A 243,793-nucleotide genomic window follows, 5' to 3' on the forward strand; every position below is an offset into this window, starting at 1 on the left:
TCTCTCAGCCCCAAAGCACTTAAGATGTGTAATACTTACTTCCCAACTAATTGCTTCCTGCCTTATGGATATTCTTATACTACAATTCTATCTGCATCTTCCCCCTCCCCCCAAACTATATTTACAAGTCATTTTAAGGCAAGGACTGTCTTCTACCCTACTGTATTAAACAGTCTTCTGTTTATCGTATACAGCCAAATATTTTCTGATAAGGGGGTAGTAATAAGTTTGCTCAAAAATTAGCTTTCCTTTTTTTCATACACTTATTTTATTAAAAATTTTTAAATATAATTTATTGTCAAATTGGTTTCCACACAACAGCCAGTGCTCATCCCAACAAGTGCCCTCCTTAATGCCCATCACCCACTTTCCCCTCTCCTCCACCCCCCCCCCATCAACCCTCAGTTTGTTCTCAGTATTTAAGAGTCTCTTATTGTTTGCTTCCTTCCCTCTCTGTAACTTTTTCTTCTCCTTCCCCTCCCCCCAATGGTCTTCTGTTAAGTTTCTCAAGATCCACATATAAGTGCAAACATATGGTATCTGTCTTTCTCTGACTGTCTTAGTTTACTTAGCATAATACCCTCCAGTTCCATCCATGTTGTTGCAAATGGCCAGATTTCATTCTTTCTCACTGCCAAGTAGTATTCCATTGTATATATAAACTACATCTTCTTCATCCATTCATCAGTTGATGGACATTTAGGCTCTTTCCATAATTTGGCTATTGTTGAAAGTGCTGCTTTAAACATTAGGGTACAAGTGCCCCTTGTGCATCAGCACTCCTGTATCCCTTCGGTAAATTCCTAGCAGTGCTATTGCTGGGTCACAGGGTAGGTCTATTTTTAATTTTTTGAGGAACCTTCACACTGTTTTCAGAGCAGCTGCACCAGTCTGCATTCCCACCAACAGTGCAAGAAGTTTCCCGTTCCTCCACATCCTTGCCAGCATCTACAGTCTCCTGATTTGTTCACTTTAGCCACTCTGACTGGCATGAGGTGGTATCTCAGTGTGGTTTTGATTTGTATTTTCCTGATGAGGAGTGATGCTGAGCATCTTTTCATGTGCCTGTTGGCCATCTGGATGTCTTCTTTAGAAAGTATCTATTCATGTCTTCTGCCCATTTCTTCACTGGATTATTTGTTTTTAGGGTATGGAGTTTGGTGACTTCTTTATAGATTTTGGATACTAACCCTTTGTCCGATATGTCATTTGCAAGTATCTTTTCCCATTCCGTTGGTTGCCTTTTAGTTTTGTTGATTGTTTCCTTTGCAGTGCAGAAGCTTTTTATCTTGATGAGGTCCCAATAGTTCATTTTTGCTTTTAATTCCCTTGCCTTTGGAGATGTGTCAAGTAAGAAACTGCTGTGGCTGAGGTCAAAGAAGTTTTTTCCTGCTTTCTCCTCTAGGGTTTTGATGGTTTCCTGTCTCACATTCAGGTCCTTCATTCATTTTGAGTTTATTTTTGTGTATGGTGTAAAATGTGGTCTAGTTTCATTCTTCTGCATGTTGCTGTCCAGTTCTCCCAGCACCATTTGTTAAAGAGACTTTTCCATTGGATACTCTTTCCTACTTTGCCAAAGATTAGTTGGCCATGCATTTACGGGTCCAATTCTGGGTTCTCTATTCTATTCCATTGGTCTATGTGTCTGTTTTTGTGCCAATACCATACTGTCTTGATGATTACAGCTTTGTAGCAGAGGCTAAAGTCTGGGATTGTGATGCCTCCCGCTTTGATTTTCTTCTCCAGTATTACTTTGGCTATTTGGGGTGTTTTGTAGTTCCATACAAATTTCAAGATTGTTTGTTCTAGCTTTGAGAAGAATGCCGGTGCAATTTTGATTGGGATCACATTGAATGTGTATATTACTTTGGGTAGTATTGACATTTTAACAATATTTATTCTTCCAATCCATGAGCAGGGAATGTTTTTCCATTTCTTTGTGTCTTCTTCAATTTCCTTCAGAAGCATTCTACAGTTTTAAGCATACAGATCTTTTACATCTTTGGTCAGGTTTACCCTAGGTATTTTATGGTTCTTGGTGCAATTGTGAATGGGATCAGTTTATTTCTCTTTCTGTTGCTTCATTATTGGTGTATAAAAATGCAGCCGATTTCTGTACATTGATTTTGTACCCTGCGACTTTGCTGAATTCATGTATCAGTTCTAGCAGACCACTGTTGTTTAACATAGTGTTGGAAGTCCTAGCATCAGCAATCAGACAACAAAATGAAATAAAAGCATCAAAATTGGCAAAGATGAAGTCAAACTTTCACTTTTTGCAGACAACATGATACTCTACATGGAAAACCTGACAGACCTCACCAAAAATTAACTTTCCTATGACTCCCACAATATTCATCATTATATAGAACATGATGACCCTTTCACATGCATGTATTTAATGTATGTATTTTTTTACCCTTTGTTCACATAACCCTTATGAAATTTAAAGCAAAGCCTTCTCTCCCAGTAGGACTTGGCCTATTTAACTTACTTTGGGTTTTTTAAATGTTTATTTATTTTGAGACAGAGAGAGAGAGAGAGAGAGAGAGAGAGTGCCTGCGGGCACGTGAGTGGGTGCGAGTGGGAGAGAACAGAGAGAGATGGCAAGAGAATCCCAAGCAGGCTCTGCACTGTCACCAACCATGGAATCTCATCAATCATGAGATCATGACCAGAGCCAAAATCAAGAGTCTGATGATTGACTGAGCCATCCAGGCACCCTTATTTAACTAACTTTGTCATGGCAATAAACAGTCACCCCAAAGTGGAGTTTCTAGGGAGAATGACAGTTTAAAATGGGGTTGGAAGTTCCACAGATAGGATTCTGAGAATCTAATACAAAAATATGAAGTCACCTGCAAAATGGGTGTGCATGCTGCTTTTCTCAAGGGAGCAGATCCATATTTTCATTAGATTTTTTTTTCCTTCCTTAGGACTTCAAGATTAAAAATCACAAGTTTCCTTACCACAATGAGATATCAGCTCACACCTGTCAGAATACCTAAAATCAACAACTCACAAAACAACTGATGTTGGAGAGGATGTGGAGAAAGGGGAACATTTTTGCACTGATGGTGAGAATGCAAACTGGTGTAGCTACTCTGGAAAACAGTATGGAGGTTCCTCAAAAAGTTAATACAATGCTCTATGACCCAGCAATAACTAGTTATTATTATTTTTTTGGTAATTTAAAATTTTTAATAACTACATTAAAAAATAAGAAACAGGTGAAACTAAATTTAATACTTTTTGTTCATCCCAACATATCCAAATTATTAACATTTCAACATGTAATCAATATTAAAACACTATCAATATTTTAATATTATTAACAGTGTATAACCCATTTTTAAACTAAGTCTTCAAATACGTGTATTTGACACAAGACATCTTAATTGAGACTAGCCATACTTCAAGTGTTCAGGAGCCACATGTTAATTAGTTGCTACTGTTTTAGTCAGCACAGTTTTATACCATTGTTGGAAATTATTCTAAAGAAGCTCTATTTCAGTGAGTAGCTCACTTCTGCATCTCTTTGATTGCTTCTGTTATCAACAAAACATTATTATTGATTATCATTCATGGCATTATTTAATTATCAGCAACAAACTGTTAAATCTACCTAGATTAGATTACTCATGAGGTTCATTATCAGAGCTTTGATTAATACGGCACTGTTAGTTATTTATCCAAAGGATACAAAAATGCTGATTCGAAGGGGCACATGCACCCTGATGTTTATAGCAGTGCTATCAACAATAGCCACGTTATGGGAAGAGCCCAAATGTCCATCAATTGACAATCAGATAAAGAAGATGTGGTATATATAATGGAATAGTACTTAGCAATCAAAATGAATGACATTTTGCCATTTGCAACAATGTGGATGAAACTAGAGTGTATTATGCCATGCTAAGTGAAATAAGGAAATCAGAGAAGATAAATCTATGATTTCATCCATATGTGGAATTTAAGAAACAAAACAGGTGAACACAGAGGAAGGGAAGGAAAAATAAGATAAAAACAGAGAGGGAGGCAAACCATAAGAGACTCTTAAATACAGAGAACAAACTGAGGGCTGATGGAGGGGAGGTGTGTGGTAGGGGGATGGGCTAAATGGGGGATGGGCATTAAGGAGGGCATTTGTTGGGACGAGCACTGGGTGTTACATGTAAGTGATGAATCACTAAATTTTACTCCTGAAACCAATACTACACTGTATGTTAACTAACTTGAATTCAATTAAAAGGAAAAAAAACTATACTGTAATTAAAACTAAAAAGTAAGAAAACAATAAGATAAAATAAAATAAAATAATATCAATGTTGATAAACAAACAAAAAAGAATCACAAGCTTCCTTAAAACATTAAATACGAAGGGGTGCCTGGGTGGCTCAGTCAGTTAAGCGTCTGACTTTGGCTCAGGTCATGATCTTGCAGTTTGTGAGTTCAAGCCCCGCGTCAGACTCTGTGCTGACAGCTCAGAGCCTGAAGCCTGCTTCGGATTCCATGTGTCTCTCTTTCTGCCTCTTCCCCGCTCGCACTGTCTCTCTCTCTCTCTCAAAAATAAATAAACGTCTGGGGCGCCTGGGTGGCGCAGTCGGTTAAGCGTCCGACTTCAGCCAGGTCACGATCTCGCGGTCCGTGAGTTCGAGCCCCGCGTCAGGCTCTGGGCTGACGGCTCGGAGCCTGGAGCCTGTTTCCGATTCTGTGTCTCCCTCTCTCTCTGCCCCTCCCCCGTTCATGCTCTGTCTCTCTCTGTCCCAAAAATAAATAAAAAACGTTGAAAAAAAAATTAAAAATAAATAAACGTTAAAAAAAAACAGTAAATATGGAGTTATCTTAGGACCTAGCAATTCCTATTTTAGATATACACCCAAGAAAACTGAAGAGATGTTAATACAAAAACATGTATATTAATGTTCATAGCAGCATTATTCATAGTAGCCAAAAAGGGCAAACAACCCAAATGCCATCAACTGATAAATGGATAAACAAAATGTGGTATTACCATACCATGGAATAGCACTCAGCCATAAAAAAATGAAGTATTGATCTGTGCTACAGTACAGATGAAGCTTGAAAATATTATGCAATGTGAAAGAACCCAGACACTAAAAGCCCCACACTGCATGATTCCATTTACATGGAACATCCAGAGTAGGCACACATCCACAGAGACAGAGAGTAGACTAATGACTGCCAGGGGCTGGGGAGAGGGTCTGACTGAGGGTGACTACTAATGGATACCAGGGTTCTTGGTGTGATGGAAATGTTCTGGAATTATGGTAGTAATGGCTGCACAACTTTGTGAACATACTAAAAATCACTGAATTGTATACTTTAAAAGGGTGAATTTATGGTAAGTGAATACTATATCTAAAAAAAGCCTCCTCTTACCTAGCTGCATGCTTGATATCTTTTTCATCATCTCTCCTTACCTAAACTCTATGCATGTACACATTGCTCCCAATCACCTCCTTTTCTTCAGGTTCCTAATTTGCATAGTTTCTCAGGCTGAAAAATTCCAGAGATCTAATTTCTTGCCTCTTGGTTTCAACACCCATCAGTCACCAATGCTAGGCCTTTTTATTAACAATAAAACATACCACTCTTGAACATGTAATTCCTGCCAGACCCTATGCTAGATGATCCACAATTATCTTTAATTTTTACAATAATCATGCATTTTACAGAGGACAAAACTGAGGCTTAAAAGTAAGTATCTGTCCTTTAGTCTCTCTCCCTCCCATCTGTCCTCCACCCTTCAGGCAGAGTGATCCTCCTAAAACCAAATCTGATCAAGTTATTCCTTTAACTAAAGCTCTTTAAAAGCCTCCTACTTGGGGCGCCTGGGTGGCTTGGTCGGTTAAGCATCCGACTTCGGCTCGGGTCATGATCTCGCGGTCCGTGAGTTCGAGCCCCGTGTCGGGCTCTGTGCTGACAGCTCAGAGCCTGGAGCCTGTTTCAGATTCTGTGTCTCCCTCTCTCTCTGCCCCTCCCCTGTTCATGCTCTGTCTCTCTCTGTCTCAAAAATAAATAAACGTTTAAAAAAATAAAAAATAAAAAAATAAAAGCCTCCTACTCTCATAAAGTCCAGTAACTTGGTACGAGGTGCCCTCCACAATCCCTCTTCTCTCACCACTTCTAATACCAGCTTCTTTCAGTTCCTGGACCATGCCATGCTCTTTCTCCTCCTGCCTCTGGACTTGGCAGGGTTCCCTTACTCATTCACACAACAAACATGTATGAATGGCCCACTATGTGTCTGGCATTGTACTTGCTGCTTGGGCATATGTGATGAATAAAACAGATGTAGGTCCTGCCTTCAAGGTACTTAAGGTCAAGTGGAGGAAACAATACTAAACAAGTAATTACAGGTTGTAATAAGTGAATGATGGAAGCAGGATGCTGTATCACAGAACATCTAGGGTTAGAAATCAGGGGAAAACTACAGTGATTGTTTTAGATAGGTTGGTCTGGTAAGAACTCAGGTGGTGACACACTCTGAAACCTGAAGATTAAGAAGCCAATTATGTGAAAAGTAGACAACAGGAGGGGGCAGTGAGTGCCAACAGATACTCCTGGAGACATCAGCAGAGCCCAAACCAAGGATTTTTGTAGGCCGTGGTTAAGAGTTTGGATTTTATTGTAAGTGCACTGGAATTCATTTAAGAATTTTATGTAAGGGAGTATCACCTTTTTTTTTTTTTTTTTTTTTTTGCTGAGTGGAGAAGGGATTGGAAGGGCAGAAGATAAAAAACAGGGTCACATGGCCTGAAGAAATAGGAGGGGTGTAGGTGAGAAATGTGGGTGATTTGGACAAGGGTCTGAGAGTAAAGGAGGAAAAAAGTAGACAAAATAGACGCAGAACTGACCTGACTGGCAAAGTCATCCACTGAAAGTTATGAAGAAAGGATACACAGAGTTTGGGGAATTGTCACTAGAGGAAGTAAGCTTACCACAGAAACAGAATCAGAGGATCTCAGGCCCATGCTGACTGAAGTTGATCATTTTCATTTTATAGTGTCACCAATTTGCCCAGGACTTTTTCCAGCAAAATTGAGCCACATAAGTGCAGGCGCAAAGAAAACAAAAGGTTGGGTTCATCCGGAGTATGGGTTTTGCCAGAGGAATAAAAGTCAGGGAGAGACAACAGAACAGTACATCTTCAAGGAAGAGATCATGATAAAATAGAACATGCATTCTAAACTGGACAAGGGGGTACAGATGGAAAGAAAATGGAAGGATCAATGGGTGGGGAGGTATAGATGAAGTTCAAGAATTGTATCTTTGGGGTACATAAGGGAGTTTATAAAGATAAGAGACTGCTCACACTAGGAGGAAGTTATAATTGTTTCTTCTGCAAAATTAGTCATTTTCCTCCCTAGGCAAAACATGACTATTTAATCTCCAACCACACCCATCCTGTGTTTTCCGGCTCCCTGTCTTCCCACAATTCCCCAGCACTACCACCTGAGTTTGTCATGATCTCATCCAATCTTAAAGGCCCACCCGCAACTACTCCTTCCTTGAAGCATTTCCATACTGAAACCTCTCCTCCCGGGGAAGAGCTCTCACCCAATGTGTACTGCTGGTAGTATGCGTGTTACCAGATATTAGTCAATCTTTTCCTTCCTAAGCCCCTTTACTCAATTGGAAAAAAGGCATTATTATAAACAGTCAAAAGTCTCTAGATCCAGTGAGCACCAGGCACAGAGCAAATCACTCAGTACAGCTAACACAGACTTCAGGCACATGGGCCACCCAGCTTCACTGGTTATCTAAGGCAGGATTCCACTTAAGTTGAGCAAAAGCTCATAGTCTCTGTTCATAAAAGTCCCAGATACTTCCATTTACCTCAAGAGTAAATTTTTATCCAAATTTAATTTCATATAAATTTATACAAATTTAATTTTAATCCATTCAAACCCCCCTTGTGGGTAAATCAGCACTGGCAGGATGTGGGGATTCAGGACTTGTAAGATGACTGGAAGTCTGCACGTCCCAACTTGAGAAAAGCCACGTTCACTAAAGATAATAATTTTCCTCACAGTTTAATGCAGGGCCAGCGAGACCTGAAATAAGAGCTAAATCAAACGGCCACATGAGAGGCAGCAAGAATCAGTTGGCACGGGGTTGTACTCTTGGTCTGACTTCAGCGTGGCGCCTACCTTCCACCTCTCCAGCTCCAGCTGCAGGGGCCGTGTCAGCGGTCGCCCGCGGGCCTGCTGCCATGGCTAGCTTCGCCCCAACCCCAAACCGGAGCGGAGTGGAGTGGGTTCTAAGGAGGGCCAAGAACCAGGTTCTGGGGTCGCACGACGGGAAGGAGTCGCCGTAGCAGCTGCAGGACTCTTCCCGGAAGCACCCCTCACGCAGCAGTCACGTGACGTGAGCTGGGCGGGGCCACGCAGGTTTGTTTTGATTCCCTTGTTGTTGAAATGTCAGCACGTGGTCTGTCTGTAGCGCTTTTTACCTTCCCCAGATCTTAGCCTTCTTTCATTGTAGTCTTTTTTGGCTTAGTTTCTGCTCCTCTGTTTTTAGTCTGGTCCTTCCTATCTGCCTTGGCGCTTTCCTCCACCCAAAGTATTGGAGTTTTAGGGGATGGTTTGCAGTTTTGTGGGGCTCCGGGCGGTGGAATGTGGCTCTGCCTCCGCATACTCTGTAGCCGCGCTCACTAGCTTTGGGCACCAGGAGAGGTCACGCTTCTCTTCCACCTCTCTTGCCCTTGTGGCAGTAACTTGACTCCATCTGGTTTTTGTGGCTGCTGGGGAATACGAACCTCAGGCAAATATCCTTTAATTGTGTTCTCCGTGACTCATTCCCGACCCACACAAGACAAATCGCTTGACCTAGGGTTTCAAAGCTACTAACCGACAGCTGTCAGGCTTCTGGATTTGTATAATGAAATAAATAAACAATCTGTTGCTTGATCAAGACATCAACAATCCCCACCCTTCTCACTTTTCCACTGGTCAAAATTGTAATAACTGGAGATGGATCTAAGTGATTAGGAGCAGAAACCTAGTCTTAATCAACCTATCTTTATTGCTAGCCTGTTATTGACAAACAGAGGGTTGAACGATATGTGTCTTTTTTTATACATATGAATGGAACTCCCTAATTTATAATCTCAGTGAGTAAAACAAAAAGCTAATAAAACTAGGCAGTACTTTATGTAAAAAAATAAACGAAAAGTTAGGTTCATGCGTTAAATCTTATCCTATATCCCCTTTCATTTCTGAAGTTAGAAATCCAACAAAAATAGCAATAAACCCAACATAGAAGCAAGCATTAGCGTAAGTGATCAGAAGTCTCAGAGTTGTTTATTGAGCACGTGATGTAAACTTCGGCACTTCCTCCAGCAATCCCAGGTTCCTTGCCCAACGTCCTTTTAAGCTTCTCCGGGAGTTTCCTCTTTCCCGGGCTCAGCCACGCCCCTCCCGCCTTTTCAGTTCTGCTTGTCCTCCCCCGGGGAAGCAGTCTCCACTCTCTCTCCCGCCTCTCCAGCACCCGGTGGGGGCGGGGGGCTGCCCCAGTCCGGGACCCCAGCCTCCTCTTAGCCCGCCGCACCTGCCCCGCCTTCCAGCCCCGGCCGGCTGGCGCGGCGCAGGCGCACCAGGCGTGGACCGGAGGCCGAGGGCTACCACAGCAGCTTCGGCCTCCACCTCCTCCTGCCGCATCCGCGCCGGGCTGGTCGGCAGCCACCGGGGCCGCGCTGGGCAGGGGCTCCGCGGACCGCGCGTTGTCATGGGCGCGGGCTGGAGCACCGAGGAGGAGCGGCAGCCACTGCTAGGGCCCGGACTCGGGCCTGCGCCGGGGACTGTCTGGAGAAGCCGGGAGGCGGCGGCGGCGGCGGCGGCGGCGTCCGGGGTACCCGCGGCGGTCCCGGGTCCCGGACGGGTCTACGGGCGCCGCTGGCTGGTGCTGCTGCTCTTCTCGCTGCTGGGGTTCGCGCAGGGCCTGGTCTGGAACACCTGGGGCCCCATCCAGAACTCGGCGCGCCAGGCCTACGGCTTCTCCAGCTGGGACATCGCGCTGCTCGTGCTGTGGGGGCCCATCGGCTTCCTGCCCTGCTTCGCGTTCATGTGGCTCCTGGACAAGAGAGGTGAGGGGGTCCGGGCTGCGTCAGACCGGTGTTGTCGCTTCTGGGGGAGCCGGAGCCCGCCAGCCGCCGCCCTCGGCTTCGTCTTAGGGGTTATGTGAGGTGACTGAGTGTTGCTGGTATCCCATTCCCGTCTAGGAACCCTCCGTCCCCAAAGCGACAAATGTGGCAAGGCTCCTTTGCCTTCTGTATTTATGTTTACATGAAGGCCCATTATGCAACAGCAGAGACTAAGAGATCTCTAAATGTTCAGGCTTTTGCACAGTGTGGACGTCAGAGCATCCTCGTGCACGTGCTATGTATGTTTTTTACACCTAACAAAAATGACTGATGCTTTGACTTCAAAGGGATTGGGAGGTGTTGTGGGTGATAGGTCAGAAAATAGACCGACGATGCCCAGATATAAGGAAGTATTGAGTTGGCTTTGCCTACTAAATGACTCCTGCCCAAGGCTGTTGGAAAACTCCTGTCCGATGCTTTGATTTCTCTAAAATGGTGAAAGGCAGTTATAAAGTGTGTGTTTGTGACTAGGTTGTTGTTTCAGTTGAGATTTGTGACTCTCAGATAAAGCGTGGCAGGTGAAGGAAGACTCTCTGAGGAATACTCCGAACAGACATCTCACTTTACCACTTGCCATGTGATTCTGTGAGGAGAAAAAAGAGGTCATAGGACTGAATTATATACTACACAGGTGTGGGTAAATGATTCTTGATCAATGTGATGTAACTGATGGAAAAGGAGGACAGTTTTAGGCATATAAGTATAGTTGCCAAAGCAAGAGAAATAGCTTGGTATGTACGCTCTGTGTTTAGTTTGAGCATTAATTTTAAGAAGACCATCGACAAACTGGGGCACTTTAAAAGTTGCATGACAAGAATAATAAAGGATGTAAATATCATAATGTGTAAGATTGAGGGAACTGGGTGTGTCATGTTTCAGAAAGAAACTTGAGGCAGAATATAAAATACGTGAAGATCAATTAAAAGAGGAATTAGACTTTGTGTAGTTCTAGAAGGAAGAATGAAACCGAGTGAAGTTACAAAAGGATGTAACTCAAAGCAATAAAGGAAGAACCTTCTAAGAACAAAAGGTGTCCAGCCCTGGAAGGTGTTTCTTGACTGGCCTAAAACTTCCAGATTAGGTACTTTTGCAGAGGATGAGTGTGCTAGATGTCCAGGAAAGGTTTCTTGTAATGAATGGAGGTTTTGTTTGGATTTGTTTGCTTTTAAACTGATTGTATTTGGATTTCACCACTTTTTCCATCAATGTCTTTTTTTTTCTTCCTGTTCCAGGATTCAATCTAGTGTTCCAAATTACATTTAGTTATGATTTCTCACTGATCTCCTCCAATCTTTGACAATTCCTCTGTCATTCCTTACTAGGTTGGCTAAATTTAGGGGAAAATGTTGTTTTGTTGTTTCTTTTTATTTATCTTTATATCGGGAGCATTTTCCAATATTCTAAATTAAACCAACTTTGTTTTTATGGTAGAAGAATGTTAATTTTTACTTTTTTATTATAATTTTATGAACTAGCTGTGGCTGGATAAATTAGGGACTACCTGTTCACCTTATAAAATAAGTTACTTTAGGATTTCTTTCAGTAGTTCCTGTAACCACATGGGGAATTCAGATGTGTATTTGCCGTTGCTTGAAGCTATAAAACATAAATTTAAAAATTCTCTTTTAGGAAGTGGTTTTCCTTTTCAGTAAGAGAAAGCTGCTATACTTTCATATGTTGGCTGTCCTGCCGCAGATGTCCTATCTACGTACATAGAAAGTAAGTTCCTGCCATCCTTGGGTACTAAAATACGTTGCTCCATAGAGGGTAGATAGTTGTCTGGCCTTCCTGCTACTGTGGGTCCCAGTCAGCTTAGTAGAGAAGACTGGTTATCTTCCTAAGATGGGTTTTATACCCTCTCACCACTTTTCATCATTCAGAGAAGAGACAAAAAAGGACAGCTAGTAAGATAATAGGAGAGCCAAGAGCAAGTGTGCCCTAGAAGCCAAGTGAAGAAAATTTTAAGAATGAGATAGTACCCAAATGTGTGTTGGGAGACAGCCTTCCCAGAGCCTACATTCTAATGAGGAGGTCTATGTAACAAACAAACAATAAAATTAAATATTTAGTATGCCAGATGGCATTGCTATCCAGATAATTGCCATGGAGAAAAATAAAGCAGGGCAAAAGAGAAAGAGAGGAGGTCATGGTTGAAGAATGGAATGCTTGAAATTGAGATGATGTCATGGATGCAATCATAGTAAAGGTCAGAGTATAAGCAAGAAAACAGACTGCTAAGGTGTAGGGTAGAAGACACCATCATGGAATATGAAGTCAGGGGACTGAGAGGCCAGCATATTGAAATGATCATCTAGTGGATATCAAAATCACCAGATTTATGAAAAAGTAGTGTCACAAGGAATAAGAGTGAGCCGAGACATTTGTAAATGGTGAGGGTGAATGCCTTGGAGGTGTGTGGTGGTCTATAGAGGACTGCAGCAAGGAGTTTTGAGTATTAGAATAAAATGTAGTTAGAGCAGGGGCTCCTGGGTGGCTGTCAGTTAAGCATCCTACTTCAACTCAGGTCATGATCTTGCAGTTTGTGAGTTCAAGCCCCACATCGGGCTCTGTGTTCACAGTGCAGAGCCTGCTTCAGATCCTCTGTCTCCCTGTCTGTCTGTCCCTCGCTTGCTCGCTCTCTCAAAAATAAGTAAATATTTAAAAAATTTTTTAAGTTAATAAAAAAATATTATTAAAGCAAAGACTATTCTGGCCATGATAGAGTAATAGGAATGGGACTTATCCTTCTATTTTAAACAACTAAAAACAAAAAATGTATATGAAACAGAGTTCTCAGACATTGGACAAAAGGCAGGGCAGGACAGCGATCGCCATGAATGCTTCAGCTTATTGCCTGGAGAGCATTTCCAGGTAGCAGTGCAGAGATGGGGAGTCCAGACATTCCTGCCGTTTTTCTTTTTTTTTTTTTTTAATTTTTTTTTCAACGTTTTTTTATTTATTTTTGGGACAGAGAGAGACATAGCATGAACAGGGGAGGGGCAGAGAGAGAGGGAGACACAGAATCGGAAACAGGCTCCAGGCTCCGAGCCGTCAGCCCAGAGCCTGACGCGGGGCTCGAACTCACGGAGCGCGAGATCGTGACCTGGCTGAAGTCGGACGCTTAACCGACTGTGCCACCCAGGCGCCCCTCCTGCCGTTTTTCTAAGTTGAGACCATTTAGAATTGCAAGAGGCCAACTTAGCTAGAAATTTTAGGGTGAGAGTACCAGAAAGGAAAAAGCTTAATGGAAAGTTCTAGATCTACAAGGAGTTCCTCTTGAGTCTGCAGCTGATAACTGATCTGCAGATAAATGTGAGGAAACTACCAAACACTGGAAAAAGGACTAGGAAAAAGAACAGGCAGAACAATTCCCCGAAGGCTGGGAATAGCTCACATTCCCAACAGCCAGAAAGTAAAAACCTCAAAATACATAGGAGGTTGGGTTGAATACTCAGAGGGGCATTGTTTCAGTAGTAAAGACAAAAGAACTCTAAGGTAAAGAATGCTTTTGTTTCACCTAATAAAGCTTGAAAGTATGTCTTGGAGGGGCACCTGGGTGGCTCAGTTGGTTAAATGACTGACTCTTGGTTTCGGTTCATGTCATGATCTCCTAGTTAGTGAGTTTGAGACCCTCATCGGGCTCCACAGCTGGCAGCAAAGAGCCTGCTTGGAATTCTCTCTCTTTCTCTCTCTTTGCCCCTCCCCGGCTCGTACTCTGTCTATCTCAAAATAAATAAACTTTACCAAAAAAAGTATTCCTTGGAAAGGTCAAAAGTAACTTGGCTATATCTCACCATTGTTCACAAATATTTAAAGGAGTGCAAAAGAAAACCCGTCATCCAACAAGGTAAAATTTAGAATTCCTGACATCAAAATAAAAATTTACCAAGCATGCAAAGAAGCAGGAAAATATCACCCATAAAGAGGAGAAAAAACAATGAATAGAAACAGATCCCAAAATGGTGCAGATGACAGAACTGGTAGACAGGAACATCAAATCAGCTACTTTAAATAATCTACATATGTTCAAGAAGACAGAAGAAAGCATGAACATGTTAAGGAGAGACACAGGAAACAGAAAGACCAACATTAAATTTCTATGGTGAAAATGCAATCTGTGTCTGAGACAAGAAAAAAAAAAAAGATGTACTGGATAAGATTGAATAACAGATTAGACGTTGCAAAAGAAAAGATTAGTGAACTTGACAGCAATAGATACTATCCAAAATGGAAAAGTGGGGGGCAAAAAAAGACTAAAAAGAAATGAACAAGAACCCCACCAGCATCAGTAAGCTGTAAAACAGTTTTAAGTGACCTAATATGTGTGTAATTAGGGTTCCAGAAGGAGAAGAGTAAGGGGAGAGGGCATAGAGTGAGATGAGGGAGGGCCAAAATAATTGAGGAAATAATGGCAGAAAAATTCCCTGTCTATAAACCCACAGCTCTGAGAAATACAAGAATCCTAGCAGAAGAAACATGAAGAAAACTACACTGAGGCACATCACAATCATGGTGCTTAAAATCAGAGAAAATCTTAAAAACATCAAGGAAAGAGACTGCAGAGCTTTAGGGAGGAGAGAGTAATAGTGATCTGGAAGTGCTAGAGAAGCAGTGTCATCAGGAGAGGGGTTTTGGTGGGAGTAAGAAGGTGAAGAGAACATTTGGAGAAGGGCTTGAGAATGTAGGGATTCCACTGATTCATGGATTCAGAGTGCTCCGGAAGGCACAGTGGAAAGGTTTCAGGAGTTGGGGACACTGCAGAGATGAGGCCAGATTAGGGGATATATGAAGCCATATTTGTATAGCAGTGACCTGTGAATCTTAGATTTCTCATGACTGATGTAAGCAGAAAATAACAGGCACAATGTGATTATTCCTGATGGTCTCTAAAGCAGATTGGGATGGCAAGGCTGTGGTTGTTGGGGATAGGGAACCTGGGGGGTCTTACCAAGAACAAGTAGAGCTGGTCTTCACTCCAGCTGTTGAAAGTGTGGAGCCTGGGAAGAACAGGCTTGCCAGACGAACTTTATGCCTATAATTAATTTCCCATGCATCCACCATGGATATGTGTTTGTGTCTGTTTTCCAATCAACTTTGCATCCTGATTTTTTAGGCACTTGTAGAGATGCCATTCCTATACCAAATATGATCCCAGTGAAAGGAGTTATTTCATCTATGGGAAGGAGGCTTCCTGCAGTGTCTGTGTGCCATATTTGGATAGAATTTGTTTTTTCAATCATGTTTGGTTTTCTGAAATTGTTCTAAAACCTTTCATCAGATGGTTTTTGGCATTCATATCCCAATACTATAATCACTTGGTATCTACTTATTTATGTAAAAGTACTAGATGTCTCATAAGCTATTTTCCTAGGGTCCTCATACCTCTCCTTCCTAAAATCAGTTGATGTCTTTTTTGATTACATGAAATTATAGAGTTCCGGCTTGTCAAGATTCGAATGCGATAAAGAAAGCATCCTGTTCGGAATTGAGCATCATCTGGGGTGGATTAAGTAATACTTGGCAACAATTAAAAATAAGCAAGAAAAGGGGTACCCTGGGTGGCTCAGTCAGTTAAGCGTCCATCATCGGCTCAGGTCATGATCTCTCAGTTTGTGAGTTTGAGCCCCGCGTCGGACTCTGTGCTGACAGCTCAGAGCCTGGAGCCTGCTTTGGACTCTCTGTCTCCCTCTCTTTCTGCCCCTCTCCAGTTGCATTCCTCTCTCTCTGTCTCTGTCTCTCTCAAAAATAAATAAACACTAAAACAAAAATTAATTTAAAAAAAGGTCAGCAAGAAAGCCACAAGTGGTACCTGTGAGATTGCTTTAATAATCAGCTTTTCACAACTTGTTTGTTCTAAAATGTATATATTTAACTGTTATATTGTCATTTATTTGATAAAAAACTATAATTGAGTAGAAAAGTGTGCTGACCTTCAGCAGTAATAATAGGAAGCCTGGTTATTTGGACTATATGGCCATAAACAATGCCTCACTGCTTACTTGGTGGCTGCTTACCTTAATTACAAACCAAATACTTAGAAAAAAAAATACCATTTAGCAGGTAAGCCTTCTAGTCCCAAATCTATAAAATTTTCTTCAGTATCTCATAGGACACCCCATATAACCTTATAAGAGCAACATTTTGCAAGTTTAGCATGTTTATGACCATGAATGTACTTATTATTAATTACACTCTATTTCCTGTGGCTATAATGTGTGTTTAAAATCTGCATTCTCTTAATAGAAACAGTAAATGAACAGTATGTATATATTACTTCTTACTGAGAAACACAATTTTCTATGGTATTCCTTCTGCCAAGTTGTATTAATCATATTCAAATCATATAAGAATATCATAAAACTAACTCAGTTCATATCACACATTATCCTCAATGTGGCATGTGTGTGCCTGATGCATATCTCGTTTATTTTCCTTGCTATGTTTAATCTGCATAATTATAGTTTTGTTGACTTTCAATTTCCTTGGTTAAGAAACAAAATTCAACTGAGTAAATTTAAAGATACTTATTGGCTTTATTCAATGATTCATGAATCAGACAGGATCTCATATAGCATATGAGCATATATGCTCATATAGAAAGGAGTTCCAAGGAGCTGTACAAAATGAAAGACTTTTATACACAGAATGGAGCAAAGGAAGTTGGATTGGTTGTGGCAAGGTCATCTTCCTTAAGGGGACAGAAGGGGTCTCTCTGTCAGGCAGGTTAACTCACTAGCACTGGTTGACTAGATTAGGGATCCATTTCTGGGAGAACCAAAAATAATGAAGTCCATTTAGTTTGGTGACATGAGGCTTTGCATGAACAACTCTATTTTTGGCCTGTTGTCTTGTTTTTAACACCTTAAAGCAGAAAAGCCCTTTGAAAACCAAAATACTTAACCATCTCCCATCTTTCAAAAAAAAAGATCTGGAAAAAAGAAACATTTGCACTAAAAAATTTGCATTAAGTCTATTCACTATGAAATGGCTTCAAGGAAGTGTTGAGTTTAGGAGAAATTGGAAGAAATGTCGTCCCTTTTCCCACATGCTTGGTAAGAGCCCCCTGTGTGATGTGGTTGCCGCAAACAGCAAGGTGGTATTAGTTTAGTTGTAACAGAAATACAGCATTCAAGGGGCCCCTTGGGTGGCTCAGTCTGCTAAGCGTCCGACTTCAGCTCAGGTCATGATCTCACATTTCATTAGTTCAAGCCCCGCATCGGGCTCTGTGCTGACAGCTCAGAGCCTGGAGCCTGCTTCGGATTCTGTGTCTGCCCCTCCCCTGTTTGTGCTCTCTCTCTGTCTCTCAAAAAATGAATAAATGTTAAAAAAAAAATGCAGCATTTGAACAGTAGGAATTTATAGTCCCATTATATTATTCTGCCATAGCTAGAATATTGTGTGTGTTTTTGGTTATCTTATTTTAATGTTTTTATATTCTCTTTTACCTTGTTATCCATGTGACTGACCATTGGCACACATTTTAAAAATAATTTATTTTATTTGAAATAGAAAGGGAAAAGCTATCTGATCAATATTATAAAGTTCTAAACCTTTTTTTAAACTGTATCATTCTATGAATCGAAAGCCATCTGATAAGTCAAGAAAAATAAAAAGACCATTATTGTATTATCAAAGTGTTCTAAAAGGACCACCTCATATAACAAGCATTAGCTTGTCCTGATTATAAGATCAAATACATAATTAGCTAGTTGTCATTTTTCAAGAAAATTTAAAGCAGTGGTCTATCACCTTAAAAATCTTTATAGGAGCAGGTTAGAATTTTTTCAACTTGCATTTGAAAATTGGAAATTTCATATTGGACGTATAAAGCTAAAATACCTACTCCTTTAAAATTATGTTCTATATTTTTAGTGTTCTATGTGAACAAAACATTGTAGCCATTCATTTTGAAAAACTAGAGCTATTGGAACTTCTTCCTTGGTGTGATCATTCAAGTTTTCTATTAAAGTTAGAATCCTTTCATTTTCAGCATGTAGAATTTTTCCCCCATTTGTAGTTTTAGCAAAAAGCTATAATATTAGAATATAACATCATTATGATTGAGTAAAAAAATCTTTGCTTTTGACATCGGACATATGTGAAAAGGATTTAAAAAATAACCCAGATGTTTTTGTTTCCTCTTAGGTCTTCGGGTAACTGTGCTTCTGACATCCTTCCTTATGGTTTTGGGAACTGGTCTAAGATGCATACCTGTATCAGACTTAATGCTTAAAAGAAGGTAAATCATAAATAACTTAAAATTTATCCCACATTTTTCTCTTTTTTATGAGTATATTATATATGTTTGGTTATAAGCTTTTAGTAAATAGTTCCAGTTTTAAGAGTCTCAGTAGAAGGTCATATATTAGCATTTATTTTTCCCCCTACATGATGATTAATTCAATAAACATTTATTAGTTGTCATATGGAAGAGGACTCTACTAGTTTTTCTGTAAATAAAAAGAACAATTAATCTTCATGCTATCTAGGAGCTATAGTGACCACAGGAAAATAATAGTATAATGTAAGGAATAAAGTAGTTAATGCAGTAGAAGAAGTATGAAACTGTCCTGAGAGACTGAGAGAAGTTTTGGCTGGGGGTGTCAAAAAGAGTTCAAGCGGCACCTGGGTGGTTCAGTCTGTTAAGCATCTCTTTTAAAAAAAATTTTTTTCAATGTGTATTTATTTTGAGAGAGAGAGACAGAGCTCAAGAGAGAGAGGGGGACACAGAATCTGAAGCAGGCTCGAGGCTCTGAGCTGTCAGCACAGAGCCCAACGTGGGGCTTAAATTTGTGAACTGTGAGATCGTGACCTGAGCCAAAGTCAGATGCTTAACTGATTGAGCCACCCAGGTGCCCAAGTGGCTGACTTTTGATTTTGGCTCAGGTCCTGATCTCAACAGTCATGAGATTGAACCCCACACTGGGCTCTGCACTAAGCATGGAGCCTGCTTGGGATTCTCTCTCCCTTCACTGCCCCTCCCCAACTGGTGTTTTTTCTCTCTCTCTTTCAAATTAAATGAATAAACAATAAAAAAAAAAAAGTTCATGAAGGGGGTGATAATTAAACAAGGCATTGGAGGGTGAGTAGAATTTGATAACTGTAGTTTGGGGAAAGAATATTACAGAGTAGAAGAACAGCAGGAATGAAGGCATAGAGGTAGGTAAGCATAGGCCTCTTCTGGGATGGATAGGTAGCTTCGTTTGTGTACAGCATCATTTCTGCAACTGGGGTCTCTGGATGTATTCTCAGAGGGCACAAGGTACAAGAAAATTTTAAAGCTTTATTTTCCTGTTGGTTAGAATATTAAAAATTATTTTACCAGTAATAATCTGTAACTAAAAGACATTTTTACTGATCAGAATATCAATTTCTTAAATTAGTGTTTCTTAAACTGGGGCCTTAGGATGTGATCTTGAAACTCATTGAGAAATTTTTCCCCTTTAAAGAGGACCCATAGGGGCATCTGGGTGGCTCAACCCATTAAACATTTGACTTCGGCTCAGGTCATGAGTTCATGGTTTGTGGGTTCAGGCCCTGCATCAGGCTCTGTGCTGATCGCTCAGAGCCTGGAGCTGCTTCAGATTCTGTGTCTCCCTCTCTCTCTGCCCCTCCCCAGTTCACGCTCTGTCTTTTTCTCTTTCTCAAAAATAAATAAAAATTAAACAAAATTTTTAAAAAAAGGATTCATAGATTACTCAAGTTTGGGAAACACTGGTCTATGGGATAAGGTATAAGAATGGAATATAAAGAGATGAGTTTAGAAAAGGTTATCCAGAATATGAGGGATCTTAGATGCCATCCTGTAGAATTGTGTTTTCCTCACTGAGCAGTTGGAAGCCACTTAGTTCTTAAGTGGCTCAGAGCAACAATAGGACCTGACCTGTATTGGGTAAACTCCTGATTTGAGGTATGTAGGATTGATTACAGAAGGGAGAGATAGTTGGTAGGAGACCAGGAAAGAAGGCATGAGAGCCCAAATTGGAGTCATTCTTTTATTTGTTTATTCATTTATCAGTTTAGTTACTCGACAGAATTCACTGTGTGCCAAGCTCTTTTCTGGACATGGGGAATACAACAGAGAACACTATAGACAAATGCTTGTCTCTTAGAGTTTACATTCTGGTTGAGGAAAGAGGCGGTAAGTTAGATAAGTAAATAAAATATATAGTATGTGTTATGGAGAAAAATTAAAGTAGGAAGGAAAGATTTGAAATGTCAAGGGAAGGATGGTGAAATCTCAGAAAGAATGGCCAAAAAAAACCAAAAACAAAACAAAAAAAAATGCTTACTAGGAAGATAACTTTATGGGGTAAAAACCCAAAGAATGGACCATACATTATCTGGGGGCCAAGCATTCCAGGAAGAACAGCAAGTGTAAAGGGTGGGAAGGGAAGAATGTGCCTGCCTGGCAGGGAGGCTGGTGTGGCTGGAGCCATGTGAGATATGAGAGATTTCATGGGAAGAGTGACAGGAAATGATGAGACCAGCCTGGTTATAGAGTGGTGGGAGCATGAGACAGGGTCCTTTAAGACCTTAGCTTTTTCTGAGCTAGAAAACCATTGGTGGTTTTGAGTTGAGGAGAACCTTGGTCATAAACTGCTCTGTTGAGAATAGACTGAAGCTGAAGGTCAAGGGCAGGAATAAGAAAACCAGTTGGGGAACTGGTGCAATAAACCAGGTGAGAGATGATGGGTTTCTGTGGAAAGCTAGTCTTCATTTCCTATCCTTTTGAGTGAGGTTTTAACAGATGAGTTTCATTATTGTGTTTGAGATGTTCATAATTTTTCAAACATACGGGTTTTTTTTTTTTAAGCATCCACAGTTTTTAAGTACAAACTTCAGTAAACTTAACTTTAATGATGCATTCTTTCAAAAAGCCCATTAATATTTTTGTTAGCTTTTCTTCTGTCATGGGCCATCCATATTATTCTCTGTAGTCTTATTTCCCTTTATATCCTTTCCAGTTGTAAAATTCTAGGAATAATGAAGAGTTGACTCTCCATCTTGGTGAAGAAGATGATATGAAAAAGAAATAGAGCTCATAAAGAAATGTAAACAAAGAGAGTTGAAAGAGAACTGCTAAAATAAAGAGTTCAGAGAGATTGAATCTTTCATAAAAAGAGGGTATAAATTGAATTTTCAGTCCTTATATGTTCATCTATAAAGAATGTAGGAATATTATCTCCCTAAAATGACACTTCATTTTATGTCCATACAGTATTTCTTTTAAGCAGTAGTATTAACAATGCATATGCATCTGTTAAAATGAAAATGCTACAATTAGAATATGTATTTTTGACTAGTAGGTTCAATAGATCACCACTTTTAAGCTTCAGTCTCCATCCTGATACACAGCGGGAAGGGGTAAAGACCTTTAACATGGATTTGACTAGCACTGAAAAGAGTATTTGGCCATCTATATTTTGTGCCCCTGTTTTACTTGGAGCTTTTTGAGTCTCAGACCCAGTCTTCAGGAATAGTGACCCTCCACCCTTGGCTTCCTATATCTTAGCTTCTGTAAGTCTCAAGACATGAAAATAGCAGCTTCTGACAAGCTCTTTTCTCAATCAGGATTTTTCTTACCACCTTCCTATTGGTGCTGTACCTCTGCATGGTATCAATATTTCTTTTATCTGCATAGTACCAATAAAAATTCAAGGAAATTATTTTGCCACTTCTATTAACGTCATGGATAAATAAGGAACTTAGAATAATGAACTATAAAGCATGTCTTCTATGATTGGGAAGCAGATCATACAAAAAAATTATAGATGACATTGCTCTATAGCACTATATGATATTGCATGCCCAGTAAATAAAGATTTCTGGAAGGTGAACTTAAAGTAAGTTATATCTGCTGTTAATCATATGTGTTTATCCAGCAATTCCCTAACACATGCCATATTATCTTCTAGTTCAGTATAGTTTTCATTAATATAAATAATAGATAACATTTACTAATGTGTGTTAGAAAGTTAAATAGTATGGTTCTAGTAAACATAGATTTTTTTTTTTAAAGAAATATATTCGATTGTAAAATGCTTGTGGCTGGCAAAATTACATTTAAAATTACCAAAATGGCTGGCTCAGTTGGTGGAGCATGCAACTCTTAACCTCAGGGTTGTGGGATCAAGCCCCACATTTGGTGTAGAGATTACTTAAGAATAGAATAGAGGGGCGCCTGGGTGGCTCAGTCGGTTAAGTGGCCGACTTCGGCTCAGGTCATGATCTCGCGGTCTGTGAGTTCGAGCCCCGCGTCGGGCTCTGTGCTCACAGCTCAGAGCCTGGAGCCTGTTTCGGATTCTGTGTCTCCCTCTCTCTGACCCTCCCCCATTCATGCTCTGTCTCTCTGTCTCAAAAATAAATAAACGTTAAAAAAAAAAATTAAAAAAAAAAAGAATAGAATAGAATAGAAAGAAAAGAAATAACCATATCAGAAATATTGTTTATTAAGTGGTTTTGTGATAATTACTTAGCTATCTGGGGACCAAAAAAAATGAAGAAAAACCTTAAATCTCTGTCTTACCACTTAAGTAAATTCAAATTGGATCAAAAACTTAAACGTAAAAAAAAATGAACCATAAAAGTGTTAGAACATGAGACTATTTTTCAATACTTTTTGCATGGGGAAGGCCTTCCTACACAAGTCCCAGAAGCCATAAAAGAAAGGCTTCATCTGGGACCTGATCAAAATAAAAAGCTTCTGCACAGCGAAGGAAACGATCAGCAAAACTAAAAGGCAACCGACAGAATGGGAGAAGATATTTGCAAATGACATATCAGGTAAAGGATTAGTATCCAAAATCTATGAAGAACTTGTCAAACTCAACATCCAAAAAACAAATAATCCAGTGAAGAAATGGGCAAAAGACATGAATAGATATTTCTCCGAAGAAGACATCCAGATCACCAACCGACACATGAAAAAATGCTTAACATCACTCATCATCAGGGAAATACAAATCAAAACCACAATGAGATACTACCTCACACCTGTCAGAATGGCTAACATTAACAACTCAGGGAACAACAGATGCAGAGAAAGAGGATCTCTTTTGCATTGTTGGTGGGAATGCAAGCTGGTGCAGCCACTCTGGAAAACAGTATGGAGGTTCCTCAAACTAAAAACTAAAACTAAAACTAGAACTACCCTACAACCTAGCAATTGCACTACTAGGCATTTATCCACGAGATATAGGTGTGCTGTTTGGAAAGGACACATGCACCCCCATGTTTACAGCAACACTATTAACAATAGCCACAGTATGGAAAGAGCCCAAATGTCCATCGATGGATGAATGGATAAAGAAGATGTGGTATATATATACAATGGAGTATTACTCAGCAATCAAAAAGAATGAAATCTTGCCATTTGCAACTATGTGGATGGAACCAGAGGGTATTATGCTAAGTGAAATTAGTCAGAGAAAGACAAAAATCATATGACTTCACTCATATGAGGACTTTAAGAGACAAAACAGATGAACATAAGGGAAGGGAAACAAAAATAATATAAAAACAGGGAGGGGGACAGAACATAAGAGACTCTTAAATATGGAGAATAAACTGAGGGTTACCGGAGGGGTAGTGGGAGGGGAGATGGGCTAAATGGGTAAGGGGCACTAAGGAATCTACTCCTGAAATCATTGTTTCACTATATGCTAACTAATTTGGATGTAAATTTAAAAAAATAAAAAATAAAACAAGTTAAAAAAAGATTCCGATGTGAGAAAAAAAAAAAGGCTTCATGCATCTGACCACATAAAAATTTATATTATCTTCATGATTAAATATACTACAAGACAAAGTCACAAGTTAAAAACTGGGAAATAGTTGCAACAATAAAGTTGTTGAATTTTAGTTGAAAAGAATTCCTTCAAATAAAATAACTTAGGAAAATGAGTGACAGGTATGAGTGAGCAATTACAGATATTGAAATACAGATGACGTAAACTTAGGGAAAGATGTTAAGTTCTCTGTCATAATTAAAGAAATGAAAATTAAAACAGCAAGTAGATGTCTTTTTATTGGCAAAGATGAAAAAGTGTGATGACATGGTATGTTGCTCAGGGTAGGAAAAAACGGGCACCACTGATGTGCGAGTAGTTTGGGGCATTCCTATTTGGAGGGTATTTTGACAGTATTTAGTAGATTCAAAATGCAATGTCCTTTAACCCAATATTTACACTTCTAAAAAATTAGCCCACATATAAAGCTCTACCAGTTTGCAAGGATAAGCATATTTATGCAGCTTGGCTTGTAATAGTAGATGACTGGTCAGAAGGGCAGTGTCTTCAAAAGAGGATTGGTTATGGTGAAGTGTATGATGGAATAGTATGCAGCTGTGAAAAGGAAGTGAAAGTTCTGTTAAGTGCTGAACAGAAATGTTTCCAAGATATGGTGTCAAGTTTTTTTTTAAATGCAAAGTTTACATATTATGTAACATGTTATGTTTAAAATGTTCCTACTTAGAAAAAAGTGGGAAGGATGTATGTGCCAGTGTTTGGCAAGGAACTGTTTTTGAAAGAAACCATTATATTGTTTCTGAGGAAGATGTCTGGGGAACTAGAAGTCTGGGGTTGAGGGGAGATTTACTTTTTTTTTTTTTTTTTTTTTTTTTGGTACTCTTTCCTATTCTTGGAAATATTTTTACCATGTGCATATATTACCTTTTTGACTGAAGACACTAGTTAAGTGAAACTAAAATGACCATGTTAGAGTTTTAGTAACAAGAATAAGAGAAGGAAAGGCAAAGAAGGGTTATATGCAGATTTCCCCAGTATAGAAATAGAAACCTTTCCGTGTAAAAATGAACAGTTGATAGATTTCAGGATTAAGACTCTTCTCTGTAAAATACATTAAGATTCAGATTTCCCTAGGTCAGTGTTTTTTAAAAGTATGGTTTACAGACTACCTACTTATTAAAAATGCAGATCCCTGTGCCCCACTGTAGTCCCACTGATGTGGTCTCTGGAATGAATCTCCAGAATCAACAGTTTGAACACGCTCCTTTAGTTAATTTTTTTTTTTAAACGTTTATTTATTTTTGAGACAGAGAGAGACAGAGCATGAATGGGGGAGGGTCAGAGAGAGGGAGACACAGAATCTGAAACAGGCTCCAGGCTCTGAGCTGTCAGCACAGAGCCCGATGCGGGGCTTGAACTCACTGACCGCGAGATCATGACCTGAGCTGAAGTCGGCCGCTCAACCCACTGAGCCACCCAGGCCCCCCTAGTTAATTTTATGTTCATTTAAGTTTCAGAACTACTCCCTAAGTTCTAGCATCCTCACTTTAAATGATTAAGCACATTGCATTGTGCTTGCCCATCCTGCAGTATAATCACATAATATATTTAATATCTTGAAGCAAATTAAGATTTAGCCTTTATTCAATAATTTTATTTGCCCCAGTTTGACTCTTAAGCCTCCAGGGGTCAAGTTTCACTACTGTTTCTGCATGGTGGTAATATGGGCTCTGGATGAGGGAGATTGGTAGGCAAAGATAACTCATCTTCATTCACTTTTAACAGGATAAAAAAATAGAAAGCTGTGGATAATACTTTTTCCTCTTTTGGTTATCTTTAGGATATGGTGATTTTTGAGACATTTCTTCCAAGGGCCCATTCAGTATCTTATATGAATATTTTTATTTACTTTGTTTAGGTTAAACATAATATACGTATAGAAAAGTACATAAACACATATGTACACTTTATGGAAATAATCATAAAACAGGCAGCCATGTACCCATTACCTAAGTTAGAATTCTAGAATTCCCCATGGGCCCCTCCCTCATCATACCCCTCTCCTTCCCTACTTTACATAATCATAATCACACATGTTGATACGATTTCCAGAGTAGGCTGAGTTGAAAGTTATGAGGAGTATATTCAGAGTCTGTTGTAAATCCCAATTTTTTTCTTTTGAATAAAGATTTGCCCTAGATTTTTTTTCTCTTAATGTCAAAAGGAACAACCAATTAAAATATTATTTTATCTGCAACAAAATCACTATAGGAACAAAATAGGCCAGTAGTAGATGTTGATAATAATTTAACATAATCAAAAACCTGTAAGTCAGTAGGTTATTAAACAAATCATATTTTATTAAGTAGGTTTATCTAATATGTGTTTGGGAAAATCAGTTACTTATTTGGTTACCTTACATACATCAAAATACATTCCAGATGGAGTGATGAGCTGCGTATTTAACAGTGAGACAGTATCAGGGAAAATTAATCTTATCTCTAAAGAGATTTCTTTTTTCCAAGCATAAAAACCATGAAAAAGATCACAAAGGGAAAGATTTATAGGTTTGACTACATAAACATTTGAACCTTTATGCTTCAAAACAAATCAAAGTTAAAACGCAAACTGGGAAAAATATGTGTTGCAAGTATGATAGATAACCGATAGAATAATATAAAAATATATAAGCAATTTAGGAGGGTGAATGGAAAAACAGATACAGTAGACATAAATAACAAATGTTGGTTTCCAGATTTCATCCTTTAAATTCATAATTCAACAGTCAGCATTTATTGACAGCCTATGCATTAGTAAGGTATAAAAAGCTAAGCTATATAATAAAGATACCAAAAATACACAGACTCAATGAGATAGAAGTTTATTTTTCTCTGGAAAAAAAAAAAAAAAGCAGTCTAAAAGATAGTGGATTGCTTGAGATTTGCTCAAAGCAGGTAGGCAGCTCTGTTCCACAAGGCCCTCCAAGGACCCAAGTTTCTTTTCTGTTGTTGCTGTAACATCCCCTAGAGGTATGTCCTCGTCCAAGTGGTTGAAGCCGGCTCATAGTCATACTCTCATTCTAGCCCACAGGAAGGGGAAGTAGGACATCCAGGGCAATGACTACATCTTTAGGTGATGACGAAGAGGTTGTATATGTCATTTGTACTCACGTCCCATTGTAGACTTAGTCACATGGCCACCCCTGTCTTAAAACAGATTAAAGCCCTTCTGTAAGAGAGTCTAGAAATACAGCTCAGCAGCCATGTACCCAGTTAAAATGCAGGTAAATAATGTAGATAAATATATAAAGCATTCACTCAAAATGAGAAAGATTGCAATACACCAGTAGGGAAAAAAGACCAGTAATCAAAAAAGAAATGCAGATTAAAATGAGGAGATGCCTTTTGGCCTTACCAAGTGTGGTAGGCAGAATAATGCCCCCAGCCCCAAAGGATATCCATGCTCTCATCTCTGAAACCTATGAATATGTTATGTTACATGGTGAGGGAATGCTTTGGTTGCAGATGGAATTAAGTTTGCTAATCAGCTAACCTTAAAATAAGGAGCTTATCCTGAGTTATTCATGTGGGCTCAGTGTAATCACAAAAGTCCTTAAAAGAGACTGAAGAGGAAGTCAGAGATATGCAGCCTGAGAGGACTCAAATCTCTGTTGCTAGCTTTGAAAACAGGAAGGGGGCCTCTAGAAACCGGAAAAGGCAAGGAAACTGATTATTCTCTAGAGCCTCTATAAAGGAACATAGCCATGCTGACACCTTGATTTTGGCCCAGTGAGACCCATGTTGGATTCTGATTTACAGAGCTGTAAGATAGTAAATTTGTGTTGTTTTAAAGCCACAAGTTTTATGGTAATTTGTTACAAGAGCATTAGAAAACTAAACACCAAGTTATTTGTGTGTATGTGTGTGTGTGTGTGTGTGTTCTTAATAGTGACACTCAATGCTGGTGACACTTAATGCTGGTGAGACAAACATCAATCATAACTAATGGGGATATAAATTACTACATATCCTTCTGAAAACAATTTGGGAGTATGTTTCATAAAACCTAAAATGTTCACATCCTTTGACTTACTGACCCAAAAGAAGTAATTTGGGAAGTAGCAAATATTTACATACAAAGATTGTCACAACAGCATTATTAATATTAGCAAGTAAGTAGCAAACATTAGGAAAATGGTTAAATAAGTTTTGTATATCTGCATAGTAAACTGTCATGCTGTTATGATTACCAAGAATCTTTAATGAGAAGATGCTTATGACAGACTATGAAGTTAAAATGACTTAGTGGATAAAACTGTATATTCAGTATGGTTTTCGTGGTTACCTATGCTTAAGTATTGAGAAATGCATTGGGGCGGAGCGAGGGGTAGGGGGGAGAACTGAAAGAAAAAAAGAAGCTCCTGGGTGGCTTAGTCGGTTAAGTGTCCATCTTTGACTCAGGACATGATCTCACAGTTTGTGGATTCAAGCCCTGCATTGGTCTCCATCCTGACAGCTCAGAGGCTAGAGCCTGCTTTGGATTCTGTGTCTCCCTCTCTCTCTGCCCCTCCCCCACTTGCGCTCTCTTTCTCTCAAAAATAAATAAACATTAACATAAAATTTGTTTTAAATACATTAGTATGGTTGTCTGGGCTATGTAATTGAGTTAGTGAACTTAATTTTTTTCTTTTTTCTTTTTTTGGGGGGGTGTTTTTTATTTTATTTTTAAGAGAGAGAGAGAGAGAGAGTGTGTGAGCAGGGGAGGAGCAGAGAGAGAGAGGGGGACACAGGATCCGAAGCAGGCTCCAGGCTCTGAGCTGTCAGCACAGAGCCTGATGTGGGGCTCGAACCCATGAACCGCTAGATCATGACCTGAGCCAAAGTCGGCACTCAACTGACTGAGCCACCCAGGCGCCCCTGGATTTTTTTTTTCTTTATACATTTTTCTTCTATGAGTATATATACTTTTAAACTAAGAGGACAAAATAAAAGAAGATAAGAAAAAAGTTATGAGACAAAATGGGGGGGGGGGAGGAGGTAGACATCTCTTAGACAAAGACAACACCCATTTTCCCCCTCTACCTTGCTGAGAGATTATTACTTTTGGCCTTAATAAAACCCCTGTGAGATAAAGTACCTTTGGAGAAGTTGAAACACCAAGAGAATAGGTGATTCACCAAAGATTATACAGGTAATAAATTTAGCTAAGACTAGAATTTTTGTTTTCTGATGTCTAATACTCTTCCCTGTGTTTTTTTAATGTACTGTCTGTAACTGGTACTTGATAAGTTATCATAAGCTATTTAGGGTCAAGACCATAATATGTATTCACCTTTATATTTTCTTTAGTGTCTAGCTATAGGTGCCTTGCCCGTGGTAGATATTGAATCATAGTTGGCCAAAATTATCAAAGGATATAAAAGTGAAATAGAGTTTCTTAAAAAAAATTTTTTTTACACTTATTTATTTTTGATAGAGACAGAGCACAAGTGAGGGAGGGGCAGAGAGAGGAGGAGACACAGAATCAGAAGCAGGCTCCAAGCTCCAGGCTCCAGGCTCCAGGCTCCAGGCTCCAGGCTCCAGGCTCCAGGCTCCAGGCTCCAAGCTGTCAGCACAGAGCCCGATGCGGGGCTCAAACTCACAAACTGCTAGATCATGACCTGAGCCGAAGTCGAATGCTTAACCAACTGAGCCACCTAGGGGCCCCTGAAATAGATTTTCTTAAAACTGAAGACTGCAACAGCAGTCTTTTTTTTTTAAATTTTTTTTTTTCTCATCGTTTTTTATTTTTATTTTTGGGACAGAGAGAGACAGAGCATGAACGGGGGAGGGGCAGAGAGAGAGGGAGACACAGAATCGGAAACAGGCTCCAGGCTCCGAGCCATCAGCCCAGAGCCTGATGCGGGGCTCGAACTCACGGACCGCGAGATCGTGACCTGGCTGAAGTCGGACGCTTAACCGACTGCGCCATCCAGGCGCCCCAGATTTTCTTAAAACTGAAGACTGCAACAGCAGTCTTTAGAAGGCTTATTCCTTTCCACCATCAACTCTTTCTTCCTTTCTTCCTTTTTTCAGTAATTAATTCATGACATCTCTGACCCTTTTTTGCCCTATATTTTCTTGGACTAAATAAAGGAAAACTATTTCTAGCACTCTGCCATTTTCAAAATCCATGAAATTCTATAACACACCACTTTACTCTGATGCAGGATGATTAGGAATTGGGAGAAAGTTTTTGAAACATTGGCATATTGAGTCTTAGAAGTAAACATTGTTGTCAATTCTAAATTATTTTGTATTAAAAATACATAGAGTTAAAATTAAGAATGCTGGACTTAAACTGAGGAAGTATCTACTGTGTTTCTAAACCAATTTTCTATCTTCTAAACCAATTATCACTACTGCTAGTTGTAATAGATTTCTAAAGTAGATATATGCACAGAAGAAAAAATATGCTAGCTACTTGCATGCCTTTGGATCTGAGAACCTTGAGTTATCTTAGCAATCAATGATTTTTATTAATAATGTTAAGAGAACTTTGAGAATGAGACCATGTTGGAAGAGTAGAGAGATTTGTAGACTGATTAAGTCAGATTTTATATTATTTTCCAGTCCTGGCTTAGCCATTAGCTAGTTATATGACTTTGGAGCTTCCCCCAATACTTTTTTGGAGAAAAGAAAGTTATAAAATTATAAGTATGATTTTAAATGTATTAGCCTCTCTGGAACTCAATTTTTATATCTGTAAAATGCAGAGGTGGGTTATCTAGATGAGGTTTGAAGTCTCTTCCAGCTATAAAAATTCGAATTCTGAAACATATTCTAAATAGAAAATAGTTGAGGAATCCCAAGTATTTGTACCAGGATGTCAGAAAGCAAAAGGTTAGGATACCAGAATATCATTAAATACAAACTAAAATGTCAAGTACATTAGAAAACCATGAGCTGTGGATCTTCAGTTTGAACTTTAGCTCTTGGCATTTGTTTGAAAAGCTGTAGTGTAGTGAATGATATGAAATGGAATGTGGCTGTGCGCAAATGCCATCCCACGTGCCACTGAGGCCTGGGCGGCAGGGGGTGGGGGGGTTTGGGGGAGATGGGGTTTGCTAATTGAGGGCTGAAGATGAAGGTGCACAGGGCAAGAGCAGGATTTTGTGAGGCTGTCTGTAGTTCCCTTCCCCATACCCCTTCCCTCCTGTCCCCCACCCCCCAGGCCTACCAAAGGCTAGCAACCCTCAGGAGCTCTGACACTAGTGGGCAGCACCTGGTTTTCCTACTCTTTACCATCTAGTTCTGCTGCTGGTGGAGAAAACTCCAGGTCTTTAATTATCCTCTCAGCCTGTTAGGGAAATCACTCTCTCACCCATTTTGCCACCTGACTTGTGAGGATGAGACAAACTTGGCCTCAGAAGTAGGCAGAAGCTAGGTAGGAGGAAAAAAGGTAAAAAGGGGAAAAAGAGCATTGGGGAAAGGTGAGAGGGAATAAATCAAGGAATCAGAGGAGACTGGGATGAAGAAAGAGGGCAGCACACCTGCCTTTGGCAGATCTGTCACATCTTGGCCTGCAGAGTTCGAGACTTGCATTCCCCTAGCAGTGAATGTGTACTGGCCACTATCAGGTGTGAAGTTTCAGGTGAGGAGGCAAGAGTTAAAGCCCGTGAGTTACTGAGTCAACTGTCTGGAGAGCTCCCTTTCTGCTGCACAGCTTGTTGCCCAGGAGCTGCCTCCATCCTAACTTCTCTCCACCCTTCCCAGGTCTACCTCACTTGCATTGACCATGCGTTTACCACCCTCAGTGTAGTATTGGTTTTGTTTGTTTGTTTGTTTTGTTTTTTTAAGTTTTATTGCCAGAATATTTGTTAATCATCTTGGTTTTTGTATCACTGGATTTAAACTTTTTAAAATGGATCTGATGTATGTGTCTAGGTAACTGAGAGTTTTGCAATGCAAGTAGTGTATTTCAGCAACGCCACTTCCCTGTACCTGAGTCAGTCTGTGTTCTACTAGAGAGCATCCACACTTCGTGAGACACTGTGGCAAATTTAGAAGCCATGGTCCTTATCTGCAAGGAACTTTAACTTGCAAAACAAAACTGAAGCATATAATGATGACACAGAAAAATTGACATTAAATTATGGGATCTGCTTCCTTTTACTGAAGATTGTGAATCACTCCTCTTGACAGTCAGCCCAGATCAATAGGTATTAATTTCTGAAAGCCAGCTGCTTTCACGAGTGCTAAAAAGCATTAGGACAATCACAGTGAGTTGCATTTGCCTTTCAGTATGTGAAGGCAACGGAGACTTTTTGGTCCAGACAATTCGTTTAGGCTTGGGTGTTTTTTTCTTGTCACTTTGCCAAGCTTATATACCTAATTTTTGTTCTGGCATCTAACTACTAGTACCGTCTAAATCCAAATTTCCATTTCCTCACAAGTGTTAACTTCATCCTCAACATTCTGCTGAAATAGCTCTATTCAGATCATGAATGACCTCCATGTTGCGGAATCTAATGGTTACATTTCAGATACCAAATGATCTTTCTGTTTAACTTGACCTGATCTGTTTAACCTGATCTGTTGAACTTGATGAGTCAACCACTCATCCTCATCTCAAACCCTCCTCTCCCTAGTTGCTGCTGTACCGTTCTTTCACCTTTTTTTTTTTCTACCTCTGTAATTGCTCCTTCTTAGTTGTCTTTCTAGACTCTTTTTCCTGTATTTAAAAAATATTGGTGGGGTGCCCAGGTGGCCCAGTTGGTTGAGCATCCGACTTTGGCTCAGGTCATGATCTCACGGTTGGTGGGTTCGAGCCCTGCATTGGGCTCTGTGCTGACAGCTTGGAGCCTGGAGCCTGCTTCGGCTTCTGTGTCTCCCTCTCTGTCTTCCCTCCTTCCCCGCTTGTGCTTTTGCCCCCCAAAAACATAAAAAATATATATATGTTGCTATTCACCAGTGTTTGTTCCCCAACCCCAATATATAGCTCTTAGCTCAGATCTCTTTTTTTAGCTTCTGATGTATATTGAATCACTTATTGTACATTTTTATGGACTTAAATATGCCTTCCCAATATGCAGTCATCTCCCTATAGCCACATCTATTATATGGCTAAGAACAGTCCCCCAAACCATCCCCTGTTCTATATCCCCACTGTTGTTGGGGACTTGTATTCTAGAGTCCCTCAGGGCATGACACTTACTAAAATAACTCTTGTCCTGCAATATTAAGATTTTCATATTTGCCTGACACTGTTTTCCAGGGTGGCCAGTACTGCCAAAGGGTCCTTGCCCTGGGCTCCTTGCCTGAAAGTTACCACTCTGGCTTTCCTTCAGCTTTACTATTCCCTATGTGCTGAGGAGTCTGTAGGGCCAGGGGGATGTGCCCACCCTTCTCATCACAGTCTAGCTACACAAGACCCCAAATGTGCCAGCAACAGGCCCTTTTCTCAGGTCTGTTCTTCCCAGAGTGGACCCCATACTTGGTATGTACTCCCCAGGCTCAAGGGGTTGCCAAGGAGCAGCTGTTTGGAAGACAAAGCTTGGGGTCTGACTTTCAGGTCCACGTGCATACATGCGATGATATTGTCAGACCAGAGCCAGAGGTCAGAAGAGAAGGAAGATATTGAGGGACCTCCATTACTACTCTTCTCACAGGCCCCACAGCACTAAAGGCGGGACTAATTATTGCCTTCTTTTTCTTTATATTCCTGGTACAGTGCTGATAGGTGACACTTAAACTACTCCTAAGGATTTGAAGGGCAAGGGCATTAGCTTTGTAATTTCATATTCCCATCACAATGCCTACCCAGTACATACACTCAGTACATGTTTGTTGAACAAATTAAATAACATAGCTTGTATTGAACCGTTTATAAATTATTTCATCTTCTTTATTGTCATTGAATAGAGTTTATTGTAATATTTGTATGATTTTAGTCTTATGGCCACCTGTTTTCAGAAAAAACATACCTCTAATTTTGCATTACCATTAAAATGGGAAAACTAGATTTTAGATATACAGTGAATTTTATTTTTAAATATATTTTTATGTCCATCAACTGATGAATGGATAAAGAAATTGTGGTTTATATACACAATGGAATACTACGTGGCAGTGAGAAAGAATGAAATATGGCCTTTTGTAGCAACGTGGATGGAACTGGAGAGTGTGATGCTAAGTGAAATAAGCCATACAGAGAAAGACAGATACCATATGGTTTCACTCTTATGTGGATCCTGAGAAACTTAACAGAAACCCATGGGGGAGGGGAAGGAAAAAAAAAAAAAAGAGGTTAGAGTGGGAGAGAGCCAAAGCATAAGAGACTGTTAAAAACTGAGAACAAACTAAGGGTTGATGGGGGGTGGGAGGGAGGGGAGGGTGGGGGATGGGTATTGAGGAGGGCACCTTTTGGGATGAGCACTGGGTGTTGTATGGAAACCAATTTGACAATAAATTTCATATATTGGAAAAAAAATTAAAAAAAATAAATATATTTTTAGGGGTGCCAGGGTCGTGAGACTGAGCCCCGTGTCCATGCTCAGCATGGAGCCTGCTTAAGATTCTCTCTCCCTCTTCCCCTGTCCCCTACTTGCATATGTGTTCTCTCTCTGTCTCTAAAATAAAAAAATATTATATATATATATATACACATATATATATACACATATATATATATATTTTATGGACTAATTTCATAAAATAGGGTAAGTTAATGAGAGGTACAGAAAACAGTGTCAGGCAAATATGAAAATCTTAATATTGCAGGACAACAGTTATTTTAGTAATTGCCATGCCCTGAGGGACTCTAGAATACAAATGTGAAAAAGAATAAGACTGTGCTCTGGAAAACACAAAGAATTTGGCAAGAGCAGGGTCTAGATTTCCCTGTCAAGTTTCCCATGAATTCAGGAGTTAACCCAAAATCCTGTGGGTCCAATTCTTATTGAGTTCATTTGTAAGGAATGTGTTTGTGCATTATGACTTTTAATGCAAAATGCACATTACTACAGTAATTTTTTTAAGTTTATTTATTTTGAGAGAGAGAATGTGTCCAGAGAAGGAGCAGAGAGAGAGAGAGAGAGAGAGAGAGAGAGAGAATCCCAAGCACAGAGCCCAGCGTGTGGCTCAAATCCATGAACCGTGAAATCATGTATGAGCCAAAATCAAGAGTCAGATGCTCAACCGACTGAGCCACTCAGGTGCCCCTAGAATAAATTTTAAACACCAAGTTAGCATGTTTTGATTCCCAAGGTGATTTTTTCACTCTGGCAATTCATGTTTGAGGTTGGCCCCCCAAGTTCAGTGACCTTGTAGACTTAGAACCCATCTGAAATGTCCCTAGTGCTGATATACCTGTTTTGGATACTATTTTTATCACAAGCTTGCACCTTGTATGACTTATGTTTGCTGCTTAAAAAATAGTCTATTTGTGATTCCAATGAGAGGTAACACATAGTTAAACCATGGCAATAAGCTGAGTTTTATGCCTTAATTCTCTCAGGATTCATAGTGTTTTATCATGTTTTGTTTTTTGTTTTGTTAACAGATTGTTTTTTCCATGTTCGCATTCTACTCTTAACATTTTTAGGCACAATAAAATTTACTTATTCCAGCCCTTCTCCTTCTAGATGAGATGAGCCTTTCAGGAACATGTCTTTAGGTATTAAATATCAAAGCGGTTACTCTATGAGTCATCATGCACTGTCTGTTGTGCCACCACGAATCACAAATGAAACCACTCAGTGATAATTGTTTCAAAGTATTTCTAGATGAAATTGCTCTGTTATAGCTTGGGACCCACTCGTGTTTGGAGTAGGTATTCAGTTTCATAAACAGTGTAAATTGTTTTTGTCATCTAGAAAATAGTTCCCCTTTCACAAGAAGATTTTAAAATGTCTTTGGTCTTCTTAATTTAGTAATAGTAATGATGCCTAGGGCTATTTTTGTCTTCAAATAATTTTTCCAGCATTTTCAAAAATTTGAGCAGACCTAATTCACGTATTTCACTTCCCACTCACTTATGCCTCTACATTAGGGCCCTACCTCTCTCCCATATGCCTGTTTATTATTTCCTTCTATATTCAAAAAACTTTTTCTAAGTCTCTTAAGGTGGCAGTTATTTTTAAAAAAAGGATTTGGTGTCCTCTTGGTGATTGAATAGCAAAACAGGGGGAAAAAGTGTCACATGTGTATCACATATACTGTTTCTTCCCCTTCCTCTACCTCCAAGGCAGAAGAGGTTGACTTGCCTCCCTTTCTTGCATATGCTTTTTGGACTTCTGGCTTCTCTTCTCCTTCAAGGCTACTCTTGAATGTGAATGTGTATGTTGGGAATTGGAGGAGCAATGGGAGTAGAGGCTTTGACAAGGAATAGGAACAGCACTAAATAGAATATTGAGAAAAGATGAGCAAGAGAACAAATGGAATAGAAACAAGAAACTACTTTTTTACTAACCCTTACAGTTAAAGCCACAGAGTATTAGAACTGGGGGGGATGTCGTACTCCTGTGATTACAGTAGCTTAACCTTAACAGATGCTCAATAAATGGATATTGAATTTAGACTGATCTCATTTTATGCGAGAAGAAATGGAATTGCGCAAAGATGTATTGCCCAGAACCATTCAACTAGTTAGTTGCAGAGCTGGGCCAGAACCTAAGTCCTCCAGTTTCTCAACCAGTTCCTTTTCTATTAGAAGCTACTATAATGACTGTTTTTGTTTATTTTTGTTTTTTGTTTTTGCTTTTGTTTTTACTCCTATCACCTGACACAGGGTAGGCATGAAATGTTTTATAGCATTTTATTATTTTTTTTCCATCACCCCGCCCCCCCCCCCTTCCTTCCCCTCTGGTAACCACCAATTTGTTCTCTGTGGTTAAAAGTCTTTTTCTTGGTTTGTCTCTCTCTCTCTCTTTTTTTTTCCTTTGCTCGTTTGTTTTGTTTCTTAAATTCCACATATGAGTGAGATCATATGGTATTTGTCTTTCTCTGACTTATTTCATTTAACATTATACTTTCTAGCTCTATCCATGTCATTGCAAATGGCAAGATTTCGTTCTTTTCTATGGCTGAGTAATATTCCATTGTATTTTTTTTTTTTAATGTTCATTTATTTTTGAGACACACAGAGAGATACAGAGCACAAACCAGGGAGGGGCAGAGAGAGAAGGAGACACAGAATCCAAAGCAGACTCCAGGCTCTGAGCTGTCAGCACAGAGCCCAATGTGGGGCTTGAACTCACAAGCCGTGAGATCATGACCTAAGCCAAAGACAGATGCTTAACAGACTGAGCCACCCAGGTGCCCCTCCATTGTACTTTTTTTTTGAATTTTTTTTTTAATGTTTATTTATTTTTGAGACAGAGAGAGAGCATGAATGGGGGAGGGTCAGAGAGAGAGGGAGACACAGAATCTGAAGCAGGCTCCAGGCTCTGAACTATCAGCACAGAAGCCTGACGTGGGGCTTGAACTCACGGACCATGAGATCATGACCTAAGCCAAAGTCGGACGCTTAACCGACTGAGCCACCCAGGCGCCCCCATTGTACTTTTTAAATATCATTTTAGTTTAAGAAATGTTGAATACACCTGTATAATTTTTTTGAATGGCTGGTGGCACTTACTAGGTCTGTTTATGAATGGCAGTCTAGTAGAAAGTATAAGGATTTTGGAGTCAAACTAGGTCCAAATCTCTGCTTTGCCTGTTAGCACTTGGGCAAGTGTCTTAATCTTTCTAAACAGAGGCTTTAACATCTCAACAAATAGAGATAATAATAGCTACTACATGGTGTTGTTATAATAAATGAAATAAAGTTATTTGGAGTATTTAGTTTGGTATGTGGCATAAATCAAAGGCTTCAGTAAATATTTGTAAAATGAGTAAGGGGTAAGTATTACTGTATTGATCTCACTCCTGGGGAGTCAACATACTTTACCTTTCAGATGTGTCCTGTTCTTTACAGACATGTATCCTTATTGCCATAGTTAAACTGCAGTTTAGCTAACTTCTTTTTGTGTAGAAATGTCCACTTCAGCTACCTCACAACCTTTTAATTTTTTTTTTAATTCCAGATTAATCCATGGAGGACAGCTGTTAAATGGATTGGCAGGTCCAACGGTAATGAATGCAGCTCCATTTCTCTCTACGACGTGGTTTTCTGCAGATGAACGGGCCACTGCCACAGCCATTGCATCAATGCTCAGTTATCTTGGTGGAGCATGTGCATTTTTAGTTGGGCCACTTGTTGTTCCAGCCCCCAATGGAACATCACCTCTTCTTACTTCAGAGACTAGCAGGACCCACATTAAAGATCTCATAGAGACTGTATTATATGCAGGTATTTTAAAGTTTATTTTCTTCCCGCTCTACTTTGTCTTTTATCCCAGTAATCTTCACTCCACTCTGTACACCAGATCACTTCTTACGAAATACTTAGGAGTTCCAAAATATACATATACACGCGTGTTTTTCTTGTCATATAATATGGAGATGCCTATTTAAAACTTACCCTTTCTAAGAAGTTATTAAGTTTAAAATGTATTATTGCTACATGAAAGTTTATTCCTTAATTTTTCTCTTCCCATCTGTTTACAATTAAGCACTGTATAACACGTTGTCTAGTGTCTTTTCTAGATATCTTATCAGAATATGAAATTACTGGTAGCTGGCAAGCCCATTTTCTCCCTTGCCATTTCCCTGCTCTTCTCTGACCTGGTATACATAGGTCACCCACAGTTCTTCTCCACTTCCTATTTTCTGTATGTTGGTCTATTAATAAGGGGTATTGACCTTTCCAAAACATCTTCTTGGTCCTTTCTTTTTATTTCTAGAGTCAAGTTCTAGTCCGCTCTTCTATTACAGTCTCTTAACAGATCTCCTTAAATACATCTCCCTCGCTGTATGCCTATTTGTTATTTTCTTCTGCATTCAGAAAACTTTTTATAAGTTTTACTATATACTCAGCACTGTGCTAAGCACTGAGAATTGGTAAGGTCACTGATAAGACAGTTGCAGTACAAATAGACATACAGAGCCTGAGAAGCCTAACCTACCTGAGATTGGAGGGAACTTGAGGAGTCAGGGAAGGCTTCACCAAGACTGTGATAATTAAAGTTCAGAATTTCGTAGGAGTTCAGCAAGTGTTCCAGTGAGGTAGGGTATTCCGTGTAGAAGGAATAACCACTGCAAAGGCAGATACGGTATGAGAGAACTCAATATGTCCAGAGAATTGCACATAATTTAATATGGCTGAAGTAGTGTAAATATGTGTCTTTGCATATAGGTAACAAGTGGCAGAAAATGAGGCTAGAAGGATAAGGAACTATATTATGATGAACTTTTTATTAATTTATTCACTTATTAAGTGAGCAGATATATTTTGACCTCCTATATATCTGTCCCTGTGCTAGGCGCTGAGGTAGACATGATTCCTGCTCTCACAGAACTTACAGTGTCCCAAAGGAACAGACAGGTAAACAGCTGTAAAATAGGGTAGTAAGTGCTATAACTGAAGGCTGACAATTGTTCTGAGACCTCAGAGGAGGAGGACCTAACCTAGATTTTAAAGGTCAAGTAGAGCTTCCTGATGATGCAGCATCTAAATTGGAGCCTGAAGGATGATAGGGAGTTAGCCAAATACAGTGGGCAGGAGGAACAATATACTAGAAAGAGAGAGAGAGAGAGAGAGCCAGCCATGGAGGAGAAGCCCAGTAAGGGGCGAGAGCCTGCTATATTCAAGCAACTCAAAGCCCAGAGTGGCTTAGACTCGGTGAGAGTAGTGACAGATAAAGCTAGAGAGGTAAGCCAGGCCATACAAGCCTTCTAAGCAGGGCTAAAGGGTTTGAAATTCACTATATTGTAGGCAAACATCACACTCTGAAGAATTTTACATTAGAGAGTTATGCAGTGATATTTACATCTCAAAATATGTTTTAGAGGGAATAAAACAAAAGCAGAGGTTGTGGTATATATAAAGTATTTAATCCCCGCCCCCCCCCCCCGGCCTTAAACAACTCCTTTTAAAGAAAAAAAAAATTGAAATTAAAAAAAAATTTTAATGTTTATTTCTGAGAGAGAGAGAAAGAGAGAGAGCATGAGCAAGTGAAGGTCAGAGAGAGAGAGGGAAACAATCCAAAGCAGGCTTCAGGCTCTGAGCTGTCAGCACAGAGCCTGACGCGGGGCTCAAACTCGTGAACCGTGAGATCATGACCTGAACCGAAACTAAGAGTCAGACGCTTAACCAACTTAACCAGTCAGGAGCCCTAAAAACTTTTGTGTTTGAAAGGATATCCATCAACAAAGTGAAAAGACAGCTTGCTTTGGGAATGGGAGAAAATAGTAGCAAATCATATATCTGATAAAGGACTTATATCCAGAATATATAAAGAACTCTTAAAACAACAATAAAAAGACAACCCAATTAGAAAATGGGCAAAGGACTCAAAACTTCTCCATAGAAGAAATATATATGGCCAACAAGCCCATAAAAGATGCTTGTCATTAGTCATTAGGGAAATACAAATCAAAACCATAATGAGATACACTTCACATCCAGCAGGATGCTATAATCAATAAAATAGGATGGGGCACTGGCTGGCTCAAGTGGTAGAGCATGTGACTCTTGATCTCGAGGTTGTGAGTTCAAGCCCCACACTGCGTGGGGAGGTTTACTTAAAATCTATTTTAAAAAGTGGGAAATAAATGTTGTTAAAAAAGTAGAAAAATTGGAACCTTCATATATTGCTAGTAGCAAAATAAAATGGTACAATCACATTGGAAACAGTTTGGGCAGTTCTTCGAAGTGTTAAATATATATTATCATATGATCTAACAATTGCATCTCTAGGTATATACCCAAGTGAAGTAAAAATATATCCATGCAAAAATTTATACACAAATGTTCGTAGTAGCATCATTCATAATAGCCAAAAAGTAGAAACAATCCAAATGTCTATTAACTAACTGAATAAAAAATGTACTTCATCTGTTCAATGGAATATTATTTGGCAATGAACAAGAATAAAAGTACTGATACATGCTCCAACATACTTGAACCTTGAAAACATTATGCTAAGTAAAAAACGCTGGTTACAAAGACCACACATATGGTATGATTCCATTTATATGAGATGTCCATTATACTCAAATCCGTAGAACTGGAAGGTAAACGAGTGATTGCCTAGGGCTGGGAGATTTGGGAATGGGGAATGGATACAGAGTTTCTTTGGGGGATGATGAAAAGGTTCTAAAATTGATTGTGGTGATGGTTACACAATTCTGTGAATATACTAAAAAATGTATCTCTGGGGGCGCCTGGGTGGCTCAGTCGGTTGAGCCACTGACTTCGGCTCAGGCCATGATCTCGCAGTCCATGAGTTCGAGCCCCGCATCGGGCTCTGTGCTGACAGCTCAGAGCCTGGAGCCTGCTTCAGATTCTGTGTCTCCCTCTCTCTGACCCTCCCCCGTTCATGCTCTGTCTCTCTCTGTCTCAAAAATAAATAAACGTTAAAAAGTGTATCTCTGAAGCTCTTTGCAAAAATGCCAACAAAAAGATGGGTCAAAAATGTCAATAGAATGTGAACAAGGCAATCCCAGAAGAAGAAATACTAATGGCCAATAAGTGTGTAGAAGATGCTCATTCATTGTTGTTAATTAAAAGATCTGCAAATTAAAACAATTCATTATCTTCTTATTGCTCCTCAGTCTAACAGAGAACAAAGACATCTTCTATGGTTAAATGCCTTATAGGAATATTGTACCTTTTGCTCAGAATATAATAGCCCTAGAATCATAAGTATCCAACTGAAAAGACTCTAGAAATCACTTAGTCCAGTCCCTTTATTGACCACAAAGAATAAAGAATTCATCCAAATTACGTTAATTAATGGTACAGGCAGGTCTCTATTCCAAGTTTCTTAACTTTTCTATTTGAGTCTTGCTTTTCTACTAAATTGGACATAATAGAAGCTGGGATTTACATGTGCCAAAACTCTGGAGGGAATGATCAGGACTTCAAGGAACTTTTCCTTGTTAATAGTGCCAAACTAACATTGTTTGGATGTTCGTTTTACTTCTAGTTGCTTAATATTCTATATTAGCGAGTCTTTTTATTCATTAAGTTTTGCTCTCTTATTTTTGGATGCTTTCCTGTTTTGTTCAAATTCCCCATACAGCCTATAAATTCAGTCTTTCCTAAACTGTGCTTCAGAATATCCAGTCATTGATCAAATAAACCAATTAAACTGATTGGATGGCCCATCAGTTAGGCATCTGACTTTGGCTCAGGTCATGACCTCACAGTTAGTGAGTTCTAGCCCTGCATCAGGCTCTACAGTGACAGTGTGGAGCCTGCCTGGGATTTTCTCTCTCTGTCCCACCCCCACTTGTTCTTTCTCTCTCTCTCTCTCTCTCTTTCTCTCTCTCTCTCTCTCTCTCTCTCTCTCTCAAAAATAAAGAACCTTAAAAAAAACAAAAAACAAAACCCTTCTCCTAGCCTGTTCCTACAATTTCTGTATCATATACTTTCTTTCTGATTACAGTACTTATTAATCAACCTAGATCTGTTTCAAAGGCTTATAGTACAGTACTGTTGATTTTTTATGTTTTCTCCATAGAATAATATTTGTTTACTGTCTCAATCTTTTCATCTATGTGGTATACCATTGTATGACTTCTTACCTGACTTTCCACGGGCTAAAATTTATATCTTTACATATCTATTTTTTTTCCACAAGACTGAACTATCTTGGCTAGATACTGTATTTTGGTTATCTTTTTATGCATAGAGCTTAGTTGATGATTTGTTAGATAAGTAAATACTTGAAACATTGAACTTTTTATGTTATCTGGTTAACATTTTATTCTTTTTTTTCTTCCCTACCCCCAGAATTTGGAGTTGTCTGCTTACTATTTTCTGCAACACTAGCTTATTTCCCACCCCGGCCTCCACTTCCTCCCAGTGTTGCTGCAGCTAGCCAGCGACTGAGTTACCGGCGGAGCTTTTGTAGATTATTAAGGTAAATATACTTTAAGTCACTGAGTGGTTTTGATCAGTACCTTCAAGATAATTTCACATTTAGTTAAGGTCATTTTGCAAGTTGATTGCAAATAATTGATAAAATACTGATTAAAACCTCTATAAGTTTTATACATGCCACCAATGCTATTATTACTTAATCTTTTAAAAAATCAAACTTTTATTGAAATAATTTTCTTTTATAAGGAGATATCACATAATAGTATCTGTGGAATCATGGATTTTATGTGTTTATTATATTTTTCATAATATTTAAGTTTTTTGTTCATTATGTATTTCTTAGTTCACATTAAAATAAACAAGTACTAGTCAGTACAAAGTGAATAAAATATATAAGGTTTATTTACAGCTCCCCTAAAATTAATCATCTCATGCCGGGATCATACTTTTAAAACTTACTATTTTATTTTATTGATATAACTTAACTGTAATTTTATTAAACTCTACCCTTGAATGTTCAATTGCCCAGTACTAAATTTAATTCTTTGAATATATAGACTATCACTGGTGATTATGATTTGCAGTTGGGCTGCTAGAACTTATCTTTTGAATTTTTTTCTCAGTTTGTTGTGATGAGTTTTTATTGATTCATCAGCAACTCTCTGGTTGGTTCTTTCTCTTCTTTTTTTTCTGCCTCCTATCAGTGGTAAGTTCCTTGTGGCCAAGAACTGTGTCTTTATAGCCACTTTAGTAATATTGTCCAGTAGGAATGTAATGTGAGCCACATATGTAATTTTAAATTTTCTAATAGCCTCATTAAAAAAAGTAAAAGAGGGCGCCTGGGTGGCGCAGTCGGTTAAGCGTCCGACTTCAGCCAGGTCACGATCTCACGGTCCGTGAGTTCGAGCCCCGCGCCAGGCTCTGGGCTGATGGCTCAGAGCCTGGAGCCTGTTTCCGATTCTGTGTCTCCCTCTCTCTCTGTCCCTCCCCCGTTCATGCTCTGTCTCTCTCTGTCCCAAAAATAAATAAACGTTGAAAAAAAAAAAAAAATTAAAAAAAAAAAGTAAAAGAAACCAGTAAAATTAATTTTAATAGCATATTTTATTTAACCCAGTATATCAGAAGTATTATTTTAATTTGTAATAAATATTCAAAATTATTGAGATTTTTTTATGTTCTTTTATTCGAACCAAAGTTTTGAAATCTAGTTGTATACTTTTACACTTAAAGCATATCACAATTCAGATGCTAGATTTTCATTAGAAATAGTCTGCATTGAAATTTCATTAAATTTAATTTCATTAAATTTTTTACTTGAAAAAGTTTTCATCGAGCAGTCTCGCACGTTGCACTACTTATCTAAAGTTCAAAGTAACTTTGCAATATTTCAAATTTTGAATCAACATATCGTTGATATTTGAAAAATCTTATATTCTACAAGCAATTGTTGGGGCTTTAATGGAAGATCTTTTATTTCCATAAAATAGATATAAAATTTTTTTTCTTTATCATTTTTAACAAAATTATCATAGCTAACATAACAATTTCTTTTACCATCTCTCCATCTAAAAATTATTTTCTTTTTGGAGGAGCCAAGATGGCGGAACACCATGGAAGTTTTTTTAGCATCTCGCGTCCATGAAAGACAGCTAGATCAACACTAAAAATGGTTTTCTTTTTGTGCAGGAACCCAAACCGTTTTATAACTGGCCAAAGTTATAAGTCCGATCTGTTTTAAAAAACTGTTTTTTAATGTTTGTTGGACATTTAATTCCGGTTAACTAATTTTTTACTAAAAATTACTAATTCACTAAAATTTACTAATTCCGGTTAACTAATTTTTTTTATTCCTTTTTGACTGATGAAAAGGAGCTTCCTATAAAATTTACTCTGTATCTGTTGAACACGTCCCTTATTACTATCCACTTAATGGTCTTTAAATTTTTTTACACAGCATTCATTTTGCTCTGCTGCAACAGATTGCAGTTCCCATTCATTGTGAAATTTACAACATACTTTCTTATTTTTTTTCATAAGATATTCAAATAAAGTACAATGTTACCTCTATGTGGAACAAAAATACTGAGAACTGAGTCAGTTCACCGACACCAAGATCAGTGGTAGGTTGTAATACTAGAAACAACACATGCTACACCCACACATTACAATAAAAATCTTACCCGGTGCAGTTAAAGTGAAATGTAGTCCTACCAAAACAAAAATAAAGTTGTGATTAATGGGAAAGTACTTTTCACTGCTCCTGTTTTTTAAGTTTGGTTTAGGTTAATTACAATGAAATAAAATGAAAAATTCAGTTCCTCAGTTGCACTAGCCACATTTCATGTGTTCAATAGCCACATGTGGCTAGTGGCTACCAAGTTAGACAACATAGCCATGCAACATTGTTTTTCAAACTTTGGTTCACAGCCAACTAATTTAGTAGGTTGACCACCTTAAAAAAAAAAAAAAAGAAAAGAAAAAGTAGAATGAAATTAGAATGGAAATATTATTGTATCACCTGTAGTAAGAATACATATTTTTTGTGAGACTTTTGTTTCAGAATCTATGTCTGTGTATGTGGGTAGATCACAAAATAATTTATTTCTTGCTTTGGAGTACAGAAAAAAGCTTTTAAAAACCGCAACTCCTGGCACCAAAGTGGCTCAGTCATTTAGGCACCCAACTCTTGATTTTGGCTCAAGTCATCATATCCTCGTTTGTGGGGTCGAGCCCCATGTCATGGCCTGTGCTGACAGTGCAGAGCCTGCTTGGGATTCTCTCTCTCCCTCCCGCTCCCCCACTCATGTGTTCTCTCTCTCTCTCTCCTCTCTCTCTCTCAAGATAAATAAATAAACTTAAAAAAAGAAGCCATATATCTACAGGGGGGCCTGGTTGGCTCAGTCAGTAGAGCATCTAACTCGATCTCAGGGTTGTGAGTTCAAGCCCCACACTGGGCGTGGAGCCTACTTTAACAACAACAACAACAACAATAACAACAACAACAACAACAAAACACATGTCTACAGCACTTAGTATATTGCCTTACATGTAAGAGGCAAATTAAATATTAGTGAAATTGAATGGTGATCAGTGGCACATATTTGTAAAATAACAGTTTAAAATGATGGTTATTTTAAGTTTATTTATTTTGAGAAAGAGCATGAGCAGGGGAGGGCAGAGAGAGAGTGAGAGTGAGAATCCCAAGCAAGCTCTGCAGTGTCAGTGCAGAGCCCGATATGGGGCTCGAACCCACAAACTGCAAGACCATGACCTGAGCAGAAACCAAGAGCCAGACACCCAACCGACTGAGCCACCCAGGCACTCCTAAAATGATGGGGTTTTTAAATGCTATTTAAGTTTTTCTCCATACAACACCAGAGATTAGATAGCAATTAATAAGGCTGGAGAGGTAGCTTAGGCTATATTATGCCATACTAATAATTTGGATTAGTCTATAGAAAATGAGGGGTCACTGAAGGATTTTAAGCTAAGGAGTTAGGTAAAAAATTATTCTGACAAGGAAAAACAACCTAAAATTATCACTCTGGCCAAAGTATATACCCTGGATTTGCTTCTAATTACTCTACCATTGAGATCTTTATTCTCTGTTTGAACTATAAAGGGTAAGATCTTTCCTCTCTATAAAAAACCCTTTTCACCAATACCTAACATTCCTTTGTTTCTTCCATTATGTGTCTGTTTATTCTGCAGGATTGCCTGCTTCTCCCTTTAGGCTCTCTAGGGTACTTCTTTGGACCTGCCATGCCCCATTCCCCTAGCCTATCAATGTAATTTTCTCTGGCCTTTCAAAGGACACTTGAAGTCATTACTTTCTGGATTAATCAGAATAACTAACTAGATTCTAATTCCCTTGTCTGGGGAAACAACAAAATCACTGGTTTGCTCCAAAGTTTTCACCGCTGTTATTTATTTATTATCCACATGATTCCCACGTCTTACTATGTTTTTAACCTGTGTAACCTGAGTGAGCCTTCCTCTCCCTTTATACATTACTTTAATGTTTGATGATAGTGGTTGTTGTCTTTGCCTTTTAGACTTCAAGAGTGGAGAGCTGAGTTGACGTGTTTCTTCAGGGCACAGGAACGCATTTATTCATTCATTTATTTATTTGTTTATTTATTTATATTTCCCACTCCCATTTCCCTCCCCCTACCCAGGCTACCTCTCAAATGCATTTAATCTTTATTTTTCGTTTATTTAATTAATTAATTTTATTTTGTAATACGTGTTTTGTAGCATCTGTGTTTAATTTATCCAAATGATGGCATATTATGTATCTCAGTCTGAGTTTTTTTCACTGAATGATATATGGTTTTTTTAAATGACTTTTCATTTTTGGAAGTTATAGTAATATACAAAGGTAGAATAGTATAACCCCCATATGTCCATAACCCAATGGGAACAGTCACTGATTTATACCCAATATTGTTTCTTCTGTAATCCACCCACTCCTCCACTTCTTGTATTATGAAGCAAATCCAAGATGACCAATCAGCCATAAACATTTCAATATGTGTAATATATGTTAGAAAGGTGGGGACTCTTTTAACACTAGTTTGCTAATATCAGATCAATGCTTAAATTTCCAACTGTCTCATAAGTGTTTTTTTAACAACTGGAGTCAGAATCCAAATTTGGTTCATGCATTGCACTTGGTTCAAATGCCTTATAACCTATAGGTTTCCTTTCTATCTCCCTTTTTTCCTTGTAATTCATTTATAGAAGAGCCAGCTCTTTTGTCCCCAAGGTCTGGGTTTTGTTGATTGCCTCCTTGTGATAGAGTTTGCCATGTTCCTCTGTCCTTTGTATTTTCTATAAATTGTTAGAGCTGTGTTATGATTTGGAGTTTTATTTGGTTTTACAAGACTACTTCACAGGTGATGCTACTTTTTTCCATCAGGAGGCACATGATGTCTGTCTGGATAGCTCTCATTTTGTGATATTAGCACTCCATTTTCTTTTCTTTTTTTTTTTTTTTTAATTTTTTTAATGTTTATTTTCAAGAGAGAGAGAGAGACAGCATAAGCAGAGGAGGGGCAGAGAGAGAGGAAGACACAGAATCTGAAGCAGGCTCCAGGCTCTGAGCTGTCAGCACAGAGCCCGATGAAGGGCTTGAACTCATGACCCGTGAGATCATGACCTGAAGCCAAAGTCAGACACTTAACCAACTGAGCCACCCAGGTGCCCCAGCACTCCATTTTCAAGATGCATCCCTATTGCTGTGTTTTTTGTGGGTTTTTTTTTGTACTCTGTAGTATGAAACCTTCACATTTTATGTACCCCCTCTGGCTGTGTGTCCAGATTGCCTCCAATTCATTGTCACCACAAATACTGCAATGACATTCTAATATGAGTCACCATGGACCTGAGAATTTCCTTGGAAAATAGATTCCATGGGAAGATGGTGGGGTCTTAAGATATTTTAAGCTTGATTTGCCAAGTATTGCCAGAGTTTCCTAAAAAATGCCTCCCCTTAGCCATACCTCGATCAGCAGTGCCCATTTCCCTGCATGGCTACCAAACTTGGTATGATTCATCTTCCTAATTTTTGCCAGTCTAATAGATATGAACTAATATATCTTTTGTTTAATTTGCATTAATAAGTTAGAGACTCTCATGATATGATAGCTTGCCTTATGGGTTTCATCTACTATAAATTCCTCTTCATAGCTTCTCTCCATTTCCTAATGGTAATTGTTTTCCTATCTTTTTCTTAACGATTTACATATTCTAGGTATAAGCTCCTTGTATATTAAAAAATTCCGAGTATCTATTCCCATTCTTTCACCTGCCTACAAATTTTATTGATGGACTCCTTAATTATCAACTTTCTGGTTTTATCTTTTACATTTAGGTATTCAACCCACCTAGAATCTACCTTAGTATGTGATGTTATCTAATGATGCAGGAGTTTTGGGGTTTTTTTCCCATAGAAGAAACTAGCACTACTTACTGAACAATTGTTAGCAGTTTGTTAGCCCTCTATTCTCCTCCATTGTGCTAGTTCTTGGACTATTCCCATACTACTTTTATTATGGCCCTGCAGCTTGTCTTTTTTTTTTTTTTAATGTTTATTTATTTTTGAGAGAGAGACTGAGTGCGAGTGGGGGAGGGGCAGAGAAAGAGGGAGGCACAGAATCTGAAGCAGGCTCACAGAGCCTGATGCGGGGCTCAAACCCATGAACCATGAGATCATGACCTGTGCTGAAGTCAGATGCTTAACCAACTGAGCCACCCAGGCACCCTAGTTTATCTTGGTAGGATAAGGGCTTCCTTTTTCATATTTTTTAGAAGATAAGTTAGCTTTCCAAGGACTTTTTTTCTTCCATATAAACTTTAGAGCATGTTTCTTAAGTTTCTAAAAAAATTCAACTGGAACTTTAATAATGATTACATTAAATTTATAGATTAATTTGGGATCAGTTGACAGTATGAATCATCTCTCCATCTATTTAGATCATTTTCTATGCCCTTAAAGGTTGCTTCCTCCTCCCCTCCCCGCCCCCCCCCCCTCCCCAGAGATTTTGGACTTTCCTAGCTATTGTTAATAGTATGTAATTTTTATTACATTTTTAAAATTAAGCTTTTTATTTTTGAGATACTTACAGATTCACATGCAGTTGTAGGAAATAATACAGAAAGATAATGTGGGCTCTTTACCCAGTTTCCCCCAATGATACTATCTTACAAAACTGTTGATAGTCAAGATACAGAACATTTCCATCACCACAAGGATTCCTTTTTTTTGTCCTTTAGTAGCCATATCTACTTCTTAACCCCTGGCAAACACTGATCTCTTCTCCATTACTATAATGTCAGTTCAAGAATGTTATATAAATGGAATAATATAGTACATAAATTTTGCGATTGGTTTAAAAAATAGAGATGCAAACCAGGGAATGGACTCTTAACTGTAGGGAACAAATTGAGGGTTACTAGAGGGGGGTGGGGGGGGATGGGTTAAATGGGTGATGGACATTAAGGAGGATACTTGTGATGAGCACTGGGTAGTGTATGTAAGTGATGAATCACTAAATCCTACACCTGAAACTAATATTGTATGTTAACTAACTAGAATTTAAAAAAAAACAAAAACATAATTCTCTAGAGAGTCATACAGGGTGTTTTGTGTATGAGTAGTTACTCCTCTTTATTACTGAGTAGTATTCCATGGTGTTGATGTACACAGTTTGTGTAACTGTTGACCTGTCAAAGGACATCTGGGTTGATTTTAGTGTTTTTGTTTGGTTGGTGTTTTTGGATATGATACATAAACATTTGTATATAGGTTTTTGCTGTGAACATAGGTTTTCATTTCTCTGGGGTAAATGCCTAGGAGTATAATTGCTGGATTGTATGGTAGTTGCATATTTAGTTTGTTTTTTAAAACCCTGCCAGTCTATTTTCCAGAGTAGTTGTGCCATTTTTCTTTACCACAAGCGTATACAAGTCATCTAGTTTTTGGGCATCTTCACCAGACTTTGGTGTTATCACTATGTTTTTGTTTTAACCATTTTGATAGGAATGTAGAAGTACAGTCTCTGCAGAGGGCACTTGGCATTATCGATTAAAGTTACAAATACACATACTCTTTTGACATGGTAGTTGCACTTCTAGAAGTCAATTCTCCAACTCTACTAGTGCAGATGTGAAACGACTATAAGAGCAAAGGAATAAATTTATATATATATATATAATATATAATAAAAATATATATCTCTCTCAGTGGGAGCTGGTGAAATAAATTATATACCAACATAATGGAGTACTACCCAGCTCTAAGAAAGAGTAAGGAAGCTCTGTCTGTATTGACTGTGGAAGAGTTCTAAGACTTATTAAGTTAAAAAAGTAAAATTCAGGGGCACCTGGACAGCTCAGTCCATTGGGCTCTCAATAATAAATAGATGTTAAAAAATAAAAAATAAAGTAAAATTCAGCAAATGGTTGTAACATACTATCATTTATGTAAAAAGATTGGGGAAAGAATATATATATAATTGTGAATATATGTTAATATGTACATATATAAAATAACATATGTAGTACTATATATTTATGTACTAATGTATATACACACATATGTATATACATAGTCTTATATATTTTGAGATGTTTCTGAGAAATTGCCCAAAAAAGCAAGAACATTGGTAATTGTGGGAAGAGGGGAATGGGGTAAGAGGGACATGTTTTCCCCATATTTTTATACCTTTCTGGTTTTGAGCCATTTGCATTGTATTGCTTATTAAAATCTTTGATTAATACAAACTTAAAAAAAATTTTTTTAATGTTTATTTATTTTTGAGAGAAAGAGACAGAGTATGAGCTTGGGAGGGGCAGAGAGAGAGGGAGACATAGAATCCGAAGCAGGCTCCAGGCTCTGAGCTGTCAGCACAGAGCCCGATGCTGGGCTTGAACTCAACAAACCGCGAGATCATGACCTGAGCTAAAGTCAGACACTTAACTGACTAAGCCACCCAGACGCCCCAACAAACTTTAATATCAATAAAGCAAAAGTGAAAACTGCTCTCTGAAAATAATAAAACTAGCAAGTTATGTATTTTTAATCTTTGGTTTTTCTTCCCTCTACTCTGTTTATATAGAGAAATAGTAATTTAACCTATACCTACTCACTGTATGAAATAATGTTGATAACTCATCTGTATAATAAACTTTGACAATTTTAATATGAACAAAAAAGTGGTTTTTTTTTTAATTTTTTTAACGTTTATTTATTACTGAGAGACAGAGACAGAGCATGAGCAGCAGAGGGGTGGAGAAAGAGGGAGACACAGAATCTGAAGCAGGCTCCAGGCTGAGCTGTCAGCACATAGCCCGATGCGGGGCTGGAACTCACAAACCAGGAGATCATGACCTGAGCCGAAGTCAGACGCCTAACCAATTGTGCCACCCAGGTGCCCCACAAAAAAGATTATTTTTATGTAAACAAAAAATTTAAAGACCGTTGAATTTATTAACAAACTAATTATTAACAAACTGAATATTTTCTATTTCTGATTCTGGTGTTCCAATTTCCAAATGACTTAACATTTTTCATGAGTAAGAATTTAAATTCAGGGGCAGCTGGGTGGCTCTGTTGGTTGAGTGTCTAACTCTTGATTTTGGCTCAGGTCATGATCCCAGGGTCATAGGATCAAGCCCCATGTTGGGCTCCATGCTGAGCATGGAGCCTGTTTAGGATTCTCTCTCTTTTTCCATCTGCCCCTCTCCCTACCTTGTGCTGGCTCGCCCTCTGTCTCTGTCTCAAAAATAAATAAATAAATAAATAAATAAATAAATAAATAAATAAATAAATAAAGGCATGAAGAAAGTCATTCTACTTGCTTTAAAAAATTTTTAATTCACAATTTTGAATCTGTAATAATATTTTCTTTTCTCATTTACAGCAATATGAGATTTTTGATGATTGCTTTAGCATATGCCATACCACTTGGTGTATTTGCTGGCTGGTCTGGAGTTCTGGACTTAATTTTAACACCAGTGCATGTCAGTCAAGTAAGTATTTCATTTCTTTATATGTTGGAGATATTTTTTAGTACATTTAAATTGTAAATATTGTCTGCGTGTTCTTGGTTTAAACTTCAAGGCCTGGGTAACCATTATCCAATACCATTGTTGCAAAAGCAAGATCCTAGGGAGCCTGGGTATCTAGTAAGTTAAGCGTCTGACTCTTGATCTTGGCTCAGGTCATGATCTCTCAGTTCATGAGATTGAGCCCCATATTGGGCTCTGCACTGACAGCGTGGAGCCTGCTTGGAATTCTCTCTCTCCTTCTCTGTCTGTCCCTCCCTGGCTCGTGTTCATTCTCTCTCTCTTTTTCAAAAATAAATAAACTTAAAAAAAAAATCCTTTGAAATAGTTAAAAATAATATTGATTTTCTTCCTGGGTTTTGTTAACAGCCATGAATTTTACATTTATTTGGCTATTATTAATGATGCTAATAAACAGAAAAATAAAGAAGGAAAATCTTCCTTTGTTGACTCCATCCTAATCTTGCTTCATACTTTATAAAGAAGATTAAGACCCCATCATCAAATATATGGCTAATGTCGACATCTAATTTCTCACTTTCTCCCTAGTCTCAGAATAAGGGTACCTCATTTCTTTAAAAATAACCATGTACCTATGGTTATTTTTGACCTATATTTTTGACCTATATGATTCAGGCCATGTATACCTTCTCCTTACTTCCAGACAGCATGGTAGAAAGGGGTAGAGAGATTTGGAGGGGCAAATGGAAGCAATCCAGCACGCTGGTGTGACTTTCTATTGTATGAATGAACAACAATTTTCCATTCTGCTTTTGATGAACATTTGGATTGTTTACAGTTTTTAACTGTCACAATCACAAACAATGCTGTATGAATGTTATCATACATGTTTCTTGATGCACCTCTATACACATTTCTGTTGGATATGTAGCTAGCAATAGAATTGTTGGTTATAGTATATTCCTGGTTTGATAGATGATGCCAAACTTCCCCAAAGTGGTTGTATGAGTTTATAGTTTTACCAGCAGGATATGAAATTTCTCATTGCTCCACATCTTTACCAACACTTGACAATGTTAGTCTTTTTTTTTTTTTTTAATGTTTGTTCATTTTTGAGAGATAACATAAGTGGGGGAAGGGCAGAGAGAGAGAGAGGGACAGAGAATCCTAAGCGGGCTCTGTGCTGACAGCAGAGAACCCAATGCGGGGCTCAAACTCATGTGAGATCATGACCTGACCCAAAGTCTGACATTTAACCAAATAAGCCATCCAGGTACCTGAGTCTCTAAAGTTAGAAATGCTGGGCGCCTGGGTGGCTCAGTCACTTGAGCGTCCGACTTCGCCTCAGGTTGTGATCTCACAGTTTGTGGGTTCAAGCCCCACATTGGGCTCTGTGCTGACAGCTCGGAGCCTGGAGTCTGTTTCAGATTCTTGTACCACCCCCTCCCCCACACTTGTGCTCTGTGTCTCTCTCTCCCTCAAATATAAATAAACATTAAAATTTTTTTTAAATTTTTTTAATGTTTGTTTATATTTGAGGGAGAGAGAGACAGAGTGCAAGCAGGGGAGGGGCAAAGAGAGAGGGAGACACAGAATATGAAGCAGGCTGCGGGCTCTGAGTCGTCAGCACAGAGCCCGACGCAGAGCTCGAACTCATGAACTGCAAGATCATGACCTGAGCTGAAGTCGGTCACTTAACTGACTGAGCCACCCAGGCGCCCCTAAAAAAAATTTTTTTTAAGTTAGAAATGCTAATGGATATGCAGTTAAATGCCACTATAATGATATCTTTTTGTTTGATATTTGAATATCCTTTTTTGTGACACACCTGGTCAAGTCTCTTGCCCACCATTGGGCTGCCTTTTTCTTACTGATTGTAAAGAATAGAGCTATGCAGGGCACCTGGGCAGCTCACTCTTGATTTCAGCTCAGGTCATGATCTCATGGTCATGGGATCAAGCTATGTGCACATCAGGCTATGTGCTCATGGTGCGGAGCCTGCTTGCAAACTTCTCTCTCCCTCTCTCTCTGCCCCTCCCATGCACACACTCTCTCCCTCTTTCTCAAAATAAATAAACTTTTTTGTGAAAAAAAAAAAAGTACTAAAATATATTTTTAAAAAAGAGCTGTGCAGAAGGAGGCTCCCCAGAGCACTGTATGGGGTCCTCAGCACGTCTTAGACTGAGAAATGAACTGCACATGTAAACGGCAAAACTATTAGAGGCTTAACAGAAAGATTTCTGTGAGGTTGAAAGCAGAACGAATACAGTAGAGGGTAAGCAGTGCTGGGCTCTTAGAGTTCTAGCTCAACCAGAATGGTAATACCTCATTAACACCTTTTTAATACCTTGGGCTTCTGCTAAGACATAGAATCTAGGCCAAAATTTAAAATCAAGAACCATGTTCTAGGTAAGATAAGGCCTATTCTACTTAGACCCACAATACCCAAGGCCTAAAAGCAAGCCCTGACAAAAATCTGCAGAGGAGACAATTTGGAGACTGAATCCTACCAAGTGAGGGGTCTTGAGAAACATTTAGGTTTCTACTTATCTTCCTTAATAAAACACAAAATCAAGCCAACAGAAGTTCAAGGTGATCAGTTATTAATTGAACTGCCTACTAACACAAAAATCAACCATTTTAGAGAAAGATAAAAGGATCCAGAACCTTTATATTGTGTCATCCACAACATGTACCACACTGTTAAAAAAAATTAGACGGGGCGCCTGGGTGGCTCGGTCGGTTAAGCTTTGGCTCAAGTCATGATCTCACGGTTTGTGGGTTCAAGCCCCACGTCGGGCTCTGTGCTGACAGCTCAGAGCCTGGAGCCTGCTTCAGATTCTGTCTCTGTCTCTTTCTGCCCCTCCCCTGCTCATACTCTGGCTCTCTCTCTCTCTCTCTCTCTCTCTCTCTCTCAAAAATAAACATTAAAAAAATTTTTTTAAATAAAAAAAAAAATTAGGAAAATGTGGCCCATATTTACAAAAAGGAAGTACTGAATAGAAACCAACTCAAAGATAACCTACATGTTGGACAAAACAGAGACCATAATGCAAAAGAGTGAGAAAGAAAGAAATCTTTGCTTGCTCAAAGTTTATGAGCATATTCCCCTATGTTAACCTGTGGCACTGTGTTGTCTGGTGCAGTAGCCACTAGCCAATCATAGCTATTTAATTTGGAATTTAAATTAGTTGGGATGAAATAAAGATAAAAATTCACTTCCTCAATGGCCACCTTCTGGCTACCTTTCAGGTGCTCAGTAGCCACTTGTGACTTGTGGCTGCCATATTTTGGACAGTGCAGATACAGAACATATCTGCCATCATAGAAAACACTGTCAGTGCTATTCTAGAAGTTTTATCATTAGTCCTGTCACATTTAAACCTAGAATTGAATTTTGTGCTCATTATAAGGTAGGCGTTAAGTTTCTTTTTTTTCCCCCCGTATAGGTATCCATTAACCTGGTATCAGTTTTTGAAAAGATTATGCTTTTCTTATTGTACTCTAGTGTCAACTTTGTCTTAATGAAGTGCCCTTATGTGCACAGATGTGTTTCTAAACTGTTTTTTCCCCTATAGTCTATTTGCCTGTCTTTGTGCCAATACCAAAGTGTCTCAAGTGTTTCAGTGTTATAATAAGTTTTGGTATTTCATAGAATAAATATGCCCCTTTATTGGGATTTTGACTAGAATTTTTTGAATCTAGAAGATCACTTTGAAAATTAAGGTCTTTGTAATACTGAGCCCTCTGAACCATGTTCATTGTATTTCTGTACATTTACTAAAGTCCTAATGTCTCTGAATGATGCTTTATAATTTTCTGCAAAGACATCTTCTATGTATTTGTTAGATTCAGTCCCAGGTATACGATATTTTCTGAGGCTATTGTAATTGGTATCTTTAAATTTTTTTCTTTTCTGGGGCACCTGGCTGGCTCAGTCAGTAAAGCATGTGACTCTTGGTCTTGGGGTTGTGAGTGTAAGCCCCACGATGGGCTTACTTAAAATTTTATTTTCTGTTGGCTGGTGTATAGAAGTATAGTTGACTTTTGCAAGGAATTGAAATATACCTGATCTTGTATCCAGCAGCCTTGTTAAACTCACTTACTTGTTTTAGTAATTCACCAACAGATACTTTGGCCTCTTTACATATCAGTTGTGACTAATGACAAGTAGATGGAGAAAAGTACATTTAATAAAATTTAACACTTGAGATAATCATATGATTTTTCTCTTTTAAATTTCTAATGTGGCAAATTACGTTTACTGATTATTAAATGTTAACCCACCTTGCATTCCTGTACCAAATCCTATTGTCAGTGACTTGTTACATTTTTTATATATCACTGGACTCATATGTTCATGTTTTACTTAAGACTGTTTACATTTATGCTCATGAATGAGATTGGACTATAATTTTCTTTTCTTTTTCTGTCCTTTAAGTTTTGGTATCAAAGTTTTTACCAGTCTCAAAAACAAATAAGGAGGCATTTTTTCCCCTCTCTTAGTGGGGAGTTTGTGTAATCTTGGTGGTTTGGGGCTTTTGTTTTTCCCTCAATATTTGGTAGAATTCACTGATGAAACCAGCTAGCCTTCTTGTAAAAGGGTTTTTAATATGGGTTCAGTTTATTCAGTAGTTATAACATTACTCAGATTTCCCATGTATTCTTACATCAATTTTAATAAATTCTACTTTTTTAGAATTTGTTCATGTCATCTCATTTTTCAAATTTATTGCTAAGAAGTTCTTCATAGTATCATCTTATGATTTCATTAGGTCTCCAAGATAAGTCAATGTGTCATTCTAGATACTGATTATGTATCTTCTCTCTCATTTTTCCCTTTAATAATTTCACCAGTGTCTCTTTAATGAATCCTTTTCTATTTTATCAGCTTCTGATTTATATCTTTATATTTTTCTATTCTGTTCGTTTTTTTGTTTTTTTTGTTTTTTTTTGTTTTTTTTGAGGGAAGGTACTTTGCTCTCCTTATTCTAACTTTCTCTTTAAATTTTTAAAAATGTTTTTATTTATTTTAGAGAGAGACAAAGAGAGAGTAAGCAGGGGAAGGGCAGAGAGAGAGGGAGACACAGAATCTGAAGCAGGCTGCAGGCTCTAGGCTGTAAGCACAGAGCCCAACACGGGGCTCAAACCCACAAACCGTGGGATCATCACCTGAGCCGAAGTCGGACACTTAACCGACAGAGCCACCCAGGTGCCCGTCTAATTTTTTGATATAAATGCTTAGATCTTTGGTTTTCAGCTTTTCTTTTTAATGTGTGCATTTTAAAGCTATGTATTTCCTTTTAAATATAGCTTTATCGTCATTCCATAAGTTTTGCTAAGTAGGATTTTCATTATTTTTCAATTTCAAATGTTTTCTAGTTTCCATAGTGATTTCTTCTTTGAACCATGGGTTACTTAGAACATTTTCTTAATGTATAAACTCTTGAAGATTCTCTCGTTCTTTTTTTAATTCCTTACTAAATTGCATAAATGTGATCTGTATTTTCAGTAGTTTCAAATTTGTTCACCCAGTATTTGGTCAACTGTATTCTATAATTCTTGGGTATGGTGTTATATTGTAAGACTATGTAATTAGGTGCACATAAATCTAGAATTATAATATCTGACCACTGAATTGAACCTTCCATCCATATGAAGTATTATTTATTTCTAGTGATGCTTTTGCCTCAAAACTTATACATTATACCAGCTTTCTCTTGACTAGTGTTCGCATGGTGTATCTTTTTACATTTCTTTACTTTCAGACTTTCTTTATGTATACCTCTTATAAGCAGCATGTCCTTTTTTTTCTTTAAGCCAGTCTGATAATCTTTGTGTTTTAATTAGAGTATTTAGTCCATTTACACTTAATATAATTATTGATAAATTTGGGTTGGGATCTATCATCTTATTGATTTCATTTTTTTCAGTCTATCCTTTTTTCTACTTTCTTACTTTCTTCTGGGTTAAGTAATTTTCACTATTCTGCCTTCCTCTTTTATAAGCTTGATAGTTATAATCTCTTTTATTATTTAGTGGTTACCCTAGAAAGTACAGAATGCTCTTGTGATTTATCAACACCTATTATAAATTACAACTTTCACCTCTTCCAAGACAGCCCAAGATCCATAGAACCTTTCAACATTATTTAACCCTCTACAATCTTTTGTGCTATTATCATCATGTTTTACACTGCACAAAACATTATTATTATTGCTTATATAGTCAGTATTTAGATTCACCTTCATATTTGCCCATTTTGTTGCTCTTCATCTCTTTATCTACAGTTTTCCACCTGTGATCACTTTTCTTCTGTCTAAAAAGCACCGTTTAGTGAGCATGTGGTTTGGTTTTTGTGCAGGTCTGGTTGTGACAAATTCTCTTGTTGCGGGTTTGTTCTTTATTTTTGCCTGAAAATGTCTTCATTTCACCTTCATTTTTGAGGATTATTTTCACGGAGATAGAATTCTTGATTGGCATTTTATTATCTTTTGGTTCTTTGAAAATAATCCCATTTTCTTCTGGCTTCCAAGAAGTCAGCTTTTAAGTTTAAAAGTTTGTTGCATTTAAGGTTTTTTCTTTGTCTTTGGTTTCAGCAGTTTTACTATGATATAACTAGGTGGTGACTTTGAAATTTATTCTTCTTGAGGTTTGTAGGACTTCTTGAACCTATAACTTGATGTCTGCCATCAGTGTCTGAAAATTCTTTCTTTCTTTATTTTTTTAGTTTATATTTTGAGAGAGAGAGAGAGAGAGAGAGAGCGAGAGCGCGCAAGCAGGGGAGGGATAGAGAGGAAGTTGGAGAATCCCAGGCAGGCTCCATGCTGTCAGCACAGAGCCCAATGCAGGACTCAAACTCATGAACCATGAGATCATGACCTGAGCCAAAATCAAGAGTCAGACACCTAACCAACTGAGCCACCCAGGCACCCCAGTGTCTGAAAATTCTTAGCCAGTATCCCTTAAGCTTTATTTTCTCTAATTTCCTTATGTTAAACCTTCACACTCTATTTCCTATGTCTCTTACTCTCTTTTCTGAATTATCTATGCTTTTTCCTTCCTCTCCTTCAGACTGGATGTTTTATCTAGCTTTTCTTCAACTCACTATTTCAGTTTTCAGCTCTAATATTCTGTTAAACACATCTATGAGTTAATTTCAGTTTTTATATTTTTAAGTTACAAAGTTTTTATTTGATTTTTTTTTGTAGTTTCCAAGTGTCTGTTAAGTTCTTGATCTTTTACTTTTTCAAATTATTAAAAATAGTTGCTTAAAATCTCATCATTCCTTGATCTGGATCCCCTGTGGGTCTTTTTTTATTTGTGGTATTCATTTATGTTTTTTTATCTCCTTATGTGTTCCTTTATTTTTGACTGAGTGCCAGACATAGTATATGAAAAGTTATAGAGATCATTTAAGCTTCAAGGTGATGTTATTTAACCTCAGAAACAACTTATGTTTTCTCTACAGGAGTGTAAGGATCATTTAATCCAGCTTCAAGAATTGAGATAATTTAAAGCTGGGCTTCTGTCCCACAGAATACTGTTCTATTTCCAGTGCACAGTACTCTTAGATACAGCCTTTCAAAGTTACCATCTAAAGGCTCGGGTTTTTATAAGGCCACCCACACCACAACAGGCCCCACACTCACAGTTTTTTCTTTCCTAAGTCAGCAGGCTATTGATATCTGTCAGCCCCTTAGCTACCTTTTCTGAAATCAGGTACCCCAAAGGAAACCAGGCTTACCTTTCTGGGTTTCCCTCCCATTTTACATCATGGTTCCATAATTCTGAATTACCTTCTGGGCCCTCTGATGCCATCAGATAGATTTTCCCCTGGATTTTCTAGTTTTCAACCAGAATATCAATCCAGATTACCTAGTGTACCTTCACCAGAAGAAGAAAGTCTTCCTTTAGTTTTCTAACTTATTTTTCTGGATGTCAGGTGTTCCAGGCATGCTCAATTCCAAAGAAAGAAAAGTGTAGCACCCATTTGAATGATTCTGATTTTGCAGATCTTATGCTTATAAATCCTGAGAAGCCCTTTCAAGTATCTCTGTCTGTATAAACTCTGAGAGGTAGAGAGACCAAGAATTACACCAGGTATTAAATGAAATGAAATTTAAAATTAAATGAAAGCAAAAAAAAAAAAAATTAAAGAAAAAAATTTTAATTAATTAGTGGGTAGAATGTTATTAACTAAAGCAAATGTCATGAACAAAGGAAGCAGTAAAGCACAAAAGCCTTACCTAAAAGGAGTAGGATTAGTACAGTCAGATGCACAGTGGTTCTTAGCCTAACACAGAGCCCCACTCAGCAAGGGGATAGATGGAAATGTTTGGGAGGCCCAATGGCATTAAGTGGGCCTTAGACAATGGATGTTAAATGCTCTGCAGTGAGAGGGGCAGTTCTGCAGAACAGAGAATTCTCTTGCCCCAAATGCCAATGATATGAAAAAAAAAAAAAATGTAGAGATAAATTAAGCTTCAGGCTGTTCTCTTTCTCCAGAGAGTACTTATCTTTGCTCTGGCACCAAACACTGTTAAGTAATTGTATTACTTAGAGTAGGCTAAGCTGCTATGAGAAGTAGAATCCCAGAATCCTGAGGCTTAAGAAATTTATTTCTCATTTACATAGCAATCTAGGACAGTTTGCATAATAACCTAGGACAATTGTGCACAGTTTGGATAACTTCCTCACACTGATTTAGAGACCGAGGTTGCTTCTTTCCACTTTGCAACAGTCTTATCTTCTTCTTTTTTTTTAATTTTTTTTTAACGTTTTATTTATTTTTGAGACAGGGAGAGACAGAGCATGAACAGGGGAGGGTCAGAGAGGGAGACACAGAATCTGAAACAGGCTCCAGGCTCTGAGCTGTCAGCACAGAGCCCGATGTGGGGCTCGAACTCACGGACCGCAAGATCATGACCTGAGCCGAAGTCGGCCGCTTAACTGACTGAGCCACCCAGGCGCCCCCAACAGTCTTATCTTCTAAGACCTTGTTGTATGCATCAGTTAGGCGGGTGACTACATTCAGAATCCAGCTGTCAAAAAGGGAAAGAAAGCATGGAGGAGGCATACAGCTGTCCTCCAGATTCTAACCTACAGGTGGCACACCTTAATTCTGCCCACTTCATTAGGAACTTAAGTCACCTAGTCATATGTAATTGAATGGGAGCTGGGACATATAATCCAGCTAAGTGTCCAGGTAGAAGATCACATATTTTGGTAAACAGGTATAATGAAAAATACAACTGGGAAAATAATAAAAGGTAGAAGTTAGTTGGGCATCTCTCAGTGCCAGGTCAAGCTTGGACTTGACCCTGTAGCCACAGTGAAAGCTTGTAACTATTTCTGAGCAGGAAAGTGGGATAGTTAGGATAATTATTCTGGCAATAGTGGGCAGAACAGGTTGTGGAGACCATTTAAGAAGCTATTATAGCAGTCCAGAAGTAAGAACTAAGGTAATAAGCAAGCATGGTGACCGTGGAGAGGGAACAAGGAGACAAAATGCACTGATATCGTTAGGGACAAATGGAATTCCAGTGGTAACCTCTAACACGTATTGAACATTTTACACATATTAGTTTATTTAAGTCTCAAAAAAATAAAAATCTCTTGTTATCCTTATTTTAATGAGGAAACAGAGACCTACGGTATGAATTTGGATAGAAGCCAAGTAATAGCAGGAGTTAAAGATACATGAATGATGGGTAAATCTAGGCAGCATTTGTAGATTTCTCTGAGAAAGTTTGGCAATGAGGTGAGGAAAGAGTTAAGACATTAGATGGAGAAGCATCATCAGGTAGTAATAACAGATAGTAATAACACATAGATAGTACTCCCTGTTTGCTGACCACTGATCTAAGTCTATGCACAGATTATCTCTTTTAGTTCATTTTATAGATAAGAAGACATAATCCATCCAGGGTCACAAAGCTAGTAAATGGCAGGGTTGGAAATGTTTTCTCAAGAGTGGAGTGAGCTCTGTATTTGAAACCCAGCTCCAGTTCTCTTTCAGTGGTCTCCCTACGTGCTCCATTCCACATTGCTCTTGCTGTCACTCTCTCTGTCTTCTGTGACCTCTTGATACATCTTGAATTGTTGCCAGATGTTTTAGCACCTAATTATTTCCTAGTAGTGTCCTGTATATTGCCTATATTTAAGCTTCTTGAAGTCACTGACCATCTTCTGTCCTTTTCCTGTTTGTGATGCTGATTATTTTTTGGATTTAAATGTTCCAATAAAAACTTAAATAAGGATATATTTACTTAGATAAGTTGTATTAATTAGTCACACATGAATCCTTTCATTTTATTCATTTTCTACATTTGTTGCCATTTAGCTGTTGATTATATTTGAATTATACGTGTATATATAATATATAAATATATTTACATATTGATGACAGAGGATCTTTATTTCTTGCCTTCTAAATTGCAACATGATAGTCTTATATTAAATGTGTCTGCCACTTTCTCCGCAGGTAGATGCTGGCTGGATTGGATTTTGGTCCATAGTTGGAGGCTGTGTTGTTGGAATAGCTATGGCAAGGTAAGAATATTTTACGTTAAACATGTGGGTGGGCCAAACCAAAAACAAAAAAAATGGCTCCTTTTGATAAGTGTTAAAATTCAGGGGAAAATAAAACAGGCAAAAGTCAGAAAAGGGCACTTGTTCAGGCTACAAGAAAATTCACATGCAGTAAGAATTTGCTGCTGCAAGAAACATTCTCAGGAGTAGTCTGTCTTCAACTGTTTCCAGAGGATAGAAATGTGTTTCCAGTGTAATTAAGCTGCCTGTCTCCATATTATTGGAGAACAGAAGCTACAAATGGAGCCCAAAGAAAGGTAATACAGTAATAAAGGAAAATTGATTATTTATCGAGAATAGAAAAGAATTGAAAAGAATCATTTGTAAGAACATCTTTAGAACTTTACATGAAAAGGGAGTATCTGATTAGCAGATATTTATTTTTGGTCTTTTTTGGCAGGTACATCCCTATATTTATCCCATTTTGATGAAAAGTGTCCATAAAGACTTCCAGTCACCAAACTCCCTTTGATCCTAACCCATTATGACAACACATTTTTAGAAGGAATCAGAGGAAGGAAAATGTCTTATTTTTTCTTAAAAAAAAAAAAAAACAGAAATGTCACTCATCCAGGTGACTGCCTATAAAACTATTCTTGGTGTTTCCAAAGAAATGAGTTATTCACTTCCCAAATTGTTTACCCTGTTTAATCAAAAACAAAATTAGGCAATCAACGTTACCAGAAAGAGAAGAATCTAATTACATGTTTGGGGAGATCAAATAAGATATGTAAATCACCTCAGTTTCTAAATACTTAAACATAATTGGCACAGGATAATATATCTAGACCTTACAGTTTGCATAGTGTTCCTGGGATAATGAAAGAATAAACTGACACTGATTTCTAAATCGCTCTGAGGTTTTTATAAGTTAGGGAAATATAAGAATAAAATCTAAAAGCTAAAGAAGAGGAATAGGAAGATAGCATTTGTAGGAAATCACTACACAAATACTGAAATACATTGACTTGTCACATTTGACAGAATCATATCTAATTTTTCTGATTAAATATCCAAGCCAATTATAGTGAGTCATCATTTCCCAGATCCTATTCTGAGCACTAGATAGGTCAAAGAGGAACTATTGTATATCAGAAATGACTTCTCACATGTACCTTTTGCTTTATTTTCTTTCTGTAAACCCTTAATTTTATCTATATAGAAATAGAGCTAGAGGGAAAAATGAGACTGAGGACATTTCTGTTTTTAATTCATTGAAATGTAAGATCTAAAAAATACGACCCTTACTCTGGATTGAAGTCAATTATAGCTATCTCCTAGGCCCAGAATCAATTTTAAAATTATGTTCATAGCACCATTTTGGGGATCCCTAGAACAGAATCTCCTTATACACATTAGTGTTTGGGTGATTTTTTTTGTAATTATGTTGCTAAAGGCCACTACCAGGTGTAATAATTTTGATGGTATTAGCCCATTTGAAAGGACTAGGTCTACATAAATAGCAAATCACAGTGGTCAGTTTATTCTTATGTGACCTGGCCCTGTCAGCTCTCTCACTGTTCAACTTTATTCAGTTCTGATTATACCATAAAACTATTTTATTCTCTCATACTTTGCCATCTGCCTATCAGACAAGTATGTTCTTGCAGCATACCAAAACATAAATCAAAAAAGTGTTTGGTGGGCATGAAAACTGTTTTTGGAGTTTCTTGAGGGAAATTTCTATGAAGCTGTGGAACGTTTTCAGAGTACAAAAGAATTTTCTGCTGGTGAACTTTAATAGTTGAGAACAAACATAAGTCACTGGGCAAAGATGCATCCATGTTTTCTACCAAAAGATGGCATCAGCTGTCACAGAAAGCTATTTTAGTCCAGGCAATGCTTACAAACATGATTAACCTTATCATGTCAAATAAGCACAAAAGATAGCATTGAAAATATTAAGAAGGACAGTAATATAATTACAATAAAAATTAAAATCAATTTTAAAACTTCAAAGTAGAAAAAACACAGTAAATGTTATATTTGGGATGAGATCAGTTTTTCTACAGCAGGAACAATTCTGAAGGCCTGAGTACGTTGCATGTAGGCACAGCCAGAGGATTGTGCCTTCACAAATTAGCAGATGAGGAAAAGCTAATTGGCAAATGGAAAAGTTGTGGGTCATAACTAAACAATAAGCATCTCTACCATTTGCCTTTTAATTTCATGTTAATTCATAAAAAAGCAGAAATTTTGAGAACTTACAATGCCCTGAAACATTAGCCACAACCTTTGTAGGACAGTAGTCATTACTCCAGAGCTACATTCTTGCTCTCCTGGAGCTTACTAATAGGGAAGACAAAAAGTAAATGCAAAAACAAAAGAAATGCCGATAGAGATAAATGCTGTGAAGAAAATAGAGTGTGGAGATGGGATGGTGAGGGCTTCTTTCATGAGCAGGGAAAGCTTTATTGAACTGAGACCTGAATGACCGGAGTAAGCTAGAGAAAGTCACATGAAGAATGAGGGTACCAGCATTCCTGGCAAACAGGACAAATACCAAAGGTACATATTGCTATGGGAAACAACCCTAGCTTGTATGAGAAACAAAAACACGGCTGTCCAACTGGAGAATAGTAAGGCAGAGGGAGAGTGGAGGCACAGACCAGATCATATAGGACCCCGGTGGCTCTGTGGGTAAGCATTTGGATTCTCTGAGTTTGAATTTTGGGAGAGCCATGTTTGCAAGTTGATGTCAGCAAGTTAGCCTGTTTTCTAAAACGAGAATAATATAATGCTCATTATAGGATGTTTGGAAATTATAGAAATATATAAAGAAAGTAAAAGTAGCATTTAAAAAACACAGAATCCATCCTGTAAGTTACAGACCTTGAACAGAGATCACATTTTGTATGTTTTGTAAGAGAAAAGAATATTTGCCATGATATATGCAAAATGTGCTAGTTAAAAAAGGTTTTTTTACTTGCTTTAAAAAGAACTCCTAGAAATTTTTTCAAGAAATTATTGCTTAATGAAAGTGTGTCATTGATTTAAACAGTATTTTAAAAATCCAAGTAGAATTATAATAGAACATTGTTTCTTTTCAGGTTTGCAGATTTTATCAGGGGTATGCTGAAACTAATTCTTCTCCTCCTGTTTTCTGGGGCTACACTGTCATCCACGTGGTTCACCCTGACCTGTTTGAACAGCATCACACACCTGCCTTTAACCACAGGTGAACACAGACTATTTTGAACTTTGAATAGATATTTTCAGATCACAAAAATATATAAACCCAGACAGTAGGAATTTTCCTTGTTAGAGATATAATGGAAATATAATAATAATTAATATAAAACTATAAAAATTCTAAAACTAATAAATATACAAAAAGGTCTCCCACATCCAGACATCAGACTATCTTCCCATCTAAAAAGAGTCCAAGAATAACTAAAAATATTTTCATTGGTATTTTCACATGGAAAAGAAATGTAATCCTTAGCCTAAACTCATATAGCATGGAAAAGCCTATATTCTTTTAAAATTCATATCAGAGCATAATACAGAAATTTTTATCTTCTTTATAGCCATTACATCATTAAGCAGTAAGGAAAATGAACAGAGGCAAAAAGCTATGATGTTTGAAGTATATACCAGTAAAATTCTTTCTACACCTATAGGTTATTCAGTCTTCTTACACTATCAATACAAAACAAAACTTACTAGAAAATACCTTTAGGAAGTATATTACAGACAGCTTATTCAGCTCATCTAATTGACCTGAAATATTTAATTTTTTTTTTTACTGTTTATTTATTTTTGAGACAAAGAGAGGCAGAGCATGAATGGGGAAGGAGGGTCAGAGAGAGAGGGAGACACAGAATCCAAAGCAGGCTCCAGGCTCTGAGCTGTCAGCACAGAGCCCAATGAGGGGCTTGAACTTACGGACCCTGAGATCATGACCTGAACCGAAGTTGGACGCTTAACTGACTGAGCCACCCAAGTGCCCCTGACCTGAAATATTTATAGTTGCTATTGCATTTTTTTTTGTTTTATTTTAGAGAGAGCATGATCAGGGGAGAGGGGCGGGGGGTGGGGGGATGGTTAGGAGAAAGAGAGAGAGAGAGAGGAATGAATCTTAAGCAGGCTTCATGCTCAGCGCAGAACCCGACTTGGGGCTTGATCCCATGACCCTGGGATTATGACCTGAGCTGAAACTGAGAGTCAAATACTCAACCAACTGAGCCACCCAGGTGCTCCGCTATTGTGTTGTTATCAATACTGTCATTTGGGGGTCTGTATTAGTTTACCATGGCCACTATAACAAGTTATCACAAATACAGTGGCTTAAAACAACACCAGTTTATTGTCTTACATTTCTGTAAGTTAGAAGTCCAATGTGGGTCTCACTAAGCTAAAGTCAAAGTGTGGGCAAACTCTAGACAAGGGAAGAATACACTATCTTGCCTTTTCTGACCTCCAGAGGCCACCCAGATTCCTGGATTCCCTTCCTCCGTCTTTAAAGCCTGCCATGGGTCAAGTCCTTCTCACACAGCATTACCCGCGCCTTTCTTCCAAGTCACATCTTCCTCTGAGGTCTAATCCTCTGCTCTTTTCTCTACTTTTAAGGATCCCTGTGATTATACTGAACCCACCCAGATAATTCAGGATAAGCTCTCAATTTTAAGCTCAACTGATTAGTAACCTTAATTCCATCTGCAGCCTTAATTGTATATGGACAAAAGGAACCTTTCTCTAATGGGGTCCCCATGAAATACGCATGCCATTGGTCAATAGGCCCCAATAGAGCCACTTCAGACTCTTGTTAACTCTTACCCATACAAGTGCTTATTACAGCAAATAATCCTACAATTTTATAGCCTACTTTGTAACAAAGAATCCTATATTCTACCTTTATAACAAATAATCCCATAATAAACACATAATCCAGTAGGTGGCTATTACTTACAAATGGAATAAAAAATCTGCATCTTGAGCAATCTTTTATTTAAAAAAAAAAAAAAAGGAAGTGGGGGTGCCTTGGTGGTTCAGTCGGTTAAGTGTCTGACTTCTGGTTTCCTCTCAAGTTATGATCTCACTGTTCATGAGTTCGGGCCCCATATTGGACTCTGTGCACTAGCACAGAGCCTGCTTGGGATTCTGTCTCTCCCTCTCTCTCTGCCCTTCCCCCACTCACTCTCTGTCTCTTAAAATAAATAAACTTCAAAAAAATTTTAAAAAGGAAGAAACAATAACAGAGCCCTCATGGTCTATAAAATAATATGTCATAGTATCCCAGTTTGGATTTCAGTGCTCTGTTATAAAAGGACCAGCAATTTATATATCAAAGGTATCAAATTTTTCAAAGACAGCCTTTGAACTCACAACCCTGCAATCAAGACCTGCGCTGAGATAGAGAGTCAGATGCTTGCTTAATGGACTGAGCCACCCTGGCACTCCAAAGACAGCCTTTATTTTGGAGTTCCTACCACTTCTACAGTGACACTTTTATAGGTTGCCCTATATCCACGACTACCAAACTACACCAGGCCAGCTTCCCTGGAGTTCCACAGCAAACTCAAAAGGGCAACGTGGGTTATTTTAAATTTCTGCAGTCAAATGCTCTACCCCTGAGCTATACCCCCTAAATTTCTGAAGGAAACACAGAGATATTCCACATCCGTCAGACACTTTGTGAACGTCTAGTTCAAGAGAGTTCCCAGTTTCGTCATTAGATCCTACTACATTCTTTTCGATGACATCACATCTCTGCGAAGTTAGGTTTCCTGCAGCTGCTGTGATAAAAAGCAAGTGCTGCACAAAAATCAGGACCAGGAAATGAGGGTGTCGATCTGATTGTAAGAGTTGATCCCAAGATTTGAGAAGGCATGCATTGCCCATCAGATGCACGTGTCTCATTAGTAAGCAATTGTGGTTATTTGAGATATATATATAGATATCTATCTATCTATCTATATATATATATATATATACACACACATATATATAGATAGATAGATAGATATACACATATATATATAATATATGTTAAATTGTTTGGACCTAACTATGTAATTAACAGAATTGTTAGCTATTTCTTTTGGCCTTGGGGTACCATGAAAAAATTACTAAGGCACTAAGGGTGCTGCAAAGGAAGGTTTGGAAATCTCTGTTTTGTACCATCCTGCCAGATATCCTTAACTTTAATTTTTATTGCTTTGCCTATAAAGCCCAGTTGTCCAGAGTAATAAGTTTTGGATACTGTGTACTTTTTTTATACTAACATACCTACATTAGGTTTTTGAGCAATTTTGGCAAGTATTTTGGGCCAGAATTTTTTGTTTTATTTTATTCTGGTATAATTTCATAATTTAGCAATTGCACAACATTCCGGTAGAATAGTTTTAGTTTACAACTCCTCATATAACATGACACTCAGATTTTTGTATGTATCTGTTAGATTTTATAATAACAAAGTTATGAGTACATAATGAACACATTTTTCCCTTGAATTAAGTGTAGAATATTCGTTATAAGATATTGCATTCATTAAATTTTATGTGTTTTCTATTTAACATGATGAATTAACAGTTTTATCTCTGGGTGGTGGCAGTAAGAATGTTTCTTTTATTGCCTTCTTTTTTGTCTAGATTTGTAATAATGAGCATTTTTTTACTTTTATAATCAAAAAAAAGAAAGTATATATTTGAAAACTATACATCTTTTTAAATCTTAAGGGAAAATTGATATTATTGACCTTGGTCAGGACTATGGTTTTCCCATCTGTCCTTGAAAACAATTATGTTGGACAGAAAGGAAAGCAGAATTCTAAATTAAATCAAAGCCAGAATTGAAAGGTTGAGTTTGTGTGGCCATCTTAACAACTGAATTTATAAATTCTACTGTTGTTTTCAATTACAAGTGAGTTTTTGAATGTCACTTAGAAACTCCTGAAAGAAAGAAACTCCTGAAAGATGCGTTAAATTAAAAGCACACTGTTGAAACCTAGACTTTTCAGTCCTTCTCTGAATGATCATAGTGGGATTTTTTTTCTTTCCTGATACCATTTAATAGTTACTTGAATGTGTGTCTTACCTCCCCTACCAATCACAAAATCTGGAGCATAGACTCGTGCCTTATAAATTCTGACACCCAACTCCCAACCCACTACCTAGCTCTAGATCCTGACTAATGAGTGAATGAGTGAGTGAATGAATGAATGAAGTGTACATTACCTCCATTTTTTTTTAAGTTTATTTATTTATTTTGAGAGAGTGGGGGAGGGGCAGAGATAGAGAATCCCAAGCAGGCTCCATACTGTCACTGTGGAGCCCCATGCAGGGCTCGATATCACACTTATCATGACCTGAGCCAGAATCAAGAGTTGGACACTTAACCTACTGAGCCAACCAGGCACCCCACCTGCATTTTGAATCTCAGTAGGTATGACTTATTGCAAATAATAGCAACTGTGGCCACTCTTTGTTATTCAGCACTAGCTGCAGAAAGGCAAAAGGGCACATTTTAGTGGAACAATGGAGAATTTGAATAAATCTGTCACAGATACTCTTACTGCCTTTGTAAAAATCTGACCTAATTCCTTCTAAGTAAAAGAGGTTTCATGAAAGGGAACTTACTACAAAATCTAATTATAGACACATCTAGACCTTTAGACTGATATTTAAAGCCAGTAATGGCAAATTCGTATTTCTTTTTTACCAGAGTCATTATTCTATTTTTAATGTGGAAAATATCTAGTCTTTTTACCATTTCCAGTAAATTTAGTATTCCTTTTGTTACTTTTAAATAACAGAGGACTCTACATGAAAAGTGTGAAAATATATGCATTGATTGTAATTACTGACTTAATAAATTAAAAGCTAGTTAATTTTGTTCAAGCCATGTTTAAAAGTGCTGTTACTGCTAAAGCCTTCTGTTGCAATATTTTGTGGTCCACTGATCTTGATACTATTGTTGCCATCTCTATAGAAGAAAAACTGAATCATTCCATCCTATCTAAAGGTGCACTTTTTTTTTAATGTTTATTTATTTATGTTGTGAGAGAGAGAGCAATCGAAAGGTGGGGAAGAGGCAGAGAGAAAAGGAGAAAGACAATCCCAAGCAGGCTCCACACTGTCAGCGCAGAGCTTGACGTGGGGCTCAATCTCAGAACCCTGGGATCACGACCTGAGCCAAAATCAAGAGTTGGTGGCTTAACTGACTGACTGAGCCACCGAGGTGCCCCATAAAAGTGCACTATTTTGATACGTGTACTTGCATATATACATGCCCTTGGAAGCTATCAGCAGTATGCTTTTATTTCCTTAAGGAGATTCAGAATTTATAATTGTGTTATATGTTTATTAATTGAAGTATCTTCAACAGGGCAAATAAATAAATTCATGACTAGATAATGTGAGTTTCAAAATCTTGAAGCATATTCTATATACAAAGTTATGAAAATGCATTTCACCTTATCTGAAAAGTAGACATCTAGCCCCGTTTGCCACAACTCACACAGTCATTTTTCACTGAACAGATAAATGCTTTGAAAACGGCATTTTGAAAAATGTTAGCACTTTGGTGTTGAGTTTACTGAAACAATATAATTTGAGTTTTAGCAGAAGTGGCCTTGGGAGGTTCTTTATCTAATTCAAGTTACTGGAAGGCCTCAGTGGCAAAGTCAGACATAGATAGTGAGTGAGGAGTAAGGGGGAAAGATAAGCTAGACACGAGCCCCTTGACAATGATAGGTGACTACAAGCTGACTTCAAGTGCTATTTGAAGAAAGAAAATATACTCGGTTGTATTGAAAGGCATGTGACATGTATAGGGTAGAGAGTGATCCTCTTAATATATTTTCATGTATCTTGCTTTTATTAAGATAATTATGTCCCACTTTAACAGCATGCAAAGAAATAAAAACATACATTTACCCCAAAATGGAGGGGAAATGAGAAAATTCAGAAAGGGATGATGAGCATGATTATAATATGCACACTTTTAAGGAAATTAGGGATTTTAAGGAAAGGTAGGTAAGTGACTTAATTATTCTTTCCAACTTTATGAACTAGAAGTGACTGTTACTCATGTTCATGATTCTGTCATCAAGAAGGAAAAAACAGAAGGTGGATTAAAGGAAGAAAATGGATTTGTGAAAAATCTTAAATGTAAGAGCCATGATATGCTGATAGGACCTATTGAGCAAGATAACATAATGTTTATCCATGGAGATTTTCAAGAAGAGAAATGAGTCTGTAAACAGACTCTGTTTCTGAAAGATAGAGGGCTTGACCAGGTGATCAGTGTTCCGTGATACAACTGTGCATTGCCTTCTATAGAACCGTAAGTAGTTCTTTGGGAACTTAAAAGTTACTGATAAACCTATACCTATACTACCTGATATAGTACAACCAATCTCTACTCTGGGCCCACTATTTCAAAGGGTTATTAGTTGTGCTTCATTTCTGCAAGATAACTACCTTGCCTTCCACCGTAAGAGACTCTAAACATAACTGTCAGCCTTTATAGGACTAACCTATGCCAACAGAGAGGCTAAACAAGGGACACAAATAAAATAATAACATAAATAAAGTCATTGCTATTAATGAATATTGCAGCAAAATATGCCCTATACTTTTTTGAAACCACGGTTTCATGTACTGCATGTTTTAATCAGTGGCAGATCATGAAGGCCACAACAATCATTTTTAGGAAGAAAATCTGAGGCTGAGAAGAGAGGCACAGCTCAACAATATAGAAATGTTATATCAGTGTGTGTGTACATATGTATGTGTGTATCCCGTATATTCAACACACCTAAAACCCATGAACAAACATATTGTGAATGTTTACTGTTTCTCTTTATACGTGTGTCTTTATTTCCTGAAGGAGTATTTTCAAATGCAATATCAAGGTTAATTTAGATTGTAGAAATATTTTTAATAAAGGTTTAATCTAATAATTCCCAGGTAGCTTTACTAACTTTATCATAAAATAAAATTTAGTCAGTATGCATAATCATAAAATTTATCCAATAAAGTATATTAATAAACCAACTCTTCAGGGAAATTTCTTGATTCTAATCCTTAAAACTTTTCATGATAAAAATTTATTGTACTTATTTTATAATCTTATTTCTTATTTATAATACTTCCTAATAAAACTGGAAAGAAAGTCTTTATTATTCATATCTACTGAGAAGCACCTATGAAAGTTTTAGTTTTAGTTTTAGTTAGGCTGTCTACCTAAATTTATTTGTTATTGATCTGCTTAAATGAACCTCAGTTATCATCTGGTATAACTTATCATTCAATAAGTGAGTCTCTTCGCTTACAATCCAGAGATATGCCCATCTCACTGCAACTGGAATCCCGCCTGGATGAGGAAGCCATTCCCTGTCCCATTGTTTATCAGCTCTGGGTCCTGGGAAATTCTTCCTCCTATGGAGAGAGCTGATTTGGAGCAACACAGCCCACAGGGCAAGTCAGCTCCCTCCCTCTTCCACTGACACCCTCAAAACATTATACCTGTCTTGTCTGACGTTAGCCTTAATCTAAGCATCCACCAGTTCTCACAAGCTGACCTCATCAAACATGGATTCCCATAACTGACCACCACAATCAGTCTCTTCTAAACCTACCATACTTTGTCAGGGTTTTCCTTAAAACCTATTGCTAATAGATTTCAGCCCACTTTTCCTGCTATACTCAGCACCTGATAGTGGGGGCTATTGCTTCTCGTGGTTAGACATAGCTTTTTTTTTTTTTTAAGAAAAAAGAATGAAGTATAATTATTTTCTTCACACTGTGCATATAAATGGCTACTAAGCCAATAGCTGTCGATCATATTCCTTTAGGTTAGGAGTCATTTGAGGATACAGTACAGTGTGTCCTATTTATTGTTCCAACATAGTGGCTTACAAAAAATAGGTGCCTGATAAATGGTTTTGAAAAAAGTCTTATGTTTTCCCTATTAAATACCTAAACAATCATTTTTGAACCCATTTTACATGTATCATGATTAAGGTTCATCTTCTTTGTAACTTTTTGGGTTTTTTATTTTGTCATCTAGCTTATTTATGTTCAGTCACTTCAAGCTTTTAGTGCTGAACACAGATTGGGGAAGCATGCTTTTTGTGTGAATACGATTGAATAAAAGAAATACCAAGTCTTGTTTGGGGTTTTGGGGGTTTTTGTTTTGTTTTGTTTTGTTTTTCAGTCTGACACAGTGGCTTCATGCTAGATTCTGTACACCTTAATTATATTATTTTTAGCAAAGCTAATTTACATTGTTTCCAAATAAGTCATTTTGACTTCCAGAACTTTCGTCACTTCATCTGTAAAATGCTTTACCTGCTTCAAAGGGTCGATAAGGTGATCAAATATAATATATTTGAAAACAGCTTTAAAAATGCCTTAAAAATTATGTAAACCCAAGATTGAAAATTGTTTCGTTATTAATGATATCTTAAGAATCTCATTAAATGGTTGGGGCACCTGGGTGGCTTAGTCAGTTAAGCGTCCGACTTCGGCTCAGGTCATAATCTTACCTTTCGTGAGTTCAAACCCCACGTCGGGCTCTGTGCTGGCAGCTCAGAGCCTGGAGCTTACTTCAGATTCTGTGTCTTCCTCTCTCTCTCTGCCCCTCCCCTGCTCGCACTCTATCTCTCTCTCTCAAAAATAAATAAACATAATAATAATGAAAAAAAGAATCTCATTAAATGTTGAATGGGAATAGTTCTTACCTGAAATTTTGTGATTTATTTTATGACACCTAAGGTTTGAGTGTTTGGGTTACTAAAAATTTATTTATACGTAGTTTTATGTCCCTAAGGTTAACTGACTTGGTTTGCCATTGGGAGCAGGAGTGGGGGAGGTAGTAGTTTCAGGGTTATGATCCAATTTGTGTTCTTGAAACACATCCATTGTAACTGTATTCTGTGTTGCACAGGACTTTGTTTTTTGCAGTTTGAATTGTGGGCCTGTGAAATTTTATTAACTTCTTTGAAAAAACTCTGCATCAGCATTGTATTTGTTCTGCCAAATTACCTTGACTTTTTAATTGAAAGGCAGTTTATTATAATTTTAGTATCATAAAAAGTCATAGAAATACTTAACAATTATGTAGTTTGAGCCCTCTCTGACAAGCAGGAAATTATCTTGTCTGCCTGACTTTTCGTAGATGACATTCACCCACTGGATCAGACAAACCAGTGTATAAAGATACTGTATCAGACTCTAAACTAAAAACTCAAATGAAAGTCAAATTCAAATCGGCTTCCACTTTGTGCATGTCCCAGAGCACTGGGGAGTATATGAATTCAGTCCTGACACAGCTACTTTTCCCCACTTTGATTATGAATGATCTTAATTTAACCCTTTCCTATGTAAACTATTTTGATCCTTTATGCAATAACAAGTGATTTCAGCACATCCATCCAGTGTAAAACAACCTCTTGGTCATCATTTTTATATAATAGAAGAAGCAAACCCCAAGAGTGAGAGAATTAAATGAAAATACTTGCTTTTTCTTTAATTTTTTAATGTTTATTTTATTTTTTGAGAGGGAGAGAGAGCGCGAGCGGGGGAGGGGCAGAGAGAGAGGTAGACACAGAATTTGAAGCAGGCTCTAGGCTCTGAGCTGTCAGCACAGAGACTGATGCAGGGCTTGAACTTAGGAACCGTGAGATCATGACCTGAGCTGAAGTTGGATGCTTAGCCAACTGAGCCACCAGGCACCCTGAAAATACTTGGCTTTTTGATTACTGGCCTCTGAAGTTATATTACACATCTTAGCTCGTCTATCCTACATGTAATAGGAATTCTTATAAAATGAAGTGAGAATATTTGTGTCAAGGATCCTGCACAAGGGCTGAGTTACATGGCTCCCAGGTGTAGACATTAGGTCTAGGGGTCTTGCCACTCAGTGATAGCCATTTCTGAATCAGTGAGCTAAGAAACTTACATGGGGGGGCAGGTTGGATCAGCTGCTATTTCATTAGTTTACAATACAGTTTTTTTTTTTAATTTTTTTTTTTTAATGTTTATTTTTGAGACAGAGAGAGACAGAGCATGAATGGGGGAGAGGCAGAGAGAGAGGGAGACACAGAATCGGAAGCAGGCTCCAGGCTCTGAGCCACCAGCCCAGAGCCTGATGCGGGGCTCGAACTCACAAACTGTGAGATCGTGACCTGAGCTGAAGTCGGACGCTCAACCGACTGAGACACCCAGGCGCCCCCAGTTCTTTTGTTTTTAAATAGCTAAGATACGCACAAAGTAAATAATTCAAATTCAAATAATAGGAAAAAGGTATAAAATGAAAATGTCTACCCTCCTGTGGCCTCCAGTTTTTCTCTTTAGAGGCAACCCTGTATGTCAGTTTCTTAGGTATTTGCCCAGAGAATTCTATAAATTTACAAACAGCAGTGCATGTGTTCTTTTTAAAAAGATAACACTCTTCACCTTTTTCACTTACGCACCTTAGATATCATTAATATCAGTATAGACAGAGTTACTTCCATTTTTAATAGTTGCATAATACACCTTTGATGTTTGATACATTTTTAAACAACCAACCCCCTATCGGTGGACACTTAGCTTATTTATAATCTTTTTGTGCTACAAACAATATTGCAATGAGTGTTCTCTATAATCTTGTACCTGCATAGCTATAGAATAAATACCTAGAAGTGGAATTGTTGGGTCAAAGAGTAAGTGCATTATTTGTTTTGAAAAGCATTTTCAAATTACCATCAGAAGATGAACTATTTACAGTTCTATCAACAATGTTTAATTATAATAGAAGTCTAATATTTCCAGTGATAAAGATTTCCTCTTCCCTTTCCAGAATTCAGATACCTAGGAAACCAAAATCATAAGATTCTTAATGAACATGAAATGAAACCAAGGGAGTTGGATGATCTTGAGTTTTCAGATGGGGCCCCCTGCTTCACCAAGCTCTGCTTCTCTGAGAAATTCTGTGTCTGTGTGTGTGTGTGTGTGTGTGTGTGTGTGTGTGTGTGTGTGTCTCTTTTTTTGTACCATGCTTGATAAAAATCGATAAAACCAAACCTCTCTTTTCAAGACTTCATACTGATAGTCCTCTTTTTGTATATCCTTATCATTACATTATCATTCTTTCTTTCTTTTACAACATGCAATTGTTATATACATATTGTGGTAATTTTTCATTTTCACTTGCCTGATTACAAACTACATGTAAGGGTATATTTCAGACATAAAAATGTCAAAAGGATTATTTCCAAACGTGTTTCCTAGAAACAGCTGATTCTTTTTTTTTTTTTTTAATTTTTTTTATTTTTTAATATATGAAATTTACTGTCAAATTGGTTTCCATACAACACCCAGTGCTCATCCCAAAAGGTGCCCTCCTCAATACCCATCACCCACCCTGCCCTCCCTCCCACCCCCCATCAACCCTCAGTTTGTTCTCAGTTTTTAACAGTCTCTTATGCTTTGGCTCTCTCCCACTCTAACCTCTTTTTTTTTTTTTTTCCTTCCCCTCCCCCATGGGTTTCTGTTACGTTTCTCAGGATCCACATAAGAGTGAAACCATATGGTATCTGTCTTTCTCTCTCTGTATGGCTTATTTCACTTAGCATCACACTCTCCAGTTCCATCCATGTTGCTACAAAAGGCCATATTTCATTTTTTCTCATTGTCACGTAGTATTCCATTGTGTATATAAACCACAATTTCTTTATCCATTCATCAGTTGATGGACATTTAGGCTCTTTCCATAATTTGGCTATTGTTGAGAGTGCGAAACAGCTGATTCTATTAGTAGTTTGTGAATCTTTAGAAGTAGCACTTCCTGGTTCTTAAGAGATTGATTCTTCCTGGCATTTATTTCAATATTCTCTTATTTTGAACTCTTAGACTCATCTGTGTTTGGGTCGATAGCCATCTCTGCTCTGATTACCACTGTCTGGCTGATAAATTATTATAGAGTGTTTTGTAGATAGAGTATGCTATAAAAGCTACCGATGACATTCCATCCCTACATTTCCAAATGTCCCACTAATGAGTCACGTGAAAAGGGGAATGTGTTGATTTGTTTATGTGATATGTGTCTAGCAAATATATAGTGAGCATGAGGGGTTTTGTTTTTAAGAATCTTGAGGGGCGCCTGGGTGGCTCAGTTGGTTAAGCATCTGACTTTGGCTCAGGTCATGATCTCACAGTTTGTGAGTTCGAGCCCCGCGTCGGGCTCTGTGCTGACGGCTCAGAGCCTGGAGCCTGTTTCAGATTCTGTGTCTCCCTCTCTCTCTGACCCTCCCTCGTTCATGCTCTGTCTCTCTCTGTCTCAAAAATAAATAAACATTAAAAAAAATAAAAAAAAAAGAATCTTGAAAGTTACTTCATATTTTAAGTGGTATTTATTTTAACTATCAGATGCTTCCCGTTTAATTCTGTGAATAATTTGGTCACTGCTTTAGCCAGTAGTATGTTCTTTATTCACGGTGATCCTTTTGTTCTCTCTTTTCGTATGTGTCTCCTAGTCAAAGAAAATCAGTATAATCACCAGCTATTTGTGTTATTAGAATGACTAAATATTTTATAATCCTGAAAGGCTAGTGTAATTAGAGGAGGAAATGGAAGTTGAGGTTCCTATACAGAAATTTTTTATCCAGGGCATCTGGGTGGCTCAGTTGGTTAGATGTCTGACTCTTAATCTCAGCTCAGGTCACAGTCTCAAAGGCTGTAGGATCAAGCCCCACATTGGGCTCTGTGCTAACATCATGGAGCCTGCTTGGGTTCTCTCCCCCTCTCTCTGCCCCTCCCCTGTTGGCACACTCCTTCTCTCTAAATAAATAAATAAATATTTTCAAAAAAGAATTTTTCCTTAACAAATATTCAAAATATTTTCCCAGAAAAAATAAAATATTTTCCCCAAAGTTCCCCTCTACTTGCTGGATGGGATGCTGCCCAGTTATGAATCATTTAATAAAGCCAATTAGATCTTCAGAATTCTTAAAATAAAATGTATTTTCCTGCTAACCTTAGGCTTAGAATAAATTCTACTCATTATTATCTATGGGTATGATATACTTACTAGTCCAAAAGGGATGTGTTCTATAGGATATCATTTTTACCCCATTGGTTCTTTTTTCACCTTCAAATTTAAAATAATGAACATTTGTAGCTATGAAAAAATTCCTTGGAGTGGGGTGCATTTCCCTAGACATTTTTCTAAGAATAAGAATAATGCCCTTATTCAAAGATCAAAGATTTCACTACAGAATAGGGTTAATGGGCTTTTTATTGCTAACCTGGGATCCTAACCACTATATATTATACATTTCTGGGTGAAATTTTTTTTCTATCTTCCTAAAAAGTTACATATTTTTAATTTTTTCTCTAAATTTTTATTTAAATTCTGTTAACATATAAAAAGCTTTGTATTTTTTAAAAACTGTTGACATAAAATTCATTCCAAAACTGAAGACTAGTTATATTTTTAGCATTTCTCCGGGAGTTACATACTAAATATTTTTATTTTGTATTTGAAGATGATTACTAACCAGTCCTTTTAAATATGTAATTTTTAGGAACACTTAATGTTTCTTACATTTATTCTTAGATTTTAAGTTTTCTTTAAAATTATAGAATGAGTTTAGATTTCAAATTAAGTTGCTGTATTTTATGTAAACCTCTGTCTGCCAGGAGTGTGACTGAGGGAGAAGAACCCTTTTAATTATATATTATAGTGGTGAAATGATTATAGTGATGAAATCACTTCTGTGCTTTGAAGTAATCCAAACCAAAATGATAAAGCAAATCCTGATGGTCATCTGGCAACAAAACCTTCTCCTATCTACTCCACAAAACCTGAGCAAAGAGCTGACAGATATGTGATGCTTTGTCAAACTTTATCAACTACCATTGAAAAGATATGAAATTCCAGAGTTGATACTTCTGAAAGAGAATACCCAGAAGATCTATCTGATATGACTCACTGTTGCTACCATGAAACTAAAATGTTTGTGTTTTCATTTTAGTGACATTATATGCCTCCTGCATTCTCCTGGGAGTGTTCTTGAATAGCAGTATACCTATATTTTTTGAGCTTTTTGTGGAGACTGTCTACCCAGTTCCAGAAGGAATTACTTGTGGAGTTGTCACTTTTTTAAGTAATATGTTCATGGGAGTACTTTTATTTTTTCTCACATTTTATCACACAGGTAAGAAATTTGACTTTTTATTTACTATCTAAATGTGTTACGAGAGAGGTTTGTGGCACTGGTGTATAGGGAATTTATGTGGAGAATTCTCACCAAAGCAAATTACTTTGACAAAGCTTTCAGGTGCCTAAAAAAAAGATCCTCCATTTTGTTTTTCTTGAAATGCATCCTAGACTAATGTAATGCACCCTCACTCCCTAGAGTTTCTGGTTTAATTAACCTGGACTGGGGCCCTGTATTTGTATTTTTAAAAAGCCACCAAGTGATTCTAATATACTGGTTCTTGTTGAGAACCACTGGTATATTGCTTTTTAAAAGATACTTAGAATCTACTGTCTTAACATAAGGTACAAGTTAAAGTCAGAGGTAGATTTGTAGTGTCAATCCTTAGAGATGAATGAGAGGTCACCCAAGGAGTGGGTAGAATATAAGGAACAGCACTCTCCAGTGAAACTTTTTAGGAGGCTGGCAGTGTTCTTTACTGTCCAGTACAGTACCACTAGCCACACTCAGCTAGTGCAAGTAAGGGATTGGACTTTTTACCATTTTCTTTTAATTAATGTAAGTTGAAATTTAAATAGCTACACATAGCTAGTGGCTAGTGAATTGGTCAGCACAGGTATAGAGTGAAAAGAAGGTTGAAGTGAGAACCCAGGGGGTACACCTTTGAAGAAAAGGGAGGCCCTTACAAGAGAGGAAGGGATGGGGTCCTGAACTCAAGTGGAGGAGTTAGACTTGGACAAAAGGAGTTAGGAGAGGAAGCAGTGCGGGCGGCCACAGAGGCAGACACGCTTCCCAGGGCGATTGTTGAAGGAGCTCCTTCTTGATGGCACCAGCTTCTGCTTAGAAGCCAGTTGTCTGTCAAGAGCTGGTGGGAAGATAGTGGAGACAGGGCTTAAGGAGAGAATGGAACATTAAAATAACCTTGGAGGGATGGGAGGAGACACCACAGGGACAGCTGGAAAGATTGCTGGGCACACTGAAGGCAGGCCACCTGAGGTTCGGATCCATGGGTTTGTAGTGACTCCGTTTTGCACAGCTGTTTGGTTTTCTCTGTTACTCATTCTTCTCTGTCCAAAATCTGTCTTGCTGTTTTGAAACATTTGAGCATAATTATCTAGTATTTTTTTCTTGCATGTTAAGGGTTTATACTTGTGATTCTTGAATGTAAATTTTTATTAATTTCTACTAGGCTTGTATCCTATTTTATTTCCTCATCATAAGCAATCTGTTATTACTACCTTTTTTTCCTCATTGCTTTTCTCTTAACTGCTCATCAAATACCAGTAAATTTGCATAATTTGTACATGGAAGAATCTAATTTTAAGATTCAAATGTAACACATGCTCTAAAGTGTGACAATCCAAGAGGCCTAATATTTTATAGGAAACTTCCTGACAGTCTTATAATTGAAATAATAGCCACAATAACCACCTTGACTGGAAAATACATTTTTGAAACTTTCAAAGCTGATGAAACAGAATCTGGCCTGGGTTTTAGACAACTTTTAACATAGCATTTTCACCTAACAGCAAAAAGCATCCAAATGATATGTTAATTTCTTAATATATATGATTAACAACAAACTAGATCATTTCCACCAATCAGTAATGCAGGCAAAGTAGGTTTTAACTTTCCTAAACTTGATGTGAGGTCAGTTTCTCTTATGAAGGAGAGAGAGATTGATGAAGCCAGACTCCTGTTGACAGTCCTCTTGAAAACATGTGTTTCCATTAGGGAAAATGCCATCAGGAGGTGTTAGAATAAGGTCTTTCCCTCCAATGTGTTTTCTAAACAGAACAAACAATTCCAAATAGAATAAACAATTATTACACATCAGCTTTAATCCACTTCAGTTTGTCACAGTTGAAGTTAAGAGGCTTAATGCCTCTCTTTTCGCATGGTAAAGTATGAGAGATGGCTATGTTGCCCCCTCAGGTGTGGAAACAATTTTCCAGCCCACGGACACAGCTCTGCTAAGTGGTCCCTGCAGCCTGGTAGAGCGTGTTTTTTTCTGTCTGCTGGGAATAAGTTTTGTCCTCCCAGTATATAAAAACGACAACAGTAGAAGCCCGATAATGTTATCCTCCAAGAAACCTCTTGCATGTGGTCTCTAAAACATAACACATGTTTATTCATCAGTTTAAGGCAGAGACTAACTACCCTTACACTGACTATGGAAGAGCCCAGTGTACCCCTGACCATCTTGCTTGGCCAGTAGAGAGTCTGTGTCACTCTGCTGGTCCAGCTGCAGCTTTCAACTTGTTCAACAGAGACTGGAGTCTGGCGCAAGGGTGCTAGAACTGACATCAGTTGGCGTTCACCCCCCATTTTGCAGATTCCTAGTGACCAGGTACAAGCAGATGTTTTTGTTTCTTTGGCATAGGTGGCAGAAGAAACACTTAGCAACGTTTCTGCTAATTCCTGTCTCACTGATGTGATCAAGGATTTATCCAGCTGGGGAAAAAACTTCCCTCTTTTTGCTTGGTTTCTGGTCACATGTTTGTATACATCTCTTGTGTGGGTGTTAAAGGTTTCTGCCTAATCTCCATGATTATTATGAAAAATGAAACTTTAATAATTAATTTTAGTCCGGCAAGATGATTTTCAGGAAAAAAGAAAATCTCAGTTCATTTTGACATTTTAGAGAGTTAATGAGAAGGTATGTGTGAAAGAGCCCTAGGCCAGGGCATTACTGGCACTCACCAAATGTTTGTTTTGTTTCCTTCTAGATAATTTGCTGTTTGCTGGTAATAATTTAAATATCTAGGCTTCTTTTTTTTTTTTTTTAAGTTTATTTATTTTGAGAGAGAGAGACAGAGTGAGCAGGTTGGGGGCAAGAAAGAGAGAGAGAGAGACTGAGCCATTCAGGCACCCCTAGGCTTCTGTTTTCTAGGGGTGCCTGGATGGCGCAGTCGGTTAAGCGTCTGACTTGGTTTTGGCTCAGGTCACGATCTCATGGTCCATGAGTTTCAGTCCCGTGTTGGGCTCTGTGCTAATAGCGCACTGCTTGGGATTCTGTTTCCCTCTCTCTCTCTGCCCCTCCCTGCTCACTCTCTCTCCCTCTCTCAAAAATAAACATTAAAAAAAAATGCTTTTTACATGTTTATTTGTTAGTGTGTGTAATAAATGCATACAAATATGCCCACATCTCTCTAAGGCTAAGGTTACTAGAACCATGAAGACCTTGTTGAGGCTCTTTCATGTATGACTAGTTGATCTCGCCCCAAAAGTCCTGTAGCGGGAGTTCACATGCCTCACAACTGAGGTTTGAGGATACATACATTACAAGTCTGAAGATTCTGCAAAGTTATCTCCTAAAAATAACTTTCAGTTCCCCAGCCAGTACCCCAAACATTTCATAGGATGAATGGAAGTCCCTTCCATTACAGCCAGCATTCAAATGCCATAATTCAGTCACATTAAAACTTGAAAAACTCACCCAGAAGTTAGTTACATGTCAGGACTCAATTCTGTCAGTTATGTGATTGGAAGGCCTGTATTTTAATCATCATGAAGATAAGATCTCTGGTTTCGTAGGTCACTCCTTGAAGAAGTACTAAACTTTCTGACTAGCATTTTATTTCCCCACAACGTGCTACTTAGTGGGTGGCTGTGTCAGATATAATTTTTCAGGGCTATACAGACTAGCCACAAAATGACCACATTAGAATGGCTTGCCAAGCAAGAAAGGCTCCACTGGTGATTTGCTTGCAGATCATGGCCATTGCCATCATTGACGATGGATGTCATACCAGTTTCTATGCCAGTGGCACTGGCTTCTTTGGAGCCCTGGGCCACAGGGTCTCCCATGTCCTGTTTTTATTCTATTTGGGGTACCTGGAACAGTGTCAGAAGTTTCTTAGAGTTTTTCTGTCTTGGGGTTTTCAAGGTCACTTTCAAAAAAAAAGAAAAGAAAAAAAAGAAGCCAAAAACTGTTACTTGCTCCCTAATATAAGCATATTTATAAAACTGAGTTGCTTCATATAATGTTTGCTTTGAGAATCTCAGTGAGTTATTTCAGACAGTGCAATGAAGCTTTATTCTAATAACTTCAATTTGACAAAATCAGTCTGAGGGTGCTCTTAGGTTCTTTATATGCTTTGAAATATATTCTCATGTTCTACTTGATAGTTTGTAGCTTGTTCTGAAGTTTGTATTGTTTTGCTATTTTTTTGTTGTTGTTGTTCTAGAAGCTTTGCAGCAGGTTTTGGCTAAATGAACTAAAGGTTTTTACCTCTGGCCTTTCATTTTTGAAGTAGCTGACCACATGAATCTGAGGCTGCATTGAGGCTCAAAAGATTCAGGAGCCTGGCTGAGGGGGAGGCATTGACTGCTAGTTACCAGAATAGGTTCACCACATATGGACTAGTCAGGAGTAATTTTATATGTAGGGAGTAATCATACAACATTATGGTTAGATCATTGGATACTTAGTGTGGAGTGAAGACAGCAGGACATTATACCATGAGATCATGATGTCAGCTGGCTCTTCTTGAGGGTGAATAGAGGCAATTTTGTTAAATCATCATAATTCTGGTTAAATTCCCAAAGAAAGTAGAAGGTTGGTTCCAGAGGGTGGTATCTGGGAACAGACAAGTACTCAAAGGTGATAGAAAACAAAAGCATAACATCATTAAAGGGAAAGATGAGATGAAGAGTATAAGAGTGCTTCTAGAAGAAAAAAGTAAGAGGATGAGCGAAATCCTAATTAGATAATCCCAGAAGAACATCACCATTTGGTGCAGAGCCCACTTCACTGAGTAAAACATAGCATAGCACCTGTCTAAACTGTAAAACTGGCAGACAGTACTCAGGATGCAGTATATATAATAAATGATAGAGAACCAGCAAAAATAGAGAGAGAGGCAAACTGTGTAGAATAGATTCGTACTTTCTCTAGTGAAAGACCGAAAGAAGGAATATTAGAAAGCTGTGTTCCTTTTAAAAAGGTGTCAAGTTTAAGAACGTTTCAATGAATCAGGATTCTCTTGGTTCAATTATGTCATATGACACCAGGCTCAGAAAGGACAGCAGGTGACTTTGCTACTCGAAGGTCATGTTAAACTTTTAAGCAAGCCATTTCCTGCTTATTAGAGCACCTAAGCTGTGGTTCATGTGAACGGTTTTCAGTGGGAAAATATATAGATGCATACCTTTTTGCTTTCTGAAATGGCAAATAATTTCAAAGAACACTTGTAGTTGGTTGAGCCAAGTGAACTTAACTAAAAGGTGGACTTAACTTTTCAGAGGAAGGCACAGTAGTAAAAACCAACTAAACCATAACACTAAACAGCAGTTATGAGGCATTTTTATAGATTTCATCTGAACCCAGGGCGAAGGAATAATTTACAACTCTGATGAAATAAAAGGTCTGCTTTCGCAATATTCGATAAATTTCTAGGTTTGAGGAGAGCAAGGACAAGTTGGTTGCTGCTACATGTGTGTTACTCTAGCTCCCCATAAAATACAGTCTCTTAAGATTTAGAAAATGTCATTGTTGTAGACTACTTTGTCAAGTACCATACTTTTTTTTAGCTGTTGCTTAAAAGTCAGAATGTTCACTTTAAAATTTTTTTTTTTAATGTTTATTTTTGAGAGACAGAGACAGACAGCATGAGCGGGAGAGGGGCAGAGAGAGAGAGAGGGAGACCCAGAATATGAAGCAGGCTCCAGGCTCTGAGCTCAAACTCACAAGCCGTAAGGTCATGACCTGAGCAGAAGTCGGAACCGACTGAGCCACCCAGGCATCCCCAGAATGTTCACTTTTAATGTAAATAGTATGCTGTTCTATTTTACTGCTTTTTCTCTTATTTTTTTTAACTGCTTCTTTTTGCCTGTTAAAATTATCATCAGAAATCCAGAAGCTACATGGTTAATATAAAAGCTGAAAATGCTGGTGTGTCATTTCAGGGGATATTGGAATAAAGACAAGATTCCAGGGGTCACAGCCTTCCTGGGTGTTTAGATTATACTCAATCCAAGTAAAGCACAGAAACAGCTTTGCATAGAAATACCATTGAAATATATGTCTTTGTTGTATGCTATAGAATAGCATGTCTGACTTTTAAAATGTAAAAATTGAGAGGTGGGGAGCCTGCTTTTGTAAGCATATTACAGAAAAAAAAGTATTTCAGCACCTTTTCTTACCACTTGGTTTTCTGATTTCCATTCCTGAGCATAAATTGCTCTTTTAGCCATATGAATTATGGATTGATTGAAAGCAGCAGTGTAGAAATCTTTAGGATGATTTTTGAAGATTAAGGCAGTATTAGTATTCTGTAGAAGTACAAAAGGAAAATATAAACCTATAGCAGTGCCCAAAGGAAAAAATGTACCAGGGAGCTTTTTCCCTTCATTTGTTGTTGTTGTTGTTGTTGTTGTTTTCATTGAAATTGCTAAAGAGATATTAAACTAGGGAAGTTATCCCCACCACCACCAACCCAACCTCTTCATGCCAGGGAGCCACTCACTTGTGCTCCCAGAGCCTCAGGATTGCCTGCCAAGGAGGGTTGGGTAGAAGGAAGCCAAATGGATGCACAGCTCAAGGGCCACGGGAGCTGGAGGAGGCAGCCACGGGCAGCCACAGCGAGTGGGTGTGTCTTGTTAGCACAAGGCTGGGACTGGCCTGTAGGCAAGCCCTGAATTCACGAGTGAGCATTTTTGAAGAAGGATGTTCTTGATACCATTAAAGCAAGTAATGGCAGAATCACCTGTTTAGAGGATTCCTGTAGGTTTTCAGATAATGGGCATCATTTATGCTGGTAGGGGGGAGAAAAGAACAGAAAGAAACAAACCAAAATATTCACAGTAGTTTTTCTGAGGGTAGAATTAGGATTAATTTGTTAGATTTTACTTTATTTTTTTCATATATTTTCTAACCTGTTTTACAATCATTACTACTTGCTGAGAACTAGATTTTTCTGTCCAAGGAAATCTAAAAAACTTATCTCAAAATTCAGGTCATTTTCTTATCTTTAACCCATCAGATATTTCTAAACAGAGATGAGAGTGATAGTGATAGCATTAAAAAATAGCAAACGAACATTTAAAGGTGATTATTTTTTCTTTGAAGAAATGGATTTTTTTTTTTTTTTTGCCACCAAGGTCAAGGTGAGTTAAACTGATGAAAAGTTATTAATAATATTGATTTAAAATGTTCCACATGAAAGCGGTATAATACATCATATGTATCACCCAGACTCCAGATCGCCGTTTATTGAACACCGGTTTCCAGGCCTTCCATGATGCATTTAGTGTAAGTGCTTTGGAATAATGCACAGCGATTGCTCCCGGCATACAGGTGCCGTTCTGCTGGTGACGTGTGAATGCTTACAACTGTGTGTTTTTGTCTTACAGAGTTGTCTTGGTTCAACTGGTGCCTTCCCGGGTCGTGTTTGCTCAGTCTCCTCCTCATTCTGTGCTTCAGGGAATCCTATGACAGACTCTATCTTGATGTGGTTGTCTCAGTTTAATAGCACAGACTTGAAGGAGTTTGAAAAGGGACTGCAAATCATACGGCATACTGCACATTTGCTTGGAGTTGCACACCTAACAGGAAAAAAAAAAAAGGAGAAGAGAGAAGCTTCACTCAGAGGTTTTGTCAGGTTACAGATGATCATATTCATTTCATGACTACTAGGTAACAATAATGTGGGACTTGAGTGATAATAGGGGGCTTAAAGACTCTAAATGGCATACCCGTGCCTGGTTCTGGGGTTGGAAGTGTGGATATCTTACACATAAAGCACTACCTAAATAATGCCCTCTATGTTCTGTGCCAGTGCTAAACTACTGATTGATTAATTGTAATTATGGGAAGAAATAAAGGGTATCTATCACATACCTTACCGAAGTCACATATCAGAATAGGAAGAAATGCCACTAACTTCTAAAGAAGTTTAAACCCTATATCAGATTTTAATTATAAAATAGCCAACAGGTATATCAATGATAAAATTTAGCCACGTGTACACTACGTTTTTTCTAATAAAGCCATTTCTTATATGACTCCTTATTTTTAATTAGGTCGGAAACCTTTGGCCATCTTTATTATGGTGAACAAGTGCTTCCCAGTGACTTCCGAGCACATATTTGTGTCTCGATCTCAACTTATCCTTGTTTCTGTGAAATACAGTTTCATCTACTAGGCTCTGAAATAATTATATTAAAGGTGACTAAATGTTTAATATAGTCGCATTAAGTATTGTATGAAAAATGTAATTCCGTTCTGATTTAGCACTTTGTTAAAAGTGAAATGACAAATCACATAGAACATTCTGTGTCTTCAGCCTATATATATGCATATGTACATGGTGGCGTGGGATGTAAAGTCCAGCACCAGCTATTATTTCCTAGGGTTGCATTTTACTAAATGGCCCTTGTTTGAAAATAACAATTTATAACCTTGAAATCTTCAAATCTGTTGAGTTATATCTGAATTACATTCTTGTGTTTCAATTCAGGTTGTTTCAATTCAGTTCTATATGGAGTCAGTACATTTGAGAGAACGATATTTTGCCAGTACCTGTTTTCTTTGTATGGAAGATAGCTTTTAAAAAAATGACAGTTACTCATTGGACAGCTCTCAGACATATATTTCACTGTGACGTAAAATATGCTCCGGTGGGATTATGCTGTTACCACTGTTCACATTTACATAATTCCCCTTACCCAAGGAAACCAAACGTTTCTCAAAAAGACAAAAACAGTACTTTCTTTGCCTTCATTATTCTCAGCTTCCTTCCCCCCCTCTTTTTCTCTTCAGTTGAAATTTACATCTTCCTTGTCAGCTAAATTTGTATTTTATTTGTCTTTTTCTTGACAAAGCACAAGCCAGCTCCTTCCATTAGCCATGGGGACAAAATGCAGTTAGAGAGAGCTAGTCAGCCCTCAGTTCTGCTCCTCTCTACACATGTGCACACACCGTCACACACAGTCCCAAATGCCCCTCCTCTCCCCTCTTGGTAATTTGAAGGCTGTGTGTTAACTCACCTCAATCTCAGAGGAGGACCTAAGCTTTCTTCTAAGATCCTAAATTGTGCTCCTTGAAAAGTAAGAAAACCCTCCCCTTCAGCATCTGTCTTCAGTCACCTTTAAATCAGCCCCTTTATAACCATCCTGCTAACTTAGCATCAAGAATGGAAGGAACTAAGGAACTTGCCAAAGAGAAGAAAACCTGTGAAGGCTGGGCTTACTTCCAATTAACCCTGTCATTCTTAAATAAAAAGAAAGCAGATTTCTTGAAGAGGATTGAAAGCCAGCCACTAGAGATAGGAGTAGTCCGTGAGCCAGTGCTAAAATCACCACCACCCCTTCCTGTATAGACAGAAGACAGAAAGGAGAGGGAAGAACTATGAAGTGTTTGGTTGTAGTCAGAACCACTGACTACAACCACGGTTTGAGGACTGCTCTATGAAATTTTGCTATAATTAAGACATGATACAAAATATTTTAATTATAGCTAATTCTACTTCTAATACAAAGTAAAGAAAAATATTAAAAATATTACCTAAATGACTATTTAGTTGAAAGACATCCCAAGTGAGTAGTGATCAAAAATTCCTACATTGTACCAGACACCAGCCATTGTCTTAGCGTACGTGAGGTCAGATGGTCCTTCCAGCTCATTCATATCTGGCAGATGCTTGTTCTGATCACAAACTGCCATGTTTTAAGTGATCAAAATTTCATATACCAAACCTGATATAACCAAAGGGCTTTGGAGGGTGGGGAAAGAAGATTACACGGTATTTCCTGAATGCTTCAAGTCATATTTTTTTTTTCACTTTGTGTGATTATTTCTAGCATGCATAAAAATAGACCAGCTGTTGTCTCTGTACTTTCTAAACAAATACTGCAGATTTGTAATGATATTTTATAATGAAAGAAGTCTTAACACTCCACTAAGCCAAGCCCTCATTTTAGCATTTATAGAAACCATCCCAGAAAGGTCAAGGGTCTTGCCGAAGGTCACAATTCTAGATAGTGACAAAAGTAGAATCAACTAAAACCCACACTGTCTGACTCCCAAAGCAATGTTTTCCCTACCTCACAAAACATAGCTTAATTTGGACTTTTTGGGGGTGTTCATGAGCACCCCTTCATGTTCATACACAGTGGGACTTAAGAGCAAATCATCGTTATGGAGTGTGGAAAGTACAGGGGTCCAATTGAGGTGACTGTTTTTTAAGTAAGATCATTCTGTTTTCTTCACCCTGTTGGTGCTCTAAGTCTTAGCTTGCAGGAACATAATATAAAAAGATTCTGATGAATAATTCAATCCTCATAAACCAAGTCAACAGCATTAATTGGTAAGGACATGTTATAGTGTAAGTTCCCTGTGGCTTATCAATGAATACTTCACAGTTTATGGGAAGAAACATTTTTTAATATGGTCCATGGTCGAGGCATAGGAGCAAGATAATTACACACACAAATGCATTTCACTGGAGGATGGAGCTAATAAAATAACAAGAGGGAATCGAGTACAAGTATAATTTTGTATATTTAAGCATATATGGCTTAAGGGCCAAGCTTTATCATAGATCATATATTTATGCTTAATTATTGAGAATGTTTACAGCTTGTTTTTATGAAGCCCTTCTAATGAGGGATTCAAGCTAAGAGATTTTAAATCGAAGAGATTAAATTCCCATCTACTTTAAATTAGGTTTTTTTACTATTATTTTTACTAGAATCTAGGCATTCGTCTTGCTGCTTGCATAAGTAGAAGCTGCATTTCAAACTCAAGATCAAATACAAATGCACAGTAAATTTACTTTAAATTAATGTTAAAAATCACATTAATTCCACACTTGTGCCTGAGATAATAAGTACAGGAATTACTATGATTATACCATCTTATGTAATAAGTGCAAAAGCTGTGATAAGAAGAAAGTGCCATATTAAAAAAGAAACATACAAAAAACTATGAGGGTATTTGACTAGACGTGTTTTGTAGTTAGCGGAACAATAGAAATCCACTTTAATTTGGAATTATACAGAAAGGGACAAATTAAAGTTTATTTCCATACTATCAAACAGTTCGTCAGTCTGTTAGGAAAATATAAGCAATGCTCCAGAGGCAGGTGGTGTTGGACCACCCTAGAAGAACAAAAGCTGACCGGGAGATTTTGGGGTGTTCTTTTAACAGCATCCTTTGGGTACTTTGTGCTCAATGGAGGTAGTTGTGTGCTCAGTAAGCAGACACCTTTGCTACCCTGAGCAGGCATGTCCTTTCAGGTGTCTGAGACTCTCCTAGGTGTCTGCTTCCTCAAACTGACTTCCTGGCACAGGCTTCCCCCTGAACCCCACCCTAAGCTCTGAGGCAAAAGCGTGGTCTCATTCTTGAATACTTCTAAGGCCACGCGGCTGGGCTTCCCTTTCCTGAGCAGGACGCTAGCGTGACTAAATCCAGAAAGATTTAACAGTTCTCCCACAGCAAGTCTGATAAGTTAGAATATTCCCTGAAATGGGAATGACAAAGGTCTCTAACAAGCTTTTCTAGTCATTATTTGCTGCATTTTAGAATATGGGCTGATTAAACTGCCTTCTGTAGTCTTTCTGTTGTGCCTTGGAACCTGGAAGACCTCTATTATAATAGCTTTCCATCTCAACCCACGCTCAGAAAGTGAGAGCAAAAGGTTACCCCACCCTAGCTGTTCTTTCATTCAACAAGGGAGAATTACCTTAAAAAAAAAAAAAAAAAAAAAAAAAAAAACTAAAACTAAACAAACAAACAAAAAAAAGCAAATACAAAAGGAAAGCATGGAATTCATTTTAGCTTGATAAAATGAGAGAAACACAACAAACCATTTTAGCTCTAACCCCACATCACAGTGCTCTCAGGGTTCCCTCCTGGCTCTTCTAGTCTGCAAGGGAGGCTTCTACAGTCATGACCAGAATGTCAAGAATGACTTGGAGACACTTTTAATTTACCTAAATGGTAAAAAGTGAAATGTCTGCTTAGTACAACTTAATTTAGACTTTTTCTAATTCAGATTGATTTTCTTCTCATTAACCCAAGATGAATCATGGAATCAAGGAGATGATCTAATCCAACTACCTCATTTTACAGATTAACAGAGAACCTTTTAGGTTCAATGACACAGGCAAGTTTTAGCAGGTAAACTGAGTCCTAGACCAGCATTCTTTCCATAAGCGATCAACGTGGTAACCAGAAACAATTTTTTTAAGTAAAATTTCTTCCATTTCTTTTAATTTTTTGAAAATTAAACACGAAGTGCATGAATGTTTATCCATTATAAAATACCCAGTACAGAAATACAGAGTGAAGTCTACCTCCATACAAACGTGCTGACTCCATTCCCCTTTTCCAAAGTATTCCTTATGAATCCTTTCAGAAATTTTTCTATGCATTTGCATACATATGTATAGATACTTAGAGGGAACTTAAAATCAAGTCGTCTAGGGAACTGTTTCTTAGACCATGTTGGCTTTAACTTTCTTGGGCAGAAGCAGGAGTTTCTGAGATCCTTATTTCTCTCCCAGATGAGTCTCTATCAAATGTAGGAGTGGTTAGTAGAGACATTTCACAGACCTGGTTGTGTACCATCAAGCTCTATCACATCCTGAAGCGTAAAGATGAATTCCAACATGCGATATTCTGTTTTCTCTTATTGGAAATAGAGTTTCTGTTTTTATGTCACCAACTAAGGCCCATGTACTGTGAGAGAAGAAAGTGAATGACCCACACCAAAACCCAAATAGATTTTCTTGACAGGGCTTCCTCGTCTCAGCAGAGGCACAAATACTGTAGAAGGTGGAGTCAAGAGAATAAACTATGTGATTCCATTTTTTTAAACAATGGCTAGTGAAGATTCTGGTAATCCTTACTATTTTCCTGGCCACCTTCCTTAGCTATCCTATCTTTCAAGCTAGCTACCCATAAAACTGATTAATTGTAGTAGGACAAGAGCATAGTTTGGCTTTGTCACCTCCTCTTCTTTTCCTGCCTGTCTTCCCATCCAGCTTTTCCCTTTCCCAGGAGCCCCCGTATCCCAGGCCTGGTGTCTTCAGCTATTTGACCTGGAGCAAGTCACTTCATTTCTTATTTACCACATCTCTGAAGTGAAGGAGTGAACAAGGATGTTCCCTGAGGTCTCTTCCAGTTCAAAAAACTCAGGTCCATTCTTACTTAAGTAGTAGGAAATGATTAAGCACACGCAGTCTCTAAAACTGCAGAGCTTTCCAGCACCTTCATGTTTCCCTGTGTGCGGTGGCCCTCCTACTGTGAACACATGGACGATTCCACTGCACATTTGACAAGAAGAAATGGCTTTTTCATTGTCTGTGGTAGGAGACAAGCTACAGGTACTGTTTATTTCCCCAAAGGACTTCATATATGAAATGCAGGGTGTATTAAATTTATCAAACCCAATAAGAGAAAATCTGCCATTTGATGTTGAGATAGCATTCTGGGAGCCAGGTCAGAGTACTGCATTTGTTCCCTGGAGTCAGGCCAAACCAGGAAACCCATCCCTTGGCTTGCTTTGATTCATCGTGAGTCAGTAATGGATTTGCACCTGTAGAAATCAAACTGTCAGATCAGATGTGAAAGCCCATCCTCAAACTTGTATTTCGAGAGTCATGGCCCCAAAAGAATTGCAAGTTGCTTTCCATGTCATCTCTACGTAGCCACATTCTGTCAGTAGAGCGCTGTGCAGATATTTTACTGAATGAGAGCAGGGGCGTAGCATGCCAACGTCTGACCTGTGTGCAGGTGTTAGTAAATAAGGATTCACTGAGATTCTAATGTGAGCACAGCTGTCAGAGAGAGAAATGAACCAAAAAAAGAGATGAGGCTGGGAGTCTGGAGGCCTGGATCTCAGCCTCTGTCTCCAGGGCAGCTGCTGGGCACCCTTGGGCAAATCACCTGTTCTCTGTGAACTTCAGCTCCACACCCCTACATTAAGAGGGTTAGAGTAGATGTTTCTTTTGGCTGAAAAGTTTTATACACCTATTGGTCACACACCACAGAAAGTAGAAAACAACATGAATGCGATACCTATCCATCAGTACTTCCAATTATACATTATCGTTTCAAATAAATGAGGAACTATTATAAGGCAGTGATGTGTCATAGGTGTCAGGCAATGAGAGAAGCTCTCAGGCTGTCAACATACCTGTGTATTCCTTCATTCATCCTTTTATTCATTCTGTGTACAGAGTAATTCCATGTGTGAAATGTGTGCCTGTGAAAGAATCAGAAAAACCAAAAGATGTTTCTACCCTTCAGGACCTTTTAGATATGTTTTTAAAAACAAAAACAAATGCTCTTCCGAGCTAACAATTAAAAGAAATAATGACAGTTTCCCAAATCCTGAATTATGCCCAGCAGGAACCTAAATATCTTTCTCATACCATCGTTAACCACAACTGATTTCAAGGAAAAGATATTTTGTTCTATTGAAATTTTCATCGTAGACAGAGCCTATATCCATGTGGGAGCATAGAATCAATTCTGGCATGAGGACTCCCAAACCTTAGCATCATTACAAGGCTGGGGGGTTACTAGTCCTTCAGGAAGTTGGGAAGGTTGTTGGCACCTGCACCTTCCTCCAAAGACAAATCGAACAACTGCGTGCACACTAAGATACACCTGTTCACAAGGCCTTGCGAGTCTCCTTTGAATTTTAACAACAAAGACTAAACACCAAAGAAGGATTTGTAATGAGAGAGCTTGGGATTTCGGCCTGGCAGCTAGATAAAGGGCTATTCTGGGGACTAGAGACTTTGTGGGAGCCCTTCAGGTCTCTCCACCTGCGAGTGAACCCAAGCACACTTGATGCATCGCTAGCAAAGTCCTGGTCCCCAAAGCCTTCGCAGAAATCCAAAGATGCTAAAAAGGTCAGGGTTTAGTTCTGTAGATGATTTTATTTATTGCAAATGTCCCCAGTGTCAAATGTATCTCTTTCTCCACCAAAAATATATCATTTTGGAGGCTTGTGAAAATTAAACTTCAGGAAAATTCTGCTTCCCTCCCACTAAACTGCATCCACGTGTCCCAAACAAAATTGCTTTCTTGACCTACACACACAGCTACCTATTTCTGTTTAGGTCTGTGACTCAGAGAAAGTGACCGGAAGAAGTCATGAGAGGTGATGGCTCCCATTTCACCTGCCATAGGCAGGACAGGGTCAGCCCAGTGGAATTCAGCTAAGATCGAAGGGGTGTGTTGGGGTGGTCTCTTTCTTCTTAGTTCTTTCCTGAACTCACTCATTCACATTGTATTGCTCTTCCCAGTGAGTAAGTTATTGCTGAGAAATCGTTTTAGTAAGTGACGTAGATGTCTCCAATGGGGTGGTCCCTCTCCTCCATAATCCTCCTGCTCTTTCAGCTCATGCCCTAGAATCCTTGCTCCATGTCCCAAGGAAATGCATTACCCTTTTTCTTTTCAGAGAAAAAACATCGATTGATGTCTTAGCCCTGCCACCTCACCCTCTTTTATCTAAGAATAGAGAAGCCTTTCCATATTTGTTGTCTTTTTCACTGAAGCTTAGTATAGACCCCCAGGCAGGACAACTCCATGCTACCTTCTGTCGCCTGTAATTGTCCTTCCCCCGAACTGGGGGAAAGGTTATTCTAATGAACCAGCTGCTGAGTCTTTTCCTATTTGGTCTTTTATCAATATTGCTCTACCAGTAAATTCTTTGTTAGCTAGGTCCTGGAATTTATTTCATGTTTTTTTTTTTTAACTTTAATTTTTTTCCTACAAAATTGCTTCTTTTATCTTAGAGCCGACTATGATCTTTCTCTTCTGCGTACTTTATAATACAATTTGAACATAATGGAACATTCTAAAATAGTCAGGCAGGGATTTCATCATAGCCAATATTAAATGCCAGGAGAGGCAGGTCATATTAAAAGAGAAAAAAGAAAAAAGATCTAGGATGGAGGAGGCTGGGTCTCATCATTCAACTGGTATATTTTGGGCTCCTGCAGCATGCTGAGCCCTGGGCTAGGCACTGAGGATGCAGAAACAAGTAAGATATTGTGCTGGGCCTCACATTCATTTTCTGATGAGTCCATTCATAAAAACTGTGTAATTCAAAGCTAGCAAGCCCCCCCGCCCCCGCCCTGCCCCGCAAAAGGCTGCTGGAAGGTTTGTAGCTTTTTTTTTTTTTTTTATTACTTTATTTATTTTGAGGCTGTGAGAGCACGAGCAGAGGAAGGACAGAGAGAGAGGGAGAGAGAGAATCCCAAGCAGGCTCCATGTGGAGCGCAGAGCCCGATGCAGGGCTTGAACTCATGATCAGTAGATCATAACCTGAGCCGAACACAAGACTGAGCCACACAGGCGCCCCCTGTGGCTTATTTCTACAATTATCTATGGGATCTTTCTATTTGGAAGAACGTGTTCTAAATCCTGTTTTCTTGGGCCATTAAAAATCCAGGCATATCCCTAATCAATGTATGGCTATGTAACTTTCTTAGTATAAAATACTCCGGGACAGCTTTTGAAGGGAAAGGCAGAGAAATCTGTTTTGATGACTTGAAAAGGGAGGAAAGGTTTTAGGGAACGCTTCCAAAGATTTCCGATCTGTTAGTGCTCATTCAGACATGGGATTGGGCAAAGGGATGAGCCTTCTGGCAAGGAGGAGACAAGGCCATGTAAGGAGGCCCAGGAGACCTCTGTGGAAGAGTTAGTGAGACATAAGCCAGGCCTATAGGAATTTGTTAACATATCTGCTGAGCAAAAGTGGAGAAGGAGGTTTAGAGGCAGAGCTGTAGTAGAAGTAGATTCTGGAAAATAGTCCTGAATCTGGCTTCTTCTCACTGAGTCATCTGGCCCAGCCTCCTGCCTCCAAATACATCCTGCCTGCGGCATGTCTGGCCAACTGCTTTCTCAGCTCAAGAGGGATTGGGGATCCTACAACCTCCCTGTCATCTGTTCCGGAGCCACTCCCCACTTGCACTGAGAAGTTCTTGCTTTCAAAGGATGGAGGCCAGAGAGGGGTGGTCAAGAAAGAGAGTGGCAGAGGGGAGACAGAACACATCAAGGCAGAGGACCCCAAGTGAGGAGGAATTGCAGCAGTGGGCCAAGGGCCCCCACATTTCCCACTTCACGCACGCAAGCCCGGGGGAGCGCTAGAAGGTGGAATCAGCCATCTGGGAGCCCCGCCCTCACAGATGCCCTGTCTGGCATAGAGGGGTTTCCTGTTCTGCTCTGAGAAAGCAGTGGGAATGTAGACATGCACTGCCTCCCAAGAGGAACTGTGTTTTACTCCAAAGTCTGTAACTTCAACAGTCTCCCCTCCCTTCCAAACTCCAAGGAATGTTCTGTAATTGAAGGCATGCTTTCAATACCCTATTGTGTTTCATGCGCTCTGCCAGAGTAGTTACTTCTCATGCCAATTCTTAGATGCACAGAAATCTTGAGTAGTCCAAGTGAACTCAGATCCAAGTCAAGTTCCCATCTCTTACTCCATTCAGACTTTTCCATCCACCCCCGCCCTCTCAGTCACACTCCTGGAAGCAAGTGAGAAAGCCTGTCCAACCAGAATCACTATCCCAAAGCCCAAGCACTTTGTTGTTCTGTTCTTAAGCCACCAGGTATCTGGTCTAATTTTATACTGTTCATAGTTCTGTGGCGTACATGGTTCTGCACTACCAGACAGGGCAGGAAGGCCAGCAGAGGCCGCAGGTGGTAGGTAGGATGACTGCAGAAGAACAGAGGCAGGGCCTCACATAAGAGGCTGCAACAGTCCCATGGCCACCACCATCCACACCGGGGGCCTAGCATGCCAGTCAGGCTCCTCCACTCCCATTCCCCGGACTTCCTGTAGGTGACCCTGCCGTCAGCCTTGAGCCTGCCTCTGGGCCTCGAGTCTCATTCCTGTTCATGCCTCCGGCCCTCTCCTGTTCGTCCCAGGCTGCAGTGAAGCCCCTGATTCCTTTCATTCAGTCTATGGAGAAACAAAGTACTTTCCTGCCGGGATGGTTTTTGGCTGACACTGCTGCAGTTAAACACAAGAAGTTCTGGTTGCCAAAGTGAAATAGTGTCCAGCAGGCTGCAGCAGACTCTCTGCTTCTGGGGCTCTAAGAGGATGGGACAGGGCTGTGCCAGAGGACTGAGGATGGACCAGATGATCTCTTGAGGTTCCTCCCAGCTCCAAGACCTGATTCTTAAGATGACAACACTAAGATCTAGGCAACACGAAGATACAGACTCTTTGACAGCAGGTGCCCCACCTCCTGTGATACCCCATGTGTCCGGGCAAACTGTCTTTTCCCAGCACAAGACATGGTATAAATAGGAACAGGTGTAGGGGGGGCAGGGGGAGCTTAAAATCTGCCCACCCTGAGACTCGATGCTGGGGATGTTGTGTGCATATCTACTGGCCCGGCTCTGTGACACTGTGGGTCTGTGCAACTGTCAAAACATGAGTGCATGTGATAAATTCCCCTCTGATGCTCGTCACAATTTAGGAAGTGTTCAGTGCGTTTTTAAACAATTCTTACCATGTAAAGATTGTATTACATTTTAATAAAAAAATTTTTTTGCATTTTACTTTTTTAATATTTGGGGTTTTATAGACTTTTATTTTATGGCCAAGTATACTTTTGTAAGCAAATGTTGAAGTCTTGAGTATTTTTATTCTTTTAAAACTATAGTTAATGTCAACTGTAAACACTGACAAATTGTATTCATATGCAATTTTCCCTCCTTTTCATCGGGTCTTTTTAAGAAACTATGTTTTGGCAAAGCATTTTATTTAAAACTCTACTTCATTTTACACATTGTGAATACTGAAGATTCTGAAAAATAAAGATGCATTTAAAATCTCTGTGCTGTTACATTGTGGAAATGGTAATGTGCATTGCTTTGCCAAAGTGGTAATTAAATGTTTAATGGCTTAGAACTCCTAGTTGAGAATTGGGTGTTCTAGTCATTACTCACAGTGCGGGAGCTTCCATATAATAAGCCTCCGCTTCTTTGGAGAATACGCATTAGAATGGCGATCTCCTGTTCAGTTAGGAAATATGGTTATGTTGACGTTATAGTTACTGTGCTGTGGTTTTGCAATAAATGTGTATTGAAAGCACTTGTGATAAAGTGGTCCGCATTTTGTTTTTAATCAAACTCCAAATGGCAGTAGAAGTGGAGCCAAAGCTCCCTGAGCACTTGGGCGGCAAGATATGGTGGGAAAACAGGAGCTCGGGATCAGGACAGACCGGGCCGAATCCTGCTGCTCCACCACCAGGCCCTGAGACTTGGGAATCTTTTCATCTCATCTGGTGATCCTGCTCTCTCATCCATTGAAAAAGTATAATTTAAATGGAGGGGGATAATTATACTTACCTCCCATGGATTTTGTGATGATGGAATAGAACAATCAACATAAAGCACCTGGCACGTCTTGGTTGCCTGATAAGTGTTATTTGCCTTCTTCCTTTCTTCCCTCTTGTAGTGCTCCCAGAGTCTTCATTTTAATTTAATTTTTTAGAATATTCAAGTTAAAATTTATTGACCCTCTGAGAAAGGCAATAGTTATTAAATCCTTACATATTTAATACTGCCTTTAATTTATCATAGTTGTTCATTCCCAAGAAGGTTTATCACAGCTGCATCGAAATAGTATTTGGGAAATGTGACAATATTGTTCATATAAGTCCGCTCCAAAAGGATTTGCCTCTGTGGAATTTGAAACAAAAGAACAAGCAGCTGGGCGTCCGGGTGGCTCAGTCGGTTAAGCCTCAGATTCTTGATTTCAGCTCGGGTGAGGATCTCACCATCATGCTTCTGGCTCGCACTGAGCGAGGAGCCTGCTTAAGATTCTCTCTCCCTCTCCCTCTGCCCCTTCCCCACTCGTGCGTGGGTGCATGAAGCGTCTCCTTGTTTAGTTTCAAGGCAAGCACATCCACGCTTAAGGGGAGGAGAGCTCAGTCTTAGAAAAATTCAGAATCATAAATGTCCTTTAAGAGAGAAGTGTTTCTTTCTAGATTAGTTTCCAAACAGTGCTATTATCCTCTTGAAGGTTCCAAAGTCTTCATTTTTAAAAATACAGAAAAGCACAATGCTTTCTTTACTCTTTACTTCTTACTGATGCAGTTTTGGAGTGGGGGGGGGGGGGGGAGGCCCAGAGCTGCCAGCCAAGAAAGAATTCTTGAGCCTTGATATGTCTTTGGTGCAAAGAAGGTGATTTTTTTAAAGCACAGGGACAGGACCCGGGGGGCGAAAAGAACTGCCCTGGGGTTGTTGAAGAGTGACTGATTACATACCTTGGAGTTGGGGGAGGTACAGGCAAAGGGGAGGTCTACAAAAGCACTTTCGTATGCTGAAGAGGAGACTCATAAGATGCCAGAGGCCTTGCTATTGATTGTCAAGCTAAGGTTGTTTTTTCCTCTAGTAAGGCATTAACATCAAGATAGTAGGGAGTTCCTGGAGAAATATTACACTCTGTATTTGCCTCAAGTATTTGTCAACGGGCTGCAAGCTATAAAGAAATTTAATTGTACCTACCATTTCCTTTCTGCCTTTGTTCTCCACCTCACTATGGAGGGGAGAGATGTTAGGGCTCCAGAAAACTGAATCTATAGGTTTCTGGAGATTAGTCTATTGATAAGATTGCCTTTTTCTTGTAATTTACTAAGATATTTGTAAACTGATGGAGACTCATGTCCTTCATGACTGTGACCTCTATGGGTTAACCATTGGTTTTTTCCTTTTTTTTGTTCTTGGGCAGCCAGGAGTGTCTGGGGAATGTCACACATACCCCACCTGGGACGTGAGAGAGGTGGGATTAAGGGGGGGTGAGGTGCTGGGGAGGGTTGTGGCAGTTGCAGGGTATCAGCTTGCCTTATGCTCCCTCATCACTTACTGTAAATGATTTTAATATACAACAGATCATAACTGTACTTTTATTTTCTATCCTTAATATTAATTATATCATGAATTAATTATATCATGAACATTTCTCCATGACCATGGAAACTTTTATAATTTAAAGTATCTAATTTTATTATTGGATATCAAGGCTGTTTCTGGGGAAGATTTATTCTGGGGAATAGATGTTGTATATTTATCCTCGACCTAGTTTCTGATTCTTTTCTTAGAAAAGATACCTAGAAGGAGAATTACTTGGTTCAGGTATGAAAACTTTTAGCTCCTGACAAATGTCCTGATATTAACTTAATTATTTATCTAGCCTAAATGGAAAAAAGTGTTACTTCTCTGTGCTCACTTCTGCCACCTAATGTGTAGGTTTTTTCACACCAAGCGATTCTCCAATTTGCATCAGACACCAACAGTTTAATTGAATTGTGACACTAACCGCCTGGAGTTAGGGTAGACCCCACAGGTTAAGGGCTCAGTCTCAGGGACTGCTCCCCTACCCCCCACTTCAGACATGAAATGCAAGTCAAATTGTCACCTGTGCTTCTGACCAATAAAATGCTATAAATCAGGGGTTCCCATGACCCTGTCCTCAGGTTTGATAATTTGCTAGAAGGACTCACAGAACTCAGGAAAAGGACAAGATAACCAATTTACTACAACAGGATAAAACTCAGGAACAGTCAGATGGAAGAGATGAATAGGGCAGGGTGTGGGGGAAGAAGGGAGGAGGAGCTTCCATGCCCTCTCCAGGCATGGCACCACCTCCCAGCACCCCCACCTGATCATCAACCTGGGAGCTCAGCTGATTGATTAAGTCATTAGCCATTAGTTGGGGCGCCTGTGGGTGGCTCAGTCCATTAAGTGCCTGCCTCTTGATTTCAGCTCAGGTCATGATCTCAGAGTGCTCACGGTTCTCACAGTTTGCGAGTTTGAGCCCTGAATCAGGCTCTGTGCTGATGGTGCAGAGCCTGCTTGGGATTCTCTCTCTCCCTCTTTCTGCCCCTCCCCCACTCGCGAGCGCTTGCTCGTGCGCGCGCGCGCGCTCTCTCTCTCTTTCTCAAATAAATAAATAAACTTAAAAAAAAAAAGAGTATCTTTAAAAAAAGTAAATCATTAGCCATTAGTGATTAGCTCAACCTCCAGTTCCTCCCAGGAAGTTGGGGGGAGGGGCTGAAGTTCTTACCCTCTAATCACTTGGTTGGTTGCCCTGGCAACCCCAACCCCCATCTAGAGGCTATCCAGGAGCCCCCAGCCACCAGTCGCTCATTAGCATACAGAAGAGCTGGCACTTCAGAGATTTTAAGGGCTTTTTTGAGCTGTGTGCCGGGAGTGGGGGCAGAGACCAAAGGTTTATTTCTTAATGTGTTTCAATCCGAATTGGGGTCCAACAGCAAATGAGTTCCAGGGATTCTTCTGAGCTAGGAAAGTGACACGGAGGGATGACAGGAGGGTAGGTCGCACTCGCCTCTCCTTCCCTTTCCTGTTCTTTTCTTCACTTCTCATAAACCACACTCCCGTGTCTCGGATGGGCCCTGAGTCCACCCTTTAGTCCTTTCTTATATTAAAATACTGGACCTGATACTCTTTTAAGATTCTGTTCAATTCTGGATTCCAGCAAGTAAGAGGCAGAAAGGAGGCAGTGTAGGAAGGGATGGAGGGGAGGAGGGGAATTCTCCAGTGGATAAATGGAGGTGGGAAGGCCCTAAATGAGAGACTTTAGTTTTTCACCAGTGGAGTCTTGCAAGAGCTGTTTCACGCATAATTTACTGGACTGGTACCATTTGTTTCCCCAAAGGAAGCTAGGTCATATTTTGGAATTTTGTCGATGAAGCAATCTTTGTGAAGCTCAGGACATTTTCCATATTTACTTTGATGTACCAGTGCCTCGGATTGCAGAAGCAACCCTTCACTCCCCATACTCAGCTCAGTAACAACAGTAATAATTTGGGGTGCCTGCTATGTGCTTGACACTGTTCTAAGCACTTTTGGTGCTTCAGCCCTCACAGCAAATCCAGAGTAGTTTCTATTATTAGCTCCATTTTGCATTAGAAGAACAAATTGCCCAAGGTCAAATAGCTGGTGAGAAGTGGGGCGGGGTTTGAGCCCAGGCTGTGTGACTGCAGGGCTCCAGCCTTCCATTTGGAGGAAGTAGGTCCTGGGTAATGTCTTCTCTCCCCCTTTCTTTCTTTCTCTCTTTCTCTTACTGCATTCACACACACACACACAGGACTCTTTCCAAGAGCATTGTATTTGTATTGCCAGACTTTGTTCAAGGTCCCATTCTATTATCAATTTACTTTTCACAGAGTCCTGTAAGGTGTTGTCACTACTCCCAACCGACATATCACACATCTGGTGGTGGGTCTAGAACTAAAAAGTCTAGGGTCGTCCCTCTGTGTCAGGGACCTTCAGATCAGGGCTTATGAGGGCAAGAGGTTCCCAGCGTGATGGATTTAAGGAAACCCAAATACTACCCTTCCTAAAACCAGTCTGAGATCTGAGACTCTCCTACTGACAGAGGTGGGCAGGCTCTGCATTCCCACCTCCCTTTCATGTTTGTCTTTCTCCCACTCTACAGATGAAAGGCGGGTCTCTCACACTTGCAATGTACTGTGGAGGTCCCGGGTGGAAAGGCTCCACTGCCCCCTGCAAAAAAATGGGAGGGGAGCAGGAGAACAATTAAATATATGAGTGTCCACAATGCCCCTGTAAGGAGTTATGATGAACTCAGGGTTCCACACCGCCATCCCTCTCTTATGCACATTTCTGCCACAGACAATGTGGCCTTATAAATGGGGAGCTTTGAGATGCTCAGCATTCGGACGTATTATAGAATGGGGGAGCAGGAAAGATGACAATTGTTATTTAATTTAATAACCTGGGCTGGGGGGCACCTGGCTGGCTCAGTCAGTTAAGTGTCAACTCTTGATTTCAGCTCAGGTTATAATCTCCCGGTTTGTGACATGGAGCCCCGCATAGGACTCACCACTAATAGCAGGGAGACTGCTTAGGATTCTCTCTCCCTCTCTGCCCCTCCTGCATGTGCACATGTGTGCTCTCTCTCTCTTAAAATAAACTTAATTTTTTTTTTAATTTAATAACCTTGGTCATTTAATCACCTTTTCCATTCCCCACTATTGTCAAAGATTGCCAAGCTCCTGAGGGAGAATCCCAAGAAAGCAAAGCAAGGAGAGTATCAGAGAAACAGGAAGGTGGCAGGACATTATTTCTCCTGTGTGACACACACATGCCAAGACCGCACGCCTTTTCTAACTGTATCTGTCTTAGAGTAGTCAAGATTGGAGTATTGCATGCTGCTTTTGAAGCTCGGCCTCTGCACCTGTTCCCCATCCTCAGTCTTGAGGAACAGCTCTGAGGTGCTCTTGTTCCCCAGCCTCGTCTGTGCCCCAGGGGTACACTTGGGCAGAGGATGTAGAAAGTTCCCCATTTACTTCAGACAGATGAATAGTACACCTGCAAGTAAGAGAAACGTGGTTAAGAACCAGTTAGTATTTTCTATTTTCTTGGACGTTTATTCACACTTTTTTAACAGCTTTACTGAGCTATAACTGCCGTGCAGTTCGTCTCACCCATTTAAAGTGTGCACTATGCATGCACACCCATGAAACCATCACCACCATCAAGGTAAGGTCTCACCCCCTTTAATATCCCTCCCTCCCTCCACCCCTACTGTCAACATACCCCATCCCTTGGCAACCATTGTTCTGCCTTCTGCCATTATAAATTAGTTTCCATTTTCCAGAATTGTATATAAATGGAGCAGTACAGCATATACTCTATTCGTGCCTGGCTTCTTTGACTCAGACTGATCATTCTGATATTCATTGGTGTTGCTGCGTCTACCAGTAGTTCATTCCTTGTTATCGCTGTTTATATCCATTGTAATGGCTATACTACAATGTGTTTATCCATTCACCTAATAATGGATATTTGGGTTGTGTCCAGTTTGGGGCCCTTACAAATAAAACTGCTGTGAACACTTGTGTATAAGTCTTTGTGTGGACACATATATTCTTTTTCTTGGGTAAATAGCTAGGCAGGGAATAACTGGATCGTATAGTAAATGTTAAGAAACTGCCAAACTGGGGGCACCTGGGTGGCTCAGTCTGTTAAGCTGCTGACTCTCGATTTCGGCTGAGGTCACGATCTCACAGTTCTTGGGATCGAGGCCCACGTCGGGCTCTGTGCTGATGGCACGGAGCCTGCTTGAAATTCTCTCTCCCCCCTCTCATTCTGTCCCTACTTGCTCGTGCATGCTCTCTCTCTCTTTCTCAAAATAAATAAACATTAAAAAAAGAAACTGCCAAGCTGTTTTTCAAGGTGGTTGTTGCATTTTGCATTCTCACCAGCAGTATAGGAGACTCCCTACACTTGTAGAGTTCCGCTACACTTGGTATGATCAGCCTTTTTAATTTTAGTCATTTTAATAGTGTCTTGTGGTATCTTCTTGTGGCTTTATTTTGCATTTTCCTCACAACTAATGATGTTGATCATTCTTCCACGTAATTATTTGCCATCCATAAATCTCTGGTGAAGGGTCTCTTCAAACTTTTTACCTATTTGTCATTGGGTTGTTTGCTTTCTTGCTACTGAACTTCAGTTCTTTGTATACACTAGATTTGCCAGTACTTTCCCCAAACCTGTGATTTATCTCAGAGTTCATAATCTTGATGGTCTAATTTATTAATATTTTTGGGGTGTTGATTGGGTCAGTTGGTTAAGCGTCCGACTTCCATTCAAGTCATGATCTAACGCCAACTGGGCTCTGTGCTGACAGCTCAGATCCTGGAGCCTGCCTCGGATTCTGTGTCTCCCTCTTTCTCTCTGCCCCTCCCTTGCTTGCGCTCTGTCTCTCTCTTGTCTGTCAAAAATAAATAAACATTAAAAAATTTACATTTTTATAGATTGTGCCTTGTATGTCATATCAGATCCCTACCTACCCCAAGCTCATAAAGATTTTCTCCTAGGTTTTCTTTTAAAGGTTTTATCATTTTTATTAAATTTTGTCCAGAGAGTCCCAAATACTATAAGTTCATATTCATCTTTTACTTGGGTACAAGTTTCCTCCTCATCATTGCCAACTCTGTAGATTTCAATGTCTCCGCTCTAGCAGGAGTGATTTGTGGATCCTTCTGGAAATAATGCACTTGACAACACGCATAAAAACATGTTTGGCAGGCCCTAAGACTCTTACTCTCTGTCTCTCTTTGCTGTTAATATTTCTCATTCTGGTGATAAGTAACATCTATTCTACACCACTGCTCTCTAAAATTTTACTTGACATTTAATAACTGTCAAAATTCAAGGATCTCTGTAACGTTTGATGTTAGTAATAATCACAGTATCTCAATCCCAAATCATTTTTAACTTAGATCTCATCTTCACAGGAAATTTTAAAAATTAACATTATAATTCATATATATTTTTTAGTTGCAGGAAAGTAGGATAGTGTGAACAATAAGAGACTTTCAAGCTTAAAAATACATTACATTAGGATAAAATTCTGCGGGGGAAGTGGAATGATACACACCTTCAAAGGGTAGAAGGAACAATGTAAATTTTCCTATTGTTAAAGTAGAGCCCTGCCTGGATTTTTTTTAAATGCTGTGCCTTTTAGATTCTATTAGTTGCATTCAAAAGAACAGTTTTATTTTAAAATGTCAGTATTTACAATATGCCGGTAATTACGTTCTTTGGATCTTTAAGCTTGGATGAAAAGTTCTAGATGTCAACATAAAAATTATGAGCATGTAACTCAATTCTTCAAAATTCTTTCAGAAACTACGTGGTTAAAAATACAAAGTCATAATTATTAGCCACTGCTCTACCTGCCAGCGGCCCACATGGAAGAATTAGCAAGTGCATGCATGGTGCTGAGTGCTGTGCACACCCCTCAGAGCAAGGAGATGAGATGGTCAGGGAACTGTATTTACCTCAGCACAGAAGACTGTTGCTGTACATGGCCCAGGAAGGCGGCCGTGCACGTGCCAAACTCCTCTTTTCTCTGAAAGGGAATTTAAGGGTAAAGATCGGAAGCCAAGCAGATCTTGTACCTTGTGGACGGAGGATCTCCTCCGTGGGACATTTGGGTGGAGGGAGGGGGTAGAAGAGCACCTGGGCCAGGAGAGTGAGTTCTGAGGCACACCACGGATGTCCACCAGCTAGTGTGCTCCTGTGGTTACAAGAGTCACTTACTTTAGTCATCTTAGCAAGGTGGCATGACTGGACCTGTGGGCGGGAGCCTAGAGAGGGGGCAACCAACCCACTCTTCCTCCAGCCAGCCCAGTCTCTCCATGGAATCCCCATGTGTCTAGTCCATTCTCGTATTGCTACTGGCCAATCTAATCTTCATTCTTCAGCTCAAATCCCACAGAGAGCCAGTCTGATTGGCTTAGGTGATTTCCCTCTGGGCTTTTGGGCAGAGCCCTTCATGCCAGGTCACCTGGTGGCAGATAGAGCCAATACTGGCCATCCTTCCGCAAAGACCAGCTTACTGTTGCTTGCCTGGCGGGAGGAAGACTGGTGTGTGGGTGGGGGTTGTGTGAGAGATTTGGGAATGGTAGACTTGATGGTGCCGTGACTGGTGCATCCATTGGAGTGTCATTCTCTGCGGTCGAGATGGAAGTCCAGTCTCCCCCAAGCTCTTGTACCAAGCCCTTCCCACAAATCAAGTTGAAGTTATGGCCTTTATATCACTATTTAGGGACCATGGTCCTATCCAGACATAAAAATGAAGATCCACAAAGCACAGAAATTTTAAATCCACAAAGATGCCCTAAGCAGCAGGAGGGAAACCACTTCTTGCTTGAATGAAAGTACTAGAGATAAAGGGTCGGGAGGGAACCGTGGAGGAATCCAGAAACATCAGGCCTTTTCCCAACTCTTGAAATAAGGAAAAGGGTGGAAGAAGGGAGAGTCATAGTATCCCAGGCAGCTTTGATGCTATTTTAGAGAACCGGGACCCAGGAAGCCTAGAACATCAGACAGACAAGGTTTGATGGCTCAGGAAGAATAGGTGTGATGGGGCCCTCCAGGGAGATTTGACCAGGTGCCCAGGGGACCAGGACCCTGTAGGCAAGAAGGGGGCTCCTTGGAGATGAGGGAACACTGAAATCATCTTGACTGACTGTCTTTCCCCCAGAACGAACCCTCCTACTGAAACTGGAGAATTACCTCTAAAAGAAAGAGACAGATAAAACTAGAAAGTGTGATACAATGTTACAGTAAGTTGGACAAGGTATCAAATTTTTAAATGTGTATACTCTTTGAGTAATTCTATTTTTAGGAATTCACTCTGCCTTTATGCTTGTACACATACAATGGTTATCTTTGCAGTATTCTTTATGACAGAAGACTGAAAACACCCTAAAAGTCCATCATTCGGGTTTGGTTAAATAAATGGTGTGCAATTATTAGGAAAAAAGACCGCCCTGGAGCATGCCCCAGGAAGAGTGGTAAATAGACACACTGGTGCTGAGCGGTGTGCAGGCAGGCTTGTGTGTTCCCTAGAACGCAGACCCCAGCAAATGCTACAATCCACACGGGGTTAAAGTTGAGGCCAAAGTCAGTCATCACCATGTCAGAACAAATTTATGGGATGCAAGAATTAATCTGAAATTTCATCGCAAAGAACAAAATTATTCTTGTCATTTTGCGGTTAAAATTGCTAATGGCCAGGGGCACCTGTGTAGCTCAGCCAGTTAAGTGTCCTACTTAGGCTCAGGTCATGATCTCATGGTTCTTGAGCCCCACATCCGGCTCTGTGCTGACAGCTCAGAGCCTGGAGCCTGATTGGGATTCTGTGTCTCCCTTCTCTCTGCCCCTCCCCTGCTCGTGCTCTGTCTCTGTCTCTCAAATATAAGTAAAAGTTAAAAAAAAAACCTTTTTTTTTAAATTGCTAATGGCCACATTTTAAGTTTCCTGCAGAAGCAGTGAGTGCTCAACATGGTCATGCTCACATCACTGAGAACAGTGGAAAAGCCAGATATTTTTTTAAATATTACATTTTTCCAGACTTTTTTTCTCTTCTCTATTCCCTTTACATTCTTTGTTCTGTCTCTGATTTATCATAGATATTGCACATGATTTGGTAATTTTCTTCTGCTTATGAGATGTTGAAGTAGAAAAGCTTCCATTCTTTTTTTTTAAATCTATTTTCATAAAATGAAAATTTCCAAGTAGAATTTATTCTTGAAAGACTCATAACCTAAATGGAATGAAATACCCCAAATTAAACATACTGCTTACAGTTTATTTTGTTTAACGTAATGAATGCTAGAGAGATGTCAACCCAGTTGACAAATATTAGAATTATTATTTAATCAAATCTCTGTTATTCTGCCCTGTAATATTTTAAATTGCTTAACACTTTAGGTTCACAAAGCCTATAATGTTCTTCCTAAAGTTATCTAGCTAACATTCTCTCACAATATTCTTTTTAACTCTCAGTCTTCTTCCTATTTATTTGCTATTTTAAACTACTTAAGTGGGTGGCTCAGACAGTTAAGTGTCCGACCCTTGATTTCAGCTCAGGTCATGATCTCATGGTTTGTGAGTTCAAGCCCCGCATCAGGCTATGCACTGACAGTTTGGAGCCTTCTTGGGATTTTCTCTCTTCTTCTCCCTCTATCCCTCCTCCACTCTCTCTCTCTCTTTTTCTAAATAAACAAATAAACTTTAACAAAAAATACAAAGTGCTTAAGTGTGTTTGAACATAAAATTAGCAGTTTGACAATCATTAATTACTGTGACATTTTACTTTCACAATATTAAACATACATATATAGTTCCACTGACAGAATTGTAACACATGAAACAGATTTTCACTTCACGATTTACCTAGACACTTACAGTATCATTTATTAACAGTAAATCTGAGAGGCATGCCCTTTGCCTACCATGAGAGTCTGTACTGATTTAATACAGTGGTAACATGTGTAACCAACGGTGACTATAGACCAGACTCAAACTCAAGGGTACTATAAATGGCGGCGAAGTACGCATTCAGCTATTTAGACTTCCAAAGGCTGAGGCTGAAGACCAATTTTTGGCTGAATATCAAGTAAAGCCAGACTTTGGTGCATTTTATGTGCACACACATAAATGTACATATTTGCCTGTGTGTGGTTGCCTGCCTCTGTCCATCTCAGGGAAGAGGAACTTGGGGTTCAGGAATCAAGAATTGGAGATCCACTTTTCACTGGGTATCTTTTTGTACTGTTTTTTGTTTTCTTTTGTTTTGATCCCATGCATGTATTCCCTTTAAATACCCACTGTATTCATTAAAGAAATTAATAAAAATACATACTGAAGGAAAGTTGTGAGTTAACCTTCCAGCGAAGAAACACTGTTGGTCAAGGCTGCAGATGGCCAAACAGGAATTGGGTGCTATATGGTTATATCTGGGAGCACTGCATGACCCAAGCTAGTTGGGGCCCCCTCCCCTGGGAAATCAGGGAGATCTACTTGGGGTAGGGGAAGTGGCACCTTGTGTTTGTGAGTACTCAGTGCTGAGAAGAGTGATTAGGAATGTCCTAAGTGGGGGCGGGTAGGTGCTGTGTCCCATCAGCCCCTGGACACTGGGCTAGGGAAAACAATCTCTTATAGAGTGTTTGGAAGGACCTTGTGGATAGGAATGAATTTTCCAATGACTTCAGAGTTCTGCCCTAAGACCCTGAGGCCTGAAGTCCCCCTGCAGTCATGAGCACTGTCAGCACAGCCATGGAATTAGAGCCCCAGCTTCTTAAGCACCAGCTTCCTGGCAGCTTAGGGTGAGGAGAGACGCTTTGCCTGACTCCATGTTGGGCTGGCCTGCAAGGGTTCTCCAGTGAATCACCTGGGGTGGCCTAGTAGTGTAACTGGAGACACAGGATGACCTGAGCAGAGGGCCAGGCTGGGACCCAAGTAGCTGGGCCCTGGGAGGAGGCCCAGGGCCACAGAGACCACTATTTGAAAGACCCTCTTCAGGGACTGTATCAGGCCTTAGGAACTCAAGGGGCTCCAGACCGAGGCAAGTCCCTATTGCTTGGTATAATAGCTGGGTGTCTCTTATCTAACAGAAGCTCTCTTTCAGAGCATTGTCATTGCAGGAAACAACATTCATCTAGTTGGCTCTCCGAGAAAGACATTTTCCCTGGTTCCTGTGTGAGGACAGTGAGTCCAGGGAGCCTGATTTCCCCAGCAGATGACCCAGCCCTGAGTAGCACAGCAGACTCTGAGACAAGTTATAAGGTGGCAGAAAAAGGTCCAGGGCCGGGGCAACACCAGAGCACTTTGCCAGGAAAGAAAAGACAAAAAGATACCATGTACAAGATTTTTTTTAAAAAAACTCTGGGAATCCTAGACTTTGGCAGGGAATCTGGGCCCAGCCCTGCCATTACATAGGCCAGAACACTGTAACCCAAAACAGGGATGAGCCTGGCTGAGACCACACAGCTGGTGAGTGGTGAAGCAAGTGGCTCAGAGCCCTTGGCAGTCTGTCCAGCATCGTTCTCCCACACAACCAATACTCTGAATGGGTACTATGGGAACAGGTGCCTGTCCGAAGCCAGCTGCCAAAGCAAGTTTCGGTCAATGAGCTCTGTCCCCAGATGACACGTACAGGGTAAGACTCCATTTTCATTTGGAATATAGAGGCTTGAACTGTGCTGTATGACTCTGGAATCAGGAGGTGGAAGCCAGTGCCCAGAGAAGACCTGACACTTGCCCAGGTACACAGCCTCCTGTCAACAGCACGTCCCTGACTGCGAGGGGGAGATTGTCTCCTTGCATCATCAGTGAGCTCCTAACCTTGGGTGCTCGAGGGTTATGAGTGGACTGCTCAGAGACACAGCTGTGACCCAGAGGGCCCTGTACTCTGGGCATGACCGTCCCCTACTGTGGCCGGTCTCTGCCACCCAAGAGAGGAGCCCTGGGATTTGTTTTTCATCTAAACCTCACTTGCATTATCAGGTACAAGGGGCCTTGCTGTATTTCTTTCTCCGGGAGAAATGTACCTCTCACCACACACTCAGTTGTTTTTTCTCACTCTTGGGCATTCTTCCTTCTCTAGGGACCATAGACTATGAGCTCCCACAAGCGAAATCCCAAATTCCAGTCAGGACCCTGTCTTTATTTGTTTAGGGTAACTGCCACCGTGCAAGGTGTGCCGGAGTAAAGTGTGTCCCCCAAACTCTACATCCTTGAGATCTATTGTGGTTGACAGTGAGAAGACTCATTACTTCAGGGTCATTGATGCAAAATCAGTGCAATTTACATTAAAAACAATCTGCAGGTCTGATGTGTAAAAAATTCAAACGTCTGTGTTTCACAACAGGCATATGATCCGTTAGAGAAATATTTCATTCTTTTTGACAAAAGGATTAATATATTTATACACAAGAGCTCCTTTGTATATTTTATACACAAAGCAGTAGGGAAAAGATCATTGCCTAAGAGAAAAGGTACAGAACACCTCCCTTAAAAAGTAGAAATGCAAGTGACCAATATGTGTATGGGGGAAAGGGTCACTCACTACCTGTGTTTACGTGGAAATTTATACAATTGTACTTTAAAAAACAATTGACAACAAGCACATGGACTTTCCCTAGGGTGAAATTCTGGGTCAATCACTGACTAGCTATGTGAGTATGAGCAAGTTACTTAGATTTAGTAAATTTCCATTTCCTCATCTGTGAATTGGCATGTTAATGGTAGTAGCTTTGTCTTAAGATTGCTGTGAGAACTGAACAAGGTATCAATGCACAGCGCTTGGTCCAGCGTTTGGAGGGGATAGCACTTATCAGTGCTGCCGATAGGGTCACTAATAATAAAATGAGAATATACTGCTGGTGGGAGAGTACTCTCATCAGCAAGAGACCCACCCAGAGAAGTTAAGAGCCTTCACTCCTGGGAATTTATCCTAAGGCTATAGAGTCAAAGATATGGACAAAAGGTCCATAAAAGTATTTTTTGGGTAAAAAAGTTTTTTGAAACAAAGGAGAGTTGTTTAAATAAATTATGATAAAATTTATGCAATAATGATACATTTATATAATAGAGTAGAATAAATGTATGTGATAGAATATATAACAGAAATATAATTTAGATAACAGAATGTTTTAGGCCAGTATTTTTCAAGCACTATGCAAACTTTTTCAAAGTAAATCTTCGTCAGTGGTGTAAACAAATGAAATATATAAAAATTGAACTTTCTCTTTTTCAAGGGGTAAGAGTGTGGATACACTGCTGCTACCTGTGGAGCTCTGCAAACAAGGCCCTCTCTCCAGTCCCTGACCCATTCATAGAGCAGCCACCGAAAGAGGTCTTGAGGCTCACAGAATTTTTAACAATGTGGGGAAAGAGTGATTTAATGTTACGTTAAAATCAGAATAAAAACTAGGGTGCCTGGGTGGTTCAGTTGGTTAAGCATCTGACTTCATCTCAGGTCATGATTTCATGGTTAGTGAATTCGAGCCCCACGTCGGGCTCTGTGCTGGCAGCTCAGAGCCTGGAGCCTGCTTCAGATTCCGTGTCTCCCTCTTTCTCTCTACCCCTCCCTTGCTTGTGCTTTGTCTCTCAAAAATAAATAAACATTAAAAATAATAATGATAATAATAATAATAATCAGAATAAGAACCATGTACGTAGTATATCTTTATTTTATAAAATACTCTCAAACTCACACACAGCTATAAAAAAATGCCTGAAAGAGAACATAATAAAATAACAATGGTTAATTCTTGGTTGGATTTTAGGGCATTTGTATTTTCTTTTTATGTTTTTTGGGTTTCCCCCCAAATTTCTTTAATGAACATATACCATAGTTATAGTCAGGGAAAAAAATTATTTAAAATGTTTTATTCCTTTCTTTCCTAATATTTACCCAACATTCAGCTGGTACCAAAAGTTAAGGCTTGTCCTTCTGGTGATGTCTCCCCATGATAACAACAACAAAAAGTATAATATATCTGTAGTACAAGTTATGCTTAAGTCCATATAAGTGTTTTATTTATTTATTTATTTATTTTAAGTTTTTTATTTTGAGAGAGAAAGTGCAAGTCAGGGAGGGTCAGAGAGAGAAGGGGAGAGAGAATACCAAGCAGGCTCCACGCTGTCAGCACAGAGCCTGACACAGAACTCAGACCCATGAACGGTAAGATCATGACCTGAGCCAAAGTCAGATGCTTAACTGATTGATCCACCCAGGTGTCCCCATATACAGTGTTTTAATTAGGATGATTATATAAATATCATGGTTCCACCAAGTGATAAACAATGATTACATTTCCTTTTCTGTATGCTCTTTTGTTTTTTGGGGGGATTAATAATTATCTCCCATTTGGAAGGAGGGGGCTGTGACAAGGATGGGATAGAAGAGAGGGACATGGAGTGTTTGTGGAATTCTGTCTCTTGACCTGGATGGTAATTACAAAGGTATTTACCCAATATGCAGTAAGCTATACTTTTGTTCTGTGTGGTTTTTCTTTTTAAAAAAATTTTTTTAACGTTTTATTTATTTTTGAGACAGGGAGAGACAGAGCATGAACAGGGGAGGGTCAGAGAGAGGGAGACACAGAATCTGAAACAGGCTCCAGGCTCCGAGCTGTCAGCACAGAGCCCGATGCGGGACTCGAACTCACAGACTGCGAGATCATGACCTGAGCCAAAGTCGGCCGCTTAACTGACTGAGCCACCCAGGCACCCCTGTGTGGTTTTTCTGTACCTATATTTTAATAAAGTTTTTAAAAATAAATCATGCAAAAAAAATGCCTTTTTCCCCTTAGTATCCTTTGAAGCCAATTTTAAGTATCTCTGTACCCCCCCAACAGTTTTATAAAATAAATCTTCATATAATTTTCCATACAAACCTTCCAGATAATCTGAATTTGTGTTCCCTGGCTCTCTGGGTGCAGGCTGTCCTCCTATACTAATCTGGATTGTGGCTCTCTGTGCCTGCCGCATGGCTGTCAGCCTGATATCTCTCCTCACCCCCTTCCTGTGTTAGATTTCCTTTTCCTTGGATCACATTTTCTTTGTTTACTCTTGTTTTACTGAAACAAGAGCACATGTGAAATATATCAAATCTCTGAAAGTCTGAAAATGTCTTTATTCTACTCTCATATGACTCATAGTTTGGCTGGGTATAAAATTCACAACCAAATATTATTTTTATTTCGGAATTTTGAGGATAATTTCCACTGTATTCTAAATTTAAATCTTGTTAGTAAGAGGTTTATACATTCATATTCCTAATTTTTTTTGTCTGTGGGAATCTTCTCTTCAAGGCTGTTGTTTTGAAATGTCATGTTTAGGTGCCTCATGGTGCTAGGTACTGGGTGGACCTTTGATCTGAAGACCTCATCCTTTGGTTCTGGAAAATTTTCCTATATTCTTTCTTTGATAATTTCCTAAATTTTTAAAAGAAAAATTTAGAAAATTTCCTAAATTTTTCCAATTTTTTAAAAAAGATTTTATTTTTTAAGTAATCTTGACAAAAATGTGGGGCTCAAACTTATACCCCCAAGATCAAGAGTCCCACACAAAACCGACTGAGCCAGCTAGGCACCATGGTCCTCTAATTTTCTTCTTTTTCTCTCTTATTTTCCATTTATCTTTTTGTTCAATGTTTTGGGAAACTTCCTTTATCTTTAAACCCTTTATTAATTTTTTCTGCTGCCATATTTTAACTTCTAAGTTATCTTGTTCTTATTTCATGAATGCAGTATCTTCACTTATTCTGAAGAATTATGGAGTCTTTAAAATGTTCTGTGCATATACCATATCTGTTTTCATTGAGTTCCTCTATTTGCTTACTTGTTTTGGTCTTTCTTTCATGGCGGCACTTTTTTCTCTGATGTCTATGATCTTTATTTGTATATTCCTATTTATGAGTGAGATGCTGAAAACTGACTACAAGTTCTGTGTACCAGCTGGCTTATTTTTTTTCAGAACCTATAGACTTAGTTTGTTTCTTCAAAGAATCATCTTTCAATCTCCTGCCTGGAGGAGGGAAAGTGGTAGAAGCTTAGGTGCCAGAGTCTTGGAGTTAGCTGGAAAAGGCAACTGCTGAACCCCACTGATAATCATAATCTTTTTTATTCCTCTGGTTGTCCAAACAGACCCTCATCACATACCCACCTCTGTGCCCGGTATCCTCATGTCTAGGGCCTCTCTGGTTCAGTGTCTCAAGGGAACAAAACTTTTTCTTTCTTTCTTTCTTTCTTTTTTTTTTTTTTAAAGAGAGAGCATGTGAACAAGGGAGAGGGACAGAGGGAGAGAGAGAGATAGAATCCCAAGCAGGCTTCACATTGTTAGTGTGGAGCCCAAGACCCTGGGCTTGATCCTGAGACACTGGGATCTTGACCTGAGCCAAAATCAAGAGTGAGATGCCCAACTGACTGAGCCACCCTGGTGCCCCACAAGGGTACATACTTATTGCCCTCGGTGGAGACAAAGAAGTGGTGACCTAGCTGTAAGACTAGAGAGTAAAGACAACTTGAAGGCCTAGCTGAAGCTTACATAAAGATTTTCAACCAAACTCGCATTTTTAGGCTCCCACCTGGACCCCTCCTTCCCTGATATCAGGTTCCTCCAATTTCTGATTGTTTCTGAAACTGCATGGGTGCTTAGGTTTGACCCACACCCACTCTTCTGGATGACTGCTGTTCCTTTGCTTTCTGTATTCATGTATTATGACTTGGGAGTATAAATACATCCTAGTCTTATTGAAAATAGTGACAGCTTTTGTTTTTTGGCCTCTTTGCTTTTGGAGTGATGTTGAGAGAAGGGGAGAAGAAATGTCTCCATGCCACCATTTAAATCCCCAAGTCTCTGCCTTGGTTTTTACCATAACTGTGATTATGGTTTTGGTTTCCTATATCCTCCAAATTTTCTGCGATGCACATGTATTACTTTAATAACACACACACACACGTTATCTGAAGTCAAGAAAGCCCAAGAAGGCCTAGAGCACCCAACCCTGTATTTTCTTCCCTCTTTTGCTGAGCCAGCTGGACCTAAGAAGTCCCCTTGTCTTTCACACTTCAACTTCTTGACACCATGCAGCCATCCATGTGGCCTCAAGTACCTGCCAGAGAGCACCACAGCCTCCCAGGAGTACATTCTTGGCTTCTTCATCTGTGGACCAGGGCTGGCTATGGAGCAGCCCTCGCCAATCATTCAAGCTAATTTGCATACAGTGTGGGTCCCTTAATGCATTCTGAATGGTCATGCCTCCAGAGCCACAACAGTTTGTATAAAAAGAGAATTCAGTGTGTGTGTGTGTGTGTGGTGCTTTGCCACAGCATCTGCAGCTTTTTGTTCCCACTGATGCCATTCCAGTCAATACAGGGTGACTGTTAGCTGGGTGTTTCTCCATTACCACTTCCTACAGACCTGTCCAGTCCCTCCACTTGGACATATGAGTGGCCCTTGTGAAGAAGGAACTTTGGACCCTTGAACACTCTTGATCTTCACTGCCTGAACCAGGTCCAAGAGAATCAGAGACCCCAAGATCTACCACACCCCACAGGCTCCCACAGGCTCTGGACTCATGATGTTAACAGGAACCCAATAAGAAAATTCCAAAGCAGAAGGACTACTATGTCCCCTGAGCTGTCTATCTGACTGGGCTCCACCCAGGTCTGAGGACACTGCTACTTCATTTGTCCCAGTAAGCACAAGGGATTCCAAGACCCAGGGCCCAGGAAGGCTCTTTTCCTCCTCCTCACCACTAGGATCACAGGGTTTACAGCCTGGCCTACAAGTAGAACTCCCTGGGGGCCCAAGGAGAACTGACCCAGTCAATTAAGTTGGGAAATTGCTCTCTGAATTTGACATGTCCATCAATTCATCTCTCTCTCCCTCTCTGGCTTGGTGGACTGAGGCTTCAAGGTTTTCCTTAATCCATCATAAACTATACTGGGCTTCTCCCACTTCAGAGGCATATTCATTTCTCAGTCATTTTCAGCTTTATTAAACTAAGCCTTATAAATACCTCATAAAACAGCCCTCATTACTACTCTCCTGCTGGGCTCATGCATTTCCACCCTGGAGTGGTTGCCTAGAAGAGCTGCTAAGGGAATGGGCAGAAAAATCTCCTATTGTGTTGCCTTTGGTGTACCTTGTGTTCCTACTTAGGGTTTTGCTTGTCCCTAATTTATTTTCCAAAAAGTATGTACATATACTCACAAGTGGAAAGATCCCCTCTATGAAAGTCAGGCTCTATGTGGGTCATTTTCTCCACCCCGAGAAGACCATCTATTAGTCCAGTGCATTGCTCTGATTGCTCTAACCCACACCAAGAGGAGCTCACACACATATGCACAAAGACAGAATTACATTTGGAGACTGGATATCATCTTTAATAATGCCACAGCCCAACATCCTTTTTGTTACTGTAGCATGTTGTGAGTGTTTGTGTGTGTGTGTGGGGTGTGTGTGTGTGTGTGTGTGTTCCTGAACAGATGAAGGGCCAGCAGAGACTCCCAAGCAGGTCTCAGCCAACATCTCTACTAAGCAGCAGCTAGAAGACAGTCTCCATAGTGGCATGGAGGCTGGACTCCTGCTTCCCTTTCTCTTGGGCCACCTGTTGTGCATTCTGATGGTAAAGCTGAGGCCTGTGCCAGCCCAGATTAAAGGGCTTCTTAGCAAAGTTCAATCTTCAGTCCCCAGCCCTCACTGCCTCTGACCAGAGGGATGTCCCTGGGGAAAGTACAGAGTGCTAGGCAAAGGTGGACAACCTGGGCCAGCCTTGGTCCCCAGGTCACACTGGGGCAGCACCACAGCGGCCCAGCCCTGGGTGGAGAATCCAGAGCTTCTGGGGCCATTTGATTGGTTCCTCTCAGAGATAATCAGGATGTAGCCTACGCCCTTCCTGAGGCCAGCCAGAGAGGGACAGCCTTGGCCTGTGATGGCCACATGAGCGTCATTTCCAACCCAAACTTAAGAGCCTGCTGTTCGGCCATCTCCACTCTCCAGTTCCTCGCACACCCAGTAGGTCCACAGCCCAGACAAGGCAGGGGATATCAGCACGGTAGTGAATTGCAAGGAGGCCATGAGAGACCTGGGCTGTGCTGGAACTGCAGCCACGTGCCAGCCTGAAGCCAGCCCTCTCCCCCATGGTCACCGCCAGCCAGAGCTCTTTGAAGTCGGATGGGACCCCCACAGGCAAGGCAGCAAGTTCTTGGCCTGGTGCAGAAGGAGAAAACCAAACTGGCTCCACCGTCCCATTTCCACCTGCTCTGTGCCTTAAAAAGGCAAGGAGCCCAAGTCCCCAGGACAGTGTTATCAGCTGTTGGGGAAGCACCGTTGTCCAGGTGAGGCCTCAGGCCGGAAGCTGTGTTTGTTCAGCGGGCTGGGATAGTAGGTGGTTGTGTACACATTGGTCTGCTGCAGTGGGTAGAAATTGGCTCTGTCATCAGGGATCAGGTTATTCTTGTTCAGGGTCTGTGGAAGAAGGTAGGAACCAGAAAGAAAGGGGTGAGGGAGGGATGGGGAAAGGCGACAGGCCAGGGCAAGGAGATCAGGGACTAGTCAGTGAAAAAACATTCTGGCTGCTGACGCAGCTCACGATACCCTGTGCCCTCCCGAGTGCCCAGCCCAGTCATGCCCAGCTCAGGGCCAGAACCACTGCCCCCTTTACCCTGCACTCTGCTTCTACAGGTAGGCTCCCACCTTGAACTCCATGGGCGTGTACTTCTCGTTCTTGGGGGTGCCCCCACCCTTGTAGTGCAGGTGGTTGGGGGTGGCAGGATGGACGAGTGTGGATTCCTGGGACTGGCGCTGGCAGTGCTGGCAGGACAGGTACACCGCCAAGGTCAGCAGCCCAGAGCCCAGGAAGCAGGAGACACCTGTGGCTACCAGGTGGATAAGACTGAACCCTGGGAGAGGCAGAGGCAAGTGGTAAGGAAAGGGCCACTGCGAAGAGAAAAGACTCCTGACTGCCTCCCAGCAGGAAACTCTGAGTTCTAAAGAAAGGGCTTTGAGGCCAGAGCCCACGAAAACAGGAAGGCGGGGTAGCCTGCCGCCAGGGGCCTCTCTTACGGGACACCTCTGGTTTAGGTCAGAGGAGGCAACCACAGGGTGTGGAGTTGGGTGACTCTTCTTGAATACAGACTTGGTGACCGTCGGCTAGTTGGGGGGCATGGATGGAACCTCCCAGCCCCCGCCCCCACGCATGGTCTAAAGCAGCCAGGATCTCCACAAGGTTTGTCTCTCTGGAGCAAGAAATTGAGAAACTCCAGATTTCAGGGTAGGGCTGGTCTCCTCCTTGGGGAGGAGAGGGAGAAAGCATCACGAGGTGGGGCAGGTTCCTTTTACCTCCACAGCTGGTGGCCTCCTCCATGCTAGAGGCAGGCAGGATCACTGCAGGAAGACAAACAGAGAGGGTGTTGGGGCAGGGAGGAAAGAAGGGTCCCTCTTGGTCTAGGTATATCTTTAGGAAGACCCATGCGTCAGTGCTGAGCTGTGGGACGGGGCCTGGGGGCCTTCATTCCACCCTGTCCCCACTCTCTCAGAATGGGGGGTCAGCCCATTCTCTAGGTGAGAAGGGGCAAAAGCTCAAAGTGTGTGCCCCTCCCACTCTGGTGTTTCATCCTGGACCCACCAAGATTCTTCAGAAGGAGAAGGAAGTTGGGGACACAGGATAGGAAGGGTGGGTGTGAAGGTGCTGGCTTGAGGACCTACCAGGAATCTCGCTGTAGGGGCAGGGGCGGCTCTGGCTGCTGTTTCCAGCACAGGTGCTGGGCCCTGGGACCAGCTCCTCACAGTGCCGGCTGCGGCTTTGGACTCCGTCCTCAGTGCATGCACTCCACTCAGACCACGGTGACCAGCCTTCTGTGGGTTGTGGGCTGGGATGAAGTTAACCGCTCTGGGACCCCCTGGTGGGGATCCGAGGGATCCATGGTGCTCCCCAGCCCTGGCAGGATGTTCTCAATACCTGGGCAAGCCTGTGTAGCACACAGCGCCTCCTCTGTGTGCAGACCAAGACAGATGTCCTCGCCCGGGGAGGGCGCGGGGCTGGTGCAGGAACGTGTTCGTTGATAGTGGCCTCCACCACAAGACGCTGAGCATGGGGACCATGAAGTCCAGCAGGACCAAGCACCCCGCACTGCAAGTGGACAGGGTGTGTGATGGGGGCTGCAGGTGCAGGCACAGCCCAAGACAGTCTTCTACCTTATGGCACGCTAGGCCACCCTGCCCTGGGCCACCCTGACCCCATCATTTGCACCACCCCCACAGCCCACTGTTAAGGATTGCCCCTATCCCCTCAGGGGTGCAGTGGGGAAATGAGGCTGCAAAGGAGACATCAAAAACCAACTCCACCTCAAATCAATCTCCTTAGCTAGCTAACCTACTAGGGACAGAGAAGAGAGTGACACGGAAGGTGAGAAAAGGCCCTGCTCTGTGGGACAAGCCACTGTATCCAAGTTCAGGGCACAAACTTGCTCTAGGGCCCAGCGGACAGAGCAGCCAAAAACAAAAACAAAACAGAAACAAAAACAAAAAACGAGGAAGACGAGGTCCTCTGGGCATGAGGTGTAGCCTAGGGGGGTCTCCTAGATGGGGATTCCTAAGCGAAAGGTCACCTGGACAAGCCTGGGGGTTGCAGTCCTGGTACTCGGCAGCGTCGCCCACGCATGGCAGGCCTCCGTTGCGGGGCTCCGGGTTCGTGCACGTTCTCTTGCGGACACGGAAGCCCAGCTCGCAGTCCCGGGAGCAGGACGACCACGGGCCCCACGCGGCCCAGCCCCCGCTCACAGAGTGCGGGGAAGTGGCCCCGCTGCGCAGGAGATCCTCCACCAGGGCTGGGTGGGGCACGGGTGGGGAGACTGGCCTCAGCGACAGGACACCCAGCGGCCCCCACTCCCGCCCCACACACAGTCCTTCTGGCTCCTTCCAAACCCCGCGATTCACCGCCCTGAGCTCCACCGGACCCCGGCCTCCCCCAGCCCCGCGCCAGCACTCTGAGCCTGGGAGGGAAGGGGCCGCGCGGCGCTGTACCATCGGTGTCGCAGGCGCCCGAGCCATCCGCGGGGCAGGTTCTGGTCTCCGTCCTCCTCCGGCCAAACTGCAGGCCGTGGGGGTCGGGCAGGGGCGCGCGGCACGTGAAGCGGAAGCGTTGTTCCTGCCGCGCCCCGCCCTGAGTCACGTTCACCGGCAGCCAAGGTGTCCAAGGGGTGTTGCGCCGCACTTCCGGGCAGCCGTCTGGGTTGCACGTCTTGAACTCCTTCGGGATGGGAGCACGCGCTGTCTCGTGACTTACAGCCCCAGGCCGGCCCTGCGCCCCCTCCCGCTCTCCCCTTGGTGCAGGCCCTCCTGCCCGCGCCCCCTCTTCAGGCCCTCACCACGCCGCAGCCTGGGCAGGAGTTGCCGTTCTCACAGGACCGCCGCCGCGATTGCACGCCACCCCCACAGTTGCTGCTGCACTTGCTCCAGGAACCCCACGACGCCCAGAAGATGGGCACCGGGCAAGGCGTGTTTTCGTTACAGAACCTGAGGGGAAGGGTGTGTGTTGGGGGCGGGGGAGAGCAGGCAGCCCCTTCCCTAACAAGAGGTCAGTGGGAGTGCAAGCCGGGAAGGTCAAGAATCCACCGCAACACTCAGAGAATCCAGGCCACTTTCTAGGAGGCCGGGGAGGTCTGGGACCTCAGGGCTAGCTTGTCTGAGGAAACTCTGGCCACACCCTCGCTCACCGCTCCTCCCGGCTCTTGCCCACGCAGATTCGGCCCCCGTGGCGGGGAGCAGGGTTGCTGCAACTTCGCTGGCGGACCTGGAATCCGATCCCACAGGACGTGCTGCACAGGGCCCACGAGGACCACGGCGTCCACGCCCCATTCCTGGTGGGGTCAGAGGGGACAGGGACAGATGACGCTCTGAGTCCTGGCTACCCAGATCTAGTCTGTCTCTGGGCGGGTGGGTTTTATGTTGTTGTCTGGAAGTTGTCAGACAGTGACACAGAAAATATCAGCTCCTAACCGGGCCGTCTCAGGCAGACTTATTTATGTGATCATTTGTTCCTTCATTCCCCAAACATGTGTTGAGAACCTTCTTCCATATATCAGGAGGTGCTCGGGGCTAAGGGCATAGAGATAGGGCATAGGCATGGAGATACTCACACAGCAAAAGGACACATTCTCTAGAGAAGGCCCCAGTTGCCTTTACAATACGCAACATTTGTTTCAGCCTTCTTGGTTGTCCAAGCTTTGCACTCAAACCCATGCTCTCTCCCCTGTTCTACATCAACACGTGCTTTGCTCCAACCTCAGACACTATTCACTGTTGTCTACGTTGATTCCAGTTTTCAAGTTCTGGCTGTACCGCTTACTGGCTGTATAAGCCTGGAACTGTTACTGAAAATTTCTGTGCCTTGCAATAATACTCTTATCATTAAAGTAAGGATAATGATTGTATTCCTACCCCCATGAGGTTGTTTTGACCGTCAAATCAATAAACATATATAGATTTGAGTTATTTTAAGAGAGTCCAAGGTTGCACCTAGAGTGGCATTTCAGGATTGGCACCCGGTCTGCCTACTTTACTAACATCCCCTGCTGTCCCTTGTGTTTGGAACAACAGCAAGGCTTACTGAGGCTGTCGTCTGTGACTCCTGTGCCTGTACAGCCTTCCTCTTTGTATCAAGAGCCCCCACGAGGCAGAGACTTCTCTCCCACTAGAGTCGAAACTCCCCCAAGGCTCATGTTTTAGCTACCTTTCCAGTCTCCTGCACAGCTCTGAAGTGGTTTCTGTCTCTTTGTGGGAACACCTGCCTGAAGATGCCCCATTTCCTCTATTCCACCCTCCTCCAGTACAAGGCAGGCAGCCACCACCCAAGTCCTGTATCCTCATATACCTGGAACAGTTGGCAATGTGGATGGCTGGCCCCAGGCAGTCTCGGCCCCCACAGCGGGGTCGGGGGGAGTCACAGGCTCGGGCCCGACAAAGGCAAGAGCCTGAATTGTCCCCATCTAAGTGCTCACATGGTTGCCATGGTGACCACTGGCCGAAGCCCCCATCCCGAGTCACATTCCGCACCTGCAAGTACATAGCAAACAGGTCACACAAGTCAGGGATAGGGAAGGCACCAGGTCCCAGGGGATATGGGGATTCTGATGGACAGTCACAGCCTGAATTAGGGGGAGAGGTCCCAGGTGGGGAGCATGAAAGGGTTCTCACAGGACACGTGGTTATGTTCTGCGTCCAGAGGCTCATGTTGGAGCTGTCCTCAAGCGTGCTGCAACGTTGCTGCTTCCCGTCCCAGCCGCAGTATGGGTCCCGTGCCCCCAGGCATGCCCTGCCAGACAGAGGTCCTGAGACTCAAGCCAGCTGCCTCTCAGTCTCACCTGTATCCCATTAACACACCTAGGTACTCTCCTCTGGGTGCCCTTATCCATCCAGTCGCCCTTCACAGCAATAACTAAGCTCATTGAACACTTACTGCGTGCCGGGAATCCTTTAAAACACTTTACAAGCATGAATTAATTTAATACAGCAACCCAATGAGGAAGGTACTGTTATTATCCCCACGATATATGCAGGAAACCCAAAGAGCTGGACAAGGATTAAAACCCATGCCTTCCAGACCCCACCCACTTAACCTCGCCTTCCCCAAGCCTGGGTGCCCCATTCTCTTCATCTAGGTCCACTGGAGAAGATGTGGTAAACAGAAATCCAAAGTAGTGTCTATCAGACACTATAATAGAGTCCTAAAACATTAATGATGGAAAGCATCTTAGAGACGGTCTGGCCCAGTGGTTCTCAACCCTGGCTGCACATTAGAATCACTAATGTGATTCAAAATATTATTGATATTGATAACCCCCCCACCCCCACCCCAACAAAAATCTCTGGGATAGGGAGGTTTTTAAAAGTTCCCAGGTGATTCTAATGGGAGCCAAGTTGAGAGTTACTGGGATCCACAGTACAACCTTTTTGTTGTACAAAGGAAGAAACAGAGAGAAGGAAGAGGAGTTTCCCCGAGATCACACAAATTGCACATGGCAGAGCTGGGGCTAGAACCTAGACTTTCTGACCACGCTTTTCCCACCACGCTCTTCCTTCCCAGCTGGAGGCTGTGTCTGACTTCACACACTGAGTGCACATAGGCCCATGCCTTAAAACACAGGCACAGGGTCAGGGAACACCTAGGCATAGTTCAAGGTCGCCTGGGGCATCCACATGCTTGTGCTGCTCAGGGGCAGGAACCAGAGTCCAGTGTGTTAGCATCATGAGAATGAGCTCAGGCTGCTGGGAGAGGGGTCACACATCCCAGGTCCCCCTTCCTGGTCCCTCAGGGTTGGCCTATCTGCAATGACCCAGAAACGGTAATTGATCACACACCAATGAATGCACCAAGTGCCTTTACTTCTCATATTCTAGGCCTCCTCTCTTCCCTTTCTCTTTCAGACTTACTCATTGTATCCTTTACAGTTTTTTTTTTTTAACAACAACAACAAATTAAATCTCAGGGTTCCTGGCTGGCTCAGTCAGAAGAGCAACACTTGATCTCAGGGTGATGAGTTTGAGCCCCCGTGTTGGGCGTAGAGATAACTAAAAACAAACAAACAACAAACAAATATGTAAAAATAATCAAATATCTACTAGTAAGCCTTCAAGGAGGAAAAAAAAGAGTATGGAAAACATTTTAAGGTTATTTATTTATTTTGAGAGAAACAGAGAGAGCACAAGTCGGGGCGGGGCAGAGAGAGAGGCAGACAGAGATCCCAAGCAGGCTCTGTGCTGTCAGCACAGAGCCTGATGCAGGGCTCAACCCACAAAACCGTGAAATCATGACCTGAGCCAAGATCAAGAGTCAGATGCTTAACAGACTGAGCCACCCAGGCACCCCGAGTGTGGAAATTATAGAATCAGGATTTGCTGTTCATTGCTAAGCAAAGAGAGCATCAGACTCTGGCACCTGAAGGAAGTTCCCTACAATACCCAGAGAGCCTACTGCCGACCCCAGGGGATACCCTGGATCCTTTCTGCCTCCTTTCCCCAGCTTCCACCCTTTTTCCTAGGCCTGGCTGCTCCACTGCAGTGGGCCTGCAAGAGCGGGTCTAGAGAGAGCACTGGGACTGGGGGCAGAAATTGGAAGTTAGGAAGCAGAAAAGCTTTCAGGTAAAGGAGGTTCTGGACTGCAAGGAGGGTGGGGGAGTCCACACCATGATGTGACACTACAGAGTGATTTCTGATTGGCCAAAGGGGCCAAGGGTTAAAGGAATACATGAAAGAGTCAAGGGGTTGCTCTTTTTGGTGTTTTCAGGATAGAATCTCTCTTTTCACTTGAAGCTTCAGGGAAAGTCTCCTGTCAGGTGAGTTCTTTATTTTCAGTGGTTCAACAGACCGTGTCAGGTTCAGAGACCTTACGAAGAAGAAGAGGGTTGGGGCTTCCCCTTGTTGCCAGAGAAGCAACAATGATGCCCCAATGATTCTGGCCCCAATGATGCCAGAAGAAGACAATGATGCCCCTTGCTCAGGCAGCCCCTGGTCTCATGTAAGGGAGGTGATGCCTGGGGCTTCAATGGGCGAGGGCCTTGATGGACCCCAGTAGGCACACTCTGGCCCACCCAGAAATCCAAAACATTCATCTGTTACTCAAGAATCTGTTTCCATTTTATTCACTCAAGAACAATTTGTGTAAATTGTACAATATAAGTGTGTTCATATTTTCATCGGGGATCCAAAGGTTTGATTTGGGGGTGTTTCACCAGCAGAATGAATCAAACTAGACATCATGGGACTAAATGCAGTACATATGCAAAGTAGTCCCAGTAGCATGTGGTTTTGAGATTCTGCTCTTCTGGCTGACATTTGAACCAAATTTGCTGCTAGCAAATTCAACCAATCAGAACTCAATAAAACCCACTCCTGAGGGTATTTCCCTCAGCCCTCAGAAGGCAGTATCAAACTCTAGAAGCAGCTGATGTGGCACTTTGTAAGCTACATAAATTAAATGGAAAAAAAGCCATGACTAGTGATTAATAATAATAAATAAGATTCTATTCATCAAAAACAAATGTCTGCCAGTAGAGAATATGGATAAAAGCAGAAAATCTGAATCGGTTTATACAAGATAAAAGCAGTAAATACTGGAAGATTGCAATTTGCCTCATGCTACTTCTTTAATCTAGGGTCTAACCAGTTCTAGAACAATTGTTTCCAGTTTTGACTGCAAATTAGAATCTCCTGGCGATCTTTTTTAAAAGCTTCAGCAAACAAAATAAAAAACCCACCTATATCTGGGCCTTCTGGATCAGAGGAGGCCCAGGCACTGGAATCTTTTAAACACTCCCCAGGTGATTCTAAAGTATAGCATGGTTGATCATTGCTTTTCTAAGGCTACATTGGTCAGGGTTCTTAAGCTAAGAGATGAAATGTCTTGTCTTTCCAATCCATGACAGAATAAGAAAAGAATAAGGATGGAAGAAAAACACAGATTGGATGCTGGCCCCAACCCCCTAACTCCCACCCCTGCCCCGCTTAGGCTCCCTCGCCCTCTCAGCCTGCTCTCAGTTCTCCCAGAGAGGAGACTAGATTCTCCACAGATACGCCTGCCCTGGCCTGCCCCTGCCCCTGCCCCTGCCCCTGGCTCTGGCTGCCTGAGGAAGCTTGCACGACTCCCTTGGAGCCAATGCTTGAGCTCTCTCCTTGTCCACATTTGCTGCTTTGGGCCAAAGACCACTCCAAAGCTTACAGAGCAGGGAATGTTCTTAAGAAAATTAAAGCTCCAAGGAGAGAATTAAAGTGTGTCTGACTGTAAGAATGGGTAGCAATTGAGAGTTCCTTCCATAGAAGCAGCCATTAGACTGATAATATATTACCATGTCTTTTTTACTGCAGTGTCTTAAGCAGCCATTACAAAAGGGAACAGGTTCATTCCATGCGCTGGGAGGCAGGATAGAGATGGATGGTGGAAGTTGAAAGCAGGCGGATTCCAGAACCCTGCAGCAATAGTTTCACAATGGGAGCTGTCCAAGGTGGAGCTTGAGAGCAAGTGGCCATTATTTAAGATGGCAGTGGAGGAAAACCCAGATTTCCTGCCTGGGAGGGAGGTGGGAAGGAGATACTCTGATCCACGTTCCTGAGTGAGCTGGTGTAGGCACCCCCACGCCTCCTCCAGTGCCTCAGGAAGGGCATGCTGGAAGGAGGAAGGGGTGGTTCATGCACAAAGCATCTGCTTTTTAGAGCCAGTCAGCAGCTGATTCCCTCTGCTCCACCTTTTGTGAGCCCTGGTCTCTCTCTGGCCAGGCCAGGATCCTGGTCATGCCCTATGGGGCTGAGATTTGCCTGAGTGAAAGGAGAGGGCTGGAGACAAGCCCCTGGATTCCGGGCACAGGAGGGAGCGTGAAGAGGCCTCTGCGCATCCATCCTCACCCTCCTGCCAGTTGTGTTAGGAACGAGGAAAAAGGCATGAAATGTCTATCCCGGGACACAGTAAACCCGTGTGACAATCTGCCCCACAATAGCACAGATTCTCATATAGTGTGATAGTTGGCTTCCAGACTCTGGAGTGCATGGATTGGTGGCTACACAGCCTCACCCTGGTCATTTTATTAACTTTGCAATAATGAGACCTCACATTTTCAGGTCCACCTCTAGTTTTATGGCAGGATCTCACTGTACACATCAAAGGTTCAGATCCCAAATTCAGGAGTTCAAACAGGGTGAAAGTATCAGATTCCAAACTGACTTCTTTCTCCCTTGCTGTTCCACCTGGCCATGCTCTGCACCCTCCCTGTCCCCTCTCTGCAGCACCATGTGAATGGTGAAATGTCCCAGCGTCTTCCTTCCTCTGGTTCCACTGCAGACCCCATTACTTGATATCCAGCCTGGAGCCGCACTACCTCATGCTGGCCGACCATCTGACCCTCTACAGTGCTGCACGCCACTGTCTCCTTGATGGCTGTCAAACACCTATTCACACTGCCTGTCACTCCACTTCCCCCACTTCAGTGCCTATAGCCACAGATTGGGATCAAATCCTCCCTTGGCATTCTCAGCTGGCCTCAGTACTATTCCTCACTCCTCTCCTGCACCAACCTCCTGTCTCAGGCCAAATAATCAATCTGCTGATGGATCAGTCATGTGTGGAAGGCCATTTTGTGCCTGGGGCTGGGCACGGTCCCCTGGTGAAGTAGAAAAAGTACTGGGACAGTGAGTTTGCCTTCAAGGATTTACAACCTCTCAAAGAACAAGGCACATGTGAGGGGCACCTGGGTGGCTCAGTCGGTTAAGCGTCCGACCTCGGCTCAGGTCATGATCTCATGGCTCGTGGGGTTCAAGCCCCAAATTGGAATCTGTGCTGACAGCTCAAAGTCTGGAGCCTGTGTCGGATTCTGTGTCTCCCTCTCTCTCTGCCCCTCCCCCAGTAACACTCTGCCTCTCTCTCAAAAATAAATTAAAAAAAACCAACAACAATCATTTAAAGAACAAGGCATATGTGAAAAGTTTAATAACAACACACGAGTTAAAGAAAAATACAAGATATGGGAGAAACACCGCCAGTAGACAGCCTATCATTCATGCCACGCAGTATTACCTGTACTCAATGTCAGAGATGCTGAGACTCCAGAGATCCCAGGAGGCTGCAGGGCCCCTAAATGCATTTGTGGAGATGGGAAAGGAATAAGGACACTAGCTACGACTTGTTGGGCTAGGCACTTCATGGATGTAATTCCCAATCCTTACAACATCTCTGCCAAAACCAACTATCGTTTACTCCATCACAGTTTCCCCATTTTCCCCTGAGAGGAAAGCTCAACAGGTAAAGTAACTTGCTCAAGATGACACAGCCAGTAGATGACGGAGCTGAGGGAGAATCCTAGGTGTGTCCCATTCTGCCACGTAAGCCCCGCCTAGTATGCCTCACACGTCCAACACAGGGTGAGGTTCTCTCCCCAGCCAGACATCTACAGCTCTGAGGGAAACGAGAGTGTTCTAGGTCGCGTTCTTGCCTCTCCCCTCTCACACGGACAGCTTTGCAAAGTGCTCTGAGCGTGGGAGGGCTTAGTAAATGTTTGGTGTTTTGCTGACGGAGCCATGTGTTCAGACTGAGGGGAGCCTGAGTGTCTGCGCACTGCCCTCCCTTTCTTCCTCTCTGGCTGCCACACCATGGCCATCCAGTGTCCTCCCCTGCCCTCCAGACCTCTGCCCAGCTCCCAGCACACCCCACAGGGGCTGGAGAACGACCCTTGGCAGCAGGGATACCATTTGTCTCTAAATTCTCAGGACAGATGGGCACAGCCAGGAGGTTTCTGTTTTGCAAAGGCCACAGGAGCCCATGTGGCTGTGGCTATGCCAGCCAAGGCAGCCTTTGATTATCTCAAAAATGAGGGGGCACAGCTCAGGGGAGCTTCACATGGTAGGCATCTGAGATGCATTTCTATTTGGCTTTGGAATAGGCTTTTTGTTTTCCCCCCTAAATGCCAGTGCCGTTATTGCCAAATTTGTGAATCCACTTGAAGCTTAAGGTCTCAGAAGCAGTTGGGAAGCAAACACAACAAACAACTCCACATGGTTCCTCACCTCCACCCCACCCAAGCCAGTCCTCTCTGCCTCCTCTAAGTCAGGAAGGAAGAAAAGCAAAGACCTGGTGCTGACTCAAAAGTATCATCTCTCATCTCCCCCTCCACATCTAGGTAGTAAGTACTGTGGTTTCAAAGATAAAGACCTTTCTCTGAATTAAAGGGGCTGAGAATAAATCAGCTAAGCTAGAGCTGGCTGGGAGGCCTTAACTTTGGGGTTGACAACAGGGATAACAGCAGCCGCCACCATTTGCTAAGCACACACTTCTCCCCCAGGCAGTGATAAGTGGTTTAGGCAGACTATCTCAATTAACCTTTACAAAATCCCTGCAGATATTTTATGAGAAGGAAACCAAGGTTCAGAGAGGTTAAGTGACTTGTCCAAAGGCAAATAACGAGACTGGGTCAGGATGCCACCCTGGGTGGCTCCAAAGCTCTGCCTCTTAGGCGCCACCTCCGAGGTGCGATTGGCGGGCGTAAGCCTCGGGAGGCCCGGAGCCCGCCCACCCGCCGTCCCGCGGCCCCCGCTTACCCCTGGCTGCGGTAGGCGGCGCACCTCTCCAGCGGGACCCGCAGCACGCCGTCGCTCAGCCCCACGAAGAGCGCGCGGGCGCTGTGCAGGATGCGGAGGCTGCGCAGGGGCTCGCGGCGCCCGGGGGGCAGGACGTGCAGCTCCTCCAGGTAGCAGCCGCGGAGGCTGCGGCTCGTCGTGGACAGTGCCTTGAGGATGGTGCCCGACTCTGCAGGGGCCAGACGCAGGTGGCCTTGAAGGACCAGCCCAGCCCCCGCCCCTCAACCTCTTCCCCACCGGGAGCCGGGCTGGACGGGGAGGCTCACCCGTGCCGATGTAGAGCACGTGGTAGAGCGTGTCCTTGGCCTGCACAAGGTCTACTACGAGGTGTGAGAAGCGCACGCTGTCCTGGGTGACACAGGGCTCGGGCGTTACCGGCTGCACAGCTTCGCTCATCAGGAAAAGGCGCTGTGCGTCCTGCAGGCTTCGCTCTGTCAGGTTCTCGTTGGGGCCCACCTCTGGCAGGGTGCCGCACTGCAGCGGGGAGGGGGTGGGGTCACACGTGCCCAGCCAACCGGCTGCCGCAGTCCCCTATCCCTCTCCTTCCTCATCGTAACCCAGGTGGCAGGTTCTGATTCTCCAATCCCGGCTTCCCACCCCCAACATCGCTGCGGCGGGGAGGGGGCGGCTGCAACCCCTTCCAGGGAGCAATACCTCTTTTTTGAGAACTAAGGGAACATGAGGCAGGGAAGATGGGGAGGAGGGACGTTCTGGGGATGGTGAAGAGGACGGGGAGATGAAATAGGAGCTGGGATTATCTAAAAATGAATCATTTGAGTGCCAAAAACAGTGTCCTGTGATTTTATGCTGTTGCTGTAGGGGCTCCTCCCCCATGCTGGGCCACAACCTGCCTTTCCTTTCGTGGGTTCCTACCAGCTCCAAGCTCTTATGCCTTCTAAACCCAAGCTGGAAGGCAACTACCATTTATTGAGCACTTCTACAGTCCAGGCACTGTGTCAGGTACATATTAACCCTTGCATTTATCTTTGAGGTTGAGAGCATTATCCCTATGTACCAGAGAAGGGTAAAGAGGCTCAAGGAGGTTGGGTGACTTGGCCAAGGTCAAGATCACCCAGAGGGAGGGCTAGATCTGGGTCAGGATAATCCCATTGCAAATGGTGAGGTCTTCCCCTGCTCTATACTGCCCCTTGGGCAGGAAGTTGGATGGATGTGAAAGTCAACCACCTGTAGGTTCCTTTGCCTCATGGCTCTTTCCTCTTCTCCACCACAACACTAGGTATGCTTTCATTACCCAACGGCTCGGCGCTGACCACTCCTGGCACTCAGACCCTCCAGGAATGAGTACCCAGGCTGGGGAGACTATAAGCAAACTCCAGCTAAAATCCCCAAATTCTGGCCAGACAGCTTGTGAGTGCTTTCCTGGTCCCCTACATTGAGTCTCCCTGGGGGTGAGACATCACATTTAGAGATGGCTCAGAGCATGCTCCCTTGCTCTGCATCCTACCCACTCTCCCTTTCTCAGTCCACAGTCTTAGATGTTACCACCCTCTTAGGGAACTATTGCAGACGGCACAGATGGGTGCAGACCCGCAGGGGCAGGTTTGGTGTTCGTGCTGAGCAGCTGAGAGCCAGCTGGTGGCTGCTCGGCTAGGGAAAGGTGGTCTGTGAGGAGAGGGAACGGGGAGGAAAAGTTGTACCTGGAAGTTGGGGATGGGGTTAGCGATGGGGAGCCAGGCAGCCCTGGGGTTCTCCTGGGAGCGAAATGGGCCATTAAAAGCCTGGGAGATGGCACTGAGGTTGAAGGCGCAGACAGCAGAAGCGGCAATGCTGTTTCTGAAAGGCAAGAGATGGCGGGATGCTGCCCTCCCTGTGGGGCTCAATGCCTGTAACCCCACCTCCCCCCCGCCAGCTGTCACGTCACGCCATGGCCCGGCTCCGAGGCTGGCTGAGGACCTGGGTGAGCCTGGTGCTTCCCACACCATGGGGTGTCACAGGAGGAGGAGATATGGCCCTCAAACTCTGGAAACTCGGGGGGGGGGGAAGCCCCCTGACGAGAAGCACTGGGGGGGTCATTCTGTGCTACTTCCTCATCCCTTTCCCTTCTCCAGTGGGAGGCTCAAAAAAGTTAGTGTTTTTCAAACATTCTGGCCACAGCCCACTGTAAGAGATACATTTCATATTACAACTCAGAATAGCACACACATGAGCACACACATCTGTGAAGAATCTTCATGAAACAATACTGGCCCTTACTAAATACATTATTGTACTCTGACACTTCTATTCCATTCTATTCTGCTGTCTTCATTTTATTTTATTTTTAAAGCTGGTTATCAAACCACTGATTCATGCTGCATCCCACAATACTCTGAGCCGGATGACCTCTTAAGACCCTTTCAGTCCCAGAATTAGGTGTTTCTATGAGTCTGATGTGAACAGGTCACAGAGGCTACACCACTCCCCTAAATGTTTCCAGTTCTGTTCTCTGCATTTAGTCTGTGTCTACTTCCCACCCACCCCCCCCCCCCCATCTGGGGTCAGCCACCCTCATCTCCTGCTGGATGCTGTGTTGTCCTCTTGGCTGGCCTCCCTGTAGCCTGTTCAGTCTCCTGGAATCCATTCTCCACACAGCAGCCACAGCAAACATTTCAAAATGCACATCCAAGCTAGTCTCTGGTCAGCTTTAAGCCTTCAATAATTTCCCCTTGCTCTTAGAATAAAGATCAAAACACTTAAGCAGTCTGTAAGGTCTTTGGGACATAATTCTTCTTGTCCCAGCCCCTCAGCCTCCTCTCCTGTTCTCCTCTTCCTCACCCTCCAGGCTCCTGTCATGCTGGTCTCCACTAAGTTCCTCAAACATTTCTTTCTTCCCACCCCCAAACTCTTTCCTAGTTAACTCCCATTCATCCTGTAGATGTCACTTCCTACAGGAAGGCTTCCCTGATCACCACCCCTCCACACTGGTAGAGGCTCTCAGCACACTGCCTTTGCCCTTTGTAGCATTTATCACAGTTAAAACTGGGTGTTTAATAACCACTATTTCTAGAATGTAAGCTTCTTAAGGGCAGAACCAGGTCTTTTTTTTAATGGCATCCCTGCTTCCCCCCCACCCCCCACCATGACACACACCTGGCATGGAAAAGGCACACAATACATAAGCTCCTTACAATCCATACCAATGTCATCATTTCCCCCCGATGCCTCTCCAGAAGCTCCTGCCCTTTGCTCATGGCTGCACACTTTCTGGTGCTGACTGCCAGGCTGGTCACTAAGTCCTGGCTATCAGCTCATGGCTGTATGGGCTATGCTGCATGTCTGTCCCTTGCCTTGGATAGCCTCTCTGTTCCTGTTTCCCAGCTTTCCTCCCATCCCTGTGCATCCCCTCAGACCGTCCTTCCTATAGCTAGCCTGGCCCTCATCCAATCCCTGCTACCTGGGGCCAAGGGTAAGCAAACACCAGTCTAGGGCGCATATGTTTCAGAGGTCCTCACAAAGAAGCCCCAGCAGCATCCTGCACTACAGATGTGTTCCTTGGTCTGTGCTGCCCATTCAGCATTCTGTATAAGAAAATCACCTGATTGGGTCAGCCTTTACACAGAAGGAGGCGGTGGGGGCAGAGTCTCATGATCTCCTTATACCAAGGAAACAAAAGGAGTTCTAATTCCCAGCCTGTGTTTCCCAGTGCCATCAGGACTGCCAGAAGACTCTGCTGGTTAGGTTTAGCAGGTTCACGGAGTCCTGAGGTGGAAGGGACCAGAAAGACTTCCCTCTGAGCTTACCAGTAAAGGGCTGCTCCTGGACCCTCCGGGGCTTCCATCCCCTAGGAGGGCTATTTCCCTTTCACCACCAGCAATTTCTTCCTCCACAGAGCCATAATCCAGCTCCATTTACTTTCTTCAGATCTGGTCTAGGCCTGCCCTTCATGGTAATCTAGAATAAGTGCTTACCACTCCAGAGGCAGCAAGTCACAAGCAAGTAAGGAGTGCGTTATCTGGGAGCAAGTTAACCCTTAAGACCAGATAGAGTGCTGTTACACTCAGACTACCCAGGGCGGAAGGCACGCATTCCCCATCTTACAGAAGGAGAAACAAGGGCTCAAAGAGGGACCTGCCCACTCCCACCAGGCTGCGAGGACCGGAAGGGGCGGCAGAGGGCAAGGGACTCACACGTTGGTGGTGAAGACCCCATAGATGAGGTCCTGCTCAGGCAGGTGGAAGGCACTCTGCAGCTCGTTGTAGTAGAAGGGGACCTCGCCCGGGCGGGAGCAGTTGAGCCGGGCCTTCATGAACGTGGTCCACGTGTCCTCCAGCAGGAAGCGGCCGCCCACGTCATTCTTGCATACTCGGGCCACACGAGAATACACCGTGCGTCCGCAGTCATGCTCCACCGCGTTCTCCCGCAGGAAGAAGTAGGCGAACAGCCCGATGTCGTAGGCTGCCACAAAGTTTGGCTCTGGGGGGCAGAAGAGGAGGAGTGGGTCGGGCCAGCAGGGAGGAAGGGGACAGAGTCTGGAGTACCTACTAGTTCCGTTTCCCCGGATGGGCATCCTGACACCCTGGCCAGCTTGGGCACCTGGGCGCTCTAACTAACCCTGTTCCTACCTCTAATGCAAAGTGCAGGTATAATGATAGTTAACATGTGCTTCCAAGCACTCACTGCATACCAGACAATATTATAAGTACTTTATAGGATCCTCTTAGCAACCTATGAGGTAAGTGCTATGATTATCCCCATGTTATGGATGAGAACACTGTGGCAGAGGGAGGTCAAGTACTTGCTCAAGGCCACATAGCCAGTCAGGGGAGAAGCTGGAATTCAACGCCAGGGGGTTGAAACTCATACCACCCTCTCCCAATCTATTCTTTCCCATAACCCTTTCTCCTAATTAGTTCCTAACTCCTCCTCTGCCCTCACAGCCTCCCCTTCATCTGTTCTGGGTACTCAGGACATCTGTGGTTTCATCCAGAGTCCATCTCTGATGTGCTATGGTCCTTGGGCAAATATCTCCCTGCCTCTGGGCCTTTTGATGAAGCAAGTGTGAGCCCTTTCAGAGGCTGGGAAGGAAGGAGGATTGATAGGGGTCAGGTGGGCTGGCTGGCAGGAGAACCCCCACCCCCGGGGCTGTGCCCCCTTACCATTGAGCCACTTGGAGTTATATTGGGCGGTGCGAAGAGGTGGCCCACTGCCCAGGCTTCGGTAGATGGCGGGGTCCCGACCTGAGAAGTCGATGACGGTAGCCGCGTAGAGCTCCCCCTGAGAGGAGATGACAGCTGTGGAGTTGTGGCGCGGGTCGTAGGGGCAGCGGGCCACACCATTGATCTTCTCTATGGTCCGGCTGAGGTTCCCCACCTGGGGACGACGGGCAGATAGGGGCACTTTTCCCTGACACCCAGGGGCTCCCTGTTCTCCCCTGCAACCCCAGAGTTTGCTTCCTCCTGGGTTCCTGGTCTCTTGGGGCCTTTCTCTGTCTCCAACCTCTTCCTCACTCCCTCCCCCACACATAGCCCCCCTGAGGGAGCAGCCATCATGGAGGGGGGAGACTGAGTCACAGGAGCTCCATCTGCCTCTGTTCCCTGCATCCCAGTCAGAACCCTCCAAGGTGAGGCTGACTGATAAAATATAGCAGGCCCAGTTGAATTTTTGATGACTAATGAATAATTGTTTAGTATAAGTGTATCCCAAATCTCCCATGGGACATACTTACACTAAATATAATTTGATGTTTATCTGAAATTAAATTTAATTGGACATTCTTGTGTGTGTGTGTGTGTGTGTGTGTGCCTAAATTTGGCCACCCACCCCAAGGCTGTGTAGTGCCTGGGAAAGACAACCTCTTGTGACCCCTTCAGTTTGTCTTGCCCTGAGGGGGCCCCACCTGTCTGCTGGAGCACACTGGGGAAAAGGCATTGGTCCCACACATGAACACTTTCCGGCCAGTGACAATCAGGACTCGCACGTAGTTCTGACATTCCTCCTGAAGCAAGAAGGGGAAGTAATAAAGGAACAAGAACACCGGGTGTGGGGCTGGGTGTCTTTCCCTCACACCACTGCCCCACAGACATTTGAAAGCACTCCCCTCTGCCCCAGATGTGCCCTGCTCTGAAGTTCAGGTTGCATCTGTGGACATCCCCTGCCCTCACATCTCCCTCCCAGGCCAGGTGGCTGCATCGCTGCCCAATCGGATCAGGCTGGGCTTCTCACACAGGCAGCCTCATGCCCACATGGTGACCCTCCATCCCCACAACCACACACCTGACAGCTCTAAGCCAGACGCCTGCACCCACCAGGGCCACATACCTCAGTCTTCCCTTTGCTTTGGCAGGAGCGACGCGTGTCCTCATTGGAGGCCCACTCTGTGGCCTGCGGGAGGAGCACACAGACATCATATGGCCGTGGCACTCACGGCCGGGGCAGGCAGCAGTCAGGGTCGGGAGTGGACTGGAAGCTGGGAAAGGGTCAATGACAGCCTGCAGGGTAAGGGTTCCCCTCACCACATCTACTCGGACCCAGAGGGCTGCCAGATCTCCTTACTCAGAGACCTTTAAGGAGGATGTGCCCTCAGTCCCTCCCCACCTGCCTGGGTCAGGGAGGCCTAGAGTAACAACTTCCTCATGCTGAATTACCCCCATGCAGCTCTGTCCCAGGACTCTCTGTCCTTCCTTCCCCAGGTCAGCCAGGGAGCTGGAAGTGGCCAAGGACGACCTTCAGAACCACCCCAGACCCAGAGCCTGAGATGGAAAATGTGCTCCCTATGTGTCAGATGTCTCTCAAATGAGTGGGAAGAAAGGCTAGATTTTGCAAACCTCATAGATAGATCTATTTAATTTTCCTACTATTATCCTGCAAAGTGTTTTCTTTTTTTTTTTCCTTAACAGATGAAGAAACTCAGATTCTGTGTGACTTGCTGCTGCCATGTGCTAGAGCAGGAATTGGAACCCTCATTCTTGATTCAAAGGCTCTGTGTGTTTTTTCTCTTTATCCTGCTGTATCAGGACCTTGGGCTCCCTATTTATTTTTTTCTTTTTAAAAAAATTTATTGATTTATTTTGAGAGAGAGAGAGAGAGCAAGCACATGCAAGTGGGGGAGGGGGAAAGAGAGAGGGAGAGAGAGAACCCCAAGACTCTGCACTGTCAGTGCAGAGCCCAATGCGGGGCTTGAACTCACAAAGCATGAGATCATGACCTGAGCCGAAGTCAGACGCTTAACCAACCGAGACACCCAGGCGACCCTGGGATTCCTATTTCTTAATTGCTACCTCTCTTCCAGATTCTGTGCTGTCTGCTTCCCTTCTTGTTTCTCTTGTAGCATCACTCGTGCTCTATTATGGGGTGCACCATGGGGTGCTAGGGGACACAGTTTTCACTCAGGGCCTCATGTTTCCAAGTGTCCATGGCATTAGGAGAGGGCTATTCCCCACCTGGGAACCCCTCTGCCCCTTCACCTATTCTGTCTCCACTCTGAGACATCCCTCCCAGCCTCTGAAGAGCATCTGGAGGGAAGATTGCTACCCTCCAGGTCCAGGCAATGTCAACAGCCCTGGTGTGTGGCTCATTATATATTTCTGGGTCACATGTATAAACATGAACTGCCTACCTGTCCTAGGAGAGGGAGCCTTGAGCAAGCAGGTCTTCCATCCAAACAGGGGGGAAAAAACCCCATCTGCTTTTCATTTCTCACAGAGCTTCCTCTAGCCGTGAAGTCCCTGCCTGCAGAGCTCCAGGGTTGGGGTGTGGAGGGGGGTTGCCTGAAGAGGGAGCAGCAGGCTGCAATCCACCCACAGCTCTGAGATGGCTGCTTTGTGGGGCAGAGGGAGGGCTGGTTCCTGCAGACCCTGGATTCAGGAGCCGGGGGGCAAGTTGGTCATGCCGCCATCAGACCTTTGAGCAGGCTGGGCTCACCCTGCCATGCCGGGCCCGGAGCTCAGGCAGGCCTCTGCTCCCAGACCTTGAAGGAGGGCCCATGACCCTGGCATCTGGCCACAGAGCCATGAGGTTTATCTGGACAGGAACAATGGAGCCATTGTCACCCTCCGGACCCCATCAGTTCCCTGGCTGAGCCTGATGTGAGAAGAGGGACATAAACAAGCAATTTCAGGGCCTTTGGGGTCAGAAAAGAGCAGTGACCCATAGACACTGTAGATGTCCAGGCTTAAGACTCTGGATAACGGATAGCTGTTGGGGTGTGGGGGGGTGCTGGTGGTGGGCAAAGGGGCCTTGCTCATAAGGGGGTGAGATTTCCATTGGGTGGGTGGGTGGGGCAGTTGTACAAATGTACAAATGAAAAGCAGACACCCGGACAGGCTCTGTGCCAGGGACTGACACACCTCTCTTGGATCTTCACTGCAGCCACTAAAAAACATTTAGACTTCTGCTCATTTTACAGGTGAGGAAAATAAAGTTCAGAGAAGTTGAGCAACTTGCCCAAGGTCACAAAGCTAGTAAGGAGCAGACCCAAGATGCAAACCCGGATAGCTGACACCAGAGCTGAGCTCTCTCCGTTACATCCTGCAGCTTCTCACAGTGAATAGATTTCTCAAACCCAAAGTTAGAACATATGGCCTGTAAAGAATATGTATATTTATAATGATAACAGCACAGAACAGGCTTGTTTGAGTCATTTTTAAAATTTTTATTTTATTTAAAAAATTATTTATATCAAAGTAATGATAAAAAAAAGAGTAATGATGCACAGAGTTGAAAAAGTTAGAGGATATGAAAAAATTATTTAAAAAAAAACCCAACAACTCACTCCTCCTCCGCCCCAATCCCATTTCCTAAGGACAACTTCTTTCAATGCTTTTAGCTGTTTCTGTGTGTGTGTCTTTTAATCCAATTTCTTGAAAATATGTATCAAACTCAGACTTTTTCTTCTTACTTCCTGTTAATAGGGGTGAAGATTTTTCCCACTCACCCATCCCATTCTCCCCCCACGTTAAAGCACACATACATTTCCCTTCTCCTCATCCTCCCACTATAATTATGTAATATTAAACTAATTTAATATATTAATATAATTATTTAATTTTAAATTAAAATCATCAGTATTTACATTATTATGAATATATAAAAATTGTTCACTACTACCAGTCAGTACCCTGGATTTCACTGAATGTAAGACACCATTGATTGTAATATGAAACACCAAGAAAGAAAATATGCTGCCAATCAAATACTTTATTGCTTAAATTTTTAATGTAAACTTATTCAAAATGCTCTTACTGAGACCTACAATTTTTATCACCTATCAATCTTATGAGTACAACAAAGAAAAATGTAAGCAAAATTAATTATTCCAAAACCTTCTTTGAATTCAGAGTTCACCTCTTCTGAATCACTTTTCTCTTTGGTTGTCAGTGCTCATTTGTTTTGTTTGTTTGCTTGTTTTAGAGTATCATTTTTTGAACCACCCAGGGTTTCAGTGATACCACAGTTCTTAAAGAATATTCCACTCTGGTCTCCAGACTTTTCTTCCAAGCTATTGTTCCCATTCTGCAAGTTTGGATGCTGATACTCTCTTGATCTTACCAGAAGGTATCCACAGAAGGTTTTCTGAAAAAACCAGGACTCAAATTCCCTCCTCATATGATCCTGAAATGTTAATGTGTGCTGTTACCGGAATACCAGGAATGATGACCAAGTTATTGGTCAATGTCCAACAGCTGCTACAAATCCCTCTCGATATCATTTATTAAATGTAAACACAAATGGTTCTGATCATCTATTCAGTCCCATCCTCTTTCTTCTGCCCCTAGGCTCCAGCCTCCTGCCCCATTGTGGACTGGTTGCTCCTGGGGCTTCCCTGCTTGGCTGTTATCCTGGGACTTACCTTCTCTCCTCTCCTTTTCACTGAATCCTATGTTTCCCAATTTTTTGATTTACTTATTTTGGTAAAACACATCTCCACTATCTTCCTAAGAAAAGGAACATGATAGATCAATTTTTAAAAATTCATTGGGGCACATGGGTAGCTCAGTGGGTTAAACATCAAACTCTTGATATTGGCTCAGGTCATGATCTCATGGTTCATGAGATTGAGCCCCACGATAGGCTCTGCACTGTCAGTGCAGAGTCTGCTTGGGATTCCCTCTCTCCCTCTCTCTCTCTGCCCCTCCCCCACATGCATGGGAGTGTGCACGTTCTCTCTCTCAAAATAAACATTAACAATTTTTTTTAAAAAGATAAAAATTTTTGCATGTCTGATTCATTTTATCTCCATACTTGATTGATAGCTTTGATACAGAATTCTAGGTTAAAAATAATTTTCACTCAGAATTTTAAAGGCATTCATTCCCCCACTGTTTTCTAGATTCCAGTGTTGTGATTGAGAAGTCTGATGTAATTCTTATTCCCCAACTTTTCTAGTTTTTTCTTTTTCTTTAGGCTCTAGAAACTTTTTGGATCTTCTCTTTCATTACAATATCCTGAATTTCCAACTGAGGCGTCTTAGTGCATGACCTTTTTGGGAACTCACTCGGCCCTTTCAGTGTGAAGCCTCATCCTCCATGCTGGCAGATTTTCTTATGTTATTTCATCCTTAATTTCTTCCTCAACTTTTCCTCTGTTCTCTTTTTTGTAACTCTTATGAATCCAACCAAGTGATGGCCGTTGTGCATTGATCCTCTAATATTCTGTTATTTCTCTCCTGTTCGTGATTTCTTATTTTTTTCTTGTTCTAATTCCAGGGAGATTTTTATTCAACTTCATCTTATATTCTTCAATTCGATTTTTATTTCCCCAATCACATTTTTAGTATATTAAAAAATATATTTTTATATATCAGAAGATTCAATGAGTTTTTTCTAATTACTTTTTAAGATGTTTTCTTATATTTCTCTAATTGTCCCTGCACCTTTCTTCATTCCTTCTGCTTGTTTGTTTTGATCTTTCTCTTTCACTTTATAGGCTTTTTTTGAAATGTCTAGTGATTTGGGGCTATTTGTTTGTATTTAAAATAAATCAACTAACCATTTCCCACTGAAAGGAACCGGCATCTTAGAGTAATGGCTGAGTCCGGGTCTGAGGTTAGGAAATGTACAAGGTGAGCCTGGAGCATCTCTTCACACCAAATAGCAAGGATGCAACCAAAGGCAAAAGGGCCATCAGGTCAAAGGACCCAGGAACCAACCTGAAGAGGCTTTGTCCTGGAAGAGATGGCATAGCCATGAAAGATAAGTGCAATGGACTGAGACACATCAATAGTGTTTAAAGCCATTTTGAGTTTGTAATAATAATAATAATAAAAGAATAAGATTAATTGATCATCGCAGACACTAGGAAAACAGCTCATTCTTTGAAAGGTGGTAGATGAAGAGTATCAAACATTTACCCTGCTTTTCCTATACGACTCTATCATTGGGTAACCAAATAGGAGATGAGAAGTTTTTCTTTGTAGAAGTCCAACTAATACAATGTAATCCCCACAACATTAATGGATCTGGGAAACAATCAATGGCTGCTAACATTTAAAAAAAACACAGAGAAAATCATATACAACATACCTCCTAAAAAAAAGTACACAAAACACTTATGAAGTAACCTTGCTGGAATCTAAACTGAATAAAGTCTTTAGATCTAGCATCAATTTACAGATGATACAGAGAATAGTGGAACATGTTAAGATGTACCACTTGGATTGCAATCAGAAAAATCTGGACTGTGGAAAACGCTATTGGACAAATGACCAGGTTCTTCAGTAAATAAATTGCATAAAGAGAGAAAGAAGAGAAACATTGTTCTAGCACCATACCCCGTTAGTTCCCCTCAGCTTTCTTGGAGTCTCCAAATTTGGAGACTCACCAGTTGGCTCTTTAGAGTAAGGGTCTTAGTCTCTCTTTGTTGGGGAAGGGGTGAAATGGATGAAGGGATTGCTGTGTAGGATGGGATAGAATCCCTGGATTACAATCTCTCAATTTAGACAATTTCAACTGCCCCCCCCCTTATACCTCATCTTCACATTCCACAATACCCAACATCCCAACTTCTAAGCCCTTCCAGGGGCTGGGATCAGTTTGCTTCTCTGCCATATTTTCCTCTGTAAACTGTTCTGTTCTGCCTAGTCAATTATGACTATCCATCCACTTTCCATCTCCCTAAAATATGTTTAATCTCTTCTCCATTGATGTCTCTTTTGTTCTCTCTGTCATTGTGGACCTATACCTTTTAAAATTCCTCACTGTCTTTTTAGTGGGTTTTGTGAAGGAGTAGAGATATACATGTATGATCAATCAATCTGCCATGCATAAAGCTTTAAACTAAGACTGTCCCAGAAATTCTAATACGGCAATCTCCAGTAACAGAGTAACTGTATGGTTTTCTGCTACGGGAGAGAGCAGGCAAGATGGCCAGGGCCTGGATAATCTCCTTGCAGACCCAGCAACTTCCTTGGACACCAGCGACAATGGCTGATCATTAAAACATTTTCTGAGCATTAGGTCCACCATTCAGCAGACAGTTTAGATTTCAAATAACTTGAGAGCTGCCAGACCAGCTTGGAGAATGTAGAGATAACTAGAAGAGAGCTCAGAATCAGCTTCACTGTCTGCCAAGGCCCAACAAAGCCCCATATGTATCCTGATGGGGTATGTGTAAAAAAAGTCCATGTTTCTGCACTTCCAGGACATCTAGCAGCCCAAGATCATGAATCCATTGCAATTAGGCCTCCAGACACATCATTCCCTGAACTACTCTCGCAAAGGCCAGAAAATTGCCAAATCCAGGATAGCTCATCACACAGCAACCCCCTGACACTGTTGACCACTCGCCACCTTTTCTTTCTCCAAACCAGTTCAGGTTACACTGATAAATAACCATCACAGAGGAGCTGATTTTATTTCCCCTTCCTGACTGCAAGCAGCAGTAAACACACACACACACACACACACACACACACACACACACACAGGTATGCACGCACTCATGCACTGCCCTCTGTGCTGCTACCTGTATCTCACCTCTTGTGCTTGGAGAATTGGGAAGGAGGCTGGGTATTTAGATTTTCCTGAAGGAATAGTAGTTCACGTAAACTGTTTAATAGGGGTTAGGCACTTAGAAGTCCTTTTAATGGACACTGGTTTGCATAAACTGTTTGTATTTAGATTTTTTTAAGGGATGTTAATTATTTAAGCTATCAATAAAGCATTGTTAAATCCTTCCTTGGAGTCAGTGGATCATTTGGCTGTAACTTAGAGTTACCGCTTTGCACCCCCAGGAAGTATGGACAGTAGAGGAAGCTGGCTTGGAGGGCTGGGTCCTACCTCCTCCTGACACTGGTGGTCAGCTCTTGGTTAGCACTTGGTTTCTGTAAGCAATTGTGATAGCAGATGCTGAGGACTGAAAGCTTATGAGCAGGAACCCCAAAGCCCCAAATAGGGCAATGGAAGGGTACTTGCAGAGGCCAGGCTTCTGTGGTCAAAAGTCAAGGCTTTCTCACCAGGCCAGATGACAGACCAGGGGACCTGAGCCGGGGGTTCACCTCCAGTCTGCCCAGGAATGCTGGACAGCCCACTCTAACTTCTCTCCCTTTCTTTCCCCTTTGTGGTCAGATGGTAGTCCACTATGGTAGGGATGTGGACATGAAATCCTCTCCTTATTCTGTCATGGAAAATCTAGTCTAGACTCCTGAGATCAAGCTCCAAAGAGACATATTGGGAAGGTGGTGAAACCAATTCCTAGTGTACCTGTGGCTGGTTGGCAGCAACCTTCAGAGAAGCCCCTGCAGCTGAGCCTTTGCTCCAAGTGCGAGTTATGGGGTTAGCATAAGATATCTTCTCATGGCAGAGGCCAACTCAACACAGAGAGGTTTGAACCAAATGTCAGGCCTCATCATCAAGCCAGAGAGTCCTAACATCTGATAAGGTATGGGACCCGGGAACTGTGGGCCAACTGTCAGAAGCCAAACCAGGCAGGCAGCACCTACAGAAAAGGCATTGACATCCTAGAGCAGCGGTTCCTAAATTTGGCTGCGTGCTGTAAGCACCTGGGAGCTTTAAAAAATCCCAGTGCCGGGGCGCCTGGGTGGCTCAGTTGGTTAAGCATCGATTTCAGCTCAGGTCATGACCTCACAGTTTGTGAGTTCAAGTCCCACATCAGGCTCTTTGCTGACAGCTCAGAGCCTGGAGCCTGCTTCAGATTCTGTGTCTCCCTCTCTCTCTGCTCCTCCCTCGCTCATGCTCTGTCTCTCTCTTGTCTCTCAAAAATAAATTAACATTAAAAAAAATTTTTTTTAAAATTCCCAGTGCCCAGCTGCACCTCAGACAGATCAAGTCAGAATCTCTGAGGTTGGGACCAAGCATCAGTGTTTTTCAAATCTCTCCTGGTGATTCTACTGGGCAGTCAAGGCAGAACTACTGCCAAGAGCCAGGATAGCTTCATTCCCAACCTGATTTATGCTACCCAGCTTTGTAAGCCAGAGCCCTGGATGGCACCACCGTGGGCCAAGCCTTTGGCCGAGCCCCCCAGAGCTGCTAACTTCCCTTCCTCCTTCACGCAAAAGACAGTGTGCCTGATGCGCCCTGGAGCTGTTTGATGTTGTGACCTTCTGTGTTTCCGTCACCTGCAGATCTTCCTCCTTCTTCTCTCCATCCCCACCCCCTGCCTTAGTTCAGTTTTCCCCATCACTCACCTGGGCTATTGCAGTGGCCTCCTAACAGGCTCCCTGACTAACCCATTCTCTGCACCAGGCCAGGTGCAAAGTGGTCTCTCTCTTTTCCCAGGCCTCATCTCCCACCCTTTTCCCACTCACACCCCATGATCCTGCCACCAGGTCCCTCAGTGCTCCATGCTATTTCACACCTCTGTGTCCCCTCCTGAGCTGCCTGGAAAATCCCCATCCTTCAAGCTCCAGGCCAAGGGCAGCTTTCCGAGAAGGCTTTGCAGACCATGCTGAGCCTGATGGGTTTCTAGTGCCTCTGGTGCCACCAGTGCCACCACTGAACCTAGCCTTCACCCCTCCCTGCATGCTTTGCACGGCATCTGTTTCTCTTTTTCTCTGGGACCACTTTACTGCTCCTAGAAGATCTTCACTTGCAGACCTTGGGAACCTAACAAAAAGCCGACTGCCTGAGCTCAGGGTAGGACCCCTGCCCAGGTCCACTTCCTCTCACCCACTTTGAACCACCTCTGCGCCCACTCTCTCCAGGCCCTGACCTGCTGCGCTTGGCAACTTGGTTTCATTTTCTGTGGATGTCAATTGGTAAGTAGGCTCTAGTTGGGCTGCTTGTGACCAAGCCAGCAGGTCACTGAGGCTGCTCTAGCCCAGGCCCCAAGATCATGCCACAGAAATCCCATCCAGGACAGGGAATCCTTTGTGATCTCATCTGCTTATTCCTTGAGGCCAGGGACTAAGCCTTATTCAACTTTGGATCTCAAATGCTTAGTACCATGGCTCCAACCAGACCCAGCATTCTGTAGGTACTCAATAAATGTTAATTGGGTGGGTAGTTGGATGAATGGATGGCAGCTTGGCTGGTAAGGGTAAGGACTGAAGGATAGATGGAGCCATAAATGAATGAATGGTGTTTCCTTTCTATTTGCCCTAGTTCCTCCCTTCTGATGGTCAGACCTTTTCTGCTCCCTTATACCTCCTCTCTGGCAGTCAGCTGCAATGGCCCATGGGGGTATACACCCAGGTGCAGCTAGAAAAGGTCAGACCAGAATGTCACAACAGCTCACCAAGGAGGTGTTCCCTTGCCCGAATGCCATTTGCAGTGAAACTGTACCCCAAACCGTCCAGCACCTGACTGCCTCCTTTAACCATTCTGTAATTAGGTTAGATGCATCACTCACCATCTTTTTTTGGCTATACAGTGAGCCCTAGAGGTCAGAGACTCTGCTTGTCTTACAACCCCTCCTCCCCCAGCTCAGATCTGATGCACAACAAATACTCAAGCCTCCTAGACACAAGAACGGAGGCTTTCCCCTCATTGAGGAAGAGATGGACTTCTTTCATCTAGAAAGTTCCGCCTCTGCAGAGATGGTTTGGCATCTGTTTCTCAATCTGGGATAAATGTTCTGGATCAAGGAGTCCCATTAAAATGCCTCCTAGAGCACTTAGGGAATTATGCTTGGGGAGTCCTTCTTGGCAGCAGATAATAAATCAATCACAGTCCAGTGAAAACGCTGAGTTAGAATGGGATCACTCAGGCCAAGCTAAAAAAGGAACCAGGGATACCCTTTCTCTTGAGGCCAAAACTCAGTCCTTTCTGTAAGACTTAGAATGACCAACCAGTCCAGTTTGCCCAATTCTCTCCCAGATTTAGCACCTAAAGTCCTGCATCCCAAGACCCCTCAGTCTCAGGCACACAAGGCCAGTTGGTCATTCTCACTTGGGTGCTCCTTCTCTCCCCTTGTCAGCAGTTCCCCTGCACAATGCAGGAGCCCCATGTGTGCCTCCATGTTTATGTGGGTGACCCTCACTTCCAAATACCTTCCCGGCTGTAAGACCTGGAAGCCAGCGTGAGTCCACGGCCAGTGAAAAGAGCATGGGGCTCCTGTTTTCAACCATAGGGGCTGAATTCTGAACCTTGCTCCCTGTGCTACCCCAGCCCCAGCTCCCAAATACCTGGGAAATCACAAAGAAAGGGAAGGGAAGGGAGGCAAATGTACCTGAAGGAGGGAAACATTGGCAAGGCTGAGTCTGAAGAGGTAGTTCCTGTGAAAACAGAGACAAGAATCATAAATCAAGCTGGTTCTGCAGGCAGGTCCCCAGGAAGCAGCTTCCCGGCTCCAGCTTCATAAGGTGCCAGGACAGGGTGCAGACTGCAGAGGGCCTGTGGTGGGTCAACCCCCTGGGAGAGTTTTATCTCCATTGGCTCTGTTAACCCTCACAGAAACTCCATGAGTGGAGAGGGAAAACTGCATTTACAGATGAGGAAACAGGTTGGCCAACTCATAGACAGTAAGTGAAGGAGTTGCGATTCACGCCCAGACTTGTCTACTCCTGAAGCCCACACCGTCCCTGCTCCCTGGCTGTCCTGGCAGGTCCAGGGAGCAGCCCCACCACCTTCCTCCCAGCCAGAGAGCCCACTTCTGTTAAACGTGATGCCTCATGGAGCTCCTGCAGGAGCCTAAACACACCATCTCCTTCCTTCCACCCAGACCCACTCCTGTCTGACTCCCCTCCTCAGACAGACCAGCCATCTCTCCTAACACCATGCCTGGGGCCCCTGGAGTCCTGTCTGCCTCCTCATCTCCCGCAGCCCCTGCCTGGGGTGACTCTGGATCTGACCTTCCCACGATCCCCTCCCTGGATCACCCTATCCGCTTTTGCCCCAGTGGCCCCCTCAGCGCCCCCACGATTCCTCTCCTGCGCTCCCCCCCAGCCCACATGGGGCTGCCAGCTTCATCTGCCTCAAATACTGTTTTCATCACATCAGCCTCCTGCTCAAAAACCGTAAATAAAGAAACGTGTCCACACAAAAACCTGCACATGGATGTTTATAGCAGCATTATTCACAATTGCTCAAACTTGGAAGCAACCAAGAAGCCTTTCAGCAGGTGAATGGATAAATACACTGTGGTGTATCCAGATAATAGAATATTATTCAGAGCAAAAAGGAAATGAGCTATCAAGTCATGAAAAGACATGGAGGAAACTTAGATGCATAATACTAAGTGAAAGAAGCCAATCTGAAAAGGCTACACACTGTATGATTCCAATTATATGACATTTTGGGAAAGGCAAAACTATGGAGACAGTAAGAGCTCAGTGGTTGAGGAGAGGGAGGATGAACAGGTGGAACACAGGATTTTTAGGGCAGTGAACCTCCTCTGTATGACGCTGTAACACTGGATACATGTCATTATACCTTTGTCCGAACTCCCAGAATGTACAACACTAAGAGACCATAATATAAACTATAGATGTGGGGTGATAATGATGTATGTGTCAATGCAGTTCTTCAGCGACAACAAATGTACCCCTCTGGTGGTGGAGGCTATGGGAGCAGGAGACACATGGGAAACATGTGTACCTTCTTATCAAGTCTGCTGTCAGCCTAGAAATGCTCTAAAAATAATATAGTCATAATTTTTAAAAAGGCCTTAAATAGCAGTGATAATGATACTACTACCTCAGTTAGTCACCCATCGAGTACTCACAGCGTCAGACACGGAGGAAATTGCTTTGCCTGGACTCTGGAGCCACAAGCCCACTATCACTATGCACAGACTTGGAGGGGGACAGGGCCACAGTCAACACGCCACACAAAAGTGGCTGCAGGCTCACAGAGTAGACCCTGCAGCGGAGGCAGGGAGAATCCCAGCTTGGCTTCTTTCTGGGGACATTGTGGGGGCCTCAGTGTCTGTGTCTGTAAAATGGAGAAACTAACGCCGTCTTTCTCATTTCACAGGACTGTGGAGACAGGGGATGGTGTGGTGCATGTTAAAAGGCTTTATTAATATCAAACAGATGTAAAGTCTTGGTTTTCCCTAAGAATTTTTTTTTCTCTCCTTCTAACATTTTCTTTTAGCTATTCCCCTTTTGGTTCCTGAGGTTTTTAGGAATAATTGCTTTAGAACATTCTGGCCTACCTCGGCTGTACTGAGAAGAGAATTGAAGGGAAACGCTGTGGAGTGGGCCAGGAGGAGATGGGGGGTGGAGGGGTCCCTGTTGAATGAATCCAGGGGCCTGAAGGAGACACTTCAGCCTGGAGGCTTCTTGTCCCCAGCTCTGGCTCCAGGCCCAGCCGCCGCTTAGCTTCTTTGCTGTTCTGGGGCCGGACAGGCCTCGCCATTGACCTTGGCTGCAGGCCTCTGCTGTCCCTCCCCAGCCCCCTGCCCTGCAGAGCTTCCCCACCCCCTCCCTCCTGGCCTGAGAACAGATGGACTCGGACTCTGCCCCAGCTGTCTGCTCAGGTAACAGAGGCATCTGCTCACAGCTTTAGAAAATTAGGGGAAACATTGCATCACTTTATTAATTTTTATCCCATCAAAAATCGTTTATCACAGCAACGTAGTCTGCTCCTCTTGGAGACGAGAACAGAGAGAAATCTCTTCAGCCTGACCTGCCCCTAAATCCCCTATGGAACAAGGCAGGGTATAAATAAATAAAAAATATTTCCAGCTGAATTCCAGAGACCTAGGGGGTCAGAAAGAAGAGGGAGAATGTCAGGCAGAAGGACGGGAGGAAGGAAAGTTCTTTCTCCCTAGAGAACGGGGGAGAAGAAACTGAGGAACCACTTCATTTGCTGTGAGGGGCGCAAGGGACCATGTCCTGCCTGACTGTCCCCTGTCTCTGAGGGCACAGCCAGGCTCAAAATGCCAGGAAAAGGCATGCCTGTCGTTTGGGGGAAGCCCCAGAGTGGATCCGAAACAGCAGCGAGAACACAGGCAGGCGGCCTAACCCTTCTGAGCTTCAGTTTCCTAATCCATACAGTAGGGATAATTACAGAACCCTCTGCCCGGCGTTCATGTGAAGGTTAGGTGATTTATTATATGCCTGATTTACTATATGCTCTAGATGCTTTACTACATATATGGTACATAAAATAGTGCCTGTCACATGGCCGGCACAGAAAGACCGGCAGTTTTCAAAATGTGTCCACAAGGTTCAGAGCAGAGGCATCAGTGGTATCCTTTTGGGTTTAAGAAGTACAGCTGTGAGACTGGCAGGACCTGAATAAGGGAAGATGGTCTCAATGTCAGCTTCCTAACTGCAATGCACTGTCATTATGCAAGATGTCACCACCGGGGGAAGCTGGGTGAAGGGTATGTGGACTGACTTCCTACAACTGCATGGAAATCCATAATTATCTGAAAATAAAAAGTAAAACCATTACAGCTGACCCTTGAACAACTCCAGTTTGTTCTACACACAGATTTCTTTTCAATACCGTACTGTAAATGTGTTTGCTCTTTCTTATGATTCTCTTAATAACACTTTTTTCCCTAGCTTATTTTGTTGTAAGAACACATTATATAATACATATAACACACAAAATACGTGTTCATCGACCATTTATGTTATCAGTAAGGCTTCCAATCAACAGTAGGCTTTGAGTAGTTAGGCTTGGGGAGCCAAAAGTTATAGGTAGATTTTCAACTGCACGGAAGGGGAGGGAGGTCAGTGCCCTTAACTCCCCATGTTGTTCAAGGGTTAACGGTATTTTATTTGCTGGGAAAAATAAAGCCCATACCCTTGTATATTTGCGTAAGCACAGATTACCTCTGGAAGGACACATACTCGTCACAGGATGTGCCTCCAAGAAGGCGTCCTGTTTGGTGTGTGTGTGTGTCTTTCATTGTATATTCTTTTGTACTTTTTGAATGTTTTACCACGACACATTCATATCGCTGATGCAAAATAATTAGTTAATTAAAAAAATGCTTTCATCCCTGGCTTCACAACAGTCCTGAGAGGTTGGCAACACAGAAGACTGGAAGCCAGACTTTACAGATGGTTCAGAGGTCAGTATCCTAAGAGCAGTGCAGCTCCTCTGGTCTTTGTCCAGAGCTCTGCTTGGCTTGCTTCCTTTTCATAATGTAAATAGGGGGTGGGTACACTCTGGAAAACCTGAAGGTCAAGGTTGGTAAGCCACGCAGGATAGCCTGGGGTTGCCCAACCTAGTGGCCACCCTCCCCTACCTTCAGACCTGCTGAATCTGAACATCTGGGGTGGAGAGCTTCTGAAAAACACCAGTGCAGTCAAAGGTGATAAGGGACTGGCAGAAAAAAACTCTAGCCCAGAGGTAAGGAGACAGGAGTTCTAGCCCCATACTCTGTTGTCGTCTTGTTCAATGGGATCTTGGGAAGGTCAATTCCCCTCTCCTGTCCCTTGCCTCCTCATATTGAAATTGAAGGCAGTTAGATTAGACTAGTGATTTTCAAACCTAGGAGTCCTCAGACTCACCTGGAGGGCTTGCTAAAACACATTGCTGGGCCCCACCCCCAGGGTTTCTGATTCAGCAGGCCTGGGGTGAGGCCCAAGAATTTACATTTCTAACAAGTTCCTGGTGCTGTTGGTACCGCTGGTCCGGGGATCACTCTCTGAGACCCACTGGAGTAAACCATCTCTAAGCTCCCTTCTCTACTAGAGCTAAGAGTCTACAATTTTGTAAGGTCTCCACAAGCCCTCCCTAGAGCCAGAATAGTGAGGCTAAACAAGATTAGGCAACAGGGAGGGAAGTGAGGTGCTTCATACAAGAAGGCCACGGCCTGAGTCCAGCATCCCAGGTGCAGGCGGCCAGCCAGCCAGCAGGGGGCTCTTGGGCACCTTCCCTGCATGGAGCTCTCAGGGAGGACTTTGCCTGGGCAGTCCAGGAAGCAGGGTAGGGACGCGGGGTAGAAGGTGGCCAGCAGGTGTTCCTGCTCTTGAAAACTACCAGCCACGGAATCTGGGGGTCTACAGGTCACCCTCCTCCCCGCCTTGCTCCAACTAATGCTTCCTCTTGTGGGAGACAGACATTCAGATACAGAGAGGGCCTGGCAGAGAGGAACACGGGCCCAGGATGAGGGCCTGCCCATAGCGGGCTCATCCCAAATGATATTCCCTCCATCCAATCCTAAGCACACTACCCCTCGTGGCACCAACCCTCCTGCACCTCGTTACCTGGCTCCCACGATGAGCTGGTTCCTGGAGGGATCCAGAGCAAGCTGGGAGAAGTCTCGGGCTCCAGGGTAGGTGAAGTTGAAGACCCACGGCTTCAGATCTGGTGGAGGGAGAGGCAAGCATTCCAGTTACTGTTGGACCAGCTGTGCCAGCACTGGACCCCACAATGAAAGGGCGAACATCAGCGAGCGGTGAGGTGGAAGCAGACTTGGCACCCCCTAAACCTGGGTTCCACTTGGCCCCTCTGTGAGCAGCCAGCTGGGGGAGAGGGGGTGGGGGTGTCGCCACTGTTCCTGCTATGTCCGCTATCTCAGAGAAGGGCTCCACCTAACCCCTAGCTGCCCAAAGGGAAAACTGTAATCATCCTTCCCTCCCCTAAACCCTCACCAGCACTTAAAAACACTCAGAAATCTTGTCTGTCCCACTTCCAAGAAATCCATCCCTTTTGCCCTCTGTACCCTACCCCCATCCAAGCTAGTATCATCTCTTGCCTGGCCTGGTGCCAGGAGCATCCTATCTAGCCTGGCCTCCACTCCTGTCCCTCTGGTCGGTCCATTTCCTACATAGCAACCAGAGCGATCTTTCTAAAATGCAAATCTGGTTTTGTTGTTCTGCAGCTTAGAACCCTTTAATAGCTCCCAGTTGACCCCAGGAAAAGTCTCAACTCCTATGAAGGCCTTTGGGCTCTGCACTGTCTTCCCAGTTTGGATGCCTGGCACATTAATTATTTAGTGCCACAGAAAGAATCATACTTCATATTTTACATTTCCCCTCAAACTACCGCTCCAGCCATACTAAACTAGAACACTGTGCAGATCTATCCCACCAGAGCCTGCAAACTTTGCCTTTCTGTTCTCCCTCAGTAGAACAGTTCCTGTTCAGCCCCATCCCCACCCTACCTCCTCCAAGAACCCTTTCCTGACTCCCGAAAGCCTGGGTGAAGCCTCTACTTTACTGCCATCAAAGCCCCCATATTGCTGGGTGTATATCCCCCTTGTTTTCCCTGGGGGGTAGGGAAGCCCTTGCTTCTTAGATCTCTAGGCTGTGTCCAGCACCTGGAAGGAATTGAGTAAATGCAGGATCAATCCACAATTCCCATCTGTACAAGAAGAACCAAGTTTTCAAACAAGCTTCCCTGGAGGTGGGAAACAGAAGGTGGGTTTATCCCTGTCTATCCCTGTCTCCAAGGAAGGAGCTTCCCAGCCGAGGCCAAAGTCTTCCATGGAGATTGGTGGGCAGAGAGGAGATCTCACAGCCCTCTGGATGGATGGGGCAGTGGTCTGTGGGAGGTACGCCTGGGGAAGGTACATCAGGGTACGCTGGCCTTCCCTCTCTCCCTTCCACTGGAGACCCACTTCTCCCATCCTGGTCCAGAACCCCTTAATAGCACTCCTCAGCCTCTGCCTCATAGATGGGAGAGAACTGACCAATAACGAGAGAGCCAGAGAACCATGGGGCAGAGAACTTTCATGTCAATGGAGATAAAGATGAGGGGGGAATGTGAGGCCCGGTGCTTTCTCCCCACAGTCTATTAGCAACTGGCTCACAGAAGGCCCAGAGAAGTGCGTGCGTGCATGTGTGTGTGTGTGTAATCCAGGGGAAATAAATCATTGCTCATTATCCCTCCACTACAGAGTAAAAGCAGCCCTTCATTTCTGCACGACAAGCAAACACTTAATCGCTCCCTGGAGAACTTGAGGTTTTGTGAGTTGGATGTTTTTCAGAAAACTGTGATATGCATGATTAAAAAAAAGAAGAAGAAAGAAATTCTACAGCAAAATGTAGCAAACCCCTTGGGTCTGCCTCTGTCCTCAGCAGGGGACTATAGGTTAGCAAGAATTACCGTGAAGTTGCAATGGCATTTGGGCAATATCGGTATAAGAAGTGGATCAGGAGTCGGGTAAGCTGGATTTTTAGTTGACCTCAGGGCCACACTCAGAAATCCTGGTAGAATAGTATACTACTTTATAGACTAAGCCAAGGACTCTCCTCCAGGAAGACTTCCTGGATCACAACCTCTCCACCCTGATTTTATTTTGTTCCATATTCTCTCTACCTTGTCTATTCTGTTCACAGTGTATTTTTTTGTCACTCTGAATGTGCTCAAGCCTGTTTTCTGTGGTGGGGGTGGGGAAGATATGGAGGGCTTGCCTGTCACCATCAGATGAGTGCTCCCCAACGGTAGCAACTGAGTCACCCTTTAGTTCCTTTTGTCCCCTCCGACAGGGGTCTTCCAGATGTGGGCAGCTGAACAGGGGAAGGGGTGGCATGACTGGTGTGCAGCAAACCAGGAGAAACTCCATGTGGGGGCTTCTCAGCTCAGTCTTCACTCAGGCCCTTCCCTGGGGCAGGGAAGGGAAAGGAAGACGAAACAGGGTAGGAGATGTGAAGACAATGGGAGGCAGGGGCAGAGGAAGGAGTGGAGGGTGACGGCCGCTTCCAGTTTCTTGTAACTGACAAGGGCAAGGGGAAAGGGGCGAGGGGGGAGAGAGGCAGGCGGGTGCAGCACGCTGATCTTGGGGGAGCTGTCTTGGGAAAGGAGCCAGCTTCCTCTTATTAAACAGGCAAACAGGACCAGAGGGAAACCTGTCTTTAAAACACCAAGCACGTTCTGAGCTCCGTGTGCAGGGAAGGCTTTGGACGGCGACTTTACGAGAAAAATGACATTCTCCATGACGCGCCTGTGATTTTAATTATAGTCAATTCAATTACCCAGTTTGTGGATTAACCACTGTCAGTGTTAACTCCATCCTGGCTTCTCCCTGCCTCCTAGAAATTCCATGCCGTGGCAGAAGGAATAACGTGCAGGCCAAAGAGAGACACAGGTGGGCCCCCCTTAAAAGAAGGAGAAAATTCAACCTTACAAGATGGAAAAACGCCTGCCAGACTCTGCAACTGGCAGGTCCTCTAGGGTATTTAGGGGTTATTCACAGATCAGCCAGATGTCAGGGGAGAAGGCAACTCACAGCTACCGAGTTGGAAGCCTACTGATCAGTCAGAAATAAAATGTAACATCTGAGGGGATCCTGGAAGCTGGGGGTTGGCACTGGGCTGGGTTATATGGCAACCTCTCTGGAACGGCAGCATCACCCAGAACACAGTTCCCAACATGAATTGAGTCCCTGGTGTGTGCTCACCAGTACTAAAGGGTGTGGGGAGACAAGAGGACCAGTCCTAGTGCAGGACCAACTGCACTGGCAGACCAAAGGGAATGATCTTTAAGGAACAACAAGAGATACTCGAGTACCCAGAGGAAACTCTTACCTCTGAAGTCCCACAGCATCTAGCCCTGTCCTTGGTTCAAGTAGGGCCCAATAACAATTTGGTGAATGGATAGGAAAATCCAAAGCTGTCAGAACGGAGACCCAGGTGAGTGGAGGGGAGGCCAGGAGGGCTGGGGAGGAAAAGTAGAGATGATGCCACACTCTAGGGCTGTCAGTCTAGGATGACGGACATCTCTGCTTGCTGGGGCTAAGGGGATTCCTTAGTTACTCCATGACAATCTGAGCCTCATTCCTCCATTCTGAAAGAGGGTGGGGAAGGAGGTTATTTCATTCAAGTAATATACACCTTAAGATAAAAAATGGTGGGAATAAAGCCAGGCATTCAAGGAACACATCTTCCACCTGTCCATTACCCCTACCCCCCTATCTAGTTTGCCCCAGTACAGACCAGCCTGGCTGGGGGACAGAAATTCTCTTGCTCTCCTTCCGTTGTACCTGCCCCAAGAATCCACCAGGCCAACAGTGGCCTCCAGCAAAGCCCCTCAGAGGAAATGGTTCATTAGGAGTTGCCATGGGGCATCCAAGGTGAGGATAGCCCTGAGAGTCCTGCTCCTTCTGTCCCGCACTTGGTCCTTCCCTTCAGTGACAGCCACCAGCATGCTGGGAGCCATCAGAAGTCTGAGAGTGTACGCGTGTTTTGTAGGCTTAAGGACATTGCTAATTTACTTTAATCCACTTAAGCCTTCAAAGCCTTGGATCCCAGCTCAAACAAGACAGCACTGAGAAGACAGCTGCAAATTCTCCTCCCTGAGGCAGGAGCCAGCCCACAGCTGGGAATCCCACACTTCCCAGCCGCCCCAGCCTCCCCACCTTGCTAACCCCAACACCTATCCATACCACCCCTCCTATCCCCCAAATCCCATGCCAGCCTCGCACTCGGGCATTTATTTTTCTGCTCTGGTTTCCATCTCTGCCCTCTCGATTAGCTGTGTGGAATCCCGAGGACGGCTCCTCACCCTCCTGCCCGTGGCACCTAGAAGGTGGAGCCCCGATCGCTCTGCCACGGGGAGTAGAAAGAGCACTGGGTGCCCAATGTGAAGGCCCGCCTCTGACAAGTCTCTCCCACCCTCTACACCTCAGCCCTCCCATTTGTAAAGGGAGGTGACAGTCCTTGCCTTGCCTCCTTGCAGGGTCCTTGTGATGAGGAAATAGGGCAGGTGTCTATCAGACTTAAGAACCTGGGGACCTCTGAAGCTACATCCGCAGATCCCAGTGTGAGCTGCCATGCAGGTGACGGATTCGGAAGTGCTGATGTGGCCCTAGCACCACCAGGGAGCCCCAAACTGGCCAACAGGTCATGGGAAAACATCCTGCATGTTCTGGTGTTTATGTTTTGTTTTGGTTTTCGATTATCATCGACTGTATGTATTAATTTTAGAAACCCTTATTGAGAATTTATAGGCCTCTCAGAATACGCCCAGTGATTCACAAATCCCAGTTTGGGAAACACTTTAACAGGACACTCTCATGCCCTCCCTTGACAGACAGAGGGAGTTATCAGTCACCAAGGACCCGTTTCCCTGTGGGTTCCCAGGGCCCTGAAGACAGGCATCTGCAACCATCTTAGAGCAGAAGGAAGCCTTCCAGAGATTTCCAGGCACCTCCTAAGGAGTGAGTCATCTTCATTCTGGCCCCCCCAACGAAGCTAAGAAATACTCATGCTTCCAGAAGAGCTAGAGCTGAGATGGCCGATGAACCCTTGTCCACTCTACCCAGAGTACCCACAACCCCTCCTCCTAGCAGGAATGCCAGAGCAAGGTGCCCTCCTCCTCCAGGTAAACATGGATGGAAGGCTTAAATAAATTGGAGACTAAAATCAGACCCCTACAGCCCATGGCTACTCATCCTTCTAACATTTATCCCTAGGGGAACATCCCAGGACTTCCAACATCAAAGAGACCCTGCTGAGTTCAGACCTAAGTCCTTCAAGGCACAGCCATTGCAAAAAGGACCGAGTGGGAAGTGGCTCTCACCTGCAAAGGCCACAGTAGGGTGTTCCCTCAGGGTGCACAGCTGCTGCTCACTGCTAGGTTCAGTGACGACATCCTGGGAGCTGGACAGGTGGAACACCAGCAGTGTGAGGCTGGGCGGCAACAGGGTGACAGCCAGGGGTCCCAGGAACACCATCGTTGAGCCCCTCTGCAGTCCTAGCTCCGGAGGCAGGCAGGTAAGGTCTGCAATGCAAACATTGACTCTCACCACAAGCTCCCTCAGCAAGGCCCACTTCTCCCAGTTTCCTCCATGGTTGTTGGCAGGCCCATGGGCTGTGTTTGCTTGTTTAAATACATTTACATTTTACCTATGTTACTTATAGTTTACTCTGCTCTAGTAACACAGAGTTATGGATCATATCTGGAGAGCTAATTTCCCTTGCAATGGTATTCTGGATAAAACTGACAAATTATAGAGCTTTTTCTATTATGATCCCAAATGGCGTAAAATTAGTTTTAATGATAAAGGCGGTATCTAGGGATCTTAATAAGTGGAGCTAGGACACGTGGGTAGCCATTTGTAAAAAGATAAATTTGGATCCATAACCCACACCTTGTACTAGGAAAAATTCCTACTGGATAAAAGATTTAGGTGTTAAGAATAAAACCATAAAAATACTAGAAGAAAATGCGGGCAGAATTCTTTATAATTTTGGAATAAAGAACCGGGACTCAAAATCCAGAAGCTATTAAAGAAAAGATTGACATATTTAACTACATAAAACTTCAAACTTCTGCATGCCCCCCACCCCCCGCAAACAAACACCAAACAAAATCAAAAGGCAAATGACAAACTGGAAAAAAACATTTGCATTACATATCACAGACAAGGGGCTAATATTCCTAATGTATAAATAATTCCTGGGAATCAAGAGGAAAAAGGTCAATAATACAGTACAAAATAGGCAAAGAATATATGTACAAGTAGGGCTTAAAGATATGAATGACACTGGAGCACCTGGGTGGCTCAGTTGTTAAGTATCCGACTCTTTTTTTTTTTTTTTGTAACATTTATTTATTTTTGAGAGAGAGAGAGAGAGAGAGAGACAGTGTGAGTGAGGGAGAGGCAGAGAGAAGGAGACACAGAATCCGAAGCAGGCTCCAGGCTCTGAGCTGTCAGCACAGAGCCTGACACAGGGCTCAAACCCACGAGCCATGAGATCATGACCTGAGCTGAAGTTGGACACTCAAGGCACTGAGCCACCCAGGTGCCTCAAGCATCTGACTCTTGATTTTAGCTCGGGTCATGATCTCAGAGTCATGAGATCTAGCCCTGCAGCCAGTTCGGTGTGGATGGAGCCTGCTTAAGATTCTCTCTGTCCCTCTCTCTCTGCCCCTCCACTGCTTGTGCATGTGTGCATGCGTTCTCTCTCTCTCTCTGTAAATAAATAAATACTTTAATTAATTAAGACGCTATTTTCACTCACAATAAGAACAATGCAGATTAAAACCTAGACTGAGCTACTACTGTTCACCTATGAGTTTAGCAAAATTCCAAGACAGATGACACTCTCGGCGAGGCTGTGGGGAAGGGGGCACTCTCATATACCGTCGTGCAACAATGGTACAAGCCCTATGGAGAGGAATCTGGCAAAACGACAGAGGCATGTACCTTTTGATCTAATTTCTGGGAGTCTTAACCAGTGCTACTCAAAGTGCGGTCCGCAGATCAGTGTCAAATCCACAAACTGTGACAACTTCGTCGTAAGATAAATGCAGAAACTTGAGAGTGTTTAAAAATCTTTATAGTAATGTGACAGAGTAATTTTTATGTCTATTGGATCTAATAAAATTTGGAGGTTTGTATTTTTCATAGCTTTTTTGTCAATTCACTTCTCCAGTAATTCACTTTTATTGAATTTTATGTAAGTATCCATCTGCGACAGATTGTAAATTGAAATGTAAAACCTGCTCCTTCACCAGAGATAGTTGAGAAGCAAAAATAGACTAAACAGGCACCTGTACATGTGCCAGGTGATTTATGCACAAGATTACTCCTTGGGGGCATTCTTTGAAGTAACAGAAGACAGGAAACAACCAAACACCTAGCAACTGGAGACTGCTTGAATACGCGAGGGTGTATTTGTGTAACGGAATACTACACAGCTCTAGAAAAGAATGGGGATTTTTCCCTAGATTTCGATATGGAGAAATCTCCAGGTATAGTGACTGGAAAAAACCCAATGCAGAACAGGGTATTAGCTTGATACCTTTTGTGTAAAAAAGAAGGTGGAAATAAGAATACATATTTATAATTGCTGGTATGAGCATTAACAGACACTGGAAAAATAAACCCAAACTAATTTTAAATCAGGCTACCTATAAATAGCAAAATCATGACAGATGCTCCTTAATATATACCTTAAAAAATTTTTTTACATTTATTTATGTTTGAGAGACAGAGCACTAGTGGGGGATGAGGGGGGAGAGAGAGAGAGAGAGAGAGAGAGAGAGAGAGCAGGAGACACAGAATCCAAAGCAGGCTCCAAGCTCTGAGAGGTCAGCACAGAGCTCGATGCAGGGCTCAAACTCACAGACCATCAGATCATGACCTGAGCCGAAGTTGGACGCTTAATTGACTGAGCCACCCAGGTGCCCCAATATATATACCTTTTTATATTATTTTCACTTTTGATTATTAAATGTTTAATATCACCCATTCAATAAAAACCTCAAAAACTTTTTATTTTTTTAAAGTTTATTTATTTTGAGGTGGGGGTGGGGAAGAGAGTAGGAGAGGGGCAGAGAGAGAGGGAGCCAGAAAATCCCAAGTAGGCTTTGCGCTGTCAGCTCAGAGTCAGATTCGGGGCTCGAACTCACAAACCCAGACTAGTTTTGGTTCCCTAAAACTTCGAATATGGGGCAGCACAACACTTCCTCTGGAGCTTGACTCAGACACTCTGAATCAGCTCCCACCTCCCTCCTTTCCTGGCCCATCCAACGTGTCACCCACCAAGCCTTGCTGACATCACATCCCTCACAGGTCCCTAACCCACCGATAGACCTCCTTGGTGACACTGTCGTCATCTGTGAAATAAAAGGTTGGACTAGATCAGGGATTCCCTGCTGGAGGTGGGGACAAATCAGAACCCCTTCCACTGGAGGTGGGGTCCTGGGACCAGCAGGTGAGTGATTCCAAAGATGACTGTGACAAACCTCTGCAGGGACTAGGGGCCCCTAGGGTTCCTTTCCTCTCGAACACCCTTTGCTCCTAACCCCTCCTCTCTTCCTTTCCTACCACCACTACCTTACTCTAGGTCTGGAAAATGAGAATAGGATGACTGTCTTCTTGTCTGTTTCCTCACACCTGTGTGAGATGGGGTAACTCCTGTCATCGTGTTGCTGAGAGGCTTTGAGGAAATACCCCAGTGACTATGCAGATGGTGCACCTGGACGAGCTCCCTTCTCCCTTACCTGGCCTCATCCTGGATCACAGGGGGCCTTAGTCTCTGGAGCACCTCTTGGTCCCCTCAGCCTCAGGTTCAAATGTGGAATTCTCTGTCCCTCCCCAGGAGAGGTTGGACACCCCTGCTAGTGGAAACCCTCTGGGAGGGAGCTTTGGCCCAGACATCCTCCCTGGAGTGACTTTCACATGGCCGCTCACGTGGCATTATTCCTGAGAGCTAAACTGGGTCTTTCCTGCTGCATGGGGCTGGCACTGCTATGGAATTTCCTCTTGCCCTTTGACACTTGTGCTGGATGCTTTCTATTTGTCCCTCTACTCTGTCCCTCCTCCGTGCTCAGTGCCTGGGCTGCAACAGGGGACTCCTTCCCTCTGTTTGGTCAGTGGGGACACTGGCGGAAGATGGGAGGAATGGGAGAGAGAGGAGGCAGCTGGGTGAGCAGCCACATCCCCCCACAGAAGGTCAGAGTTAAGCTCCCCCCTCCTCTCTTTGCCTGGGGTGGTGCCAGCCCCTCATTATCGGCGGCAGGGTAGAGCCCAGTGAGCAGTCCCATATGGCTCCCAAACCCCTTCCCACACCTTCGTAAATAGTTCCTTTATTAAACTGCCCTCCCATTTCCCAGTTTGAGTGTGCCATCTGTTTCCGGGGGGGGGGGGACCCTGACTGATATAACATCTCATTGGTGATATTCGATGCCTATGCAAATATCATCTTTTTAGACCTTAGCTGGGGCTTTTCCTCCATCGGCCATCAGCCCTTCATCTGAGGCAGTGTGACAGCCACCCTCCCTCCCCTCATTATTCCCAAGCCTCCCCTGGCCCTTCCTTCCCCCAGGAGCCAGGCCTTAAAGTACCTAATTTCCACAGCAGAAGCTCCACTCACATTATGGTTTTTATGTAAATATGTCCTCCAAGTCCCTCCGGAATCAATAATTACTAGATTACCATCACCTGGTCCACCTGGGCCCCAGCACAGCATGCCTGCTCTTTAAGGAGAAGGGAAGGGAAGGGAACGCAGCATGTGGATGGGGGTGGGGAAGGACTGGGGGCAGGACCTAGATCCAGATCTGCTCCACTCAGGTGAGGGAGGAAAAAGGAATAGAGAGCCAGAGCAGTGGATGGACATGTACACAGCACACCGACCATAAAGCCCCCAGAGAGAGACAGACTGAAGGCTAAGCAGGAAGAAGATAGGAACAGCCTTTATTCAGATGAGCATTCCAGTCCTTAGGGATGCAAGTATGGGCCAAGGTGCTGACTTCGGGGATCCCATGGGGGCACACGCACAGGCCTATTTTGCCATCACCTTCAAGGACGCCTTCTGTCCTTAGTAAGGAAGCCAGTAGACCCTAAGAGGGGTACAAAGGAAGGAGAGAAGCAGGGCACCGAGGAGTGGGGCTGGGGTGTGGGGTGCTGGTGGTCAAGGCAGAGCTCGATGAGCCAGGGCTTGCGGCTTAGCAAATGTCAGCAAAAGTCAAGGGCGCCATACTGAAAAAAGGAGAATGGTCAATCCCCACATCACTGACTGTTACAGGACTGGTCTTTGTGAGCAGAGTTCTAGATAGTTGGGTGGGGGGTGAATTTCTAGCTCCCGAGAATCCCCCTTCTTTGGAAATTATCTCCCCCCTCCCTCCACAGGTCAAAGGGGTAGGCCCCCGCAGCCTTACATATGCCTATCCCCACTCCACCATAGCTGCGTGCACCAAGGATAGTCATGTCAAAACAGACCAATCAGATGTTCTCTCATGGCAATGTGGGGCTGTAACCCCCATCCAACCCCCAGGGTCAAGTCAAGTCAGTGTTGTAGAGGAACCTGGAACAAGCAACATGGGCCCTGTGGGGTGGCCATCTTTTACCTGTCATGTGGGCTGAGAAGGGGAGCAGAGGCAGTCTGAAGACAGAGAGCCAGGACAGGAGACAGACAGCAGAGCCTCTCTGGGATGCTAACAGACTCCCAATTCTAGCCCTTTCCTGAGGCCTGACTACTTTCTACTACCACGAGCCATCAGCCGACTTCCTGGATCCTTGTAATAAAATCTCCCATTTTCTCTTAAGCCAGCCAGAGTTGTGTCAGACCAGGAGTTGCCTGCACAGTATTGCCTCCTTGGTGCCCATTCTCACCGCCTCCTTCCTAAAGGAGCTTCTGCGTCGGTGGGGGTTAGGGGGAAAGGTACCCTGCTCAAAGCCATCCAGACAGGGGTGGCCAGTGAGATGTGTGAGGAAGTCATCGGTAGGGCTTGTGGGGAAGCTCTCTAAGAGGGCTTTCCTTCTCCCAGAGCGGCCGGTAGCTAGGATGGATGATGCTACATTACTTAGCATCCCTTAGCCTTGTGATCCAGACTGTGGTGCAGAAAGATAGGTGGGATCTGGGAGATTGATGATAGAATCAGGCAGCTCTGGTCTGCCCTCCTCCAGACTTCTTTCTGTGATGTTTGCTCATCATACTTCTGTGCCTGTTTCCTTGTCTGTAAAATGGGGAGAATAACACCTACTGCAGAGAGGTGTTATGAAGACTGAATGAGTTATTTTGTCTAACAGGCTTAGAGCAGCAGCTACCCCAAGGTACACAGCATGGGATACACAACCTATCCCATACAGCTTGGGTTTTCATTCTTATACCCAAATATGCCTATGACAAACAGGAATTTCTATTTGTAGTATATTTGTCTGATCTGACACTAAAATAATCCGGGAGTTTCTCCGCCGGCAGTGCGTAGCAGAGGCCTCTCGATCTTCCTGAGGGCTGTAGTTACCACAGCAAGTCCTGAGCTCAGGAGGCCACCAGGTCTCTACAGATCTTAGTTCTGTCACCTATAAATTGGGCTAATATTTCCCTGCCTTGGAACTATGTCTGGCACAAGTAGGCCCTTTATGAAATCCACCTGTAAAAATGTATTCGTGTACATAAAACACTCCCTAGTCACTGAAATGTCTTCCCAGATTCATCCATTCAGTCGTTTATACAATACTTCACTGAGCATTTGCTGAACACCTACTATGTGCTGGTTCTGGTACAGATGGGGGAAATGAGGGATGGGGGAACACTCCTTGAAAAAGTATGGTCCCTGCCTTCAGGGAGCTTACAGTTTAATAGAAGAGAGGAGACAGTTCTCCAAGGAACAATATATCACAAGGCAGACACAGTGAGCTGGGGCCTGGACAGGTAAGGGAGCACAGAAAGCCTGTGCTTCATCCTGTCGTGGAGCCACGTGGCACTGGCACTGTGTGGTAGGGTGCTCTAGGAGTGGGGAAAAAGGGAGACGTAGCAGCAGCCGACTCCTGCTATTTTGGGAAAGCTTCAGTGATAAGGAAAGCATTTTCCTAAATCATTGGCCAGAGCTTCCATTGCTTTCTCTCTCGCTGCTGCCCCAATTCCCTGTGGTCCTCGATATGGGGTCACTCCGATGACACTGGGAGGCATGTGATGCATGTGCTTGTGTGTGAGAGAGGACGCACACCCACACATGCACCCCCCTGAGGACTCCTCGCCTTCCATGGGACTCCTCCAGGGCTTACTTTCCCAGCACAGACAGTGGGAGGAGGATTAGCTGCAACCGGGGGAGGGGATGAAATTGCTGAGTGCAAAGGAGAGAAAGCAAGAGAAGGATGGAGGGCCAGGGCCAGGCCTGCTGGAAGGCCCAGTTACACAAGGACCTTTGCTCTTCTCTCTGGGGCAAAGGAAGAGGGAAACAGGGGTGGAATGTGTGTGTGTGTGTGTGTGTGTGTGTGTGTGCGCGTGTGTGTGTGTGTGTGTGTGTATGTGTTATGAGAGAGAGAGAGAGAGAGCGGGCTGAATCCCCTCCAAAAGCCCAAAGCAGACTGTGCTGCTTGCTGGAGCGCTGACTGCCCAGACCTTCCTGCAGCGGGAAGAAGCTGAACTACTGCACTGGAGACCATCTTCATTCATCAAGCCATTCAGTGCCGGGAGGAACAAAGGGGTCCCAGTGTCCGGCAGGTTACAGTCCTACAAAGGAGATGGAGGCCTGAGTGCAAGATGAGCAGGAAGCAGATGACGAGGGGGGCCTGAGACAGGTGCAAGGTGACCTGGGAAAGGGAGAGAGAGGAATGCCAGGGGCCGGAGGTCTAAGATGCCTCCTGCAGAAGGGAGAACTCAAATAGGGCCTTGAAGGAAAGAAGGTGGGAGCTTCCCCGGCCATCACGGGCAAAGAGCATTCCAGAACGATGGAATGGCAAACAGCACAGGCAAAGACTTGGCCCTGGACCATCCTCACATAATCTAGCAAGGCTGGAGAACGGGGCAGAGGGAGCTGAGTCTGGAGAGGAAGACCAAGGCCAAATCATGGCGAGACTAAACCTAAAGCGTTGCGAGATTTCCTTCTGCTGAAACAGAGGACTAGTTAGTGGCTGGGGCAGTGGAAGGATGTGCTCACATCTGTGCTTTGGGAAGTTGGGTGTCAGTGGACAGTGACAGCAATAGGTTAAAGCAGCCATCAGTCTGCAGGACAACTCAGAGAATGGAAGTGGGTGTGCCTCTTGCTCCAAGAGACTTGAGCCCCACGCCTGGAGCACGGCACATCTCAGCTCCACCTGCTCCCCGCAGGGGACATATCAGCTAAACTGCAGGCAGTGGCCCTGCAAAAAGGCTGGGAGTGACTGAGGGATCAGGTAGGAGAGGGTGTGTCATAGGGATGAGTCAAAGGGGAAGACCACTCAAATTGCTACTGCCAGGGGGTCCTCTCCAGAGAGACCAGGGACCTCTTTCCTTTTGATTGATAAAAAGAGTAATTGGAAAGGAAAAGACAACCTACAACCCTAAAGATAAGGGCTTAAATAAGCATGGTTGCTGTGTATAGAGAAGTGCCAGGTACTGTGCTAAGCTCTTTCCCTGTAAGACCTCATGGCATTTTGGCAAGAAAGCTGAGAGATGCCCTTGTAATCATCGTTCGAAGATCATCATTCATAGCTGATATGAAGAAACAGAGGTTAGCCAGGCTGAGGACCATGCCCCAGGTCCTAGTGCCAGTTAATAACTGAGTAGGGATTTGAACCTGAGACTGTCTGCTGTAGACACAGGCCACTACACACACAGTGTCCTCCCTGGAGGAGAACTGGCCTCAGCCCTCTTGGCACCTTCCAGAGCCCTAACTCCATGCACTCTCCAAGCAGCCTTCAGAATTTAATTTGGTTTCCTGAGTTGGCTTCCCAACCAGGGAGAGCACTTTCTGGCTATAAATTATTAAACTGACTTCCTGCTGCAAATCAGTCTCCTGTGAGTTTGGGCTGTGGGAGCCAGTTTTCCAGGTCTTGAGCGGCTATGGAGAAGGAAATTCCAGAGGTTGCCTACAGACAGGGCAGAATCCAGACCCCAGCCAGAGCACTGACAGCCACAGCCCACCCCCCAGCACAGGCTGTACAGCTAGGGGCCAGGGTGGGTGGGAGAGAATGAGACGCTTCTGTTTGTCCCCACCTCAAGCTCAGCCCAGGAGCCCTTGAGTACCTTCCAGGAAGGGTGCACTGCTGCTCCTCCTTCCCGGCCCCTCCCTTCTTGCCACCATTCAAAGTCCCCACTTGGCTGCCTGCCTGGGAAAGAGGGAGAAAAAGAGAAGGAAAAGAAAAGAAGAGGAAACAGGGGGAAACCAAGAGCAGGAAAGAATGCATTCTGTCTGCGGTTTGGTAAGGAGGGGAAGGCGCGGGGGTGCCCCTCACTCCCCCACGGGGGCCACCGATGCCATCTTCCCACCCACCCATCACTCACCACTTGGGGGGCAAAGTTTAGCCAGGCTCAGCACAAAGATAAAATTGAGATGCAGATTCCTTCCCATTGCTCTGAATAGAGCAGATTGGATACGGATTTTCCTCTTTTCTTCCCATTTAGACCATCTGGGCGACTGGGGCCCAGAGGGAAGGGTTGGGACCAGGTGGGGGAGGGACAGAGGCTCGGAAAAACTTAGCACTTTTCAGCTCTGGAACCTGGGAGTGGGGGTGGGGATGCTCCCCCTGTCCCAGGTCAAGTTCACTCCCTGCCTTTGCACCATGCTCTTTGCTCTCTGGCCAGGCCAGGCCCTGCTTGGGTTCTCCTCTCCTCTGTCTGTTCCTAGCAAACTCCAGGTTGTGCATTTGCCCTATCAGCGTTGGGCAGTCCTTGCCATCCCACCCACATCCTCCCAACTGCAGTGAGACCCAGGGGGAAGATAAAAGGAAAAGGGTGATCATAAAAAGTTAAACAGGAAGGGCTCTTGAAGATCATTTAGTTCAACCCCATATTTTACAGATGAGGAAACTGAGGCTTGGGGGAGCGTATCTAGCTCAAGGTTGGGCAGGGAGGTGGTGGGAGATCCAAAACTAAGTAAATAGCAACAACAGAGACATGTTTTCATACATCAGGTGGTATTCTTTTTTAAAAAAATTTTTTACTGTTTTATTTTATTTTTTTTGAAAGACAGAGAGAGACAGAGTGCTAGCAGGGGAGAGGCAGAGAGAGAGGGAGACACAGAATCAAAAGCAAGCTCCAGGCTCTGAGCTGTCAGCACAGGGCCTGATGCGGGGCTCCAGCCCAAGATCATGACCTGAGCTGAAGTAGGACGCTCAACTGACTGAGCCACCCAGGCGACCCTCAGGTGGTATTCTATGCTTGTTATGCCATTTAATCCACACAATAACCCTGTGAGGCACATACTATTATCATACCCATTTCATAGACAGGGAAACTGAGGCATCAACCAGTTAAGTAGCTTGCATACGGTCAAACTGGTATCCAGATCCAAACCCAGGCAGTCAGGCTCCAGAGCCTCTCCCTTACACAGTTTCAGTGCACCAGGCAGGAAAATGGCATTATTTGACATAGCTTCCGGAGCTTCTCACCAGGGCTCAGGCTGCTCCAGTGATCATTCGCAGATGGGAACCCTCTAATGCATTCAGTCATTCTGTATTTATAATCACGGAGCCTGGACTTGCTCCTGTGAACAAAGTATGTCCACACAAGGTAAGAATTGAAAACAGGAGTACAAAGGGAATGTTCACATTACTTGGGAAAGCAAGCAAACGTGAACCTCATGGGGGCAACTTTGTAGGAAACAACACGTGTGTGGAGGAAGCTGGACCAAACGCACAAAGAGAGAATGAGTGCAGAAGGGAGATGCCATGGGTTAGGCCCAGGACACTGCCTCACAGTTGCCACGCAGCTTAAGCAAAGCAGGGTGAATAAATGTTTGGTTCGTGCCTTGCACAGATAACTGTCCTGAATGGTGATAGTGGTCCCACAAAGGTAGTATGACAATGAGTAGGGATTCTTCCCCCAAACATTCTGTGATATTTTATTGTTTTTGCAAGGAAAAGGAAAACAAAGGAGACTTGCCTACTTTAATTGCTAGAATTAAATGCTAAGGATGTTGCCAAACACAAATCAAGCTTATCTATTCATTAGAGCAGCCTCCTTTTCCTCCTCCCCATGGGCAAGCTCTCTCTGTGGAAACATTTTGCTATCAGATACTCAGTTACTGCATAAAAGGAAAACTGCATTTGAAAACATGCCTACAGCTCAAAAATAGAAGGCAAATCCAGCTGAAGGCCTGGGCTTCCTCGGGGTTTCAATGACAGATTCACTTGCTCAACATAAACCTTTGCAAAGAGGGCCCGTCTCCACTCACTCTCCTGAGCATGGCTCTCCACACCCTGGGTGGTGCTGACGGTTGCACAGCAGTGTGAATGTATGGAAGACCACTGACCTGGACACTTAAAAATGGCTAAAATGGGTTGGTGGGAATGTAAAATGGCACAGCAGCTATGCAAAACAACATGGTGGTTCCTCAGTAAATTAAAAGTAGAAACGGGGCACCTGGGTGGCTCAGTCGGCTAAGCATCCGACCTCTGCTCAGGTCATGATCTCTCGATTTGTGAGTTCGAGCCCCACATCGGGCTCTGCGCTGACAGCTCAGAGCTTGGAGTCTGCTTTGGATTCCGTGTCCCAATCTCTCTGCTTCTCCCCCACTCTCGCTCCAGTCTCTCTCTGTCTCTCAAAAGTAAAATAAACGTAAAAACAATAGAATCATCATCTGATCCAGCAATTCCACTTTGGGTACACACCCCAAAGAACTGAAAGCAGGGACTGGAAAAGGTATTTGGACACCTATGTTCCCAGCAGCATTATTCACAACAGCCAAAAGGGGGAAGCAACCTAAGTGTCCACTGGCAGGCGAATCGATAAACAAGATGTGGTACATACATACAATGAAATATTATTCAGCCTAAAAAGGAAGGAAATTCTGACACATGCTGTGACGTGGATGAACTTGGAGGACCTTATGCAGAATAAAATAAGCCAGACACAAAAGGCCAAATATGTGATTCAACTTAGATGAGGTACCTAGAATGGGCAAATTCATAGACACAGGAAGTAGAGTAGTGGTTCCCAGGAACCAGGGAGAAGGGAAGATGGGGAGGTCATTATTTAATGGGTGCAGAGTTTCAGTTTGCAAGAGGAAAGAGAGCTGGAGACGGATGGTGGTAATGGTTGCACAACAATGTGAATGTACCAATACTACTGAGCTGTATACTTCAAAATGGCTAAGAAGGTAAGTCTTATCTTCTGTGTATGTTGACACAATTAAAAAAAAAAAAAAAAAGAACTCCTAAAATCCACTGGTCCAAGGAGGACCAGGAGATCCCAGGAGGTGAGCTACTGGCACACCTTACCCCTGAACTGAGTGAGAAGAGGCCCCCTACTGTCCATCCACAGCTTGGCTGTGTGGCTGAGACATCGAGCGGCTCGGGGATGAGGTGTGGGCAGCCAGAGATGGAGGGGAGCCATAGGGCACCCAAGAGACACAGGCCCCAGAACCAGCTGAAATCACTCAGCAAAAGGGGGAATTTTTGGGTGAGTCCATAAGCACGAGGTGAAGGAGGCAAAAGAGACAAGGTCAGGTGTGAGGTCAGACTGCTCCACAGACAGGGTGGTTGCCCCTGCACTTGCTTCCTGTTGCTGCTGAAACCAATTACTACAGACCTCATGGCCTCAGGCGACACATTTATTCTCTTACAGCTCTGTGGGTAACAAGTCCGACTTGGGTTCTGCTGGGCTAAAATCATGGTGTCAGTACGGCTGCCTGCCTTTCCAGAGGCCCTAGGGGAGAATCCATTTCCTTGCTTTTTCTAGCTTCTAGAGGCCTCCCATATTCCATCTCAGAGCCAGCAACACTGGCTCCCTTTACCCATTCGTCCATACTTACATCCCTCTCTATCAAAGCTGGGAAAGAGTCTCTGCTTTTTTTTTTCCTCTAAGGTTTATTCATTTTTGAGAGAGAGAGAGAGAGAGAGATAATAGAGCATGAGCAGGGGAGGGGTTGAGAGAGGGGGAGACACAGAATCCTTAGCAGGCTCCCGGCTCTCAGCTGTCAGTACAGAGCCCAACACGGGGCTCGAACCCACAAACCATGAGATCATGACCTGAAGCTGAAGTCAGAAACCCAACTGAGCCACCCAGGTGCCCCTTTAAAAAATTTTTTTAATGTTTATTTGTTTTTGAGACAGAGAGAAAGAGCACAAGCTGGGAGGGGCAGAGAGAGAGATGAAGACACAGAATCCAAAGCAGGCTCCAGGCTCCGAGCTGTCAGCACAGAGCCTGATGCGGAGCTCGAACTCACGAACCGAACCGTGAGATCGTGACCTGAGCAGAAGTTGGACGCTTAACCGACTGAGCCACCCAAGCACCCCAAGAGTCTCTGCTTTTCAGGCCCCCTGTGATTATGATGGGCCCACCTGGATAATCCAGGATGCTCTCCCCATCTCAGCATCCTCAGCTGAACCACATCTGCAAAGTCCCTTTTGCTGCGTAAGGTAACATACTCACAGGTTCCAGGGATAAGGACAAGGGTATCTTTAGTGGCCTACCACACCCGTCATACATATTCCCACCCAAGTGGTCACACGTGGCAAACATATCTAATGTCCAGAGACTGATCTGTGCCTGAATTTTGGAAGAAGGAAGAGCAGCAGCCAGTAAAGAGTCACGGGCAAGTCAGGGCCACACAGTCTGGGGGTGGGGGAGAGTGGTCAGGGGGTGTGATAGGAGAACCCTAGGGGGCAGGGAGAGGGGGCTACACATTGGACAGCACACACAGGGAAGGGGCACAGTGTGTCCCGTGGAAAAGAAGATGGTCACAAGATGAAAAGAGGAGGTCACGAGAAAGACTTTACAGGTGAACCGCACTTCAGACAAAGAAATTCTTGAATATTGGCACAAAAAGTTTTACCAAAGCATGATTATTCTTCACTTCCCAAAAGGATTTTCCAAAGCTTTCTTCAAGTAATGAGTTCCACTGTGTTCTTAAAATAGGATTTACACCCAATTTTTCAGTAACACATAAAGGGATGCTTGTAAATCTATTGAAATGAAGTGAGACCAGTAACATCTGCTGCCTTCTGTGCTGCTGGTGTCAGGGGGAGTGGGAAAGAGCTTCTGTTGGGGGTGACGGGCCCAGACTCCAGCCTGGACGGCCCCACCCCACGAAAGCCAGCCACTTAATCCTCATGGCAACATTCCCTCATTCTGCACATGGACGAAGCAGCGGCAGAGAGGTGACAGAAAGGACAGCCACAGGCTGGGGACTGGCCCCAGGCCTCTCTGACTCCACAGCCCCGTTCCTTCCGCCTCTCCCGAGAGAGGAGAGATTTTTGGGGTGGCAAGGAGTTGTGTGTCTGTGTTGGCTACAGAAGCTGTACCCCTCCTACATCCACACTCAGGGCTGCTGCTTACCTAGTGGGTCGTTTCCAGGATGATACTGCAACTTTCCAGTAGGGACAAAGCCTTTCATTCTAAAGTTATTAGAGAAAAGACTCTGGGTGGCCTGAAAAGGGTAGAACTCCCATGATGTAAATGCTTGATTTCACGCATCTTTGGGGAGCCAGCAAACACAGAGCGCCAGAGGAACAAGGGCTTTAGCCCCATTTCCCTCCCTTGGGCCATAGAGCTTGCTGGAAGTACCCCTTGGGCTTCAAAGCAAGTAATACAGAGGAAGGTGCCATAAAAATCTTGGACGCGATGCCTACTTCTCTGTCATTTCACTGTCCACGTTCTTCCCAACCTCTCAGTCGGCCCTAACTTTCATTTCTAGCTCTTTCTCCCAGATACGTGGTTCTCCAAGTTTCTATTCTCAATTCCCTCTTCTCTCACTCTGCTCCCAGGATGGTCTCAGCCCCCGCTCCCTCTTCCCAGTGTTCCCACCTGGACTCCAGCTCCCTCAGCTGCCCAGATCTCCAGCCCCTCTCTTCAAACGCCAGACCACACGGAGTGTGGTCACACTCCATCTCTACCTCAGGTCACACAGACATGTCCACTGCAGCCTGCCCCAAATTAATTTGTCACTTTTCTTCCTTAACTTACTCCTCCCATGTCCCCCATTTCTGTCAATGGAACTACAACCCCCCCCCCCCCGCCCCCCAAGGTATCCTGACTCACATCTCGGCATTCCCAGACTACCCCCTTCCTCATCTCCCATACCCAACCCATTGTCAAGTCCTGGGACTTGTGTCTCTGTAATGGATCCCAAACCCAGAAGTCCTCAGGGGCAGCAGGGACACGTGAGCGAGGTGGTGAGGGAGGGGGCAGTGGAGGATGGAAAGACACATACTCCATCTGGACAGGACAGCTGTGTCTCAGTTCCCTCTTCTCCAGCTGACTGTTGCCTTCTCAGGACATAGGGCTTGATCTGTCCATTAAAAAAATATATATTTATCTATTTTTGAGAGAGTACAAGCAGGGGAGGGGCAGAGAGAGAGGGACAGACGCGGACAGGCTGACAGCAACGAGCCCCATGTGGGGCTCAGACTCAAAAACCGCGAGATCATGACCTGAGCTGAAGTCAGATGCTCAACCGACCGAGCCACCCAGGTATCCCACATCTGCCCATTTTTAATTTTTTTTTCAACGTTTTTTATTTATTTTTGGGACAGAGAGAGACAGAGCATGAACGGGGGAAGGGCAGAGAGAGAGGGAGACACAGAATCGGAAACAGGCTCCAGGCTCCGAGCCATCAGCCCAGAGCCTGACGCGGGGCTCGAACTCACGGACCGCGAGGTCGTGACCTGGCTGAAGTCGGACGCTTAACCGACTGCGCCACCCAGGCGCCCCTCACATCTGCCCATTTTTAAAGAAAGTCTACACATCCATCTGGATTTATGTGAAATTCCCTTATTTTTATGTTTATTTATTTTGAAAGAGAGAGGGAGAGGGAGAGTAAGCACACGTGGGGGAGGGGTAAAGAGAAGGAGAGACAGAATCCCAGGCAGGCTCTGCACCATCAGCACAGAGCCTGATGCAGAGCTCAGACCCATGAGCCAAGAGATCGTGACCTGGGCTGAGATCAAGAGTGGGACGCTTAACTGACTGAGCCACTCAGGTGCCCTGAAATTCCCTTATTTTTAAATGGCGGCAAATACTTGCATTTTTCCAGTCCCTGTGTGCACCAGACAAAACAGGTCTGTGACCTCAGGGCTTCATCCTCTCTCCCACTATGACTTTCCTCTGTTCCCAACGCCAGTATGCCAGCATGTCCATGCTCCTCTCCTGGACAAGGGAACCCCCCCTCGGGACAAAGGAACCCCCTCCTGAGCCACTTTCTCCATATTCCCTCTGCTGGTCTCAGGCCCCCTGCACCAATATTGGCCTCTTCAGGTTTACAGAGATCAGTAAGGGTGAAGGAGACAGATAAGAGAAGGCTGATGCCACTCAGGGTAAGAGAGCCATTAATTAACAGAGTTAAACATCTGGTGTTTAATTAACACTTCCCCTGCTCTTTCATCCTCCCTCCCATTTTCCTTTCCCAAAGGGGCTCCACGGTGGGTAAAAGTAAAGTGAAAACCAGGAGGGCAGAAGGCAGATGCGGGGAATGGGGAGGTTGTGGCTGGCAGTGGGCCGGGGGTGGGGAGGAGGAGAGACGGTCTCCATGTGAGGAAGGGGAAAAGGACAGGCTAGAAAGAGGCAGGTTACGATTCAGCAGGGGGGGGGGCTCGGATCAGTACAAAAGTTTCTTGGGCAGGAGCTAGGGGCAGAAGCTCACCTCCCAGGTTTGTACAAGGAAGTCCACAGCTCTTCTTGCGGCAGCAACTAGTGACGTTCACTCCCCCATCATCCTCAGTGACACCCCACGTTGCAGAGTGGCCACGCTGCCAGCCCCGGGTAAGATGCTTTCCCAACTTGCATGCAGTGAGGTGGCTATGTGCAGGCAATTAGAAATAAACAGAAGTCAGCTGCAGATCCTGGGAAAGTGCTGCTTTCCTTATAAGAGAATAGAGTCAGCTGGCCCCTCCTGCCACCTTCCTGCCCCGCAGAGGAATGTGATGTCTTGAGCTATGGCAGCCACGTTGGCACAATGAGAGACAGGCCGAGAGAATCAGAGAATATCCTGATGCTGTTGAGCCAGGGAGCAAAGGCCAGCAGCTGCTGTCACCTCCGACCACCTTTGAGCGGTTAAATACGTCCTCATGTTTAAAGTTATTCTGGTGGTGTTCTCCGTCGCTTGCAGCCAAAAGCATTCCTAGGTGACACACTCCCTCCTCTAAAACCTCTTCTCTCTTGGGAGGGAACAAACCGACCACTTGCTTATGTAGAGTTGAGCGAAGTAAAGAGCAGACACTGCTGCTCAGCCTGGACTGCATAGGCCCAGGGATTAGGGACTGGAAAGATGACAGCAGTGTGGGCCATGTTTGCATGAGATGGTTTCAGGGGGAGCCCTCTCCCCACTGCCCTCCCAGAACCAAGCACAGAGCCTGCCATGTAATGGGAACTCAGCTGACACGTGTTGTGTGAATGAATGGATGAACGGACGGATGTGCCACTGCTTGGCACAGGTCTCCCAGTGACAACCAGCTGGCAGGAAGGGATTATTTAGCAGCTAGCTTGAATCTAGCCGATTCAAGACCCACCCTTCTCCAAGGCCAGCCTGGAGCACCTCTCACCTTCAGAAGACGCCCCCCCCCACATCCAGTTCCTATGATGCCCACCTAATCCTCTCAGTTGGCATTCGATCCAACCTCCCTCTTTGTTATATATCTGACTCCCTGGTTAGACTGAAAGAAAGCCCCTTAGGCAGATGCCACAATATTTTTAAAGTCCCCAGAAACTACCAGTGTCTTGAACACTGAAGACAGTTGATAGAAATTTTCATTTGAGGTTGATGCTTTGGAGAGGTGCTAAGAGTTTGACGATTTAAAGAGCTCTTTTTAGGAAAGAGCTCCCCTAAAAAGAATAGTCCCTAGATGTCTGTAGTACCACCTGAAACTTTACTGTTAGAAATGGACTACTTTGATTTAGCTGAGTCACCTTATGTAAAACACATAAACATTCTAAGCAACAGTTTGTATAATGGGAATAATAATAAAAGCTGTTTCGCAGTGCCCTTTTGGGAATCAAGTCAGCACGAAATCTCATTGTAAGAATGTTTATTAAAATAAGCCTTTATGTGTGATTAGTCTTGGAAGAATTATCCCAATAATTATTCACTTTTGAGTGCAATCTTGTAGACTTTAGGCTAGAGAAGAACTTTAGACTTCCCTCTTACAATCACCCCACAAATGACCTCTATATGGTCTTCAGAAGTACATGAGGAACTTCTTGAGTTTAATTAATGCGGCTTTTCACAGGAGAGAAAGAGGAGAGGACTGATGTGGGACTGGAATAGCTGTGTAGCAGGTGCTGTTGGCGCCTTGCCCAGACCCCCATTCCTGGGCCAGGGTACCCATCCCCCATGTCCCAGCAACCTTCTCGAGAGGCTGGCCCTGAGCCCAGGGCAGTCGCCTCGTGGAGATACGCCTGGGAGACTAGGGGGCAATCACGACTGACACAGAAGTATAAAAGCCCAGCCCCCTGTCTTGGATGTACCAAGTTCTGTTGCGTAATTCACACCCCAGAGCTCCCAGCGGGATCAGGCAGGCTTCCCCGGACAGTGCATTTTCACCTGGCTTCGTCTTCTGTCCCATCCTGCTTCCCTCTCAGGTGCTTACAAGGGCTCTCCCAGTCAATCACTTGCACAAGAATCCCAGGTCAGGCTCCGCTTCTAGGGAAACTGCCCTAAGAAAAGCCCTTCAAAGGCTTTGCAGAGGAGGGCTGATGAGGAGCTAGGGGAAGGAGTGAGCTGGGGTCGGGACTAAACTGCACACATTGTTTGGTCTGGGGCTCTTCCCCTCACCCTGTATGCAAGGCAAAGTGTGGGCCAGGCCCAGACCTCCATCCTTGCCAGGGCTGGAACCTTCGCCAGGGCTGGTGTCTGCATCTCCCTCCTCCAAGGAAAGGTGTGCATCCTTTCCAAGGCCCCACAGTGTTTTCCTGGAAAGCTGTGAATCCAGAAATCAAATGGTCTCCATGTCACCCGATTACCAGGGTTGGCCCCCAGGAATGTTTAGGCTCATAGACTCACACGGTATTTGTGCAGAAAAAGCCTTGGGGGATAGTGTGACTCCCTTTCGCAGTTTAATTTGGATTATACTTCTGCACCCGTGCTCTCCCTGCTCATTATAATTGTGATAATTACGGGTTGCTTTAGTTTTCACTAAGCCACTTACACAGCTGGACAGAATCAGAAATGCATGGATGCTAATCTCCCACCTCAGGCCCTTTTTTCAGGGCTAGTCTCCCCAGAAGCAATGAACCTGGGTCAGAAGGAACAGTGGTCCTGGGGGTGATCTAGCAGTGGGGTGGGGGTGGGGCTGAGAGGGCCGGAGGCGTCCCTCGTCCAAGAACTGTCCCTTTCAGATTGGAAAAGAGGGCAGTTATTTGCATCCCAAACCCCACACCAAACACAATTGGAAATAATCATTTCTTTGTAAGAAAGGGCAGGGGGAAAGCAGGTAAAAATTTGGATCTTCCTGGGGTTAATAATGCTTTGTGTGGACATCTGAGGTAATTCTGTTCATTCTCCCCAGGTTCTAGGTAAAATAGCTCCTCCCCACTCCAAGGCAGCTGGATTTGAGAAGGGGAGGGGTCACTTCACATTAACCACATGTCTCAGTGACCTCATCAGTGTCTGGTACCCATCACTAACAGGACATTCTTGCATCTCTTCTGCTACATGAACCAACACTTATCAAGGGCCCTAATAAATGCCACGGGCCCCAAGTACTGGGGAAGGACAGTGTCTCTTTCGTTGGAGGACTCCTCTTTTGAGAATTACATGACCTTCTGCTCACTTATTAATGCTTACATCCGAATCCATTTTCCTCACCAATGATCCCAGCTTGCCAAAATTCAATACCAGGTCTTCCGGTGGAAAATACAGTTTCTGCTCTCTGATAATTATAATTATATGTAAGCTTTTTGTGTTCTTTATTCTATGACACAGTGTGATAATTGTTTTATAAATGTTGTCTCATTTTATCTTCACCATATGCCTATAAAATAGGCTTTACTGACTTTGACAGGTGAGAAAACAGAGAGGTTGGGTGGCTTGTCCAGAGTCATACAGGCAGTGAACTGAGCTGGGATCTGACCTCAGATCCGTTTGATGCCAAAGCCTGTGCTCTTAGCCAGCCTGCTTCCTGTCTCTAGACGGGGCTCCTGTAGAGGGGTGTTCCCTCTAGAAGGAAGGCGGGCATTGGGGTGGCATGGGGGTACAGAACAGGGAAGCTTCCTGAGTCTCCTCTGCACCCCTGTGTCCAAGGCTGAGTCCAGCTCAGTTCCTCTCCCACAGCCCAGAGCGTCCGCCCCACATCCCATCCCATCCTACTCCATGCAGGGTTCTGGGTCCATTTTCAGTTGTGCTTCTCTGTTCTAGCCTCAGCAATGAGAGCTCCCAGCTCCACCTCCATCCTGCTCCATCCCCCAGACATCACAGCACCCCCCCCCCCCGCCCCGGTCCTCCAAGCCTTCCCAGAGCCCACCTGTATTGATACTTCTGGGGTGGACAAAGTCCCCACACCTAGCTGAGCTGCTCACTGCTGGGGAGCTGGAGGCACCAGCCCTTCTGCTCCTCCACGTTAGCCATCACTTTCCAGTCACTGCTCATCAGCTGGGCCAATAGCGGGGGTGGCACAGAGCAGCCAGGCAGATAATCCAAGGTAGTGGGGAATGTAAAAATCATCTCTATTTGGCTGCGGAAGGTATTTTTGGACCTAGAGTTGAATGTGGGTGTGTATGATGTGCTGGGAATTCACAACACTTCAAACCAAATCCTGAAGTGAAATCAGCAGGACCTGACTGCTGGTTTGGGGAAGGAGAAAACCGCTACCCTGTACCTATTTCCTGCTGGGCCGGGTGGCTCAGCATCTCTGGGCATTCTCCTGACCTCCTGATGCTCAGGAGCAGCTGAAGCAGAGCTGCTGCCTCTCCATGAGTCGGATCTACACAGTCCCCTGACCCAGAGCCCTGGCTGCAAATTCAGATGCCTGCCGACAGGGGCTGGGCGGCCAAGTAAGTGGGGCCAGCTGGTGTAACGCAGAAGGGAGCAGCAGAGTTAAGACTGTAACCCCTTCAAAAGGACACAGCCACTCCTCAGGGGCAGCTGCTATTCAGCTCCAGCTGATGACAGAAGCCAAACAAAACACATCTGTAGAAGAATTTGGCCCCCTGACAGCCAATTTGCAGTCTCCAGCCCCGAGGTTCTCACATTTTAGCATGCATCAGAATCGCCCGGAGGGCTTGTTAAAAGACATTGCTGGGCCCCTTCCCCAGAATTTCTGATTCAGTGGTTCTGAGGTGGAGCCCAAGATTTGCATTTCTAGCAAGTTCCCAGGTGCTGCCGAGTCCAGGGCCACATTTCAGGAACCACTGCTCTGGCCTAGTGGTCCTACAACAGAGGGCCTGATACGTCCTTACCTTCTAATACTTGCTAGGCTTTTCTCAGTAAGTGTCAGCTCCAGAGGTAATCATGTCCTTAAGAAGTTGAAAGTCATTTGTACACTGAAGGAAGGGTGGCCACCCATCTAATAAATGGCAAACATGCATCAGAAACTTTCATGAATAGGATCTCATTTAATGGCTGCAGCAGTCCTGGAAGGCAGCGATTATTGCCCCACTACGGCTGAAGAGCTAAGGTGCAGAGATGTTTACAACTTGCTTCAGCCCCACAGCTAGGAAGTGACAGTTCTGGGCCTGGAATCCACATCAGCCTAACTCCAGTGCCCCCTTTGCCAAGCCAACAAACTCCACAGAGGAAATAAGGCCCCTCTTCTGTCCTCTTTCTGGGAGGTGAACAGAATGGCCTCTTCTTTTCAGAGGATCCTCTGAGCTCTGTCCATTGGGGCAACTCTCATAAGAAGGGCTGGATCAAAAGCCAGGAGACCTGGGGAGTTATAGGCATCCTTTTCCTCCCTCCAAAGGGAGGGATCAACCAACACTTGGTCCTTGGGTACTGCCCTGTGGCTTATCATTCCCAGATGGGATGGGCTGACCCTGGGGCAGCAAAGGACCCTAGGAATGCCATGCCTGCTGGAGACACTCCTGAACAAAGCACCTTAGTCCTTGGGGACACATCAGGGCAGGATGGGGGAATTGTCTGGTTAATGTCTGTAAACTCCAAAGGGCAGGAACCATGTCTTTTTTGCTCAGCACTGTATCTCCAGTTCCTCACACAATACATAATGTGTAGACCCTGAATTATTTGTTAAATGAAAGAATGACTGAATGATGGAACAAAAGGTAGGGAATCTTCGGTCTTAGCCAAGGGGACTTTAGATAACGTGCCCACTCATGATTGAAAGTTTAGATACTCATAAAGCAGCCAGCTTTGAGAAGGAGAATGTGGCAGGTGATAATTCTGCTCAAGGTAATTGATAGGAAATGTTTTCTGAATCCAGTGTGGGCTGAGAAGCAAAGATATTAACAGGTCTGCTAAAATCTGACAAGAATAATGTCATATTCATCTCTGGATCCCCAGCCCCGAAGTCTGTTGAATGAATGAATGAATGTGAGTCTCCCATCCTGAATGCCCAATGAGGAAGGTGTTCACACACTGCTGCGTGGGTGATGTCGTGCCTCTGCAGAGGAAGCCTTCCCCAAGGCTTTTGGGAAGGCGGGTGGGGTGTGGTGACAACAGCGTGGACTTTGCATGCAAAACCCTGGCTCTGTCCCTGAAATAGTCAACGGGCACAATCCCAGGTGGGCCAGGGCCAGGCACTGTGCCCTGAATTGTTGGGCCCCACTGCCTCCCTTCTCTGTAAAAGAAGGATGATGACAACAGCAACAATAGCAATCACGACAACTCCTTCCTTGACTTGGCAGGAAGACAAAATGCTTGTGGATGTGGTAGCACCACCATGAATAGAGTCGGTGCTCAACAAATGCCTATTAACCGAATGACTTCATTGAGAGACCCACTGTGGCTAGGTCACTTCTCCAGTCTAGATGGTTGGAGAAGAGTTCCTCAGCTCTCCAGACAGAAAGTACTTCCAGGGTCTAATTTGTCTTCCTCCTAGAGCAACGGGAAGCTTCTTACTCTGCTGTTCATGATGACAGGGAATAGGATAGCAGTTGGTGGGACCTTTCTACAGTACTCATATTCTCCAGTATTTCCAGGAAACCCCCAGTAACACGTTGTGGAGCTGTGCACTGACATTGTGAAGAGTGTGCATTGACTTAACGGATGATATGTCCAAATCAACGCAACTCCAAACCACACGGTAACATGTAGGGTGCTGGTGCCCCATGAGAAGCGTGTCAGCTGTTTTCCCTGCCACCCGGCACACGCTGGACCTCCCTGTTAATCCAGTTGTGTATGTGCAACACTCAGCCTGGACTAGCCATCCTCAGAACTTGAATCAAATAAAATTTGTTCAAGGGTTGCACACTGTTTTGCATTATCTGCGCTATGGGCTATGATTCAACTTCATTCAGCTCTTTGTTTAACCCACTAGCTCCAGATGATCCCACTCATGCCCTCGGGCTAATAGGTCCAGCACTGGGGAGAGAGGTCCCCAGGAGTTGGTGAGAGTGGTTAGGATGCTGGCTTGGGTGCAGGTGAACTGACTCAGAGGAAAGGCTGGTGTCAAGGATCACACATATCCCCTTTCCTTTGATGGGCTTGTGCTGCTCTTTATAGCCATGACCCCATTGGATCCCCTTTGCAGTCTGCAGGAGGGTTGTCATCCCTTCCACTTAACAGATGAGAAGTCGGAGGCCTTGAGAGCCACCACAGATCCAAATGCTCAGAATGTGAAGTTAACCCAGATCTGCCCTCCCCTGCTGTACCTTGCCAGACCTTGGATACAATATTCTCCCCAAGTCAAGCCTTGATGGTTCACACTGGATAAGGCTCTGAGCAACTTGAGCTGAGCCTGAAACCGAGAGAGCCCCTACTCTGGATGACAGGTAATTCAGAGCATCCACACACCTTGATTCAGAAATCTGGGAGCTAGAAATGACTGAATCCCAACGTCTCCAGAAAAATCACTCTAAATACCCCCTTTGGGGAGTGAACAGTCCTAAGACCAGGGCAGGAAAGAGACATGATAGCTATTCATCCAGCCTGGATCCCTAGCCTCCCTGAATCCAGCCTGTGCTCCTTACATTTCTGTCCTCTCTCTGCCTACCCCCAGTCTCCCAGTCAGAGCTGGGAGAGCCAAGTGGGCCTGGGTCCCCAGACCCCTGAGGGAAGCCAGCCAATGAGCTGCCCAGCCCAGGGTGCCCAAGCTGCTCCAGCTCGGCTTCTAGGATGCAGCCACCCAAGGATGGCATCCAACCCTTTGTGCTGCAGGTGTGTCTTCTCTCCTACCTCGAGGTGAGCAGGGCAGAGCCTGGCAGCATGCAGAAGGTGCTGGAGTCTGCCCCCTTTCCTCTTATAGGAAGGAAGGAAGGAAGGAAGGAAGGAAGGAAGGAAGGAAGGAAGGGAAGGAGTGGAGAGGGGTGGAGGAGGAAGGCGGGAGCGATGTAATAAGAACAGGGACCATAAGGGAACAAAGAAAACTGAACAGCTCATCTGTTAAGGTCACGAAATGGAGGGAGATTTTTTCTTTGGTTTATGTTATTGCTGTTATGGTGGTGTTCGTGCAATAAATAAAACAGCAAAGGGATAAGAGACTGGAGTCTGTGCTCACGCAGAGTTGGTATCCCTGCACATTCCCAGGGAAGGCAGACAGTGTGGAGCCCAGGTTAGGGGAGGGAGAGGCAAGGAGTGACTCCAGCAGGGTTTCCTCCTGGAGGGCTGAGAGTTTTCTTTACCAGGCTCAGTTCCTGGTGATCTGGATCCTGCCAGCTCAGATTCCCAAACTTCCAGAACATAATTGTGTCCCAACTCATTGGGGCAAGGCCATGGGCTGGCTGTGAGCCGGCTGCCATTCCCTGTGCACGCCCCATCGGCACCCAGATCCATCTGGCAGCAAATGGTTGGCTCAGAGAAGCTGGGAGAAAGAGCTCAGGGACACCAGCCCCCATCTGCTCCCCACACATGCTACACACTTCAGCCCAGGGAGGAGGAAGGCTCACAGGTGGTTGGCTGATGGGGAGGGGAGGCTGGGACGCAATCAGGGCACACATAGCCCTGCTGTCTAGCCCTAGCAAGAAGACTTTTCAGAAAATGCTTCCATCACCCTCCCTTGCCAGGTGAGCCCCATCTCTCCTGCACAAACAGGTGAAGAGTGGGTCTGAATGAAGACCAGGTCTGGGATTGCACCACCACCACTGCTCCAAACGCACACCCTCAACGTGTGAATATGCACGCATGTACACACTCAACTGTGCACACACACGCACACACGCTCAGATGCCTACAAGGCTTCTGTAGGTACAATAAGAGCCTCACTGCTGCCCTAGCCCCAGGCACCTATGAGGCAGGTCCTTCCCGTTTGGGTGTGGTGGGCAGCACAGGGCCCATGCTCAAAGACCTCTCAGGTGGACAGTATCCAGGAGGTGAGCAAGGCTCGGAGCTTTGTGGAGGGCAAAACAGAGAGCTTCAGCCCTGGGCCAGGGGATGGGAGGAGAGGAGGGGGGTCTTTAAGAGAAGTACAGTGAGCTCTTTCTGACCTGGTATAAAAGCAGCCCTTCTTAGAGACAGAAAGATGGTCAAGATCTGACAAAGCCCTTCCAGTGCTTAATGAATGTCTCTCTTTAAACCTGGTCATTGGTGCCAAAGTCCCTAAGCTCTGCATTCATGGAGCCCAGTTATAATAAGAATAACAGCTAACAGGCTTACTATTTGCAGGCATTTTTCTTCTATAAGGACTTTATTACTCACCCTACAGGTCCTGCCCCCAGCCCCATTTCCTTTTCAGTAATGGAACTGCCTGGGTATAGAGTGGCCATGGTACGGGCCTGTTGGAGGAACATCTGAAATGCAAGAATTCTGGGAAGGTGCCTAGAAGTGTCTGCTGCTCAGGCTCAAGAACAGCGGGGACACAGAAGGGAGTAGGGAGCAATGTCCTTTTTCTTCTAGAAGTTTTAATTAAGTGACTACAGGTGTGGTTTGCAGGCAGCTGTGGGGAGCACTGGACGAGGAGGCACAGAGAGTGGGCGCTGGGCCAGGGGGGCAGGGTGGAGGGAGGCACAGCTAAGCCTCTGCTTGCCGGGAAAGCAGTGCTGCTAGCTGGTGGGGAGGGACAGTGATGGCTGCCCCCCCGCCCAGCTGCACCTCTCCCATCTCAGGCCTCGGCCTCAGCAGGGAAGTGAATGAGGCCCCGAGCCAGGGGACATGGATGACTATCTGCAGAAGTGGAGACCAAGGTAGGGACCTGCTGGCCTCCTGCTCCTCCCCATCACCCCCCTTGCCTTTGTGTGAACACTCACACAAAATGCATGGCCCTCGGTTCAAATCCCAACCTGGACATTCCTTAACCTCTCTGAGTTGGTTTCCTCATCTGTAAGACCAAGCAGGGCAGTTGTGAAGATTAAAAAAGAATGTTTGCAAAATGCACATAGCACTGGCTGGCACCTAGAAAGCACTCGATAAATGTTAGCCATTATTTTATCATCATTATTAGTGTCATGATTATGCGGACCCTCCACATCGCTCACTGCAGATGCTCACAATAGCCTCCTAAGGACACTGCCTATCTTTCATCTCTCCTCCCCAATCTGTCCTACACAGAGCTGCCAGAACAATAGTCTATGGCGATGATTTGGTCACATCATTTTGCTGCTAATAAACCTTCACCGGCTTCCCACTGCCTACATGATCAAATCCAAATCCATCTGGCATGAGCTACCGTTCCTGCCTCCTCTCTGGCCACTCCCTCTCCACCCCACTTCCCCCCAGCTCATCCCAAATCCAGCTACCCCCCATGCACTTGCCCACCTCTACTGTTCCCTCTGTTTAGAACGCACTCTCCTCCAACAAAAACCTCTCCATCTTTCGAGGCTCACAGACAATGCTGGCTCTTCTGCAAAACCTGTTCTGACCCCCACACAGCTAATGGCTTCCTCTGCTAACAGATGTGGCGTGTGGTTTATACTAGCATTTATCCATCTTGTGTTTGGCTGTGTGTGTGTGGGCAGTGCTTCTCAAAGTGTGGTCCCTGCACCAGCAGCATCTGTATCCCTTGGGAACTTGTAAGAAATGCAAATTCTCACCCCCACCCCAGACCTACTAGATTCGAAAGTCTGGGAATGAGGCCCGGTAATTTGCTTTAAGCAGCTCTCCACACTCGGATGCACTCTCCGTCAGGGAACCACCGATGCAGGGTACCTGTACCCTGCAGGTGATGCCCAGTGCACAGTGAGAAGTGAGGGGTTAGATCAGATCACCTGGGTAGCTTTGAAAAGATCCTGCTGCCTGGGCCTCACCTGCGAAGATTCTGACTTAATTGCTCTGGGATGGGACCTACGCATCCAGGTTTTTTTCCTCCCAACCTTTTATGAATACCTTCAAGCACACCAAGTAGTTAGAATATTGTACAGTGAACACCTGTATACCCATCACCTAGATTTTATCATCAATGTTTTGCTGTATTTGCTTTATCACATATCTATCTATTCATCATCCTTCTACCCATGCATTCATCCATTTTATTTTTTTGATGCATTTCAAAGTTAATTGCAGACATCATACACATCACCCAAATACATACATGGGAGTGATTTAAAATCCCTCCAGGTGGTTCCACTGTGCAGCCAGGGCTGCTCTGATCTCAGTTGGGAACCTCTGACAGCCCCCTAGCCTCAGTTCCCACTGTGAAATGGGGATAGGATTGCTCTGCCTCCCTATCATTGTAAGGATGGAATGAGATCACATCAGAGAAAGCCCTTTGTGAAGGGAATATAATTAACAAGAACCAGTCGCTGACTCCAGGCTCCAGAGAAAAGTGTGCAGAGCTGTTATAGGGTTGCCAGATGAAATACAGGATGCCCAGTAAGATTTGAATTGCAGATAAATAACAGATAATTCTTTTAGTATAAGTATGTCCCAAATACTGCATGAGTCATACTTACACTAAAATATTTCATTGCTTATCTGAAATTCAAATTTCATTGGGTATCCTGTATTTTCATTTGCTAAGTCTGGCAATAATATCTAAACCCTGTCCTGTGGAGGGCAGCGGGGTCAGGACCCTCCACCCAGAAAAGAGTCAGGGCTGGGCCACAGCAACTACTGCTCTGCCCAGTCAGTCTCTCTGGTGCTTTAGAGCATGTGCCTACAAAGCCAGGGCTGATGGGCAGAGCCAGGCAGGGGTCTGCTTTAAGCTGACATCTGCCCAAGTGTGACTATGACGGCTAGGACCTTGCACATAGCAAAACAGTGTATTAGTCAAGGTTGTTTAGACAAACAGAACCAATAGGGTGTGTGTGTGTGTGTGTGTGTGTGTGTGTGTGTCTGTGTGTGTGTGTGTGTGTGTGTGTGTGTGTGTGTGTTGTGTGTCTGTGTCGAGGGGGGGTGTTTATTTTAAGGAACTGGTTCATGTGATAATAGAGGCTGACAAGCCCAAAATCTGCAGGGTGGGCTGGCAGATTCCCTCTTGCTGAGAGGAGATCAGTCTTTGTTTTATCCAGGCCTTCAACTGATTGGATGAGGCCTACCTACATTATAGAGAGCAATCAGCTTAATTCAAAGTCCACCAATTTACATGTTAATCTCATCCAAAAACATCTTCACAGAAACATCTAGAATAGTTTTTGAACAAATATCTGGGCACTATGGCCCAGCCACATTGACACAAAATTAACCATTACAGCCAGCAAGTCTCAAACATTAGGGCACAAAAGTATCACTTGGGGGAACTGATTAAAATGCAGATCCCCAGGCTCCACCCAGAGATTCTGATGCATTAGGTCTGGCGTGGTGCCCAGGAGCCAGAATTTTAACCATCATTCCAGATGGTTCCAATCCCAAAGCTCCATGGGCCCACTTTGGGAAGCACTACAGTTTGAGCTCAATAAATATTTGCCAACTAAAGGAACGCTGCAGGCAACAGTGTGGGCAGGAAGATGTCCAAGCCAGGGCGAGACTGCCCCTGCAAGACTGCGTGCTGGGGGCTCTGGTGTGGGGGCAGCGAATGGCAGATGGGAAGCCTGCCAGCTAGTCCTGCCCCAGGTGGGGATCCACAGCAGCATGTGCAGAGAGACATGGGAGACAGAGGGCAAGACCGTGCCTACCCAAGCCCTGGAACTAACCTCAGGAGTGAAGCCCTGAACCTGAACCTCCCCGAACCCCACTCAGACCCTAGAATGCCCCCGTCTCTCCAGCGTGAGTCTACGTGCTCAGCCTCTCATGAGCCGATGAGATCATGGCTCAGGAATCTGTGCAGTCGGTTGCCCCTGAAAAGAACCACTCACTAGGCTGGGGAAGTGAGCAGCTGAATGCTCACAGGCCAGCGGGGGAGGCTGGGTGTCGGGCTGCGGGATCGCAGCCTCCCAAACACCAGCCAGCCAGCATTCTTCCTTTTCTGCAGAAAGGAGGAAAATTGATCCAGGACAGTAGAAGCCCATTATAACTCAGCTTGTTTTTTAATGGACTCCCATAAACCATGGGTCAAAGTTATGTCCCTGAAAACCTAACAGCTAAATAGGTAACAGCTTGGGAGTGAAGGAAGTTAGGCAGGCAGAGAAACTCGGTGGTTGATTAGCCAGTCTCCCAGTACTAGCTTCTCAGAGTAATATATTAGGGGAATGGAAGCCTCAGCCATGAGGCCCAGAGTAAGGCTCTGCAGGGTTGCAGAGGAAGGACACAGGCTCCATTCCAGGAGACTCATTCACCCCCAGCTCTCCACGGAGCGTGTAGGTACTCCATAAATGCGTGATCAGCCTAACTGGGCAAAGGGTGAGGGAAAGCACAGGGCAGGAGAGGAAGCTGAGGACTGTTCCTTCTTCTAGGCCCATTCGGCACCTGTTACCATGTCCTGTAGCTCTAGGCCGCTCTGTCTCTGCCCCTTTCCTGGGATCTCAAAGCCACCATGCTCCCTCACCTCCAGTCATCCTGCCCAGGTGCTTCTGACTTCTTCAGCTGGTCCTGAGATTGCATAGTGGCTGGGAGTGGGGGTTCAGAGGGAGATGTGGGGTGCAAGGAACACCTCAAAAGAAAGGATAAAGGGTTGGGACTCTACAGACTGGAAAAGGAACAAAATATCGGTGGAACTGGAGTTAGGGGGGCAATCAAAATTTTTAAGTCTCTGAAGGGCTATCACCTAGAGAGGATGACCAGAGACAGCCACTGCTCCAAGGACAAAACAAGGCAAAGAGCATAGGAAAAATGAGAACCGAAGCCAGGGGGCAGACTTAGCTCTCAGAGCACTTGGAAATGCCGCGCCGCCTGACACAGACCACAGAAGCTGGCCCTGCAGCCTGGCTTCCCTGACCACCCATTATGGCTTGTCATCCATGAACATTTTTGCGCTCTCCCTGAATCTATTCCTATATTTAGCTTATGCCACCTCTGGGGGTTACAAGTTCCACATACACTTACTACCTGCCATGTAAATAGCACTTACTTACTCACGTTTGTGTGAAAGCTGCCTTTTGCCAGATCCTCATTCTGATTTCAGGGACTTGGAGATCAAGTCCATATGTTACCTCAACCACAGCGTTAATAGGGAGATGGCATTCACAGTGCGTATGGTCCCCACCTCCCGATTTCCTTCCTGTCCTGGAGTCCTGGTAGACTCAGTCTCACCTCGAAAAGACAATCCTTTCATGAAAGAACAACAGGCTACATGTCCGGTTTTGCTGAGGTCAGAACCAAATGCCATGCTCTTTCCCTCACTGTAACCCCTGGCTATTTGGCTAGTCTTTTTGTCCAAACCAACGCATAAGGCCAAAGCCTTTAGGGAAATACTTCCAACAGCTTCTTAGATTGGCTGGGCTGTGTCAGACCAATGGCATCTCCCAACTTGTGGACATGACTTTACTTATTTTCCCTAAATGGCCTCATACATCTGAGGTAAAGTGGAGCTGACACTGTTTGGGGCCACACACACCAGCTGACCTGACATTTCATCACTCGGAAGCTTTTGATGTCATCCACATTTTCTATGAGACTCTGCCTTTGGCTTCCCCCATGTGAAAAAGTATCATTTCCTTCTGTTTTGTTAGGCCAGTCTCATGACACAAACCCCTCTCATCCCAGGATGACCTACTGTGATGTCGATCTGAAAGACTCAAGGAAGGTCTCCCTGTCTCCAGGGGTGTGGGATGCTGGGCAGGGCAGTGGAAATCCCACGTTCTCTGGAGAGCTTCAAGGTCAAGGCAAGGCTGATCATTCTAGCCAGCACAGCTCTTCCCAGGGGCAGGGCATTGGCTCAAATTACTATAATTTTTTATTGTGGTGAAAAATGCATAACATAAATTTACCATTTTAATCATTTTTAAGTGTATAGTGACATTAAGTACATTCACATTGCTACCATCACCACCATCCATCTCTAGAACTTTCTTCATCTTCTCTAAGTGAAACTCTGTACCCATTAAACACTAACTCCTCATTCCATCTTCTCTCACAGCCCCTAGTAACCATCTACTTTCTGTCTCCATGAATTTAACTACTTTAGGTACCTCATATTAGTGGAATCATACAGTATTTGTCCTTTTGTTACTGGCTTATTTCACTTAGCGTAACGTCTTCAAGATTCATCCATACTGTAGCACGTATCACCAAAATATTTTTTAACGTTTATTTATTTTTGAGAGAGAGAGGGAACTAGAGCATGAGCGGGGGAGGGGCAGAGTGAGAGAGGGAGGCACACAATCTGAAGCAGGCTCCAGGCTCTAAGCTGTTAGCACAGACCCCAAGCTGGGGCTCAAATCCACGAACCATGAGATCATGACCTGAGCCGAAGTTGGACACTTAACTGACTGAGCCACCCAGATGCCCCCAAAATATATTTTTTAAGTAAGCCTTATGCCCAGTGTGGGGCTTGAACTCTACTGACGGAGTCCATGGGTCCCATGCTCTACTGACGGGTCCCATGCTCTACTGATCAAGGGTCCCATGCTCTACTGACGGAGCCAGCCAGGTGCCCCCTCACCAAAATATTTTTTAAGACATGTCAGCAGGTGGCACTGTGAAGGCATGATGAACTGAGAATGGGCCCAGTTACCAGAGTGGCACCCATAAACACGGACATGTGCATGCACTTGGCTCCTGCAGATCCATGTGTATAAATGTGCATGTGCTTACAAACTCTCCTCCATGTGACCTCCACGAATCCCAGAGGGCTGCCCTCTGTCATCTAGGAGCATTACCTCTAGGTAATGCACAGACCTCCTTGTGCATTACAGACATGAGAAGGGCTCGTCACAATGCCAGTCCCAGGCCCTGCAGAGATTGCTTCGGGCAGAGTACATCAGGTGATGCTGAGTCAGGGGGACCAGGCGCCATGCAGTCATGGGAGCTGTTGCATGTGCAATAAAAAGAGGACTTGACCTCAGCCTGAGCTCATGTGTGGACAGTTTGCATTGGACAGCTTCTTGTTGAAAACCGACAGACAAGTGCTCTGTCGGGAAATGAGGTCATCAGGGTTTTGGAGACCTAGCCGGACCTACGACAGTCAGCTCTAACTTGCTACTTCCATTCCAGGGGGTGTTCCCATCCTCTCTACTCAAGTAACCCCTGGACAGCACAGGCCAATGGCAAGACACTGTCCTGGGGGTTCCACAGGGAGGACAGACTAAGCAAGAAGTTCCAGGGTGTCTGGGTAGAATGAGACAAGAACGCCACAGCTATCACACAGGTAAAGCTTGACATGAGCCATAAGAGAGGCACATCAGCCACTGGTTTTTCTGAGCAGAGAGAGAGAAAGAGAGAGAGCACTTTCAGAGCAGGGACAGCTCTTCAGAGGAGGTGGAACTTGAGATCAACAGAGTCCTGACAGCAGATACAGGAGATGAGGCAGGAACCGAGGTGCGGCTTTGGGAGTCAGCCAGGATTCAGTGCAATATGCATGGATAAAGTCTCTGAGTCAGAATTCTGGGTCCAATTCCAAGTGCTTTGCATTTAGCCATGTGACTGTGGCAAGCCACCAGGCCCTATAGGCTGTTGTTCCTAATGTCAGGAGCATGGCTGGAGTGATGGGAGAGAAGGTTGAGACCTCGTTGTGGAGGGCCTTTCGTGCACTTAATTCAGGGAGAAGCTGGCAGCCATTCAGTGCTCTAGAGCAGAGGCTCATGCTCCTCTTTTTTAAGCCACAGGCTTGCTGGGGGATGTGGGAGTCTCTCTTGACGAGTGCCCTCCCATGAGACTGCCCTGGTTAGCCTAACACTTCCAATCTCTTCTTCATTTCCCACTTCGGGGATTCCCTCCAGTGAGTGCATAATCCCTGGAAGAGGGTTTCCTCTGGCTTCTGGGAGGATTTACAGCCCCCTCCCAGCACCCGTTCACAAAATCACGAAATGTGAACTCTAAATAATTTATAAACATGTTAAATAAGACTGGTTCTAGCCTTGATCCCTGGGGAGCTCGCTGTTAATACTTCCCTCATTTAACATCAGCCTGAGCCAGACATCATTAGGAAGGGAAATCTCCTTCTCTCTCTTTTAAAAATCATGTAGCTTAAATGGTTTGGGATTATTTGCTGCTTTGAATCATTCTTGCCACTGCTCCCTCCCATTACGGGGATAATTAAGAATTGACTATGGTTGGCAAAAAGCATTCGACAGCCAACTTTTCATTTGGTTTTTCAAGTGCCCCCGCCCTCCCTGCCCACCCCCCAGTCTTCCTTTTCTTGTCCCTGCAGCCTTGCAGCCCGGTCCCCAGGGCTCCCCCCACTCAGGTCTGCTGCCTATAAACACACTTGGGGCCCCATGGAAACCACACACTGAATGGAGGGAAAGCAGGGAGGCCATTCACTCTCCTCTTATTCCACTGCCCCATTTCCTCCAGGCACCTTGCCTGGTGTCCCTTGGGCCCGGGGCCAAAGTGTGTTTGTTCGGCTGCCCTGGTCACCCAGGAATGGGGTGGGCTCAGATCCCAGGCCTGTCCCCCAGCTGCTCATTCTTTCTTTCAAGAGTCACTCTCTCTGACGGGCTAAGGCAGGATTAGAGGCTTCAGGAGGAAGAGCATGTCTCTGAAGAGCATGATCAGAAGAAGGGGTCACGACACCGGGTGACCTCCAAGGCCAGCCAGTCAGGGCACTGTGGGGTGAGGTACCACCTGTCTCCATCTTCCCCGCCCCACCACCACACACAGAGCCTCCCCAATCTCCTGCTGATCAGAAAAGGCAAGGGGTTGGGGTGCCTGGGTGGCTCAGTCAGTTAAGCACCTGATTTCGGCTCAGGTCATGATCTCACAGTCCGTGAGTTTGAGCCCTGCATCGGGCTCTGTGCTGACAGCTCAGAGCCTCAAGCCTGTTTCAGAGTCTGTGTCTCCTTCTCTCTCTGTTCCTCCCCCATTCACACACACACACACACACACACACACTCTCTCTCTCTCTCTCCCCCCCTCTCTCTCTCTCTCAAAAGTAAATAAAGATTTTAAAAAAGAGAAGAAAGGAAAGAAAAGGCAAGGGGCACCCAGCCAGCCTAATTCTTTGAGGGCAGCCCCCAGACTGGGGTGACCTCTATTTCCCTGCCCCCAGCCAGAACCACATCTCAATCATTGCACGGATTTTCTGCCTTTATCTCCATGTCACTGATTTCTAGATTTCTAAATTCTTTTTGTAGTCTAACTTCAATCTTTTCTGCTGTAGGTTCAATGAATTATGGGTTGTTCTGGGTTCAGGAAGCAGAGGCTTTGTCTCTTTCCTCTAATAAATCATCATGGAAACAAAAACCACCCATAAAGGCACACAGGTAGTTGAGCTACCTTTTCGGGGAGATTGGGATCAGAACAGAGAGAAGCTTCTAGAGTGGTTGCCAAAGGTCTTTTTCTCCACCTGGGCGGTGGCGTAGGGCATTAACCTTAATATAACTTGTTACTAAAACATCTATGTTGTGGTTTTCTATATTTGTTTTCTAATATCTCAACTAAAGTTAAAAGGAAAAAATAAATCATCATAGTGTTAAAAATAATCAGTCATTTGAATCATCATTCAGGTCGCCCTCCCTATGAGCTCTTCTTTGGGGTGAAAAACCCCAACTTCTTTAGCATCTCCTCCAAGGTTCAGGCTCCTGCACCAAATGGTTAGCTAAACCCTGTGACATTTGTCTCAAGGGACCATTTCAGGCCAGGTGCTGCTGGCCCACTTAAAAGGGCAGAGTTAGCACTTCCCTGAGCTTCCAGAAGAGGTTATATGACTGTTTTGTGCTGGGTTACTAATAAATATCTACATATAGAGAGAATTTGGACTAAGAATTATCTATACAGAGAGAATTTGGACTGAGAATTATCTATATATAGAGAGAATTTGCCTTTCATGGCAACCTGGTAGTGAGGTGGGAAGGGGCCCATAGCCCCCACTTAACCCCTAAAGGTTCAAAGTACTCAAGTTTACCAAAAAGAATGAAGACTCAGGCAGTTCATCTCAGCCAAGCACCTAGTAACTGCTCAATAAATGGTAGCTATCATGACTCCCCCCATTACCACCACTGTGAAGAAGAGGGGTGGGGGTGGCAGGGAATGTGGTATATGAAGGGAAAAGAGGGGGAGGGAGAGAGAAACAAGGGCAGGTCACCCTCAGGGTTTGGCCCTAGAAAGGCATTAATTCATCAGCTTCATAATGTCCTGCTGTGAAAAGAGGTAAATAAATAAACAGCTGGCAGGGCTGATAGGAGCCACCCTTAGCATCTTACAGTATTTTGCTTCAGAGGGTTTGCCCATAATTCTCCAACTAACCTTCCCCCCTCCCTTCTCATTGGCTCCCCAAGTGGCTCCCATAGGCTCATTCATATAGGGTTGTCCTCCAGGTATTGGAAGCTGCAAACGTAGGCCCAAAGGCCCAGAGTGGACCCTCCTCTTGGGGATGGGCTCACTGTTAGGAGGGTGTCTGGGTTTACTCCTAAAGTCCTCTTTCTTTGTCCCTTGTCAGTTGGGGGCTGCCAATGTGTCCATGTCTCTTTATATCCATCTGTGGTCTTTATCTCTTTGCTATCTCCAGCACTTTTGGACTCCTCTGCTCCAACCAAAAGCCACAGTGGAATTCTGGGTGTATCACACATGTTTTTCTTTAAGAATAATGACAAAGGACGCCACAGAGGAGGGAAGAGGAAAGTAGATTTCATTCTAAATTTGCTGAACACAGGAGATTCCCCAGAGACAAGACTGAAAATGTGAAGGCCTGGAAGAAACACGTAAAGCAAAAAAAATAATTCCCCCTCTGTTTTGTCCCAAGGACTTCTTTGAAACAGATTATTTCAAATATGTTTCGGCATTCTAAAACTTTTTCAGCATGAATAAAGTGTTGAGGATGGAGTGTTTTTACGTTTCCAAACCGTTTCTAAAAATTACACAATAAGATTTTATGTTAAACGAACTGTATCAATCTTTTCATCTGCATATAATGATGTGCCTTGTTTGACATTCCTTTCTCAATGACCTCCTCCAGAAAAATCAATTGTTCCTGGGAATCCAAGTACATCTCCACTTGTAAGTACAGAGGAAAGTAAAATAAATTACTTTAATCAAGTATGGGAAAAATTTTGTCCTCAGCAACTCAAATTGTTGTGGAAGCCCTGGGTCCAGGATTCAGAGGCAGATTTGCAGGCAGGCGGGAGGGGAATAGCCACAGCGCTTAAAGAGCCACTAAAATAAACACAAACCATGCCCTAGCTGCTCAGGGCTGCAGACAGTGATGGTATCAGTGGAGGCCTGAGTCTAGGGAAAGCAGGGTTGGGGGGGGTCCCAAGCAAATCCCCCCAACATGGTGGCCTTGCTTGCCATCCTATGGCTCCAATCTGCCCCCCAAAATATCTTATTGCACGTGACGGACATGGAGCCATACTTGGAAAAACATGGTGCAAATCAAGAGATGAATTAATATGTGAAAAAGGAGAGAAGTTTGTCTCCAACTAGGCAAATCTTCAGTTTTCAAGACTCTGGAAAGACCACAAAAATGCAGGGTTGGAAGAATCCAGAATGACTCAAGGTGAGGGCTCAGAGGATCAGGCTGCTTAGAGAAAGTTCTGTGGAGCAAACTGCATCCAGCGAGATTGGAAGGTCTCCCTCTTCTTTTTTCCACAATTCCCTTTCTGAAAATAAGTGCTTTTCTGTTTCTCCCAGCACCAAGTCCAGAAAACATAATACTGTCCTTTGTCTTGTTCTAAGTGTATTTATTGTAGATGGAGTCTTCTGTTCAAGGTTTTACTACTTCTTAAAAACGATCAGAAGAGAAAGGATGCCAGGCTTCTGAAAGGGTGGGCACTTCACAATGGGAAACTTGGAATTATTAGCAGAATAAACTGCAGCAATTTCACATACCCAGCAAGCTAATTTTCTTTTTTAAAAAATCAATTCTATACAACCATTTTTGATGTTTCAAAACAAAGGGAGATCACCAAAGGAAAGTTTTAGATGTATGTTCATTTTCTTTCTAATATTTGAAAAAAAAACATTCAATCGCTTTTCCTCATGCCTCCCAAATTTCTGAGAATGTTTAAAACCAAAATACCACACTCCAGGTGTTCCCCAGAAAGCAGAAGGAGAGGCACGATGGGGCACTGGGAGGGGAGGCCCACTCCAGACACATGTGTGCACATGTGTCTATTTGTGTGTTGGTGTGTGCTGCCCTCCCCACCCCGCCCCTCCCATGCAAATGGTGGACAGAAAGAAACAAGGAACACACACACACACACACACACACACACACACACACGGAAGGGCATCCACTCAGCCAGGAAAAAACTCTCAGCTGAGGTTAACCCCATAACCCTGCATTCGCTCTGCCCTCTTCAAAAGAGATTTTGAATTCTTTCCCCAACTTTGCTGCACTTTCCATGAGAATGGGGATGTTCCTGCATAAAACATGAGTTTGGGAGTGAAGGAGCTGCAGGCTTGGGGGAGCCTTGGGGAGTTAGGGGGAGTGGGCAGGGAGAACAGAGCAGTGGGGGAAGGGAAGGGAGGCTGTTTTCTCAGGCTGCATTTCTTGCAGGCTCCTTGGAGACCAGAGAAAGGCCGGGAAAGGTCTCAGCTGGGGCCAGCCGCTCACAGAACCAGTGCAAAGCGGGATGCTGAGCGTGACCTGATGGAGCCTGACCAGCAGGGGTTTGAGGACCTCCAGGAAACTGATGCCAGCTGTCTGCACCGAGCAAGGAGAGAGGCTTTGAGCAAGGGGAAAGGCCTGCAGGAGGAGGGAGGAAGCCAGTATTAAAAGCTGTGGACTGTGGCACTGGTCCCCCCTTTAGACTGTCAGTTCACAGAGGGCAGGGACAAAGGTTCTATTTCTTTCGGTATCATCACAGAATCCAGTCTAGCGCCAGACCTTTTGCACGTTGTTTTGTGAATGGCTGCAGGTGGCCAGACAGGATTCCTAGCCTGTTATCAGCACCCCAGCGAGTAGGATTTAGGGGTCTGTGAGAGGTCTGCTCACCGGCAAACCGGTTATTAGTATTGCTTGAATTAACTCAGCAATGGGCTAAATGCCAGCAGCAGGAGAGAGATGTTAGGGCATTCTGCTCCTCTGGGGAGAGAGGCATTATTAAAGTCACTGGGGCAGACCTGTGGATGCTGCTGTGGGGGGTGTGCGGGGAGGATCAGAGCAGGGCATCCCGCGAGGCGAGCAGCCAGCCGTGGTTCTCAGGTCTGCGGTGTGCACGCGCCCCAACCCCAGGTTTCTGATTCTGCGGTCTAGGGGGAGGCCTGAGAATCTGCATTCCTAACAAGTACTCAGGTGATGCTGATGCTGCCGGTCTGAGGACCACACAAAGAGGACCCCTGTTCCAGTACAGGTCTTCATTTTATATACGATGGACAAGCATCGATGCTTTAATGGTAGAGCCAGGTACCAACAGCCCCTTTCTCGGAGCCCTGAGCTTAGTGGAATAGGAGAATGTGGAGGTGAGCTGAGGAGAGGAAAAATATCAGAGAGCTAAAATCTAACATATCCCCTCCCTCTATCCTCCACGTGTTCAGGTAGAGTTTCCAGGAACACCAGCCACGTGGGTCCCACTGGAGGGTCGGAGCAGGCAACCAGGGAGGAAGTGACAGTTCCAAAGCTGGACAGGCAGACAGCAGCAGGAGGAGGAAAGGCAGGAGCAAACAGATTGTGGAAAGCAATTAACTGAGAGCAGAGAATAGAGGGGCACCAAGGAGCCTCCTGCCAGCCCCGGGGGGCAGAGATTAACAAGCCCCTTTAGGACCTGGCAGTTTGGGAGCAGCCCCACTGCTTCCAGCTGTGACTTGACCCCACAACTCTGTTATCTCCCCAAAGCCTTGGGGTGGGGCCTGGAAAGCTCTGCTGGGAGAAGAGCCAAAAACCCAATTAATCTGGACCTCAAATGGGCTCCCACAGCTGTGTGAGGACCACCATGTCTCAATCAGCCTCCATCCTTCTTCCCCTGGCTGTGAGTGCCGTGAAGCTGGAGAGGGTGTCACCCGGCACCGGGCTGGCAAGCGCTCTATAAAAGTTGGATAAAGAAATGGATGTCGTAATGAATGTAGCCTCCTCTTCCCAAAGAAGCGGGCTCTGCCCTCAGTATACTTCCTCAAGAGGAGTCACATCTGCTTAAGCTTTCAGTGTAACTCCCAGGTGGAGATGGCCAGCAGGGCTCCTGTTGCTAACTGGCATGGGCAGAAGTTCCCTTCACAATGCCACATCTCTCCACATCTCTCTCCCTCCCTGCTCCACTATGGGAAAAAAGGTTGTTGCATCTGACGAGCACATGTTCTGGGAGTCTGACAGAGTCTGACCTCTACTCAGGGAACTGGGCTGGGAACCTCATGACCACCCATCCAGTTCCCAGACTCAGGCCCTGCTGTTTCCCAGCAGCTACACAGAGGCAGCTGGTGGGCCCGAGGGGGCTGTGTTAGGGATGCTGCCTAATGTCACCAGGGCTCGCTGGTACAAAGAAAGGTCCCACGTGCAGGGCTGTGCCATGACTTTCCCCTGTAAGCTAACCCTGAAACAGCCCACCAAGACCCCAGATGGGGCTTCCTGATTTGTGCCTAGTCTCACATACACAGGCGTGTGCCCTCTGTGGGAGCAACGAGGGCTTCTGTCCTTCCGAGTCACCTCTCTGTCTCTGTTCCACAGCGGAGGAGTCTCATGTAAGCCCTGGAAGTTACATAAACCCAGGCCTGGCCCTGCCCATGGGCCCTGTATTCCTATATGACCAGCCAGCCCCGAAAAACACAGAAAAGTAGGTGGGGACCCAGCTCCCTCTTGGGACCACAAAACTGCAAACCTCAGAGCATTATCACAACACTATAGGTTCAAAAGCTGCAGATCACAGAGCTGTTTATTGCCCCAATACTCCACCTATAATGAGATTTCTCTCCCCTTCTCCAATGCCCATCAGGCTTTTCAGAGAATAACTGGCTTGCTGAGGGAGACAGGGCCAGGAAAAGGGAAGGTCAAAGGCTCCCAAAGAGTTGCTGGGGAAAACAGTCTGTGTACTTAGGTGGAGACCATGGAGACTCAGGCCTAAGGACAATGTGCTGTGGCTTAGCTGGGATAACCAGAGAGGCCAGGCAACACTGTGCAGCCACCTCCCCATCCCTGCAGTTCAGACACTGTTTGGGGACTGTAAACTCACCCACCAGAATCAAGCATCATTAGAAGATATAATCTGCTGAAATGGATCACGGGAGGTATTTCAAAGCTCAGCAGGCTGATTAGATGATGATTTGCTGGTTCGTGTCACCTGAAGCACCTCTCTGCTCTATTCGACAAATCAGAATTTGGCCATCATTTCTCTGCAGCATGGGGCTTTCTGTAAGTCCCTCCTCTGTGCTGGGGGTGGGAGGGTCTGCCTTCCAGCTCTGAAGACAAGTTTCAGCAGAGTAGATGGGAGGCATGGAGAAAAAGGGCTGGCACCTGCTTATTCAAGGAGGAAGGAAGGACACGCCTTAGCCAGCTTCTCTACCTGCCCCCCCCCCAGAGTCACTGTCAGATAAAAGATCCAAGGGCTTCACACACACACACACACACACACACACACACACGCACCATGCTGCCTCTGCCCACATTATAGGCTCTGAAATATCTCCTCCTTTATGAAGTCCTCCTGGATTGATGAAGGGCAAGATCACCATGATCCCACAGAGATTCTGATAAACCAAGAAACTCAAGAGCCTTCTTCTCCCCTTGATTGTTCTTACTCATAAGTAATTTGCCTAGAAGGATGAAACTTAATCCAAACAAGGCACAGAATCCTTTCGATTGGTTTATCTCTTTATTAGTACGTAATAGGATGTCCATCTCACTCTGCAAGTTCCCCAAGGCAGGGCTGGCCTCCACATCATTCATTCAGTACAGGGTCCAGAAAGCTGCAACCAAGTGCGTGTGCATATATACGTGCACATGTGTGCATATTCACACTTGCCCTGGGTACAGAACCCATCCTGGCTCCCATGCCACTTTTGGCTTTTGGGAAAATGTCAGGAAGAAATGGTGGTATCCTGGAGTGGGGTTTTCTTTCCCAGACCTCATCCCCCACAGAAGGGAGGCCCTACCCAGCCCCACTGACCCTGACCACTATGTTTCCACCAAGAAAATCTGGAAGTTGGTGGACACAGGGGAGGGCTAGAAGTGATTCTCCACCTACACTGAGTGAGATCACTCAAGCCCAGACCCCAGGTGTCTGTATTCCTAGGCCAGGGATGGTGACACTTCACTTGGCCACATTGGACCCAGTCCCATGAGGCCAAAGGAGAGACTATAGAAGCAACAGCATTAACATGAACCAGCAATTCTCAACTGCTATAATTTTGTCCCTGGGCAAAATTTGGTAACGTCTGGAGATATTTTTTGGTGTCACAAACGAAAGTGGTAGAGTCCAGGGATACTGTTAAACATCCTACAGGGCACAGGATAGTCCTCCCCCGCCCCCCCACCAAGAATCATCCAGCCCCAAATTTCAGTGGTACCACTGCTGAGAAAACCTGCCCTAAATACACACTGCTTGCCCAGCTCTAAGCCATGATTTTGGAATCATAAGGTCAGAATTCTCAAATGAGTCAGAACCACAGTTCTCTAGCCATGCCTTGGATTTCAGATAGGCCTCAAAGGATCGAGGTATAACAGGACATAGGGTTACAGAGTTGTCCCCCAGTGATCCTCCAGAAAGATGTTCTTCAAAGGGACCTCAGAAGTCATCATGTCCAAACGCATTCACTGTATGACACTTATGCAGATATAGGCAGACTGTGCAATCACAAGGGAACAGAAAACATGATCACAGACATGTTTGGAAAGCTAGAAAGCATGCACTTGACTGTGGACTCAAAAGAGACAATCAAGGGCTCATATAGGAGTATAGGAAGTATGACTTCATCCAGCATGTGGCAGCCTCCCAGACCTCCTTATTCCCAGAGGCAGCCCACGCTGAGAACATAACCGTAACCACCAAGGACAGCGCTCTTTTAGAGGGGTAGGCAGGGACCAGGGCTACCACAGAGAGCCCCAGGGTCCCAAGGCCGCATCTCCCCGGCCTTGCTGGGTCTCACTCTGCACATGTGAGGGGGAGACCTGCTGCTGTCCCATGCCCTGCCCTGGGAGTGCTGACAGCAATCTGGCCCTCAGGAGGCAGCCCACGGATCTGAGGGAGCAAGGAAAAGAACTAAAGGGACCTCTTCAATGGCCCCAGGATGATGACGTCAGAGTGGGAAGAGGCAATAAGCCACATGGCCAGATAGGAAAAGGGGAACCTCACTGAGCCCTTCAACCAGCAGGGTTTGGGCAGCAAGAGTGCAGCTGGCCCCAAAGCCTGAAACACCTGTGAGGAGCAGGCATTTTGGGGGCAGCCTTTCCTCCACACGCTGCTTAGGTACATCTCTACCCAATCGGGAGAGGGAACCAGTGAGAGAAGCTTCTCCTTTCAGGGACCTCTTTGTCCTAAGAAAAAACACTTGCAGCCCCAGTTGCGTGAAGCTCACCTCCACCCCCCTGCCTCAGGTTGGCCCTGCTCCCTAGATTTTCTACCTCACCCAGCTGGCACGAGGTGAGGCAAATTAATGTCTATTCTCTCTGAAAATAAAGCTGCAGAGCCAAGCCACTGTGACTCGTGCAGGGCATGGCCAATGAACATGAAAAGGGACATCTGTCCAAGTACTCACCACTAGCAGTTCAGCTGCGGGCACCCAAGGCTCAAACACGGTTTAGGCAGGAGAAGCAATCCTGGGGAAGCCAGCACCGTCAGCCCGGCTGTCAGAGCCCAGGCGAGCAACCACGCTTTCATGCTCCTCACCCCCAGGGCTAGCACTCACGACCCCAGCCCCAGCCTAGGAGCAGAGCCAGGGCCACAGGCACGCCCAGCTCCCAGGTCTCTGAAAGGGGCTGGGGGGGGGCTTCCTTGGGATGGTGAGGGGCCAGGGCTTGAGTCCCTGCTAGTGTTTCTCAGTCCAGGGGACCAAGGCTGCTGCCACTGCTTTCAGGAAGAAACACTTGCCGATAAATCGACCCGGGCTTCTGCGCTCAGGTTAGCCAGAAAACACCTCCGTCCTGTCTGGGGGCTCTGGTAGCTCGGTCTGGCCACAGGGACAGCAGGACACGATGCAGCAGCCTGCCCGAGCAGCTCTGATTGTCCCTCACACTGCTGAGCCTTGCTCCCAGCATCAGACAAAAGCACGGGAAACAGCTTGCAGCCCCAGGCGTGACACACCAATCACCAGCTCCCAGGCTGTCCTCCGGGCCACCCCACAGAGGGCTGGCTCTGTCTCCCGAGTTTCCTCAAAGGCGCCTGAGGATGGTTTGGGATGATTTATCCTCATGGAGTAGACTGCTCATCCCAGAAATACTCCAACTTTGGCTGGACCGGAGAGCAGTGGTGTGATGCTTATGGAGACAGAGAAAAGAGAGACCTGCAAGAGTTTGTGTGTGTGTGTGTGTGTGTGTGTGTGTGTGTGTGTGTATGTGCATGAGCGCACGCGCGCGTGGGTGTGCATGTGAGCAGGAGTGTGAGAGGCAGGGTGTGTGCATCTTCCTGGGGTGTCTGTCCCTCTCTCTCCTTCTGGGTTTTGAGCCTGAGGGTGTGTGGGGGGATGGGTGGTGAGAGACACAGATTCCAGAACAGGCAGGAGACACCACTCACCCCCCCTCCCGCCCCGGAGGGTGATAATGCCACCCCTCTAGCTCCCGCCGCCTCCACAGCTGCTGCTGTCAGCAGTCAGCTTCCTTTGCCGCACACTCTCGGGTAACAACTTTGGAGGAAGCAGTGTTTCACAAAAGAGTCAGCAGCGCAATCTCTCTTTTTTCTAGCCCAAGTCATTTCCTGTCCCCATTTTGGTCATCGTCCTCCCTGCTCCCATCCCAGTGCCCACTCTCCCAAAGATGGAGAGCCCAGAAACCTTCCCCATCTTCTCCCATCACAGAGCCATATCCTTCTCCTTCACCCTCCCGGGGGTCCTGGGCTAGGAAAGGAGAAGCCAGCCACTGTGGAGCTTCCCACCAGGGGAAACAGGGAAGACAGTAAGCAGGGTGCAGGCCCTGGAATAGGATGAGTGCTTTGGAGAAAAACCACCAGGTGTGCCACCCAAGGCCTAGGTCATGGGCTTGGCCATGCAAGGTGGCCACCTGGGCAGCTTGGTCTTGTGGGTAACTGCCTACGCTCGGGAGTTAGGCACAACTAGGACTTTGAAACTTATTAACTGTGTGATCTTGAGCAAACTGCTAAATCTCTGACATTCAGTGTCCCTACATGAAAACTGGGTGAATGCTGTGAGGGTTCAGTGAGATACGATGTATAAGGTGCCTCCCACATGCCTGGCCTGTATCAGGCCCCCAGGAAAGCCTGGAGCCTGGTTTTCTTCATCTGTGGAATCCTGAGATGGTTGTGGTGGTTCCTACAATGGGAAGGTGTCCAGGGGGCTGACTGGAGAAGAAGGCCTTGGCTCTAAAACACTAAGAGAAGCAGGTAGAAAGTGCAGAGCCAGCATGTAAATCTGGAAAGGAGAGGCTAAACGGAAGCATGCTGGAAAAGTGAGTCTAGCAGAGGAGGCAGAACATAAAGCAGAGCAACCGTGCTGGAGAATAGGGCCCACAGGAATTGTAGGAGAGAAGCAGGCATAGTTGTTGGTGGTGGTAGAGAGAGCCGCCTGCCCAGAACAAATGTTGTTAGTCTGAGGTTTTCTGGAAAAGAATCCAGAGACTGAGGCAGAGAGTGGCTGGATGGGCACCAGCAATCAGAAGCCAAAACGGACAGGGGCACCTGGCTGACTCAGCTGGTGGAGCCTGAGACTCTTGATCTCAGAGTTGCGAGTTGGAGCCACATGTTGGGCGCTGAGATTACTTAGATAAACAAACAAACAAATAAACCTTCTTAAAAAAAAAAAAAGAGGACAAGCCAAAATGAACAAACTGAGACCTAAATAGAAGAGAGCCAGCTCTACTGGACTCCACCAGAAAACCCTCAATAAACTCCAAGGCCCACAGGGATGGACGATAGGGGAGCCACAACCCAAAGATCTGGGCCTGGAGACAGCTCCAGGGCTGAAGACGCCACAACTGGAGGTTGATCGTGGAGGTCTTGCTTCACACCTGAAGTGACTTTGCCTGGGTCACACATGATTTACACCCGGAAGCCCCTTTTGGCAGAGGAAAAGCTAAGAGGGGCATGGCACCCAAACTCAAGAGGTGGGCCTGACTGTTGGACAGAGAGGGGGAAATAGGAGAACTGCTAGGGTGGAGAAGTGGTGTTGGCCATGAATGCTCAGACCAGCACCTTCAAAAAGGCAGCTCAGTATCATGGAGTGATGGGGGAACCAGGGGGCTTGGGCTCCAGTCCCCATTCTTCTAGCAACTGGGCCAGGCTACTGGCCTTCTCTGGACCTCTGTATCTTCCTCTTTGAAACGAGACCAGATCTGTGGCCTTCAAACTTTCATTTTCAGCAGCAGAATCCATTCTTTCAAATGAAATCTTATCTAGAACATCCATATCTAGATCAGATAGAAGTAGAGTTACACTGGTGGGCAGGGAGCTGGGCCCTGGGTGTTCAGCCTCTCTCAGCAACTCTCAAGGTAGCTCACAGGAAGCCCAGAGTTCCTGGAACATGAAACTACAGTCCTAGCTATCTCTGGAGTCCTTTCACCTTTCCGACACCAAGGTTTTTTATTCCCAGGGGAAGTTAAGCAGACACCAGCTAGGATGGGTACCAGCTAGAGGCCCTAGTAGGAGAGGGTCCCAAGACAGGGAACAGGCTGCCTGCCCCCCATCCCCTCAAGGAGCACCTGTTGGGGCTGCAGGCCCTGCAGGAGAGGCTACTGAAGGTGGGAGCTGTGGCTACATATGGCAGAAGGGAGGCAAGCCTGGTCCCAGGCTCCAGGGTGAAAAATGTACTACACGGAGAGGCCAGATGGATGCCCCTGCCCTTGGCACTGTGGCTCCTCCAGGAAACACTGGGCTGCTTTTCAGACCCTGGATGGTTGCAGGCTCACTCTCTCCCCAACTCAGCCAAATCATAAATCTAGCCTGCCAGGGGAGCTGGCCACCCTGACCCCAGCCCTGTGCTTCCCCCGTCTTGGACTTGCCTCATGCCAAGATGGAGATCCAGACACGAGCAGCAGAAGGAGGAACCGTGGGTGGAGCTGGGCCACATGGACTGAGGCTCCTGTCTTAGTTTGGCTTTCCAGAACTCCTTCATCCAGATTTTTCTCTTTTTGCCTTTCGCATCCTTTCCCTCTCCTGTCTCAGATTCTGCCTTGGGCTTTTACCACGCTCCCCTCACACCAGCCTCCTCAGTCAAGAGTTTCAAGCGTGACAGAAATTGGGGAGTGCCACGACACCTCGAAGCCCCAGTCTGCCTTCTCCCTTCCCCGGGCGTCTGGGAAGGAAGCTTCCTCCTGCCCTAGTCCCACTTGGGCTGTTCTCACCCAGGCAAAGGCTCCATTGCTGGAGATGCAGCCTGCCACTGGCAGCTGCCTGGATTCTCTGTCTCCCACAGGGAACACAAACAGCCTCACCAAGGGAGGGTTTTATTTCCTCCTCGGTCCACCTTTGGTTATTTCCTTCCCACTCCCTACCCCTCTCCTCTATCTACATCCCCAGGAAAGAAAAGGTTCATGAAAGGATCTCCCCTGGCTCCCTGCCCCCAGCCTTCCCTGCCTCTCTTGTCAGTGCTTTTTATTGCGAATTCAGCATGTTAATTTGTGTGGTACTTTATGGTTTGTAACCTGCTTCTTTTTTTTTTTTAATCCTTGTATCCCCAGCACCACGTTTCAGGTATGGAAGCCAAGGTTCAGAGAGCCTGACTCGCTAGTGATGGGGTGGAGACTCAACCTCTGAGCTCTGTGTGTTTCTTACTTTATCACGGCTCTCTTCTCCCCATGTCTATCTCTACCCTCCTCTCTTCTCCCCTTTCTTTCTGGTGTCTCATCTCAATCCTTCCTCTGCCCCCACTCCAAAAGACCTCCTCTAGACCACCTGAGGTCAGAGCAGGTAGGGACCTCGGGCCCATCTCCCCCCATCCCCTGGTTTACAGATGAGGAGACTGAGGCCACATTACCAGGCTCGGTCCCCAGGCCTCTTCTCCCTCTCCACCAGGGCACGTAGGTGCCTGCAGGAGGCCGAGAGGGGTAATGGATTTCTGAAGTCATCCTGATTTTATTACTTGAAGCATTTCTAGGGCAGGACGCAGACAAATGCTTGCTGGTGTGCTCCCTCCCTCCCTCCCTCTGCAGCAAAGACTGCATCTAGGCATAATGCTTGCACCCTATTTCACTCAGAAAGGAAAGGTCAAGGTCTCGTGTCTCTGCAGTCAAAGTCACCAGCAGTTGACTTTGAGAAGTTTATCTACTTGCTTCCTGCCTCTACTCCCAGGGCAGGAGACCCTACCCCTCCCCACACCACACAGAGGGGTTTCTCTCCTTGCTGGGTCTCCTTATTGTCTGTCTCCCTGGGACAGAAATCTTCCCCACCTCTATGGATCACCCTTTCTCATTCTCACTCCCTCGCTTTAGGGCATTCCCCAGTTAGATACAAACTCAGGGGCTCTGCAAACACTGTCTGAGCACTGCCATGCCAGGGACTGCCATGCTGGGTTCGGTGGCATGTGTGGCTGTGCCCAGCTCTCAGCAACCATGCCACGGTCTGTCATGAACCACGGAGCCTGCCCGGGAGCCTTTGTACCGCAGATTGGATGCCATCACCCTCCACACCAGCCTGATCTTTCCCACCCCCACAGCCAGCTCACAAAGCCATGTCCCAGGTGGCTGTGCAGGCCCTCAGCATGCTCTTAGTAGGGAGGCCAGTAGAGGTGGCCTGCCAGGCACGACAAACTAGCCAGATAGGGCGGAAAGGACATGGGCTTTGGAATCAAGAACCTTGAGTTGAATCCTGATTATCACTGATTAGCAACTTAACCTTACCTTGAGTGAGTCACTGCTCTCAGCCTCCATTTTTCATCCATTAAATGGGGGAGATAAAGGTTCCAAGTTTATCTATTTCACCAGGTGTAAGAGGATTAAACAAGATGATGCAGGTGAACGTGTTCTGGAAATGGATACAAGGCACTATGCAGAGCTGCCAACATTCCGCTTTATCCACGCGGCTCCAAGCCTACCCTGAGAGGTGACTCGTTTTTGTTTTAGGACAGTGCCACCTAGCTTCCTCTATGTGTGGCTTTGTCCCTGACTCCTGGCCTCCCTGAGCCCCCAGGTAGGAGCCTGTAGTCCCATGCTCCCTCTTCCCAAGGGCTCCATTAAGTGAAAACAAAATCCAAGTCTCATCTACTCATTACTAGAAGTGGAGAGATTTACTTCTGAGGCCTTCATTATCACCTAATTGTGTTCCCACTAAAAACTCATTAATTAGCCATTCTAAAGCTGTCGGCACATTTAAATAGACTTATAGACTTACAAACTTTTAGAGTTGGAAGAGAACTTTGGCAAGTCCAACCTGTTCAACCCCTTTATGTTAGAAATGAAGAGGGTGAGGCCCAGAGAGGTCAAGTGACTCAACCAAGGTCACACAGCAGGCTAGTGATGGAATCAGGGCTAGAAACCCAAGCCGTTGAGTTCTAGCCCAGAGACCCTTCTTCCCACTCTGCTACTTTTCTAAAGGAAAGCAATGTCATGCCTCACCTTCTCTCATCTATCCTTTTCCCAAAGGAGTGATTCTAGATTGAGGCATGACCCCACCTGGAAGGAGATGTAAATGTGGAATTTTAAGTAGATATTTTTAAATGATGATATATGTACCTGAGGTGTAACATGCGGAAGGGCCTCATGCTTCCTGGGGGTGGGGGCAGCAGAGGCCCTCCCCTTCCTGGACAATAGCAGACACAGAGACTGGACCTACAGAGCTAGAGGCCGGTGCTGTGGAGGCCACCAGTGGCAAGTTAAATACAGATTCTTGGTCCCCAGCTGGATATCCTGCCTCAGAATCTCTGGCGTGGGGCCCAAGAATCTGCATTTTGAGTACCACTGCCTAATAGAGGTTCTAAAAAAAAAGAAAACAGTAACAAACATATACAACAACTACGGAGAGAGAAGAAAAGAGAAATACCGTGGAAGTAGACTTCTAATGAAAGGCACACAGGAACAGCCCTCTGGAATGATCAAATGGAGTGAGGGCAGGACTGGGAACAGAGTCAAGGAAGCACAGGTTCCCAAGGGCGGCTCAGGTCCAGGACCCTGGGTAACTGCCCATACCTGGAGCCAAGGTTCTCAGTCCCGGTGGCCACTGGCCCAGCTGTTTCTGAAGCAAGTGTCTGCCAGGAGCACAGTTTGGACCTGAGGCCAAGTGAGGAGCCCGGGAGGCCTGGGTAAGAATAGCGAATGCTTCTATGGCACTCGGTGCGCACGGGCTGTCCTAAGTCTTTGTATATATCAACATCAAATTCTACTTCAACTCCGTGGAGTGGGGGCATTGTTAGCACTCCACACTACAGTGAGGAACCAGGCTAGGAAACTAGTCACAGGGCCGTAAGTGGCAGAGCAGGGGCTCAGACCTGACTCCGCTGCACTGCCTCCTGCATCTGGAGAAGATCAGAAGCTCATCATTGAGCCTGGAGTGCACAGTGTTTCTCAATGAAGGAGCCTATGACATGTTTTGAGGGCTATGCCTCCCCTGTGCCCTGCACAGACTTAGATCCCTGGCTTCTACCACCAAATGACAATAGAGTTTCTAAGTCACCCTCACAACAAAAAGAGCCCCACACTTCAAGACCCCTGTGTGGGGGGTGGGTCCAACCTAGGAGTACCACCTGAGGTGGGAATGAAGGATGGAGTAGGGAGATGCATTGGCTCCCAGAGGCTCAGCTCCCGCTGTGGGGGGCTGTGGTGGCAAAGGAGCTGGCCGAGCCATGCAGCCATGTGAAGGGTGCCCGGGAGGAGCAGGGGGAGTTTGTATCCAAGAGCCCCTCAATGCTCAGGCTACTGGGCTGCTGCAGGAGGGATAGGCAAGGGTGATGCTGGAAGGAAGAGGGAGAGAGTGAGAAGAAACCATAAATCCAGACACCAAGGCTTGAAAGGGAAACCCCAGGTCAGTCTGAGTGTGGGATTTCCTCAACTGCCTTCCGTTGACCTCAGCATCTCCTCGTGCTCTCGCATGGTAGCACAGAGTGGCCCTGGCTCTCAGAATCTCAGAGGGCGACCGTTTCTGCAGAGGCCTGGGTAGCAGCAGGAGTATCGTAGAGAAAAAGAGAGAAACAAGTCTGAGAACCCAAGCCACTGACTTTAGAGAAGAAACCATCCCCCCACCACCATTTTTTAAAGCTTGGTTGGTGGCAGGAGAAAATTCGCAAAGAGCGCTAGCAGTCCCGAATGGGCTAGGAGAGCCCTGTGTCCTTGTTTGCGAGGAACCCCTCCATCTCATCATCAGACGTGGCATCAGAGCAGCGCACACGCGGTCCTTCAATCCTTTCTCTCGTAGTATTCAAGACACCAAACCCTCAGCGTGCAACTCTGTGCTTCCCACCGCTCTCCCCTTCAGAACTCCCGGGGACTAAATGCTCAGAATGAATTTGTAATGTACTGAGGAATGCATTCAGATATTATAAACTGTGTTCACACCCACTCATCCCCTTAAAAACCCAGGCTTCGTGACTCCCAAATTCAGTCTCACAGTGAGTGGCCAGGCAAGGTACTCAGAGGCAGAGGGAGTGAGCACAGATAATCCATAAAGTAGAACTCTAAGAGGCGATGACATTCCTCAGGTATTTATTGAGTAACACAGCCCTTTGAAAACTCTAAAATTCTACAGGATAAGGTAAACGCTAGGTGCTGTGCATCATATGAGAGCAATGTAAAACATAATCCTTGCCCTCCAGGAAACAAGGTATACACACAAAGCCATTTTCGAAATAATGTCAAAATAAGTGTTCTACACAACAATTTCTATTGATGCTCAGAAGCAAAGCAGAGATCGTTTCACCATAACCAAAGGCATAGGCATCAGAACAGGCTGTGCACCACATCATGGCAGGCATCGTTAGCAAGGCTCTGGCAGGAGAAGAGTTCAAGTGCAGGAAAACAAAAATAGGTTAGGTCCATGAGGCAATGGGGAGCGAGAAGGGAAGGGCTAGTGTGAGAGCATCATTTTGGGGTGGGGGCAGCAGAGGCCCTCGGCAGGCATGTTCAGGTAGGCAGGCATCACGGAAGGAGGGATGTGGTAGAGATAACTTTTCACTTTTCAATGAACCTCATGCACTGTGTACTGAAGGGGCCCTTCACAGCTTTGATATATACAGGGGAAGGCCTTCACTGGGCAGAAGGGAACTTCAGAGTTCCCAAATGGCTTTGTGTGGATACCCATTGTGACTTGCGCCCGGAGCAAAAAACCCGCAAGTTTCACAGTTCATTTTTAGCTGCAAAACTTAGGAGAGCAGAGGGAGACGAACTCCAGTTTCTTTCATTGGGGAGCGCAACCCAGTTTGAAGAGTAAGTGCCAATTAGCTAGGTGAGAAGCTCAAGCTGTGAATCTTGAAGAGCTCTAAGCTGATGGCAAATTGCAATTCTTCAGGTGGCAGTGGGAGGTAGGGTCAGTGCCATCCGGAAGCCCAGACCCGCAGATGCTGATCATTACGTTATTTATGTCTCTTAGTGACCACAGGAGTACCCGTGTAGGAGAAGTCTTGTAAGAGAGACTCCTTTTGGAGCACAGGGGTTATCTGTTCTAATAGGAAGTGCTTTGGATGCCACTTCAAAATTAAATTTGTTAAGAACCAATGATAACATTAAGCTTCATGTAAATCCACTGAACTTTGGTTTTCTTCTCTGTAAAATGGGAATGATCCTGGCCCTGTTTCCTGAGATAAGGTCCAGGTGGTGTTTTGTATGCTGGAAAGCACTACAAAAAATTACCAGTGTTAAGAGTTTGTGGCGTGTCTTTAATATTCTAAAACCTTGATAGGTAAAGGGCAACAAGCTCATATAATTGCCAACAGGAAGGAGAATGCACCCCGTAGATACAGGCAGGCTGCTGAGTTTAAGTCAATTTAACAATTTTTTGAACGTCCAGTAAGTGCAGAGCACTGTGAAAAGTACTGGGGATACAAAGATGAATGAGAAGTAGTCATTAACCACCTGGAAAAACTCAGGAAGAAACAAACTCTTCAAAATCAAAACACAAAACCACACTTCTGAGAAACCAAAACAGAGTAACGAAGTACACATACGAAAGTCCCCAGGCCTCACCCAGAACCCACTCACTTTTATTTCATATATTGGATTTTTATCCATTGGTATGCTTTTAGCTATAAGTAACCCCGAACCCTACTCAATTCAAAGGAGCTTAAACCAAAGCAAGTATAATAATTCACATGAGAGGAGGTTTAGACATTCAACCCCCCACCAGCTCATGGTGCTTTCCAATTTCTCCACTACGGCAGCCTCTGTAATTCCACGTCCCTCTCTGCCATCCCCAGTAGATTTTTCCCAAAGAAAGCGACTAGAGCTGTGTCTTTTCACTTATGTCTACTTGGAGAATGACTTCCCATGGCCGTCTATTACTAGTGAGGAAGAACTTTCTCAGAGATCAGGGGAGAACCTCTCTTCAAATCCCATTAGTCAAAATTGCATCATGTGTCCATTTAGGACCCAACACTAAAGAAGGAAGACAGTGTTCCCTTAAACCAATCAGGTCACCTCCTCAGGCTGAGGTCAATCTCAAATGTCATTGCTGCCACTCAGGGAGAGGGTGTGGAATGAATAATGGCAAGTTAACCACAGATTTCCTACCCAATTACAAGGACTTTAGTTATCCATTTCCCAAAACCATATAATAAATGCAAATTGAAAGTGAAGAGACATTTGCTTTAGGCAGGTACATTATGTCTAGCAAGAAGGGACATCAGTCAGCAAGAAGTACAGCTGGAAAAACTAAAAAGCAGACACAAAAACTCAAAACCTCAGGGGGCCATTTGGTATAAGCAAATCGTCCCATAAGCCCCACTGAATTATAGCTCAATACATTAATTAAGGTTCCTAACATACCCGTGGGACATCAAGAAAAGGTTACATTTATGCTTGTGTGACTGTTTAAAAAGTCAGGGACGCATGTAATACGTTTTACACAGAATCACAAACAACAGTGGCTGACAATTTTTTTAAGTGTTGTTGCTTAAAAGGACAAATCTTAAGCTGGTTAGAGAACTTTGAAATTTGGAATGACCCAGCCCAGCTTCCCTGGAGAGCTGGGCTTTCGTGTTCAGACTGTAAGACTGTAAACAGGGTACAAGGCAGGCGGCGAGATGTCACGGCTGGCCTCCTCCCAGACTCCTTCGCGCTGATGGAAATTGATTGCCCCTCATCTCCTGACTAGGTGGCTGATTACCAATGCCAAACAAATAGTAGGTATTCGAATAATGGTGTTGCTCCTCTACAACAAATATTCAGACTCTCGGCCCCGCCTAGATCTATCAAATCAGAGTCTCACGGGTGTGGCCTTAAAGTTCCCCTAGAAAAATCTGATGATCAGCCAGACCAAACCTCACACTAGCTCTCTGAGAATCCAGAATGCTCTGCAAAGAGCAAAAGCCCTACGGACGAGAGAATCAGGTCTTATGAACTCTAAGAGGCCGCTTCTTTTGTACTTTCTTGTAACAGGAAGGCCAGCATGAAACATCAGAAACAGTGAACACTCTGGGCACTCACCCCTTACAGCTCAGCTCCCCCCACCCAACAGGAAGGCCCCAATACTACCCGACACACATCACCATCAGGTAACTCTCTCTTGCTCAAGAACCACAGCCAATCCACCTCCTAGGCCCAGCTGCTCCCCTCCTCCACCCCTTCCTGCCCACAGCCTTCCCCTACCAGGCCTTGCCCCCACAGCTTGACAGCTGGTCCCTCACCAGCCAGGAATGATATTCTTTGTTTCCCATTAAATGACACCACCACTCCACAGGTTACCTTTGTAACTGACCCCCCCCCCACTCCATCCTGTCCCACTCTTCAAGACCTTATTTGTGTTACGTCCAGCCCCAGTCCCTGTCATTGCAACTGGCTGAGCGTGGGGGTGGAATAGGGACTCAGGACTCCGTGGTCACCAGAATGTGACTCTCAGACACCAAAGGGTGGTTGGCCTGAAAGTGATATGTGCTCTTTACCTTTTTCCAGGCAAGGGAGAGCACAATGTCCTGACCTCTAACACTCCAGCCAGGGAGACATGGGTCCCAGGCCAGACAGAAATAACTGCAGACAAAAAACTAAAAATAGAACTACCCTACGATCCAGCAATTGCACTACTAGGTATTTATCCAAAGGATACAAAAAATACAGATTTGAAGGGGTACATGCACCCTAATGGTTATAGGAGTATTATAAACAATAGCCAAATTATGGAAAGAGCCCAAATGTCAATCAACTGATGAATGGATAAAGAAGAAGTAATGTACGTATGTGTATGTACACATATATACATACACACACAATGGAATATTACTCAGCCATCAAAAAGAATAAAATTCTCTCTCTCTCTCTCTCTCTCTCTCTCTCTCTCTCTCAAACAAAGTGGGGTGGTGCCCAGGGCTATGGGATCAAACCCCATGTCAGGCTCTGCTCTGAGTGTGAAGCCTGCTTAAGATTCTCTCTCTTTCTCTGCCCCCCTCCCTGCTCTCTCTCTCTCTTAAAAAAATAAAGAATGAAATCCTGCCATTTGCAACGACATGGACGGAGCTAGAATGTATTACGCTAAGCGAAATAAGTCAATCAGAGAAAGACAAGTACCATATGATTTCACTCATATGTGGAATTTAAGTAACAAAACAGATGACCATGTGGGAAGGAGGGAAAAAGAGCAGAGAGGGAAGCAAACCTAAGAAGCTCTTAACTATAGAGAACAGACTGAGTGTTGCTGGAGGGGAGGTGGGTGGGCTAGACGGGTGATGGGCATTAAGAAGGGCACTTGTGATGAGCACTGGGTGTTGTATGTAAGTGATGAATCACTAAATTCTACTCCTGAAACCAATATTGCACTGTATGTTAACTAAAATTTAAACATTTTTAAAAAGAATGAAATATTACTTAGCAACAAATAACAATTTACCAACACATTAAAAAAAAAAAAAGTGACTGCAGACAAAAGCCACCATATCCTGTAGGCCAGCCCTCAGCTTCTTTGACACTCTGCCTCCAACTTCCCAACTCCTGTGACCTTTTGTTACCAGTCTCTGTGCAGCCAGAGATTATGGGATTGACCATTACCCGAAGGCTCTTCCAGTCCTGGCCCCACCTAGCACCACCTGTGTGACCTTGAAGATGGCCTACAACCTCTCTGAGCCTCAGTTTCCTCTTCCGGGATGGATAATGCTTGTCTTGGTTCATCTCCCCAACTCTCATGAGGCTTAAAACACACAACAAATGTGAATGGGCTCTGTCAACCAGAAAGCACTGTTCACTCATGAAGGATCACTGTCCACTGGGCTCAGAACATCTCCAGCTGGGAAAAGTGTCTCATTCATCTTTGTGTCTCCAGTGTCTGGAGCTGGCAAATGTCTCCTGAGGGATGGCTGGGGGTGGTACATGAATGGAATGAGAAGAGGGCAATAGAGGAGGATGGGAGCGCCTGACAAGCCAGGACAGTGAAAATGAAGGAAGTCAGGGAGAGAAGAAGAAATGCCCCCTCTTTCCTATCACCCTCCAGTCTCCAGGACCAACGATGTCCCCCAAATGGTGCTCCCCCATCATCGATTAGACAGGTTGCTTTTAAAAGTTACCCTAGTTCCAAATAGGAATAGAAAAAGATGTTATTAAAGCTTTTCCATGCTAATTGAAATAAAATGTCAAACACACCCAACCTTTAAAGTGAACGGAAAATCCCTTTTTGTTAATAACCCTCCACAGTGCTTGCTTGCCTTGGCTGGTGCCACGCAGAGCACTGAGATTGGGAACTGGGGGGCCTGGAAGCTTGGGGTGGGTACCTGGAGGACAAAGTCTTGCCTTAACTCCATGTTGCTTTGGTTTTCTGGAAGAAGAGGCAATCCAGAGGCTGAGGGAGCCAGGACGGCAATTGGATAATTTAAGTAAAGGGAGGAATCGTTCCTACACACTGAGCAGCTCCAGTCCTGGGAACCCACAGGACAATTCTTACCACCACCCCATCAGCTCTGCTCCACACGTATACCCTACCACCACCACCCCCTTTCTTGGAACAGAAACACAACCCCTTAGAAGATAAAAAGCACAGCTGCTTTTCAGCACACACAATCCCTCCCACTACAATCTCTACCACATTGTCAATATTCTTGCCTCCCTTTGCATCCCCAAGCCTCAATTGTAATGGAACAATTGGGATAAGCTGTAAAGGAGAAGCCCTTCCCAACCCAGAAAAGCATGAGGAATCAGAAGGGGGTAATTTGGGGACATAAAAGAACACTCCCACAATGTTATCCTTGCCCTCTGAGCATGTGGGGCAAACTGGCAAACCAGCATGCCCTCCTGGGCACATCCCTGCTACACATACTTGCACACTTACACACACACGTGTCTTGTTCTCACCCCCTTCCGTCCTCCCCACTCAGTGTTAGAGTTGGACAGAGCCTTGCTCCTAGGAGCAGAGGGTGGGCCAGGGCTCTCCAGATAGCCCCACATCCACAGAACCTGACCCTCCTCTCGCTCTCCAGGGTAGAGCACAGGGAGCCAGGGCCGAGGGGCCTGCTTTAGCCATGCCACCCTCACTCCAGAGCTCTGTCACATCTGCTATGCACTTCTCAACTTGAAACCTTGATTCTTCCCATTATAATAGGATACCGAGTCAAGCATAAATCCCATTCCACAACCGTCTAGTCCACACCGAGCAGCAGACTAGACTAAGGAAAGAGGAAGAAAATGGATAAGCCACTCTCAAAGTGTGGTTTTCCAAATGCTCTCATACAAATGTAATTTAAACTTAACTCATTAGTGAGGGATGGTAAAGTTAGCTCCAGAGAGAATTTGAGAACAGGGGTTTGTTAGTAAGTCAGGAACGGCATGCAGAAAGGAGTTTGTGAAGCAGAAACAAAACTGGTTAATGTCCTACAGGGCAAAAAAACCCCCATAATTTTGGAGTTATCTCTTCTACTGAACAGAATCATTTGTCAAGGGTAAAGATCTGGGTTATCTTATCAACCTATATGGTAACATTTAACTTCATAAAGCCTGCCTCCCAATCAATAATACATTGAAAGTCAAGCAAAAGTACATCCCCATAGAGAATTAAATAACCTTTGGGTGGACCTGTTAGGCTACAGTACGAGGTTGCCCGGACGTGCAATCATACTTTTGCCTTGTTTCCAAGCTTTTGATGCTTGAACACCATGCTCCTTGCCCTCAGGGGGATTCCGACACCTGGCGAGGCCAGACTGTCAGACATGGCAGAGTTAAACAGTCCCTCAAGAATTACTGCTGGTTTTGCTAGGCGTGACAATAGCACAGTGTGTATGTACAATGTAAATACATCTTAACCAGTTGAGCTGGACACTGAAGTATCTATAGATAAAATTTCATGATACCTGGGATTTATTTAAAAATACGCTAGGATAGCGGCGCCTGGGTGGCTCAGTTGGTTAAGCGTCGGACTTCAGCTCAGGTCATGATCTCACAGTTCACGAGTTCGATCCCTGGGTTGGGCTCTGTGCTGACAGCTCAGAGCCTGGAGCCTGCTTTGGATTCTGTGTCTCCCTCTCCTTCTGCCCTTCCCCCACTCGTTCTCTCTCTCTGTCTCTCTCTCTCTCTCAAAAATAGATTTAAAAAACATTAAAAAATTTTAAATATGCTAGGATAAATAAAAGTTTGGTGGGGGATGGAATGGATAAAACAAGATGGGCAAAAATACTGATAACTGTTGAAGCAAAGTAAGGGATACAGGGGAATGCACGTATTGTTTAGGGATATATTCAAATTGTTGTCCTGCTAATAGTTAAGACCACACCCTATCACATTTTTTACTTTTATTATCATCTTCTCACACACTACATGATTTACTGTGTTTTTTCTCTGTCTCTCTCGATGAGAATATAAAGTCCGTAGGGACAGGGCTTCTGTTCAGAGCTCTGGCTCGCAAGCATTAGAAGGGCAATGTGCACCTGTGAGCACACAGTAGGTATTTGTGACAAGATTATTTGAGATGCTCCACCTCTCAGGGCCCAGGAGAAGGGGCCACTTGCATCAGGTGGGCTAGTCCTGGCCCTAATGGGCAGGTGGGATCAGAATGGGAGGAGAGGAGAGCTGTTAGCAGAGCAGAAGGAGGAGGTGTGCAGGCAGGCCAGAAAGAAGCCTGGGAAGGGCAGGATTTTGAAAAGAGGTTGTTGAGAGTGTTAAAGGTGGGGGATCCCCAGGGAACGAGCACCGACAAAAGGCCACCGGAATGAATCACTAGAAGCCCACCTGAGAAAGTCACCCAGGGAAAGTGACAATGGCAATAAAAGACTAAGGTGGGAACGGGGGAAGGGACTGCACAGATGTCGAAGGCAGAGACTGCACGTTTGAAACCTGACTTACAAGAGACAAAGCAGAGGCAATCCAGCGAGCAGCCAAGCTGAGCGCAGGTCTGTGGAGAAGGGTCTGTTTGGAGATAGGACGAGAGAGGTGTCCAAGTGGCGGGTAGGATGTAGACCTACTGGACAGGGGTCTCCCCTGGGCCCTGGGTTCAGGGGCAGTGGCAGGGGGCGGAGCCTCCAGCTGGAGGGGGAGGGCCTGCAGCTGCCCAGGGCTGGGAGGGGGGGGCCTCCCTGCCCCCACTGCAGGTGCGCCTTTGATGTGGTTCAGGCTGTGGGGCAGGGGAAACCCGAGCTTCCCAGTGTGGACCGCAGCATCAATGCCACCCAGTCTTGAATGGGGCCGCAGAAGATGTGGGTCCATGGGCCCGTGGCGGGGCTGGCAGGAAATCAAGGCGCAGCATTTCAGCAGGAGATGAAAGGGAGTTTGTACCCAGACTCCTACCAATGCACCCATACTCCATTCTCTCCTCTCTGGGAGGGGTTCTCAGTGTGGGGAGCAGGCTCAGAGACTTCTACTTTCTCTTCCATTCCCTCACTTCACTGAGAGGAAGAACCCACAGTGGGGTGTCCATAAGGAGAGAGGCTGTGGGCTGAGGGAAGGGTCTTCCTTATCTCTGCAGGTTTCCATTACCCAAGCTTCCCCTGCGGGATGAGGGAGGGACCCACCTCCATTCACAATTACATCCAAGTATGAGAGAGACAGACAGACAGAGAGAAAATAAGAGAGAGTACAGCTCCATACCTGCCCCACAAAGGACCCCTCCCATTTTCCCCTGCTCTATTTCCAGCTATAGAGACTCTCCAGTGACCCTGAAATTCTGCAGGGGTTCAGCACCCTACTCCTCACCCCACACTGGAGATATAAAAATCAAAGATCCTGTTTTTGAGAACATACCCCATCCATGTTTTGAAAGAGAGAGAAAGAGAAGGAGAAACCAGGATGTTCTCTGACTGGCTCTCATTAACAACTCAACACGCACTGACTGAGGCTTTGGTGCCAGGCATTAGGCTAAGCAAAGGGACACAGAGACAAACAGGGCTCTCTCCCTTCCCTGGGAGATGGAGTGCACATCAGGGAGACCATCACAGGTTCTAAAGCAGTACAGGCAGCACAGAGTGCTAAGGGCAAGGCAGAAAGAGATGTCCCGGGGTTTCTCTTCCTGACTGTCCCTGAGATTCACCTGGGGCGCCCTAAAAATATATCAATGCCCAGGCTCCATCTGGACAGATGGAATCCCTCTTTGATAGTGGGGCCTGGGCTTTGGTGGTTTTAAACCACCCCCCACACTCCATCCCCCACCACCCTGGTGACTGTATTGTTCTGCCTGGGAAGAAAACCGCTAAACATACATCCCTTCACAAGATGGACCCGGACAGAGGAAAACAGGGGTCAGGGCCCTAGGGAAGCACTACCAGCTCAGATTTGCTCTTCTCCACCAAAGCATGGCACGGCAAGTGCGCAGAAACAGTCCCCCCTCCTCAAACGCACCCCCCCGCCTCCGGCCAGTGCCGGGACAACACAGAGCAAGAAGGCAGTGGTTTGGACTACTCCCCACCCCCCACCCCGCCCGCCTTCTTTGACCTCGAAGGTGGAGAAGACCAAGAGGTTTTGCTGACCTGGAGCCCAGAAGCATCCTGTCCCTCCCCGTCCTTCTGAGTTTTATTGTTGCCTCTTTTAGGGCACTCCAGTGTGCTGGTGGAATGAAAAAGGACAGCACCCCTGCTGAGTGTCCTATGTGCCCAGGGAAGGGAGAGGCACCGCTGATAACTATGGGCTCTGGGTGGGCACCTTCAGGTCCAACTCCAAACAGATCTAGAAAGGAGCGGGCAAGGCTTACCCTTAAGGAACGGGGCAAGTAGCCAAGGTGGCAACTCCACTAGGTGTGGGGCAGGGAGCCCTCAGCACCCCCAGGATACCAGTGCTCGCCAGAGCCTGGCACCAGACTCCCCCAGGACACTCACACTGACAGCAGATACTATGTGGTGTGACAGGACACAGCGTGGAGTCTGGAATTGGAAACAAGGATTTGAAACTGCCTGTTAGGTTGATGCATGACTGGGACATATTCTTCCTGGAGAACGTCTTCATTTCTAAAATGAGTAGAACAGTACCAAACTCCGAATTGTTTGCTATTGGTATAAGAATTAAATGAGATAATGTACAAACCAGTTAGAACAGTGTTCGGCATAGAGTTCAGTAAAGGGAAGTGGCGGTTTCTGGGAGAAGGAAAGAAGGATATGAATGTCCTTGGCAATAGTAAAGCACTCCATTAAAACATGGGTTTTGTCAATATCCTCCTCATCATTTTGCCCTGAGCAGGAGAAGGTGAATTACCTGAGACTGTATGGAGCCAGTGAGTGGCCCAGCCAGTTCCTAAGAATTTAGCCCTGCAGACAGGGCAGCCATGGGTGTGGGCAAGGCCAGCAGCTCAGCAGACTACAGGGGGGCTAACAGGCTTCTTGCCTCTCCCTGGAACTGTCACCTCCGGCAAGGAAAGAGCTGTGCCCTATTCACCCCTATCTCTCCAGCATCCATCACAGTCCTGGTGCATGATGGGTGCTCAAGTCAATATTCGTCATTACTGGACAGTCAGTTCAAGGTAGAACTGGAGAGGCTGATAGGGCAGGCCAAGGGGTTGAGTCTGTGAACTCAGAGAAGCTCCCTGTGTTGCCCTGTGGTGAGAGCTGTCACAGCCCAGAGGACCGAGTGGGCAACACCAAGGCTGGCTCGATCCCAGGCACCAGTGCGAGCCTCCACCCTCTCTTTCCCACCCTGGCTCTTCTCTGTCACATGTGGGCCCACACATGGGGTGTGGCATCCCTGGTTTCTCACCTCTCACTTTGAGATGTAAATCTTATCACCAGATGATGAGAACTCTAGAAGGTTGTCTCTTCAAAACCCCGAGAACAACAGTGACCTCCCCATACCTAGAGGAGCCCATCTTCCATTTATGTCCATTGTCACTCAGTGAGAAGAATGGCTCACCTCTGAAGCCAAATTCACAGACAGGCATAGCCAAAACTCTGGAACCACTACAACCTCCACATCCCAGCTTCTGCTGCCCACACTAGATGTTATCCCAGATCCTTCCAAGCCCTGTGGTTCTCCAGTTCACTGCAAACATTTTTACCCACAATGTAAACACTGTTTTGAGTTTAGAACCAGGAAGAATTTTGGCACAGTCCCATCAGAGCAAATCCAACAGGAGAAACATCATTTTCCTCAGTGCCTCGAAGGATGGATCATCCATGCACACAGGTCACCTAGCGTCTGAAGCCCAGCCTCCCTCCCACTGACCTTCACACCCTCATAAAGGGCACCAAGTTGTGTCATACCCACAATATGGGTCTTCTTAACATAGAAAGATCATCTGAGACCTGCAGTGAGTGGTCTGATTTCTATCTTCTGAGATGTGAGCCTCTCCAAACCCCCTGACCAGCTTCACCACCCCAAATCTCTATGACAGATATGGGGTATGATTTGGACTGAACATCTGCATGTAAAGCTGTGGTTCTGTCCTGGGAGCCTACCCTCCAGTGGGCAGGCCCCAAAGCCATTGCTGAATGCACTAAAAGAGGGGTGTGCAGTAAGCCCCTCTCGTGGAGCTGCTGAGCCCCTTTCTCTTGCAAGCCTTCCCCGGGCAGGGCTGCAAGGGAACAGAGAGAGCCAGTGAGATTGAGTGTGCACTAGGGCCAGTTACCTAACTACAAGAGCCTCAGTTTTCCCATTCATAAGATGAGGGAATAACTCTTGGGACGGTCCCCTGGTAATTTAGAGAGCAGAATGCCAGGCACATGGGGCATGCAAGACATGGTCCCCCTGGTCTAGCCTCCTTGTCACACATGAGCAAGCTCAAGGGTGTGCAGGTCCAACATAGGGCACTATGGGGGGACATCTGGGATGGCAGTAGACGGAGTCTGGAGTTTTGCCCAAGAACAATGGGAATGTGAATTCTCACTGAGATGGGAGATGGGGCCTCCATAGGGCAGCAGACTCTACCTCAAACTACCCCCGCCCCCACCACCAGCACATACACGCACACACAGCCTGTGACTCAGGGCCAAGGCTTCCACACTGGAGGTTCAGAAAGTGCGTAGGACATTGGCTCTTGGCAGAGGTACAGGCCTGGGAGTGGTCACTAGAGGGCTTAGGATGGCATTGAGGTAGCTGCCCCAGTGAGGTCACAGGAGAGGGACAACCTGGGGAAGGGAGACCATGGCTATGCTATGGAAGAGTAGGATGGCTTCCCATAAAGCTTCCCATCACCTCCTCAGGACACAGAATGACCCAGAGAAACCCAGAGCCCCGGGTTTCCCAGCAGCGACAGTACTTAAGAACAACATTACAGCAGAAAACACGGCATATCCCAATCTTTGGATTCTGCATCCCAGATCTACAGGAGACTGCTACTGGGAGAGGCGACCAGCTACTGGGAGAGGCCCATTGTCAGGTGGAAAGAGCACTTGTTCTGGGTTTACTGTGACCTGGGTTCAAATCCTTCCTTTACTTCACCTTTATATGCAATGTTAGGTAAGTTTCTTAGCCTTGCTGAGGTCTTTCCTTCCTCTGTAAACTAGGGGCTAAATCCCTCCATTATAAACCTCCATGAGGACTTAAATGAGAGACTGGCCCACAGTAGGTTCCCACATGTAGTGGTTATTGGAGAATACAAGGCAGATCCCACCAGGATTAATCCTTGGGTCTGGAGGCATTCATCCACCCCTAGGGCCACTTGTGCCTTCTCCTCCTGCTCCTTTCTGCCCTGCCCCCCCATTTCTGGCTCTCAGAGCCCCTGGACGAGGCTGCAGCACCAAACTGCCAGAAGAAGCCTAATTCACAGTCAGGGAGGTTTCCCCAGACAGGCGACCAGGACAGGAGGGCAGGAGGGTAGGGGACGGGCACAGGCACACTCCTCATTCCTATCCCCCCAGGCCCAGGCCCAGGCCCAGGCAAAGCTCTCCCCTGTGGTCCCACCCTCGCAAGGAGAGGAGTTTGTGAAGTGGAAACTGCTTCAGACATTTAGCCCAGTGCCACAATCTCAGAGCAATCCTCTCTCTCAGCAGGACCAGGCTGTGAAGTGTAATTAAAGCCATGGGTTAATTAGGAGTGGCAGCCATCTTGCCAAGAGGAGCCCCTCACTGACATGCCTCTGGCATCCAGAGCTGTCATCTCAGAGGTCCAGGACGCAGGAGCCATACCACCTCTCCTCATCCTCTTCCTCTTCCACCCCTCCACCTTAGCCCTAAAGATCTCCAGCTAAGTCACGCTGTTTTAATTTCTCTTACAATTCATACTTGGGAGGCTCTTCCTGAAGTTTAACTTAAAGCCACCCTTCTACAGATCGACAGTGGGAGTGGGGGAGAACCGACATGGATATGAGTTAGGGCTTCACGGAAGGTGCCCTGAGAAGTGTCCTGAGAGAAAGGCAGGGCCTTGCACCCCACCCCACAACCGCGAAGAGGACTTGGCGTGAGGATCCTACAGGATCCAGCCGGGGATGGAGGCAATGTGATGGACGAACAGGAATGGGAAATGGAAAAACATATTGGTAGGAAGGAGGAGAGAGCGAGCTGGGAGGTCGCGGGCCAACCTGGGTTGGAGGCCTGGACTGGCTTAATAGTTATGTAATATTTCTGTGTCTCAGTTGCCCCATCTATAAAATGGGGGTAATAAAGCCATACCTACCCCTAAGACTTTCATGAGCTAAAATACACAGAGCAGCTTTTTAAATGGCCTGGCACATACAGAGAAAGACAGATACCATATGTTTTCACTCTTATGTGGATCCTGAGAAACTTAACAGGAACCCATGGGGGAGGGGAAGGAAAAAAAAAAGAGGTTAGAGTGGGAGAGAGCCAAAGCATAAGAGACTCTTAAAAACTAAGAACAGGGGCGCCTGGGTGGCTTGGTCGGTTAAGCGTCCGACTTCGGCTCAGGTCATGATCTCACGGTCCGTGAGTTCGAGCCCCGCGTCGGGCTCTGTGCTGACAGCTCAGAGCCTGGAGCCTGCTTCTGATTCTGTGTCTCCCTCTCTCTCTGCCCCTCCCCCATTCATGCTCTGTCTCTCTCTGTCTGAAAAATAAATAAACGTTAAAAAAAATTAAAAAAAAAAACAAAACAAAAAAACTGAGAACAAACTGAGGGTTGATGGGGGGTGGGAGGGAGGGGAGGGTGGGTGATGGGTATTGAGGAGGGCACCTTTTGGGATGAGCACTGGGTGTTGTATGGAAACCAATGTGACAATAAACTTCATATATTGAATAAATAGATAAATAGATAAATAAATAAATACATACATACATACATACATACATACATGGCCTGGCACAACACAAACTCTCAGTAAACTCTAGGAAATTTTCTTAACAACCCCATCCTCTTCCACAAATTGCTCAGAATCCTGGGGCTTCTTCCTTCCCGCTTTCTCTCAGACTAACTCCTTCTTTCCCATTCTCGTGGCCTCTCTGCAATCCTGGCACTGTGATCTCGTCTCCTCCCCACCCTCGTCACAGGCCTCCCTCTCCCCCACCTCATCCATCTCCAGCTCACCAGGCTGCTCTGCAGAAGGGCCGGTGTGTTTGGTACCCTTAGTTCCCAGGTACTTTTCCATACGTCCTGCTTTACTCAGAGGAGCTCATTTAATTCAGTTCCCACAACTGCCCTCTGAAGCAGGTATTATGGCCATTTTACAAATGAGGAAACCGAGCCTCTGAGAGGAGAAACCATCTGCCCAAGGTCACTCTGCAAGTATACGGTGGAGCCAGGATTCAAGCCCCGCTGTGTGGCTCCAGGCTGCCTTCCGCACCAGACTCCTCAGCAAAGCATCTGAGGCCTTCAGCAGATGGCTGCCCTCACCTGTCCCAACGCAGCCAGATGCTTGCCCATGCGAGATAGGCCAGCCCCCTGATGCACACCTCTCATCTTCATTTGTGTCTTACCCTCAAGGAGTCAAAGAGCAAGAACAGGAAAAAGAAAAGGAGAGGCTGTAGGAATGAGAGGGATTTGGGAAAGAGAAGAGCGGGAAGGGGAAAGCATGCTGAAAGGGAACTAATGTGGTATCCAGAGGTTTGGGGGCTTCTCTGGTGGGCCTTCAGCTCTGCCTCCAGTTTAGCTTCTGTCTTCTCCATCAGGGCATGGGATTCCACGGAAAGGAAAGAGTGAGAGGAGCCTCGGGCACAGGAGGCCCAAGCTGGAGGCTGGCGCAATGGCTGTAAAAAACTCCAGCTGCTCCAAATGCATTCAAGCCACTTGGCCCAGCCGCACACCCAGGGTACATGCAGATGAGGCTCGGACAGCTGTGGGGATCTCCCAGGAATCCTGACAGGATCCTGGCCAGCACGAGAGGGGCTGGGAGGCCTCAGGCAGGCCACAAAGCCCTCACTTCCAGAAACGGGTCTGGGGTGGATTCTGTCAACCACACAGTGGGAAACTCAATGTGCTGTCCGAGAAAAATTCCTGAAAAGACTATAAACAAATGGTGGTGGGCACTTTGAGAAAGGCAGCTGAGATCATAGTCAGGAAGTGTGTGTTCAGTAATAAAGTCCTGTCAGGCAAAGCTCATCTTCTCTGTTGACAGGGTCACCAGGCTGGTAGACGAGGGAAATGGGGTTTGCCGGTGTAGCTGATCTTGAAACCATCTGACAAGCTCTTCAAGAAATTGTTGCATATAAGCTAGAGAAAGGAACCTAAAAGGTGAAGAATTAGTAGCACACAGAGCTGGCTGTACAATCTTACCCAAGGGTGCCTACCGATGGTTTGAGTCCCCTTGGATGGAAGCAGCCAGGTACTTACAGGGCTCTGAACTATCCCACTGCATTCAATACCTTATCAGTTCCTTGGATCGATAGATGGGAAGCATTTGAAGGTGGGAGTTATTAGCAGGTATATTGGCTGTCAGAGACAGAATCTTGGATTTTTTTTAAATTGTATCTTTAACCAGTCTCTACACCCAACGTGGGGTTCAAACTCACAACCCTGAGATCAAGAGTCATGTGTTCTACCGACTGAGCCAGCCAGGCACCCCCAGAATCTGAAATATTTTAATCAGCTAGAGAGAGGGGCTGAATTTAGACAAGATGAAATGAACTAGGGAAAAACGTAGAGTCTCAAACATAAGACCAGAAAGACTACAGCGCTGTTATGGGTTGAACTGTGTCCCTCTAAAAGTCACATGTTTAAGTTTCAATCCCCAGAACCCCAGGATGTGACCTTATTTGGAAATAAGGTTGTTGCAAATGTAATTAGTTAAGATGAGGTCATACTGGAGCAGGGTAGGCCCCTCATCACATATAACTGGTGTCCTTACAAAAGGGGAAATCTGGAGACAGGTGTACAGGGAGAATGCCATGCAAAGAGAAAGGCAGAGATTAAGGGGGTGCTTCTATAAGCCAAGGAATGGCAAGCACTGTCAGGAAACCACCAGAAGCTAGGGGAAGGTTCTCCCTCAGCCCTCAGAAGGAACCAAACCTAACAACATCTTGATCTCGGGCTTCTAGTCTCCAGGACTGTGAGACAATACACTTCTGTTGTTTAAGCCACCCAGTCTGGGGGACTTTCTTACAGCAGCCCTAGCAAACTAAAGCAACACAAAGACATACTTAGAAGATGGGGCTGAGTTACAGATTATGCTAAAAGGGAGACCTAAGGGGAATGGTTGGCTGCGAGATCCGTGAAAGTCAGCAGGGCCACGTGGCTGCCAAAAATAGCCAGGGCAGAATTAAGGCTGCGTTAACAGAAGCTGTGGTAACTGGACGCATGAGGGTGTGCTGGCCGGGCCTCACCTGGAAAACCAGATTTGGTCCTGGTGACCGCAATTTAAGACAAGTGGGAGGATGTTCAGAGTTCTGTGCCCAGAGATGAAGAGACAAGTCAGAGGAGCACTCGTGGAAGTGGGGAAGAGGTGAAGGCAATCGGTCTCCCATGCTGGATAAGCTCTGGCATGGAAGTGACCGGGTTTGCCTGGAACAGCCACATGGGAAGAGATGGGGCCCACAAGGAGAGACACAGACTTCAGAGAAATATAAGAACTTTCTATTAGACATTGTTGAGCAAAAATTGAATGGGCACCTTGTGGGGTGATGAGCTCTCTGTCTCTGAGGAAGACTCTGCCAGCTGACTGCTCAGTAGGGACCTGTAGAGGTGACCCTGGCCACTTCCAGCTCCAGGAAGGACCCACTCCTATTCCCCTGCCTGGCCGACACCAGAAGCTCAGGCCCCTTACCCATGTAAAGTTAGAGGCTCCTGCGGGTTGTTTCGGCCCAAGACCTTTCATCGATGGCTTTGGCAGGCAAAATGGCATGCCGAGAGCAGGGAGTCTGGAATCACACACCTCAGAAGATCAGGTTCAGCGAGACGCAGGTGCACTGGAAGGATGAACTTGTTCATGCTCACAAGGATGGGCATGAATAGGGGTGGGAAGGAAAGCAGCCATGGCTCTCCATTGCCCAGGGAGCGAGGAAACTGGCAGCCCCAGAGTTCACCAACTCGAACTGGGTGGGAAGGCCCTGCTGGTGGGTGCTGAGGGGATACAGAGGAGGCTGCACCCAGGCCTCCCTTTGACCAACTCCTATGCTATTAAGACTGTTCCCAGGATGACCTGATACTAAGAGTGAGCATCTGTCTACAAGAGTTCTACTACTTCATTCCATCCTCCCTTAAACTAGTCCTCCCTCACTTCACAGTACAAAAAGGAGGCTCAGACAGGGAACGGAACTCATATGAAACCCACAAACAAAAACTGGGTTTGAACTCAAGTCTGTCTCATCCCAAAGCCCGTGCTCCTTCCAAGTTTCCACACTAAAGTGGAATGGGATGTAGAAGTGTCACAGGCACCCAGTAACAGAAAGAACAGCCTAGTGTGGTCTAAAGTAGAGTCTCAAACTTCAGCAGGCATGAAAATGGCCTAGAGGGTCTGTTTAAGTGCGGGTTGCTGGGCCCCAGCCTGGGAATCACTGAGTTACTAGATCTGGGGTTCAGTCCAAGAACTGTTGCATTCCTAACAGGTTCCAGGTGGTGCTGATGCTGCTGGCCAGGGACCTGCTCTGTGAACAACTGCTCTGGAGTAATCAGGAAAGGAAGCAGGTGTCCTCCAGACTCAGAGCCACGGAGAGATAAAGGTTCACTGCCGGGATCATCATCTGTCTCCAGTACAGGAGTCCCCCAGCAACATCCTGGGCAGCAAGACTGACAGCTGGTGCTGCTTCACCAGAACCCATCTGGTTGGGAAGATGCCCATTCTGAAAAAAACCCAGCTTCCTGTACTTTCTACTCTGGAGTCTTCTGCTTTTCCCGGGCTGATGAGCTGTGTTCTCTCCTATAGGAAGTCCTGCCCCTTCTGCAGTCAGCCAGCATGACCCCTAGGGTTTTCTCCCTCTCTAAATAAATGGACAGGTTCCCTTCACTGGAACTTTTGTGGCTGGGTTTCCCAAGCCCCTCCTGTTGCTGGCTGCCCTCCATGGAGCACACTGAAGTTGGTCAGGGTCCCCTCTAAGATCCATGTCCAGAAATGAGGACAGAATTACCGGGAGAACCCAATCTGGTTCCTGCACTTCTCTTAGTGCCATTTAAGATGGTATTGTTTTGAGCAAGCCCATCACCCTGTCAGTTCCTATAAAGCCTGTGCACAATTAAACCCCTCAGATCTTTTTTTCTTTTTTCAGGATCTGCAGCCAAACCAAGTCTTCTCCCACTCCCATCCCCCTTATGAACTTGAGTAATTAATTTGTGCAATCTAAATGTGACTTTCCATCTGCCCCTGTTAAATTTCATCTTGTTGGTTTAAACCCAGCATTCCAGTCTGTTGAGATCATTTTGAATATTTATTCTATCTTTTATAGGAGCTGCCCATCATAGTCCTGTCATCAACCAATTTGATAAGCTCACTTACACCAGTTTCATGCAACTCATGGATAAAAATGTGAAGCTTCATTTTTCAGAAGCTCACCTGCCACACACCATCTTCCCTTTGGGAATCCCTAATCATAAGATCAGACTTCCTATAGTCTAGGGAAGGTCCGTGGGCATGTCATTTCTTTCCTTGGCTGTTATTAACACCAGGCTGATGCGGTGTCTTTCATATGAATGCTGTCACATCACAACCTAGTTCTTGGTCATGGTCAGAATCAAATCACAAGGATAGTTTCGGTTGCTATCTCTCCATCTTTTGGGCAACAGCAATGTGAAAGAGGCAAGAATGCAAAAATGTATCCGAGCCTCCACTTTAAACAGTATTTGACATCCAACAGAAGTCAGGCTGCCTATCCCCCTATCATTACTAGAGCATGCCTCATCATTACTAGAGCATGCCTCCCTGGCAGCTTTATAAGCCATACTGGGCAAGTAGCATCCAAATCCTTCCGACTGGGTGGGGAAAATGCAATAGGGATATGTCAAACTTGGACCTGCTAAGCTGCAAGGCATGCTGGGATTTTGGCAGCTGGTCAGTGAGGAGGCATGTTTTCTGGCATGGGGTACCTGGAGAAAGGGGTGAAGACAGAATCAAGGAAGTGAAAAGGAAAATGGGGCCTTGACAAATGGCCACTCTGCTGCCACTCGTACGTGAGAAGTGTTCTTCTGCTGGAGAAAGACATAGGCTATGACCATGGGATGCTGAAGGAGCATTTGTGAACAATATTTTGATACCCTCAGCCAAGGGTGGAAAAAAGTAATATACACAGTTAAGAGTATAGGCTCTGAAGTCGATAGTCTGGGTTTAAATCCCAGCTCTACTACTTTTTAACCATGTGACCTTGGGCAAATTGTTTTCTGTCTCAAGGTTTCAGTTTCCTCTCAAGGTTTCAGTTTCCTCATGTGGCAAGTGGAGATAAAAATAATCCGTGCACATGAGGCACATGAGGATTAAAAGAGACAATGGGTATACAGAGTTTAGCGGACTGTCTGGTACATAGTAACAGCTCAATAAATAATAGCTGTTATTATGGAACAATAACTTGAAGGCACTGAAGGCTGATAGTTTCTGGGCTGGAGACGTGAAGAAGAAAAAGCTAAGCAGGTGAAAGAAGCCACTAAAGACACTGGGTTAGGAGCAGGAGAGACCTGGAGCTCACCTGGAGGTGGAGCTGAGGCATCCGGCCAGGGCAAGGATTCTGACCCCCAGGTCAAGTAGGGTGAAGCAGCCAGCTTGAAGCCTCAGAGGAGGTCAGTGAAAACAGTTTATTTTTTCAGCTCTGAATATGAAAACATTTTATTGCTGTAGAAAGTCCACCAAAAATTGTCTAGATGGTCCATGTGAAAAAGAAGCATAAATATTCCACTTCTAGAAATCTGTTCTGAAATAATCATTTACAGGCACAAAGATTTATATACAAGGATGTTCACCGCAGCATTATTTATATTAGTAAAAAGTAGTTTACATCTTAGATGTCCAACCCACAGAGGATTCAGTAAATAAATTAGGGCACATCCATAGGATGGAATACTGGCAGCCATTAAAAAGCCCATTGGAGAAGAAGACTTAAGACGTGGGGGAAATTACCACAATATATTATTAAATGAAAAAGGCTACTTACAAAGTGACACAAACAGTACAATCACAATTTTGTTATATGTGTATCTAGAAGTAAACAAGCAACAGTGTTGAATGAATGTGCGTTACTGTTATAAATGCTTTTTAAGAAGAAACGATCTCAAAGAAGTTACACTAGAAGGGTGCTCCCACAATCAGCTTATAATACAAAGCCATTACATTCAGAACGCAGGAACACAAACAGTAGCTATGATCTGAATGCCAGGAGCTGTAGCTGGTGACTACTAGAAAGGACCTGGCTGTTTGGAAGGGCTGAGGGCAAAGAGATTGGGCACGCCATGCCATTGGCGTGCGGCCAGGGGCAGCATAAGAAAGAAGATTTAGGTCAGCGGCTCTCAACTATAGCTGCATATTAGAAGCGAAAAAAATATCAGTTGCTCAGGCTCCACACTCAGGGACTTTGACTTAATTAAAGTCTAGGATGGAGCTGGTCATCTATAGGTTGTCAAAGCTCTGCAGTGATTCTAATAGACATCAGTGGATTCATATTGAACTGAGCCAAGCTACGGTTACCTGAATACAGAGGTCACTGGAGCCTTGCTCCCTGGACTGGGCCCCATATATCAAGAGAGACTCACTCTATAAGCTGGAGAGATGCTGAAATAGAGCAGGCAGCCCCCAGGTACCTGGTTTATGCAGGAAAACGACCCTCAGCCTTGAGGGGCTTTCACAGAAGTGCTCCTTGGAGCTGGGCTGTTTGGGAGTTTTTGCCACAAGGACACTGCTCTCCATTGAGGCTCCTGATGGGGCCCAGGTTACCAGCTGACTCCATAAATTGCAAGTACAGGTGGCTTTACAAACAGGAGAAGGGAAGGAAACAAAGATTGCGGGAAATCTACAGGGACCTGACTCTGCAGAAGCCAGAGCTGGTCTAGTGGTATTTTCCTCTTCTGTCCTGCTTTCGGGCAGAAACACACCCTGGTCAAGAGAGCAATGTGTAGACCTTAAAGGCAGTCTGTTCTGGGTGGATGAGGCCTCTCAGAGGGCTCCTGGTTTCCCCCAGGCGCCTTAAGGGAAGAGGAGCAGAGGGAACAAGCTGCTGGAAACAAAAGTTTGTGTTAAATGATAAGATCTCCCCCAGCTTCTCGATACAGGTATAGAGTTACCCAAGGCACCAAAAGAAGGGAAAGAACAGGCGTGGGTCGGTTGCTTTACACACTGGATCCATCCATCCCTGAATAATTAAGAACCAACTACAGCTCTTTTGTGCTCCTTAAAGGGGAGCTCCTGGGGGCCCCCTCAGGACAATGACTAGGGCAGTATGGAGGGAGTTTTGTCTCAGGTGGGACAGTGGGGTTGGCAGATAGGGACAGATCTAAATTGCCACCCCACCATTTCCCTAGAGACATTGACATTGTCTCCCTAGAGACAGAATTACATCAACTCCGGCAGAAGAACAGAGCTGCAGATAATCCAAAATGCTGGATGATCAAACCCTAACAGAGCTTTGCAATGCATTGTGTCTATTTGTACATGGATGTATGTGAGTATATTCACACTCTCTCTCTCTCTCTCTCTCTCTCTCTCTCTCTCTCTCTCTCACACACACACACACACACACACACACACACACCCCTACTGTGCGGCAGATTTAGCTTCCAAATGATGTTTGGCTCAGGCAGAAGCTAAAGGGAGAAAGAATGCACTCTCTGAAGATACTGGCAGTCAGGTGGCTTATCAGCAGTGGGTCTGGAGGGAACTAGAAACTGGTCTTAGACTAAACATTCTCCACAAGTGATCCACAAAAAAGAGATTTTCCTGGAAAATGAAGAAGTGACTGTAATCTCCATTCAAGAGTGCTGACCTCAAGGGCCAGAAAGAGTCTTAGGGTTCATCTGACCATCTCATTTTCACAGATGGGGAATCTAGGTCTGGCAGAAGCTCTCAAGTGGGGCAGACTCCCTCATTTCTAACCCAGCCTCCCCTTTTGGGAATTTAAATCTATCCGCTCCAATTTGATCCTCGGGGGACTGACAAGCAGATGGTCACCAGCCATCCTCCAGTACCATCCCTTCCTATTGCAGAAGAGGCCAGCCAGAGACATTCTTGGTTCAAATGCAAAGCTATTCTGATAATATCGACAAGGCTTCAAATTCAAACGAGTTCCAGGTGCAAGTCTGATTAAGTCATCCTTATTAAGGCAGATCAATGAGGGCAGTGTCATGGCGCAACTCAGCACACACAGCATTGCCTATAAAGCTTTCACTTGCTCAGGAACAGCCCAACGGAATCCTTATCCTTCTGTTTCAAGTCAGACTGGAGGAGGGTGAACAGCCCAACTGTTGGGAAGTGTGCTCAAGGTCAAACTCTCCCGAGCCTGGTCTTCATTGCAAGGGTTCCTCCTCCCGCTTTCCTCACTGTGCCCAGCAGCAAATTGGATAGGAAACCACCTTCTTTTTTTCCATTTTGAAGCTACCAAGTGTAGTCATTTCTCATTGGTGAGCCCCTGACTAATGTCAGGATTAAACAGTGCATCCTGCAAGGTTTGGTTTTCATCTCTCATGCTCATTAAAGCAAAACACTACAGCAGAAGGGAGAAAAAGTGGCATGGCAGAGCCATAGAACATTCGGCACCCTGCTTCCCTTCCAGAACCCTACTCTCAGCTGGAATTTGCCTTGCTACTTTCTAGCATTCAAATCCGTTATTAGGGACATTTTTTCAGAAAGAAAATCTTGGGGGAGAATCTTCTATCTGAGACAGAGAATGGCATATGCAAAGATCCCTTTTCAGATTACCCATCATTGAGCCGTCTCTTCAGTGAAAGCACCCATCATCAAACCAAAAGGAGAAGGAGGTTCACAACAGTATAGCATTGTGAAATCCAGGTGTTGCCCACACAAGCTGTAAAAGAAGGGCTCAATTTGGTCAATTCAATGAAACTCCATTAGTCAAGCCACTTGCTTTGGCTTCTTTTCATACATTTAAGACCAAGTTAGTTAAGCTTTGTCATAGATTTAGATCAACTTAGTAGCATCTGAATTCAAATGCAAAGATCTGAATGTGAAGAAAATCCATCCATTAGAGGTAGCTATCTCCAACACATACACACACACACACACACACACACACACACACACACACACCAGTCAATGAAGACAGACTAGTGATCTAGGTGACTGGATGAGGCAAAGGATGGTCCCAGGACCCAGTGGGGTTCAGACCCTGAAGAATAAGTAACCAGCACTTCCTCCCTATAGTTCTCATTTCCAGATCTTCAGATGCCCGGCTTTGTCTCTGTGCACACCACAGGCACAAGGTAGTTGTTCAGCCCCGCTCAATGAGTGACAATCTGAGGAGCCCAGGGAAGATCTGAGGTGGTGGAACTCTAGCCCTCTCAGCATTCCCCACAAACCCAGGACTCCAAGTCCTTCAGACAACTCCACATTAGCTGTCAGATCACCGAGTCAAACCCCAAGGGGAAAGAAAACCCCGACAGTAAATTCCATCACAGAAGTTAAGGTAATGCTAGTAACTGTGTTCTCCTAGTCATACCAGTTCACCTCCATTCTGATCAGAGACATGCCTTGTTTATCCTCATATCCATATCTTCCAGCACAGTGCCTGGCACACAGTAGGTGCTTAGTAATAAATGATGAACACAAGAGTTCACTATTATTGTTGGTCTCATCTATCCTGTACTTAGGCAATAACAAAGCTAACACTTGCAGATCTTGGGGAACATCTGGCAGCTGGGGGTGTGAGTCTCAGCCCTGTATCACTTAAGGTTTCCATGGTCCTTTGCCCTCTGTGCCCATTCTAGCACTTCAGTCCTCAATGAAAGTACTAAATTGGTTGATTATATGCTAGTGATCCGAGTTTCTACCTTGTTGACTTTCTATGGGATATAGGAGGGTTACCAAGACTAAGTATAAGAGTGTCAGGGCACCTAGGTGGTTCAATTGGTTGAGCACCCAACTCTTGATTTTGGCTCAGGTCATGATCCTAGGGTCGTGGGATCGAGCCCCATGTTGGGCTCCACACTGAGCATGGAGACTGCTTAAGATTCTCTCTCTCTCTCTCTCTCTCTCTCTCTCTCTCTCTCTCTCTCTCTCTCACCCTCTGCCCCTCTCCCTCACTTGTGTGCATGCTCTCTCTCCCTAAAAAAAAAAAAGTGTCATGATCAATGCTGAAAATAATTGAACCCACAGCATCTTCCCCCCCAAGTGTACACACTCTACCTACTCATCTTCAGCCTTGTCAGGCTAATCCTCCATAAACGTCTGCCATCCCTCTCCCCCTTGCTGGGGCTCCCCTTCTCATTTTTAGACCCATACTCAGAGCTCAGGGCTTTCTGGATAATCCTTGGGATCCCTGAATATCTTTTCTCATCTAACCCCTGAATAAGATTTTACTACATTAGGGGAAGCAAAAAGTCATGGTTGGATTTGCTTCTTCTTCTTTCTTTCTTTCTTTTTTTTTTATTTTTTGCAGAGAACAAAGCTGGCTTATACTCACTGAGTTCTTTGGGTGCTGGGGAGGGAGAGGGAAGAGACCTGAGTTCCAGTCCTGGCTCTATGTCTGGAACCTTGCATCAATGGATGTGAAGTGCTCAGATTTATATAAGACAGATAACTCCGTGACCTCAAGGAACTCATCATCTAGAGAACTCATCATAGTACCCCCAAGGTTCTGGGAGACATGATAACACGTACACACAAAGAAATCATGTTTCTTAGGATCTTAAGTTCTTGATCTGTAAATATAGGGGGTCAGGCTGCTCAAGAGCAGATATTGGTTTTGCTTGGACCATTTTATCTGGCCAGTTTGACTTTGAACATCCAGGTGTCCAGCCATTCTAACTAACTGCCTGATCAGCACATTGCTACCTGCTTGGCTTCTATAGGCACTGGAGTTTGTGACTTCCCTAACATGGACAATCTCTAAGCCATCTTCCAGGTTTGAGCCTCAGTAAGAAGTAACGAACAGAGTGGCTTTCAAACAAGCCAGGGAGGGTACACCAAGACAGAAAAGCGTATGCAATTCTGCCAGTCCCCAAAGGGACGTGGCAATCCACAGAGCCAGGCTGGACCTCTCAGCTTCTTTGCCTTCCTGGTCTGGCTCTAGGAGAAGTGGAAAGGGAGCCCCTTCCTGGCCTTCCCTTCTCTTCTCCCACCCTCCCTTTACAGACAGCTGGTGGGCAGGGGGGCAGAGCCAACAAGCCCAGCTCTGAGTCCCACCTGAGTCCCAGAGCTTTCTTCAAACAGTCTTCTCCTACGCCCTAGGTCACCATTTGGCACCAAGCCCTTGCTGTTTTGTACGGCCTGTGCTTTTCCCCATTATATTCTCCCTTCCCAAACACACACATACACACACGCGTCTTCTTTAGATCAAATTGGTGAATTTAGCAGCCTCTCTGGGCATGGGCTCAGCCCTGTACACCTTTGTATCTACCCACATGTAGTCTGGTGCACTGCACACAGTAGGCGCTTAAAAAGTGTTTGATGTCCAAGTGATAATAATGCTGGCTATTGTCAGGTCTGGAGGACAAAGGCTCTGGCACTGACTCCCTGGAAAGAGAACAGAGTTGGAAGCTCTGCCGCCCCCTCCCCAAACTGCTGCTGGCAGCTGTTGAAATCAGGAAAGGAGTTGCCCTCCTGCCCCTACACACACACACTTTCTTAACCTGGCATCTTCTTGCTGAGCAGGTCTCCCAAAAACAATGCTCACTGTCCTCTGGGTGACCAAGTGGCAAATTCCCTCTCTCTTTGATATTTTATCCCCCTTCCTCCTCTGTTGGGAGTCTACATTTGGGGCAGGGTACTGGTGGGTTTTCCCAAACTGTTTCTTAAGCAGTCCTCCCTTTCCTGGATGTGAGGTCCAGTTCTCAGGCTCAAGTTCCCCCCTGCCCCTACCTCAAGGTCACCTATCTAGGCTCAGAAAAGGTGAGAGGTCACTTTTAAACGTCAAGAAGAAATGGGGGGGGGAGGGACGGCGGCGGGGTAAGTGAGGGGAATGAATGGGAAAAGACAGACTATGAGATGAGGGAGAGTGGGGGTGGGGAGGACGGAGTCGCAGGCGTGGAGGGCGTGTGAGAAGCGCCGCTGCTTTCAGAGCAGAATGAGGCCGAACTGGGAGGATGGGGAGAATAGGAAGCGGGGTGACTGGTGGAAGCAGACTAGAATCGCTAGGGGCTGAAGGAAAAGGATGGGGGTTGGAGGCACAGAAGGTAGGGTCGCGGTGGGGTCTAGACCCAGGCAAGCCTCCACGCGTCCAACCCCATTCGCGTTTGCTCAGGCACGGGACCGGGAAGGAGCGCGTCCCGAGGGTGGGCAGCCCTCTCCCAGCTCCTGCTCTCATCCCCGCCGCGGAAAGCCTGCAGAGCGTCGCGGGGGTGGGGGCAGAGACCGGCGGCTACCCGTCCCCGTCCGGCTGGGGGCCCACTCCAGCCCGGCGCGGCGGGGCGGGAGGAATGACCCGCGGACTCGGCACAGGGGGCTGGGGAGGAGGCAGGAACCGCGCTTCAGGTGGCTCCTCCTCGTTGTTTAAAGTTTGCGGCAGGCGGAGGAGCCGGCTCTGTCCTCCCACCGCCGCCGGCTCGCGGCTCCGCACGGCGGGGTCGCCTCAGCCTCGCCTTCTCCCCCGGCGCGTCCTACCGCCACTTCCCTGTCGGCTCCCGCCCCGCGCGGGTCCCGGATCCCCTCTCCTGTCTCCATCCCTCCCGGTGCCCGAGCGCCCCCCGCTCCCTCCCTCCGCGCTGGATCTCCCGCACGACGTGAGCGGAAAGTGAATGAGCAGCCCCAACCACAAAGACGAATTACCATGAGAAAAATAAATCAGGGAATCGCCGTCCGCGTCCCACGTTCCCGCCGCCGCACCCTTCTCCACCCTCCGAGGCGGGAGCGCGGGGCCCCCGGGCCGCCGCGTCTGGGCCCTGGCGGGGCACAGTTCGGGCTCCGCGGGGCCCTGCCAGGGCAGGGGGTCTGGGAAGAACCGGGTGGGGGCCGGGCAGGCGGGGACGTCCGCGAGCGCGAGATTTCACACTCCGAGCGGGCCACGCGTTCCCACGCGCCTCGCCGCCCGCACTCTCCTTCCCTCCGGTTTACTCGTCGGCCCTCGGTGAGCCTCCATCGCGGCACCAGTCTCAGCTCCTCTGCCCCGCGCTCTCTCAGCCTTTCATTCGTCCGTCCCCTCCTCCAGGCCCGGGCGGCGGGTCCCCATCACGGCTGCTGCCCAGACGCACCGGCCGCGCGGCCAGACCAGGGCCCCGCGCAGCCGGGACCCGGAGCGGGCGGTCGGCGGGAAAGCGGCAGCGCGGAGGGCGAGGATGCCCGGGGACCCCCTTCTCCTCCCGCCCGCAGCCTCCCCCACCCGGTTCCAACTTGCTAGCTCCTCCGGGCCCCTACCCCTCTGCCCAGCCGAGTTGCTGAAGTTTGCAACTCGCAGCCCCAGCCCGCTCAGGGGAAACGCCCGGGGCTCCCGGGACTCACCTCCGGGCTGCGGGCACAGGTGCCCTGCTCTCGGCGGCTCCCGGCTCCCGGCGGCACGCAGCAGCGGAAGCCAACCGGGAAGGCTGGCGGCCCGTCTGGGAATGGGCGGCCGCGATGGAACAGCCCCCGGCCCTGGGCTCGGCGCTCCCCTGCAGTCCCGACCCGGGCCCCGCGCCGCTGCGCTCGGGCTCCTCCAGCAGCCGCTGGACGCGCGGCCGACCCGCCCGGCTCCGTGGAGCTGGGCTCTGGCAGCAGTCCCCGCGCTCCAACTAGCTCCCGACCCGGAGCGCGGGTGAGAACGGGGAGGAGACGGAGGAAGCCGAAGAAAGGGGGGAGAGGCGGTGGGGGGAGGAGTTGGGAGAGAGCGGAGGGAAGGAGGGAGCGGGAGCGAAAAGGAGGAGGGGGTTGGAGAGGACCTGCCGCGGCCGGCGCTTCACCCGCCAGCCCCGAGGCGCGCGGAAGAGCGCGAGGGGGCGCCCTGCATCTCAATGTCCCCAGGCTCGGCCCGACTCCCGCCCCTGGCCTGCCTAGTGTGTGTCACCCAGTGGGTGGACACAAGTCCCGCTCCGCAGCCGGCATTCGGACGACGAGACCCAGGTCCTCCTGAGCCCTTGCTACCTTTTGCCACATCCTGCCTTACTGTCCTCGGTGACCCCATCTCGAACCTGACTTCCTCTAGGGGCGTCAGCCCACCAGAACCCTACCCACCCCAACCCTTGGCGCCTGAGAAAAGTCTCCCTTCCCCCCGGCTCCCAAATTCCCCAGCCCTATTAGCTAGGGACGATCTTCCTGCCTGTGGATTTAAACGGGGGAAGGAATCGCGTACAAAACAGGGGAAATCTGGTATAAATTGCGGTCGAAGACGAGGCTGCTGGGCTGGACTGGAAAACCAGAACTGGCTGGATCAGGGTTAACTTTACCAGCTGCACGACCTTGAGGGAACCTCTCCATGCCTCAGTTTCCCCAACTGTAAACTAGGGCTGGCAACACCTACCCTCAGAACGATTTGGGGAACAAGTAGGGGCTGTAGTGAGTAAAAATATCCTCAAGGAACACTGGGAGGACATCCAGGAGATTAGCGATCCCGGGAGGCAGAGGAGTGCTCTCGGCTGAGAGAGAAGGGTTACGGCGATCTCACCGATCAAGGCTGAAATGTTTACAAGTTTAAGCATCTAGTGTTTCTGAAGGCAAGAACCGGGGAGGGAGAGACGGGGGGCTTCGAATCCTATCTGCCCGGGCTGCAAGAGGGATGGGAAGGGAGCCCTCTGCTGAACAAAAAAAGGTATTTTAAAATTAAAAAGGTGACCTAAGAAAAACGAAATAATGAAGGATAAAGACAAAAGACTTGAAAAATTAAACCTCGAAAAGAGTAATTTTAAGAGATAACCACAGAGAACTGTGAAATAAAAATGGGTAAGTCAGAAAAAGGACAACATTAAAAGTCCTCCTGGAGTATGCCAGAAATGGAAGAAGGAGAGTGAATCATTTTATATAACAAAATTCTGGGTAAAGGAAATCCCAGATAAAGCAGAGGAACGGAGACAATAAAAGAACTCCAGAGCTGTGCTTCCCTACACGCGCGCGCGCACACACACACACACACACACACACACACACACCTGAACCAACATGAGAAGCAATTTGGTCAGGATGATGGGAAAGAGAGAAAGAATCCAAGAAGGGAGTTTATGGGACGCTGTAAAAAAGGGGGAACAGTGCACAATCTCAGAAATAAAGACTTTTTAGGGCAACAGAAATGCCAGAACTCATAAGGTACAGAGTGGAGAGGAATTGCAAAAGTAAGACACACTCTTGACAAGAGGAGAGATACAAAGAGGAAAAAAGGAAGGAAACGTGTGTCAGCACATACCAGCACATACCATCTGGTAGCCCTTCCATTTACTTAGGGGTAGAAATCAAGTTCAAAGACGGAATTCAGGGCACTGATCCTGACCTTCTATCTGAGACCCTTTCACTGCTGTGAGAGCTGCTTCCTCTTCCCCCAACCCCCACTCTCATTCCCGACAGAATCATGGAGACAGGTTTTTGCCATTGCAAAAATATAAATGTATGTAATATATAGACACCTTTTAATTAATATGGAAACAGGAAAATATTCGATATACTGTAGGGAAAAAGGGTGAGCAGGAGAGTCTGTCTGTTGGGAGAGTAGACGAAATGCCTTGTGAGCAATTCTGTCTGCAGCAGCTCTCTCCTGAAAGGTAAAAACAACCATCTCCATCCTTCATCATATTCTCTCCCCTCCCCCTCTTTCTCCACCGTGTTTGATTGCTTTATCTTTCTGCCTTTCCAACATCGCTTCATGCCCCTTCTTGGCTCTCCATCTCCACTTTATGAATGGGTGAATGAATGACAGAGGGCTTGGTGCAGAAAGAGAAGAAAGGAGACCCGAAGATTCAGGCCAGGGACTCTTCCTTTCTGGGGGGAAGCAGGAGCCAAGAGGCAGAGACACCCAAGGAGACACAGACAGAGGAGCATAGCTGCTGGGGATGCGGGCTAATTAATCTTAATTGCATCCTACAGTATTGTATTGATTAACAGTGATTACTCAAGAGCTCTCAATAAAAGAGAGCTTCAGAAGTCCAAGCCTCAGGAACGGACAGTTGCTTCACTAGCCTGGCTCACCACATGCATCAGGCATCTCCTGAGTTGGACAAATCCAATCCAGTTAGAATCTCTGACTCATTTACTAGGAACAAAACCTCGAGCATTGACCCCCTCGCTCAGTGTCACTATCACCTTCTGTCATCTTCCTTAAAACTCTGTAATAACGTGTACAATAATTGCTTCTATCAGAAGCAATTCTCTACCTACCGGAAATGTGTTAATTAAGTAGAATGTAAATACAGTAATTAACACAGAATTACCCAAAACAAACATGCTAAAAGAGCAGCGATCATGGTGGGGGGAGGAGGTGAAAAGAAGTTCTTAGAATTCGCTGTTGACCTAGAAATTCCAAACTTATCTTGAACTAAGTTGTCAAGAGGTTAAGAAGGAAGTCCAGATTTTCCTGCTCAAGGATGACAAGGCTGAGCACAACACTGCCTCCTGCCTCCCATCTGAGGGCATTTTTCTGGGAGCTCTGGGTACCTCTGAAAAATGAGAGTGCAGCCCTCCCAGGAAGGCGTGTACATGTGTGTATATGTATGCATACATGTCTGTGCATGGCCCAGGCACAGACACAAATCTGGCCTTGTAGCAAAAGGCATACAAACCACAGTCACACATATATTGATAGCAAAGAGAGAATTGAAAAGAAGGCACCAATCACTTATGATGCCTGAACAGTTTCCTGGTCCCAGAATCACCTGTTTATTGTGCCTGGGGAGAGAGAAGAAAAAAGAAAATTCCCACCCCAGAAGTCATTGTCTAACTGTGAACCGAAAGCACACTTATGTCAGAGGAACTGAAGTGTCACTAAACAGCTTTGCCATTGTCCTGAGCTAAAGTGAGAGAGAAGATCTTCCTTCCTTCCTCTCCAAACATTTAAGTGCCATTCACTGTGCTAGGTGGAGAGGTCATAGGAAGAGGAGAAAGGCAGGGTCTCACAGGCATACGGGGCAGGGCGGGGGGCGGGGGCAGACATAATCACTGCAAATCTGAGGATTCTGCTGCAGGACCAAAGCTCCACGGGCACGTGGAGGGCCAGTGACCAGCTCCACTCGGCAGGGCAAGGAAGGGCAAAGGGTCCTTCTAGCTGGGAATGGAGACAGGGCAGGAATTTGCCAGACAGAGAAGCAGGAGGAGGCAGAGTATTCCAGGCAGAGGAAATAGCATGTATGAAAGCACCAGGCGATATAATTAGATTTCTGTTTTGGAAGAATTACTTGGCCCTGGTTAACAGATTCAGAGAGAGCTGAAGCAGTAAATGTGAGCAGGTGCATCGTGTGTTGGAAAAGAGCACTGCACCAGCAGTTAGGGCTTCCCATTTCTAAGACCAGCTCAGGAGCTGATGACCTGGCTGTCCTTGGCCACCCTCTTAAACTCTCTGACCTCAGTTCCTCATGGGTAAAATGAGAGGGGTTGATCAACCGGTTTCCAAGGTCTTCTCTGTACACACATTCTATGATTCTAACTTTTCCGGCAGACAGTCCTTAAAATTATGTTTCTTCACCAAAGGTATGCACTTTGTCCTTTCCATGTGTGTAGCACTTTCAGCTTGCAAAAGTACTTTCCATTCGATACGTTTTGACCTTCATACTCCTATGAAGGAGATGGCTCCATGACACTGCAGACAGTCTTGTCCAGCTCCGTGGTGGTAAACACCATCTCTGTGATGATGACGTCCAAGTTTGTGTCTGTGGCTCTGACCTCTCTCTTTTGAGACCCAAATGTACAGACCCAACTAACTGCTCCTTTCGTCCACGTGAACATCTAGTAGATATCTCGAGTTTAACATTCCCGAAATCTAACTTCCAATTTTCTTTCCTAAAACCAGCCCTTCCTTGTGACTTCCCTAATCTAGTAAATAAAAACTCTGTTCTTTGAATTCCTCAAGGCCAAAATCTTGAAGTCATCTCACGCTCCACATCCAAGCCATCATAAATTCCACGGTCTTGACCTTTGAAATATTTTCAGAATCAAACTACTGCTCACCCCCTCCTCCACTAGCACCCCAATTCAAACCACTATCTTCTCTCACCTGGATGTTTGCTCTGCCTGCTTTCACTTTTGCTGTTATAGTCTGTTCTCTGCACAGAAGCCATTCCAAGTCAGACCCTGTCACTCCTCTGCTCAAACACCTTCCACAGCCCTGCAGCTCACCAGAGGAAATGCCACATCCTTAACAAGCCCATAAGACTCTCTGACACCATCTCCTACCACTCTCCTCTTCTTCACTTCTCTTTCGCCTTACCATCCTCTCCGCCATTTCCCAAACACCCAAGGCTGCCGCGTCAGGGCCTTTGCACTTGATGTTCTCCCTGCCTGGAAAGCTCTTTTGACAGATGTTCACATGGGCAGTTTCCTCACTTTATTCAGTCTTGTTCAAATATCAGTTCATTAGAGGTAGAGGTACATTACTTATCTTTTCAGAAATAACAAACCCCTAGGGGCGTGTGGGTGGCTCAGTCGGCTGAGTGTCTGACTCTTGATTCCGGCTCCGGTCATGATCCCAGGGTCATGGGATTGAGCCCCACATTGGACTCTGTGCTGGGCATGGAGCCTGCCTGAGATTCTCTCTCTCTCTCTCTCTCTCTCTCTCTCTCTCTTTCTCTCTTTCTCCCTTTGCCCCTCTCCCCCACTCCCCCTTTCTCTCTAAAAAAAATAATTAAAAAAATAAAAAAACAGAAACAAAAATAACAAACCCCTTTCACCTTCTATCCTCATTCAACAATGTACATACATGCTTATTTATTGTCTATCTTCCCTGATAAGAATATGAATTCCGCGAAAGTGGAGACATTGTCTGCTTTGTTCATTACTATCATCCCAGCCCACAGAATGGTGCTTGGTAAAGAGAAGAGCACAATGACAAGTTAATGATTGTATTAGTATTATCCTTATTTTACAGACAGGGGAACTGAGGCACAATAACACAACTGGGCATTTTCAGAGCTGAGAGTTGAACTTAGGTTTTTCCACATCAAACTGTTCTCTCCACTTGTTTGTTAGTTAACATCTATATTTTCACTTAAAACTTTTTAACAGAAAATGCATAGTAGAGAAAAATGTACTAATTGTTTTCCACTCAATTAGACACATGGGTCCGCTGGCCCACACAGTCAAGACAGAGTAGAGTTAGCTCTGAAAGCCCAGACCCTCTGAAGTGTCACTCACCTCACATGCGCATCCTCATCCTGGCATCGTTTTTGTTTCTTGTGTTATAGTTCTGCTTCTTCTTCTCAATTCCTGAAAAAATAAATCCCCTTCCAGGCATTCATCTATTTACCCTCACACGTTCTCTCTGGCAACATGCGTAAATGAGTGTGTACATCATGTGTGCACACACAACATACACACAACATACACACCCCATTTTCATGTCTCCTAAATCAGGGGTGTGGTGCGAGAGAAGGCAGGCTGATTTTGCAGCTTGCCCTCATACGCAGGGGCAATCACATGTCTCTCCCCAGGCACTCGGGAGCACCTTTCGCCTTCCCCTTTCTTGCTGTCCCAGCAGGCACTATCAGATCTAGGCTGTGGATGAGTCAGGAAGAAGTGAGGGATGGGAGGGGTGCAAAGATCAGAAGGAAGGACAGAGGCACCGCTGGCCCAACAGATGACACCAGGATGCCTGGTAGATGAGCTACAAAGGGACAAGTCAAGTGCTCAGCTAGAAGCCAGCAGGCAGGGGTCACTCTCAGGACACTTGGACTCAAGGAAGAACAAAAAGTGTGGTCACTGTTCTTAAAGACATTTGAAAACGTGAGATCTTTGTCTGTGATTTTCTCCCAAGACCAGCCACAGACGTCCCAAATTGATCAGGACACAGGATGGACATTGGCCAAGGAAACATGAGACAGTGTTCCCAGAGTGGGATCAGAATCCTGCCAAGAAGAGAATCCCAAGTTGTGACCAAGAAGAGGCCCAGGTGTGGTACTGAGAGGACCTGAGCAGGGCTAGCCCTCTGGATGGGAGAAAAGGAGGAATCTGAAGAAGAATCTGCTGCCTGAGTGGAGATGGAAAACCATCAACATGGTTGAGAGGTTATAGAAAGATTCCTTTGCGGGATGCCTGGGTAGTCGGTGGGTTAAACGTCTGACTTCGGATTTTGGCTCAGGTCGTGATCTTCAAGCCCTGCATCAGGCTCTGTGCTGAAAATGCAGAGGCTGACTGGGATTCTTTCTCTCCCCTTTTCCCTTGCTCAAGCTCACACTCTCTCTCTCAAAATAAATAAGTAAACATTAAAAAAAAAAAAAAAGATTCCTTTGCCCTGACCAAAATGTCTCTCTTCTGGTGCTCAGTGACTTCAGAAATCCTCCCTGTTGGGGAACAATAGGTTGGCATAATGCCTTATCTAGATAAGGCAACCCATAAATTAACAGCACTTTTACAAGGGTGGGGAATAAACCGTCATTCCCTTCATATTATCCACTGAGCACACCACTATACTGGGACTGTACGATACCCCCAGAATCCTAGCCTGAGAAGAATCATTCCATACATTGTTACTCATGGAACACATGGGGAGATATAGTAGGGGTTGATGCCCACCTGTGAGCAGGGCCAGATTAGAGAAGCCTTGAATGTCATGGAAGGGGGATTGGATTTAATTCTACAGGCCAGGAGAGGAGGATCATCCAAGGTTTGGAGCAGGAGC

The 243,793-nt window shown here is 44.7% G+C and overlaps 3 protein-coding genes and 1 long non-coding RNA gene across 9 annotated transcripts in view; 2 read left to right on the forward strand and 2 right to left on the reverse strand.

Annotated features, from left to right (window-relative positions):
* HSPBAP1 (HSPB1 associated protein 1) overlaps window positions 1-8,366 on the reverse strand; it is a 58,183-nt gene extending 49,817 nt beyond the window's left edge. For all 4 annotated transcript variants that reach the window (XM_007098306.3, XM_007098305.3, XM_042998745.1 and 1 more), the window contains exon 1: window positions 8,178-8,366. In XM_007098306.3, coding sequence (XP_007098368.1) covers window positions 8,178-8,241 — 64 coding nt within the window. In that variant the 5' untranslated portion in view covers window positions 8,242-8,366. The remainder of the gene's footprint in view (window positions 1-8,177) is intronic.
* A 1,015-nt stretch (window positions 8,367-9,381) lies between these two features.
* SLC49A4 (solute carrier family 49 member 4) lies at window positions 9,382-96,275 on the forward strand. The gene is made up of 9 exons (XM_015544801.2): window positions 9,382-10,111; window positions 18,314-18,407; window positions 37,982-38,247; window positions 42,796-42,925; window positions 52,311-52,419; window positions 62,903-62,970; window positions 66,060-66,187; window positions 79,976-80,158; window positions 87,518-96,275. The coding sequence occupies exons 1-9, from the start codon at window positions 9,754-9,756 to the stop codon at window positions 87,631-87,633; spliced, it is 1,452 nt and encodes a 483-aa protein (XP_015400287.2). The 5' UTR covers window positions 9,382-9,753; the 3' UTR covers window positions 87,634-96,275.
* A 21,293-nt stretch (window positions 96,276-117,568) lies between these two features.
* SEMA5B (semaphorin 5B) lies at window positions 117,569-236,821 on the reverse strand. 3 transcript variants are annotated; one of them, XM_042956401.1, is made up of 22 exons: window positions 236,512-236,821; window positions 157,880-158,080; window positions 152,623-152,722; window positions 147,681-147,726; window positions 137,376-137,438; window positions 136,954-137,052; window positions 136,214-136,427; window positions 135,245-135,530; window positions 132,776-132,911; window positions 131,384-131,591; window positions 131,079-131,286; window positions 124,197-124,314; window positions 123,874-124,055; window positions 122,717-122,860; window positions 122,369-122,516; window positions 122,025-122,250; window positions 121,610-121,828; window positions 120,961-121,131; window positions 120,708-120,857; window positions 120,342-120,386; window positions 119,697-119,902; window positions 117,569-119,468 (listed from the first exon to the last, which is right to left on the reverse strand). In XM_042956401.1, exons 2-22 carry the CDS (start codon window positions 158,031-158,033, stop codon window positions 119,310-119,312), a joined length of 3,282 nt encoding a protein of 1,093 aa, XP_042812335.1. In that variant the 5' UTR covers window positions 158,034-158,080; window positions 236,512-236,821; the 3' UTR covers window positions 117,569-119,309. The 3 variants fall into 3 exon arrangements, with proteins under 3 accessions (XP_042812335.1, XP_042812333.1, XP_042812334.1); XM_042956399.1 differs by having other exon boundaries at window positions 136,214-136,331; window positions 236,512-236,692; XM_042956400.1 differs by lacking the exons at window positions 147,681-147,726; window positions 152,623-152,722; window positions 157,880-158,080; window positions 236,512-236,821 and adding an exon at window positions 138,673-138,931.
* On the forward strand, window positions 216,222-226,886 carry LOC122230540. The gene is made up of 3 exons (XR_006207529.1): window positions 216,222-216,586; window positions 220,814-221,069; window positions 226,541-226,886. It is a non-coding gene; the product is annotated as an uncharacterized LOC122230540 (long non-coding RNA).
* Window positions 236,822-243,793: the final 6,972 nt, after the last annotated feature.

This window comes from Panthera tigris, chromosome C2, assembly GCF_018350195.1.
Source record: "Panthera tigris isolate Pti1 chromosome C2, P.tigris_Pti1_mat1.1, whole genome shotgun sequence".
NCBI lineage: Eukaryota > Metazoa > Chordata > Mammalia > Carnivora > Felidae > Panthera > Panthera tigris.

Coding starts and splice junctions, on each gene's coding strand:
- SLC49A4 (XM_015544801.2), top strand. CDS start 9,754: ATGGGCGCGGGCTGGAGCACCGAGGAGGAGCGGCAGCCACTGCTAGGG. Junction 10,112..18,313: donor GTGGCTCCTGGACAAGAGAG/GTGAGGGGGTCC, acceptor GTTTCCTCTTAG/GTCTTCGGGTAACTGTGCTT. Junction 66,188..79,975: donor ACACCTGCCTTTAACCACAG/GTGAACACAGAC, acceptor TTTTCATTTTAG/TGACATTATATGCCTCCTGC.
- SEMA5B (XM_042956401.1), bottom strand. CDS start 158,033: ATGGTGTTCCTGGGACCCCTGGCTGTCACCCTGTTGCCGCCCAGCCTC. Junction 131,592..132,775: donor ACCCCATCCCCAACTTCCAG/GTACAACTTTTC, acceptor TCCCCGCTGCAG/TGCGGCACCCTGCCAGAGGT. Junction 121,829..122,024: donor GGGCGCCTGCGACACCGATG/GTACAGCGCCGC, acceptor TGCCCCACCCAG/CCCTGGTGGAGGATCTCCTG.